At 37.7% G+C, this 288,358-nt stretch overlaps 5 protein-coding genes and 1 pseudogene across 18 annotated transcripts; 3 read left to right on the forward strand and 3 right to left on the reverse strand.

The window, feature by feature from the left end:
• Window positions 1-36,447: 36,447 nt before the first annotated feature.
• LOC126946687 (syncytin-1-like) lies at window positions 36,448-42,252 on the reverse strand. Its single transcript, XM_050777313.1, is given in 5 exon segments — window positions 36,448-37,526; window positions 37,529-37,687; window positions 37,690-37,759; window positions 38,079-38,741; window positions 38,743-42,252. Coding segments are annotated over 5 exon segments (1,644 nt in total). The 5' UTR covers window positions 38,989-42,252; the 3' UTR covers window positions 36,448-37,020.
• A 99-nt stretch (window positions 42,253-42,351) lies between these two features.
• Window positions 42,352-100,788, reverse strand: RBM41 (RNA binding motif protein 41). 12 transcript variants are annotated; one of them, XM_050777288.1, is made up of 10 exons: window positions 97,392-100,786; window positions 94,599-94,715; window positions 93,820-94,012; window positions 93,294-93,498; window positions 91,345-91,416; window positions 76,165-76,257; window positions 68,826-69,229; window positions 49,763-49,910; window positions 48,057-48,194; window positions 42,352-46,247 (listed from the first exon to the last, which is right to left on the reverse strand). In XM_050777288.1, exons 1-10 carry the CDS (start codon window positions 97,682-97,684, stop codon window positions 46,234-46,236), a joined length of 1,677 nt encoding a protein of 558 aa, XP_050633245.1. In that variant the 5' UTR covers window positions 97,685-100,786; the 3' UTR covers window positions 42,352-46,233. The 12 variants fall into 12 exon arrangements, with proteins under 12 accessions (XP_050633245.1, XP_050633253.1, XP_050633244.1 ...); XM_050777296.1 differs by adding an exon at window positions 95,569-95,648 and having other exon boundaries at window positions 42,352-48,194; window positions 97,392-97,426; XM_050777287.1 differs by having other exon boundaries at window positions 42,352-48,194; window positions 93,294-93,495; window positions 97,392-100,788.
• Window positions 100,789-102,297: 1,509 nt separating this feature from the next.
• LOC126945860 (general transcription factor 3C polypeptide 6-like) lies at window positions 102,298-112,625 on the forward strand (annotated as a pseudogene). Its single transcript, XR_007722552.1, has 4 exons — window positions 102,298-102,336; window positions 103,950-104,122; window positions 108,961-109,093; window positions 111,914-112,625. The product of XR_007722552.1 is annotated as a general transcription factor 3C polypeptide 6-like (transcript).
• NUP62CL (nucleoporin 62 C-terminal like) lies at window positions 103,151-208,534 on the reverse strand. The gene is made up of 9 exons (XM_050777308.1): window positions 208,408-208,534; window positions 204,364-204,422; window positions 149,292-149,396; window positions 141,351-141,486; window positions 134,103-134,253; window positions 133,461-133,510; window positions 133,181-133,315; window positions 127,966-128,032; window positions 103,151-103,247 (listed from the first exon to the last, which is right to left on the reverse strand). Exons 2-8 carry the CDS (start codon window positions 204,365-204,367, stop codon window positions 128,008-128,010), a joined length of 606 nt encoding a protein of 201 aa, XP_050633265.1. The 5' UTR covers window positions 204,368-204,422; window positions 208,408-208,534; the 3' UTR covers window positions 103,151-103,247; window positions 127,966-128,007.
• DNAAF6 (dynein axonemal assembly factor 6) lies at window positions 170,245-206,801 on the forward strand. 2 transcript variants are annotated; one of them, XM_050777307.1, is made up of 8 exons: window positions 170,259-170,337; window positions 170,795-171,073; window positions 178,301-178,441; window positions 182,093-182,165; window positions 184,350-184,455; window positions 188,368-188,464; window positions 202,350-202,435; window positions 206,613-206,801. In XM_050777307.1, exons 3-8 carry the CDS (start codon window positions 178,304-178,306, stop codon window positions 206,740-206,742), a joined length of 630 nt encoding a protein of 209 aa, XP_050633264.1. In that variant the 5' UTR covers window positions 170,259-170,337; window positions 170,795-171,073; window positions 178,301-178,303; the 3' UTR covers window positions 206,743-206,801. The 2 variants fall into 2 exon arrangements, with proteins under 2 accessions (XP_050633263.1, XP_050633264.1); XM_050777306.1 differs by lacking the exon at window positions 170,795-171,073 and having other exon boundaries at window positions 170,245-170,337.
• A 27,081-nt stretch (window positions 208,535-235,615) lies between the features above and the next one.
• LOC126946685 (putative myc-like protein MYCLP1) lies at window positions 235,616-237,897 on the forward strand. Its single transcript, XM_050777309.1, has one exon. The coding sequence runs from the start codon at window positions 235,631-235,633 to the stop codon at window positions 236,705-236,707; it is 1,077 nt and encodes a 358-aa protein (XP_050633266.1). The 5' UTR covers window positions 235,616-235,630; the 3' UTR covers window positions 236,708-237,897.
• The last annotated feature ends 50,461 nt before the right edge of the window (window positions 237,898-288,358 follow it).

The following is a 288,358-nucleotide window of genomic DNA, read 5'->3' on the forward strand; positions in this document are numbered from 1 at the left end:
TCCCTGTCTTTTTCTTCCTGGAGTCTCCTCAGGGGTTCGAATGGACCTGCCACAGGACATGGGCCTTGGCTTGGCACAGAGCGTGCGGGCTCAGTGGTTTCTGTTTTCCCATCTTGACACATCTGGGCGGCCTGCCTCCTGGTTCTTACCTGACAAAGATCTCAGAGCATCTCAGGGGGAAGAAAAGGGAAGCCTCAGCTACCATGAGGGATGACGGGACAGGCAGGAGAAACCTATGATAGAGAGAAGGGAGGTGCAGACCAGGCAGGTATTCTGTTAGCTCACTACAAGCTGCTGTCCCTGGGAGTCCTTCTTCTTGGTGCCAGCCGGCCACAGGTGTCAGCCTTCTGCAGTGAATCAAGGAGATATGTTCTCTGGGTGCACAATGTTCAGAGGGAAGAAGGCACTTGTCTCACCTATGCACAAAGGACTAGATGAGTAGCTTGTTAGCTCATCCAGGTAGGGCTTATCCCAAGTGCAAGTGTGCGTGTGTTTCAGTGGGGGTAGGGGACATTTAAATGGTATGATACATAGATTGTATGCATTTGCCAAAGTCATCAAATGGTACACTTAAAATTTATGCATTTCATTGTGTGAAAATTTTTACCTAAGAAAAGAAATGCAAACGAACATTGATCTCCAATGATACGCAGACTAAAGTGTTTCCAGGAAAGTGTCCTCATGTCTGCAACTTATTTTGAAATGCATCAGAAAAGTAGGTGAGCAAATCAAAACCACAATGAGATACCATCTCACACCAGTTAGAATGGCAATGATTAAAAAGTCAGGAAAGAACAGGTGCTGGAGAGGATGTGGAGAAATAGGAACACTTTTACACTGTTGGTGGGACTGTAAACTAGTTCAACCATTGTGGAAGACAGTGTGGCGATTCCTCAAGGATCTAGAACTAGAAATACCATTTGACCCAGCCATCCCATTACTGGGTATATACCCAAAGGATTATAAATCATGCTGCTATAAAGACACATGCACATGTATGTTTATTGCAGCACTATTCACAATAGCAAAGACTTGGAACCAACCCAAATGTCCATCAATGACAGACTGAATTAAGAAAACATGGCACATATACACCATGGAATACTATGCAGCCATAAAAAAGGATGAGTTCATGTCCTTTGTAGGGACATGGATGAAGCTGGAAACTATCATTCTCAGCAAACCATTGCAGGGACAGAAAACCAAACACCGCATGTTCTCACTCATAGGTGGGAATTGAACAATGAGAACACTTGGATACAGGGTGGGGAACATCACACACTGGAGCCTGTTGTGGAGTGGAGGGAGCAGGGAAGGATAGCATTAGGAAATATACCTAATGTAAATGATGAGTTAATGGGTGCAGCACATCAACATGGCACATGTACAGATATGTAACAAACCTGCACATTGTGCACATGTACCCTAGAACTTAAAGTATAATAATAATAATAATAATAAAAGAAAATTAGATGAGCTGTTGGATGGATAGAAGAATGGATAAATTTGTAATAAAGCAAATACAAACTATAAACTTTAGCATCTAGTTGGTGTCTATATAGATGTTGGGTATATAGTTATTTCAACTTTTCGTAAGTTTGAAAATTTTCCATAATGAAATATTGGCAAAAATAATATTGTATTTGTCAGGTGGGTGTGGAAATTAGTATCATTCTTTAAGAGCTAAGTATGCAGGGGTGTTAGATCTTATTATAGCTGCTCTTAATTTACTAATCTGACCCCCAGAAAAAAAACATCTTGGAAAATGACAGAGTACTGTAAATTTAACAAATAGTGGTCCTAATTTCTACCACTGTGCTTAATGTGGAATATTTTCTAGAGCAGATTGACATAGCCTCTGGTATAAAGTATGCAGCCATTAATTCGGTGACTGTGTCGTTTTTCATACTATTTGAAAAAGAGGGTCAGAAAAAGTTCACATTCATATGGGACAGACAAGAATATATATTAGTCATTTTGCTACATGGCTGTGTTAACTCTGGCCCTCTACCATAATACAGAAGAGATCTGAATATCTCAATATCTCACAGAACATCACCTGGATTCACTATATCACAGAAATCATGCTAATCAGAGCAGATGAGCAAGAAGTAGCTTGCACATTGGTGGCCTTGGCAATGTGCACTCACTCACAACATGGGAGATAAACCCTATGAAGATTGAGGGGCCTGTCATGTAAACACATTTTTTTAGGTTGCCGTTGTTTAGGGGCACACAAAGCAATCCCACCCATGATAGAAAATAAATTATTGCACCTTGCACCTCTCACAACAAAGAAAAAAAGTGCAACATCTGGAAGGCCTCGTGGAGTTCTGGGAGCAGTATATTCCTTACTTGCTAATACTGCTCTGACCCATACACTGGATGATGTCAGACAGCATATCCTGGCTGACAGTTTTGAGTGGGAATCAAAGAAGTGCTCTGCAGCAGATTTATACTACAGTGTAAGCAGCCATGCTTCTTGGGCCATATGACCAGAATACCCTATGGTATTAAAGGTAGTAGTGGTGGGAGAAGATGCTATGTGGAGTTTATTGCAAACTGCATGGGATAATCACAATGAAGTCTGCAAGGCCATGCCATCTTCAGAGAATTAGATGCCTTTGAAAAAAATCCTCTGGTATGTTTTTGGGTCATAGTATAAATGTGGCAAAGTGATAATGGGACATTATGTAAACATGTAGCCACAACTACCCATCATGAACTGGGTTTCATCAAACACACCAAATCTGAAAGTGAAATGGGCCTAGCAATAAGCTACTCTAAGGAAGTGATATATTCAGCACAAGCAGGACCAAAGGACGCAAGCAGCCAGATGAGCAGGTGGCTCAGTCCCCCATGTCATCCATCACGATTTCACCAGTATCTCTTCCTAAACTCATACTTATGATATATGGGGGCATCCCTCATGACCAGCTGACAAAGGAGGAAAAGCCTGCATTTAGTTCATGGATGGATTTCCATGGTCCATGGCTGTAAGCCAAAAATGAATGACAGCCACATTACAACCCCACTCTTGATGACCTTGAAAGAAGATGATGAGAGATAACTCTAAAGGCCACTCAAGCTGAGACTGTCCTTTGAGCTTGCATCACAGATTGAATTCTCCTTCCATCCACTCCTGCTTCCTTCATCTCTCTTCAGTAGGTGTTGAACCAAAGGTTTCTTCTTAATGAATCATTATGTTCATTAACACCATCTCAGAGTGCTTCCTACTGCAACAGTGCTAGTTTTTCTTTACTTCTCAATTTGTAAAATTTCTTTGTATAGTAGGAATGTTATTAGATGTGGTAGAGATATTTTCTATTAGTCTTTTGACTCATTGCTTACAGTTTCATTTGCAAAACAATTCATTTTTTTGTAATTGAATCTGTTAACCTTTCCCTGTATCTACCAAAAGATAATGACTTTGGCCGAACATGGTGGCACATGCCTGTAATCTCAGCACTTTGGGAGGCCAAGGCTGGTGGAACACTTGAGCTCAGAAGTTCAAGATCAGCCCAGGTAACATGGTGAGACTCCCGTGTCTACAAAAGGTACAAAAAAAAAAAAAAAAAAAAGAAATAAAAGATAATGACTTTGATGTATAGGCACTAACCTGAAAAGAACCATAGTATATTGTTAAAAGAAAGTTGCAGAATAATATATTTAGCAGCACTTATGAAACTCTTCTGGTTATAGGACTTACTAAATTTCTTCATTGAAAACTCAGATTCAATAAGCATAGGGTGGGGCCCAGGATTCTATATTTTGGTTTCTTTGTTTTATTTTGTTTTTGAGATGGAATTTCTCTCCTGTCGCCCAGGCTGGAGTGCAATGGCACGATCTTGGCTCACTGCAACCTCTGCCTCCGGGTTCAAGTGATTCTCCTGCCTCAACCTCCCAAGTAGCTGGGATTACAGGTTCCTGCCACCATGCCTGGCTAGTTTTTGTATTTTTAGTAGAGATGGCATTTCACCATGTTGGCCAGACTGGTCACGAACTGCTGACCTCAGGTGATCCACCTGCCTCAGCCTCCCAAAGTGCTGGGATTAGAGGCATGAGCCACCTCTCCCAACCAGGAATTTATATTTTAACAACTACTCAAGGCAATCATATGATCAGATAAGTTTGACCAAAAAATATCACTCAATTTTTGTAATTGAGGGGAGAAGGAACTCTGTGTGTGTGTGTGTGTGTGTGTATTTGTACATACTACAGAGGAAAGTATGTAAGAATACACATCAGATTAATATTGCTTTCCTTAAGTGGATGGAACCAGAAGAAATTAAAAGATTATGTCTTTACTTTTATCATTTTGTTATTTTTATTACAATGGGCATGAATTACTATAACTTTTTTTAATCTAGTACATTTTAAAAGCCATTTGAAATTGTCTTTTTTTCTTTTACAAGAATAAAATAAAGGCCGGGTGCAGTGGCTTATGCCTGTAATCCCAGAACTTTGGGAAGCCGAGGTAGTTGAATCACCTGAGGTCAAGAGTTCGAGACCAGCCTGACCAACATGGAGAAACCCCGTCTCTACTAAAAATACAAAATTACCTGGGTGTGGTGGCGGGCACCTGTAATCCCAGCTACTTGGGAGGCTGAGGCAGGAGAATTGCTTGAACCTGGGAGGTGGAGGTTACAGTGAGCCAAGATCACACCATTGCACTCCAGCCTGGGTGACAGAGCAAGACTCCATCTCAAAATAAATAATAATAATAATAAAACAAAAAAGAAAAAGAAGCTTTCAGGAGAACTGTCTTGATTCTTGGCTAAGCCTTCTCTGCCAGTTCCACCACAGCATCAGGAATTCTCCTGTATCAAGGGAGCTACACCTGGCCAGTGGTTGATGAGTTTTACACCCATGTGATCATGAAATAGTTAACAGAGTTTCTACGTTGTTAAAATTTTGGTTCACACCAAAAATAGTTTATACAGGTTGTGTAACAGCTGCTGTTGCAATTATGTCTAATGGAAGGTTTTGATTCACACCAAAAACACTTACATGTGTTTTGAGTGGCTAAAACTTCTGGTTTCCTAGGAACTAACTACACAAGTCTCCCCTGGGGACTCTGAAATCATCCTTCTTACTCTTGCCTGGTTCACTGCCTTGGAAACACTCAAAACAGATTGCTGATCTTCTAGGCACTGGGATTATAAGACTTGCTTGTACCTTTTATTTAGAAAAAAAAAGTTTTTTTCTGATTATACAAGTAATTACAAGCTTACTGTAGAAAATTGTAAAAAGATAGAAAAGTATAAAAAGAAACAGAAAAAGAATCACTCATAACCCTACCACTCAGAAGCAACCACTGTTATGCTTTCGACATATTACCTTCCAGTTTTGTTTCCATGCACTTTTTACATAGTTGAGCTCATCCTAGACATATAATTTAATATATTGCTTTTATCATGCAATGTAATAATATAAGCAAGTTTTTATAAACCATGCTTTTATAACATTCCACTTTATATAGATGCACTCTGATTTACTTTATTATTCCCCTTTTTTATTCACAGTTAAGCTATTTCTATGGTAAAAGAAACATTAAAGCTTATATATTTGGGAATAAAACTATCTGAATTGGAAACCGTCTCCCATTTCTAATGCTGGTGATAATGTTGCCTAACAGCTGTACTCCAAAAAGGTACTCACGAATTTTCATCTTGTAATCATCATAGTGAATTCTAGGATATCTTAAGCCCACCAACTAAGAGGTAGCTCTCCTGAAAATATAGAACAAGGGAACAAGTGAAATTGTAGCTCCAATGACAGGGAGGACAGTCATGTTATCCTAAAACTCCAATATACCAAACTTCCAGAACTGTGACAAAAATGGTGTCCATTATATTTAGCCAAAACTCCTATGTATCTATTTCTATGTTGTGCTTTGTTCTTACCTGAAGTTAAAAAACCTTTTCCACTTTGTTTGTTTTGGCAGAACTCTTTTAAAGGGAGAAGGTCCAGAAGACACCTTGTCTAGCTGAGCTGTGTGTTGCCATAAGAAAAATTACACTAAAACAGAAATAGTGTTTTTGAAAATCACACTGGCAATTTATTTAGGGCTAAAGACTCGTGAAGTTTAGAAGGACATATACTTTCTCATTCTAACTTTACACCACTTCAAACCTTTCTCAAAAATAAGACCATAGGTGCTTTAAAATACTCAAGAAAAAAAGGTGTGGCTGTATGAAGAAGTAGATGAGACAAGATTAGTAAAATGGTGTAATTTTTGAAACTAGGTGATGGATATAGATTCCACTATTCTCTCTACCCTTGGGTATGGTGAAAATGTCCGAGAGAGAGAGAGAGAGAGAGAGAGAGAGAGAGAGAGAGAGAGAGAAAGAAATGTATAAGGCATTTAAAATTAAAAGTTAAAAAAAAAAAAAACAGCATAAGACCCCGTATGAATTGTAACATTTCACCTTGTTTGGACTAGAATTTTCTTACCTGAAACTTACTTTCTAAAATAACCAGGAAACCACATAACAAGTTTTAAGGGACACATTTGGTTATGTCATTTCTTGCTTATAATAATTTAGCTGTCTGTAACAAAATCCTGTTGTTCCCTAAATAATTGATGAACTGATATTGCATTGGCTTAGAAATTGTACTTCAGTTAATGACTACTACCTTTCACATCTTGCCTAAGGAAAAGGTAGATGAACATGACTGACTTCACAGTTTTTGAGAAACCATCTCACCACCATCTATTGCACACAGAAAGGCAGATATTCCTGCAGCGTGGACAAAGCATGGCCTTTCTGTGGTCTGTGGTGCATGGTCTCCATTTGATGCTGGCTCCTTCAGCAGAACAAGTCATTCTACCCAGTTTTCCCAAGTCTCTCTCCCAGCATCCAGCACATATATTATGATATTTCTCTCTACTGGTCTTTCTTCCCCTCTACAATGCCAATTATTTCAAAGTCAAGGCTATGTCTTATTCTATTTTTGTTTTCATAGTAGTTGGTACAGTCTCTGGAAAGTGCTAAGGAACATAAATGTATAATAAATGAACAAAGGAATAAATATACAAAAGTACTGGAACTGGAGTATGCAAAAGTAAGGTTAAGATCTGGCTCATATTTCTTAGTTGTTACAGTCTTAAGAAAGTTTCTTAACCTATGTGACTCTCAGCTATGAAATGGAATTACAACGGCAAACTTTTCTACTTCACAGTGTTATTTCAAGACTCAAAATCAACTTGAAATAGTGCATATGAAAATATTTTGGAGGCCGGATGCGGTGGCTCATGCCTGTAATCCCAGCACTTTGGGAGGCAGAGGCGGGGCAGATCACAACGTCAGGAGTTCGAGACCAGCCTGGCCAATATGATGAAACCCTGTCTCTACTAAAAATACAAAAATTAGCCGGGCATGGTGGCATGCGCCTGTAATCCCAGCTACTCAGGAGGCTGAGGCAGGAGAATCGCTTGAACCTGGGAGGCGGAGGTTGCAGTGAGCTGATATTGCACCACTGCACTTCAGCCTGGGGGACAGAACGAGACTCCATCTCAAAAAAAAAAAAAAAGTATTTTGGAAACCAAAAGGAGGGGAAGGTCACCTGTGTTGTGTTAAGGAGAAAGGCAGCATCTTGTGGTGTTTATGGCCCCTCTCATTGAGTTGCTATGAGAATAAAATGAGGTGATATATGTAAAATACTTAGAAAAATACCTGGGACAAAGTAACCTTTCCGAAACGGTAGTAGGCCTGATTATTCTCTTGTATGTGAAAGAGTTCAATTAGCTGGGGGTGATGGGATTATATGGGAGCCAGCAATATGGACCAGATGTCCTTTAAAAATTTAAAATGACCACTTGACCTCCATGATGTCATGGTGGGCAATTTGGAATCCTTGTCTAAATAACATCAAACTCACATAGTCTGTGTGAGTCTGTATGACTGGCTCATGCCCTCACTGGGCCTGAGAGTGGCCCCTCCATGTATGTGTATGCATACATGTATATGTGTGTGTGTGTGTGTGTATATATATATGTATATGTGTATATGTGTGTATATATATGTGGGTCTGTGTGTGTGTACATGTATCTGTGTATATTTGTGTGTGTTTCTATGAAGGCATTGTGCTGGGCCTGAGTATGTCACCAGATGAAGTGCACATATCTCTGTGTTTGTCTCTGTATACATGTGTATCTTAGTCTGTTCAGGCTGCATTAACAAAATACTTTAGACTGGGTAATATATAAACAACAGAAATTTATCTCTCACAGTTCTGTAGGCTGGGAAGTCTAAGATCAAGGCACTAGTAGATTGAGTGTCTGCTGACGACCTGTTTCTCATAGATGGCACCTTTTATGAGTCCTCACATGGTGGAAGGGCAAAGGGACTAATAACCTCCCACAGGCCTCTTTTATAAGAGTACCAATCTCATTCATGAGAGCTCCACCCTCATGACCTAATCACCTCCCAGAGGCCCCACCACCTAATTCCATCACCTTGGTGATTAGGTTTTCTCTTAGTCTGTAGTCCTGTTCAGTGTTACTATAACAGAATACCTGAGACCAAGTAGTTTGTAAAGCAAAGAGGTTTATTTGCATTTGGCGAGGGCCTCAGGCCACTTGAACTCAAGAAGGAAAGAAGGGGAAGCTGGTTTATGCAAAGACATCACATGGCAAGAGAGGAAGCAAGATGGAGAGGGGGAGGTGCCGGTCTTTTTTTTTTTTTTTTTTTTTTTTGGAGACAGAGTCTTGCTCTGTCACCCAGGCTGAAGTGCAATGGCATGATCTCGCTGCAACCTCTGCCTTCTGCAATCACTAGGTTCAAGTGATTCTCTCACCTCAGCCTCCCCAGTAGCTGGGATTACAGGCACCCGCCATCATGCCCAGGTGCCAGGCTCTTTTTAACAAACAGCTCTTGAGGGAAGGAATAGACCCAGAACTTGGTCACTACCCCCATCCCAAGGCATTAATCTATTCATGAGGGATCACTCCCATGGTCTGAACACCTCCTACCAGGTCCCATGATACAGTTTGGATCTGTGTCCCCCTCAAATCTCACTTTCAGTTGTAATCCTCAATATTGGAGGTGGGGCCTGGGGAAAGTGATTGGATCACCTTCTAAGGGTTTAACACCATCCCCGAGTGCTGTTCTCATAATAATGAGTTACTTCTCACCAGATCTGGTCGTTTAAAAGCATGTAGCACTTCCCCATCTCTCTCTTCTGCCTGCTATGGCTGTGTAAGACACGTCTGCTTCCCCTTCATTTTCCACCATGATTGAAAGTTTCCTGAGGCCTCCTCAGAAGCCATCATGCTTCCTGTACAGCCTGTAGAACCATAAGCCAACTAAACCGATTTTCTTTATGAATTACCCAGTGTTGTGTATTTCTTATAGCAGTGTGAGAATGGACTAATACACTCCACCACTCAACATTGCCACATTGGGGATCAAATTTCAGCATGAGGTTTAGAGAGGACAAACATGCAAAACATAGCATTCTTCCCCTGGCCCCACAAAACTCAAGTTCTTCTCACATGCAACATACACTCACTTTATCCAAGAATCCCAAAAATCTTAACTAGTTTTAGCATCGACTCAAAAGTTCAAAGTCTTATCTGAGGCTCGAGTTAAGTTCCTTCCAGCTATGAGCCTGCAAAATAAAACACAAGTTATTTACTTCCAAGATTCAATGGTTTTAAGGGCATTGGGTAAACATGCTTACTTCCCACAGTGAGAAATTGGTCAAAAGAAAGGGGTAACAGGCCCCACACTATTCCAAAACCCAGCAAGGCAGACATTAAACCTTAAAGCTCCAAATAATCTCCTTTAACCCTATGTCCCACATCCTGGGCATGCTGGTGGGAGGGGCAGAATTCCAAGGCCTCAGGCTGTTCCCTTCCCACGACTTTGCTGGACACAGCCCATGAGGTCACTCTCTTAGGGTTGGAATCTAATGCCAGCAACTTTTCCAGGCTGAGGTGGTATGCTGCCAGTATTTTACCATTCTAGAGTCCCGACAGAAGCCCCATCCCTGCAGCTCCACTGGGCCTTTACCCAATGGAGACTCTTGGTGGTAGCTCCACTCCTGGGACAGGTTTCTGCCTGGGCACCCAGGTTTTCCAATACACCCTCTAAAATCTTGGTGGAGGGAGTCACATCTCCATAGCTCTTTCATTCTGTGGACCTGCAGAATTAACTCCATGTTGACATTATGAAGTCTTATGGCTTGTGCCCTTCATAATGGTAGCACAAGTATCTGGGGCCATCGGGGCCATCTGAGCCATGGCTGCTCCTGCCAGAGTGGCCCAGATTTTGGGGTCATTTTTTACGTGCTCTTGACTATTAGCACCTGGATCCCGTTTAGTTTTGCTAATCTCTTTACTAAAGGGTAGCTCAGCTGCACCCTCAGCTGTACCAAATGGCCACTGACTATCTTAAATTCAATCTTGCATATCCTCCTTTGAGTCTGCCTTATCATCATGCTAATTCCCTCAGTAATAATTTGAATAAATCTTTGTATATGCCCACTCCTTTTTTTTTTCTTTTTTCTTTTTTTTTAAAGCACTGAGCCAGGCATGGTGGCTCATACCTGTAATCCCAGCACTTTGGGAGGCCGAGGTGGGTGGATCACCTGAGATCAGGAATTCGAGAATGACCTGACCAACATAGTGAAACCCCATCTCTACTAAAATACAAAAAAATTAGCTGGGTGTGGTGGCGGGCACCTGTAATCCCAGCTACTCAGGAGGCTGAGGCAGGAGAATCGCTTGAACCCAGGAGGCGGAGATTGCAGTGAGCCGAGATTGCGCCACTGCACTCCAGCCTGGGTGACAGAGTGAGACTACGTCAAAAAAATAATAAATAAAAAATAATAAAATAAAGCATTGCTTAGATAATACTGGGTATGTAGATTAACTTGACGTGTCTGGAACATGAATATATGAACATCTGTTCTACAAGTAGATGACTTTAGTAAATTATTATGAGATGTTAAATGACAGAAAATAACTATAGATTTAGTAACTTGTCTCCATTGAAAAATTTGTAAGGTACTCAGTTTTATAAATTTTTTTAAGAGACAGGATCTTGCTCTGTTGCCCATACTGGGTGGTGCAATCATAGCTCACTGTAGCCTTGAACTCCTGGGCTCAAGCAATCCTTCTGCCTCAGCCTCCCCAGTAGCTGAGACTATAGGCACACACCACCATACCTTGCTGATTTTTAAAATTTTTATGTTTTGTAGAGACAAAGGTTTCACTATTTTGCCCAGGCTGGTCTTGAACTCCTGGCTTCAAGAAATCCTCTCACCTGGGCTTCCTAATTTATAGAGACAGACAGTACATTATTGGTCGATTAGGAGTGGATGGTCACATGGGAAGAAAAGTGAAGTGACTGCTAATGGATATAGGGTTACTTTTAGGGAGGATGAAAATTTTCTAAAATTACACTGTGGTGATAGTTTCTCAACCCAGTGAATATATTAAAAACATTGGCATGTACGTTTTAAATGGGTTAATTTTTTAATGTGAAATACATCTCCAAAAACTTAAAAAACAAATTTGCATGATGCTGACATGATCCTGAGGCTAATGGAACAAGTCATATCCAATATGATGTGACTACAGATATACCTATTAAAATAAAATAATCTCTTCTAGTTTATAAGAGAAGGAAACTTACTGTATTAATTCAGTGTTTGCCCTCCCATCTATGTGTAATGAGTATTTAAAAATGCAAAGCACAGCTAAACAGATAGGTAAGTGAAACAGACCCTATTTGGGTCTTGAAAAGTTGCTTGCTCTAATGAGCCTGGTGCTACTTGGGAATAAATAGGCACTCAAATCTCCCCTATGCCATACTTTAAAGGGTGTGTAAATTCAAGTACAAATAGTCATCAGCAATTTTTCAGAGCTATTTTTGCTTTGTCTTACAGAGGGGGAAATGGAACCCAATAATATATGCTATTTATAAGCACTCTTTTTTTCCTCTAATGGACATTGCTAGGTTTTCTGCTTTTGCACTCTATGTTTCCCCCACTTCGCTGTCTTACTCTGTCACCTTTCTCTAATCTTTTCACAGTCCTGTTATGTTATAATAGCACCTTACAACAACCTTGGGCCCAGATTTGTGCCCCTTGGTTCCTCTTAGTTACTTTTCAAGCACACAGTGAACTGCTGCAATCAAGTGGTTTTGATTTATTTTTTTCTACCTCCTTTGCCATCTGTTTAATGCTAGTTGGTTTGTATTATTAATCTTGTAATTAAAATCTTCCTTGGCTGGGCACAGTGACTCACGTCTGTAATCCCAGCACTTTGGGAGGCCGAGGTGGGGAGATTGCTTGAGCCTAAGAGTTTGAGACCAGCCTGGGCAACAAAATGAGACCTCCATTTCTCAGCTTTTTTTTTTTAATTAGCCAGGCGTGGGGTGTGAAATGATACTGTCATGATAAGCCTTTTATATAGCCTATAGTCTCAGCTACTTGGTAGGCTGAGATGGGAGGATCAATTGAGCCCACGAGATCGAGGCTACAGTGAGTCGTGTTTGCACCACTGCACTTGAGCCTGGGCAACGAAGGCTGTCAAAATAAATAAATAAATAAATAAATAAATAAACAAATGAATAAATGAATGAATGAAACAAAATCCCCCCAAACCCTCCTTAGTCGAATTCACAGCCTCTGCACCTCCCTGAGCAGTATGTTCTTTCTGATAACTTGAAAGAGATTTTCCTTGATCTGTAAGTCTCATATCATTCCTAAACCTTGATCCTCAAAAATTGCTTTTAGGTCCACCAGCTGGGAGTTGGAAGGGCGGATACTGTGGTATCTTCCTAGGACAATTTCAAGGCTAGAGCCTCCAAGAAGAAGAGCCACTTTCAAGCTGTATGTTTGTTTCTTTCGATAATAACAGTGTTATAATGCCGGTTAAAATATGTTCGGCATAATAACAATAGCCACCAATATGTGACAGGATCCCCACAGGCAGCCCTTGCTCTTGCTCCAGGTCCATGCGTGCATCCCCTAAATAAATGTAATACAGGGAAAGGGTTTATATTATGCATCTTTATGAAACTTGATAGTTGTCAAACACCCTTGTTTTTTTTAATATTCTTCTCATCCCTTAGCAATCCTTTCTTCTCCGTCTTCACGCAAACTGTTTCTCAAGATTATCCCAATTATCCAGAAATACTCAACTTTTACCTTTATCTTGGCACCCCATTTAGCAAAAGAAAAGCCTAGTGATCAGCAAGGAAGCAACAATCTTAGAAGCCATGCCTCATGAGAATGGCTTTCCCTCACCCTACTGGCTTTTCAAAGTACTTTATCCCAAAAAGATTATTCTCATATATCTTACACATCATTTTGTTGAAATGTTACTGCAGTGATAGGCCTTTTATATACGTTTAGAATATTTATATGTTCAGTTTTAGTAGAGACTGCCAAAAGCTTTTCCAAAGTGATTGTATCAATTTAAAATTTTTTACCAACAATATATGAGAGTTCCTTTTGTTCCATATCCTCATAATTTGCTATTGTTAGTTTAATGTCCACACAGATGTGTAGTGGTTTATCATTGTGGCTTTAATTTGAACATACTGATGATTAATGACATGGCCCAGTTTTTAATATGTTTATTGGCCATTTGTATATCTTCTTTTATTAAGTGCCTCTCCAAGTCTTTTGCCCATTTTTCTATGGAGTTTTGCCTTTTATTTATCTATTTTTTGAGATGGAGTCTCGCTCTGTCATCCAGGCTGGAGTGCAATGGCAAGATCTCAGCTCATGGCAACCTCCACTGCCCAGGTTCAAGCAATTCTCCTGTCTCAGCCTCCTGAGTAGCTGAGACTGTAGGCTCCCGCCACCATGCTTGGCTAATTTTTGTATTTTTAGTAGAGACAGGGTTTCACCATATTGGTCAGGCTGGCCTTGAACTCCTGATGTCAGGTGATCTGCCCGCCTCGGCCTCCCAAAATGCTAGGATTACAGGCATGAGCCACCGCGCCCGGCTTCTGTCTTTTTCTTACTGATTTGTAGTTCTTTATTTTGTATAGTATATGAGTACTTTGTCAGCAATATATTTTTCAAACATTTCCTACTCTGTGGCTTGCTTTTTCACTCTTGTTGTTGTTGTTGTTTTGTTTTTGTTGAGACAGAGTCTCGCTCTGTCGCCCAGGCTGGAGTGCAGTGGTACAGTCTTGGCCTACTGCAACCTTCACCGCCTGGGTTCAAGTGATACTCCTGCCTCAGCCTCCTGAGTAGCTGGGATTATAGGCATGTGTCACCACGTCCAGCTAATTTTTGTATTTTTAGTAGAGACAAGGTTTCACCATGTTAGCCAGGCTGGTCTCAAACTCCCGGCCTCAAGTGATCCACCTGCCTTGGCCTCCCAAAGTGCTGGGATTACAGATGTGAGCCACTGCACCTGGCCAGCCTTTTCACTCTCTTACCAGTAGGTATAATTTGATGGTCAGAAGTTCTTACTTTTAATATATTCCAATGTATTAATATTTCCCTTTAATGGTTAGTGTTACTTTTGCCTCCCATTTAAAAATATTTGTTATTCCAAAAATCATGAATATATTTTATTATGTTATGTTCTAGAAGCTTTACTGTTTTGTCTTTCACATTTAGGTCTTCAATTCACCTTGAAATCATTTTTGTGTAGGTGTGAGGTTGTGGCCAAGATTCATTTCTTTCTTCATTCCTTCTATAGACCTAGCACAATTAATTTAAAAGAATTCCTTTTCCCACTGCTCTGCAGTGTTATCTTTGTCATAAATCAAATGTCATATGTGTGTGGACCTATTTCTGGACTGCATTCTGTTCTATTAGTCTATTTGTCTGTCCTTTTGAAAAGGCCACAGTCTTTATTAATGTAGTTTTATAAGTATTGCTATTTGTGTTAATCTTCCCTTTGTTCTTCTACTTTAGGATTGTCTTGGCTATTCTTGGCCCTTTGCATCACTTTCTAAATTTTAGAGTGAGCATGTCAATTTCCACTCCCTGGAAAAAGAATGTGCTGAGATTTTAATTGGACTATATTATTGGATTATATTATGTTTATAAATCAGTTTGGGCAGAACTCACATCTTTGCAATATTGAGTTCTTCACTCCATGAACTTAGTAAATTCCTCCATTTACTTACATCTGCTTTAATTTCTCTCACTAATATTTTGTAGTTTCTTGTGTAGAGGTCTTGTTAGATTAATTCGTAGGTATTTTATGTTATTCTAAATAGTATTTAAAAAATTTTTCATTTACAATTACTTGTTGCTAGTCTATTGAAATAAAATTTATCTTTTACATAATGACTTTCTATTTAGTAAAATGGCCAAATTCACTGACTAATTATAGCTTTTATTTGTAGATTATTTTGTCTTTCTATATACATACTCACGCCGTCAATACACTTTTCCATGAATATGTGTGCCTCTGTATATGTATGTGAAACAAATGTCCACTGGGAGCCTGCAGCAAAGAGATGTCTCTCATGTGACTATAAACTAATTTATCCACTGTAGTTATCACTGAGCATTCACCCTGTTCTTTTCTCCTTTTCTGAATCCCATTTGTCTACAACTGCTGCCTGACGAGCTAGTCAGAAAAGCATTACCACTGATACCACCTATAGTGTCAAGTAAAACTGTCTCCGCATGCTTCAAAAATGCTCACTCTTTAGGGTATCAAACCAGTACTGGGTCCCAAGAAGAGGCAAAAAGGGCTTTTCCTATTCTGTATTACACTGTGTTGACTTAGATCTAAAGCTAATCCACTTATGCCCAGAATGTCAGGGCCTTTCTTGAATGTTCCCTGCCATTTCTGGTTCGTTCATCCTTCTCTAACCACAAGGGGTCACTCAGTATACAGGGCTGGGGACACAGCCATATTATCATCTCTGTTCTCTTTCTTCATCTCTTCTGTTTCCTCTCCCCAGAATAAACAGAAAAACACACACTTCTCATAGTTTATGAATGGTAACAAATGGATATTAGTGTGTGGAGAGTGGAGGGTAGACAGAGAGCTCATTACACTAGCTGCAGCCAACACAAGAGTTCCCACTATACTTTAGCAATAGTAAAATATTTGCAGTCTTTTGATTTAATTGATCCTTCCTTAAAATGGTGTATGTGTGTTGGGTGGGGTTGCAGTCACAAATACAGGCATACCTTGCAGATATTGTGGGTTCAGTTCCAGAGCACCACAATAAAGTGAATGTCACAATAAAGTAAGTGACACAAATTTTTTGGTTTCCTAGTGCATATAAAAGTTATGCTTGCACTATGCTGTAGTGTATTCAGTGTGCAATAGCATTATGTCTAAAAAAAAAAAAATGTACATACCTGAATTTAAAACACTTCATCGGGCCGGGCGTGGTGGCTCACGCCTGTATTCCCAGCACTTTGAAAGGACAAGGCCGGCGGATCACCTGAGGTCAGGAGTTCAAGACCAGCCTGGCCAACATGGTGAAACCCCATCTGTACTAAAAATACAAAAATTAAGGCATGGTGGTGGGTGCCTGTAATCTCAGCTACTTGGGAGACTGAAGCAGGAGAATCTCTTGAACCCGTGAGGTGGAGGTCGCAGTGAGCCAAGACCGTGCCATTGCACTCCAGCCTGGGCAATGAGTGAAACTCCATCTCAAAAAAAAAAAAAAAAAAAAAAAAAAAAAAAAAAAAAAAACTTTATTGCTAAAAAATGCTCACAATCATCTGAGCCTTCAGCTAGTCATTATCTTTTTGCTGGTAGAGGGTCTTACCTCAATGTCGATGGCTTATGACTGATCAAAGAGGTAGTTGCTGAAGGCTGGGGTGGCTGTGGCAATTTCTTAAGATAAGAAATGAGTTTGCCCCATTGATTGACTCTTCCTATCATGAAAGATGTCTCTGTAGCACACAATGCCATTTGATATCATTTTACCTACAGTAAAACTTTCAAAATTGGAGTCAGTTCTTTTAAACCCTGCCACTGCTTTATCAAATAAGTTTACGTAATATTCTAAATCTATCGTTTTCTTTTCAACGATGTTCACAGCATCTTCACCAGAAGTAAATTCCATTTCAACGAACTATTTTCTTTGCTCATCCATAAGAAACAACACCTTGTTTATACAAATTTTACCATGAGATTGAAGCTATTCATTCACATCTTCAGGCTCCACTTCCAATTCTACTTCTCTTGCTATTTCCACCATATCAGCAGTTATTTCCTCCAATGAAGTCATGAACTTCTCAAAGTTGTCCATGAGGGTTGGAATAAACTTCTTCCAAACTCCTGTTAATATTGATATTTTGACCTTGTTCCATAAATGACAAATGTTCTTAATGGCATCTAGAATGGTGAATCCTTTCCAGGTTTTCAATTTCCAGAAGGTTTTCAATTTCCAACTTTGCCCAGATCTATCAGAGGAATCACTGTCTGTGGCAGCTATAGCCTTATAAAATGTATTTCTTTAAAAAATAGAAATTGAAAGTCAAAATTACTCCTGTAGAATGGGTGCTGTTAGCAGGCATGAAAACAACATTGATTTCCTTGTATATCTCCATCAGAGCTCTTAGGTGACCAGGTGCACTGTCAATAAGCAGTCATATTTTTAAAGGAACCTTTTTTTTTGAGCAATAGGTCTCAACAGTAGTTTTAAAATATTCAGTAAACCTATAAACAGTATAGGTTTATAAACCTATAAACAGTAAAGCTATAAACAGATGTGCTGTCATCTAGGCTTTGTTGTTCCATTTATAGAGCACAAGCAGAGATTTAACATAATTCTTAGGGCCCTAGGATTATTAGAATGGCAAATGAGCACTGGTATCAATTTAAAGTCACCAACTGCACTGGCCCCTAGCAAAACAGTCAGCCTATCTTTTGAAGCTTTGAAGCCAGGCATTGAATTCTCCTCTCTAGCTATGAAAATGCTAGATGGCATTTTCTTCCAATAGAAGGCTTTTTTCCTGCTACATTGAAAATATGTTGTTTAGTCACTTTCGTCAATGATTTTAGCGAGCTCTTCTGGAAAACTTGCTACAGTCCTGGATTACATAGGGCATATTATGCCACAACTGGAGATGATCACAGATTTTCAGAAGATTTTTGTTCTTATCAACTGGCTCTGTTCACCAATTATATTAATTAAGGATGTTCTTGGGGTTCAATAGGCATTATAGATTTCTGAAACTCCTTTATGAATTGACTTGGAGTTACTAGATTTAAAATGGTGTAGTTCAATGACCAGATAGCCAGTTCATTCTACCCCTTTAGGGATTAGCCAGAAAAGGCCTATATGGTCAGGGATGGTGGCTCCTGCCTGTAATCCAAACACTCGAGGTCAGGAGTTCGAGACCAGCCTGGCCAACATGGTGAAACCTTGTCTCTACTAAAAATACAAAAAAATTAGCCAGACATGGTGGTGGGTGCCTGTAATCCAGCTATTTGGGAGACTGAGGCAGGAGAATCACTTGAACCCAAGAGGTGGAGGTTGCAGTGAGCCAAGATAGTGCCATTGCACTCCAGCCTGGGCAAGAGTGAGACTCCGTCTCAAAAAATAAATAAATAAATAAATAAGAAAAAAAAAGCCTATAGATAGGTATTTCAATCCAGGACTGGTAGAATTGGCATTTGCCAATGAATACTTTCAGGCTTGCATTTTGCAAAGGGTTCCATATTAAGAGCAGTTATCATTAATTCTACTCCAAATTCCTGGCAAATATAATTATACCAAATATAAATATAATAGAAGGGGGTTATTTGAATGTAACTGTAAACACAGACTGGGACTCATCTTACCCTAACAAAGTTTAAAAGCAAGCCTCAATAATATTCCGTGATTTTCCAAGTAATTTAACAACACTCCTAGACAAAACTCAATAAATAAAATAAAATGAAGACATTTTAAAAATCCATTACTCATCAATGAAATATTCAGAATGGCTGACACTTAATTTAAAAAAAGTTACTTGGCATGCAAATAAGCATGAAAATGCAACTCATAATGAGAATAAAAGTGAATCAATAGAAAGACACACTAAGGAAGCATATGATAGAACTACTGGGCACCGACATTGAAACAGCTATTATAACTATACTCCATACATTCAAAAAAGTAGAGGAAAGTGTGAACATGTTAAGAGACATGGAAGACCCAAAGCGCACTTTATCAGAAAAATACAATTTCTGAGATGAAAAATACCTTATATGGGAGTAATAGCAGATTAGATATTGCAGAAGAAAGATTCGTGAATTTGAAGACATAGCAAAAGAAAAAATCGTAATACAGAGAAAAAAGAGACTAAAAAATTGATAGAGCATCATTAAGTTCTGTGGGACAATTTAAAGCAATCTAATATATGTGTAATTAGAGTTCAAGAAAGGAAGAGAAAACTATTTGAAGAAACAATGGCAGAAACTATATGATAAAAATCTGTAAGTTCACAAATCCTAAAAGCTCAATGAATCTCAAACACAAGAAATATGAAGAACAATACACCAAGGCATATCTTAAACTGCTTAAAGCCAGTGATACAGGGAAAATCTTAAAAGCAGTCAGAGAATACATTACATTCAGAGACACATTATTTACACAAGAATAAAGATAAGAATGACAGTAGATTTCTCATTGAAAACAATGCATGCTAGAAGAGGGAGGATAAATATATTTAAAGCAGTGAGAAAAATACACTCTCAACTTATACTTAGGCAAAATGTCTTTCAAAACCAGAACGAAATAAAAATGTTTGCAGACACACAGGAGCTCAAAGAGTATGTCATCAGTCAACCAAAAGTTCAAGAAAGATTTTGCTTCCATCAGATGGGAGCAAAATGGCAGAGGAGGCACCTCCAAATACCTGCCTATTCACAGAAACACTTTTTTAAAATGCAGAGTTGTCAGAATCAACTTTCTCAGAGCTCTGGAAATCAGTCAAATGTTTATAGCAACCAACCAAACACTGAATCAAGAAAAAGATAACTTTAAAATGCAAGGAAACACTTTTGGTGTTTTTAATTGCCCTTGTCCTGCCCCCTTCCCTGCTCCACAGTGGTCTTGAAGACAGCAGCTTATGGTTCCATGCACATGCCAAAGACAGGACCATGCTCAGAAAATACCTGACAAGACCTTGTTTTCAACACTGGCTGATCTATAGGCTCAGTGTAAGTGAAGTGAAGGCTGAGGCAGAATTATAAATCGCCTAGCTAAGTTTTAAAGAAGGGTCCAGCACAAAACCAATCTATTATGACTGGGGAAGGTTTATTTTTGTTTTTTTATTTTTTAAACTCCTGGCATTCAAGAAAACTTCAATCAAAACATATGGAATACAACTAAAGCCTTCAATAATCAAGATTAACAAACCCTGGGGAAGAGGGAGCAAATCTGATTTCCAGAGCTACCACATTGTGATGTTTGAATGTCCAGTTTTCAAAAACAACAAAAAAACACACACAAAGCATACAAATAAACAGGAAAGTATGGCCCATTCAAAGAAGAAAATAAATAAACAGGAATTGTCCTTGAGGAAGCCCAGACATTGGACTTTGTCTTAGTTCTTTGGTGCTGCAAATAAATAAATAAATAAATAACTACTACAGACTGGGTAATTTATAAACAGAAATTTATCTTTCACAGGTCTAGAGGCTGGGATGCCAAGATCAAGATACCAGGATATCAGGTGAGGGCCTGATATCTTCTTGTTGTTCTATACTCTAGAAGGGAGGAAAGCTATGTCCTGACATGGCAGAAGGGCAGAAGAGAATGAATGCACTCTCTCAAAGCCTTTTATATTGGCCTTAATCCCACCCATGAGGGCTTTGCCATCATGAGTTAATGACCTCTTAAAGGCCCCACTTAATACTATCACATTGGCAATTAAGTGTCAACATATTAATTTGGGGGAGATACCATTATTCAAACTATAGGAGGCTTACTAGACAAAGATTTTATTTTTTTAATTGACAAAATTGTCTTTATGATGTATAACATGATGCTTTAAAATATGTAAACATTACAGATTGGCTAAATTGAGCTAAGTAACATATGTCTTACCTTACATACCTATTATTTCTTTTGGTGTGAGAACACTTAAAATCTACTCTCTTAGCAAGAGACAAAGGAGAAGAACAGATACTTTTGAAAAGAAGACATTCATGCATCCAGCAAGCATATTAAAAATGTTCAACATCTCTAATCAATAGAGAAATGCAAATCAAAACCATAAAGAGCTATCATCTCACACCAGTCAGAATGGCTATTATTAAAAAGTCAAAAAATAACAGATGCTGGCAAGGTTGTAGAGAAAAGGGAATGCTTATGCACTGCTGGTGGGAATGTAAATTAGTGCAGCCATTGTGAAAAGCAGTTTGGCGATTTCTCAAAGAACTTAAAACAGAATTATTATTTGACCTAGCAATCCCATTATTGGGTATATATTCCAAGGAATATAAATTGATCTACCATAAAGGTACACGCACATGTATGTTTGTTGCAGCACTATTCACAATAGCAAAGACATGGAATCAACCTAAATTCCCATCAGTGGTAGACTGGATAAAGAAAATGTGGTACAGGCTGGGCATGGTGGCTCATGCATGTAATTCCAGCACTTTGGGAGGCCGAGGCAGGTGGATCACCTGAAGTCAGGAGTTTGAGACCAGCCTGGCCAACATGGTAAAACTCCATCTCTACTAAAAATACAAAAATTAGCCAGATGTGGTGGCATGCGCCTGTAGTCCCAGCTACTCAGGAGGCTGAAGCAGGAGAATCACTTGAACCTGGGAGGCAGAGGTTGCAGTGAGCCAACATCACGCCATTGTACTCCAGTCTGGGCGACAAGAGTGCAATTCTGTAAAAAAAAAAAAAAAAAAAAAAAAGAAAAGAAAACAAAGAAAAAAAGAAAAGAAAAGAAAAGAGGTACATATACACCATGGGACATTATGCAGCCATAAAAAGAATGAGATCGTATCCTTTGAAGCAACACAGATGGGGCTGGAGGCCATTATCATCCTAATAGAACTAATGCAGGAACAGAAAACCAAATATTGCATGTTCTCAAGTATAAGTGGGAGCTAAACATTGAGAACATATGGATACAAAGAGGGAAACAGCAGACTCCGGGGCCTACTTGAAGGTGGAGGGTGGGAGCAGGGTGAGGATCGAAAAACTACCTATTGGGTACTAAGCTTACTACCTGAGTGATGAAATGATTTGTACACCAACCCCCATGACATAAAATTTATCTATATAGCAAACTGGCACATGTATGCCAGAACCTAAAGTAAAAGTTTTAAAATATATATAAATAAATAAATATATATTCGATATAACAGTTATATATATACTGTGAAAAAATCTGCAAAAATCTGTTTTTAATGAGGCAACGGATAACAATATAACATGGATTGTAAGTAATAGTTAGAAATGTATTTTGAGTTTAAAATTTAAAAAATAGAAATTAAATAGCACACTTCTAAAACAATAGGTCAAAGAAGAAATCACAAGAGAAATGAGAAAATACCTTGAGGTGAACACAAAGGAAAACACAACATAACAAAACTTATCGGATGCAGTAAAAGCAGTGCTCAGAGGAAATTTAAATGGCTATAAACATCTACATTAAAAATGTAAAAAAACAGCTGGTCATGGTGGCTCTCACCTGTAATCTCAGCACTTTGAGAGGGTAAGGTGGGAGGATCACTTAAGGCCAGGAGTTTGAGTCTAGCCTGGGAAGCACAGTGAAATCCCATCTCTTAAAAAAAGAAACAGAAAAATTATCCAGATGTGGTGGCGCATGCCTGTAGTCCCAGCAACTCAGGAGGCTGAGGTGGGAGGATTGTTTGAGTCCAGGAGTTTGAGGCTGCAGTGAGCTAGGATCGTGCCACTGCACTGTAGCCTGGGCAACAGAGCAAGACCCTGTCTCTTAAAAAAAAAGGAGAAGGAGAAAAAGAAAGATAAATATTAAATCCATAACCCAACTTTAACAGCTTAAGGAACTAGGAAAAGAAGAGCAAATTAAATCCAAAACCAGCAGAAGGAAGGAAATAATAAAGATTAGACATGGATAAATGAAATAAAAAGAACAGAAAAACAATAGAGAAAATCAAAAAAACCAAAAGTTAGTTCTTTAAAAAGATGAACAAAATTGACAAATCTTTAGCTAGATTGACTAAGAAAAAAAGAGAAAAGACAAATTACTAATATCAGAAATTAAAGTGGAGATATTACTACCAAATTTATAGAAATAAAAGTACTATAGCAGAATACTATGAACAACTGTATAGCAACAAATATGATCACCTACATAAATGGACAAATTTATGGAAACATAAACTGCCAAACTGACTTAAGAAGAAATAGAAAATCTGAATAGAGACGTAATAGGTAAAGAGATTGTATCAGTAATCAAAAATCTCCCAAAAAAGAAAAATCTAGAGCTAGATGACCTTACTGGTGAATTATGTTAATACAAAACATGTAAAGAATTAATACCAATCCTTCTCAAACACTTCCAAAATATTGGAAAAGAAGAAACATTCCCAACTCATTCTATGGGGCCAGCAGTATCCTATTACCAAAGTCAGAAAAAGACACCACAGTAAATGAAAACTACAGATCAATATCCCTTATAAATTTGCATGTGAATATCTCAAGAAAATACTGGCAAACTGACTGAGCAGTATATTAAAAGGATTATACATCATGACCAGATGGGAATTATCCCAGGAATGCAAAGGTCATTCAACATAAGAAAATCAATCAATATAATAAATAACATTAATAGAAAGACGGGAAAAACCCACATGATCATCTCACTTGATGCAGAAAAGTCATTCATGATAAAAACACTCAGCAAACTAGGAATAAAAGGAAACTTCCTCAATATGATAAAGGGCATTGTGAAAAGCCTGCAGCTAACATCATACTCAATGGTGAAAGACTGAAAGATTTTTCCCTACGATCAGGTACAAGACTAGGCTGCTTGTTTTCATCGTATTTATTTATTTATTTATTTTTAGATGCAGTCTAGCTCTGTCGCTCAGGTTGGAGTGCAGCTGCATGATCTCGGGCTTACTGCAACCTCCACCTCCTGGGTTCAAACAATTCTCCCACCTCAGCCTCACCAGTGACTGGGATTACAGGCATGTATCAACAAGCACCACGTACTACGCCTGGCTAATTTTTGTATTTTTAGTAGATACGGGGTTTTGCCATGTTGGCCAGGCTGGTCTCAAACTCCTGGCCTCATATGATTCACCCACCTTGGCCTCCTAAAGTACTGGAATTACAAGCATGAGCCACCACGCCCGACCATTTTCTCTTTTTTTCTTTCTTTTTTTTTTTATTTTTATTTATTTATTTATTTTTATTTTTTTGAGGCCACTTCTATTTAACATTGTACTGGAAGTTCTAATCAAAGCAATTAGGCAGGAAATAAAAAGGCATTCAAAGTAGAACCGAGGTTAAACTGTTTCTATTCATAAACAGCATTATATTTTTATTTTTATTTGTTTATTTATTTATTTATTTATTTATTTTTGAGACAAGTTCTCTGTTGTCAAGGCTGGAGTGCAATGGCAGAATCTTGGCTCTTCACAGCCTCGACTTCCTGGACTCAAGCAATCCTCTTGCCTCAGTCTCCTGAGTAGCTAGGACTACAGGTGCATACCAACTATGCCTGGTTAACTTTTCTTTGGTAAGGACAGGGATTTGGGGATGGAGGTAGGGGTTGACTAGAAAAAGCAGCATGAGAGGACGTTTTGGGGTTGCTGGAATTTTTATGTGTCTTGATTGTGGTGGTGGTCACAGAACTTGTGCATATTTATTTAAACTCATAGAACTGTACACCAAAAAGAATGAATTTTACTGGGTGTAAAATTTAGAACATGGAAAAAATATACTTTTATGAAATGAAAATGCAAGTCACAATTTGAGAGAAAATATTTGCAAAATATTATCCATCAAGGAGCTTCTTTCTAGAATGTATAAAGAATTCTTACAATTTAATAATAGGGAAAACAATACAATTTAAAAACGGGCAAATAATTTGAGTAGACACGCAACTAAAAAGATACAGTTGAGTGATGAAAATGCTACAGCGATAGCTGTACAACTTTGTAAATACACCAGAAACACTGAATATATTTTAAAGGGTAAGTTTTATAGTTTGTGAATTATATCTCAAGCAAAAAGAAAATATTCAAATGGGAAATAAGCACATGAAAAGATACTCAATGCCATTAGTCATTAAGACACATGCAAATTAAGACCACAGTGAGATACCACTTCAAACCCATTAGGATGGCTAAAATTAAAAGGACTGACAATACCAAGTGTTGGTGAGAATGCAGAGGCAGTGAAAATCTCCTACATGGCTGGTAAAAATGTAAAACTACTTGGAAAAGATGTTTGGCTTGTTTTTTTTTTGAGACGGAGTTTCACTCTTGTTGCCCAGGCTGGAGGGCAATGACGTGATCTCGGCTCACCACAACCTCCACCTTCCAGGTTCAAGCAATTCTCCTGCCTCAGCCTCCTGAGAAGCTGGGATTACAGGCATGTACCACCATGCTGGGCTAATTTTGTATTTTTAGTAGAGACAGGGTTTCTTCATGTTGGTCAGGCTGGTCTCGAACTCCTGACCTCAGGTGATCTGCCCCTTTCGGCCTCCCAAATTGCTGGGATTACAGGCATGAGCCACCGCGTGCGGCCAGCATATTCTTAAAAAGTTAAATATATACCTATCATATGATCCAGCCATTCTACCCCTTAGGTACCTAGACAGTAGTACTTAAGTACTGTTTAAGTTACAGTAATAATAATTGTGTGATAGTAACAAAAGGATAGACATCTGTTTAACTACCTAAGGAGTGGAATGCTATCTACAGCACTGGTCAAGCCATGCTTTGCATATCACCTGGGCCAGGCACATGACTGCTAATGTTTCCATAAGTCTTTCAGGAAATTTTCAGCTTTAAAATAATATGACTCAGATTTCTGTAATCTGTACACAATATATATAGTACCCAGTTAGTCAATTGGATATTGGAAGGCAACTGGCAAACTCATTTTTCCAACCTTTTGAACCTTTCCAGGATGTTCTCCAACTATAATGTATCAAAACTTTGAGCTGTATGTAACAGAGAAGTAGAAATAAATTACCTTAAATAATAAAGATAACTTATTGTTCCTTGTAACCAAAAAGTCCAGAGTTAGGTGAGGTTTCAAGTGAGGCCTAATTCAACAGCTCAGTGATGTCACCAAAGACCCAGCATCTTTTCATCTTTATTTGCTGCCTTCATTGATATCCACTTCACTTTAAGGCTGCTATCTATTCCCTCCAAACTGACTTCTGGAGGCTTTGTTTCCTCATTCACATCCAAATGAAAGTCAACACTTCCTCCTTTTCACCAAGGGAGTTTTTTATACTGAAGCCTCCAGCAACTGTCTCCTTAGACCAAATTAGCTTAAGTCAATATAGAACTGAATCTGGGCATGGAATCATTTCCCCTAAAACACACGGTCTGTGTTGGGTAACAAGGGATAGCTACCTGAGTGAAAATCAGGATATTATTACCAAAAGGATAGAGAGATGGATGCTAGGTAGATAAAAACAGCAAATGTTCACTACAATTGGGAAAAATACAGATGGGATTTTATGATCAGTATTTGTACATAAGCTCATCCCCCGCCTTTAGTAGGCCAGCTTACTTTGTGGGATCCTTGTACCTCTTTATCCAGTGGTTTTCCTTTTGAGGGATTATAAGAGGACATAGATTTTCTTTTTCCTTGAAGTTTTCATCATTTGTACCAGTCTCTATAGTCACTTCAGTTGTTTGAGGGCTTCTCTTTTTATTGGCTTAGAAGCTTAGTATTTTCGTTATTTCTTTTCCACATCATATGCAACATGAGAAGGAGTAAGAAGTGTCTGTCCTTGGTTGGAAAGCTAGAGCTTTAGCGGTGTGACTCTAGGATAGCCTCTGCCTTCACTAGCTTGAGGTGGGTCTGATCTTCATTATCAATCGCTCCTCTTCTTGGTTGTCTTCAACAGATATTTCCAGCCTTAAACTTAGTAGATATCTTTTTTCCCATACTCTGCTAAGTAGGAAGGAGTGTACTCTGTGCATCCCTGTGGCTCTTAATGCTTTCAAATGCCAGCTCATGAGTCTTCAAACTTTTGGTCTTTCTAACTGATGCTTTGCTTCCCTGGAGAAAACTAATTACTTTATTATTTCTTTTCATCATTGTTCTTCTTGTTTCTACATCTGTTATATGCCAGTCTTGCTGCAGCTCAGTAGCATGTCCCAGTCCAAGTGTATTAGTCTGTTTTCACATTGCTGATAAAGGCATATCTGAGACTGAGCAGTTTACAAAAGAAAGAGGTTTAATGGACTCACAGTTCCACGTGGCTGGGGACACCTCACAATCATAGCAGAAGGTGAAAGGTACGTTTCACATGGTGGCAGACAAGAGAAGAGAACTTGTGCAGGGAAACTCCCTTTATAAAACGGTCAGATCTTGTGGGAGTTATTCACTATCATGAGAACAGCAGGGGAAAGACTCGCCCCCATGATTCAATTACCTCCCACCGGGTCCCTTCCATGACACGTAGGAATTGTGAGAGCTGCAATTCAAGATGAGATTTGTATGGGGACACAGTCAAACCACATCACCAAGTTTCTATGCTTTTTCCCATATGCTGGTATAGGGCTCCCTTGAGAACACCCTCAGTTCACTACTAATGGTCCACAAGAGGTTAAATTGTTTTCCCCACCAACTGTTCAGCAATTGGGCCATTTTTTTTTTTCAGATGGAGTTTCCCTCTTGTCACCCAGACTCAAGTGCAATGGCATGATCTTGGCTCACTGCAACCTCTGACTCCCAGGTAAAAGTGATTCTCCTGCCTCAGCCTCCTGAGAGGCTGGGATTACAGGTGCACACCACCATGCCTGCTAATTTCTGTATTTTTTAGTAGAGATGGGGTTTCGCCATGTTGGCCAGGCTGGTCTTGAACTCCTGACCTCAGGTGATCCACCTACCTTAGCCTCCCAAAGTGCTGGGATTAGAGGCAAGAGCCACCATGCCCAGTCCAACTGGGCGATTTTTTCATGGGAAATGACTAGGGTTTAAACTGTAGAGGTGTTTTTATACCCAAGAAATCTGGGCACATGCAAGAACATCTGTCCTTTTCTTTCTAGGCAAAGACTCAGTCTTTTAAAAATCTTAGAGCCCTGAAGAGGAGCCCTAAAAATTACTTGCCATGTACTCCACTTTCTCCCTTTCCTTTTCTGGTATTTCCCAAGGTTTTCAGAATAATACCCTCAGGAAATGCTAGTAAGACCGCATACACATAATCTTCCTTCCTGAATAATTATCAGGCACTATATATTTGCTGACAAAATAAATGCGTGAATTATTGAAAATATACTAGTTATATACCAAATGAAAAATCAAATTATGAGACATATATAATATTATTCCTTCTCTGTAAAATGTAGCATATATTTGAATAAGCCTACCTACATAGAAAAGTCTGGAATTATACATAAAAATCTATAAAATAGTTTACTTTTGAGACTGGGATGAAAATTTTTAAAACTTAGTTATTTTTGACAATGATTTTTAATTGTTTCCTTCCTTCTTTTCTCAATTTATTTCCCTTCTTTATTCTTTCATTTACTTATTTTTTTCTTTGCACCACGATCATATATTATATTCTTTAATACACTTTTTACTTTGGAATAATTTTAGATTTACAGGAAAGCTGCAAAGATAGTACATGGTTTCAGCTTCCCTTTATGTTATCATCTTACATAACTATGGTACACTTGTTTAAAGTAAGAAACCAACATTGGTACATTATTAACCAAACTCCAAACTTCAATCACATTTGATCAATTTTTCTTTAATTTCCTTTTTTCCTTTCTAGGATCCAATCCAATTGCATTTAGTTGTCATGTCTCCGTAGTCTGCTCTGTCCTGTGACAGTTTCTTTCCTTGTTTTTTTTTTTTTTTTTTTTTTTTTTTTTTTTTTTATGAACTTGATAGTTTTGGGGTGTACTGGGCAGGTATTTTGAAGAATGCCCCTTAATTTGTGTTTATCAGCTATTTTTTAAAATTAAACCAGGGTTTGAGTTTTTGGAAGAAATATGATAGAATTGATGTGTCCTCTTTGCATCATGCTGGGGTACATGATAACAACATGACTTATCACTACTGATGTTCACTTTGATCACTGGGTTAAGGTGGTATTTGCTGTTCCTCCACATTCAAGTTACTGTTTCTCCCTTTCCAGCATGTGTTAGTTTAATGATAAAATAATAACATATTTTTATTTATTTTTTATTTTTATTTATTTTTTGAGATGGAGTTTCATTCTGTCGCCCAGGCTGGAGTGCAGGGGTGTGATCTCGGCTCACTGCAACCTCCGCCTCCCGGGTTCAAGTGATTCTCGTGCCTCAGCCTCCTGAGTAGCTGGGATTACAGGCGTGTGCCACCTTGCCCGGCTAATTTTTGTATTTTTAGCAGAGACAGGGTTTCACCATGTTGGCCAGGCTGGTCTCAAACTCCCAACCTCAAGTGATCCTTCCGCCTCAGCCTCTCAAATGCCGGGATTACAGACGTGAGGCACTGCACCCAGCCATTCATAACATATTTTTAAAAGTAGAAAAATTATACCAAGGACCAGATGACTCCCTGCATATCAGTGGCTTCTTTGAAAAGATCAAAAATATTCTTTTTTCCCCCCCAGAGAATAGAGGAAGATGACCTACTGGAAATTTCTTTTTTATTTACTTTCCTGACAAATTCCACTCATATCCTTTCCATCTTTTTTCTCAGGAATATAGGACTTAAGTTTTTTAAAGCAGTTTTAGTGGTAATGGAAACAGAAAGTTTCCACTTTGTTTTCCAGCAATCCAGAAAGGAATGACTTGAACTTGATTCTTTGAAGTAGCTCGAAGTATTCTAGGAGAAGCCTAGAGTACAGCTGCACTGAATGCACCTCCACATTCAGGGTTTGGTATGATAGAACATTTTTCTGTTACCTTCACAACTGAAATGACATATCAAGACCTCATTCTGGTCGAAGTTTAAACATTTAAATAATTAATGCCTTTGTGAAGAAATTCCCCTGCTTTCCTAAAGGAATGTAGAAAAGTGGCATTGTTGCTCAGGTACTGCGAATCTTTCACTTCAATCTTGAAAAAAATGATCTGTGTGTGTGTGTGTGTGTTTTTTTTTTGGGCACAGAATACTCTATAGTAGTTAAAAGTTTAAGCTTGTTCTGGATACATTATTTACTATCTTTGTAGGTCCCTTAATCTTTCTGAGACCTCGATTCCTCATCTGTAAAAATTAGAATAATTAAAACTATGACCTACCTCATACTATGAGGACTATTGTCTTTCTGTTAAATTAACTCTTTTAAACATTTTTGTAGAGATGGGGTCTTCCCATGCTGCTTCAAACTCCTGGGCTCAAGTGATCCTCCCACCTCAGCCTCCCAAAGTGCTGGGATTATAGGCGTGAGCCACTGTACCCGGCAGACCCTTTCATCGTTATGAAATGTGCTGGTATTCCTTATCTCCGGTAATACTTCTTGACGGAAAGATTACTTTGTCTGACGTTAGTGTAACCATGACAGTTTTACTGTTGTTGTTGTTAGGGTTTTATGGTATATTTTTCCATTTTTGTACTTTCAATCTGTATCTTTATACATAAAATGTGTCTCTTGTAAATGGCATATAGTTGGGTCTTGATTTTTTCCAGTCAGACAATGTTTGTATTTCGTTGGAGTATTTTGTTTATTTGTATTAATGTGACACATGATATACAGCCATGCATTGCTTAACGACAGGGACATTCTGAGAACGGCATTGTGTGAACATTATAGAGTGTACTTACACAAACCTAGATACTATAGCCTACTATACACCTAGGTTATATAATATAGCCTGTCGCTTCTAGGCCACAAATCTCTACAGCATGCTACTGTTTACACCAGCATCACCTTAAACACATGAGTAATGCATTGCACTATGACATTATGATGGCTATGACATCACTAGATTATGGGAATTTTTCAGCTCCATTATGATATTATAGGATCACCATATTTGCAGTCCCTTTTTGACTGAAATATTGTTATGCAATTCATGACTGTAGCTGCATTTAAGCTCACTAACTTGCTATTGTTTTCTAGCTGTTTAATCTGTCAGGTGTTTCTTCCTCTTATGCTACCTTATTTTGGATTAATTCAGTTTTTCATTATTACAACTCCATTTTGAGTCCTCCATTAACGTTTTGTTTATACTACTTTCCAATGTTTTCAGTGGTTATTCTAGAGCAATAGTTCTCAAACAGGAGTGATTTTGTTAACCAGAGAACATTTGACAATGTCTAGAGATATTCTTGACTGTCACATTTTGGGGGAGGTGCTACTGGCATCTAGTGGGTAGGGGCCAGGGATACCACTAAACAGCTTAAAATATAAAGGTTAGCCATACACAACAAAGAATTATCCAGCCCCAAAAGTCAAAAGTGACAAGGTTAAGAAACCTTGCTCTAGAAACCCTTCATCCTTAATTTATTACAGTCTTCCTTACTTAGTACCTTACCACTTCATAATGCAAAAAATTATACAAGAGTAAAGGTCCATTTATCTGCTCCCATCATTTCTACTATTATCATATATTTTACTTCTACATACAACTCCACAAGGCATTGTTATTATTGTTACTTTAAATAATACATAATCTTTTATATTTATGCACATGTATACCCTTTCTGATGCTCTTCATTTCTTCCTGGAGTGCTATTCTTTAATGTAGTATCATTTTCCTTCAGTCAGAAGGAAAAAGTATTTCTTACAGTGCAATTTTGATGGCAATGAATTCTTTCAGCTTTCATTTGTCCAAAAAAATCTTTATTGAATCTTCATTTTTAAAGGATTTTCACTGGACACATAATTATAGATTAGCAATTTTATCTTAGAGTATTTTAAACATGTGATTATACTATATTCTGGCATCCATGTATTGTGCTGTGTTGGAGTTTGTCATTAGTCTTATTTTCATTTCTTTAGAGTCATTTGCCTTTCCCCACACTCCTCTGGCTGCTTTTTTTTTTTTTTTTTTTTTTTTTTTGAGACAGGGCCTCACTGTTACACAGGCTGGAGTGCAGTGGCATGATTATGGCTCACTGCAGCCTTGACCTCTCAGGCTCAAGCAATTCTCCCACCTTAGCCTCCCACAGGTGTGCACCACCACACCTGGCTCATTTTAAAATTTTTTATAGAAATGGAGTCTCCCTGTGTTGCCCAGGCTGGTCTTAAACTCCTGGGCTCAAGTGATCCTCCTACCTCAGCTTCCTGAAGTGTTGGGATTACAGGCATGAACCACTTCATCCAGCCCTGGCTGCTTTTAAGTTTTCCTCTTTATCCTTGGTTCAGAAGTTGGACTATAATGTGCCTAAGTATGGTTTTCTTGTTTTTATCCTACTTTGGGTTTACTGAGATTACTGGATCTATGGGTTGAGGTCTGTCATTACTCTGGGGAAATTCTTTGAATAGTTTTTTTTCTGCCTCATTCTCTTGCTCTTTTCCTTCTGAGATTTTAGTTACACTTATATTATACTGGCTGACAATCTCCTACATAACTCTCGTGTTGTTTTCTCTTCTTTACATTATTTTTTCTCTATGTACTTCAATTGAATTGTTTCTATTCCACTGTCTTTGAGTTCACTGCTCTTCTGCTGTGTTCAGTCTACCGATAAACCCATTCAAGGAATTATTTTAAAGTGAAATACACAAACATAAAATTAATAAAGTATGAAATTCAGTGGCATTTAGTACCTTCACAGTGTTGTCCAACCACCACCTCTAGTTCCAAAAAATTTTCAGCACCCCTAAAGTAAACCCTATATCTGTTAAGTACTCACTCCCTATTCCCTTCTACCCATAGACCCTGGCAACCACCAATCTGCTTCCTGTCTCTATGGATTTATCTATACCGGCTATTTCATATAAGTGGAATAAAAAATATGTGACCTTTTGTGTCTGGCTTCTTTTATTTAGCATGTTTTTGGGGTACAGCCATGCTGCATCATGTATCAGTATATTCAACATCTGGATCACTAGTGGGTCTACTCATACTGACTGTTCTCATTTTGATTATAGGTCACATTTTCCTGTTTCTTCATATGTCTCATGATCTTTTGATATGCTTGTTTTGCAGCAGACAAGTCTATGCAAACCTTTCCCAAAGTCCAAGAAAGCTGAGAGGCTGAAGAAAGAGGCTGACAAATCCAGTTTCTTAGAAAGAAACATTTAACAGTGACTTATGAACAGAAGCCATGTCTGTCTCAGGTGGCGATGAGACAAGATGGTGGATTCCTGTGCCACTACCCCTTAGACCCAGAGTTTATATACCACTGGGGAGGGAGTGGTTCAGAAGGGCTATGTAGGACAGTTGAAGTATAATAATATCAAAGTTGTTTGACCTAAGGACAGGATTTATGGTTAAGAACCTGCTCTTAAACAAGGAACAATAGATAAACTGGAAATCTTGGAGGCCTTCCTGGAACAGGGGTTAATTGGAAGCCAGCATGGTGGATTAGCTTCCATGATGGAGTTGGTTTAGCCTCCAGAATAATGAAAATTGTGCAAAAGTGACTATAGATTCTGATATCAGTGATTTTTTTTTCCTCCTAGAGAGAGAAGACTCTTTTGTCAGGAAAATGGGTGAGGAGTAATCACTTCAAACCAATTAGAAACAGAGCTAGGTTGTCACAGGGTTGTGGGTTTAGTTCCACTCTGTCCTAACTGAAATTCTTGAGGGCAAAATCTGAAAATAGATTCTTCCCTTTTGGGAGATAATCTTTTCCATACCCAGACTTTGTCTCCTATAAATCATGAGACTGCAAGAGATTTATCTCTGACTTTCCAGCCCATCCTCTGAGGCTCCAGTGCTACTCCAGTGTGCAAGAAGAGTCAGTGGGGAGAAACCAAGGTGAAACCTGACTTCAAATTTGAGGCTTCTCCAAATTCTGATCTTTCATGTCAGCTCATGAGGCTGTCAAAAGTTCTACTGCTTTTATCTCCTGAGCAGAGTCTCTCTGCCTATGGCAAAAAACAATTACCAGCCCATACCCAGACTCGGCAGATGCCCATGGAAGGAAAGTGGTCATTAATCTCCACTCACATAGAAAGGACTTCCCCCCACCCGCTCTCTCTCTCTCTCTCTCTCTCTCTCTCTCTGTATATATATACACACACACATACATATATACATATATTGTTATCACAGTAGGAGGGAGGTATGTTCCTATCTTCTATATCCTGCAGGGTTGCATTCCATTACATCAAGTAGAAATGGGCTTATGAGAATTGTATTAATTTTATTAATTCATTCAATTAATATTTATTGTTCACCTTCTATGTGTCAAGTACTGTTCTAAGCACTACAGTTGTTTCAATATTCTTACCTTTAGCAGTCATGTGAATAGTTGGATCATTTAGGGAGGTGTAACATTGGGAACGGAACCAGTTTTTGAATAGGAAGCGTATCAAGATTTCTGTTTTGGATGAGCTCAGTTTGACATGTGTATTAGGCATCTAAGTGGAAGTATCATGTAGGCAGCTAGATATACACGTAGATATACAAGACTAAAGTGTAACAGTAGCCAGGTGAAGAAAACATTTCAAGGAGGGAGTGATCAACTGTGTTGAATACTTCTGATAGGTTAAGCGGGGACAAAAAGATGGCCATTACATCTTTTGGCAACTGGTGGCCTTGAAGAGTTGTTTCAGTAAACTGGTAGGGCCAAAAGCCTCACTAAACTGAGTTACGGAGGAAAATTGGAGATAAAGAGGTTATACTAGGACAGGTGCCTGGATGACCTCAGCCAACCTAGTTCTTCCCACTCTTCCTCTTAGTTGAAGTGTGAAAAAATCTGAGCTATGTCTTTGTTTTGCAACATTTGTGCTCAGTGGGACAAGTGGCATCCAGAATATATAAATCCAGAGCAGAGCACTTTCGGGGTCACTCAGCTGTTGTGCAATGTAGGGTACGTGCAGACAAGACTCCAACCACCTTGGGCACTTTCCTGAGCCTTTGAGAGACCGGCTCACCCTGGATCCTAGGCTTCTGTTTATCCTTGCTGCCTATCTTTGGGTAGTAAGGCAGCTTTTCTTGACTTGTGCAAGTGTCCTGTCTTACTAGACTCATGCAGGTGGTAGAAATACTGGGGGTCCTTTTGCTCCTCGCAGCTGTTTTCATGTTATTGGAACTGCTATTGCAATTGGGTCTACTCAAAGCCCCTGCCAGACTTGTGAGCCTTTACAAAGGTATAAACAACTCTGGATAAATTTTACTATTAAAGGGAGTATAGAAATGGGATGCCAGCTGGGAGGACATCAAGGGAGGGTTTTTGTAAAAACGATGAGATTGTATGATATACTTATATAAAACATGTTAGCATAGCAATGGTAAGTAAATTGTTATGCTTACTATTATTATCTCACTACAAGAATCATTTGAACTTTTCAAATAGTAGTCCATATAATGCTAGGACTCTTAGGATTCATATTCTGATTCTTTAAGTTTGGGCCAAAAAGGAAAGTTAAATTCTCAGAGAGAAAGTCAAAATCTTGTGAGTGTACTTGTGACTGATGACCCTACTCACTATGGACAAGCTTATTCCACCAGAGAACAGAAGACATCCATGGTTGCTCAGGTATTACAGGAGAAATATTTTTTGGCATGTAAGTTTTTCACTATAATTGTTTGAAGAGGGAAAGACTGTAAGAATTAGCTAATGTGTCAAGTGTATCTTCTCATTCACGAATTCAACAATTGTTTATTAAGCAACTATATGACACCATTCTAGATGCTTGAAACATGGCAACTAAAAAATATTTTTACTTTCTTGGAGGTCATATCCTTTGTTTGTTTGTTTGTTTGTTTTTGAGACAGAGTCTCACTCTTCACCCAGGCTGGAGTGCAGTGGTGCCATCTCGGCTCACTGCAGCCTCCACCTCCCGAGTTCAAGCGATTTACAGTTAATTTTTGTATTTTTAGTACATACAGAGTTTCACCATGTTGGCCAGGCTGGTCTGAAACTCCTGACCTCAAGTGATCCATACGCCTCAGCCTCCCAAAGTGCTGGGATTACAGGTGTGAGCCACTGCATCCGGCCTCTTGGAGGTCATATTTTAATAGGGGAATAGATAATCACGTATGAAAATAATTGGTAAGATAATTTCACATAATGTTGAGTGGTATGAAGGATATACACAGGGTCATGAGACAGAAGGTGACTGAGAGGGGAGTTGGTGAAATTCTATATAAATAAGGTAGCCAAAGAAAGCTTTTCTAAGGGAAGTGACATTTGGCCTGATGAAGGAGGCAGCCATGTGTACATATGGGGTTGTGGGTTGGTGGGGGGCAACTTTCTAGGCAAAGGGAACAAAGATGCTAAGGTAAGGAGAAGCTTGACTTCTTAGAAAAGAAAGAATGCCAATATGTCTGCTGTATGTGTAAGGGCAGAGTAGTATGAGAAGAGGTCAGAGAGGTGGTCAATAGCCAGATCTGATATAGGGCTTTGTAGACTATGATAAGAAGTTTGCTCTTTTAAAAAATGTGGACAACACACATAACATAAAACTTACCATCTAGACAATTTTATTTTATTTTATTATTATTTTTTGCAGTTGCAATATTTAACAGAGTGAAAACAGAGCTCCCATACAAAGGGAGGGGACCCAAAGAGGATAGCCATTGCTGGCTCAAATGCCTGGGTTTATATCCTGATCATTGTCCCTCCCGCTGTGCTCTCAGGTGATAGATGATTGGCTATTTCTTTACCTCCTGTTTTTGCCTAATTAGCATTTTAGTGAGCTCTCTGATTGGTCAGGTGTGAGCTAAGTTGCAAGCCCCGTGTTTAAAGGTGGACGCAATCACCTTCCCAGCTAGGCTTAGGGATTCTTAGTCGGCCTGGGAAATCCAGCTAGTCCTGTCTCTTAGTCCCCCCCTCAACAGGAAAACCCAAGTGCTGTTGGGGAGGTTGGTTGATGACCGCTCTAACTGCTTCCTGCTGAACTGGGGCATAGTAGGGGTTGTGCAGTTGAGATTTCCTTGGGAGGGGTGCCTTCAAGGTCATTAACATCAGAGCATGGGCTAGCAGGCCAGTCCAGGGGTCCGCAGTAGATTTTAGTCACGGACGGCATCTGGGGCTCCATCTGAAGAACGATTTGTAGCTTTACAGCTTCGATTCTGGAAGAGACAAACTTAACAAGGAGGTTAAAGATACAGGGTCCAAAAAGGAGTAACAATATTATACCTGCTAGAGGTTCTAAGAAGGGGAGAATCCAGGGCATCCATTGGCTGAGGAGGTCCCAGGGTCCGGTGTTTTGAAGCTCCTCTGCTCCACATTGTATTTGATCTCCAATTTCTCTAACTTTCTCAGTGACGATTCCAGATTGATTAACATAACAGCATTCTTCCCCTAAAAATAAACAGGTTCCCCCTCTTTCAGCAGTTAGCAAGTCTAAGGCTCTTCGATTTTGAAGGACTACTGCTGCTAGGGGTTAAGTTGACCTTGCAAGGTGACCAGGGAGTTGGCAACCCGTTCCATGTCACTATTTAGTTCTTGAGATAATTTGTAGTAGAACTGAGTAGGGGTTGTGATACCACCAATGCCAGTACCTAGCCCACCTAGCACTCCTGCTCCGATAACAAAAGGAAGAATGGTACTCTTTTGTTGTGGGGCTTAGGAACAACATGATTGTATAAAACTTGTTCAGTGGCCGGGCGCGGTGGCTCAAGCCTGTAATCCCAGCACTTTGGGAGGCCGAGACGGGCGGATCACGAGGCCAGGAGATCGAGAGACGATCCCGGCTAACACGGTGAAACCCCGTCTCTACTAAAAAATACAAAAAAACTAACCGGGCGAGGTGGCGGGCGCCTGTAGTCCCAGCTACTCGGGAGGCTGAGGCAGGAGAACGGCGTAAACCCGGGAGGCGGAGCTTGCAGTGAGCTGAGATCCGGCCACTGCACTCCAGCCTGGGTGACAGAGCAAGACTCCGTCTCAAAAAAAAAAAAAAAAAAAAAAAAAAAAAAAAAAAAAAAAAAAAAAAACTTGTTCAGTGTAGATGGTCACAGGGGGCGCTAAGAATGAGAGGAAGCACATAGATTCTGAAGAGCCATTCAAACAATAGGCTGAGGTACCACAGACAAAAAATATTCCTGAGGGTAGGCAGACTATTCGTGTGGGAGGAGTTACCCACCTGATGCACTGGGAGTTGGTTGTGTCTATAGTATTGTTAAATTTTACACAGGTGAGGTTTGAGGTATGGGTTATTTCCAGATTGGAAACAAGAGGTCCTACTAAAACGGAAGTGGCATTTATTTCTGTGCTGAAGTTGTTCCATTGTTCAGGTACAGGGATTGAAACGTACGGCCTGAAGTGCAGGGGGAGGCACATCCAACAGTTAGTAGGGTTTTGGGCCGAGACCTCATGGAGCCCAGTAAGGGTGGTATTAAACAGGTTCACCAGACGAATATGGGTACAGAGGGTTTCATGTAGTTTTGAGAGATCTAGTCCTTTGTTGGGGCTAGGCGTGCTATGTACCCAGGTCAGTTGGGAGAGTACTTCTTTTACATGTTTTTCTCTTGACTGATCTTGAACTCCACCCCCATCAGACATACCAGTATGGGTGAAGTAAGTCCAACAGACAGTGGCTCCAAGTCCTCCAGGACAATTAGGATTAATCGTTTTCCCTGTCCAATAATGAGTATTTGCTTGCATGCATGCAAAGAGTGGCAGAGTTATAGTAGTTGCGGGGCATATGGGTGTGGGCAGTGAAGGTGGGGTTTCCCTTAGATAAACTCCTATATGATGGGGCATCAATATTTCCAGGAAGCCGCATTCTCCATAGAAACTCTTGGTAAGGGGAGCTACTGGTCACACAGCGGCATGGAGGGGGTGCAGTGAGAGTCAAAGGGGGTAAGATAACAGTAAAGAGAAAAATATGATAAGGGAGGGCCATGGGGATTTATGATTTTAATTACTTTCCTCACAGTTGTCTGACAGCCACAAGTCTCCTTTAGCAGTGAGTATGCTGTTCACATCATGAGATTCCACACAGCAAGATCTCTTCCCCGTATTATTTTAACTGCTTCAGATACTAAGACTGCTACTGCTGCCACTACCCGTAAATAATGAGGCCAACTCTTTGCCACCACATCAATTTCCTTACTCAGGTATGCCATGGATTGCAAGCTCATCCTTCGGGCCTGTGTAAGGACTCCTAGAGCTATTCCTATTTTTTTCTGTGACATATAAAGAAAAGTCTTGCCCCGTTGGCAAGCTTAACATTGGGGCTTGGGTTAGGGTCTTCTTTAGGGTCTGGAAAGCCGCTTCTGCTTCAGGTGTCCATCTTACTAAGTGAGTATTGGCTTTCTGAGTTTCCTTAATTAGTGTTTATAACGGTCTATTTCGCCGTACCTGGGAATCTATATTCGGCAGAAACCTGTTATGCCAAAGAACCCTCTTAGTTACTTTAGGGTTTTGGGATTAGGATAAGCCAGTATAGGCTGGATACATTCTTCACTCAGGGCCCTGGTGCCTTTGGATAATTTTAACCCTAAGTATTTAAACTGCTGTGAGCAGAGCTGAGTCTTTGGTTTGGAAACCTTGTAGCCACAGGTAGCGAGGAAATTTAAGAGCGCTTGGGTGGCTCGGTGGCACAAGGTTTCTGAACGGGCGGCTAAAAGTAACCATCTAGACAATTTTAAAGTGCACAACACATGGACACAGGTAGGAGAGCAACACACACTGGGGCCTGTGGGGTGGGAGTTGAGGGGAAAGGGGAGGAAGAGCATCAGGATAAATAGTTAATGCATGTGGGGGTTAATACCTAGGTGATGGGCTGATTAAGTGCAGCAAACCACCATGGCACATGTTTACCTATGTAACAAACCTGCACGTCCTGCATATGTATCCTGGAACTTAAAATTAAATTAAATTAAACAAACAATGAGGAAGTTCTCGTTTGACTGCCAACATGATATTTTATTGCACAGTTGTACCTAATTTTAAACCAATCAGTTCCCTATTGATGAAATTTTGTTTCCAGGTTTATGCTATTATAATGATGCAATGAATATTCTTGTGCCTATCTTTTTGAACACATGTAAGTATTTCTATGTAATGGAGATCAAAAAGTAGATTTTCTAGATCTACATACTTAAAATTTTAATAGATACTGCCAAATGCCCTCCCCAAAGGTTACACTTATTTATACTCCCATCCAAAGTGTACAAGAGTGTCTATTTTCCATACCCTTGGCAACATTTAGTGTTATCAATCTTTATATCTGACACTCTGACAGGTTAAAAAATGGCAAATCAACATCTAGTGCCCAGATCTTGGTTTCTAAAAATCATTTCCCAATAAAAGGAAGTAGGAATCAATGCAGAAATGATTAATTCCAGTGCTAGGGTAGGGAAAAAAAAAAATGAGCCTGGAACACCTTGTGGTGCCACAAAACAAGGAAGTGGGCAGAAAATGGGAAATGTTTAAGAATAGAGGGGCCAACCTGAAGGAGCTCCTAATGGCCAAAGGTAGAAGAATTTGAGCAACAAAACAATGACAATATTAGGTTATAAGCCATAGAGTAAAATAAACATCCATGCTGATATAAATACATGAGAAAATAAGCAGGAGATGGGACATCTTCCTTAAAGAATTTCAATATAGAGAGTGAAAAAAAAAAGAAAATCACTGCTGTTGTCTGAATGTGCCTCCCCAAATTCATATGCTGAAACTTAATCATCAGTGTGATCAATGTGATAGTATTAAGAGGCAGGTCTCTAGGAGATGATTAAGTCATGAGAGTAGAGCCCTCATGATTGGGATCAATGACATCATAAAAAGGGATTTGCCCTTTTTACCCTTCTGTACCTTCTGCCATAAAAGGGAGCAGTGTTCTTCCCCTCTGGAGGATGCAGCAACAAAGTGGAAGGAGAGAATAGCCTTCAGCAGACACATTTTGGAAGGAGAGAATAGCCTTCAACAGACACTGAACCTGCCAGCACCTTGATCTTGGACTTCCTAGCTTCCAGAACTGTGAGAAATAAATATCTGTTCTTTAAAAATTACCCTGCCTCCATTTTTTGTTGTTGTTATAGTAGCACAAACAGACTAAGACAATCCCCACTAGGTAAACACTACCTTAATAATTGCTGCTATCAAGAACCATTGATGAATGCTAAAATTAGTGGGCAAAAGTATGATGGGAAATAGAATATCTGAACAGTCTCAATGCATCATCCAGAATATATTTAGTAATTGTGAAGAGGAAAACTGTAACTTTACAGTAAAGAAATCCAGCAAACACCCCTTTAACCAAATGATCAAGGTTAACATCACCAGTATTAAAAATTATCATCAAATACGTCCTGATATAATGCACTAAAAAGGGCTAAAAATCACTTTGGTGGCATTCTCACCAAAAACACAAAACATGAAAAAACATCAGACAGACCCTCATTAGGGACATTATACAATATAACTGACCAGTACTCTTTAAAATTGTCATGGTCATCAAAGACAGACTGAGAACTGTCACAAATAGGAACAGAATAAGGAGATAACAAAATGCAATGTGGGATCCTAGATTTGATCCTTGATCAGGAAAGGACATTAATGGGACAACTGGCAAAATTCAAATAAGGTCTAATATAGTTAATAGTGTTGTATCAATATTAGTTTCCTGATTTTGATAATTGCACTATAGTTAAGTAAGATGTTAGCATTAGTTGAGTGAGGATATATGAGAACTCTCTCACTATTTTTACAACTTTTCTATAAATCCAAAAGGCTTTTTGAAAATGAGAGCCCACTGTCTTAATTTGCATTACTACTCTGAGCATTTGTCTTAGTTTATTGGTCATTTATATTTTCTTTTCAACAAATTTCCTTTTCCCACTTTTTTATTGGATTTGTTTTGTATACTAAAAAGTTATATACATTGTACACTAAGAAATTAGCTCCTTGTATGGGATAAATATATTTTCCAGCTTGTCTTTTTATTTTTTAAAATGGTGGCCTTATATGTATATGTGTATACAAATTTTTTCCTTTCTTTTTTTTAGAGACAGTCTTGCTATGTTGCCCAGTCTGCTCTTGAACTCCCAGCATCAAGTGATCCTCCCACCTTGGCCTCCCAAAGTGTTGGGATTACTCGCATGAGCCACTGTGCCTGGCCTATGGATGTTTCTAACTGATGATTTCTGCTGACCTGTGGACAGAAAATAAGAAAAGTAGCAAAGTGGCTTTAAGTTTTCAACTGTAAACAAAAGACCACAGAATAAAAACACTACTTAATAGAAATGACTGTCTCTCCAAGTTTTTCTTTCCTCCATAAAAATAACATTTATTTAAAAAAAGTACACACAGTAAAATTCATCCTTTTTAGTGTATAAGCCTATGGGTTTTGACAAATGCATACACTTACATAACTACAATTAAGACACAGAAAATTTCAATTATTAAGACAAATTCCTTGTGCTACCACTTTGTAGTCAAGGAGCATTCCAACCTTAACCCCTGACATCCATTGAAGTTTTTTCTCCATTCCTATTGTTTTGCTTTTTGAGAAAATAATATGAATGAAATCAAACAGTAAGTAGCCTTTTGAGTTTGGCTTCTTTTACTTAGTAAAATGCATTTAAGATTCATCCAAGTGGTTGCATGTATATTTCATTAGTTTTTATTGCTGAGTAGGATTCCATTGCATGGATATACTACAGTTTATCTATGCACCAGCTGAAGGATATCCTTCATTTTTATGTTCCTCAGTTGCAGTGGTCTGTAGGTCTAGTAAAAAGCAGAGGTGAGATTTTCTACCTAACAGGAAACAGTTCCTTCTAAAAAGTCCAGCTTAGAAGTATGCCCCTGGTAACATGCATCAGAGGCTATATCAGGATAATTTATTCCTTGTCACTTAACTATGTCTGAAATTGGACTGTTAATCCTAAGTGAGCAGTATATCAAAGGAATAGGAGTTTGTCCTGAGTATAGTCAGATGATATCCCCAGAGTAGGCCTGAAAAATATTCTGGAAGCCATGCCATTGGCAGAATATTTTTTTTTAAATTTCTTTTTAGTTAAAAAAAAAAAAAACACTGAAAAAAGTAAAAATCACCCCAAAATGACACCACTTTAAAAATTTTACAAAGTAAAAGTCCTCCTTCAGCCTATTCAATCCCACTTCCAAAGGTTTACAACTTTCTATGTCTATTTCCCAGCTTTTTCGTAAATTTATTCAGAAATATTTATATACATACATACGATACATAAATGAATGCTTTTGCATAAAAATGTTTGTACTATACATATTTCTGCATCTTGTTTTTTAACTTAATACACAACCTTGGACATGAGTATAGGTCATAATATATTCATAGATACACTTCACTATTTTAATGGCTGCATAGTATTGTACTAAATAAACGTACCATAAGTTATTTACCCATTTTCCTACTGATGGACATCCCTACTTTCGTGAGTTTTATTGAGATATAATTCATAAACCACACAATTCACCCATTTAAAGTGTACAATTCCTGGTTTTTAGTATATTCAGAGTTGTGAAATCACCACCATGACCAATTTTAGAACACTTTCATCAACCTCTAAAGAAACTTCATACACTTCAGCTGTTACCTCCAGCCCTTCCCATTCCCCCCAACTCTGTGCTAGCCCTAAGCAACCACTAATCCACTTTCTATCTCTATGTATTTGCCAATTCTAGACACTTCATATAAATAGTATCATATAACATGTAGTCTTTTGTGACTGGCTTCTTGCACTGAGCATATTCTGAGTTCTTCCATGTTGTAGTATGTGTCAGAAGTGTTCACCACTCTTCTACTTTTTGAAAGAGTTTGTGAAGAATTTGTATTAATTTTTCATTAAAAGTTTTGTAGAATTCATTTAAGAAGCTATTTCAGCCAGGGCTCTTCTTTGTGGGTATCTTTTAAAAAACTCATTTAACCTATTTACCTGATATAGGTTTATTCAAGTTTTCTACTTCTGAGTTGGTTTTGGCAGTTTGTGTCTTCCTAGGAATTTGTACACTTCATCTATGATAATTTATTGACATAAAATTAATCATAATATGCTTTCATAATCTTTTTTATTTCTACAAGTTCAGTTGAAATGTTCTCTCCTTCATTTCTGATTTTAGTAATTTGATTCTTCTTTTTTCCTGGTCAATCTAGCAGAAGGTGTGTCAGTTTTATTGATCTTTTTATAGAATCAACTTTTGGTTTCATTGATTTTTCTCTAGTTTTTTTTTACTCTATTTCATTTATACTCATCTAATCTTTTGTATTTCCTTCTTTCTCCTGGCTCTAGGTTTAGTTTGCTCTTCTTTTTCCAGGGTCTTAAAGTGTAAAATGAGGTTAGTGCTATGGTCTTTCTTCTTTTTTTATTTTTTTTGAGACAGAGTCCTGCTCTGTTGCCCAGGCTGGAGTGCAGTGGCGCAATCTTGGCTCACTGCAAGCTCCACCTCCCAGGTTCATGCCATTCTCCTGCCTCAGCCTCCCGAGTAGCTGGGACTACAGGTGCCCACCACCACACCCGGCTAATTTTTTGTATTTTTAGTAGAGGCGGGGTTTCACCGTGTTATCCAGGATGGTCTAGATCTCCTGACCTCGTGATCCGCCTGCCTTGGCCTCCCAAAGTGCTGGGATTACAGGCGTGAGCCACCGTGCCCGGCCTTTCTTCTTAAGTATAGGCATTTACACCTATACACTTCCCTGTAAACACTGCTTTAGCTGCATCTTGTAAGTTTTGGTGTGTTGTGTCTTCATTATCATTCATCTCAAAGAATTTTGTAATTTCCCTTATGATTTTTTTTGACACAGTTTTTTTTTCTTCTTTTTTTTTGGTAATGACAGGGTCTTGATGGGTTGCCCAGGCTGGCTTTGAATTCCTGGTCTCAAGGGATCCAAGGCATCCTCCCACTTCGGCCTGCCAAAGTGCTGAGATTCCAGGTGTGAACTACTGCACCCAGCCAGTCACTTACAAGTATGTCTGATTTCCACATATTTGTGAGTTTCCCAACTTTCCGTTGTTTTCTAACTTTGTCCCATGTGGTCAGAGGACACGCTTTGCATGATTTCAGTCCCCTTATATTTATTAAGGCTTGTTTTATGTTTTAACTTATGGCCTACTTTGGAGATGTTTCATATGCACTTGAGAAGAATATGTATTCTGATGTTGGGTGGAAAGTTATATAGATGTCTTTAAGGTCAATTTGCTTTACAATGTTGTTCAAGTCTTCTATTTCCTAGTTTATCTTCTGTCTAGGTGCTCTATTATTGAAAAAGGGGTAATGAATATTCCAACTCTTTTTATGGACTTACCTATTTCTTCTTTCCTTTCAGTTTTCGCTTCATGTATTTTGGGCTGTACCGTTAGGTGCATATATATTTATAGTTGTTACATCTTCCTGATGGATTGACCCTTTTATCATTGTAACATTTTACTCTATCTCCAGTAATTTTTTTTAAAAGTCTATTTTGTCTGGTATTAGAATAGCCACTCCAGCTTTCTTATGGCTGTTGTCTGTGTGATATATTTGTTTTCCATCCTTTTACTTTTAATCTATCTTCTAATCTAAAGTGTGTCTCCAATAGATGGCACGAAGTTGAATCAGACTTGTTTCTGACATCTCTGCCTTTTATAGTATTGTTTAATCCATGCACATTTATTGTTATTTTGATACAGGAAGATTCATGACTGCCATTTTATTGTTTTTGATATGCCTCAAGCTTTTTGCTTCTCCATTCCTTCTCTTGCACTGAGTATTTCATAATGTGATATTTATATTTCTTTAATAATATTTTTGATTTTTAAAAGTTATTTCCTTAGTGGTTGCTCTAGGGCTTACCATACACATCTTAACTAAACTGAATAGGCTTCAGATAAATACTAACTTAATTCCAATGTAACAACCCTATTCCTATATAAACCCATCCCCCGCTTTGTGGTATTATTGTTATACAGGTTATTTCTATACATTATAAACCCAACCCACATTATTTTAATTACTTAATATAATTTTACATCTTTAAAAGAAGCTGAGAGAAGAATAAGTATATGTTTATAGTTTTTTTATATTAAACTTCTTATTTCCTATTTCACATTCTCTCCATTTGTTACTGTGGATTTGTGTTACTATCTGGAGTCAGTTCTTTAGTACAAGACAGTTTTGCTTCCATTCAGCTTCTTCGTCCTGTTATTGGCAAATATATTATATTTTATATGTTATAGGCCAAACAATGCAACTATATACATATTGTTTTATACAATTGTTTTTTACATTAGTTAAGAGAAAAAAGAAAAATGCATAGATTGTTTCTGATAATTACATAATTATTTTTGCCTGTGCTCTTTTTCTGCATGTGTGTAGATTCAGATTACTGTCTGAGTTCACTTGCTTTCAGCCTGAAGAACTTCCTTTTGTATTTCCAGTAAGTCAGGTCTGCCAGCAACAAATTCTCTTGGTTTTTGATTATGAGAGATGTTTTATTTCACTTTCATTTTTGAAAAACAGTTTTATTGTATATAGGATTATTGGTTGACAGTTATTTTCTCTGAACACTTTGAATGTGCTATTCCACTGCCACTGCTACTGTTTCTGAGGGAAAGTCAACTGTTAATTTTATTTGGGTTCCTTGGTAAGTGATGGCTCATTTTTCTCGTATTGCTGCCAAGATTTTCTTTTTGTTTTTGGGTTTTAGCATTTTTCTTATGATGTATCTGTTTGTAATTTCTTTTTCTTCTGGGATGTATAGGTTAATGTCTCTCATCAAATTGGGGGTATTTAGAGCCATTATTTCTTAGAATATTTTTCTGCTCCTTCTTTTCTCTTCCTTTTTTCCTATACTCCTATTAGAAATATGTAGGAATGCTTAATGGTGTCACACGGGTTCTATACTCTTGTTTAATTTTATTCATTTTTTTTCTTTCTGTTCTTCAGCCTGGATAATATCTCAGTTCATCTTCACAACCCATTGAGGTAAGTAGCATTATTATCCTTACTTTATAGATGAAAAATGGGAGGCTCAGATTAAGTGACTTGCCAAGGTCACACAATGTTAAGTGTGGCTGTACAGGTCTGACTCCAATTTGTACTACTTCCTCTCTGCATAGTCTTTTTATTTTCCAGCAACCATAAACAAACAACTGGGGGATTTGTGACTGGCATCCTCTTTTCTAGAGAACTCTTTCTTTCCATTTCCCTTTGGTATTCTTTGCTAGTATGTTCCTCTTCTAAAATTCATATGCCTAATATTTAACATATATTAGACACTTAATCAATGTTTATTGCTTTGAATTCAATGGCTACTCAATGGTTGGTAGCTTAAATGGCTATCAGAACAACAACATTTTGATCTAAAATATTTCACTAGAAAAATATATAGCTTTTTGAAGACTGATAACTTGTGGAGGAAGCATTCATTAAATATGTCCACTGACTTATGAAACTACCTACTATTACTGCTGATAGTTCTGACTTAATAGCATTTGTTGATGCTTAGGCCTGGGGTCCTGCTCTTTTATTTACTAGGTGGATGAAATATGGACAAATGGCCTCTAGTAAATAAATATTTCAACATTTAATTAGTTTTTTGTTTCTGTATATAGGAAGCAGTCTAAGAAAGAATGTTATCTCTAGAGACAAATATTGAGGACCCCAGAAAAATTATAAAGATTTTAAAAAATCCTTAGGAATAATCCCTTTTAATTTATCCTGAGAAAATAATACTCTTTGCACTCTACCCTTCATATTCAGCATATCATCTGTCCTATATAGTCTTCAATTATATAAAAGAAAATGTTTTCTACCAGTTCTCTCCAAAAGCTGAAAGGGGTTGTCCTAATTACTTTTTTCCCCTTCCTCAGTTAGTTTTTCCTCTTCAACTCCAAACAAACTGGTGTCTATACATAAATCCTAGATCCAAGATTCCAATTCAAGAAAGACCATCCAGGACCCACAATCTATATATATTCTAGCTACCACTGATTTCTGTAGTGCTACCTGTAGCACATGATATGAGAGAAGTCGCTTGGAGATTTGACCGTTGCTTTTTGTTCTTTCCAAACTCTATCACCAATATTTTCCCACGTAGTTTATATCCATTTACTAGATGCAATGCTTGCCATGCTACCTCCTTATCTAAAAGAGAAAGAAAAAATTTCAATTTACATAGGACTGAACAATTCAATTCTATTCCAGGTCTAGTTTAGGTTATTTTGCCTTGGAGTTAAATGTAAGCTATAAGGCCATATAGTCATTTGATTTTTATCATTTTTTCTATAATCTCCCATTTGCATTATTCAGCAAAATTAAATTAATGACTAAAAATAATAATAATAATAACTCAAAATGGGTGTTTGAGGGTGTCTCCTAATTCAAAGAAATAAGTAGAGAAACAAAAATATAGGTAGTGTGCTAAAGAAGTCTAAGCTATTAGTAATTATATATAAGCCTCTACCTTAGGTAACAGATTATAGGTATTATTAGAATCAATCATTTTCAAAATGAGTAATGCAAAAAAAGTTATGTTATTGAGAGCACTTTGCTACTTCTATTTTTTTTTTTTCAGTGGGAGAGTGGTTCTGGGCCACCTTATTGGGATAAATAAGTATAAGAACCCTTGTAGGCATATGGAAGGTTGAAATGTGAGAATATATACATATGCCAGGAGTATTCAACTTATGGGTCTAAGAGTCTGGATGTAAGAAATAAGGAAGGGATGATTTACGGCCAGGAGTTTGTGGAATCATAAGTAGACAAGTAGACTGACCAATTTTGTTTCATATATATATGTACTACAAATTTTTTTAAGTGTATAGCTTTCAAGATTAGTAAAACAGCTATACATTTTAAAGTACTTGCTTTAAAAGCCTTTTTATTATGTATTTTTTCAATTAATACATCGTATTATGTGGGGCGCCCATAAACTTGTTTTTAAATTTAAAAGGGGTTCTTACACTTGAAAAGACTGAAAACCACAGTTACAGAGCATTTAGAAACTTTCAGTATGATAGGAAAGATGACACAAGACTGTATGAAAACAATGGAGGGGAGTTTGGCAGTACTCATGTGTAAAACCACTTGCCTACATATAGATTAATAGGCTATTTAGAAATGACGATACTTTAGGGACAATGAGAGGTACAATGAAGCTACAAAGCCTTCCCCCAAAACAACATATTATCTGGTCTGTCACAGAAACTGAAATTCTTATATTATTCTTCCCGTTGGATTAGAAGCTATGCATTAATTAATATGCAAATAATAATTAGAAGACTGTATCATCATCTACTAATTATGAATAAGTAATAAATTAGTATATTAGCTTGTGCTCACTTAGTCCTAAAGGAACAGTGCATAAGGCAAGTACATGTGTTCTGATCAGAATACTAATACACTAATTAATGAGTAATCTAATTATAACTTGGACCAGAAATACTGTTGTCAGTAAACGGAGTACAGATTTTGGTAGGGTAAGAAGGAAGTACCAAGACTGGGAAAACCTGAGGACACTGGGGTAGTGTGGCCATGCACTGTCAATGGAGGAGAGGAAAGAGAAAGAAATACTGAAAACATATTTTTCGTTCCTTCTCTTGTTCTCACATGCTGTGGAGAAATCAAAGGACTATATCTAAATTAGAGAGGTTATAGGTAGTCTCTAGCGAACTGAGGGGCAACTGAGTAATCATCTGGATGAAACTACTTACTGGGAAAGGTGACAAAAGCCTGGCCCCTCATTCGTCCAGTCATCATTCGGAATTGAATTGGAGGTCCTTTTTTCTCCTGGAACCGAGCGAACAATGACACAAGATCTCTTTCAGTCACCCGAGGGCTAAGGTTCTTCAGGTATAACACCTAAAACAAATTGAGAATCAACCAAAATATCATAAAAAGGAGGTAAGGCAATTCTTTTTTTTTTTTTCTTTTTGAGACAAAGTCTCACTCTGTCACCTAGGTTGGAGTGCAGTGGCGCAATCTCGGCTCACTGCAATCTTGGTCTCTTGGGTTCAAGCAATTCTCATGCCTCAACCTCCCCAGTAGCTGTGATTACAGTCATACCTGGCTAATTTTTGTATTTTTAGTTGAGATGGGGTTTTACCATGTTGTCCAGGCTAATCTCGAACTCCCAACCTCAGGTGATCCACACGCCTTGGCCTCCCAAAGTGCTGGGATTACAGGCGTGAGACACCATGCCCAGCCGTAAGGCAATTCTTTCATTATGATTACAATTAGTTTCACATAAAAATGGTGGATTGAACACATTCATTTAATTTCATTCCATCCAGAAAACTCTTTAAAACTATGGGCACTTAAAAAAAAAACAAAAAACACAAACTAACAAGGTCAGGAGGAACAAGAAAAGGAGACAACAGCAATAATAATCTGGAAGATGAAAAATAATTGGATGAGCAGGAACCAACTCAGCACACTGAAGAAAGTTGAATTTTAAACTGGTAGTGGAGAAAGCCAAGAACACACCTGTCACCACTTAAGAATCCTTAAATAGTTCAGGAACTGATAATTTCACTTACTTTCAGAAATAAATGTGAAGGGATGGGGTTAAAATAAGGCAGGTCAGTTGAAAGCTGTCTAAAAGCCAATATGATTTTTAAATACCCTCCCTCACAACATGCTATGGGGTAAAAGATAACTTGCCAATTCTGGTAGAATACTTGAGGCTCATTGTCAGAAGATGGGGAATGCCATACATGGCTGAAGATGTGAACCCTGTTTCTGAAAGCAAGGAGACTAAGAGAACGAATGCATACTAAATGTTGAGGTCCTCCCAGACCTTTTCTGCCATTTGGCTCCTAGAATGCTGGTAGTACCCTCATAAGAAAGATTTTGGAACAATCTTCTCTGGGAAAACTGGTAAGTCCTAGGAGGAAAGATATAAAAACACGGACTTGGGATAAGGAATTTATCTAACAAATGGTCCAGCCAGACCACTTTAAAGTGAAGCTCAAAGTCAACAAGTACCACTTGTGTGCTCAGAGATTCCAATCTGCTTTTTAGTTCCTACTTATAAAGTTGGGCATCGATTATCAGGCATCTTAGGAAATCCTCTAATGTGAAAGAGAGAACACAACAAACAAAGAAAAGAAAGCAAATAGGAAAAAACTTCAACAAACCATAACTAATATCCTCAGAAAAATAAGAGAAATTATTCTACCTATTAGGCATGGGAGGGTGGGTGCGGTGGCTTACCCCTGTAATCCCAGTGCTTTGGGAGGCTGAGGTGAGAGAATCGCTTGAGTCCAGGAGTTTGAAATCAGTCTGGGCAACACAGTGAGACACTGTCTTTACAAAAGAGACAGAGTGGCATGTGCTACTTGTGAGCAAACAGCATGCACCACCACACCTGGCCAATTTTACAAGTCCCAGCTATTTGGGAGGCTGAGGCAGGAGGATTACTGGAGCTCAGGAGTTTGAGGCTGTAGTGAACTACGATCACACCACACCACCACACTCCAGCCTGGGCAACAGAGTGAGACCCTGTCTCAAAAAACAACAACAACAACAACAAAAAAAACCAAAAAAACAATTCAAGAGAACAAAAATGAGCTCTTATATGTGATTGAACTTAAGATGTTATCAGCTTAAAACAAATTGTTTTACCATGACCTATACCTATAAAAGACATACAGAGGAAAATGGGAAAGATATAAAAGTATATCACTACAAAAAAAACCCCAATGAACCATAAAGGAAGACAGCTGAGAGGGAGAGACAAAAGAGGTACAAGAGAGACAGAAAACAATTAACAAATGGCAATAGTAAGTCCTTTGCTAGCAATAATTACATTAAATATTAATAAACTCCCCAAAAGACAGAGTACCTGAATGGATAAACAAAATCCAACTATAAACTATATGCCTATTCTATAAGGCCAGGATTACCCTGAGACCAACCTAGACAAAAACATTATAAGAAAAATACAGACCAATATCCTTAATAAACAGATGTAAAAATCCTCAACAAAATATTACCAAACCAAATTCAACAGCACATTAAAAAGATCATACACAATGACCAAGGGGGATTTATCCCTGGGATGCAAGGATGATTCAACACACAAAAATTGATCAATGTAATTCAACACATTAACAGAACAAAATATAAAAATTACACGATCTCAATAGATGCAGACAAAGCATTTGACAAAATTCAACACTGTTTCATGATGAAGACACTCAACTACTAATAGAAGGAATTTACCTCAACATAATAAAGGCCATATATGTAAAGTCCACAGCTAACATAATATTCAGTATTTAAAAACTGAAAGCTTTTCCTCTAAGATCAGGAACAAGGCATGGATACCTACTCTCACCACTTCTATTCAACATAGTACTGGAAGTTCTAGACAGAGCAAATAGGCAAGAAACAGAAACAAAATGCATCCAAATCAGAAAGAAAGAAGTAAAATTATCTCTGTTCACAGTGAAATGATCATCCATGTAGAAAACACTAAAGATTCAACAACAAAAAAAAATTAGACATCAGTAGAATAGGGAAAAGCTGAAAGTTTTTCCTCTAAGAACTGGCAAAAGACAACAATGCTCACTCTCACCACTCTTATTCAACACAGTAGTGAAAGTCTTAGCTAGAGCAATTAGACAAAGGAAAGACATAAAAGGCATCCAAAGTGAAAAGAAGGAAGTGAAATTGTCCCTGTTTGCAGACAACATGATCTTATATACAGAAAAACCTAAAAATAACCTAAAAGAGTCTACCAAAAAGCCCTTAGAACAGATATACAAATTCCATACAGTTGCAGGATACAAAATCAACAAACAAAACTCAGTAGCGTTTCTATATATGAACAGCAAACTAGCTGAAAAAGAAATCAAGAAGGCAATCTCATTTACAATAGCTACGAAAAGCAAAATAAAATGCCTAGAAATGAATTCAACCAAGGAGGTAAAAGTCCTCTACAAGAAAAACTACAAAATACTGATGAAAGAAAAGTGAAGAGGACACAAACAGAAAGACATTCCATGTTCATGGATTGAAAGAACATTGTTAAAATGACCATACTATCCAAAGCAACCTACAGATTTAATGCAATCCCTATCAAAATACCAATTACACACTTTATAGAAAAAGAAAAAAAATCTTAAAATTTGTATGAAACCACAAAAGACTCTGAAGCCACAGCAATCCTGAACAAAAATAACAAAGCGGGAGGAACTGCACTACCAGACTTCAAAATGTACTACAAAACTGTAGTAACCAAAACAGCATGGTACTGGCATAAAAAGAGACACATATAACCATGGAACAGAATAGGTAACTCAGAAATTGACCCACGTATCTACAGCCAACTAATATTTTAATAAAGGCACCAAGAACATCAGTCGGAGAAAGACAGTCTCATCGATAAATGGTGCTGAGAAAACTGGATACCTATATGCATGAAGAATGAAACCAGACCCCTAACTCTTACCCTATACAAAAATCAACTCAAAATAGATCAAAGACCTAAACGTAAGACCTGAAACTATAAAACTACTAGGAAAAAACATAGGGGAAACATTTCAGGACACTGGTCTGGGAAAAGATTTTATGAATAAGACCTCAAAAGCAAAAATAAACAAATGGGATTATATTAAACTAAAATCTTCTGCAAAACAAAGGAAACAACAGAGTGAAAAGGCAACCTACGGAATGCAAGAAAATATTAGCAAACTACTCACCCAACAGGGGATTAATATCCAGACTATACAAGGGACTCAACATCTTAACAGCATCAAAACAAACAACCTGATTTAAAAATGGGCAAATGATCTAAACAGCTATTTCTCCAAAGAAGACATACAAATTGCCAACAAATATATGAAAAAATACTCAACATCACTAATCATCAGGAAAATGCAAATCAAAACCACAATGAGGCATCATCTCATTCCAGTTAGGATGGCTACTACTGGAAAGACAAAAGTTAACAAATGCTGGTGAGGATGTGGAGAAAAGTAAATTCTTATAGACTGTTGGTGGGACTGTAAACTTTTACAACTACTATGGGAAACAGTATGGAGGTTCCCCAACAAACTACAAATAGAACTACTATACGATCTAGCAATCCCACTACTGAGAATTTATCCAAAGGAAAGGAAATCAGTATATTGAAAAGACAACAGCATTCTCATATTCATTGCAGCACTTTTCACAACAGCCAAGATATGAAATTAACCTGGGTGCCCAACAATGCGGTATATATACACCGTGGAAAACTATTTAGCCATAAAAATAATGAAATTCTGTTATTCAGAGCAACATGGACGGAACTAGAGAACATTATGTTTAGTGAAATAAGCCAGGCACAGAAAGTTAAACACTGCAGGTTTTCACTTATACGTGGGAGCTAAAAAGAATTGATTTCATAGAAGTAAAAACTAGAACAGAGTATACTAGAGGCTGTGAAGGGTAGGAGGAAGGAAAGGATAGGGAGAGACTTGTAAAAGATGTAAAATTACAGTTTGATAACAGGAACAAGTGCTAGTGTTCTATACCACTGTAGAATGGTTATAGTTAACAATAATATATTATATAGTATCGAATAGCTAGAAGAAGGATATTGAATGTTCCCAATGTGAAGAAATGATAAATGCTTAAGGTGGTAGATAAGCTAATTAACCTGATCTGTTCACTATATATTATATGTATCGAAACATCACTATGTACCCCATAAATATGTACAATTATTATATGTCAATTTAAAAACTTTAAAAAGAAAATAAATAAAATAATAAATCAAGGTTCACAAGTGTAGCAATCAAGACATTAATTTTTCTCCCTTGGGTACTTTGCAGCTGAGACAAGCTGCCACCTGGTGAATGGTGGTACCATGTTTATTTGGCCCATAGTTCAAATAGCTTCAATGGAAGACCTCTTGAGAACATCACTTTTCTGTTTTAATTATACCATTTTATTATTGGCATGGAATTATGACTATATTAATGGAAATAATAAAGAAAAAAATTAACCAAAAAAGTTAGAACGAATTAACAAATTCAGTAAAGGTGCAGAATAAAAAATCAACATAGAAAAATTCAGTTGTGGTTTCTATACACTATCAATGAACCATATGAAGAGGAAATTAAGAAAGATATCCCATTTACAATGGTATTGAAAAGAATACAATACTGAAGAAAGAACTTAACCAAGGTGGTGAAAGACTTGTACACTGAAAACTACAAATGTTGCTGAAAGAAATTAAAGAAGACACAAATAAATGAAAAGGTATCCTGTGTTCATGGATTAGAGAACTTAATATTAATATATCCAAACTATCCAAAGCAGTTGACAGATTTAATGCAATCTCTATCGAAGTCCCAATGGCATTTTTTACAGAAATAGAAACAACAATCCCCAAATTCATACAGAACCACAGATGATACCAAATAGCCACAACAATCTTAGGAAAGAACAAAGCTAGAGGCCACTTTCTTATTTCACAACATATTACAAAGCTACAGTAATCAAAACAGTATGGTACTGGCATAAAACTGGACACATAGGTCAATGGAACCAATCTGAGAGCCTAGAAATAAACCCATGAAGCTACAGTTAATTGATCTTCTACAAGTGTGCCAAGAAAACAATATGAGATTGAGATAGTCTGTTTAACAAAATGAGAAGACAAGACAGCAACATGCTAACTAATGAAATTGGACCCTTATCTTATGCCATACACAATAGTCAATTCAAAATGGATTAAAGTTGTAAATATACGACCTGAGACTGTAAAACTCCTAGAAGAAAACATAGAGGAAAAGCTTCTTCACATTAGTCTTGGCAATGATTTCTTTGATATGACACCAAAACCACATGCAACAAAGCAGACATAGATAAGTGGGACTACATCAAACTAAAAAGCCCTGCACAGCAAAGGAAACAATAGAGTGAAAAGGCAACCTATGGAGTAACAGAAAATACTTGCAAACCATATTTAATATCTAAAATATATATGGAACTCTACAACTTGATGGCAAGAAAACAACCTGATTAAAACATGGGCAAAGGACTTAAATAGACATTTCTCCAAAGAAGAGATACAAATAGTCAACAGGTATATGAAAAGATGCTCAATATTACTAATCAACAGACAAATGCAAATGAAAAACACAGTGAGATACCACATACCTGTTAGGATGGCCATTATGAAAAAAAAAAAAAAAAACAGAAAATTACAAATGTTGGCAAGGATATGAAGTTGGAACCCTTGTGCACTATTGGTGGGAATGTAAAGTGGTACAGCTGCTATGAAGAACAGCATGGGAATTCCTCCAAAAATTACAATTAGAACTATCATACAATCCAACAATTCCATTTCTGGGTATTCATCCAAAAGAGCTGAAATTTGTATCTCAAAGAGATATATGCATTCCTATGTTCACCCAAGCAATATTCACAATAGTCAACAGTTGGAAAAACCTAAATGTCCATTGACTGATGAATAAAGAAAATGTGGCATATAAATACAATGGGGGCTCGGTGTGGTGGCTCACGCTTATAATCCCAGCATTTTGGGAGGCTGAGGCGGCCAGATCATGAGCCTTTGAGAGCAGCCAGGAGTTTGAGACCAGCCTGGCCAACACAGTGAAACCCCATCTCTATTAAAAATGCAAAAAATTAGTTGGGTGCAGTGGCGAGCGCCTGTAATCCCAGCTACATGGGAGGCTGTGACAGAATTACTTGAACCTGGGAGGTAGAGGTTGCAGTGAACTGAGATCGGGCCACTATACTCCAGTTCAGGCCACAGTGCCAGACTCTGTCTCAAATAAATAAACAAAATAAATACAATGGAATATTATTTAGCCTTAAAAAAGTAGGAAGTCCTATATGTCATTATGCTATACCACGAATGAAACTCGAGGACTATAGGCTAAGTGAAATAAGCCACTCACAGGACAAATATTGTATGATTGTACTTACTGAAGTATCTAAAGTAGTAAAATAGAAAGCAGAATGGTAGTCACCAGGGCTGGGGGAAGGAGGAAATGGGGAGTTGCTGTTCAATAGGTATAAAGTTTCAGTCATGCAAGATAAAAAAGTTCTACAGGTTTGCTGTACAACATTGTGCTGATTGTTGACAACATTGTATTGCACACTTAAAAATTTGTTAAGAGGATAGATCTTGTGTTTTTAAAACACAATTTTAAAAAAATGGAGGAGGAAAAAAAACCTCATACATTACGTAGCATTAGTTATATCCTTTATAGCTTATAGGAATTATGGAAGAATTCAGACAGAAGCAGCAAAAGCAGAGCAAGCAAATATACCTCTCTTAAATGACTTAAGTACTGAAAGGTATAAATAAATATATTAAATATTGTTAACAAGCAGTAGAATCTTTAAGTCTCAAAATCTTTAAAACCTGGATATTAACATATTTAGCATTTATGTATGTTCGTATCTTAAAGGCAAGGGCATAGAATAACTGACTTGCCTATGCTCTCAAATACTAACCATGAAAATACCAAATTAAATAACCGTAGAAAGGGGTATGTGAAAACAAACTTCAAGTTTCTCATCCATTAGGAAAGACCCATACTAAGACTGTTCCCTTTGATATGAATTTTTTTTTTTTAGACGGAGTTTCACTCTTGTTGCCCAAGCTGGAGTGCAATGGTGTGATCTCGGCTCACTGCAACCTCCGCCTCCCAGGTTCAAGCGATTCTCCTGCCTCCTGTTATCCCCAGTAGCTGGGATAACAGGTGTGCGCCACCACACTCAGCCAATTTTTTGTATTTTTAGTAGAAATGGGGTTTCACCATGTTAGCCAGGCTGGTCTCGAATTCCTGACCTCAGGTGATCCGCCTGCCTCGGGCTCCCAAAGTGCTGGGATTACAGGCGTGAGCCACCACACCTGGCCAATATGAACATGTTTTAAAAAATAAAGAGGACTTCTGGTTGAGGTGGCTCTGTCAGTTCTTGCTGGGATGCATCCCCTCTGCATACATACACACATAAGTGCAGACTTGTATGTATGTATGAATGTATCCACAACATACATAACACACACACACCCACACACCCACACACACATACGCACACAGATACAGCTAGGTTCAAAAACAAGATAAAGCTGTGAAAAAGAAAAACAGAGCCTCCAAGTGATAATAGAACATAAAGCTCTTCCTGGTATCCCTATGCAATACATGGTATTATTTTACATGTTTTCACCTTTATATAATATAGTCCTTTATATAAACAATATGCATTCTTCTACAGCTACATTTTTAAAAACTTTAAAAATGGATTTTAAGTTTAGAACAGTTTTGGATTTATAGAAAAACTGAGAATACAGAGAACTCCCATCTACCCCATGATTTTCCCTGTTATTAATATCTTACATTAATATGTTCATTAATTGTTACAATTAATGACCCAGTATTGACATCTTATTATTAACTAAAGTCCATAGTTTAGATTTCCTTAGTTTCAACCTAATGTTCTTTTTCTGTTCCAGGATCTAGGTTACATTACATTTAGACCGGGGTTATGGATTATTGGGAAGAAAACCACACAGGAGAAGTACAGTTTTGATCACATAATGTTAAACATACATACAATCAATATGATTCATCAATATGATTAACAACTATTGATATTGGCCTTAATCACCTGGCTTAGGTAGTGTTTGTCAGGTTTCTTCTTGCAAAGTTACTCTTTTTTCCTGCTTTCCCTTCCTGTACTCTTTTGGAAAGAAGTCATTATGAGCAGCTCAAAACTAAGCAATGGGGAGTTATGCTCTCCCTCCTTGAGGTAGAGTATCTACACAAATTGCATGAAATTCTTTTTCATGGGAGGTATATATTTCTTTTCCTCTATATATTTGTTTACTCAATCAATCATTTACATCACCTGGACTCATGGATGTTTATTCTATACACTGTATTATCCAACATTATTTTAGTTTATTGCACAAATTGTTCCAGCTTTAGTCATTGGAAGCTCTTTCATTTGGCTCCTGTATTCCTTTGCAATACCAATGTCAAAAAACAACATAAAATCACGTCAAAGAACAATAAAATAATGATTTTAAGATAATGATTTATTTTATTTTAGTTTGTTGCACAAATTGTTCTGGCTTTAGTCATTGGAAGCTCTTTCATTTGGCTCCTGTATTCCTTTCAAATACCCCTAATGTCAAAAAACAACATAAAATCATCATGTCAAAGAACAATAAAATAACGATTTTATACTGTTGTTCTTTTTAGCACTTCCTTACTTTCTGGCACTACAAGATGCACAAGGCTCATCTTGTATATTTCCTGCCCCAGTATTAGAAGCAGTCATTTCTCTAAGGAGCCTTGGTTCATTTTATTAGAGAATGGTATTAGAAACCAAGATAAGGATGCCGTGCAAGCTCATTGATACTGGTGTGTCCTTTCATTTGTGTCCTTTCAGCTCACAGAACAAAAAATATGTATTTATACTAATCCATGTATATATAAACACATATAAATATTTCTATATGTAACCACTTATATCTATATTAAGTTAAACATGAGTTCATCCTGATGTCTCCAACTGTAAACCATTATCACATGGATCATTTCGGCATCCTCCCTTTACTTATCTGTAGATTGCAACAGTGAGAAACCTGGCTCCCATCATCTGCCATCCATTTACTTAATTGCTCCATTCCATTATGCATGTATAACAGTATCAGAATTATTACTCCCTAAGTAACCAGTACCCAGGGACATAACCTTATCAACAAGGATACCGTGCTTATGTGAAGTTCCATTTGCTTTTAGTCTTTCAGACTCCACGTATTTCCAAAGATGCTTAGTTCAGCGTCTTTTCCCCTATCCCTTCAACGAGGTTGTTTTACATGTTTGTAATACAGTTTGACTCTCTTCTTGCTGTCTGCATCCTTTCCTAGGGTCCCTCAACCTCCTAAACGAGTTTTTAACATTTGTATACATTAGGTGTAACTCTCTGTGCTATGTAGTTTAATGGGTTTTGACAAATGCATGTCTTGCCTCTACAACTACAGTATTATACAGAATAGTTTTACTGCCCTAAAGATTCCCTGTGTTTCATCTATTCCTCCCTTCTCCATTCCCCTCAAACCCTTGGCAGCCATTTATTACCTTACTGTCTAGCTTTCCCTCTTCCAGAATGTCATATAATGTAATCATACAATATGCAGTCTTTCCATACTAGCTTCTTTCAGCTATTAAGATTAATATTCATATTAATCTAAAGTTCCTCTATGTCTTTTTGTGGCTGGACCGTGAATTTCTTTTTATTGCTGAATTATATTCCATTGTATAGATCTGCCACAGGTGAATGTATCCATTAACCTATTGGAGGACATCTTGACTGCTTCCGGTTTTTGGCAATTATGAATAAAGCTACCATGAACATTCACATGGCAGTTTTTGTCGAACACAGGCTTTTCAAATCAACTGGGTAAATAAGTAGGAATGCAGTAGTTGGACTGTGTGGTAAAATAATGTTCAGCTTTGTAAGAGGTGGCCAACCTGTCTTCCAAAGAGGTTGTATTCCCACCAGCAATGAATAAAAGTCCCAGACTTCATGACTATGAAATATACCCATAAAAAACAAACAAACAAACAAACAAAACACTGCAGCTGGGCACAGTAGCTCATGCCTGTAATCCCAGCACTATGGGAGGCCGAGGCGGGCAAATCACTTGAGGTCAGGAGTTCGAGACCAGCCTGGCCAATACAGTGAAACCTCATCTCTACTAAAAATACAAAATTTGCTGGGCGTGGTGGCTCGCACCTGTAGTCCCAGCTACTTGGGAAGCTGAAGCAGGAGAATTGCTTGAACCCAGGAGGTGGAGGTTGCAGTGAGCTGAGATTGCACCACTGCACTCCAGTCTGGGAAAGAGAGAGAGAGAGAGAGAGAGAGAGAGAGAGAGAGAGAGAGAGAGAGAGAGACTCTGCCTCAAAACACAAAACAAAACAAAACTGCACTTGTATCTTCTACATCTATAATTTTTTTAAAAAGTTCCTGTTGCTCTGCATCCTGAACAGAATTTGGTATTGTCAGTTTTATTGTGGACTTTAGCCATTCTAGTAGGTGTTTAGCGGCATTTCTTATTTTTCAGTTCTCTGATGATAAATAATGATGAGCTTCTTTTTGCATACTTATTTGCTATGTATATATCTTCTGTGGTGAGGAGTTTGTTCTTATTTTTACCCATTTTTTAAATTGAGTTGTTTTAATACTGTTGAATTTTGGGAATTCTTTGTGTATTTTGGATACAAGTTTTTTATTAGATGTGAGTTTTGCAAATATTTTTCTAGTCTGTGGCTTGTCTTTTGAGTCTCTTAAAAGTGTTTTTCATATAGCAGAAGTTTATAATTTTAATAAAGTCTGACTTATCAATTGTTCCATAAATTGTACTTTTGGTGATATGTCTGATAAATACATTATCAAACACAAGGTCACTTAGCTTTTAATCTTTTTCTTCTAGAAGTTTTATAGTATTGTGTTTTATATTTAGGTCTATGACTATTTCAAGTTAATTTTTATGAAAGATGTAAGGTTTGTATCTAGATTCATTTTTTTTTTTTACATGTGGATATTCAGTTGTTCTAGCACCATTTGTTGAAAAGACTATTCTTTCTCCACTAAACTGTCCTTGATCCCTTGTCAAATATTAATTTACTATATTTATGTGGGTCTAATCCTTGGGTCTCCATTCTGCTCCATTGATCTGTGTGTCTTTTTTTCCCCCATCAACACCACGCCACGCTACTTGATTACAGTAACTCTTGAAGTTGGGTAGTGTCAGTCTTCCAAATTTCTTCTTCTTTTTCAGGGGTGTGTTACATGTTCTGGGTCTTTTGTCTTCTCATATAAACTTAGAATCAGTTCCTAAATATACACAAAATAACATGCTGGGATTTCGTTGGGATTGTGTGGAATCTACAAATCAATTTGAGAAAGAACTAATATCTTAACAATATAAAGTCTTTCAATCCAAGAACACAAAATGTCTCTGTGTTTATATCTTAATTTTTCATCAGTTTTACACTTTTGTGCATATAGAACCTGTACATACTTTGTTAAATTTATACCTAAGTATTTCATTCTTTTTTGGTGCTATTGTAAACAGTGTTGTTTTTAATTTCAAATTCCAGTTGTTCATTTCTGGTATAGAGGAAAGCAACTGACTTCTGTGAACAAACCTTGTAACCTCCAAGCTATACTAATCTACTAGTTCCAAGAGTTGTTTGTTTTTTGGCTGATTCTTTGGGATTCTCTACACAGACATATATGTTACTTGTGAACAAAGAGAGTTTTAGTTTTTCCTTCCCAATCTGTATTCTTTTAATTTCCTTCACTTGTTTTACTGCTGTAGCTGGTACTTCTAGTACGGTGTCAAAAAGAAGTGGAGAAAGGGGACATTTTTGCCTTTTTTCTGATCAAAGGGGAAAGCATCCAGTTTCTATTAAGTATGATGTTAGCTGTAGGGTGTTGTAGTTATTTTTTATCAAGTTGAGGATGTTATACTCTATTCCTAATTTGCTGAGAGTTTTTATCATGAATCGATGTTCAGATATTTCAAATGTTTTTCTACATCAATTGAAGTGACCACATGATTTTTCTTCTTTAGTCTACTGATGTGGCGGATTAATTGAATTTCAAATGTTGAACCTATGGTGGATATCTGGAATAAATCATATTTGATTATAGTATGCAATTATTTTTATACATTATTGAATTTGATTACCTAACATTTTGATTTCTCAATCAATATTTCAATCAAATGTTTTGATTTTCCTAACATAAAGGATTTTTGCTTTTATACACATGAGGGATACTGTCTGTAGTTTTTTTTTTCATCGTAATGTCTTTATCTGGTTTTGGTACTAAGCTAAGGCTGGTCTCATGAGTTAAGAAGTGTTCCCTCTGCTTTTGTTTTCTGAAAAAAGATTGTAAAAAATGAGTATTATTTTATATGCTTCCATTTTCACCCTTCTCTTAGCCATATCAATTGTACTTCTTTATATAATTGTTTTTTGGTAATTGCCTTAGAGTTTGCAATATACATTTACAACTGATCTAAGTCCACTCTCAAATAAAACTATACCACTTCATGGATAGTGCAAATACCTTATAACAAAGACAAATTTGTATTTATATATACACTAATTCTTGCAACCTATCCCTGATATCACTGTTACTCATTTCACTTATCTGTATACTATAATTATCCAACACATTCCTATTATTACTTTGAAAAGTTTTATTCTGGATTGTTTTAAAATAAGAAAATAAAAGATTTTATTTTACCTTAATATATTCTCCTATGCTCTTTCTTTATGCAGATCTGAGTTTCTGACCTATATAATTTTGCTTATCTCTGGAGAACCTTTTTCAAAAGCATTTTTTTTTCCTACAAGGTGGGATTTACTGATGAAAAATTCCCTCAGTTTTGTTTGTCTGAGAGTCTTTATTATTTTTCCTTCACTTTTGAAGGATATATATATTTTTTTTTTTGCTGGATAAATAATTCGAGGTGGGTGTTTTCTTTTTACTTTTGACACAAATATTTCACTGTACTCTCTTGCTTGCACAGTTGCTGATGAGAAATGTAATTCTTATCTTTGTTTTTATATAGGTAAAGTGTTTATCTTCTCTGACTGGTTTTAAAATCTTTTCTGTAGTTTAAAATGTCTTTCTGTAGTTTGAACATGATATGCTTAGGTGTAGTTTTGGTATTTATCCTGCTTGGTGTTCTTGGAGCTTCCCAGATCTGTAGTTTTTTATCTGCTATTAATTTTGGAAAATTCTCAGCCATTACTACTTCAAATATTTCTTCTCCTTTTTCTCTTCTCCTTTTGGTATTCCAGTAACATGTATGTTATACTCTGAAATTGTCCCATAGTTCTTGGATATTCTGTTCCTTTTTTTTCAGTCTTTTTTTTCTTTGTATTTCAGCATGAGAAGTTTTTATTGCCATGTCTTCAACCTTACTGATTCCTTCCTTGGCTGTTTCCAACTTACTGATGAGCCTATCAAAGGCATTCTTCATTTGTTACAGTGTTTTTTATTTCTAGCATCTCCTTTTGATTCTTTCTTAAAATTTCTCTCTGTTTACATTAGCCGTCTGGTCTTGCATGTTATCTACTTTTATTCATGGCCTACTTAGTATATTAATCATGGTTATTTTAAATTCCACATCTGATAATTCCAAAACCTGTGTCATATCTGAATTTGGTTCTCAAGCTTGTTTTGTCTTTTCAGACTGTGTTTTTTTTTTTTCTTAGCATACGTTATAATTTCTTTTGTTGAAAACTGGACATGATCTATCAAGTAATAGGAACTGATCCAAAGAGGCCATTAGTATGAGGTTTTATGTTAATCTGGCCAGGAGTTGGGCTGTGCTTAATGTTTGCTGTAGCTGTAGGTGTCAGAAGTTTCTGTTTCTTCTAGTGTCTTTTTGTCTCCCTTGTTTCCTTTAGATTTACAAACAAAACAAAACAAAACAAAACAAAAACACCTCTTTAAATAGAGTCTGATCCTTGCAGGTCTTTCAGCTATAATCCACGGTTATTATACTGAAGCCCTGTTGATGTAGTAGCAAGGTGCGGAAGGGGAGACATTCTCTAATCCTATGATGAAGTCTCAATCTTTTAGTGTGCCTGTGTCTCCAGCCTGTAACCTTCACAAGCATTTAACAGCTTTTTTTCTCTCTTAGATGAGACAGGAAAGCTAGAAGAGCCTGGAGTTGGATAAGGCTTTGGTAAAGTTGTTTTCCTTGCTGGGTGGCCCTTTGCTAAGCAGAAAGTTCTGGATAATGATAATGTTTCCTCTCTCCATGCCAGAAACAGTTATTTTTTCTTAGCTCTTTACCTTGAACCTTGTGGGGTTCCTGGAAGCAAACGAAACCTCTAAGACTGTGGGCCCCCAAGAGTTTTGTCATTCCCACACTAGTCTACACTCTGACTCCAGCAATTTGTCAAAATTACCACCTAAGTGTTTCTACCAGTTTATGGCTCCAGTGCCTTTTGCTCCTGATAAGCAAATCTGGGATGTGATTTTCTGTAACTGCCTGTTTCTTCAGATTTCAGGATTACAGTTTACCCTGTGACTTAAATTTTCTGCTGGGTCTAAGAAAAGTTATTAGTTATTGATTTTTAGTTTGTTCATCTGTTTTTCTTATCGTAAGACAGGAGTGACGACTTCCAAGGACTTCACATGTTGAAGCTGAAACTAGAAATTTGCAACTAGCTATTTTTATTCAAAATTATGTTTGTGAGTTTCATCCAAATTGATACCTATAATTCTATTTCATTCATTTTCTCTACTGTGTAGTATTCCATTTTATAAACATACTATGTTTTATCTATACTCCCGCTGATGAACAATGCTACAACAAGCATCATTATAACATCTCCTAATGTGCATGTCTAAGAGTTTCTCCAGGATAGATAATGAAGAATGAGACTGCTGACTTACAGTGTATGAACATCTTCAATTTTACTAGATATTGCCATGATGTTCTTGGAAGTGGCTGTATTCATTTATATTCCCCTGGAGGTATATTAGAGTTCTTATTGTTTCTTTCTTTTTCTTTTTTTTTTTTTTTTTTGAGACAGAGTCTCGCTCTGTCACCCAGGCTAGAGTGCTGGAGTGCAGTGGCATGATCTTGGGTCACCGCAACTTCCGCCTCCTGGGTTCAAGAGATTCTCATGCCTCAGCCTCCTGAGCAGCTGCGATTACAAGTGTGTGCCATCAAACTCAGCTAATTTTTAGCATTTTTAGTAAAGATGGGTTTCGCCACATTGGCCAGGCTGGTCTCAAACTCCTGACCTCAGGTGATCCATTGGCCTCGGCCTCCCAAAGTGCTGAGATTACAGATTTCTTATTGTTTCCTCTGCTCACCAATACTTGGCATTGTCAGGCCTTTAAATATATGCCAGCATTCTAAGTACTAAATGTATATATCATAGTATAGATTTATTTTGCATTTTCTTGATTACTAATAAGATTTCTTAAGTTTATTGGCCACTGGTGTTTTTGCCTCTGTGAATTGCCTGTTATATCTGCTTTTATAAACACTTTCATTTTTATTGCGTTGTTTGTATTTTTCTTATTGATCTGTAGGGAAGGATCTCCTTAAAATGATTCAAAAAGCACAAACCATTGAATAAAATACTGATAATCTGATAACATTACAATGAAAAACTTTTGCTCAACAAAAGACATCAGGAACAAATTTAAAAGGTAAGTCATCCAGTGGGCGAAGATATTTGCTAAACAACAGAAAGGATTCATATGCAGAATTTTGAAATAATCCCTATAAATATGAAAAAACAAATGATTAAATATTCAGCAAAGGAATGTAACAGGTAACTCACAGAAAGTTCCTGAAAGGCTAATAAATGTTAAGAATACATGCTTAACCTCACTGGAAATCAGAAACATGCAAATTAAAACAGTGAGATATCTTTTCAAGCTGATAAGGCTGGCAAAATAGTCTAATGCTCCAAAGTTTTGGCAAGAATGTGAAGAGGATCTCTGAAACCTTGTTCCATTAGAAATTGAGATATACACACCCTATATATCACAGCAATTCCACTCCCAGGTATATAACCTAGAACGATGATTCTTAAATTGTTACTCTCAGACCAGCAGGATCAGAATCTCTTGGGAACTTGTTGGAAATGCAAATTCTCAGGCCCCACTCCAGATCTACTGAGTCAAAAATTCTGGGGGTGGAGTCTAGCAATCTATGCTTTAATAAGCCCTCCAAGCAATTCTGATGCACACTAACATTCGAGACACTGTAATAGAATGACACCTTCCCAACACTTTTGATTGAGATCTACAGGAAGAACTGCATTCTTCATTGTGGTCCCACACACATTATCTCACATATACACAAACACATATAAAATAAAAGCTTTAAGAAACAGTAATTACCCTAACATACTGTATGGAACACTTTTTGATATTTTCTATTCTATTCCATTTCATTAACAAAACCCCATTGGTTGTAACCTACTAATTGTAACCTAAGTTTGAAAAACACTGTCCTAGAAAAAGTCTGGCATATGCACAACAAGAGATGTACAATAATACTTGTTGCAGAATTAACTGTAACAGCAAAATAACAGAAAGAACAAATCTTCAGGAAAATGGATAAATATAATAAATGATGGTCTATTTCTACAATGGAATACTACATAGTTCCTTGTATCTTTAGAAATAAATTTCAAAAGCATTATGCATATCGAGTCAAAAAGGTTGTAGAATGATAGAGTATGTCATTTATATACTTTTAAAACATATAAAACCGTATGTTATTTGTGAATATATGGCTATGTAGTAAAAATATAAAAATGGGCATAGGAATTATAAATAGCAAATTCAGGATAGTGGTTACATCTGGAAAGGATAAAGGAGAATGGGATTGGTGAGGAATATGTGGAAGTCTTCAGGAATATCTATAATGCTTTATTTTTTTTAATTAAGCAAATACAGAAAATATTAGGACTTGACAATGATTAACAAAAGTTGGCTGGCTACACAGGTATTTGCTATATTATTCTATATCACTTTTGGTATATTAATATTTCATAACAAAAAGTAAATAAAAACCAAGCTATTCTTGAACTAATAGCATAAATACCCCTGAACTATTAGAAATTCAGTCAGTCAAATAAACTGTTTTAATATCCCTCATCTAGAATGATTTTTTTTTTTAATTCAGAGACAGTCAAAAACTAACATTATATTTTTGGTTTTGTTTTTTAAATTAGACACAACAAACTATATGCTCCAGGGGCTTGTGTTGTCTCTTTGGGTAACACAGTAACGAAGAGTTTTCCATTCCAGATGTAACATATAACATGAATGTGAAATAATGATTTGATCAATAAAATAAGAATTATTTACAACGTTATTTAGTTATGCATTGGACAATTTCTTTTTTCTTTTTTTTTTTTTTGAGATGGGGTCTCGGTTTGTTGTCCAGGCTGGAGTGCAGTGGCATGATCTTGGCTCACTGCAATCTCCGCCTCCCAGGTTCAGGCAATTCTCTTGCCTCAGCCTCCTGAGTAGGTGGGATTACAGGCACGCACCACCACGCCCGGCTAATTTTTGTATTTTTAGTAGAGATGGGGTTTCACCATGTTGGTCAGGCTGGTCTCGAACTCCTGACCTTGTGATCCGCCTGCCTCAGCCTCCCAAAGTGCTTGGATTACAGGCATGAGCCACCACGCCCAGACTTGTTGGACAATTTCTTAAAGCTTATAGGACCTTTTTCACTTTGCTGCTTTGCCAACAGCAATTTAAGTCATATGTCATATGAAAGCCAGGTAGAGCATTCTGAAGAGAAGACTCATGTGGTAGCATATACCCTACTCACAACCAGGCAGTCAATTATTGGCTAATTCCAGAGGCACCATGGCTACCAGCTATGGTGGTCCTATGAACACTATTTTATTATTACATTGTAGGAAATTGGAGGTTACTTTTCCTTCAGTTCGGGGCTTCTAATGGGTATGGACTAGAGTCTTATCAACATTTCTTTAAAACGCTAAGGGTAATTCAGGACCTTAGCAAAGTACCAAGAACCTTATAGGAAATATGCTACTTATATAGTATGCAGAGAATGAACAGTCAAGGTCAAGGACAAACACAATCACTGTGCCTATATCATGATTCTTTGGTATAATCAAAGCTAATTTAAAAGTATTACTTTAGGTAGAGGTAAATAAAAGTGAAATCAACCCAGGTTGTTTTACTTGGTTTGGCCTATACCTTGTTTGGTTCCCCTGGATTATATGAAGAAAACATAGGAATTTTTCGGATCTCTTCCTCTGACAAACGATTTCTCTGGATTTCATCTTCTGGGACAAATTCTATTGGCTGCGTCAGCTTCTTAGGCCCAGTCCAACACTGCTCAGGTGAAAAATCAATAACATTTGCCACATGGAGACTGGGGCCTTTACCCTGTGCTGCCTGTTTTCCCTTGTCCTGGAGTAATGATGGGCTCTCAGCTGTGACTCTATCACCCACTGATGTAGCTGAGACCAGTGAGTGGGAAGCAAAGGGTTCACCTCTCATAAGTTGGAACTCTTCAAGACGTTTTTTCATTATCATCTCTTGGTAAAAACTTTCCAGGTTGTTCATGGGATCACCTTTGTTCTTCTTTTGGGGTTCATCTGGATCAAGACAAAGAGATAGGGAAGTTCTACAAAGCCTACCAATACAACTTTTGACAAATTAATAAAAATTAAATCCTGGACCTCAGATAAAGAAACACTGCTGGGGCAGGTCTTTACAACCTGTGACAAATGACAATGGTAAATAGTTATCTTATTACAGTATATTTCAAGCAAAACTATAGGCCAGAACTATGGTGAGGCAAGTGAGGCACCTAGGGTCATGCAAATATATGTACCTCTAATTGATAAGGACATTTAAAAAAAATAAGCAACATAGCACTACACTTCACAAAATTAATAATTCCTTAGTGTCATCTAATACCAATGTTATGTTCAAATTGTCCTGATTCCGTCAAAGAATTTTTTTATACTTGTTTATTCAATTCAAAATCTAAAATAGCCTTTGGCTGTTATATCTCTTAAGATTCTTTTATTCTAAAACAGTGTCTCATCTCTCCCACCTCTCTATTTCATTTTCTCACTCATCCATTGATTAAATAAACTACATTTGTTCTATGAACAAATGAATTTGACTAATCATTTTCTGATGGTGCTGTTTAACTTGTTCCTTAATCCCTTCTATTTCTTGGCAGATAATCTATAACTATGCTACCTAATACAGTAGCCACTAGTCACATGTGTCTATTTACATTAATTTTTAAATATCAGTTCCTCAACTGAACTTAACAAATTTAAAGTGTTTGATAGTCACATGTGGCTAGTGGATACCATATTGGACAGAACAGATAAAAACTATTACATCATTTCAGAAAGTTGCATTGGACAGTGCTGATCTAAAGGTTTGATTAGGTTCAGGTTCAATATTTTTAGGAAAGAATCCTTTATAGATAGATATGTACTTCCTATTGTATCATGTCATAAGGCACATAATGTTTGGTGGTCCCATTTTTAGTGATACTGAAATTGATCAGTGGATTGTGGTGGTAGATGATATTAGTCTCATCCCTCCATTATTAAATTTTCCCATTCACCTTCCACCTAATGGGTTTTTTACATCCACTGATGACCATTACCTAGTTTATTAATTTATTAAGAGTTGCAAATCGTGGCTTTCCTAATTCTATTATTTCTTTTATGCTTATTATCTGTAATTCTATAATGAACTTACCGTCATCAACTATGTGGTTTCCCTAAATGTAGATCATATGGGAATGGCAGGATAAATGCTTGATTCTTTGCCATTATTTACCAATTATGAGAGTAAGAGTTGACACCTTAGAAATGTCTAATGGACGCCAGGCGTGGTGGCTCATGCCTGTAATCCCAGCACTTTGGGAGGCCAAGGCAGGCGGATCACAAGGTCAGGAGTTTGAGACCAGCCTGGCCAACATGGTGAAACCCCATCTCTACTAAAAATACAAAAATTAGCTGGGCATGGTGGCGGGCGCCTGTAGTCCCAGTTACTTGGGAGGCTGAGGCAGAATTGCTTGAACCAGGGAAGCAGGGGTTGCAGTGAGCCAAGATCGCTCCATTGCACTCCAGCCTGCGTGACAGAGTGAGACTCTGTCTCAAAAAAGAAAAAAAAAAGAAATATCCAGTGGTGAAGAATGGTTATTTTTAGTATAATAATGAAATCGTGTATTTTCATATACTTTATTTGTGTCAATGAAACATAGTCATTATTCTTTTTAGTGGCCAAATTATCCCACTTAGGACCAGTGGGAGCCCCTTCAAATCGGCTCCTGTATTGCTTCCCGGCTTTCTAGCACAGCCAAATATCCTAAGCTCATCTTGCATACCTCCTAACTCAAACCTGGAATATATTTGTAAAGATCCTTGGTTCCTTTTAGTAGGAAGTGGTATTTAGAAACCAAAGTGTGTTGCTGGTGTGTGCAGAAGCAACTTCCAAGTTGTTGTTTCCAGGCCTTTTCAGTGGACAAAAGCTAGGACTTTTTTTTTTTTAATGATCCACTAGAACGGTTTTATTTTATTATTTTTTTAAATTTTACTTTAAGTTCTGGGATACATGTGCTGAACATGCAGGTGTGTTACATAGGTATACATGTGCCATGGTGGTTTGTTGCACCTATCAACCCATTATCTAGGCTTTAAGCCCTGCATGCATTAGGTATTTTTTGTCCTAATGCTCTCCCTCCCCTTTCCCCCATCCCCCCGACAGACCCCAGTGTGTGATGTTCCCCTGCCTATGTCCATGTGTTCTCACTGTTCAACTCCCACTTATGAGTGAGAACATGCGGTATTTGGTTTTCTGTTCCTGTGTTAGTCTGTTGAGCAAAAGGAACATTTTTTAAGAGAAAAGTAAACCATGAGTTTATATTAGTATTTCCAACTCAAATTTAAGATAACAAAATTTTTACTTAAACTCCTTTATTTTAGAGTTTTATCTCCTCTCATCTGCTTAAAATAATATTAGCAAAATTATTCATTAGCTTCTTCCTACAATATACTTACAGAATTTTAAAATGTCAATAACAATACTATCACCAATAAAACTGCTGAATATAGTTTTATGTTTCTTTGCAGTTACTTGTGCCCTTAGAATATGGGTACCATTGGAAATATACAAATGTTTTAAAGTCACTATAAGTAATTGTTTTCTTTTGTTTTCCAATTGTGTGGTTATGCTACTAACTTTATTTATCATCAGGCTCATTTGCTTCAGGTTGTTTTTGAATTTTAGGGATTTTTACCTTTTTGATTAAACTTTTAAATGATGCAAAATATTTATATGGATCTAAAGTGAAACTGTTATAAAGCACTTTCACAGAAGTCTCACTTCCATCTCTGTTCCCTTTATCCCATTCTCTTCCTTCCCCATAAATAACAATTTTTTATTAGGTTTTGGCTTATGGTCCCATTGCTGCTTCTTTGAAAATATAAGCAAATAGGCATGTACACACATACATATAATTCATTAGTTATACCTCTCTCCTACATAAAAAGTAACTTACTATAAGCACTGGTTCTACAATTTACATTTGTGCACTTAACAATATATCCTGGAGATAGTTCCATATTAATGTGTAGAGCTCTTCTCATTCCTTCTTATAGCTGCACAATACTCCATTGTGTGGATGTACCATAGTTTATTTAACTATTCCCCTCCTGACACACGTTGGTCTTATATCCAGTCTCATACTGTTAGGAATAATGTCCTGACAAACAGCTTTGTGCATACAGGATTTGGTATTTTTCAAGTATATGTTTGAAATAGATTCCCTGAAGTGAAACTGTTGAGACAAAGAGTAAATGTGTATGTAATTTTTCTATGTATTGTTAAATTTCACTCTGTAGGAGTTATACTATTCTATATTTCCACCAGCAAGGCATAGGAGTAGTTATGTAAGTATTTCCTAAGGCACAAAAAGCACTATCCATTAAGGAAAAGATTGATAAATTCAACTACATTAAAATCAAGAACTTCTGTTCATCAAAATGTCATAAAGAGATGGACCAAAAAAAAAAAAAAAAAAAAAAAAAAAAAAAAAAAAAAACCCCACAGGATAGGAAAAGATATTTGCTACACACAGAATTATCAGAGAACTTAAATCTAAAATACATGAATAACTTCTACAAATCAGTAAGAAAAAGATGAACAACCATTAGGAAAATGGGCAAAATACTGAAGAGATGCCTTACAAAAGAGGAAACACACATAGCTAATAAATATATGTGGGCCAGGCGTGGTGGCCGATGCCTGTAATCCCAGCACTTGGGAGGCTGAGGCAGCAGGAAAGTTCCTTGAGCCCAGGAGTTTGAGACCAGCCTGGGCAACATGGTGATACCCTGTCTCTAAATTAAAAAACAATAATAAAATAAATATATACAAACGTGCTCATTCACATTAGAATTCAGGGAAATGCAAATTAGGAAAGGAACAAGATACTAATAGAAAACAAACATATTGGCAAAAATTAAAAAGAATGCCAACACTACATGTCAGTGAAGTCGTAGTGCAACTGGAACCCTCACATATGGTGGGAATGTGTACACACAGTGCAAATCAACATGACATCATTTACTAATGTCGAAGATATGCTCAACATACAACCCATCAATTCTACTCCCACGTATATACCTTAGAAAAATGTAGGCATATATGCACCAGGACACGATAATAAGAATTTTCAGATCATTGCTATTTATAACTGCCCAGAGTTAGCAAAAATACAAATGTTCATCTAAGAAGAATTAATTATAAAATTCTGATATGTTTATATGATGAAGTACTATTATCCAAAGAAAGTCAACAAATTTCAGCTACATATGTCCAAGTGGACGAACTGATTAATACACTAAAAAATAATTAGGGATGCATCAATAAATAAGGATTCCTCCCTTTGTAGAGCTAAGTGAATTACATGGCATGTTAGAAGGTAGGAGTGCTATAAAAAAGAAAAAAATACAAGATAAGATTAGAAGAGCTATGGGGTGGTTGTAATTTTTAATGTTGGTCTGGATAGGTCACATTGAGAAGGTGCTATTTGAGTGAAGACCTGAAGAAAGCAAGGGCATCTATCATACTGATATTAGAGTGAGGTCTGAAGGTAGGAGTATGTCTCAAAAAACTAAAAAAGACTGAAATCATATAAAGTATGTTCTGTAACCACAACGGACATACATTAGTGATCCACTACTGTAAGAAATAGGGGAAAACACAAATATCTGGAAATTGAACAACAAACTTCTAAATAACCCATGGGTCAAAGAACTCATAAAGGAAATTTAAAAATATTTTGACCTCAATGAAAATGAAAACACGACATATCAAAATTTATGGATGCAGCTAAAACAATGCTGCATCCATATGACAGACACTTATAGCTTTAAATGCCTGTATTGAAAAAGAAGAATGGTTTCAAATTTAAAACCTGAGCTTCCAAGTTAGGAAACTAGAAAAAGAGTCAACTAAACACAAAGCAAGCAGAAGGAATAAAACAATAAAGATTAAGAAATAAATCAATGCAATAGAAAGTGGAAAAATAAAGAAAAATCAACAAAACCAAAAGCTGGTTCTTTGAAAAGTTTAACAAATGACAAACCTTTACCTAGGCTGAACAAGGAAGTAAGAGAGAAGACAAAAATGACTAAAATCAATAATTAAAGAGGAAGCATCACTACTAACTTTAGGGAATGAAAAACAATTATTTAGGAATATTATAAATAACTTTAGGCCAACAAATTAGGAAACCTAGATAAATGGACAAATTCATAGAAAGATACAAATTACTAAAGCAGTCTCAAAGAAAAAATGAATAACCAGAGGGTGAATTAGTACTCAACAAACAACCCACAAAGAAAAAACCCAGGTCCAAATGGCTTCATTGGTAAATTCTATCAAATACTTAAAGAAATAATACCAATCCCGCAGAAGCACTTCAGAAAAGGGAAGAGGAGGAAATACTTTCCAATTCATTCTGTGATGTCAGTATTACACTGATAACAAAACAAAGATAAGAAAACCACAGACCAATATTCCTCATGAATATAGATGCAAAAATACCTAATAAAATACTAGCAAGCCTTATCCAGCAACATATAAAAGAATCACACACATGTAAGTGGGATTTATCTCAGAAAGATTGGTGTAACATCTAAAAATCAACAGATTAAATCTTAAATCACATGATCATCACAGTAGGTGCAGAAAAAGCATTAAACAAAATCCAATACCCATTTACAATTTTTTAAAAGCTCAATTAACTGACACTAGAAGGGAGCATCTTCAACCTGCTTGTAGTAGGCAGAATAATGGCCCCACAAAGATGTCCACATCCTAATCCCTGGAATCTGTGAAAATGTTAAATTATACTGCAGAGGAGAATTTGCAGATGTGATCATGTTAAGTTTGAGACAGGAAGATGATTCTGGATTATGCAGGTGGGGCCAATGTAATCATAAGGGTCCTTATCAGAAGGAAGCAAGAAGGTCAGAGACAGAATGGGAGATGTGATGATGGACGTAGAGGGTAATGTGAGGAAGGGGTCAAGAGCCAAGGAATGCAGGTAAGCTCTAAAATCTGGACAAGGCTCAACCAGAGCCTCTAGAAGAAATGCAGTCCTGTTGACATCTTAAGATTTCTGACCTGTAGAACTATAACGGCAGAAATTTATAGTGTTTAAGCCACTAAATATATGGTAATTAGTTACACACTAATTCCCTTTCTTTTCATAGGAAAGTAATACACTGCCAAAGAACATGTGCAGAAAACCCAGAGCTAAGATCATACTTAACGGTTAAAAACTGAATACTTTTCCCCTAAGACTGGGAACAAGGCAAGGATGTTAGCTCTGATCACTTCCATTCAACATTGTACTGAAGGTTCCAGACAGTATAAGGAGGCAAAAAATAAAAAATAAATAAAAATAAATAAATCTCCAAATTGGAAAGAAAGAAGTATCTTTATTCACAAGAAATAGGATTGTCTGTGTAGAAAACTCTAAGATACTATAATAGAACTATTAGAATAAAAGAGTTTAGTCACAGGATACAAATTAATATAGAAAAATCAACTTTAGGCCAGGCATAGTGGCTCACGCCTGTAATCCCACCACTTTGGGAGGCTGAAGACAGAGGATCACCTGAGGTCAGGAGTTTGAGACCAGCCTGGCCAATATGGTGAAATCCCATCTCTACTAAAAATACAAAAATTAGCCAGGCGTGGTGGCGCATGCCTGTAATCCCAGCTACTCAGGAGGCTGAGGCAGGAGAATCGCTTGAACCTAGGTGGCAGAGGTTGCAGTGAGCCGAGAACGTGCCACTGCACTCCAGCCTGGATGAAAAGCGAGACTCCATCTAAAAAAAAAAAAGAAAAAGAAAAATCAACTTGACTTCTATATAATTGCATGCAACAATTGAATGAAATGTGAAAACAATTCTATTCATAAGAACATGAAAATCATTAAAATGCTTAGAAATAAATTCAAAAGGCTGGGTGTGGTGGCTCATACCTGTAATCCCAGTGCTTTGAGAGGATGATGTGGGAGGGTCATTTGAGGCCAGGAGTTTGAGACCAGCCTGGGCAACACAGTGAGACCCCATCTCTAAAAAAAATTTTAAAAACAATTAGCCAAGCATGGTGGCATGCGCCTGTAGTCCTAGATATTCAGGAGGCTGAGGCAAAAGGATCCTTTGAGCTCAGGAGTTGGAGGCCGCAGTGAGTTATGATTGTGTCACTGTACTACAGACTGGATTACAGAACAAGACCCTGTCTCTAAAAAATAATAAATAAATTCAATAAAGAAAGCATAAGATTAAGTTTGATAAAATAAATGTAACTAAAAACTACAAAACAATGCTGAAATTGTAGAAGAACTAAACAAAGGAAGAGACATTCTATGTTCTTGTATTAAAAGATTAATGATTAAAGATCAGTTTTCTCCAAATTGAATTATAGATTCAACTCAATCCTTATTAAATTCCAGCAGGCTTATTTTTCTTAAAATATTGGTAAGCTGCTTCTAAAATTTACATGGAAATACAAAGCACCTAGAATAGAAAGAGTGATTTTAAAAAAGAGAAACAAAGTTGGAGGAGTCATACTACCCAATTTCAAAACTTACTATAAAGGTACGGTAAAAAGATTTAGAGTATAAGGATAGGCAGATAGATCAATGGAACCAAGCTGAGTGTCCAGAAATAAACCCTTACATTTATGGTCAATTGATTTTTCCACAAAGGTGCCAAGACAATGGGAAAAATAACAGCCTTTAAATAGTGCTGGAACAACTGGACATCCATATACAAAAATATGAACTTGGACCCTTTACACATAAAAATCAACTCAAATGTATAACATATCTAGATGTAAAATCTAAGACTATAAGTATTCCAGAAAAAAAATAGGAGAATATCTTTCTGTCCTTCAGTTCAGCAATGATTTCTTAGATATGATACCAAAAGCACAAGCCATAAAATAATGAATTGAACTTCATTAAAATTAAAAACTTCTGTGCTTCAAAAGACACCGTTAAGAAAATAAAGACAAGCTACAGACTAGAAGAAAACATTTGCAAATCATACACCTTATAAAGGACTTGTATTCAGAATAAAGAATTCTTATTCTCAGAAAACAACCCAATCAAAAAATGGGCAAAAGACTTAAATAGACATTTCACCAAAAAAGACATATTGATGGCTAATGAGCAGATGAAAAGGTATTCAAGATCATTTGTTATTACAGAAATTCAAAATAAAACTACAACGAGCTATCAGTATACACACTGAAATGGCTGTAATAAAAGACAGGTAATAACAAGTATTGGCAAGGATGCAGAGAAATAAGAACTCATACATTGCTGATGAGACAGTAAAATGATACAACCACATAAGGAAATAGTCAATTCCTCAAATTAGTTATACACAGAATTACCATAGGACACAGAAATTCTACGCATTCAAGAGAAATGAAAACATGTTCACACAAATGTTCACAGCAACATTATTGATAACAGCTAAAAGTGGAAACAACCTAAATGTCATCAAGTGGTGAAAAGATTAAACAATGTAGTATATCTATTGACATAGTTTGGCTCTGTGACCCCACTCAAATCTCATCTGGAATTATAATCCCCATAATCCCCACATGTCAAGGGAGGGACTTAGTGGGATGTCACTGGATCATAGGGGCGGTTTCCCCCACGCTGTTCTTGTGACTGTGAGTTCATTCTCACAAGATCTGGCGGTTTTATACACATTTGACAGTTCCTCCTTCACACACACACTCTCTCCTGCCACCTTGTGAAGAAGGTGTCTGCTTCCCCTTCTGCTATGATTGTAAGTTTCCTGAGGCCTCCTCAGCCATGCAGAACTATGAGTCAATTAAACCTCTTTCCTTTAAAAATTACCCAATCTCTGGTATTTCTTTAGAGCAGTGTGAGAATGGACTAATAAAGCTGTAAAATAAAAAACTAGCAATATAAAGGAACCAATTGCTGGTACATGCCACAACATGGAGAACCTCAAAAACTTTATGGTTCCTGAAAGAAGTCAGATTCAAAAGACCACGTATTGTAAGATTCCATTCATTATGAAATATCTAGAAAAGGCAAATTTGTAGAGACAGAGGCTTGGGGTATATGTGGGAGTCATTTACTGCAAATGAGCCCTAGGGAATTTTGCCAGGTGATGGAAATGTCCTAAAATTGGACTCTGGATTTGATAGCACAATTCTATAAATTTACTAAAAATCACTGAATTAAACACTTACAATAGGTGGATTTTATCATGTGTAAATTATAGACGTCAATAAAGCTGTTTAAAAAGAAACAAATTATTCAGAATCACAAAAGGTGAGAAGAAATAGAAAACAGAAAATGTACTGAAAGTCATTAAAGGATAATTAAATTAATGGAAAGGTACCATGTTCACATTTGAAGATTTGAAGACTCATAGATATGTCAATTGACCTCAACTGACTTAAATGCTCGATGGAATCCCAATCAAAATCATATAAAGGTATGTGTACATGTGTAACTTGATAGATTTTCAAATTTACATGGAAAGGCAAAGTGTCAAAAGTAGACAAAACACTTTTGAAGAAAAACAAGTTGGAAAGAATTATTCTCCAGATTTTAAAACATCGTAAAGCTAGACTGTATGATATTGATTCTAAAATGGCCAAAAAGACCAAAGGAACAAAAGAGAGAATAAAAAAAAATTCATTCATATATGAACACCTGATACTGCAACACAACAACAGTCTAGACATTTTCAATATTTGGTGTTAGGATAGAAGACTATCTACATGAGGGAAAAAAGGAACGAGAACCCTACTTTACACTACGTACATAAATCAATTCCAGGTGGATTAAAGACTTAAATGTGAAAGGCAAAAAACATAAAGCTTTTAGAATAAAGAACAGTATCAGGGCCGGGTGCGGTGGTTCATACCTGTAATCCCAGCACTTTGGGAGGCCAAGGAGGGCAGATCACCTGAGGTCAGGAGTTTGAGACCAGCCTGGCCAACATGGTAAAACCCCACCTCTACTAAAATCACAAAAATTAGCTAGGTGTGGTGGCGCATGTCTGTAATCCCAACTACCTGGGAGGCTGAGGTATGAGAACTGCTTGAACCCAGGAGGCGGAGGTTGCAGTGAACCAGGCCACTGCACTGTGGCCTGGGTGACAGGGGAAGACTCTGTCTCAAAAAAAAAAAAAAAAAAAAAAAGAATTTATTAATCAAAGCACAAAACCACTAAGTATAAAGAAAAAATTAATAAATTTTATTACATAGAGATCAACAACTTTTATTTACCAAAAGATACTATAAAAGCAGTGAAGTGACAAACTATAGAATTGGAACATACATTTTCAACATATATTACCAACAAAGAACAAATATCCATAATAATAAAAAGACTGGTACAAATTTATAAGAAAATGCACCTAAGATTAGAGAAAAAATGGAGACAAGAGTATTCAAGATGTATAACCTCAACACTTTCCTACCTCCTTCCTTCCTGTAGAGAGGTGGCAATAACTGAGATGTGCTATATCTTAGTGCTTTGGTGTTTACCCATTGGTTATTTTGTTTTTAAAATTATTTATCTGCTGAATTCAAGATTCACAAGCTATTGTTTTGATAGATGCCTAAAGTGACCTCTGAACCAACACTGCATCTGGACAAAGATCTGGACAAAGATACAAACAGATGGAAAGACATTCAGATAGTAAATAGGCATTTTCATATTTGCTAAATGGGCAAAAGAACTGAATAGCCATTTCACAAAGCAGACTGTCCAAATGGCCAGGCAATGTGTAAGAAGGTATCTAACATCACTAGTTATCAAGAATGAAATTAAAACCACAATGAAACAAACAAACAATATAGGCTGACTCTTAAAATGACATCCTGAAAGGTACACACACACACACACACACACACACGAACACGAAGGCAGGGGAACTGTTTGGGGAACTGTCCTAAAGCAAACTAAGTGTAATGTGTGATCCCTGATTGTATTCTGGATTTATAATTGAGAAACCTGATTGCAACATTAGAGAAGCAATGTTAAATTTCTTGAGTGATCATTATACTGTGATTGCACAGGAGAATGTCTTTGTTCTTAGGAGATACTTAATTAAGTATTTAGGAATAAATCCTTCTTATGTCTGAAACTTATTCCAAATAGTAAACAAACTATATACACACACACTCATATGGAGGAAGAGAGAGGTAAAGTAAATGTGGCAAGTTGTCAATAGTTGGTGAATGCAGGTGAAGGGTGTGGGTGTATTCTTTCAATTTTTCTCCATATTTGAAATTTTCCAAAATAAAAGGTTGAGGAAAATAACACTTGACTAAATGCTTTTTAAAAGGTGACATAAATTGGCCAGATGTGGTGGCTCACGCCTATAATCCCAACACTTTGGGAGGCCAACGTGAGTGGATCACTTGAGGTCAGGAGTTCCAGACCAGCTTGGCCAACATGGCGTGTGCCACCATCCCTGGTGAACATTTTGTATTTTTAGTCTCTACTAAAAATACAAAAATTAGCCAGGGGTGGTGACAAACATCTGTAATCCCAGCTACTCAGAAGGCTGAGGTACGAGAATTGCTCAAACCTGGGAAGTGGAGGTTGCAGTGAGCTGAAATCATGCCACTGCACTTTGGCCTAGGCGACAGAGCGGACTCTGTCTCAAAAAAAAAAAAAAGGACCATAAATAAATGTTAACTAATAATAAAGGGAAAAAAGCACAACAAAATACAAGTAAATACTCATCAGATTAGAGTCTGACGATACCCGTTGTGGACAAGGATGTAGAGCAACCTAAACATTTCCACATGGCTGGTGGAATTTTAACTTGGGTGTTTCCCTTCAGAAATTAGTTAACAGCTATTAAAGTTGAAGACATGTGAACACTTCACCACTCAATTCCACTCCTAGATATATACCCTGAGAAACTCCTGCACATGTGTTCCAGAAAACATGTACAAGAAATATCAGTGACAGAAGTGATATATATAGCCCCCCAAATGGGAACACCCAAATGTGCAACTACAGTAGAATGGATAAACTATGGTATGTTCATATAAAGGAATATTATACTATACTTCAATGAAAATGAACTATGGCTACACATAGCAATATGTACGAATATCTCAAATATAATTGCCAGAAAACACCACAATATTGAGTAGAAAAGGAAGACCCAGTAGAATACATACAACATAATTCACTGACACAATGCTTAAGCACAGGCAAAACTAAACACTGTCTAGTGCTGCATGTACCGGTGGTAAAGATATAAAGAAAAATAAGGAAATTATCACAAGTTAGGGCAGTGGTTATATCTAGTGGGAAGAGGGTTGTGATTTGTGAGGGGCATATGGGGATTTTTTGGAGTATTGGCATGCTCTATTTCTTGATCTGATTAAAATGTTTTAAGCACTGTTTGGCATGATCTATTTCATTATAAAAAGATGGTTTGCAAAAGAGCGAATGAGAGGTGAACAAGTGGCAATAAGTAAACGTACTGGGTTAAATAGAATCCTCCCAAAATTCATGTCTACTCAGAACCTCAGAATATGACCTTATTTGGAAATAGGCTCTTTGCAGATATAATTAGTTAAGGTGAAGTCACAGGGTAGGCTCTGAGTCCAGTGACTGATGTCCTTATAAGAAGGACACGTGAAGATACTGAGACAGACACAGTCAGCAACCAGAATGCCATGTGATGGCAGAGGCAGAGATTGAAGAGATGCATCTATAATCCAAGAACTGCCAGCAAACACCAGAAGCTAAGAGAGAGACATGGAACAAATTCTCCCTCAGAGCCACTAGAAGGACCCAACCTTGCCAATATCTTGATTTTGTAGCCTCCACAACTGTGAGAGAATAACTTTCTGTTGTTTTAAGCTATTCACTATAACCAGCATCCTACTTCCCAGTACCAAAGTCTGTATTAGATTCCTAGGGCTGCCATAACAAAGTTCCACTGGTACTGGGAAGTAAGATGCTGCTTTAACAAATACCTAAAAATATGGAATTGGATTTGGAATTGGGTAATGAGTAGAGGCTGGAAGAATTTTAAGCTGCTTGATCGTAAAAGCCTGTATTACATTGAGGAGATTGTTGGTAGAAATATGGATGTTAAAGGCAATTCTGGTGAGGGCTCAGAAAGAAATAAAGAGACAGTAGACAAAGCTTCTATTATCTTAGAGAATATATGTGTTCATGATTATATACATGTAATCATGAACAAATTGTTGCTAGACATATAAATGTTAAAGGTACTTCTGGTAAGGCCTTAGAAGGAAATGATGAACATGTTATTAGACACTGGAAGAAAAACAATATTTGTTATAAAGTGGCAGAAACTTGGCTGAATTGAGTTCTGTTGGGTGAAAAGTCTAACTCAAAAGTGACAAACTGATATTTCGCTAAGGAGATGAATGGGCAAAGTGTGGAAGATGCAGGCTAGTTTCTCCCTGATGCTTATAATAAAATGAAAGAGGAAGGAGGAAAATTGAAGAAGGAACTGTTAAGAAAAAAGGGGACAACACTTGATGATTGGGAAAATTCTCAGCCCATACAGATAGTGTGCTCTGGAAACAGGGCCAAGGGTATAGATGGACAAACTTTCATTGAAGAAATTAAGTGTTAGGGTGTCAGGATCTAATCAACCATCTCGGCAGAAGCCAGGAATACAGATGGGGTTATCTAGGAAGAATCTGTAAAGAAACCTCAAGTCTAATGGTGTAAATCTTTTGACATATATGAGACTGACAATGTTTTTGAGAATCTTATACCAGCAAAAACCACCAGTGCCAGCCTGGTGTGAAAGAGACGGAGACAGGACAAAGGAAGGATAATTACAAGAGCAAAGCCACAGACATAGAGGCCAGAGAGGATGGGGCTATAGCTGCCCTGATAGACTGAGAATATGGGCCCAGTGGACAAAGCATTGAGACCAGACTATGACTCATAGGCCTTGAAAACTAACAGAATTTGCCATGCTAGGCTACAAACTTGCTTCAGACCAGCAACCCCTTTATTCCCTCATTTTTGCCCTTTCAGAATGGGAATGTCAATCTTACGCCTGTCCCACTATTTTAAATTGGAAGCAGATAACTCGTTTTCTAGCTCCACCAGTCTCTGGATGGAGAGAACTTTTGCCCCAGGATGGACCATATCCAGAACCTCACCCATACCTGATATAGATGATTGAGATAATAAGACTTAGGACTTTTTGAGTTGGTATTTAGATATTTAGGACTTAGACTTGGTGTTGGAATGGGTTAAGACTTTTGGGGATGTTGTTTGTTTTACACATGGATGGATGTGAATTTTTGGCACCAGAGGGCAGACTGTACTAGGTTGAATAGTATACCTCCAAAATTCATGTCCACCTGGAGCCACAGACTGTGAACATATTTGGAAACAGGGTCTTTGCAGATGTAGTTAAATTAAGATGAAATAATACTGGATTAGAGTGGGGACTAAATCCAATGACTGATATCCTTTCAAGAGAGCAATGTGAAGACACAGAGACACAGATACATGAGAATGCTATGTGATGACAGAGGCAGAGACAGGAATTATGCATCTATAAACCATGGAACACCAAGGATTGCTAGCAACTACCAGAGCTAGAAGAAGTAATGAAGGATATTCTCCTAGAGAGAGAAGAGAGAGCATGGCCCTGTTGACACCTTTGATTTTAGACTTCTAGCCTCCAGAACTGTGGAGAGGATAAATTTCTGTTGTTCTAAGCCACCAGATTTATAATAATTTGTTACAGCAGCCCCAGGAAACTAATACAGTAATTATAGAAAACTCTTCTAAGAATTGTGCTGTAGAAAGGGCAAACTATTGATACATACAACTATATGAATGAATCCCAAAAACATTATGCTGAATTAAAGAAACCTTACACAAAGAACATATACTGTATCATTCCAGTTATATGAAGTTATAGAACAAGCAAAACTAATCTATGGTGAAAAAAAATCAGAACACTAGTTGCCTCTGAGAGGATAGGATGGGAATTACTGGAAAGAAGCTGAAACTTTCTGGGGTGATAATAATCTTCTGTGTTGATAGGGGTTAAGTTACACAGTGTGTCCTGGAGATGGTCCGATGATTGTCTTTATTCCTAATTTCATGTTCAGTGATAACATATTGGTAGCTTGAAACTGGCTATGGCGGTAATATGTACACCTTAGAAACTGGCAAATGATACAAATCAGGGCCGGTTTTCCCCGCCCCCCCCCCCCCCACCCCCCCCCCCCCCCCCCCGGCCAGAGAGTTAGTTGTTAAACATTTACCAGTATATCACTACACAGATTTATACACTGGTCAAAAGTCAACAAACGAACACTTAAAATATCTTTACATTTAACTGCTTGCAAATTTTGCAACAAAAGAAAAATCATTCATAAATATTTAACTCTAATTAACAGTATACATGCTGAAGTATTTGGGGGAAGGAATTTACATCAGCGGTTTTCTAAAACACATTAATAAAGATGGATTGATAGATGGGTATGGGTATAGATAGATATGTGATAAGGCAAAATATTAATGGTAGATTCTAGATGGTAATATAATGATTCTTTGTGATAAAATTCTTTCAACTTTTCTGTGTGTTTGAAAATTTTCACTGAAAACAAAGAATAGAAAAAATCTTTTCCCATTAGGATATCAAAAATATTAACATATTATATTACCTATTTAATATTATCTTTTTAGGATTTAAATTTTTACATTTCACTTTTTAAATGAACTGCTACTTATTACGGTATACAATAGAAGAAGAAGATCTAAATGTATTATTTGTTCAAGTAGCTAATGAATTGAAAGACATTTCTCATTTTTATCATTTTCTTTAGATAGTTCATGGTAGGCATACGTAGACCATGGAGTCTGACAAGTGATACAAGTCATGTTAAAACCCTAAAAGGAGATAAGCAATACTGGGGATGACTGAAGTTCTTTAAAGATAAAAGGGATAGGATCCAGCACAAAATTATACAAATTAGCCATAAGCTGGAAGGACTTCCCTAGCACTGAGTCAAGAGGGAAGAAAACAAGGATGAGGATACAGAAATTAACAGAGCATGAAGCAGGAAATGGATGAAAGTTCTTGCCGATGGCAGTTTCCTTTGAAATAGGATGGAAGACTGTTAAAAATGACAAAATAATAGGAAAGGAAAGAGTAATGAGGATCTAAAATCGTATTTATAAGGAATGAAATAGTGAGCTGACTAGGGAGTAGGAGATAGATTGTTGAACAAGGGAGAGGCTCTAACCAATAACAGAGACAAGAAAGTTGTAGAGGCAATAATCAACAAAGTTATGATTTCTTTCTAGCAATGCCCAGAAGCCATGATGTAGAAATAGAGAAGGCAATTAGTTTGGTTGATTTGAGTTTGAGGTTTTGCTGAGTACATGTGATACATAGACAAGGAAGCAAAGAGAATGATTCATTGTCAAGATGGGCGGTTAAATAATGGATGATAGAGTCTAAGCGAGATTTGAAAGGAAGAAGAAACAGAAAGGGATTGACAGACTGGGAGAAAATAAAAAGGTCAAGGAACCGGACACGTAAACAGGATTGAAGAGATAGTGTGTGAATTAAAGAGAGTTATGCGAGCCAGAAGGATAAGAAAAAGGTTGTAGTCACAGAGTACCATACTATAGTTGAAGATTTCAGAGGAAATATATTTCAAGAGCTAATATATGTTTCTTTCTCACTGATTCAAGGTTAGAAAATGGAATATGTATAACTCTAGAAAAGTTTGTCTCGAGATACAGTAAAATCACACTTAATAAACCAATAAATCTTTTCCAATCACATATACAAGTGCTGTGGACAAAAGTATAGACTTTTGTGTAAGGACAGACATGGATTTAAGTCCCAGCATGGCTACTTTGATCTTAAGAAAATCACTTATGCCCACTGAAGCTCAATCTCATTTTCTGTAAATTGGATATAATACTGTACTATCTCATAGAGTGCTGTAAGGTTTAAATATGATAATTTACAAAAATACTTAGCACAAGGACTGGCACAAATAAGTCCTCAAAATTAGTAGCTATTAGGACTTGTTTCTGGGTAAGATGAAGTAAGCACACTTCACTCTGTCACTCCCATTGAATAAAGTTATAAAACCTGGAGAGAATGTATGGTACATTTAAATGTTACGAAGAGTAAATGGTAGCAGGTGGAAGGGGTAAGAAACCAAGAATTTGAAATAACAAAGAACTCATGCCCAGAAGAGACATGGCATAATCAAATTGCTGAAAATAAAGAGAAAAAAAATTTTTTAAAGCCTCTTACATTTATGGTCAATTGATTTTTCACAAAGATATTAAGACAATTCAATGGAAAAGAATAGTCTTTTCAACTACAGGCACCAGGACAATTGGCTATCCATATGCTAAGAGATGAATGTAACTCAAACAGCGAGGTTTGTAGCATTTCAACTTTCCATCATCCCATTTCCCCTTCTCTAGCTTTGCAGTAGCCTTGAAAACCAACAACCTCGCAACAACAGAAGCTGCAAAAACCAGCGGCCTATCTGAAACTGGAGTGGCAGACCAGTTCTGGAGCACCACAAAAGCACCATCCTTGGAGAATTTTCACTATTTTACCTGGATGGAACTATTTGACCTGCCTGGCACGTCAATGAAAAGCCACATTCTGAGATGTAATTGGTATGACAATTACAGTAGAAAGTATGGGAGGTAGAGAACAGCTAAACAAAGTTTTTTAATATAATTGAAATTAAGTTGGTTTTAATACAAATTAATTTATTTAAGCCAAGAGGTTAATTGTAATCCCCAGAGCAACCACTAACACACACACACATACACACACTAATAGTAAAAGAGGCAAGAAGTTAATTAAAATGGCACATTGGAAAAATCTATTTAACATGAAAGAAGGAATAAATGGAGGAACACAGGAACAAAAAAGATACAAGAGAAACAAAACAAAAAGTAAAACAGCGGATGTAAATCCTTATTAACAGACTAATTAAATACATTAAAATAAATGAACTAAACTCTCCACTCAAAAGGCAGAGATTGAAATAATTGATTAAAAGGAGAAAATATAATCCAAACTATTTGCTGTCATGAGACATACTTTAGATTCAAAAACACAAATAGATTGAAAGCAAAAAGATGGAAAAAGATGTTCCATACAAATAAGAACCAAAATAGAGCTGAGTTTTAGAAATTTGAGTCTTCTTTCTGTTTAACTTCATCAGTCTAGCTAAGGGATTATAAATTAGTTGATCTTTTCAAGAACTAACTTTTGGTTTTGTTGATGTCCTCTATTTTTTCCTCTATTTCATTTATTTTTGCTCCATTTTTCATTATTTCTTTTCATCAGCTTGATTTGGATTTAGTTTGCTCTTCTTTTTGTAAGTTCTTCAGGTGGAGATTTCAGTTATTAATTTGAAATCTTTCTTCTTTATTAATATAGGCACATATAGCTATGGGCATTACAGCTAAATACCCCCTAAACACTGATTTTATTGTACTCCATAAGTCTTGGCATGTTGTGTTTTAATTTATCTCAAAATACATTCTAATGTTCCTTTTGATTTCCTTTTAATTCATTGATTGTTTGGTAGAATGTTAATTTCCACATATTTGTAATTTTCCTAAATGTGCTTCTGTTATTTATTTTGAATTTCATTCCACTGTGAACAGAAGTGGAAAGAGTGGACATCCTCGTGTTATTTTTGATCTTTGGGGAAGAATTTCAACTTTTCACCATTAATTATGAGGTTAAGTATTAACACACAAATGCGGCCAATTGATTTCTGACAAAAATGCAAAGGCAAGTAAATGGAGAAAGGATACTCTTTTAACAGTTGGTTCTAAAACAACAGGACATTTGAAGCCAAAAAAAAAAAAAAATTAGTGAACTTTAAACTAAACTTCATACTTTAGATAATTATCAAGTCAAAATGGATCATAGATCTAAATGTAAAAAGTACAACTATATAACTATCAGAAGAAAACACAGGAAAATATCTTTTTCATGAACAGGTAGAGTTCTTAGATACATATAAATGCACATACATAAAAAGCAACCCATGAAAGGATCAACTGATGAACAAGATTTTAGAAGACTTGAAAACATTTTCTCTGAGGTAAAAGACTTATACACTGAAAACTACAAAATGTTGCTGAAAGAAATTAAAGAAGACACAAATAGACATCCCATGTTCATGAATTAGAAGACAATATTGTTAAGACGTCAATACTAACCAAAGTGATGTACAGACTCAATGTAAGTCCTACCAAAATGTCAATAACATTTTTTACAGGAATAGAAAAATCCATTCTAAAATTCATATGGAATCACAACCGATCCCTAAATATCCAAAACAATTTTGAAAAAGAACAAAGTTGGAGTTCTCATACTTCCTGATTTCAAAACTTACTACAAGGTTACAGTAATTAAAACAGTGTGGTACTGGCATAAAGACAGCTATATATAGTCAAATGATTTTTGAATAGGGTGCCAGGATCATTCAGTGTGGAAAGAACAGTCTTTTTTCAACAAGTGGCACTGGGAAAACTGAATATCAACATGAAAAAAATGAAGTTGAATTCTTACCTTAATACCATACACAAAAATTAAATCAAAATGGTTCAAAGACCTAAATATAACAGCTAAAGCTATAACACTCTCAGAAGATAACATAAGGAAAAGCCTTCATTTCATAACAATGGATTTGGCAATGATTTCTTGGTATGACACCAAAAGCATAGACAAAAGAAAAAAATCGACAAATTGGACTTCATTGAAATTAAAAACTTTGTGCATCAAAGGACAGAGTGAAAAGGCAACTCTCAGAATAGGAGAAAATATTTGCAAATCAGGTATCTTATAATTATCAGTGTATATATTGACATACTGAATATATATAGAACTTCCACAACTCAACAACAAACAAGTAACTTATTTTAAAAATGGACAAGAGATTTGAACAGATACATCTCCAAAGAAGATATACAAATGGCCAAAAAGCATACGAAAAGATGCTCAACATCACTAATCATCAGGGAAATTGAAACTGAAATCAAAACCACAATAAGATACCATTTCACACCCACTAAGACGGCTATTATTTTTTAAGAAAAGAAAATAATAAGTGTTGTGAAGGGTATGGAGAAACTGGAAGTCTTATCTTGTGCATTGCTGGTGGGAATGTAAAATGGTACAGTCTCTATGGAAAATGATATGGCAGTTTCTCAAAAAATTACATGTAGAATTACCATGTGATCCAGCAATTCCACTTCTGAGTATATACCCACAATAATTGAAAGCAGGTATTCAAACAGATATTTGTACACCCATGTTCATAGCAGCATTATTCACAAAAGCTAAAACATGGAAACAACTTAAGCATCCATCAACAGATAAACAAAATGTGCTATATACATACAATGGGATATTATTCCACCTTAAAAAGAACATTCTGACACATGCTACAACTTAGATGAATCTTGAAGATATTATGCTAACTAAAGCCAGTCACAAAAGGACAAATATTGTATGATTCCACTTATATGAAGTACCTAGAGTAGTCAAATTCATAGAGACAGAAAGTAGGATGGTGGTTGCCAGAGGGTGGTTGCTTGGAGAAAATGGGGAGTTAGTATCTAGTAAGTACAGAGTTTCAGTTTGGGAAGATGAAAAATTTCTGGAGATGGATGGTTGTGATAGTTGCAGAACAATGTGAAAGTACTTAATGCCATAGAACTACACACTTAAAAATGGTTTAAATGGTAAATTTTATGATATGGATATTTTACCACAATAAAAAAATTTGCTCTGCAAAAGACACTGTTAAGAGAATGAAAAGACAAGCTACAGACTGGGAGAAAATGTGTGAAAATCACATATCCAACAGAAGATTGTGTTTAGAATATACAAAGAACTCTCAAAAGTCATCAGGAAGAAAATAAACAACCCAATTATAAAACAGCAAAAGATTTGAACAGACACTTTAGCAAACAGGATATAAGGATGGCAAATAAGCACATGAAAGATGTTCAACACCATTAGCCATTAAAGAAATGCAAATTAAAACTACAATGAGGTACCACTTCACAGCTGTTGGAATAACCAAAATAAATACTGACAATACCAAGTGCTGACAAAGATGTAGAGCAACCAGAACTCTCATACATTGCTGGTGAAAATGCAAAATGGTACAGCCAGTCTGGAAAATGGTTTGGCAGTTTCATATAAAGTTAAATGTACACTTACCATATGACCCAGTAATCCCACTTCTAGATATTTACCTTAGAGAAATAAAAACTTATGTTCACAAAAAAACCTGTACAAGAACGTTCATATCAATATTATGCATAGCCATCATAACCTGGAAACAACCCAAATGCACTTCAATGGGTGAATGGATAAACAAACTTTGGAATGTCCATATGATGAAACGCTACTCAGCAAAATGAATGAACTATTGATACACGCAACAACTCAAATGAGTCTCAAAGGCATTATGCTGAGTGAAAGAAGCCAATCTCACAAGGTTACATGTTGTATGATTCTATTTACATGACATTTTCTAAAAGATAAAACTACAGTGATGGAAAACCATCAGTGATTGTCAGGAATTATGGTGGGTTGAGAATGACTATAAAGGGACAGCATGAGGGAGTTTTTTAAGGTGATGAAGCTGTTCTCTTTCTTGATTGTGGTGGTGGTTACATGAATCTACATGATTTACAATTCACAGAATTGTACACCAAAAAAGAAGAAGCCCCATGCAATTTTATTGGAAGTTCATTTCAAAAGTAAGAAAATATTAGCTATCATATCATCATCAATCATTATACTTTACTGATTAATAAAAATATTCAGAATTATTTGTGAAATGGGATCTAAAAATCATTAAGGTCAATTTATGTCTGGTACAACAACTTAAATGTACAGAGAAAAAACAACAGCACTAAATGTAAAAGCTTTAAAACTTCTACTAACTCCTCTCTTTAATATTCTGTATCAGGATAATATGCTCCTTCTGGATCATTGCCTATAAACATTGTCATATACTGAATATGGAATTAAATAAGTGCTCAACTGGGACCCTAGGTTACATTCCTAAATCTAACACTATAAGAAAACTCTCGACTTGCCTTTTGTGCCTAATTTTATCTTCCTCTTCATTGAGGTCATGTACTTGTCTGCACTTGTCTTTTTGTGGTATGCTGTGAAGGTTTAAAGCAAGGAGTTTCAAAGATAGGAAACAGAACAGATTCATACACCACCCGCCCTCCACCCCAAATACCAGGTACTGCTCTAAGTGATTTACATGTATTATCTCACTTAATCCTCTTAATAACCCTATAACATAGCTACTATTAACATTCTCATTTTACAGATGAAGATACTGAAGCATAGAGAGGTAACTTGCCTAGCATCTCATAGCTAGTAAGTGGGGGAGCCAGGATTTTCCCAGGCAGTCTGCCTCCAGAGTCCATGTTCTTAATCTTTATGCTAAATGTCTCTCCACAAAAGGCTATTCATTTGTTCATTCATTCCTTCCTTCACCACTGCTCTGCCATGTCTATAGTCTTTCTATTTCTAACAAATCATTCATCTATTCTCACAGCCTTAACATGTCATCTAAGGAGAGTTGATTCCCAGTTCTACATATCTAGTTCTGACCTCTCTCCTGAGCTTCACTGCTGCATTTCCAACTGTCTCCTCAACATCTGCATTTGATGATCCTCCTATTCTCACAAAGTCAACATGTTTAAAATCTAACTCATCATCCTTCCTCAAAATTTCTCCAAAGGTTTTCTTAAATTTGCCCATTGGTAAGTCACACAGCCTTGAAACCTCTGGATTATCTTTGACACATACCTCTCCATTGACCTCCCTCCTTCATTTTCAGTCAACAAGTTTTATTAGTCCTTCCCTTATAAACCTACCTCTCTCCAATTTCACTGCTATCACTCTAGACCAAGTCTTCATGCCTAAATGACTATAATATCTCCTATCCATTCTCCCTGCTTCCAGTTCTTCCTCTCTCTAATCCTATGTATTGACCACCAGATTAATAATTTTCAAATATGGCTTTTATCATGTTACTTCTGGTTCAAAAACCTTCAATCATATTGAAACTAACTGATAACTAACTCTGTATAGGTCTATACTAGTCACCAAATACAGTTCAAAATTTTTAGCTACCTTTCTAACCTTGTCTCACATCTCCTCCATAGTAAGCACACTACGCAGTGCTCACACCATCTGTTGCAATTGAAATGTCAGTACCTCTCTTTTCTAAAGCATAGGTAGTACTAAAAGAACATTTAAATCTTACCTCCTCTGAGAGGCCTTCTTCAATCACACCAATACACAGTGGCCTTTGCCTCCTCTGAACTCCAACAACACTTAGCAAATGTATCTAGTATTGTCACTAAATGTTACATGTTTCTCTCTCCAACCAGACTATACTTGGCACAAGGTGAGGAACCATTTCTTAAACTTCGATGCACCTTCCACAGCGTCTAGCAAAACTTATCTGTCAAACTAAATCCTTCTTGTTAAGACACATACTATTTATCTATATATTTTGTGCTAATTTGTAGTTCAGCCTAAAGACCCTTCACAATCTAGCTTCGCCTCCTCTTCCTTCCAGTGTCAACTCCTGTCATTCCCTGCCACTCCTTCTACTCCTGCCACATTAAACTTCTCATTATTCCTTAGACACACCAGGTTCTTTCATAATCCTGTTGCTATTTACTATCTTTTATGTCCATTCCCCTTTATTTACCTGACAAATGCCCATTGATCCATCAGGAGTTAGTATAAATGTCAACTTCTGACTCCCCCAACTAGACTTAGATGCTCTGTATTCTGCGCTACCTCAGCATTTTATTCAAATCTCTGTAATAGTTTCCATGTTGTCATGCAACTAACTGTGCACATATTTGTCTCTCTTATGGTATTATACATTCCTCAAAAGTAGTGACAGTTTGTCTTTCCCCTATTCCCTTCACTAACTCTTCATATTTAATGCCCTGCTGTTTAATCTTTCTCTCAGTGAAAGAATATATCAAAGTCAGTGGGGATCACATACCTTGGTAATAAAGAGCCTTAAGGAAGGAGTGACGATCAGCTCCCTGAAATAAAGACTTTTCTATTTCCATTTCTCGCCGGGTCAGCTGTTTGCTCTTTGCAAATCTCTGTGGCAGGCAAAGAATGCGCTGACGCTCTGAGATCCTTTCTTCAATATCTTGAAGACGGTTCTGTATTGCTTCAGGAGTTGCCCTCAGTCTTGTCTTCTGAAACCAGAGGAATGAGACGGCATACATCATAGAGGACACAACCTGAACCTGACGATCTGATGTCTCAAGTAAAAAGATGACCTGGGCCCAGAAATGAGTGTTTACAGAAAGTGTTAGCTAAGAAGTCAAGGAACAGCTTCTCTTTTACCAATGTCTGCATTCTAAAAATCAAAGAAGATGCAGACACCAAGCTCAGTTTTGTGAGAACTGAAAATGAAAAGGCTCTCAATGCTAAAATGAAGAGATTTTGCTGTTTCCTCGAGGAGAAAAACAAACAAACAAACAAACAAACAACAACAACAAAATTACCCCACTCACCTTTTCACCTGAAACATGGCTCTTCCAGATCAAGATTTCTGTTTCATTAAGCCCTAATTCCCTGAGAGAGGCAGTTTCCTGGTCCTTCTCATGCAGTGTCTGGAATTGGGACAAAGTCATAGTCCCAGCTGCTTCCTTCCCAAAGGGCTTGTACATAGTACCAGGAGCAAAGCTCTCTTTCTTAGACATACATCTGCAAAACATGCAGGAGGAGAGTAAGAACATCTTGAGGTTACTACCATTCACAAAAATGGAGGTTCTATACTGTAAGAGGTACAATGAAACTCACTAGCAAATTTTCTTTTACATCTTATTTCTAAGCGACTGCAACAAAATGTAACTCCATCAGTAGTCCCCTCATCCAGGAATAATAAACTAAATCAAAAAATATTTATTGAGTACTTACTATGCATCAGACACTCTGCTAGATACTAAGGATTTAATAGCTTTAAAAAAAGATAAAAATGGCTCCTGCTTTTGTGGAAAAACAGTGGAACAGAGGCAAGTAAACAGGCAATGATAATATTGGGTTACAAGTGCTATGTTAAGGGAAATATGGGATGCTGTAGGAGGACATAAAATAGGTACTTGGCCCAGACTTAGTGAGATATGGGAGGCTTCCCAGAGGAAAAGACACAGAATCAAAACTCTGCCTAATACATTGAAGTCTGACAAAGAAAGGGAGGTGGGAGAGGAACATTCCATCTAGGCTTTAAGAGAGATCTGTCACCTGGAGGTGAGACTCTATGATACTCTCCGTTTGTAAAATCAATACCTACTCCTCAATGGAGACAGAAGTATCAAGTTGATGCTGAAGGAGGCTTTTCAGCTGCCTCTCCCCTTCTGTTTCCAGCTCCTCCAGGACATGCTCATCACTCTTCACACAGCTGTTTACCCTGGAGTAGATATAAGAATATATACAGAAAACAGTAGAGACTGTGAGTCTCAAAATATATTCCTTATCTATATTATCTACCATTAGAGACCCCATTTATTCAAAGACACTTCTCCAACAATTCACTGCCCTTTACCATTTAGTCCATGAACACTTACTAAATACCTGTCTACACAGAATGCGCTATGCTAGGTACTGAGGGAAGTCGAAGGTGTTTAAGACATAGTCTCTATCCTTAAGAAGGTCACAATCTATTTAGGGAGAAAAAACATGTATGTACATGTTGTGTCGGCGGTGGGAGGAGAGAATAACAACACATAGAAGCATAGGCCAAATTAGTAGAAATTCACAGAAGAGAAAATTGGTAGAAAAAGGTGGTAAAGGAAGACTTCAGAAAGGTACTCTTACGCTGACATTGAAAAGTGTGTGATGAAGAAAAGGAAAACAGGAAAAGAGAGTACAAAGGGACAGTAATATATACTGAAGGATAATGAGAAGTAGTAATTTATCAAGCAGTTAAGTGACACAGTGCAAGTGATAGTTTAGACAGATGAATGTGGTTATAATATGCCATAGAGATTCAAAGGGAAGAAACAAGAACTAGTTATGAAACTAGTGAAGTATACAGTGATGAAGGTCTAGACTGAAATGGTAATAGTGAAAATGGAAAGAAAGGGTTAGATGAGAGGGGACTTTTGGAAGCAGAGGCAAGGAAGTCAAAGATAATCCCAAAATTTCAGTCTGTGTAACTGAGAGAACAATGGTACCAATGAAGGAAAGCCAAAGCTCTAGATGGAATAAATGATTTGGGAAAGGGAAAGTCAGTATTGTTTTAGTCATGTTGAGTCTAGTACCTTTTACAATAGAAACGCCAGCATGAAGTATCAGGAGTACTTCAAATACATGATTCTGAAGGGACAGCATGAGTGACTGGCTAAAGGGAAAATGAGAGATGAGAGTCCGAGGCTGAATGTATAAATCTTGAGTCATCTGTGATAACAAGATCTGGAGCTCTGAGGAGGAGATCTCCAAGGAGAGAATACAGAAAGAAATATGAAGATGGTCATAACATTTTTATAGCCTGGGCACCACTGTGTAGAAATCTAGGCCATGGCTAGCATGATCTACTAAGTAATTAAAAACTCTTATTAGAGTGTAAAGAAATAACAGGGCCATTTAAGCATGAAACAACAGATTATTTTAAAAAAATACAAAAAATGAATTAACTCCAGGAAAAAAACCAAATATCAAATACTTTCCTTATAAAATAGCTCTTTCCTAGTGAGGTTATGATAAAGTCTAGAAAAACTAACACCCATAATTAAAAACAATATTCCCAGGCTCTAGAAAGACTTGGCCCTATTTTGCAAAATTCTAAATTATCTTTAGGCCCAAGGTGTTAAAAAATTCATTTTAAGTATCTCAATTTTTTATTACTTAGAATCCCAAAACTTCTTACTAAGTTTAAAGTTTCTAGACATCAACACACATGAATCTCAAAAAGAAATGTTGAGTAAAAAAATAAAGCAAGTCACGGAAAAATGAATATATGTGTCCATTTGTATAAAGTTGAAAAACAGATAAAACTAGGAACATTTTGTTTAGGGATAAATTCATATGTACTAGAAACTATTTGCTTTTTTAAAAGCAAGGGAATCAGTAACGCAAAATTCCGGATAGTGGTCACCTCAGAGGGGAACGAAGGGAGGGAAAAGACACAGTAGACTTCTAAGGGACTGGCAATGTCCTATTTCTGAAGCTTGCAGTGGATGCGAACCTTTATTATTCTTTAAGCTGTATATATACATTATAGATTATTTTGCATGGATGAGATACTGTAAAAAAAAAAAAAAAAAAAACGTTAAAGGTTAGTTTCAGGCAGGGAAAGTCAAAAACGGTTTTTTAAAAGATGCAAGGAACTGACAGTGCAGGAAAACATATCAGTAAGAATTTTAAACGCACTGCACTACTCCAGAGTGATGATTCTACTTGCAGCGTGAATCTAAAAATTAATTTAAGCCTGTCAATAGTTGGGAGGCTCGGGCCGTTTAGGCTCAAGCGGCCATTTACCTCAGGACCAGTAAGGGGAACTGAGCCCAGCAATGCCTTCCACCTCCCCTCCCCCCATCCCAAAAATCCAACCGCTTTGGTGCTCTCCTTCTACATTTAGAAACAAAGTACCGCTCCTTTACTTTAAGATTGGAAAGCGCTATATGGTTTCGGGGCCCGAGCAAGTAGTCTCCAACACACAGACGTTGCAAATAAATACGCTGGCCCCGAGCCTTTCTCAGGTGGAGGTGGCGGTAGGGGAGGACGAGGAGGGGTTGGCCCGAGGTACCTTCATCTCCGGCGCCGGGAATTGGTCAGCCTCAAACCCTTTTGCCTAGCTGGGTCCGTGTGAAACGACGAGGCCGCAGCACCTGGCCAGCTCCCGGGGCCCATGCCGGGAGGGCATACCCACAGCAGCCGGGCCCGGTGGCAGCCCTTCCTGACCTTCGCTCTGCAGGCCTGTTCAGCCCGTCTCCCCTCCTCCCGTCTCCTTTGTCGTCTTCCCGCTCCCACGAAATCGCATCCCGAGAACGTGCAATACCCAAACCAGAAAGCAATTGAAGCCATTTTCAAAAGAAAAAGTAGAAGAGAGCTCCCCTTGCCGCCTGCTCTTCAGACAAGTCCTTACCTCTTCATGTTTCCACAGGCCCCTACCTCCAACTTGCGTAAATAGGCCGCGGACCTCAAGTCCCAGAACTCCGCGCGGCGGACTCTAAGGGGATTGTGATGGAGCATGGGGCTCTGGGAATTGTAGTAGCACAGAGCTATGGCGACAGAAAGAGAAAGTAGGTCTCGAGTGACAGGTATGCTGAACATTGTCCAAATATTGATTTTGAATTGCTCATCTAGGTTCAAAAGAAGACCCAAAATATCCAGCTCAAAAAACCGAGTCACCTTTGACTTTTTGATTCTCTCATTCATTACCACTAATTCCTGGCTCTTCTGTAATTTCCTTTGAACTTCTTATCAACACTGCTTTTCTTTCAAGGATTTATCCAGCCTACCTACCGTTTCCAGTAGAGCCTCTGCTTCATCCTTCATGATGTAGCCAGAGTCATCAGACACGAGTCTGACTATATCACCTGTATTAATGGTTCTCCTCTATCTGTAACAGAGACTTGAGAGTTTTGTCCACTTAGAATCAGAAGTCTGTGTGTATTCAGGTTCACAAATGTTTTACTGATAATTATGGTGAATCAAGAAAGAGGTATAGTATAGTGGTTAAAAGCATGGGCTCTTAGTTCCGAGAAATGGAAATGCAAAGGTCTTTAAGTGTATGAAAAGATGTCCAATCTCAGAAATTTTAAAGTGCACTGACTACCAGTACTCCTTAAAAATAGCAAGGTCATCAAAAACATGAGAATCTGTCACAGACAAAAGGAACCAAAGGAGTCATGATGACTAAAGTAATGTAGTATCTTGAATGGGATCCTGGAACAGAAAAAAAGACATGAGGTAAAAACTAAGGAAATGTGAATGAACTATGCTCTTTAGTTAATAACAAGGTTCGTTAGCTGTGACAAATGTACCAGAGTTATGCAAGGGAAACTGAGTTGCAGGTATGTGGAACTTTGTACTATGCAACCTTTCTGTAACTAAAACTGTTCTAAAACTTAAAGTTTGTTTTTAAAAGTACACTAAAGTACCATTTTTCACCTAACAGACTGGGAAAGATCCAAAAGTTTGATAACACACTTGTTTTATTGAGATTGTGGGGAAACAGGTGCTCTCAATACACTAGTGGTAGGAATATAAATTGGTACAACATCTATTGGGGGCAAATGAGGATACTACTAAAATCATAAATGTACATTCCCTTTAAAGCAGCAATTCAGTTATGAATAGAGTCCTCAATACTATATATCCTCTAACCTACTATCATTCCTTGCAACATTGTTTATAAAAACAGAAATGAAAATATCCAAGAACAAACTATGAAAATATATCATTCAGTGAAAAACTATGCAGCAGTTATAAAGATGACAAAGTTCTCTACGAACTGCTACTGAACAATCTCCAAAATATAGTTAGTGCAATAGCAAGATGCAGAACCATGTGTATACTATGCTTCTATTTGCATAAAAAGGGGAGCTCTAGTCACTTAAAAACTTACATATATGTGTTTTCTTGTATATGCACAAGATATCTTTGGGAGAACTTACAGACAAATGATGAGTGAATGCCTCCAGGTAGGGGAACTGGATGGCTGAGGGACAAGGGCAGAAATAATTCTTCATTGTATATTTTTGTGCCCTTTGAATTTTGAACCCATGACTACATTACCTAGTCAATACCTTTTTAATTAAAGAGAAACCCTCTTACATCTCAAGGAGCCAAAGAAAAAAAGATTGTAGATAATGGTGGGGGGCGGGGCATACTACTTGGATTTGAATCTCACTTCTCAGTTGACAGTATAGCACAATAGGGTTTTAGAGGCAATCTGGACTTGAATTTTTACTCTGGTAAGTTACTAGACTGTGGGTTTCAGTAAGTTTCTTTAACTGGTCTAGGCCAGTTTTCTCATCTGTAAAATGGGGATACCTCCTAAGAATAGGGTGACTGTCAAGCACATACAAAGGTATGGCTTTAAAGTTATTCCATGATTGAGTGGTAATCTATGAGTAAACAGTCAAATGTTAATCAGTAGATTTAGACTTATTCAAACTGCTTTGTATTGCCATGCTCAAGTTAGAGCAAAGGACCAAAAAGCAGCTACTGAAAAACATTGTAGAATTTCCTGTCCTGAGAACTTCTATCAGATTGAAAATGTCATGGTGAGCTACCTAAGACCTATCATATGCAAATAACTGTGCTCTTGAAGCATAAAGGTGAATGACTGCAGGCATAACATGTACCACTTTGTAGCTTTGGCACAGAACATAAACTGAATATAAGTATAAACAAAATGGGGGTCACATCATCGCCTGCACCAGGTAAATCCTATACGGTGGTAGAGCTGAATTTTGTGGCTCAACCAATCTGTCTAAATTGACACATTGACAAGGAATTGACAAGGAAATGGAAAAATACACCAAGGTTGCTAGTGTGCTTATCCTCTGGGACGGTGGCAAAGGGTGGAACAAATATTACACCAACCATCACACCAAACTTGTGTACAACTTCTAATAAACATATAGCCTATTGATATTGAAACGATACACACTACATTGCAAATCCACTAGGTGGGATGAGTGGAAAATGAATAGCTAAGATACATATTCACATAGCTGTGGAATTGCAACTGGAAAGCAAGGTCATAAGAAGTACTCTACATACCTGTGTATAACTGTAACCAGTGCAAGTGATAGGTACAAAAAGATATTCAGAAAATTATACTAAAAAGAAAACCAGGCCATTTCTAATTCTGCCAAACGTGTTAACTGTGTAATAATAGCTATTCTGTTTCCCCCAACATCCTTCTCCCCAGCTTAGAAGGACATCAGACAGTGTATACAAAGCCTTGGAGATCTCTAGATGTTATACATGGGCACAGAGATCTTACCTAATTTCACAATTTTACCCCTAGAAGAATTTATGACAAACCGAAAAATATGCCTCATTTGTCTTTCTGACAATTTAACAAGGTTAGTTTAATTAATCCAGAAGCTCATTCTTAACAGAGACACATTTTTTGGGTTTGTCCTTTTTAGGTGCTTTGTTTGTGGCATGCTTCTGAAGACTACATTATGAAGCAGTTATGATTCCAAGATATGGAAGATGTTAAAACCAAAAATCTTCTCTTGAATCTACTCACCATCTAATATCAAGAGTAAACTGGGCCGGGCGCGGTAGCTCAGGCCTGTAATCCCAGCACTTTGGGAGGCCGAGGCAGGCGGATCACGAGGTCAGGAGCTAGAGACCATCCTAGCTAACATGGTGAAACCCCGTCTCTACTAAAAATACAAAAAATTAGCCGGGCGTGGTGGGCGGGCATCTGTAGTCCCAGTTACTCGGGAGGCTGAGGAAGGAGAGTGGCGTGAACCCGGAAGGCGGAGCTTGCAGTGAGCGGAGATCATGCCACTGCACTCCAGCCTGGGCAACATAGCAAGACTCCGTCTCAAAAAAAAAAAAAAAAAAGAGTAAACAACTGTGCAAGTCTTTCAAATTTCCCAAACGAAACAGCATAAATGCTGTTATAGAAACAAATATAGCATCTTTTCAAAGGATTAAAAAATGGGTATGCACTGGGATAGTGTCAACACTTTAAGAATTCTTCAGCTAATATGTCAGCTGGTTAACAATGGTTACAAGGGGCTGAAGACTCCAGTGCCTAACATAAATGGTGCTTTAACATCACTGGTAAAAATAGCTTATTTCTGTATTTCTGACCTTTTAATTAAGATTTGTTCAATGTGGCTGGGCACAGTGGCTCGCGCCTGTGATCCTGGCACTTTGGGAGGCCAAGGCGGGTGGGTCCTTTGAGCCCAGGAGTTCAAGACCAGCCTGGGTAACATGGCAAAACCCCGTATCTACAAAAAACTCAAAAATTAGCCAGGTGTGGTGGTGTGCACCTGTAGTCCCAACTACTTGGTAGGCTGAGGTAGGAGAATCGCTTCAGCCCAGCAGGCAGGGGTTGCAGTGAGCTGAGATCATGCCACTGCATTCTAGCTTAGGTGACAGAGCAAGACCCTGTCTCAAAAAACAAACAAAAAAAAATTTGTTCAACAGTGTCATTTCTTTACATGTTAGAAACGGTCAGAAAGAATCTTAGAGATGATTTAGTCCCATGTACAATTCCAGACAGTACATTGAGATCACCCTGTAAGTCTTAATAGCATTACTAGATCAATCTAGAAGCCAGTTGCCATCCTCTGGCATCTTCTATGTACTGGGAAAAATACTAGAACTCCCACTGAAGATAATGTAACAATAAGATAGTATAAGCAGTATTGTAGTTTCCTTTTTCTTTATTTTACTTAGGAAATATAGAATAAGCACTCTACTCACAGTGAAAAGACATAAAGGGATCTAAAAACTTCAGAGAAATGAAAACCAGTTTCTTCTCACAAAACAGTTTGGGAAACCCTAATATGATGCAACTTTTTCATTTATGGACAAAGATAATGCCCAAGATGAAATTATTTGTCCAGTTAATTAGGCAGGAACAAGACTAGAGTCACTGTTTCCTGTGATATACTATATTCTCATTACTGAATGTAGAACTTGTACACAGGCTACTTTACAAGAGTTGAATCTCCAAAAGCAATGGGAAAAAATGTCTTTAGTATTACTATTATCTAGGGTATACGAGTAATAATACTGAACTGAAAAATTAGAGAGTACTAAAGATTATACTTAAAAGTTGTGTTTATCTACAGAAATCATCCACAAGATTATACGAGTTCTGTATTACTTTCACGTTCTATAATTCTGCGTGGTTACAAAAACTTACTGGATAAGAAGCTGCTGCTTGGAAAAGTTTGAGTAGAAAAAAAAGAGTCCATGTCAATTTTGGCATTTAGTCTGCTCATAAGACTGATCATGGCTAATATTCATTTCAAAAATATTTCTTCGTGTAATGTGTACCTGCCAGGATGGTCGCGTGCAATCAGTACAACAGCAAATTTAGCTCAGTAAATTCTAGGTGACTGAGCTCTATCCACTTAAAAATTTTAATAGTTAACTTCAGTATTACATGTTTTTTTTTTTTCAGGACATTACCTTTATTTATGACTTAGGTGAAACATGAAACACAGGAGAACAGACTGTTCCAAACCTAAGAAGAAGGCTTATTAAAAAAAAAAAAAAAAGCAAACAAATACACAGAAATCACCAACTATAAATCATATGCTAAAACCAAATAAAATGCCGTATAGCCATACATTAAAAATAACCGAATTCCTTGAAACTTACCTTTCCTTAACCTTTTAATAATAATCTACCCTAACTTGTCCTCCCTGCTCTGAATCTCTATAACACACTTTCTATAACTCATACTGTACTTCTTTATATTATCTATATTGTTTTTATACAGACAAGCATTAATTATATCTCAAACTAGAGAGGAGGTTCCTTTAAGAAGAAGAGACTTTACAGTATCTAGCACTATATATGTTGGCATGTACTTTTGGCAAACATCACCCTATGATTCAACTGGAGTGAGAAGGATGATGTGTACTGATGCCAGGGAGAGTAAGACATAAATTACACATACAGGGTCAACATCTAAGAGGTTGCTGTCTGGACAAAGGGGTTAGTATAATTTTGATTTTCTAATACTAAAAACAAAACTAAGGTATAATTCTCAACAGTACAATATTTAAATGAAAAAAAAAAGGATGCACAATTCATTTACGATCAAGATGAAATATTAAGTATAAATACTACTCTATTTAACATCAGAATTTGTAGGTAATAATCCAGAAACGACATGCTGAAGATACGGTCATTCAATGAAAAGCAGTGTTGACATCGCGTGCATGCTCCTTGTGAAGACGATCCTCAAAAACCTGTGTTACCTCTTCTACCTTCCTTCGCAGCATGTCTATAGGAGAAAAAGTCACACAATCATTAATCTAAGGCCAAAATATCCCATGAACATAATTTACGTATTTCTTTCAACATATGAATAACAAAACTTTACATAGCAATTTCAATAGCTTTAAGTTTTAGAAAACACATAAGAAAAAAACACTCATCTATCTGTTTGGAAACTCTGAAAACAATGGACAAGACTTTTGTTTGTTTGTTTTGTTTTGTTTTTTTCTGCTCTCCCTAGCTTTCAGGCAAACAACTGTGTAGTTGACATTTATGTTTTGTTAGAATGAGGTGTTAACTGCTTTTTGACTTACTACACCCTAAAAGTGACATACAGGGTAGTCATTAAATTGGGAGTATAGGTTTTGGTGGGTCTTAGCTACCTATAAGCAAATGAGTGCACTGAGTATATTTACATTTCTGTTCTTTTCTAATAATGATTTATTTAACTTGGTGGTTCTTAAATTTTCTCAGGGGCCGAGTACCACAAAATACCATTAATTTTACCATATGAAACAGTAAATTTCTGCTAGTAAAACTAAGCTGTTGAAATAAGCATGATACTCTGAGTTTTTCTATTAACATGCACAAATAAACTTGGTCATTTGTTTAGTGTCCATTAATGGTTACTAGTGAATAAGCCATAACTGGTGCCCAAGAAGAAAAAGAATTTACAAGAGATACACTAAAAACTTTAAACAATATACAGTTGACTCTTGGACAACATAGGTTTAAACTGTGCAAATCCACTATACATGAATTTTCTTCCACTTCTGCCACACTTGAGACAAGACCACCCTCTCCTCTTCCTCCTCACCCTGTTCAACATGAAGATGACGAGGATGAAGAACTTTATGATGATCCGATTCCACTTAAAAACTGGTAAATTTTTTTTTCTTCCTTTCTTCCTTATGATTTTCTTGACAACATTTTCTTTTTATCTAGCTTACTTTATCATGAGAATACAGTATATAATAATACATATAACATGCAAAATACGTGTTAATCGACTATGTTAGTGGTAAGGCTTCCATCAACAGTAGGCTATTTGTAGTTAAGTTCTGGGGATTCAAAAGTTATATTTGTTTTTTTACTGTGTGGGGATTAGTACCCCTAAACCCTCCATTGTTCAAGGGCCAGCTGTAATATACTTAAATTTTCTTCACCTAATTAGAAAAACCCTAATGTTACCCAGTTTTTAAAGTATAATACCTCATTTTATCTTATAAAGACATTCTGCAAGATCATGCTTTAAGGACAGTGATTTCAATGCTGGCTGTCTATAAAAGGCCAGAAAAACAGTATGTTGAGCCTGGCAAAATATATCTCCTTTTTGTTGTAATAACTAACTGCGGGGTGCAATTTTTTCCCCTAAATAACGTTTTTAATATGATGGAAGCACAGATGAGCACTACAACAAACCATTAACTTGAGATCAGAAGTGTCAACATAAGCACATTCTAGTAATTTGCTGATTGATACATATTAAATGCAAAGGGGTACATTTATAACGATTTTAAAAAATCAATAAACTATCAAGAAATACAAGTCAGCAATATTAAGAGAGCCTTAATATTAGCATTTTGTCATGTCTTCTCATTGAATTCCTAGGACTATTTCTGTATTAACATACTTTAATTTTTTAAGACTTTCATTCTTTAAGGGCAAAATCTGCACCTAGATACTTAATGCCCAGAATTTTGTTCCCATGGCAAGCATCAGTGATTGACTGGTTCCTGCTAGCATATTAAATATGGCATACACATATGGACATTATTAAAAAATAATTGTACTAAACAATATGAAAATAAGAAAGCAATTTCATTCACAATAGCATCGAAAAGAATTATAATACTTAGGAATAAACTTAACAAATGAAGTATAAGACCTGTACATTGACAAAAAAAATTGCTAAGAAAAACTAAAGAATATCTAAATAAGTGGAGATACATTCCATGTTCATGGATTGAAAGACTTGCTATTGTTAAGATGGCAATTCTCCACAAACTGATCTACAGATTCAATGTAATCCCTATGAAAATTCTAGCAGGTTCTTTTTATAGAAATAGACAAGCTTATTTTAAATGTACATGGAGAGGCAAAGGATCCAGAAAAAAACAATCTTGAAAAATAAGAACAAACTGTAGGACTTAACACTATCTGATTTTATTTTATTTTATTTATTTTTTTTGATAAAAGGGAGCTTTTGTTTTTATTTTAAAAATGAAAACAAAATAACACTATCTGATTTTAAAACTTAATCAAGTAACCAAGACAGCATGATATGGGCATATAATAGCCATAGAGATCAATGAAACAGAAACAAAGTCCAAAAATAAAACCTTAAAAGGTACCAAGGCAATTCAATGATAGAAATCATAATCTTTTTCAACAAATGGCTCTGGGACAACTGGATATCTACATCTAAATGAAATCAAACCCCCACCTTTAACTATATACAAAAATCAACTCAAGATGGATTATCAATCTAAATGTAAGCACTAAAACTATATTTTAATAACAAGAGGCTGGGTGCCGTGCTTCACACCTGTAATCCCAGCACTTTGGTGGGCCGAGGCAAGAAGATCACCTGAGGTCAGGAGTTCGAGACCAGCCTGGCCAACATTGTGAAACCCTGTATCTACTAAAAATACAAAAATTAGCCAGGTGTTGTGGTAGGTGCCTGTAATCCCAGATACTCAAGAGGCTGAGGCAGGAGAATCATTTGAACCCAGGAGGTGGAGGTTGCAGTGAGCCGAGATTGTGCCATTGCACTCCAGTCTGGGTGACAAGAGAGAAACTCCATCTCAAAAAAAAAAAGAAATGGTCCTGGGAAAATTGGCTAGCCATAAGTAGAAAGCTGAAACTGGATCCTTTCCTTACTCCTTACACGAAAATTAATTCAAGATGGATTAGAGACTTAAATATTAGACCTAATACCATAAAAACCCTAGAAGAAAACCTAGGTAATACCATTCAGGACATGGGCATGGGCAAGGACTTCATTTCTAAAACACCAAAAGCAACGGCAACAAAAGCCAAAATTGACAAATGGGATCTAATTAAACTAAAGAGCTTCTGCACAGCAAAAGAAACTACCATCAGAGTGAACAGGCAACCTACAGAATGGGAGAACATTTTTGCAATCTACTCATCTCACAAAGGGCTAATATCCAGAACCTATAAAGAACTCAATCAAATTTACAAGAAAAAAACAACCCCATCAAAACGTGGGCAAAGGATATGAACAGACACTTCTCAAAAGAAGACATTCATACAGCCAACAGACACATGAAAAAACACTCATCATCACTCGCCATCAGAGAAATGCAAATCAAAACCACAATGAGATACCATCTCACACCAGTTAGAATGGCAATCATTAAAAAATCAGGAAACAACAGGTGCTGGAGAGGATGTGGAGAAATAGGAACACTTTTACACTGTTGGTGGGACTGTAAACTAGTTCAACCATTGTGGAAAACAGTGTGGCGATTCCTCAAGGATCTAGAACTAGAAATGCCATTTGACCCAGCCATCCCATTACTGGGTATATACCCAAAGGATTATAAGTCATGCTGCTATAAACACACATGCACACGTATGTTTATTGCGGCACTATTCACAATAGCAAAGACTTGGAATCAACTCAAATGTCCATCAGTGACAGACTGGATTAAGAAAATGTGGCACATATACACCATGGAATACTATGCAGCCATTAAAAAGGATGAGTTCATGTCCTTTGTAGGGACATGGATGCAGCTGGAAACCATCATTCTCAGCAAACTATTGCAAGAACAGAAAACCAAATACCGCATGTTCTCACTCATAGGTGGGAACTGAACAATGAGATCACTTGGACACAGGAAGGGGAACATCACACACCGGGTCCTATTGTGGGGGGGGCAGGGGGGAGGGATAGCATTAGGAGATATACCTAATGTAAATGAAGAGTTAATGGGTGCAGCACACCAACATGGCACATGTATACATATGTAACAAACCTGCACGTTGTGCACATGTACCCTAGAACTTAAAGTATAATTAAAAAAAAAAAAGAAATGTTCATCAACTGATGAATGGATAAACAGAATATGGTATGACTGTACAATGAAATGATACACAGCAATAAAAAGGAATTAAATACTGATATATGTTACAACATAGATGAACCTTGAAAATATGTTAAATGAAAGAAACCAGACACAAAAGGCCACATATAATATGATTCAATCTACGTAAACTCTCCAGAAAAGGTAAATCTATAAAGACAGAAAGTAGATTAGTGGTTGCATGGGGTTTGGGATAGAAATGGGGAATAACTGCAAATGGCCAAGAGAAAATTTTGGCGGTAACAAATGTGTTCTAATACTGGATTGTTTGATGTCTGTACAACTCTATAGGCCTAACTAAATGGCTATTGGTTAAGGGGGTATATTTGTGTATTTAAAAATATTTTAAAACAATTATTTGTTATTCTCAAAAGATTTTGGTGAAGCTGCTTCCAGCCAGTGTCATTCTGTTTTGGAGACAGATGTTTTCTTCAACTTAGCCTTTTGCAAATACTTTAGGTGAAGATTCAAAAAAGATTATGAAAAGAGATTTAGTCATTAAACCCAGACACAGATTTCTAGAAACTGTAATTAATGCTTTAAAAAAATTTTAAGTTATACATATAAAAATTATTAGATGAGATTAAATTCATTGTCAAAGAATACAATGTACTTTCATAAGCAATGCTATATAGTATATCTCTCATTTCTCCTAGAAAAAAATTGAGGCAGTGAGAGAAAAAAATATCCTGACAGGAAAATAGTTAAAGACACAAATAGGCACCTTATAAAATGACACACAAATTATTTATAAACATTTTAGAAATACTCAACCTCAATAGTAACCAGAGGAATGCAAATTCAACCAGGAATATATTATTTTAACCTATAAATCTTGGCAAAGAATGATCATCATCATGGTGGTGGTGGTGGTGGTGGTGGTAGTGATTACAGGAGTGGTACTGGAAAGAGTGCAGAAAAATGGGTCCCCCCTAATGAATTTCTGGTGAAAATATAAATTAGTACAACCTACCTGGAAGGATATATACCAAAAGCTTTTAAAACAGACATTACTACTGATTTACCATTTTAACTTCTAAGAATTTTATTTATGTCCAGTAATCATGGATGTACACCTTAAAATTTACCTCCAGCTAGGTTTTTACTGCAGCATGATTTAAAACAGCAAAAAGTTTGAAACATTAACTAATACCTAACAATGGGCTATTAACTAAACAAACTACAGTATATCCATATAATGCAATATTTAGCAGCCATTAACATGTAGAATGTTTAATAACATGGAAAGATGGTCATGTACACATGTCTGTAGCTTTGTATCTCTTTCTCCACCAAAAGCTAAATACAGTATGCTGTGTAAATATCAGGCGACAAATAAATTGAAACCATATATTGGACCCCAAGCTCATGCCGGGCATTGCTAAATTCTGAAGATACAAAAATAATTAAGATATTATCTCTATCAAGAAGCTCAAATTCCAGTAAACAGACATGTAAATAAATAACTAAAATGTTATATGATAAATGCTAATACTACATTAGGTAGAACACAGCATGGATACAAAGAAGGGGATAAACAACTATTAGAATGATGAGCCAAGGAAGTCAAGGAAGGCTTCATAAACCATCTTGACATGGAAGCAGCTACCAGGCAGACGATGATGGGGTAGAGTACTCCAGGCAAAAGAAACTGAACATCCGAAAATACAGAAGAGGAAATAACATCAGGCGTTTAGAAAACCATAAATACTTCTTCGAGATGAGGCTAGAGAACCAGGTAGGGGTTAGATTATGCAGGGTACTTTGTATATTATGCAAAGAATCGAATTTATCATTGGGCAATCGGAACTAGTGAAGGGTTTTAATAAAGAGATGACTAGAATAGAGTGTGACGTTATCAAGATCATCTTGACAGTATTGTGAAAGTGAATTAGAATGGGGGGGGAGGAGACCACTAAGGTCACCAGTTAGAGATCAAGCAAATGCATTTACCACTGCTCCATTTCAAAACATTTGTAAAATAGCAGTAAAGATATTTTTAAAAGAAGAAGAAAAAGACAAAAGCATAATGTCATGAGGACAAAAACAAGAAAAGGAGACAACAAAAAAACTATGAAATTTGCAACTGGATTTGTACAAGAGAACCCTAGAAAGAATATGGAATTAGTAGAGCTAGGTAATTCAAAGTGGTGTTGAAAGTGGAGCTAAAAACAGAACTGTGAAAAATATAAGAAACAGACCCCTCCTCTCTTCCACATCCTACATCTGGCAATTCTCCCTACCCAACTCCTGGAGATAATTTTCCTTTGGAGAGGGTAAACCAAATAAGCTGTGGATCAGGGACACCAGGCAGAGCAGAGGGCAAGTATTCTGTACCAAAACAGGAATTAAGTCAAAGTTATACAAGGGATAAAGTGAAAGCCTACAAACTGAACAGAGCCTGCAGTCTCTTCTCCAACAGTTCTCAGAACACTGGCTTAACACCAGGCTTATCTCTAGCCAGGAGCTGGAAGTTTCTTCCCCAGAGAATTTGACCAGCTAAAGAGATAAATCCTGAAGATAACAGTTAGAGGTCCCCCAATGAAAAGGTCTAGACAAATTATCCTATAATAGTGAGTTAACAAGCCCCACCTACAAAACTTTTCAGTGTATCATTCTTGAATATAAATGGACAACCAAGAATCACCAGATATTTGAGGAAAGCCTCTAACACGAGAAAGACTGAAACAAAACAGAAATATAAAGAAAGCTAAAAGGTATACTCCAGAAAGAATAAAATATACATTTTAAAAATCATTAATATCCTCAAAGAGATAATACTGAACTCATGAAATAAGAACAGGATGCTATTTACAAAGTACATATACATAATCATAAAACAACACAACAAGCTCTTGCAAAATTAAACTTATAGCAGAAATCAAAGATCTGTAGAAAGACAAAAACTTGAGTACATACCCCAGAAAATTTAACAAAAATATAACGAGAAAATAGGAGAGAAATTAAATTTAGATCAGTCCACGGCATCAAACATTAGAAAAAGAGTATTTCCAGAAAGAATGAGCTAAAACTTAATTCAAGAAAATAGACCCAAACTGAAAGAAATGAATTCCTTGAATCAGCAATAATGGGCTCAGTGGATGAAACAGATCCACACCAAAACACAACATCTGATACTTCAGTATTTTGAGGAAGACCCTAAAACCTTCCACTGAAAAACACAATGGAAAGTTCACATGAGGTTCAGGAATCAAAACGGCCTTCAAAGTTAGAAAACAACAGAACAACTTCTTCAAAAGTTCCAGGGAAAATTATTTCCAAGCTAAAATTCAATACCCAATATTATCTATTAGATGTGAGGGTAGAATAAATACCTTTTCAGACAGGCAAGGTCTCAAAAAGTTTACTTCCTATGCACTCTTTCTGGAAACTGCTAGAATATGTGCTATATCAGAAACAAGGGAATAAACCAAGAAACAGAAGTGTAAGTAAGAGCTATGAAACTGGAGAACCAACAAAGAATAGAGGCAATACAAGAATGCTATAGAAGGGAGACCATAGCCGAGCAGCAGACCAAGAAAGCAACAATTACGGATTGTAATATAGAGATTACAGGACTCTAGCAGAGATGAATCAAAGATGCAACTGATAGATTTAAAGTAAAAGCAGGGACTTAAAGAACAAATTATTGAAAGTATATAGAACACTAAGCAAATAAAGAAATAAGATTCAAAGGAAAATAAAACTTGTAAAAGGAAGAAGACATAATATAGTATGCTACATGGCCAGGCTGCAAATAACATTTATGCAATCATAATTCAACTATTAAATATTGCTCTACGTGAAATTTATAATATATACATATTAGGATGAGGAAAATGTGTGTGTGTATATATATATGTATATATGATATAAAAGAGTTAAATCCTCCCCTCCACCCATTTTGGAAAGTCAGTAAGAAGGCCTAATATGGAAAAACTAAAAAGTAACACTACATGATGTTTTAAAATATACAAATAAATAGTTGCAAAATTTAGCTAAAATAATTGAAAGTGATTGCCCTAGGGAGTAAGAAAATAAGGTATGGACAAGGAGCTGATGTTTTTCATAAACCTGAAAAAAATTATATTTTCAAGGTGGGGGACAAAGAAAGCCTGAAATAGGGATGTGGTAGTGGGAAACTAGTGAAGACAAAGGATTCAAGAGCCATTTAAGCATTATAATCATCATCACTTACTGAATAAATAGAAATAGCCTGCTTTAGATTCCTGAGTAAATAGCAGTAGTCTTTTGCTGAGAAAAAGAAAAGGAGTTACAGATCTGGGAGAGCCCAGAGAATATGAAAATAATGAGTTTAGTTTTAGACAAGTTTAATTTGAGCCTTTGGGATATCTATGTGCAGATGTTTGTTAACATGGAGCTTTATAATGGATAGTAAAAGAACCATTAGTGAAATTGACAGTTGGAGATAACAACTAGGATTTTTAAATTGCTGATTATCAGAAATGCCTTAAAAGAGAATGCAGGGCCCGTACTCAAGATGGTGGCTCCGGGAGGGCGTGGCCAGTGACTAGGAGGCGAGGCAACGCGGACCAAGGCGGCGGCCAACTAGCGGGGTCTGGAGGACGGAGAAAAGGAGGAAGACGAGGAGCAGTTAGTTCTAGTGGAATTATCAGGAATTATTGATTCAGACTTTCTCTCAAATGTGAAAATAAATGCAAGGTTTTGGGCACTGACACTGAGAGGCCCATTCTGCAAGTGGACAGCTGTGTCTTTGCTGGGGAGTATGAAGACACTCTTGAGACCTGTGTTATATTTGAAGAAAATGTTGAACATGCTGATACAGAAGGCAATAATAAAACAGTGCTAAAATATAAATGTCATACAATGAAGAAGCTCAGCATGACAAGAACTCTTCTGACAGAGAAGGAAGGAGAAGAAAACAGGTGAGGTGGAATGGCTGCAAATAAAGGATAGTGATTTCTCCTATCGACCCAACATGATTTGTAGCTTTCTACATGAAAATGAAGACAAAGAAGTGGTAGCTTCAGCCCCAGATAAATCTTTGGAATTGGAAGGGGAAGAGATTCAAATGAATGACAGTTCAAACCTGAGTTGTGAACAGGAGAAACCAATGCTCTTGGAAATAGAAGATTCTGGTCCTCTTATTGATATACCTTCTGAGACAGAAAGTTCTGTTTTTATGGAAACTCAAATGCTGCCTTAGAAATCATTCCTAGATGAAATGTTTCTCATAATAACTTGTCAATAACTTTTTAGAGTTCTTACATAAAAATAATTGCTGTGTAGCTTTCAGTCTTTTAATATTTTATTGCATTTTATTGGCTATACACACATATCCAGTCATAATACAACTTATTTCACCAGAATCATTTGGGACCAGGCATGAATTGGACTTTTAAAATATAGTTTGGGCCGGGTGCAGTGGCTCACACCAGTAATATCAGCACTTTGGGAGGCCGAGGTGGGAGGATCACTTGGGCCTAGGAGTTTGAGACCAGTTGGTAATGTGGAGAGGCCCCGTCTCTACAAAATTTTTTTTAGAATTAGCTGGACATAGTGTCATATGCCTGTGGTACCAGCTACTGGGCAGCTGACCTGGGAGGATGGCCTGGGACTGGGAAGTCGAGGCTGCAGTGAGCTGCGTTTGCGCCTCTGTACTCTCACCTGGGTGACACAGTGAGACCCTGTCTCAAAAAATAAGTAAAATGAAATATTTGTAAATGACTTTAGGGACCCTTCTGAGTCCTTTAAATTTAAGGTTTTCTTAAGGTAAGTATATACATTTTCCTTTGAGGCTGTTACAAATTACTACGAACTCAGTGACTTAACACAAATGTATTGTCTTATAGTTTTGTAGGTGAAAAGTGTGACACGGGTCTTACCTGTCCTAAATTCAAGGTGCTGGCAGGAATGCATTCCTTTACGGAGGTTTTGGGGTGGGGGGCAAATCCATTTCCTTGTTTATTTAGTTGTTGGTAGAATTCAGTTCTTTGCAGTTGAAGGATCAAATTCTCCTTTCCTTGCTGTCTGTTAGCTGAGGGTCAGATCCCCTTTTCTTCAGAACCTGCAATAGTGGGTGAAGTCCCTCTCCCATTTTGAATCATTCCTGTTACTTCTTCCATCACCCCTCTCTCTGACCTACCCTGCTGTCTTCCATTTCCACTTTTAAATGTCTATTTCATTACTCTGGGCCCACTTGGATAATCTCCCTATTTTAAGGTCGATAACTTTTTTTTTTCCCTTTGGGACAGGGTCTCGCTCTGTCGCCCAGGCTGGAGTGCAGTGGCATGACCGCGGCTTACTGCAGCCTTGAAATTCCAGCCTCGGGCAGTCCTCCCGCCTCAGCCTCCTGAGTGGGTGGGACTGCAGGCACGCATCACCATGCCTGGCTGTTTTTTTACATTTTTTTTTTTAAGAGATGGGGTCTTATTATGTTGCCCAGGCTGGTCTTGAACTCCTGGGTTCTGGTGATCCTCCTGTCTTGGACTCTCAACGTGCTGGGATTGCAGGCGTGAACCACTGCACCCTGCTGAAGGTGTATAACATTAATTCTGGCTGGGCACAGTAGCTCACGCCTGTGATCCCGGCACTTTCAGAGGCGAGGCGGGTGGATCACGAGGTCAGAGGTTTGAAACCAGCCTGGCCAACATGGTGAAACCCCGTTTCTACTAAAAACACAAAAATTAGCCAGGTGTAGTGGCACACACCTGTGGTGCCGGCTGCTCAGGGGGCTGGAGTGGGAGAATTGCTTGAGCCCAGGAGGCGGAGGTTGCAGTAAGCCGAGATTGCGCCACTGCACTCCAGCCTTGGCTAGACTCCATCTCAAAGACAAAACAGAACAAAACAAAACAACATTAATTCCACCTGCAAAGTCTCTTTTGCTAGGTCATTTAACATACACAGGCATAATACTAGGGATTAGGGCATGGAAATCTTTGGGGCCTATTTTTAGTCTACTATAATAAGTATTTTATCTAGGAACAGAAAAAGAATTTTGAAGTGCTTAAGGATAAAGGAACAATTCCAAATATTCCAGATGTAATTTTGCTCCTTTCCCACTTGAGAAAGATTATTGAAATTCAGCTGTATTAGTCATTTTATTATGGCAGTAAACTAAATCTGTGCTAGTTTATATTTTTTAAGTAAATTATTCACACCCTTTGATACTTTTTTACAGGTTGAGCTGTGTAAAATTGCCAATATTTGATTGTTTCCAACTACAAAAAACAGCAATTTCCTATAGTTTAACCTAGTACCAGTAAGTTAAAACATACCTCATGTTAATTACATCTCACAATTGATGGAGATAAAACTATTTTAACAGATTAGAGAGCTAATGTTCTAGGGCGAATAATTTTTTAAAAAATCAAGCTCTGGCTCTGTCGCCCAGGCTGTACTGCAGTGGTGCAGTCTGGGCTCACTGCAACATCCGCCTCCTGGGCTTAAGCCATCCTCCCACCTCAGCCTCCCTAGTGGCTGGGACTACAGGCGTGTGCGACCATGCCCAGCTTATTTTTGTATTTTTTGTAGAGACGGGGTTTTGTCTTGTTGCCCAGGCTGGTGTCGGACTCGTGAGCTCAAGTGGTCCTCCTGCCTCAACAAGGTGCTGTAATTACAGGTGTGAGCCATCATGCCTGACCCAAATAATTTTTTTCTTCCAAAAATTTAATTGGAAAATGACTTACCTTGATAAAAAGCATTTTCAAATCATAAGCAGATGATTACAAGCAATAATCTACATCCCAATGTCTATATGACTTTTTACTTTTTTTATTTTTTGATAGTCTGTCACTCTTGGTGCCCAGTCTGGAGTGCGGTGACACAATCTTGGCTCACCACAGCCTCCGCCTCCCAGGTTCAAGCGATTATCATGCCTCAGCCTCCCAAGTAGCTGGGATTACAGGCACGTGCCACCATGCCCAGCTAATATATATGAGGTTTTTTAGTCTCAGCTTTTAATAAAAAGCTTATTGTTCCCCCCATATGTATGTATAGGAGAGAATGCTAATTGCCTGACCCAATTATCTATTCTCCCTTTTTTGCTTTGTATCAGAATCCCAGAATTTATTCAGGTTAGCAATGTGCCTAGCTTTCCTTGCAGATACATGTGGTCATATGACAAAGTTCTGACATTGACATGGAATAAGAAGTGCTAAGTGATGGGAAAAAAAAAGAAAAAAGAAAAAAACAAGTGCTTAGTGGTGCTTCTGGGAAGTTTCCTTAAACTTAAAGGCTTAAGAGGAAGCAGGTGGGCTCATCTTCTGTTCCTGCTGGAACATGGATGTGGTAGCTAGAGCTCTAGCAGGATTCTTGGACTTCAAAGTAACCTTGGAAATAGAAGCCATGAATAGCAGAGCAGCAATACAGGAGACTGGGTCCTGATACTGTGAGATTACCCTGGACTGCTATGAGTAAAGGGTTAATAAAACCTTTTCTTTCTTCCTGGTGAAATGACCTCAAGTTTGGCTTTCAGCACTGTTTCTCTGGAAACCTACTAGGCAAGGTAATAATGGAATGTCAGTTGTAATATTAGGCAATATTGTTTATGATTAAAAATGAGCCCTTAGCAGGGCACAGTGGCAAAAAATAAATAAATAAATAAGGAGAATGCAGTAGTCCTCCCTTAGGCATGGTTTCACTTTACGTGGTTTCAGTTACCAGTGGTCAACTGTGGTCAGAAAATGTTAAATGAAAAATTCTAGAAATAAACTATGTATAAGTTTTAAGTTGTGCACCATTCTGAGTAGTCTGATGAAATCTTACACAGTTCAGCTCTGCTCCACCCGGGATGTGAATCATCCCTTTGTCTAACACACCCATGCTGTATATGCTACCCTCCAACCCATAAGTCACTTATTAAAAACCAAGGAGAGTTTGCAAATCAATAATCTAAGTTCTTATCTTAAGAAAATAGAAAAAGAACAAAATTAACCCAAAGCAAGCAGAATGAAGAAAATAATAAAGAGTTGTTATCAATGAAATTGCAAACAGAAACATCACAGAAAAACATTGAGACAAAAAGCTGACTCTGAAAAAAAATCAATAAAATTAATAAACCTCTACAAGGCAGAAAAAAATAGAGAAAACACAAATCACCAAAACCAGGAAACAGGGTATATCACTACAGATCCTACTGCCATAAAAAGGGTAAAAAGGAAATCCTGTCAACAGATTTATACTTGTAAAGTCAACCACTTAGCAGGAATGCACCAATTCCTAAAAAACTACAAACTATGAGAACTCAACCAAGATGAAACAGATAATCTGAATAGTCCTAGAAACATTAAAGAAATTCCATTTGTAATTCAAAAGCTCTCAAAAACAAAATATCCAGGCCCAGATAATTTTACTGGAAAATTCTACCAAGCACTTAAAGAAGAATTAATACCAATTCTTCACAAATCCTTCTAAAATATAAGGCCAGTATTATACTATTACCAAAACCTGGCAGAAACAGTAAAAGAAAACAAAACAAAAAATGCCCCAAACTACCAATCAATACATATCATGAACACTTGAAAATCTCTCATACATTTAAAAATCCTCAACAAAATACTAGCAAACCAAATCCTACAATGTGTAAAAGGAATTATAAACCCTGACCAAGTAGAGTTTATTCCACATATGTAAAGCTGACTCAAGATTGAAAATATATCAATGTAGGGTGGGCATGGTGGCTCACGCCTATAATCCCAGCACTTTGGGAGGCTGAAGCGGGTGGATCACCCGATGTCAGGAGTTCGAGACCAGCCTGACCAACATGGTGAAACTCTGTCTCTACTAGAAATACAAAATTAGCTGGGTGTGGTGGCACATGTCTGTAATCCTAGCTATTTGGGAGGCTGAGGCAGGAGAATCACTTGAACCTGGGAGGCGGAGGTTGCAGTGAGCCGAGATCGCGCCATTGCACTCCAGCCTGGGCAACAAGAGTGAAACTCTGTCTCAAAACAAAAAACTATATATATATATATCTCAACGTAATCCACTGTATCAAGAGTTAAAGAAGAAAAATCATGATTATGTCAGTTGCTGCAGAAAAGGAATTTGATGAAATCCAGTACTTGTTCATGGTAAAACAAACAAACAAACAAACAAAAACTCCCAGAGGGGAATTACAACTTGATAAAGGGCATCTACAAAAAAAATCTACAAATAACATCATACTTAAGGTGAAAGACTGAAGACTTTCCACAAAGATCAGGAACAAGACAAGGATGTCTGCTCTTATCACTGCTACTCAACATAGTATACTGGAAGTTCTAGCCAGTGCAAAAAGACAAGAAAAAGAAATAAATGACATACAGATTGGAAACGAAAAAATAATACTCTATTTGCAGATGACATACCTGCCTATAAGGAAAATTCCAAGGAATCCGCACAAAAAAAACCCTCCTAGAACTAACAAGTGAGTTCAGCAATGTCAAAAGATATAAAATCAACACACAAAAGTTGTGTGTTGATTTTACACTAACAAAAACATGTGTAACATAATACCATTCATAATCAACTACAAAATAATAAAATACTAAGGTATAAATCTAACAAAACCAAAACATGTATGTGATGTGGGTGATGAAAATTACAAAATGCTCATGAAAGAAATCAAAGAACACCTAGATAAATTTTAGGACATATGTTCAACACAGTAAAGATGTTAATTCTTCCCAAATCGATCTATAGGTTAAATGCAATTCCTATCAAATCCTGGGAAATTTTTATGGAAACGAAAACAATCTTGACAGAGAAGAATAAAGTGGGAAGAATCATTCTACCAGATACCAAGGTTTCTTACTGTATTGGCTATAGTAATGAAAGCAGTGGGGGAAAGACACATAGACCCATGGTATAGAGACCTCAGAAAAAGACCCACACAAATATGTCAAACAGGTTTGTTTTTTTTTTTTAAGGCGCAAAAGCAATTCAATTGAGGAAGGACACTTTTTTCGAAAATGGTACTGGAACAAGTGGATATTTGTAGGAAAATGAAGAAGAAGAAGACAAATCTTAACCTAAACCTCCTATCTTATACAAAAATTAAATCAAAATGGATCACAGCTTTAAATGTAAAATGATAAAACTTGTAGAAAAAAGATACAGGAAAAAATCTTGGGGATATGGGGCTAGGCAAAAAGTTCTTAGACTGGACACCAGAAACATAATCCATAAAATAAAACTGATCAAATTAATTGCATCAAAATTTAAAAACTTTGTTCTGTGAACAACTCTCCTAAGAACATGGATAGGCTACAGACTACGAGAAAATATTTGCAAACCACGTATGTGACAAAAGACTTGCATCCAGAACACATGAAGAATTCTCAAAACGCAACAGTAAAAAACAAACAATTTGATTAGAAAATGGACAGAGGACACAAACAGGCATTTCATTGAAAAGTTTATACTGATGGGAAATAAGTACAGGAAAAGGTTCAACATCATCATTCATCAGGAAAATGCAACTTAAAACTGCCATGATATCACTACACCTCCATTAAAAGAGCTAAAATGAAAAATAGCGAAAATAATAAATTCTGATGAGGACACAGACAAACTGGATCACTCATACACTGCTGGGGGACATGTAAAATGGTATAGCCACTCTGGAAAAGAATGTGGCAGTTTCTAAATCCGCAACTACCATATGATCCAGCTATTGTATTCCTGGACATCTATCCCAGAGAAATGAAAACTCATGTTCACAAAAGAACCTGTACATAAACGTTCAACAGCAGTTTTATTCATAATGTCCTAAAACTGGAAACAGCCCAGATGTCCTGCAACAGGTGAATGGTTAAACCAACTGCAGTATACCCATACCATGGAATATTACTCAGCAATAGAAAGAAGCAAACTATTGATACACACAGAAATTCAGTGAATCTTTGGAGAATTATGGTGAGGGGAAAAAAGTCAATCCCAAAAGGTTACATACTGTATGACTCTATTTATATATTTTGAAATGATAAAATTTTAGAAATAGAAAATAGATTTGTGGTTGCCAAGGAGTTAATTAGGAAATGCGGGTAGAGGGGTGGGTAAGGGAATTTGGCAGAAGGGAGGGAAGGTGAATGTTGTGATAAAAGGGGGAACATGAGGAAATGTGGTATGAAATTGTTCTGTATCTTGACTATGGTCGTAGATATACAAATCTACATGTGATAAAACTTTACAGAACTAAATACACACATACACAAGTAAAACTGGGAAAATCTGAAGTAGATTAGATTTTATCAATGTGAATATCCTAGTTGTAATACTGTACTACAGTTTTGCAAGATGTTGCCTCTGAGGAAAACTAGGTAAGGAATTAACATGACTTCTATATTATTCTGCAACTACCTCAATAGAAATTTCAATTTAAAAAAAGACCAACACACATAAATAAGTTTTGATTCCCAGCCTCTTTTCCTACAACTGCCAGCTCAGTAGCCATATAATATGACCCCCAATTTATGTTAGGCAACAGTTTTACCAAATCTGTTCTAACTGCTTAATATGGCTGGCCGTCTTTTCAGCCTTCACCGTATGTTTCCTCATTGTTGCCTGCCTTCTAAGCCAGTGCCACATTCTAAGGTTTCAGTTATTGTCGAATCTACCTTCTATGTTAGTTAGGTTGTTAGTTAGGCTGTTTAAAAGCAACCTTGAAATCTTAGGGGCTTGCCATAATTAAGGTTTATTTCTCATTCAGAAACGGAGGAAGGGAAGGACACAGGGAGAGGGAAGAGAGAAGAGGATGAAAGAGAGAGAATACTGTCCTCTCACTATTCATAGCTACTTTTAAGATACCCAGTTTATTAAAATCAAAGTTACACTCAGAATAAATGTACCTGAATTCTTAGTGCTAAGTATATCTGATGGGAAAAAGAGTATTTACAGAGATGTACAAAGCTCCATTTCTGCCATGAGAATACACATACTAGTCTTGCCACTGATTAAGGTGGTGACAAGACATTCTGCTTGTGTATAGCACTGCCCTTCACACAAAATTAATAAAGAAATAGATTTCAAGAAAGAGTGTAGAAAGAAAAGATGGTGAAAGCATCCCGAATTCATGGAGGCAGAGGAGAAAAAGGTAGTAGAATTATTATATCTTAAGTGATCTTTATTCAGTCATCCTGTTGAAATTATTACTTATTCAAGTCTCATTTCAAATTCTACCTTTTCTAGGAAATCAACTGAATATTATGTTCTTCTTCCTTTACCATACCCCTACCCCCTCACTTTGTATCTGTTCAAGGCAGAGGTGCCATTAATATTTATACCTCCTACACTGAGATACACAATGACTTGGCATATAGTAGATGCTTTGTATTTAGAGTCACAACTGCTATGTCATTTCAACTAGCATCTAAAAGAACATCTTCCAATTATATAGCCTTCAGTTTTCAAAATGTCAATATATATTACCCCATTTGATTCCCACAATACCCTGGGATGGAACAAAGAATTAAAAACTCAAGAAGGTTAAGTTACCTCTCAAAGGCCAAAGCTAATGAATTTCTACTATGACCTGTATCTTTAGATTCCCATATAATAGTGCTTTTTCTGTTACAGTGCACCTGTTTGCCAAATGCTGTGAAATTTTTTAATAAAAAGTATTATGCTGAGCTAATAACTGGCACCGCAGCAAATACTATTTGTTGTCCCTTCAAACACTGAAGTGCTCAGAACGCGGCTGGCCTATCTCAATCCCATCTGGCAAAGTTTAATTGGTGAAATAACATCAGTTTATCTTATCCATGAGGTGGCCATTGAGCATGGGCCCCAAAAAAGCATTAGAGTAAGACTCCAGTGTACTGTGTTTGTTTTTTGGCCAGTAACAGAAAGAAAATTGCTTTGGAGAAAAATCCGTCCTTCTCACAAACAATATAAATTCTGCTATTTGGAAGTGATTTAAATTATGTTACATATTTCATCTGGGGAGTCTCTCCAGCTTGAGGAAATTCACTTGGGCACAAAATGTACATAAGTAGATTAGTGAGAAATCTAATTTTGCAGATGTATTGAGTGTATTTCAAATCTGGATTTACATATAGAAAAGGAAGTTTGGGAAGTGGAGGTCTGAGAATGTTAACCATCACATACATGCGCTTTCCTAACAGGAGCTGAATACTTGCTCAATTCTCATTTTAGTACCTTAATCAAACCTACAAGAAGTTCTTTAGAATCAAGAGACAAAGGTGTGACAACAAATCTGTTTTGTCTGTAAAGGGGAACAAAGATGAGCAAGTGGCTAATAAACAGTGGAAAGACATAAAATACCTTTCAATTAACTCCGCTGGGAACAACCAGGTGTCTCTGTTGAGGTTAAGAGATGCTAAAAGTGAACCTCACAAACAGAGATGTCTTTGTGTTGCTACCACATCTCTGGCAGAACAAGGGCATTCGCTTTTCAAGTATGTGAAGTGGAACACTATACTCAAGAACGCAAGAGATGACCTCACCAATCAACCAATGCCACCAAGATTTCCCAAAGAATTAAAGAAAAAGACGAAGTAAATGAAACAACCTTGCTCAGTAAATCAGATTCTATTCTAGAAGACAAAACAGGAAGAAGGCACTTTAATTGGAAATCAGAGGCATCTTTTGGCATCTCAGCATCTGACACTCTTCAGATATGAGAGGGATGAAAGTAATTAATAAAAATATTTTTAGGCCGGGTGTGGAGGCTCATGCCTGTAAGCCTCACTTTGGGAGGCTGAGGTGGTGAATCACTTGAAGCCAAGAGTTCAAGACCAGCCTGGCCAACACCATGAAACTCTGTCTCTACCAAAAAATACAAAAATTAGCTGGGCATGGTGGTGCATGCCTCTAGTCCCAGATACTTGGGAGGCTGTGAGGCAGGAGAATTACTTGAACCAGAAGGCAGAGGTTGCAGTGAGCCAAGATCATGCCACTGCACTCCAGCCTGGGTGACAGAGTGAGGCCCTGTCTCAAAAAATACATACATATGTATTTTTTAAAAATCTTCCTTGTCTGGACCAAAGCTTCTTAAAAAAATCCAACTCCAAAAAATCTAATTTAAAACAATACCCTCAGACAATAAATATTAACAGTGGATAAATATAAAGTATGATTATGATATACCACACAAAACTGCTTCTCTAAAATGATCCTATGACATTTTTTGCAAGAGTTAGTCAAATCATGAGAGACAACTAAGAATGTTTTACATAAAAAAAAAATAAGGTGTTCATAGCCATTCGGCTTCATACTAATGGGACTGTATTTTGGAAATATTACAAAATCCCTTATGGTGCTTATAGTAAGGAGTAACTCTGCCCTGAACAGCAGCCTAAATGTTGTGAGCAGCTATTAAATAATTATGCAGTTCTATTCCTTAAGAGACTGCAATAATTATGGATGAAATATATTTTCATCTTGAAGCTTTGGGATACTTTATGAAAGAAGTAAAATGCCATGAAAATACTCAGTGAACTTTCAAATAATTACAAGTATAAGATTTTTCCATTGCCCACTCCTTTATTGGGGTGTTTGATAAATATTACCAGACATGATTATGGTTTGGTATATGAAGAAACAGAAAATGCCTATCCCTCACCCCATGTCGCCTCTCTAAGAGAAGTAGCACCATATACTTAAAACTAGTAACAAATTGGCTCAGATGGATTGCCAATTCTGTCATAAGTGGTCCCAGAAGAACTGGAGTTGCTGCAGTTTCAGTGACTACCAACTCAGAAGACAGATGTGTGACTGCAGCATTGCCATCAAGTCAACCTCAAAATAATGTTGAAAATTTTTACAAAGAGAATAACAAGAGGGGAAACTGGTATTCGACTATAGTACTACTAACTCCCAATTATCTAGACTGATCGGGAGAAAAAAAGGCATAGTTAATGTTAAACAAAGGAGGGAAATATCAAATGTAAAAATTGATCATTGCCTACACATGTTCAGACACTCCTTAATTCAATTATCTAGTACTTTGACACCTTTCTAGTTGAGTCCCATCACTTATCTAACCCATCATATAAGTTAGAGAAAGAAAGGGGCCTGGTTCTCTGTAACTTATTCATGGATATTGAAAAGTTGACTGGATTTTTATGTAATATTTTAACATATTTAAAGTGCAATGTTTCATTTCCAAACCACGTTTTCTTTTAAACACAGTCTCACTGTCACTGAGGCTGGGGTGTAGTGATGCAATCATGGCTCACTGAAGCATCAAACTCCCAAGCTCAAACCTCCTACCTCAGTCTCCCAAGTAGCTGGAACTGCAGGTGTGTGCTACCACACCCAGCTATTTTTTTCTTTTAAGAGATGAGGTCTCACTTTGTTGCCCAGGCTGGTTTCGAATCCCTGGGCTTAAGCGATCCATCCTGGGATCGCTGAAGTGCTGGGATTGCAGACATGAGAGACAGTGCCCAGCCTCCAAACCACTTTTAAAGAGCCAACTTTTTAGTTAAATATGTGATCCTCTTAGTGCAACAGTTGTCATGTTTTATGATGGAAAAAATGTGTATTAAAATTAAAGATATTAAATTATCAAAACATTTCCCAGAATTCTTTTAAAATAAAGATTTGACTATATACAAGTTGAAGATTTCTCTTTAGTAAAAAACTATAATATTTGTATTGTTAAAATAACACATCTATTATTTTTTCTATAACTATTATTTGAGTAGGAATAAATGGATTCATTGAGCTTACTCTTAAAACTTTTCAGTCCACAGATCATTTTAGCATAAATGATCCAATTAACTACTAAAAAACAAAATAAAATAACAAAAAACAACCTCTGTTAAGACAGCATAATTAAACCCTGCCACTCTCAATTTCTTCATCTTGTCATTTCCTGATATGAAAAAGAAAGGCTTCTTGGGTGAGAATGGCAAAAAGGAGCCCACAGAGTCAAGAAATACCAGGCTTCTTTTCTCATTCTTTATCATGGCCTCCTTTGTCTCAGTTGAGAACCAATATGAAATCTCATCGCCTCTCCAGCTCAAATGAATTTTTAGCAAAAAAGTAACTCCAAGTAATCATTACTCTTCATTGTTTTTCTCTTTTTATCCTGTGTTGACTTAGAACTTTCCCCAGATACCTAGAACTTATATCCTATCCAAAGTACTATCATACTTTGATAATCTTTGTCCTCTACTATTAGGTACATGACTAAGATTTGTTTTTATATTCAGTGGTCCTACCTTACAGTTGTTTTAAGAGCATACCAGAAGAAAGAACACCATTCTGATAATAAGGAAGTCTGGATCCTGGTCCTAGCTCTACCATTAATTAGCTGTGTGTTCTTAAAGAAGTCATTCAACCTCTCTGAGCCACAGTTTCTCCATTTAAGTAAAGTAAGTCCCTTTCAATGCTAACAATCTTAATTTTATTAAGGAAACACCGGCTGAAAGCCTTGAGATTTCATTTATGATAAAGAGAATCCCTGCCAAGAGAAAAAAATCACTATAATTTTTCTCTACAGCCCAAATTACTTTTGAACACCTTCCTCAACTCTACCCAAGAAGCACTGATCACTGTAGAAAAACATGCGACAGGAAGACAACTAAGCCAAGCATTGTTTAATCTCATTCCTCAGTGTTTTCTAGTTACTGACACTCTCACATCTCAGCAGTTCTTATAACTTGCCTAGGTAAGTCTAGGTAACTGGTTTTTGGTGATAATCTACCTGGAACTGCCTTCTCTAGATTCAATTTAATAGCTACCTTTTGAATCACATGACCCTTCTTTTCTCTTACCTGACCTCATAAACATAGTAAATTCTGAATCAGTAACCAGTTCTGCCACTACCATTTACTGACATTGCTTCTTTTAATCCTTACAGAACCCCTAACAGGTACATATTATCCCTCATTTTAAAAATGAAGATACAGACTCAGAGAGATTAAGTAACAATTAAGGTCACACAATAATTAAGTGGTAATGCCTTGACTTGAACCCATATCTATCTGACTTAGAAACCTCTCCCCATCAGGTAGTTTTTAAAAATATTAAAGTGATATAGAATTTAACCTCCCTCTGATAATTCAAAACAGTTTCAAAATGGATAGAATATTTTTTCCTTAACACAGGAGAGAAGGAAGTAAAGATGAATGATGATATAGGTATGTCTGAAAGGTAAAGAAGCTGAAGAAGTTCATGGTTGATGACCTCTATTAATGCAGAAAATGAAAAATCTAGAATGCCAAATAATAAAATTTGTATTATTTTAAGGCCACGTCTTTAAAAGTAGTAACTCTGGTTAATCAGCTCCTATTTGTCTTAATTCCTTAGGCTTCATTATATTCCATATTTAAGCAAAGTCTATAAAAATGATTTCTCCCCCCAATTTTTAAGTCCATAGGGAAGTTGAGAGAATAGTAAAAAACACACACATGAATGCCTTTTACCTAGATTAACCCACTGTTAACATTTTGCCACAAATTGCTAAATCTTTCTCTTGGCAAATTTTTGCTGAAAGTAAACTACAGACATGAGAATTCTCTAAATAACATAGCCTGAATCTTCTAAGAATAAGGATATTTTCCTACATAATCATAATAACTATCACATCTAGTAAAATAAACAATTCCTTAATATCATTTAATATACAGTCCATATTCAATCCCCCAATATTCTAAACAATATCTTTTTAGTTTTGATCAGTACCTAATCAAGGTTAACAAGGCAGACTTGAATGTTATGCTTCTTTTAATCTAAGACTATCCACTTATTTTTGTTTGTTTCAAATTTTTTTTCTCATAACAAACTTTTTGAAGAATCTAAGCCAATTATCTTTCAGAATGTCTCACACATAGAATTTGTCTGATTATTTTCTAGAGATTAGATTCAAGTTAAACATTTTGGGTAAGAATATTACATCATCTTTCAGAATGTCTCACACGTGGAATATCTGATTATTTTCTTATGATTAGATTCAACTTAAACATTTTTGATAAGACTACTACATAAATGATATTGTATACTTCTTATCATGTCAGATCAAGGGGCACATAAAGTCAAGTTATCCTACTATTGGAGAGGCTAAGTTTGATCACTTCATTAAAGTGGTACATGTTAGGTAGCTGTTGTAAAGGCACATTTTGTCCTTCGTAATTTTTCAGTAATCTACGGAGTGATATTTTTGAGACCACATAAATATCCTGTTCTCCAACAATCTTAAACTCAATGGTTTTAGCATTCATGGATGATCCTTGCCTGAATCAACTATCGTGCTGGGGTTGCAAAATGGCTCTTTTCCTCATTGAATTGTACAATTAAAATGGGTGAACTTTATGGTATGTAAATTATGCCTCAATAAAGCTGTTTTGAAAAAATTAACTCAGCAACTTACAGACTGTATTTGGTCCATTTTCTGCTATCATATTTTTCTGCCAAGAAATGACAGTTTGAACATTTTACGAATGAGGCTGGGTGTCAAGATGAGGGTGAGCTTAATGAAAGTGTTCTGTTTAAAGTTTTATTAATGGTAGTTTTCTAATTTTATCATTCCTTTTAATAATTTGCTGGCATGCTTCTGTAGACTTTCTCCTGTACTTCCTTTGTTTTTTGGAGTATCATTATAGATTCATGAGATTTTATTTTCCCTCAATCTATTATAATCTGTTACTATTACTATTCTTTTTGATGTTCAAACCATCTTAATGTGGCCAGTGGGAGTCCCTTCAAGCACAATCTTGTGGCCTGATATAACCTTATTAGTCACTTAACAATGATTGCTTTCTTGCACAAGAAGTCCCAAGCTCACTCTGTACTTTCCCAGCCTGAGGCATGAGATTAGACAGTTCCCCAAGAAGACTTGGTTCCTTTCAGTGAGAATGGCATTTAGAAACCAAGATCTAGCTTCTAGGTGTGCTCATTGCCACTGGGGTATGTCTGTCATTGCTTCTAGGCCATTTCTGTGTATAGAACAAAGGAACAGGAATTAATTACTGATATCTTACATTCAAATTTATAATGCAAATACAAAAGAAGAGGAAAAATAACTTTTATCTCTGTGACTTTCAATGAAAATCTTGACTTCTATTATCACTAATATGCTTTGCTTGATTTCTCAATATATGTGAAATGGTAGTAATACTGGTATTATCATTCTGAAACTAATAATAAACCTATTAAGAGAAAGTTTAAAATTTCCTTGAGGTTCCTTATATCCTTAAGATGACATCCTAGAAGGATGCATCATCAAGAACACTATGTTCAAAAGTTATCTGAACTGGGTGATCGTTATAAATTAGTTATGTAGGTTTGTTTAGTTTCAGTATGTATTCAATTTTAGTATTTGTCTTCCTTCCCATTATTTTTTACTTAATTCTAATTTTTTGGTATGTAAAACATTTATATGGTCCCCAAGTCAAAACTGTATAAAAAGGCATATTAATAGAAGTCTTGCTTCTATCCCAACTCTATGTGCCCCATTGCTATCCATCCTCTATTTTCATTAATTTCTAGTTTATCCTATGTGTATTTCATTTAAAAAAATAAGGAATTACAGTTTTTCAGAACTAAAATACACATACTGTGAGTTAAGCAACACCCATACAACAGCTTTTATATGAGTTTGATCATGGAGCATACAACTGACATGTATCACATTTTCTACTTGCAATAAATACACAGAGTGGCATACAAGCAAACTCCCACCTGAATTCCGATCAATCCACTGCAGAGACTCCATATGGGCATTCAGAATTCTGCAGATCTGGTGGAGCTGAAAACACATATAAGACTTTTAGATTATGATTATTCTGAGGTGGTAAATAAAAAATAAACATAAGAAATTGACATTAGGAAGTGACTTTTAATTTCTTCTGGTAAGAAATGGACTGAGAATTACTAATTCAGTGTTTTTTTTGCTAATTCATATTTGCAATGTTCATTATCTTTATATATTGGTTCAAATTAATTATTTGTAAATATCAGGAATTGGATACCTATAATTTAATAAGAAACTGACTACCACAGTATAATGAACATTAAGACACATTTCACAAGACAATGAATTCACATAAAAAATTAAAAATAGCACCAGCTGTCAACCAAATCAGCAATTTTTAAAAAATGGTCATACTCAGTTATCGAGTGCGTGGGAAAAATAGGTACATTCATATATAGCCAATAGTAATATAAATTGACCCAACCTTTCAAAATGTAAATTTTTATGATACATATCAAAAGCTTTAAAATATTCATACCTTTTGACTCAGTCAGTATATTCTATTTCCAGGAGCCTATCCAGAGTAGATAATCAAATCTAAATGTAAGTGGTGATTACTGGACTATTTTATATTGGCTAAAGATTGGAAATAATATCTCTACCAAGCAAAAAATGATTAAGTATATTATGGCAAAGTCAACCCTGATGAAACACTGTAGTACCATTAAAACTTATGTTTTCAAAGAATGGTTAAAATCTTGGGCAAAGACCATGAAAGAATGTTAAGTGAAGACAGAATACAAAAAGTTATTTAGTTTTCAGTACTCTTTAAAACAAAAGAAGTATTTTTAGCAGCATAGCAAAAAAGACTAGAAAGAAATACACCAGTATATTATCAGGGTACTGGTAATATAGATGACTTAATTTTCCTTATGGATTTTGTAAGAAAATGTGACTGAATAACACAGTGCATAATATGAACTTAATAAAACTTTTAGACATTAGGTGGTCTTTCCCATTGCCGCTCACAAAAAAGGGGGGAATAAAAAAGATAAATCTCATCACCGTGAATACTGGAACACATAGCTCCTATTTTTCTTCCCTAGTATGTGACCCAGAGTAATAAAGCTTTGTTAATCTGGTTACAATAAATTATCTACAGGAATATTATTGTTCAGAAAATGTTTTTCCCGTTTCTTGTCCAAGGATTTATGCTATCTGCAAAAAGGCTCTCAGTGATCTCTTTCTTCTTTTATTCTGCAATCAAACAGCAATTACCCTTTAATTGACTCATCTTAAACATCCCAATCACCCCTGCCAGGAAAACAAAAAGACTCAAACCATTTACTACCCACTACTAAACTAAAACAAAACAATCCAGGGCGAAGTAGAGAAAATGGACAAAGACAGAATTATAATCTCCTTTTACTTACTTGTTTGAGAACACTCCACTTATATTAATTCAACATGGAGAAACTAGAAATCAGCTCTGCTGAGTGTCTAAATCTGCATATATTTACCTATGCATCAAAATTCTATTACAACAAAACAATTTTCAATTTTGGAATTACAATGGTAATCTAATATTTCATTAAGAGAAAATCTGTATTTTGTAAACTCTTAATCATCTGTGTGAACACAGGGACATGGTGTCATGAATAATTTCAGACTAATTTATATTTGTCTTTGTTCAACTTTAGATTCACCCAAAGTAGAGAATGGCATAATTTTTATAGCCGGAAGGGACTTAGGATCATTTAGTCTATCCTTGACATTTTGCAAAAGAAGGAGCCAAGACCCAGAGAGATTAAACGACTTAAAATTCTAATACTTTCTCAGCTATAACACACTGTATCTTTATAATTAAAAAATGGTAATGTGTATGTAGATAAAGAACTGTCTGTATATAATTGAACAAAGAGCTTACTAAAGAATAATCACCACTTATATATATGTCATTCATCTTCACCTACCCGATCCTGGCCTCACTCCTAATTATATTTAACTGATAGAAAGCACAATGGGAGATCCCTCTTACTATTACTGCCACAGAGTGGAATGGGAAAACGAGGACTCCATTTAGCTGCTGAGACAACAGGGAAAGGTACAGGAAATAAACTCTGATCAGAGTATAGAGAAAGAAAAAAAAAAAAAAAACCAATTCTTTCTTACTGCCAAATTAATTCACAGCACCTTAACTCTAACTGGAGCCTCAGCTGTAATTCCACTGATACAATACATTTATTATGAGCTAAGTAGTATTCTATGGGGGCAGGTATAAACCTAATAACCATATTTCACCAAGTTTCTATAGAAAAATGTAAAGTCTCAAACAGTCAGCCTAACAAATGTTAAAATACAATCTAATCATAAATTAAAGATTGCCTGGTTGTGTTTAACAGACACAAGCATACCTACTAACACTTACATGAGTATGTAAACAAATATGTAAAAAGAAGAATGAACTGGCTAATAAGTGAACAGAAAAATAAATACAGGTACATACTTAGTTATGTGAAGAATAAGGGAGAAAACCATGACAGCTTAGGGAAGAGTAATATTTTCACCTTCCTGTGAATAACCACAAAAAGCTCACAACCTTTTCTGCCTCTAAATGTTTCCTGCTCCACTAACCACACCCAAGGGGCTTCATATCTCTAGAGGCAAGAAGAAACACTATAGAAGATGGATGAAAGGGACTAGCTTAAAGGAACCACAGAATGCTAATTTCTTTTTAGAGACAGGATCTCACTCTGTCACCCAGGCTAGAGCACAGTGGTGCAAGCATAGCACCTCAGCCTCCAGAGTAAGTAGGACTGTAGGTGTGTACCACCAATGCCCAGATAGATTTTTTCATTTTTTATAGAGACAGAGTCTCACTATGTTGCCCAGGCTGGTCTCAAACTCTTGGCCTAAAGCAATTCTCTTGCCTCGGCCTCCCAAAGTGCTCGGGTTTTAGGCATGAGCCACCATACCTGGCTGAATGCTAATTTCATACTAAATCTTGGTTGTCTAAGTACACAAAGCAGTAAACACACCGGATCAGTAGTGTCAGCAGAACTTTCAAATGTATTCAGGTGATTAACACCATCCTTGAGATCTTGGGCCATTTGTTTCAGCTGAGCATCTATACGCTCTGCTAATCTGTAACTGAAAAGGCAAGTAAAATAAAGGGATTAACAAAAAGTGTTTTCTCCACTACCTATTCTTGTTGACATATAAACATGACACTGCTAATTGGATTTGCCCTAATTCCCCTATCTTTTCAGTGGAGTTCAATTATGACCACTGATATATTTTCATGGATGCAGCATTTGTGAACTTATTATTACCATATTCTAAAAAGACTCCAAATGAGAAGGCTTTTATCTACTTTGCCATTTTTATCATCACCTATTTATCCTCCAGGTGAATACCCTGGGGATCTGTAGAGCAAATGAATCCTTTAAGGTGTCAAAATACACCTACAGGACATTTACATACAAAAGAGAAGTTATTTAGGGTTTGGCAATATTCAATAAATGCTGAGATGTCTTCAATGATCTTGAATACACAAATTTGCAAAATAAAACCTCATATAAATATACTCCATCAGGCAAAAAAGATGTTTTGAGAAATGAGCTTCATGATAATCAAAGATAGACAAATCTGCTAAGTTCACTAGTTGCCAAAATTCTCAAGATTTCCACACAAACTACACACAGGTGCGCGCGCGCGCGCGCGCGCGCGCACACACACGACCCAGTCAATAAATATGTTTATAAGAATTAAAGTGGCCAGAGGATTTTTCAACCTTAATGTGTATAAAGATTTAAAGAGTCAATTAGATTTGTAGGTAACAACTATCTACTGCCTTTCTATGGCATAGTACTTATGCCATAGAATTGGTTGCCTAGATTGTTGAAGATTCTGGTAAGTATTTCATCACAATATAAATCTGGGCCGGGTGTGGTGGCTCATGCCTGTAATCCCAGCACTTTGGGAGGCCGAGGAGAGTGGATTATGAAGTCAGGAGTTCGAGACCAGCCTGGCCAACATGGTGAAACCCCGTCTCTACTAAAAATACCAAAAATTAGCTGGGTGTGGTGGCACGTGCCTGTAATCCCAGCTACTCAGGAGGCTGAGGCAGAAGAATCGCTTGAACCCAGGAGGCAGAGGTTGCAGTGAGCCGAGATCGTGCCACTGCACTCCAGCCTGGGCGACAGAGCAAGACTTCATCTTGAATATATATCTGACTACAAAAGAGCAACTGGAAAGGAACTAATGTCATGAAGATTTCTTCAAACTATAGTTAGGATCTTATGGCCAAAAATGTAACTCTATATGTTTCAAAAAAAATGATAGAATGCATAGAAAGCAATACAAAGAAAAGAAAAATTCACAAAGGTTGAAATACAAAAGCAGAAACTGGTTTAGGTTAATACAGATTAGTTGTACTTACCACATTTAATGCTCCTACAAAAAAGTTAACTTGCAAGCATGTTAAAAATAGGCCCAGTCTTAACTCATAATAAGTTATTGATAAAATGTGTCCAATTTAGTCTCAGTCTAGATTATGTTGTTCATTCATACAAATTCTAATACTTAATAAATTGACAGACTACCAAACCTCAGTTCCAGAGAAATAAAGTTACTTCGGAAACATTGGCACTGTACTGACAGAAGGTAAAGACTGAAGAGTTCACAAATAAAATATAGCCCTCCTAATACACTGACAAAATCACTCCATTTTTGAAAGCTATACAGTTTGCCTCCAGATTAACAAATTGCCTTTAAAATAGCAAATGATTTATCACTAAAGCAATTGCATGAACATTAGTTTTAGCAGAATCAACATAAAGAGGATACCACAAATATCCCACAATACCATGACACCACACACATAAAATTTGTACTTCTAATTTAAGAACAAATTTGACAAATACAAAACCTTTACAGTGAACATGCATAAGGTTGACAGTAATAACAATAAACAAAATGCTATAAAACAAAACTGCCAGAATGATTTCCTCATTTACAAGCATCCAGAAAAGATAAGCAGAAAACAGTCAAACAAATTGATAAATGTCAACTACAAAAGCTTGTCCCTTTCTACCGATTTGTATTCTTTGCCTTCCAATTCGACTTTTCCCCTCTGTTCCTGGAATGCTCTCATAATATGTAAGTCCTGCCCCATTCTTCAATCTTTATCCAGTTACTTACGTCTTCACACGCTCCTCATCTGCATCCTGCAGATAATGAAGTCCACTCTGGTTGCTCGTAGCCTCCTCTAAATAAGTCAACAGAAATTCTAGTTCCTGCTGCTCTGACAGGATAAAATCCAATTCTTGTTCCAACCTGAATAAAGTAAGTTAATAAAAGGGCTGATGAAAGGAATTTGGAGTGACAAAAAGAAAAGAGTTAACAAACTACAGAGGGAAAAAAAACACTGAATAAAAAGATAGGTCTTTAATCTTTCAACCAAGGAAATCTAAGGTTCTACCTTTTCTGATCCAGTTTCACTTTGTTCACTTCTCCATGTAAAATACTAATCTATAAAGAGAAATATGAATACAACAATATAAGTATTTGAATTTATATAACAATTTTAGAGCAATATTAATTTTCTCAAATACACTTCAAATATGAAAGATTTCCTTTTATTCAGGGTACTTATTACCTAAGGAATATATTTTGAACTGCTCACCAATATTGGAATAGAGAATTAACCACAGGGCTGGGTATGGTGGCTCATGCCTATAATCCCAGCACTTTGCGAGGCTAAGGCAAGAAGATCACTTGAGCCTAGGAGTTTGAGATCAGACTGGGCAATGCAGTGAGACCCTATCTCTACTGAAAAAACACACACATCATTAGCTGGGGGTGCTGGTGTGCCCCTGTGGTCCCAGCTACTTAGGAGGCTGAGGTAGGAGGATTGCTTGAGCCAGGGAGATTGAGGCTGCAGTGAGCTGTGATTGCACCACTGTGTTCCAGCCTAGGTGATACAGCAAGACCCTGTCTCAAAAAACAAAAACATAAACAAAACAACAACAACAAAGAAAACCACAAAACACAGGTCTATGTTCTTATGTTCATCTGTAAATACTTGCACAATATAGGTAGATTAATGAAAACATCTTCTTACCATCTCACCATTCTCAATCAATGTACGGTCCCAAGCATTGACCTGAGTGGCCTGGAGAAGAAAGTACTTCTCTTGATCTTCCAGCTCAAGGTTCCACTCATTTATAAGACCCTCCAGGTGACCATATGTCATCACAGGAGTTGCTACTACACTAAAACATAAAAGGATGCAGGATGATCCAATAATCATACTTTAAAAAGTGTGATCAGATTTTAAAAATGAATTCAGGAGGACTCTGAGAAGAAAACAGCATGTAAGGAGTTTCCCGTACCTGCACCCCAAGAAAACAAACATAACTGGTAAAGATGATTTAAAAAAACAACCCCTCAAAGTCACTTGAAATTATCCTAGAGGAATATAGTAAATAAAGATTTATTAAGAAACCTACTAAATCACAGCAAGAATAGCTAAAGTCTGTGCCATAATCTGCTCTTTCTCTTCCCCTCATCCCAGCTCAGCATGACAGAAGCTCCTTTCTGGGTAGGCGTAGCTAAGGAGATAGGATTCTCTCTCCCCCAGCTCTTAGTCAAAGTGACCCATTCCCTGTCTGAGTAGTATCCACAAGAGAGTGGGCATTCCCCACTGGGCAGAACCATGTAGAACTCTGATTCCCCTGCCAAGTGGTATCAAAAAAGGCTCAGTAACTAGCTAATCTTTGATCCCTTGGCCAGCAGAGCCAGTCAATGCTGATTCCTCTGCTGTGGCAGTGTCAGCAGGGCTCAGTGGGAAGGTAATCATCAGTTCCCTAAGTGGAAGACACAGGCACAATTCCAGTTCCTCCACCAGGGTTCTTTCTGTGGGATCCAATGACAAGTTGAACCTAAATTCCTACCCAGTAGCAACAAGGCTCAATGAGGCAGAAGAGGCAGGGTTTAGTCACCATTAGGCTTCACCTCTTGCCTCTGGTGTCAGAGAGACCCAGTGGGGAGCTGAATCTCTATACCCACCCAGCATCATTACAACTGAACAAGGTAATTCCAGTTAGGACCTGTAGGGATCCCACTTCCTACCATCCATGGGGTCAGCAATGCCCAATGAGAAGCTTGACCTCCACATCCACTGGCAAAGCCAGACTAAATGAGGTAGGGCAAAGAATGCCTAGTCAGTACTTTGTCCCCCTTCTCCCATGAGCCTGTGTCAGCTGGGCCCAGTAGAGAGCTAAGCCTTCATACCAACCAAGGAGGCTGAATGAAGTGATATGAAACAGAGTAGTTGACATCATGCTTCTTCCCTCCCCTTGTGTCAGTGGGGCCAACAGGAAGCTTAAATTCTGCCTCCACCTGCAGCAACTAAGCAGTGTGAGTCAGTCCTCCACTTCCCCTTGATCTGGGGGCTCCAGGGCCCAGCTGGGAACTGAGCTTACATCTCCACTTACTGGCAATAAAGTGGTAGCATGCAATGTTCGCCTTTCATGAGCAATGAGTCAATGAGGCTAAGCGGGAAGCAGAGTTTCCAAACCACCCATCTGCCTTGAGACAGTGTGTGAATAAGTGCTCCACTTTTGCTGGAGTGGTGTAGGTAAGGTCCAGTGGGAAGTTGAACATACAAACACACCCATCCCTTGTACTACATGTCAATAAAGAGATGCTTGATGAAAAAAAAAAAAGATGAAAATAGGACCTAGACTTTCCTAACATAATAGACAGAATGTCCAAGATAAAATTTTAAAAATTACCCATCATATCAAAACCCAGAAAACCCACTACTTGAAAGAGAAAAGACAACAGATGCCAACACTGAGAGGTATCAGATATTGGAATTATCTGAAAAGAATTTTAAAGTAACCATCAAAAAAAGGCTCAAACAAGCCATTTCAAATTTTCTTAAAACAAATGAAAAAATAGAAAATCTCAGCAAATAAATAGAAATTATGAAAAACAACCAAATGAAAGATATAGAACTGAAATGTAAAATAACTGAAATAACAAGCTCACCTAAGGAGTTTGATAAGAGAATGCAGTCAACAGAGGATAGAAGAAGAAAACTTGATGACAGACAAATAGAATTTACAGAAAAACAAAGAAAAACTTTGCAGAAACAAATGAAAAAAGTCTCAAGGACTTGGAGGACAATAATAAAAGAAGTAACATTTGTATGATAAGAGTTCCAGAAAGAGAGGAAAGAGAGAATGGGACTGAAAAACATATTAAAAAAAAAAAAAAGATTGAAAACTCTCAAAGTTTGTCAAAAGATATAAACCCACAGATTCAAGAAGCTGGACAAACTCCAAACAGAATAACTCAAATCCACACTAAGACACAAAATAATTAAACTTCTGAAAACTAAAGACAAAGAAAAAAAATCTTGAAAGCAACCAGAAAGAAAAAAATGCATTACTTAAAAAGGAATATCAGTTTAGATGACAGTAGATTTCTCATCTAAAACCAAGCACTGAATGAAAAAAAAGTGTCAACAATGACTTCTGTATCTGGTGAAAATGTCCTTCAGAAATGAAGGGGGAGATAAAGATATTCTCACACAAAGTCAAATCAAGATAATTTGTTGCTAGCAAACCTACCCTTGAAGATTAAACAGAAAGGAAATGAAAACAGAAGACTTGGAACATCATATAAAGCAGCGATCCCCAACCTTTTAGGCACCAGGAACTGGTTTTGTGGAAGACACTTTTTCCACAGACGGTGGGAGGGGCCTGCAGGAGGATCATCAGGCGTTAGATTCTCATCAGGAGTGTACAACCTAGATCCCTTGCATGTGCAGTTTACTATAGGGTTCACGCTCCTATGAGAATCTAATGTCTGATCTGACAGGAGGTGGAGCTCAGGCAGTAATTAATGCATGCTCACCTGCTGCTCGCCTCTTGTTGTGTGGTCCGGTTCCTAACATGCTACAGATCAGTACTGGTCTTTGACCCAGGGGTTGAGGACCCCTGATATAAAGGAAGGAATATCAAAATTGGTATAGACAAGGGTAAATATACTATTCTACTTCTCGTTTCTTAAATCATTTGATGGCTGAACTAAAAATTATAACCCCATGTGATGTGATATTCAATGTACACAGAAGAAATGGCTGAGACAACCATACTTAAAAGCTAAGAAGGGTAAAAGGAATTAAATGAAATTAAGGTTTCTATATTTCACCCACACAGTGTAGTGGTATGACTACACTGTTGTAAGTAATGCATGTATCTGGAATACCTAGAGCAACCAGTAATAAAACTATACAAAATAATGTACTTAAAAACACTATTAACAGAACAAGATGAAACCCCCCAAAAATATTCAAACAACCGACGGCAGAGTAAAAAAAGGAAAGAGAAGAACAAAAATCAGAAGCAACAAATAAAATGGCAGATTTAAGCTCTAACATATGAATAGTTACCTTAAATATAAATGTGCTAAGCATACCAATAAAATACAGAGACTGGAAGAGTGAATAAAAAATGATCCAACAATATACTGTTTATAAGAAATTCACTTCAAATACAAGGATATATTAATACACAGTTTGAAAGTAAAAGAATGGAAAGAATGCAAGCTTCATTTTTTAAAAAGAAATGGCTATATTAATATCAAATAAAGTGGACTACAGAGCAAAGAAAATTACTAGAACCAAAGAGAGACATTACATAGTGATAAAGGAATCAAGGCATCAGGAAGGCTAACAATCCTACATGTGTAGGCGACCAAACAAGAAAGCCTCAAAATACATGAAATAAAAACTGATAGAGCTAAATGGAGAAATAGAGAAGTCCACAATTAAAGGCGGAGATTTCAAAAAGCCACTCTCCACAACTGAAAGAACTACTAGACAGAAAGACTCCAATAATACAGAATCTGAAATTACAGTGAAGCAACAGAATCTAATTTACATATATAGAACATTCCACCCTACAGCAGAAAACACAATTTTCAAATGTCCATGGAACATTCATCAAGACAGACTGTATACTCACCCACAAAACAAACCTAAATAAATATAAAAGAACTAAAATCATACAAAGCATATTCTAATACCACAATGGGATCAAAGTAGCGATAAATACAGAAAAAACAACAAGAAAATCTCCAAACACTTGGAAATTAAACAACACACTTCTAAATGATAAATTAGTAAAAGAGGGATTCACAAAGGAAATTTAATAAGTATATAGAGCTGAATGAAATCACAATATAACATAATATGTAGGTCACAGTTAAGGAAGTGTTGAGTGGGGTATTTATAGCACTAAATGTGTATGTTAAAAAATAGGAAAAGTCTCAAATCAATAGTCTGAGTTCACACCTCAACAAACTAGAAAAAGAGCAAAATGAACGCAGTACAATCAGAAGGAAGGAAATAATAGAGTAGATATCAGTGAAATTGAAAACATGAAAAGAATAGAGAATAATTAATTAAACAAAAGCTGGCATAATATTAAATATTATGATATATAATAATTATGGATTTAGAATTTTGATTATTGTGGTAGATCTTTGGGAAGAGATCGATAAAATTGATAAAAGAAAGACACAAACCACTAATATCAGAAATGAAACAGGAATATCCCTACAACCATTAAAAGGACAATAATGAAATACTATGAACAACTTTATACTCACAAATTTAACAACATAAAAAATGGGCCAACTCTTTAAAAACCACACATTCATCAAAGATTAACTAGATAACCTGAATAGTTCTAGAACCACTAAAGAAATTGATTTGTAATTTAAAAGCCCCTTTAGCCTAAAAGCCCCTTTAGTCGAGCATGGTGGTTCACGCCTGTAATCCCAGCACTTTGGGAGGCCAAGGCGGGCAGATCACTTGAGGTCAGGAGTTCGAGACCAACCTGGCCAACATGGTGAAACCCGTCTCTACTAAAAATACAAAGATTAGCTGGATGTGATGGCAGGAGCTTGTAATCCCAGCTACTCAGGAGGCCTCGGTTGAGGCAGGAGAATCACTTGAACCTGGGAGGTGGAGGATGCAGTGAGCTAAGATCTTGACACTGCACTCTAGCCTGGGCATCACAATGAGACTTTGTCTCAGAAAATAATAAGAAGAAGTAAATAAATACCCCTATTTACATTATTTCTTTTAGAAAACAGAAAACAGAATACTTTTAAGATCATTTTATAGAGCCAATATTACCCTGATATCAAAACTAGAGACATAAAAGAAGAAGAAAACTACAGACTAATATCTCTCATGAACTTAGATACAACAGTCCTCAAACAAAATACCAGGAAACCAAATTTTTAAAAATGTATCAAAAAATTATACACCATGATCAAGTGGGATTTATTTAACATATGCAGGGCTGGTTGAACATCTGAAAATCAATCAGTGTAATCTACCACTTCACCAAGATAAAGAAACAGAATCTTAAAAGACTATCAACTGAGGCTGAAAAAGCATTTGACACAAATTGATTTTTGACAAAGGTGCAAAAGCAATTTGGGGGGAAGATAGTCTTTCAATAAATGATGTTAGAAAAACTCGACATCCACAGACAAAAAAAAATTAATCTTGACCTAAACCTCACACCTTATATAAAAATTGACTCAAAATGGATCACAAGCTTAAATGTAAAATGTGAAACTATAAAACTTTTAGAAAAACACAGAAGAAAATCTTTGGGATCTAGGGCTAAGAAAAGATTTCTTATAATTGACACTAAAAGCACAATTCATTAAAAGAAAATGTGATAAATTGTAACTCATTAATTAAAGGTTTTGATACAACAAAAGGACCCTGTTAAGAGGATGAAAAGCCAAGTTACACAGTTAAAGAATATACTTATAAGCCACATATCTGACAAAAGACTGGCATATAGAGTACATAACAAACTCTCAAAACCAAACAGTAAAAAAATCAAATAATCCAAATAGAAAATGGACAAAAGATATGAACACACATTTCACCAAAGAGGCTCTACTGATGGCAATAAACATGTGAGAAGACTTTCAACATCATTAGTCATCAGGGAAATGCAAATTAAAACCATAATGAGATATCACTTCACATCTGTCAGAAGGGCTAAAATAAAAAATAGTGACAACACCAAATTCTGGCAAGAATGCAGACAATCTGGATCACCCATACATTGCTAGTAGGCATGTAAAATGGCACAGTACCCTGGAAAAGAATTTGACAGTTTCTTAAAAAACAAAACAAACAAACAAAAAACATGTAACCACCATACCACCCAACAACAGCACTCCTAGGCATTTATCCCAGAGAAATACTTATATTCATAATAAACATGTACACCAATGTTCACACCAGCTTTTTTCATAATATCAAAAAAACTGGAAACAGCCTGTATGTCCATCAACAGGTGAATGGTTAAACAAACCATGGTGCATCCAAAATACCATGGAATACTACTCAGAAATAAAAAAGAACAAACTATTGATGCTCATGACAACTTGGGTGGATCACAAGGAATTATGCTGAATAAAAAATCCAATTCCCAAAGGTCACATATATATGACTTTATCTACACAACACTCTTGAAATGTCAAGATTATAGAAATAGAGAACATTAATTGTTGCTCAGGGTCAAGGAAAGGAGGGGAGTGGGTGTGGCTATATAAGGGCAACAGGAGGAATCCTTGTAGTGATAAAACTGTTCTGAATTTTGACTATAGCAATATCAATATCTTGGTTGTGATATTATACTATATTACTGTTAAGATGTTATCACTGGAGGAAATGATATAAAGACCATACAGAATGTTGTGTATTATTTCTTACATATACATGTGACTCTACAATTATCTCAAAATAAAAAGCTTAACTTAAAAAATGAACAAATACTAGAGAGAAACATCATATACAGGCTCCAGAGCCTGTATATCCAGAGTTTGACTGCCTGAATTTTAATCCTGGATCAACCATTAACAAGTATGCAACTATGAGCAGATTATAAAATCTCTGTATGCTCTCGTTTTCTCACCTACAAAATGGGAATGAAAATACTGCCTACCTCATAGGGTTACTGTGAGGATAAATGACATGATGCTTGTAATGCATTGTCATCTTGCCAAACATACAGTAATTACACAATAAGTGGTAGCTATTATTCGTAATAGTAATGATTCTATTATAATGATATTCAGAAGGCAAAGGTGTGCTGTTAGTTATTCAACTTCCTAAGCTACAGAAATCTTTCTCTTAACTGTTCCCTCAACTCAATCATTTAGCTAACTTTCAAATATTATTCTAAAGTTATCCAAGCAAATGTCTTGTATATGATAAATAAAATGAAACACATGCAAGTTTTTAAATAAATAGGCTTACCTAACAGTTGAAGTATAAGGTACAAGGTTTTCAAACCCTCTTGATGACAGTTGGTTTTGGTTCACAGTAAAGCCACTGGTGATTGTGGTAGTAGTGTTGGTGGTGAAAGTGGTGGTGGTAGTCGTTGAAGTTGTAACTGGAAAATAAAGTGTATAATGTTAGTAAGAAATGAGAAATTGTTTCATTTAAGCCTTTATCGTTCAGATTTAAAATTATGGAGGCATTTTTAAAAATACAAATTTGAACTCAAAGATGCAGATTTGAATTCAACACTGTTGTAATATGAAATAATAAATGGCAGGCCAGGTACCTGGATTAACTTTCCAGCTGAAAACTAAAAATCCTGGATAAATTCATAGAAAAATAAAACTTCTAACCAGCCCAATAACCATGAAAGAAATCAAATCAGTCTTCAAAATTCTTCTCATAAAGAAAACTCCAGTCCCAGATGTCACTGCTGGTAAGTTTTATGAAACTTTCAAGAAAAGAATAATTGCAATTTACAAAAGATCTCTGTACATCTATATCTTTGCATACTTACATGACTGTATCTGTGTAATTAATTCCTAGAAATAAAATTTCTAGATCAAAGTGTCAGCATGCTCTAAATTTTAACATAACTTGCCAAATTGCCCTATCTAAACGTTTGATTTTGCCAGTTTATGTCCCTATCAATAGGAAAGAGTGCCTATTTCTTTATACCACAGTCAATACTAGGCATGCATTTTTGCAAACCCTAGTCAAAAGCCTCTCAAAGCTTTATCTACAGCCCAGACTCTCTCTTATGTGTCTTTTTCTGTTACACCCCTATTAGAATGTCCTGCTCTCTATAGATAAAATCCTAAGTATCCTTCATGGCTTGACTCAAATTCTTTGTTCCCCATATTTATCACCTACTTCTCTCCTACTCATAGTTTCCTTTGGTTTTCTAAATTTCTGCAGCACTTTTGGGTCTTATTACACACTGAGCACTTAATGAACAATGCACAGAAAATTGTGGCTGCTAGGGAACTGGGAAGGTTTTATTTTCTTCTTTTTGGTCTCGGTATTTTCAAATGTTCTTACAACTAGTAAATGTTGCTTCTGTAACAAGGAATCTGTTATGAAAATATAATGTACATGATTGTTTGTTTTATGTTAGCTTTGCTTTCCAAATTAGCAATAGTTTCAGATTAATGGCCACACCAGATAAATTCATAAACCATGGTGCCTGCTACAACCACTGACTACTCTGGCGGAGGCTGGCCTGAGGGAACATTCCTGCTGAGGGAACAAGCTCAAATACCCATTCTTTGTTCCAGATAACTGTCCTTTTTGTTCCTGGTTCACAGTTGACTGGGCAGGATGGCCAACTGAAGGATGGGAAGCCATCCAATGTACTACTAGCAGCCTACCTGAGGGTCTGGCACAAAAAGCTCTAGCGAAACAGGATTAATATGAGTCAGAATTTCATTTCCAAAAATTTAGCAATATGGAAAAAATCTGACTCTAGGCAGATACTGGGAAATATTTCCAAAAGTATAGAAGGAATCCAACTATAGGCAGAGAGACTTGATAGGACTGACAGAAGAAAGAGATGAAGTAGAAGTAAGGGACCATGAGCAAGTCACAATTAAAGATAAGGTAAAGCAGGAAGGCAGAGAAAGAGGTAAGGAGACCAATGAGAAATTTAAAAAAAGAAAAAAGTAGACAAAGGGAGAATAACTGAATTATGCCTATGCAATATTTGATTTGGCAGGTCCCTAAAGGTGCCCTAAGAATAATCTTAAGTTCCAATTTCCTTAAAGTAACAGTGTCATGGCAATGACTTTACTTGAATTCCACGAGACTCCATTTCCTTTTTGGCCACAAAGGTTCTCATGATAATTCCCCATTCTTTTTTTTTTTTTTTTTTTTTTTGAGACGGAGTCTCGCTCTGTCACCCAGGCTGGAGTGCAGTGGCCGGATCTCAGCTCACTGCAAGCTCCGCCTCCCGGGTTCACGACATTCTCCTGCCTCAGCCTCCCGAGTAGCTGGGACTACAGGCGCCCGCCACCTCGCCCGGCTAGTTTTTTGTATTTTTTAGTAGAGACGGGGTTTCACCGTGTTAGCCAGGATGGTCTCGATTTCCTGACCTCGTGATCCGCCCGTCTCGGCCTCCCAAAGTGCTGGGATTACAGGCGTGAGCCACCGCGCCCGGCCCATTCCCCATTCTTTATGTTAGCCCTTGTGAGGGTGAAATGTGCATCACAGAGGTAGACCATGCCCAATCACAAAGAAGCCCAGGAGTCACTATGGTTAGAACAGTGGAGAGATTACAGATTGGATCTTGCGTGATATTCTTTACAACCATAAGTCATCATTTTATTCATCTGAGAACAAAAATCTTATCTGAAAGGAAAACCTTCCTCAGAAATGCTAAAAATTAATGATAATGCCAATAGACTCCCTTTATTGATTAATTCACCCAAACACTGAGTAACTACTGCATTCAAGACAGAAATAAATTTTTTTTTAAATGAGCCCTTCTTGTAAAGGAGAATATCTTCACCCAAAGATGGTTTTCTAATAAAGTAATCTGTATTTCCTAACATCGATAGGTATTCAAAGATGTATAATTGGCTAGGCAGGGTGGCTCACACCTGTAATCCCAGCACTTTGGGAGGCTGAAGCAGGTATATCACTGGAGGTCAGGAGTTTGAGACGAGCCTGGCCAACATGGTGAAACCCCATCTCTACTAAAAATACAAAAATCAGCCAGATGTGGTGCACACCTGTAATCCCAGCTACTCAGGAGGCTAAGTGAGCAACAGAGCGAGATTCTGCCTCCAAAAAAAAAAAAAAGAAAAAAAGAAAAAAAAAAGATGTATACTTAAGAGGAAACAGCAAATTATAAGAATGTGTATACACACACACACACACACAGAGTATGGTACCATTTTTATAAAACAAATTTAATGTATGTCTGTATATGCTTAGAAAAAAAGTCTAGAAAGATAAACTGTTCTCTCTAGAGGGAGTGATATGTATATATGCATGTATGTATTGTTTTTACCTATAAGCAGCACAAACATGAAGGAATCCTGAGTCATTTTAAAATGGTATGATTATTTTAACTTCTTTTTTTTGTTTGTTTTTGAGATGGAGTCTCGCTCTGTCACCCAGGCTGGAGTGCAGTGGCACGATCTTGGCTCACTGCAACCTCCACCACCCAGGTTCAAGCAATTCTCCTGCCTCAGCCTCCCGAGTAGCTGGGACTACAGGCACGTGCTACCATACCCGGCTAATTTTTTCTTATTTTTAGTAGAGATGGGGTTTCACTGTGTTAGCCAGGATGGTCTTGATCTCCTGACCTCGTGATCTGCCCACCTCAGCCTCTCAAAGTGCTGGGATTACAGGCGTGAGCCACCACACCCGGCCTATTTTAACTTTTTATACAGTTTTATTTTTGTTATCTTTCATGCTATTTTTAAAGGCATAAATTAACTCTGGCATAGTCAAATAATATTTCAATTAATACCTAGTAAAGGAATGGGTTTGGAAGTTGTATCACAGTCTGATTTTGCAAATTACAACTTTAGTCTTAACCAGTTAATACAGTCAATACTACATTATCTGTGTAGTAAAGCGGAAGTATGGCTCTAAAAATAATACAAAAAACTACATACCAAATTTGAACTCACATTTAAATAAATCTCATTCTGATAGTCTTAAAAATCATTGCATAAAATAGTGAAAATAGTCTTTAAAATATTCTACTATCCAGTTTTCCTATCCTGTCCCTGATCAACAACTATACATCTTATTCCATGCTGGAAATGGACATCATCACCTTCCCAAACTATAAAAAGCAAACTTCTCTTAAAATTTGGTGATTATACCTAGGGCAGAGAGTAATCCCAAGTGGCTGTAAATCTGCAGATACAAACGCTTGAAAGCTGTTCTGCAAGACTGGTTAGTGAGATGAAGAATCTGAATAAGTAAATACACTTGAAGAGAAAGAAAGGTAAGTAGGGAAAAAGAACACCCCAAATTGGGGCTGTCAGGTTGAGACATACCTAATGGGGAGAAGGGTAAGTGCGTTAGGTCCTGGTGGGTGAAATGATGTGTATTAGTCTGTTCTCACGCTGCTAATAAAGACATACCCGAGACTGGATAGTTTATAAAGGAAAGAGGTTTAATTGACTCACAGTTCCACATGGCTGAGGAGGCCTCACAATCATGACAGAAGGTGAATGAGGAGCAAAGTCACGTCTTACATGGTGGCAGGCAAGAGAGCTTGTGTAAGGGAACTCCCTTTTATAAAACCATCATATCTTGTGAGATTTATTCACTATCACAAGAACAGCATGAGAAAGACCCGTCCTCCTGATTCAGTTACCTCTCACCAAGTCCCTCCCACAACACGTGGGAATTATGGGAGCTACAATTCAAGATGAGATTTGTGTGAGGACACAGCCAAATCATATCATGGTGCTAAGGGATGGGCTAGTGGCAGAAGTAGTATTTGTATGAAGGAATTTGAGACTTATATAGATAAGGGCTGGATATGACAGCATCATCAAAGAGGCTGCCCATTCATATTTCAGTGATTCAACCCATAACTAAAAGAACCAGGTTTTATTTTGTCATTGTTTTATGGGGAAATAATGTGTTACATTTTTTGCGAATATAGTAACTTGCAACGTTCTTATGACACACCCTTCACAAGTCTCATACATTGGCCAGTTAGCCTGCTAAACAGTAGAAACTCATAAGGTCATGTAAAAGAATAAATAAAGAGATGAGGCCAGGTGTGGTGCCTCATGCCTACAAGTTGAGCACTTTGGGAGGCCAAGGTGGGAGGACAGCTTGAGCCCAGAAGTTTGAGACCAGCCTGGACAATGTAGTGAGACCCCATCTCTACTAAAAAAAAAAAAAAAAATCAGCCAGGCATGGTGGTGCACACCTGTAGTTCCAGATATTCAGGAGGCTGAGGTGGGAGGATCACTTGAACCCAGGAGTTTGAGACCAGCCTGGACAATATAGTGAGACCTCATCTCTACTAAAAAAAAAAAAATTAGTTGGTCATGGTGGTGCATGCCTGCAGTCCCAGGTACTCAGAAGGCTGAGGTGGGAGGATCACATAAATCCAGGAGATTAGGCTGCAGTCAGCTATAATCACGCCACTGCACTCTAACCTGGGTGACAAAGTGAGACTATATCTTAAAAAAAAAGAGAGGGATGATATACATGTCTGTTTAGGAATAATTATTTTAAGCTTAAAAGGGATTGACTTTTAGTTTAAGCCAGATTAAAAAAGAGTCATTTCATCCCTAAGTAAACTTTTTAAAGTAAAAACAAATAAGACTGCTCCAAAATGGAGTATAACTTAAAAGACAGGTTTAGGTAGAAGACCCCTTATCACCCAGCTCACAATAGCTATGGGGCAATGGATAACCAAGTCTTCTTCCACCTACAACCTAACTAGCTCCTAACTGGCAGAAACAAATTTAGAATAGGTCTAGAGAAACTCCTGTAATCAACTTTAGAAGAGGGTCAACTTTAATAGAGGTCAAAACTTAAATTAACTTTTAGAGAAAAAAAGAAAACTTTATCAATCTCAACCAGCTAAATACTGTGATCAAGAACAAAAATTGTTAAGTTTGATGGTTGGCAAGAATTTGGCAGCTGTTTTTCCTGTAGTCATCTCAAAGAAGTAACATCATTGATATCAATTGTCTCATTCTACTCTTTGGCAATCATCTACATAAACATATTAGTGTACCTTTTGGATCCTCTGATGAGATGGTCAAAAGCACTTAGCCCTAAAAGCCATAGAACTTACTTACTGCTTGTTATAAAGCACATTTCCAGTGAGAGCCCCAAGACATCCTGATACTTCTAAAATTTTATTAACTACAGTAGGAGCTGCTCCACCTGCTCCAGGGAATTTTAATGCAAATCCCAAGGTTATAATATTAAATGTTCTAGCCGAAGTTGTTGGAGCACCAACAGCAGAGAACAACATAATATTAACTATTACCCTTTAAATCAAAAACAGTGAGAAATTTATATAGTCTTTTTCATCTGAAGAGTCCTTTAGAAACTTTTGGTTAAACTTCAAAATACCATGGTCAATCCATTTATATGAAATGTCCAGAAAAGGCAAATCTATGGAGATGGAAAACAGATTAGTGGTTGTCTGTGGCTGAGGGATCTTATTAGAATGATGTAAATGCTCTAAAACTAAATACAGTGATGGTTACACAATTTGATAAACTTACTAAAATTTCTGGATTGCATACTTAAAGTAAGTTAATTTTATGATGTATAAGTTATAATTCATTAAAGTTAATTAAAAGATATTGTGGTCCCAATATATTTTCATTTTGTAGACAAGGACATCAGAGGTAGATAAGTGGGGGAACCTGTCAAAGGTCAGAGAGCAAGTTTTGACTGAACAATAATTTTAACTCCAAACCCTGGACATGGTCATATTCATGAAATCTATCATAGTTGAGAAGGATACTGCTTACATATATCAAAATGGTTCCAGAATCATAGTCATGTCTCAAAATTGAAGTCTAAGTGGTAGAAAATATAAGTCACGTGGTAACCAATCTTAACTAATGCCTAACTATGCCAATAGCACAAGAGGATGGTGATGGTTAATTGAGCATTATTCATGCTCAATTAAGCATCAAACATTTTCTGGCTAGTTTTATTCCCAGGAATGGAGACAATCTTACTGTCATAGAGCTGGGGAGGGGGGCTATTACAGCTAGGATACAACAAAATTTAATGATGAACATTATGATATTGTGAAGAAGAAACTTTGAAAGAAGTCAGTTTATAGAGACCTGTAAGAAAAAATTGCCTAAGACCTACAACTTACTTTCTTTCTTTCTTTCTTTCTTTCTTTCTTTCTTTCTTTCTTTCTTTCTTTCTTTCTTTCTTTCTTTCTTTCTTTTTTCTTTTTTCTTTCTCTTTCTTTCTCTCTCTCTCTCCCTCCCTCCCTCTCTCTCTTTCTTTCTTCCTTTCTTTCCTTTTTTTTTGTTTGACAGGGTCTTACTATGTCACCCAGGCTGGAGTGCAGTGGTGCAATCTTGGCTCACTGCAGCCTTGACCTCCTGGGCTCAAGCAGTCCTCCCACCTCAGCCTCCCCAGTAGCCGGGACTACAGGCACGCACCACTATGTCCGGCAAATTTTTGTATTTTTTGTAGAGATAGGGTTTCGCCATGTTGCCCAGGCTGGTCTCAAACGCCTGGGCTCGAGCAATCCACCTGCCATGGCCTCCCAAAATGCTGGGATTACAGGCATGAGCCACTGAGCCTGGCCTGAATTCAATATTTCCAACATTTGCTATTACTATACTAATGGAAAATGTGTAACAAAGAAGTTGAGGTTACAAGATAATGTCTCACATCTCAGCTCAAAGCATCCAGATAGATGGTCCTCTTCAAGAGGAGAGGTCACAAGGCATCACACAATGTCAATTAGAACCCCAAAACTACAGCTGGCCCTTTGTCATGTTCCACTTCTGATAGGTAAAATGTAAGGACCACAAACCAGGTCGGTATGGAAAAACACACTATAGGAAGGCTCCAACATTTATTTCCCATTTTATCTTAGTCACATGGATAAGGACTTCTTCCCTTCAGAAACACTTGGCAAAACTCCCACTCTCCCTACTGTTAATAGCTTCAAGAAGTTGTTTCAAAGCATCACAATATTAATGAATTATATGCTTAAAGTTAGCATTTTAAGCTATAATAACCATGTTAACACAAAAAAAATTCACAGCTAAAGCCATGAGAATTAGGTTCTTAAGCAAAGCTACTATTGATATCAGCAATTATAAATGGGTTCAAGAATAATGATAATTTCTGAGACACAGGAGATCTGTAGCATATACTGGCAAATTGAGTAAGGTGGCCTCATGAGAAATTACAGTATTTTCTTTGGAATTAGTAACTTACATGAGAGCCCAATAGCAGCAGTGGAGGTCAAAGCATTTGATATTGAGGTAAACTGCATGGTGCTTGAACTAGTGGTGGTGGCAACAGCAGCTGCTGGAGCCAAACCTAAAAATCAAAGTAACAAATGGAAAAATATGTCACTAAAAATAATTTTTAAAAGTAAAACACCATTATAACAAGGTTCATCAATATGGAGAAATAAAAACAAAGCAAGGAAAAGCAGGTATCCTGAAACCTAATCAATAAGACAGAGTAAAAGCTTGATTAAAAAAACAGTTCATTGGTACTACTTTAGTATAGTCAGTCTTCTAGCACCATCATAACAAAGAAATTCTACTTTACTGAAAAAGAAGTCCTAAGAGGGGGGATCCACTTCCAGAACTGCAGCATAAAAAGTCCCATGAACCTGTTCCAAGTAAATCCATAACCAGCAAAAAGTTCCAGCAAAAAGTTGTTTTTTTTTTCTTTAAATTGGAAATGGCTAGAAATTGTTCTAAGAGCCCATAGCAAATGAAGAAACATTTATTCAAGAAAATCTGCTAAAACTCAGTAATCTAACAGTGACAGTCTATGGCATATGAGCCACAAAGCACTCCTTTCCTTTCACCATCCCCTTGTCTACCTTAACAGAAGCTACTCCCCAGGGAGGGGTAGCCAAAACTGGACTCCCTCTGCCCCCAGCTCCCAATCAAGGAATAGAGTATCCCAATGGGAGAGACAAAGCATTTCTTATCACTTCCAACACAGAGTTGAAGGGGCGAAATTCCTGTTGAGTATAGCCAAGAGTTCAAGGGCTCCCTTCCTTTACTCACAGGGTGGAGACTCAACCCCAAGCAGAGAAGGCTGAGAATACTGAGGCCCCAATCACCCTCACCCTGATTATCCCAGCCCAGTTCACTTGCAGGGTTAAGGTCCACACCTGAAGAGGTAAGCAGGAAGACCAGTGGCTACTGTCACTGCCCAGTACCCAAAGCACTGGCTGAACGATTCTGCCCAGGGATAAAGACCATTCATAAGAACAGAGAGCTCCCAAGCCATCCCCAAAAGAACCGACTTTATTGAAACAGAGTGTGAGGACATTCAAGTCCAAAACCTTACTCTAAAAAATGGAGATTTGGGAGGTAAACAATTAAGAGGAGGCAGGGAGCTTTATGAGAAAAATAATTTAGGGTGTAAGTCAGCTAGTTTATCAGCGATAACCAGGGGAAAAGAAAGCTGAAAAGGGCTGTCCTGAAATCAGAAGAGTTAAGTACTGATGTACACTACAACATGAATGAATCTTGAAAACATTATGCTAAATGTAAGAAGCCAGACCAAACAAACAAACAAACAAAAAGCTTCATATTGTGAAATTCTATTTATATGAAATGTCCAGAATAGGCAAATTCATAGACAGAAAGTATATTAATGATTCCCAGGGGCTGAGAGGAGTAGGTAATGGGGAGTGACTGCTAATGGGTATAGGGTTTTTTGTGGGAGGGCGATGAGAATGTTCTCAAATTACATAGTGGTGATAGTTGTACACTATGTGACTATATTAAAAACCACTGAATTGTATACTTAAAAATGGTGAATTTTAAGATATGTGAATTATACCTCAATTATGCTATTATTAAAAAAAACACATTATCATCTCAATAGAAGCAGTAAAAGCATTTGATAAAATCCAATACCCTTTCATGGCACAAACACTCAACAAATTAGGAAGAGAAGGGAGCTTCCTAAACAGGATAAAGGGCACTAATGAATAAGCTATAGTAACATCACACTTAATGGAGAAAGACTAAATACTTTCCCACTACCATCAGAAACAAAACAAGGATGTCTGCTCTAACCACTTCGATTCAACAATACATTGAAAATTCTAGCCAGGAAAATAGGCAGGAAAAAGAAATAAAACGCATGTGGATTGAAAAGAAAGAAGTAAAACTATCTCTACTCATAGATGACATGATCATGAACACAGAAAATTCTAAGAAATAAAAAATCTACTAGAACAATAAACAAGTTCTGTAAGGTTGCAGGATACAAGATTAATATACAAAAATAAATTACATTTCTATATTATAACAATGAACAATACAAAATGAAGGAAAGTAAGAATATAATTCCATTTATGATTGCTCACAAAGAAATACTCAAGGACAATTTTTAAATTACATAATGTACACAAAAATATGAAACATCATTTGAAGAAATTAAAGATGTTCTAAATAAATAAAAAGATATCATGTTTACGGATCAAAAGACTTACTATTGTTAATATGGTGTGAGAGACAGAAAACTGGTCCCCAAAGATGGCCTAATACCCAGAACCTGTGAACATATTGCCTTACTTGATAAAAGGGACTTTACAGATGAGATTAAGGTTAAATACCTTGAGATATCCTGAATTATCCAAGTGAGAAAATTTAATGACCCCAATCCTTTAAAGTAGAGAACCTTTCCAGGATGTGGTCAGAGGTAGATGTGACTACAAGAGAATGGTCAGAAAGACACAAAATTGCTGATACAAATGGCCAAGAAAGCACATGAAAACATGCTCACTATCCTTAGTCATTAGGGAATTGCAAATCAAAGCCACAATGAGATACTGCATTATACCCATTAGGATGGCTATAATCAAAAAGATAGATCAAGTGTTGATGAGGACGTGGAGAAATTGGAATTTTTTTACACTGCTGTTGGAAATGTAAAATGCTGTACCTTTTTGGAAAACTGGCATTTCCTCAAAGGGCTAACATAGTGTTACCGTATGACCCAGCAATTCTACTCTTAGGGATATATATATATATGCTAAAAAGAGATGAAACATATATTCACACAAAAACATATATGTGAATATTCATGGCAGTATTATTCAAAACAGACAAGAGGTAGAAACCCAAATGCCTATTAGCTGATGAATAGATGAATAAAATACAGCGTATCCATGCAATAGAATTGTACTTGCCGTAAAAGAAAAAGTAGTAATACATGCTACCACATGAATGAGTTTTGAAAGCATGCTAAGTGAAAGAAGCTAGTCACAAAAGACCGAATAATATATTATTCCGTTTATTAAAAATATATGATTCCATTACAGAGACAAAATGTAGATTAGTGGTTGCCAAGGACTGGGGAAAAGGAGGAATGGGCAATGACTGCTAATGGGTAGAGAGTTTATTTTGGGGATGATGAAAATATTCTAATATGGCCTGTTGTAATGGTGGCTGCATAGCTCTGTGAATCACTGAACTGTACATTTTAAACGGGTGAACTGTACAGTACGTAAAGAATAAATGAAGGTCTGGAATAAATTTTCAGAAAACAGATTACCTGCCTCTTTAAAAAGAAAACTATAAGAATAAATTAATGCATAACAACACAAATAAGATTAATGAGTTACTTGAAAGCAAATTTCATATCTTTTCATCCCCACTACAGATCAATGCACATGGCACATAATAGTAATCGTTCAATAAGTGTTTCTGCTGAATTGAACCAACTTTTTCTAGACTCTAACACACAATTACAGATATTCTATTTCACCTTTAAAAGGAAAAGGTGCTTAATAAGTAACTGTACTTGCATCTATTATTGCCTGCATTCAACTGTCATGGTGACAAATGATGTAAGATTCTGCTATCCAAAACATCTAGGTCCTCTGGGGGTGAAAGAGACAGAAAGGAGATATGGGGAAGGAATTGGAAACTTTACCACATACAAAAACTACTTAAAATTTATACAGCGCAATACTCCTATGTTTCATTTAGGAGAAGAATCATATGTATACTTTAGAGAAATAACCAATTGTACTTTGGGAGGCCAAGTCGGGAGGATAGAGGTCAAGAGATAGAGACCATCCTGGCCAACATGGTGAAACCCCGTCTCTACTAAAAATAAAAAATAAATTAGCGGGGTGTAGTGGTGCACGCCTGTAGTCCCAGCTACTCAGGAGGCCGAGGCAGGAGAATCACTTGAACCCAGGAGGCGGAGGTTGCACTGAGCCAAGATTGCGCCACTGCACTCCAGCCTGGCGACAAAGCAAGACTCCATCTAAAAAAAAAAAAAAAAAAAAAAAAGGAAGAAAGAAATAACCAATTGTATAGCGAAGGCATTTATATTTACAATTCATTACCTATCTGAGAGGTTGAATTTTTTTTTATTATTATTATACTTTAAGTTCTAGGGTACATATGCATAACGTGCAGGTTTGTTACATATGTGTACTTGTGCCATGTTGGCATGCTGCACCCATCAACTCATCAGCACCCATCAACTCATCAGCACCCATCAACTCGTCATTTACATCAGGTATAACTCCCAATGCAATCCCTCCCGCCTCCCCCCTCCCCATGATAGGCTCCAGTGTATGATGTTCCCCTTCCCGATACCCAAAGGATTATAAATCATGCTGCTATAAAGACACATGCACACGTATGTTCATTGCGGCACTATTCACAATAGCAAAGACTTGGAATCAACCCAAATGTCCATCAGTGACAGACTGGATTAAGAAAATGTGGCACATATACACCATGGAATACTATGCAGCCATAAAAAAGGATGAGTTTGTGTCCTTTGTAGGGACATGGATGCAGCTGGAAACCATCATTCTCAGCAAACTATCGCAAGAACAGAAAACCAAACACCGAATGTTCTCACTCACAGGTGGGAACTGAACAATGAGGTTGAATTTTGAATATGGGTTTCATCGGTACTTCAATTTTTTTCATTTGAAATTGCCTATTCATGTCACCTGCCCATTTTCACATCAAAGAATACTGTCTTATTACTGATATTTTCAAATTTTATTTTAAAATTACATAGATATATTGCATAATAGTGCATAATAGTGGGGGTTGGGCTTCTAGTATACCCATCAGCCAAATAGTGAACACAGTACCCAATAGATAATTTTTCAACCTTTACCCCCACCCCCAACTCTCTCTCTTTGGAGTCCCTAGTGTTTATTATTTTCATCTTAACGTCCATGTGTACCTACTGTTTAGCTCCCACTTATACATGAGAACATGTGATATTTGATTGTCTTTTTCTGAGTTACTTCACTTAGTTAGGCCTCTGGCTCCATCCAGGATATCGCAAAGGATATGATTTCATTCTTTTTACGGCCGCATAGTCCAATCAACCACTTATGGACACTTAGGTTGATTTCATGACTTTGCCATTGTGAACAGTGCTGCAATAAACATATAAGTGCAGATGTCTTTTTTATATACTGGTTTCTTTTCCTTTGTGTAGATATCCAGCAGTGGAATTGCTAAATCAAAAGGTGGTTCTATTTTTAATTATCTGAGAAATCTCCATATTGTTTTCCATAGAAATTGAGACAATTTACATTCCTACCAACGCTATTACTGATTTTTAATAAAAGTGTATATCAAGGCTATTTATTTTGTCATATGTTGCAATAATTCCTCTACCCCAGTTTGTCATTCAGTTTTTATTTTATTTTTATGTAGTCAAATCTTTCCAACAGTTTTTTCTCTGGTCTATGTCTCCATATAATAGTCTGTGTCTTCATATCATGTTTAAAAAGACTTTTCTCTTAAACATATGAAAAGGTGCTCAACCTAATTTTTAAGAGAAAATTGCAAATTATAACTACATTGAGAATAATTTCATTTAACAAATGACTATAAGTCAAAAACTAAACACACTCTGTTAAGGACACTATAAAGAAGCAGGCAGCCTCACAGGTTCCAAATGGGGGAATAAATTGGTACAACTATGGGAAACAAGTGGTCAATGTTTTAAAAATTACAAACGCATCTATCTTTTGAAACAGCCATACTTTTTCTGGAAATTTAGCCCCAAAAATATACTTGCATACCTGTAAAATGACACGTAAAATGATACCAATTGCATCACTGTTTGCATTAGTAAAGGATTATGTAAACAACCCAAATGGCCATCAGCAAGGGACTGGATATATAAATTATAGCACATCCAGAGCATGGAATACTATGATCCTATAAAAAATACTGAGGAAAAACATACTGAGGAAGCTCGCTATGTACTGACTAATGTGAAGACATTCCAAATGTATAAAATAAGCGTATAAAGTTTTTAAGTTTAAAAAGCAAGGTACAGAATAGTGTATAGAGTATACTATTTATATCAAAAAAGGCAGAGGACTAAGAATACGTATTTTTATTTCTCAACAAACTCATGAAGAAGCTCTGGAAAGACATATACAATTACAGTGGTTAACTGAGTATGGGAAGGGGGCAGGGGTAATAAAGATGCAGATGGGGAATAATATACCTATTTGTGCTATTTTTAGTTTTATTTTTGAACCATTTGACTATATTATTTTAAACTCCTATAGAAATGCTTATCTCAACTCCAGAAATATTATTTACATATTTTCATATTCACCTGTGCTTTAAAAAAAATTTATGGTTTCGCTTTTTTTTTTTTTTTTTTTTTTTTTGAGGCGGAGTCTCGCTTTGTCACCCAGCTGGAGTGGTGCAGTGGCACGATCTCGGCTCACTGCAACCTCCGCCTCCTGGGTTCAAGTGATTCTCCTGCCTCAGCCTCCCTAGTAGCTGGGACTACAGGCATGCACCACAATGCCCAGCTTTTTTTTTTTTTTTTTTTGTAGTGACGGGGTTTCACCATGTTGGCCAGGCTGGTCTTGAACTCCTGACCTCAAGTCATCCACCCACCATGCCCTCCCAAAATGCTGGGATTACAGGCATGAGCCATGAGCCTGGCTATGGTTTTACTTTCTACCTTACCCCCAATAACTGGTTAGCCAGCTACTGCAATTCATTTATTCACTACTGTATTCTCTATCTCACAAATTTGAAATGTCACCTTCACAAGCACAGGTTTGTTTCTGTATGGTACTATAAAATATTTCACTGATTTTTCTTTCTATCCCTGTTCCATAGCACTAGAATTATTTTTTTATGTTACATAATATTTTAAATTTACAGGAAAAGAATAAATTTATAATAATTTTCACATGTTTTCTTGCAAGTTCTCATTACTTTCCTTAAAAAAAAAAAAAAGAGGTGGCTAGTCTCATGCATTTATTCCCCCATATAAACTCTGAAATCTTGTCAAGTCCTTCCTTCCTTTCCTTCCCCCAATGATTCCCATTATGGTTTTACAAGAATTGCATTAAATGTATAGATTAATTCAAAGATAAATGACATCCTTATCTTATAGGGTCTGAGCATTCAGTGGGTCTTTTCATTTATTCACATCCTCTTTTACATTCATCAGTAAAATTTTGTGGTTTGCTTCATCTAAGTCATGCACATTTTTAAAAGTTTACTCCTATGCATCTCATTCTTTTGGCTGAAATTGTTAATTAGACCTTTCTCCATTATATTTCCCAACTGCTATTGCTTAAACATGGGAAAGCTATTGATTTTTGTATTATTTATTTTGTAACTGGTCATATTACTGAAACCTCTTCACTATCTCTAATTAAATTTACACTTGATTTATGCCCATGTTTTAAAATCTTGATCATTTGTCCCAGATACTGGCATAATTTCAGGGGCCTGACCTTAAATCACATACCTAAAGATAACTAGGGGAGCAAATACCACTTAATATGATTTGCTTTCAAGTTAAATGAATCTTAGAAAAGGATTTAAAAGCCAAAAATCTTAGCTTCCTAATCATAGGACAAGATCAGAGTTGTTCGACATTACCAAATAAGTCTTTGCTGTGGGGGACTGAACTGTGCGCTGTAGGATGTTCAGCAGCATCCCTGGGCTCTCATGCCGGTAGCATCTCCCTAGTCTTGACAACCAAAAATGTCTCCAGATTTGGTCAAAATTCACCCATGGTGGGGCCAACTGTCTCCAGTTGAGAACTACTGAACTAGAAGAAGGGTTCAATATCACAATTTCCTCCATCTAGTGCTATAAGGATCCCCAAATCAGCCTTAATTCCTTTATGTTTAAGAACTTAAGAAAATGCCAACTATCTTAATAAATAGTAGGACATAGAAAATAGCAATTTTTTAAAAAGAGAATAGAGGTAGTGGCCTTACACTACAAGATAGGGGGGCATGCTACAGTAACAAAAATGGTGATACTAGAATAAGAAAAAGAGATCAACAGAACAGAATAGAAAGTCTAGAAGCAGACTCAAGCCAAGTCAAACAATAATTTGGTGTATCAGGAAGGCAGCAATTTCAACTAATAGAGAAAGGATGTCTATTTAACAAAATACAATAGTTCAATTCACTAATCACTTACGGGGAAAAAAATTAAGATTCTTAAAAATATAAAACACAAAATAACCAAAAAAATAAGAATATTGAGATGGAAAGGCCTACATAAATAAGCTTTGAGAGAACCCCTAAAAAATGAAAGTTTTGACAACATAATAACTAAAATCTTAGGCTAGGTGTGGTGGCTCATGCCTGTAATCCCAGTGCATTGGGAGGCCAAGGAGGGAGGATCATTTGAGGCCAGGAGTTCAAGACCAGCCTGGGCAACATAGCAAGACCCTGTCTCTAAAAAGAAAAATATTAGCCAGGCATGGCAGCATGTGCCTGCAGTCCTAGCTACTCGAGAGGCTGAGACAAGACAATCACCTGAGCCCAGGAGTTTGAGGCTGCAGTAAGCTGTGATTGTGTCACTGCACTCCAGCCTGGGCAGCAGAGTGAGACCGTGTCTTTAATTAATTAAAATCTCAAGGACTTCCATTTCAGGGCAGACGGAGTAGCTGTACTTCTCCCTCTTCTTCCCCCTAAATATAACTAAAACCCCAGGACATTATGTATAAAATAGACGTAAGAAGCCCAGGAGTGGTGGCTCACACCTGTAATCCTAGCACTTTGGGAGGCTGAGGTGGGAGGATCACTTGATCTCAAGAGTTCAAAACCAGCCTGAGCAACATAATGAGACTCTGGCTCTATTTCTTAAAAAAAAAAAAGAGAGAGAGAGAGAGAGAGAAAAGTAAAATAAGATAAAAAATAAATAAACCTAAGAAGATCCTGAAAGGTAGAGAGAAGAAGGCAAACTGGCTAGGGATTCCAAGACCAAAGGAACAATATGGTGGTGAGTTCCCTAGGTTTTCTTTTTGCCTCATATTTCCCAGGCTTGGAGTTGAACAGGCTGGCAACCCAGAAATGACAATGGGTATAAATTTTTCAAAAAGTCCTAACAAAAAGGTCTGCTTTTTTAGACAAAGGGCAAGGAAGGGCAGCCTAGCAACTCAGAAAACTTTTAGACGATAATCACTCTAACTATAACCAACCACCAGAGAAAAATCTGTGGTCCTATCTGCACTCAGGCCAGCAAACACCAAGTGGACAGCCTAGACACCCACCCTTGTGAGGCTATAAAATGGCATCCCAACACCCTCACCAGGGTGGTGTCAAAGAAGGCCAAATTCGAAGCCAGGTTTTTCATCCCTGCCAGCAGTTAATGAACTCCATTCTCACCTTGTCAGTAGAAACCATATTGGGGGCAGGAATCCCCACTCCACCTAGCAGTAACTTGGAGATCCTCATTTCTGGTGTCCACTGAGACCATATATGGAAACTGAAGTCCTACTCCCATTCTGCAGTAAAAAGGCAGCATTTTTACTGCCAGAACAATGTCAAATAAAGTCAGCCAAAGCAAAAGGTTTAAATCAGATCCAGAGTCTCATAACATAGTATGAACATATCTAGGTTTCAATTTAAAAATCACAAAGATTTTAAAGAATTCATGTAAAACAAATTCATCAACAAACAATTATAAACACACTTCAAACAAATGAAAAAAACTGCCTCAGCACAAAAAAAGAGAAGAAAGAAAGAGAGAGAGAGACAGAGAGAGAGAGAAAGAAGGAAGGAAGGAAGGAAGGAAGAGAAAGAAAGAAAGAAAGAAAGAAAGAAAGAAAGAAAGAAAGAAAGAAAGAAAGAAAGAAAGAAAGAAGGAAGGAAGGAGAAAGAAAGAGAGAGAGAGAAAGAGAAAGAAAAAGAAAGAAAGAAAGAGAAAGAAAGAAAGAAAGAAAGAAAGAAAGAAAGAAAGAAAGAAAAGAAAGAAAGAAAAAGAAAGAAAGAAAGAAAGAAAGAAAGAAAGAAAGAAAGGAAAGAAAGAAAGAAAGAAGGAAACTCTTGGTAAAGAAAGAGAAGTTATAAAGAACCAAGCAAAAATTTTAGAATGAAAAATTTGTAATAGAAGAAATGCAAAGGTTGGTAGAAGGAACCAGTAGTAGAATAGAAGGAGAGTATAGAAATAAGAATCAGTGAACAGGATGATAGAATAATAGAAATTATCCAATCCAAACAACAGGGAAAAATAGACTGAAAAAAAATTAACAGAGCATCAGGTCCTGTTGGACTATAAGCAAGAACTTAACTTTCATGTCATCAAAGACAAGAAGAGAAAGAGGGTAGCGCTAAAAAGTAAATAACAGCTGATAGAAAAAATAGGTGAAAATGTCCCAAATTTGGAAAGAGGCATAAATGAACAGACTCAAGAAGCAGAGCGAACCCAAAAAGGATAAACACAAAGAAATTTACACAAAGACACATAACAATTAAACTTCTGAAAACTAAAGACAAAGAAAAAAACTTGAAAGCAGTAAGAGAAAAATGGCATCTAACCAAGAGAGAAAAGACTATTTGAATGACAGAGGATTTCTCATCAGAAAGCAGGAAAGCAAGAAAGAAGTAGCCCAATACTTTTCAAGTGCTGAAAGAACTGTTAACTCAGAGCAAACGAAAATATCCTCCAGAAAAAAGAGAGGAAATCAAGGCATTGAGAGATGAAGGAAAGCTCAGAAAATCTGTTGCCAATAGACTACCGTAAAAGTAGTCCCAGCTACTCGGGAGGCTGAGGCAGGAGAATGGCGTGAACCTCGGAGGTACAGCTTGCAGTGAGCCGAGATCGCACCACTGCACTCCAGCCTGGGCGACACAGTGAGACTCTGTCTCAAAAAAAAAAAAAAAAAAAAAAAAAAAAAAAAAAAAAAATGGCTAAAGGAAGTTATAAAAGAAGGAATCTTGGAACCTCGGGAAGTAAAAAACAACAAATAAAAGCAAAAATATGGGTAAATATAATAGGCTTTCCTTCTTACTTTCAGTTTTCTTAATTATGTTTGAAAGCTGAAGCAAAAATTATAAACCTATCTGATATGGCTCTAAATATATGTAGAGGAAATATTTAAGACAATTACATTACAAATGGAGAAGGGTTAAGGGACATACAGGGAGGAACAATTTTTAGACTTCACTCAAACTGGTAAAACAGCAATGCCAGTAGACTGTGATAAGATATATATACTGTATATAATATCTAGGGTGACCGTAAAAGCTATACAAAAAGATACTCTCAAAAACACTATAGACAAATCAAAATGGAATTCTAAAAAATGTTCAAATAACCAATAGGAAGGCAGAAATGGAAAACAGAGAAATGAAAATTGTAATTTAAAAAATGACAGACTTAAGCCCTAATACAGCAATACAATAATTATAGTACATGTAAATGGCCTATACATACCAATTAAAAATTGGTACAGGGAATTAAAAACACAACTCAACTATATGTTGTCTGTAAGAAAGTCACTTCAAAAGTAATGATATAGGCAAGTTGAGTAAAAAGATAGGAAAAAAATATACCATGCAACATTAAACAAAAGAGAGTAGGGAGTAGATATATTATTAGCAGACAAAATAGACTTCAGAACAAAGAAAATTACCATAGACAGAGGAGGATATTTACACAATGATAAGAGGGCCAATCCTCTAAAAAGTCTTAGTAATCATATGTGTATGAACCAAACAACAGAGCTTCCAAATATGTAAAGCAAAAACTGATGAAACTTACAGAGAAATTCACTATTACACAGTTAGAGATTTCAATACCCCTATCTTACCAACTGATAGAACTTATCAGAAAATTAGCAAGGATACAGAAGAATTCAAAAGCATCATGAACCTTCAGGATCTAATTGATATTTATAGAACACTTCACCCAACAAAGCAGAATACACATACTTTTTGCTTTTAAAAATCAATTTATTGGGTATATTTAATATATTCAACCTAATGTTATGGGATACATATAAATAATAAAATAGTTACTATAGTTAAGCAAATTAACATACCCATCATCTTACATAATTATCCATTTTTTGTGTAACAGCAAAAATCTACTCAGTTTTGCAGATACTCTTAATACAGCACAATTTTGTTAACTATAATCCTCATGATGTTATATATTAGATCTCTAGACTTGTTCATCCTACATATCTACTACTTTAAAAAAATGTCAATAGCGTTTGGGGTACAAGTGGTTTTTGGTTACATGGATGAATTATATAGTAGTAAAAAAAAAACACATACTTTTCGAGCTCGGCATGGTGGCTCACTCCTGTAATCCCAGCACTTTGGGAGCCGACGTGGGCAGATCACTTGAGGTCAGGAGTTCAAGACCAGCCTGGCCAATATGGTGAAACCCTTTCTCTATTAAAAATACAAAATTAGCTGGGCATGGTGGCATGCGCCTGTAATCCCAGCTACTCAGGAGGCTGAGGCAGGAGAATCACTTGAACCCAGGAGGTAGAGGTTGCAGTGAGCCAAGATCGTGCCACTGCACTCCAACCTGGCGACAGAGCGAGACTCTGTCTCCAAAAAAAGAGAAAAAACCGAGAAACACATTTGATGTGACCCTTGAACGGGCTTTTACACAGAAAGGTGAATTATTTCTTTTAACACAGACTTAAATTTATATTTTTTAAAACAAAGTCTGAAATTAATCAGTATTCCCTATCCTTTTTTAACAAACAGGAACTTAGCACACTTTAGCTTCCCTATGCATATCATTACTTTATTAAAAAATAGGAAACAGCTCTGTACTCCCTATCTGTGGCAATCAATAGGAATACTCTATCTCTGCCTTGTTGGGTTTCTCCAGACAACCTCTCTTCCTCTTCTAAGTAACCTATCCTTATCCACACTGCCTAACTACAGGAGCTTAAAGCTGACAAAACTGCAGCTTTGTATGTTGAGCCCAGCTTAGTCTTGCTTGGGTGACTCAATGCAAGCACACATATTCAAAGAAAGAAATACTAGATGATAAAGGCCCTCAGCAGAAAGCCCACTAGGCCCCCAAAAATCATCAGAGCTCACTGGAAGGGCTACTAGAAATGAGTAGAATGTTCCCCACCTGGCAGTCCAATCTAAATGGGGCTTACTGCATTAACTAAATGGCTGGAGAGAAAGAAAATAACTGAATGAGTGTTGATGCCCACTAGACTGTTCTAGTCATTTAAATGCATTTGAAGCCTCGGTTTCCTCACTTCTAAAATTCTCACGGTTCCATTAAGTGAATAACCAAAATATTATTTTAAAAATAAGTTTGCAAAGGACTCTTCACATATATTACCTTGTCTAATTTAATTTTATGTAAAGTGCTATGTGAAAGCTTTCCAAAATATAATGCTGGGGTTATCCTCACTGCTGGTGAAGAACCAGCAAATCAAAGATAATTATAGAGCACTATTGAGAGGTGAAGCCAGCTGGGATTCTGGGTCGGGTAGGGACTTGGAGAACTTTTCTGTCTAGCTAAAGGTTTGTAAATGCACCAATCAGCACTCTGTAAAAATGCACCAATCAGCGCTCTGTGTCTAGCTAATTGGGTGGGGACCTGGAGAACTTTTCTGTCTAGTTAAAGGATTGTAAATGCACCAATCAGCACTCTGTGTCTAGCTAAAGGTTTGTAAACATATCAATCAGCACTCTGTAAAAACACACCAGTCAGCGCTGTGTCTAGCTAAAGGTTTGTAAATGCACCAATCAGCACTTTATAAAATGGAACAATCAGCAGGATGTGGGCGGGGCCAAATAAGGGACTAAAAGCTGGCCACCAGAGCCAGCAGCAGCAACCCACTCGGGTCCCCTTCCATGCTGTGGAAGCTTTGTTGTTTCACTCTTCGCAATAAATCTTGCTGCTGCTTGCTCTTTGGGTCCGCACTACCTTTATGAGCTGTAACACTCACCACGAAGGTCCACGGCTTCACTCCTGAAGCCAGCAAGACCACGAACCCACCAGGAGTAATGAACAACTCCGGACGTGCCACCTTTATGAGCTGTAACACTCAACGCAGAGGTCTGCAGCTTCAGTCCCGAAGCCAGTGAGACCACAAACCCACCAGGAGGAATGAATAACTCCCGACACGCTGACTTTAAGAGCTGTAACACTCACTGTGAGGGTCTGCGACTTCACTCCTGAAGTCAGCAAGACCACGAACCCACCATGAGGAGGAAACTCTGGACACATCTGAACATCTGAAGGAACAATCTCCGGACACACCATCTTTAAGAACTATAACACTGGGCCGGGCGCGGTGGCTCAAGCCTGTAATCCCAGCACTTTGGGAGGCCGAGATGGGCGGATCACGAGGTCAGGAGATCGAGACCAGCCTGGCTAACATGGTGAAACCCCGTCTCTACTAAAAAAATACAAAAAACTAGCCGGGCGAGGTGGCGGGCGCCTGTAGTCCCAGCTACTTGGGAGGCTGAGGCAGGAGAATGGCGTAGACCCGGGAGGCGGAGCTTGCAGTGAGCTGAGATCCGGCCACTGCACTCCAGCCTGGGTGACAGAGCTAGACTCCGTCTCAAAAAAAAAAAAAAAAAAAGAACTATAACACTGACTGTGAGGGTCCGCAGTTTCATGCTTGAAGTCAGTGAGACCAGGAATCCACCGGAAGGAACCAATTCTGGACACACTATCAGCTGGCCCAGACAGTGAACATAAACTGGATTTCAAATTATAATTTTAAAAAATTACTATTCATCTAGTTCATGTATCAGCATGCAAATTATCTGCTCTGTGTACTACCTACTATTATTTCTTGATTCTGGGAGTGTTCTCGGTAGTAGGAAACCTGATCTAGAATCAATAAATGATGGTAGGTCATTTCAGGACACACCACTTTACCACTCAAGTTCTAGACTCTCTTATGTAATAAAAAGGGAAAAAGATAAAAGGAAGCACTTACTGAAACTGAAATCCCTTACCTTCATTACCTAACAACAAACCAAAAAGGTATTTTGATCTCCATTCTATAGCCGAGGAAGCAGAGGCTCTGAGACACTAACTTTCCTAGGGTCAAGCAACTAGTAAGTGAAGGAACCGGACACAATTCTTCTATTTTAATACTAGCTTAAGCAACACATCATTAGGAAGATAAATCTACTGTGTGTCAAAAGGCAGAAACAAAATCAGTTCAAGCCTGGGTACCTATTATAAGCCATTTCAGCATAATGTTTAAGGATTTCTGTCTCAAAAGTATAAATGATTTTGAGAGTAATGATTAATTCCCCCACATTTACTTTGAGAAATGACTGTCAAGAGGTGACTAGCACAGAAGCTTAGCCATATAATTTATTAAAAATTGTTCCTAGTTTCTTAGAAGCAAATAGACTATTCTTCTTTAGAGGCAACATTTTCCCTAAACTGCCTAGTTACTTGACAATCATCAAGTTCCACGAAGGCACTCAACCTTCTCAAGAACATTATGACTGAGAGATCTGGCCTGAAAATTCACATATGATCAGTCATGTTATAAAACCATTTCTATAAATAGCAACCTCTGGCAATACATATGATTGTTTAACACATCATTAATTAGACAGGCAGAGACGCAAAGGAAGTACAAATTCACAGAAGAAACCCCTTGCACCACCAAGATATAAAGTCTTCCAGAAAAAGTACTCAAGAAGAAAGTAGAAAAATCTAAGCCTCAAAGCACAGTAATGACCCTATTTGTCAGTAATAGTTATGCATGCCAACTCTGGAAGTAAAAACTGAATTACTAATGTCTTACTCTAAATGTTTCTGTTCCCAGAGAGAAATTGATAGGGAGAGGTGAAGTTAGCCCAGGCATTTTGAAGGAAACAGAGAGGGATCAAACTTCAAATGGTAATCATCTTATGCCAAAACAAAATATAGGGCTTCTGAAAATGGTGCGTTGGTTTCAAGTTCATATCAAAGATCTTAAGCAGTATAATTTGCTGATTATCTTTCATATTAAGTTCTTTTTCCCCCCTTCATACTATAGCTTCTCAAAGCCTTAAGGTCAGAATCTAATTTTAAGACCTAGAAAAAGTTTCTATTTTAATCCCAAAACGAGGATCAATTCTTCAAATGTTAAAAGTGTGATATTGCTGAAGACTGTAAATTGCTCATTTTCAGTGAGAGACTTTAGCAGTTACAAAATTGGAAAAGGAGTGAGTGGGACCAAAGCCAGAAAGAATCAAGAGAGGGAGAATCAGGCCGGGCATGGTGACTGACGGCTATAATCCCAGCACTTTGGGAGGCCGAGGTGGACAGATCATAAGGTCAGGAGTTCGAGACCAGCCTGAGCAACATGGTAAAACTCCGTCTCTACTAAAAATACAAAAATTAGTCAGGTGTGGTGGTGAGTGCCTGTAATCCCAGCTACTCAGGAGGCTGAGGCAGGAGAATCGCTTGAACCTGGGAGGCGGAGGTTGCAGTGAGCCGAGATCGCACCACCGCACTCCATCCTGGACAACAGAGCGAGATTCCGTCTCAAAAAAAAGAAAGAGAGAGAGAGAGAGAATCTTGGAGGAGCTGAGAAGGACCCAAGGGAGGGCAGAGCGTATGTGTGGGCATGAAGACCTAGGAAGAGGTATGGCTGCTTGGAAAGGGGGTGGAGGAATGCAAGAGAGGGCAGGGAATAGCGGAGGGTAGGTGAGGGGAGGAGAGTGAGTAAAATACTTGAAAGAACTAGCTAAGGAAACTAACTGGTGAATAGCAGTCAAATGCAAAAGACAGCCTCAAAGGTATGCCCATATTTATAAGAATCTTCCCCAAACCTCCGGAAAAGTAGAGCAAAAAAACCCTCAAAAAACAAAAAACTGGAGAATTCTGAAGAATGATAATCATAAAAACCTTTTACAAACATACAAGTAAGAAAAGCTGTCATATAAAGACCTCAAAAACTATTATTTACAAGGAAAAACAGATCTGGCTAATATAACTTAAAGTTTATTTTTTAATAGGATGTTCGCTTTTTTCATGGCCTCACTCCACAGAAAATAAAGCAATTAAACATATGCTTCTGAAAAAAAAAGCATAATTCTTATGTTTCTAATTTTTAGTTTTTTAATTGTGGTAAAATACATATAATACTTGCCATTTTACCCATTTTAAAGTGTACAATTTTGGTAGTATGAGGTACACTCATGATGTTATTCAACTGTCACAACTATCTATTGACAAAAATTTTTCATCATCCTGAACAGAAACTCTGTACCTACTGAACACTAACTCCCTTTTCCTCCGTCTTCCAGCCCCTGGTAACCTCTATTTTACTTTCTGTCTATGAATTACTCTATTCTAGGTACCTCATGCAAGTGGAATCATAACAATATTTGCGTGATTTATATGAATCTTATCTGTATATTTAAAACAACCTAAATGTCCAACAGCAATAAGGGAATGGAGATTTTTTAAAAAGTGATTTAGTCATATATTGGAATACTATATAGCAATAAAAAATAACTTTATTTGCATTTAAAAATCTCAAAAACACTGCTGACCAAAAAAAAAAAAAAAAATGCTGCTGGGCCAAGCACAGTGGCTACACCTGTAATCCCAGCACTTTGGGAGGCTGAGGCAGGTGGATTGCTTGGGCCCAGGAGTTCGAAACCAGCATGGGGAACGTGGTAAAACCCAGTCCCTACCAAAAAAGAAAAAAAAAATTAGCCAGGTATGGTAACATGTGCCCCAGAAGTCGAGGCTGCAGTGAGCTGTGATCATACCACTGCACTCCAGCTGGGGCGACAGAGCAGACCCTGTCTCAAAAAAAAAAAAAAAAAAAAAAAAAAAGTAAAAAAGTATATTCAACCTAACTCATATGTATAAAGGACACCAGGGCTGATCACTGCCTGCTCTAGCACATAGAAATCTTGATTGTCAAATTCATACATCCAAGAGGGGCAAAAACTCCCAGCTCAGGTCCAGATCTAGATCTGGCCTTCCTGTTAGGCTTCCTATTGAGCTCACTGTTACGTAAGATACAGTTATAGAAATGATTTTAAATAACCCAAGACATCATGGAATAACTATATTAGCACATCTCACATCTCCCTTTACTTTTTTTTTTTTTTTTTTTGAGACAGGGTCTTGTTCTGTCACCCAGGCTGGAGTGCAGTGGCGTAATCACAGCTCACTGCAGCCTCAACCTCCCATGCTCAAGCAATCCTCCCACCTCAGCCTCCTGAGTAGCTGGGACCACAGGCACATGGCACCAAGCCTGACTAATTTTTTAATATTTTTTATAGAGATGGGGGCTCCCTATGTTACCCAGGCTGGTCTTGAACTCCTGAGTTCAAGTGATTCTTCTGCCTCAGCCTCCCAAAGTGCTGGGATTACAGGTGTGAGCCATCGCACCTGGCTACATCTCCCTTTTCAAAGCACACATAGTGTCTTATTTTCTGTTGTTGGTTAGTTAGGCTAAGTAAATTATAGCTAACTCACTCTATGAAATATTAGGTTGCTGTTAATAATGCAAAATATAAAGACTATCACAACATGGAAAAAAATTTCCAAAACAATATTAAATAAAAATAACAAAAAAGTACACGAAAAAGGATCACAATCATGTAAAAACATAGGTACATATGGATAATGATAGGAGGGGAACAGAATTATCAGTTATATTATGGTAGCAGAATTGAGTGATTTTTCATCTTTAATTTCTTTCAATGTTGCATTAATAAATTATTTAACCAGTGTTTTAAAACACTCTATATATTATAAAAGAATTAGCTAAACTATATCCATTTTTCATAGCTATAAATCCACAGAAACCTTTGGGTGTATTCTAAAAAATATTTTAGATCTCTCAAGTTTCATTACTTTAAAACGGAATTAGGAGTCAAATTCAGTTGTCTCTGCTTACCGACAGCACGGTCCTGGGAAAGTTACAGAATCTCTCTAATCCTTGTGTTCCTCAGCCACTGAGCTTCTGTATTTCCAACATTGTTCAGGGAAGCCAACTGCTTAAAGATTAATCTCAGATCCTGGACCCATCCCCCACCCCGCCACTTCCTCTACCTGGGGAAAACAGTTCTTAGTATTGGACGCCACCTTGCCAGAGACAGATGAAACCTTGAAGAGTTTATTATATCCCTAAAGATAAATAACATTTGTTCCCCAAGAAGAAAACTAATATTCACTGAACACCTGTGCACCCGACACTGTACCAAGTATTTCACATATGCTATATTGTATACCTTCCTGGGTCCCACTAGACCACAGAACCAATTTCTGGAGGGAGCCAGGGCAATCTGCATCTTAAATAAATTCTTTATTTCAATAAATTTTAAATAAAGTGCACACACAAGTTTGGAAACTAAAGATCTAGGGACAAATCATTAGGGGGTTGTGGTGTACATTTTTTAAAACGTAATGGAAATTATCAGAGTATATTGCAGGTAGTAAATGTTAAGTGTTGTTTCTGTAAAAATGGTTGTCCGTTATATATTGTCTACATGTGTACTAGGTCACAATATAAAATTTATTTCTTACTGTTGGTCACAGTCAAAAGGTCTGAAAAACACCGGCTGAGCATTACAGACTTAGAATAATGCACAATGAGGCAGAATAAAAACAAAAAAGCCAGAAAAAGGAGATGGCATAATATCTATAATTTAAGCTCCACAAGTATCTAAAGAATTAGCAAAATGTAAGACACCTAAATTCTGATCATTCACAGTAATAAGGGGAATTAAGGTATTGGTAAGTTGGCTAAAAGGCCAATAACGTTGCTTTAGCCAATAACCTTATTCTATCCCCACTTTTTGTTTACCGTAGATAATAACAAGTAGAATGGACAAATTAATCAAACTTCACTATCCCCTATGCCAGATGGGATGGTCGTTAAGAAATGCATGGTATAAAGAAAGAAAGGAAGCAGTTTAGTTCATTTATAATCAAATTCCAATACCTGAATAACCAAAAGTAACCATTCATTAAAACAATCTGTGGGGTCCTACTGTTGATCATGGCTAATCAGTCCTAAGTACTGTAAATATTTATTACGCCATCCCCCCGCCGCCCCTTTGTTTAAAACCAAGCCACGGAATTTATGGGAAACTAGAGTAACAACTCTATCTCTAAGTGAACCTAAGACAACCAGATTCCCTAGCAGTGGCAAGCGAGCGGCGCGCCTGCTTTTCTCCACTCCAAGGCGGGAAAAGCAGAGCTCCCGGAGCCGCGATTTTCCCTAGAGTGGGAGCGACGCGTAGCTCAAGCCAGTGCCCCACAGGAACCAGGTGGCAGTTGACCAGGTGTTCCCCCGGGAACTTGGGGCCCGGAAGGCTTGCCCACAGAGAAGAATAAAATGCGATCCCACCTGCACACATACAAACACGATCGCACGTGCCAAGCCAGGACGGAAGCACAATACGTGTTTCTGTCGCGTGGGGGAAACGCGAAAGGCGGGGGGCGTGGAGGACGGTAGCAAACCCTTCTCAACCCCCGGCCCACTGCCCCTACCCTTCTGCCCCCGCCTCTCCAGATTGGCTGGAGATCGAGTCCTCAGATCGGGAATTCACGCGCGGGAAAAGCGTAAAAGAGAGCGAAGCGTGCTGGCGAACGGGACAAATGAAAACCCCACAAACTTACCTTGGTGGCAGCCGCCGCCGCTCGCTGTCCGGCCCTGAACTATACGAGCAAGCCTCCGAGACTGCGTAGCCGCCAGAGGGGAGGGTCCGGACCTGCTCGAGCCGGAAAGAACCGGCCTCCGCTGTGAGCAGGTTCCCGCTGAAGCGAAGCTAACCCAGACTGAGGCTTAAAAGGGGTCGACCTGGTTAACTAGAAAGGGCGACTAGTGACCCTGACCTGGATGCGCTCGGATTGGTCGATTCCAGTGTTGTCTCAGATGAGACTCTTCTATGATTGGCCAGAAAAGTCAAGCGGGAACCCGGAGGTTGGCAGGTGGGGGGCGGGAACAAAACAAAGTTGTTACCCTAGCAACAGAGAGACGCCGCGCTCTCCACAGTCTTTTCGGAGCCTAGCCTGAGACCGGAAAACTGACCAAGGTGAGGAAACTCGAACCTTAGGAGGGGAAAAGACAGGGTCCTCAGATGCCGTGGCTATCAGAAAAACTAGGGAAAACTCTAGATATTCATAACTCTGAGAGATACCCCAAAAAGCCACAACTTGAACAAGGTAGAGGAGACCCGTTCCCTAAATCCCGCTATCCTAGACTCTAGAAGCAGGACGCTGCTTTAACAAAACTCGGTTTTACAGGATGTGAGTGAGAGATGGGTGCTGATCGACTGTCAGAAGGCAAAAATGAACATCTGAAGGTTTCTCAACTGGTCTTCTCTCAACTCTCACATGCACTTATTGATTCTCCCTTCCCATTAATAATGACTAATTTGGGAATGTAAACCATATTCTCTTATAGGAGGATCTGGGTGCTCCAAACTGGAGCAGCCACTGTACCCTTCTGTTTTATATGTGCCACTGTACCCTTCTGTTTTATATGTGCAGGCACGATTTATCCTGGCCTAGCATGCCTTGGTTAGGAAATGTTTTGGGGGATATAACACTTCAGACTGGGGGAAAAAAAAATGACCCCAGTACTCACTATGTGAATAATGTCCTTTGTGCGACAACTTGAACTCTGTGGCCTGAGAGTTCCAGTGTTGCTTGGTTAGATAAGCTGAGGAGTGAGAAGTGGTCAGACCTTCACTTGGTGGGCCCGAGTGTACTGTGCAGAGACTACTTGTACCTACAAAACCTACTACTCGCCAAGGGCTGATTGGGAAAGTATTACATGTCGTTTGACTGTAACTGTCAAAAGATGAGGAAGTATGACCAAAAAAATTAAATCTGAGTGAAGGGAGAGAACCCAGTTTGACCAAAGAGGGAGGAGTCTCCTTAAGAGCTTCTTGTGATAAGGATTCAGAACAGAGACTGTATTTCCTAAAGAAATAAAAAAAAATAGGACTCGGGGAGAAAATTTAAAGCACAGCAAGAAAATTTGCCGGGCCAAGCGCGGTGGCTCCTGCCTGTAATCCCAGCACTTTGGGAGGCCGAGGTGGGCAGATCACTTGAGGTCAGGAGTTCAAGACCAGCCTGGGCAATATGGCGAAACCTGGTCTCCACTAAAAATATAAAAATTAACCGGATGTGTTGGCGCCTGCCTGCCTGGATGCTGAGGTGGGAGAATCACCTGAGCCCTGGAGGTCGAGGCTGCAGTGAGCCGTGATGGCGGCACTGCACTCTAACCTGGGCGACAGTGAGACATGGTCTCAAAAACAAAAGAGGTCTCATACTCCACCTCTATCTAAAAAGAAGTTCCTTTTAGATAGAGATGGAGTATGAGACTTCAGATAGATAAAGAGGAAAAAATATTAAATGTATTAAGTTTGTCTGAAATGTACTATATAGCATTCGATAATTCAGGATGGGTCCTACGGAAACCAAGGATTTGCCTCTCCATATAAAAACTAATTTTTTTGTAATCTCAGCACTTTGAGACTCCTAAGCGAGGGATCGCTTGAGCTCAGGAGTTCGAGACCCATCTGGGCAACACGGTGAAGCCCCATCTCTAAAAGTAATAACAAAAATCAGCCAGCGAAACCCCGTCTCTACAAATAATACAAAAATTAGCCGGGCACACTGGCGCAGCCTGTAGTCCCAGTTACTTGGGAGGTTTGAGGTGGGAAGATTACTTGAGCCAGGGAGGTCGAGGCTGCAGTGAGCGGAGATCGTGCCACTGCACTTCAGCCTGGTCTACAGCAAGATCCTGTCTCCAAAAAAAAGAAAAACAAAACAAAAACAAAAACAAAACTCACTTTTCAAAAAGAATTGGGATGGTACAGACTCCTCATGAATAAATGACTAAAATAGAGGAAATCTGAAATCAAAAGGTGCTTTTTTTTTTTTTTTTTGAGACTGAGTGTCGCTCTGTCGCCCAGGCTGGACTGCAACCTCCACCTCCCGGATTCAAGCGATTTTTGGCCTCAGCCACCTGAGGAGCTGGGATTACAGGCGCGCGCCACTATGCCTGGCTAATTTTTGTGTTTTTAGTAGAGACGGGGTTTCACCATGTTGGCCAACTGGTCTCAAACTCTTGACCTCAAGTGATCCGCCCGCCTCGGCCTCCCAAAGTGCTGGGGTTACAGGCGTGAGCCACCGCGCCTAGCCAAAAGACACTTTTTTTAAATTTAATAATCAATAACTATTTAATTTCTTGACCTCTTTTTCTATGAAAGATTCCAGGTACTTTCAAAAAGCATCTTCCTTAAATATGTTTTAAATTTGAAACAAAAACTGTTAAGTTCCCATAGTTACTTATGAGTTAGTACATTTTATGGTAGTGAAAGTTACAGACAGGAAAAAGAAACCATTCTTAGTATTGTAACGATACATTCAAAATGAATTATTTTTAATAGGTGGGAAATCATTGATGAGTATAGTTATCAAATAATGCAAAGCAGAAAGCAATTAGTCAGTATATTATAATTTAATTCAGACATAGGCAGAGATGATGTCACTTTTGTGTTCTCAGAAGAATTTTAAAGGAGGAATTGCTAAATTAAGGCACTATATATATAAAGTTGCTTCAATTTAGGAAAGCTGATTGAAAAAAATAAATAAAAAATATGAAGTTGCAGAAGAAATGCCAAATTTATTTAGAGAATAAATAGATTTTCAGTACTTTCAAATCATTGTGTTAAAGTCAGTATTTTACATAGGGATATATCTATTTACTTAAACAAGTTCCAAAAGGATATTGCTTGGTGAATTTTTTTTTTTTTTTTTTTTTTTTAGATAGAGTTTCTCTCTGTCACCCAAGCTGGAGTGCAGTGGCATGATCTTGGCTCACTGCAACGGCCACCTCCAAGGTTTCAGTGATTCTCCAGCCTCAGCCTCCCAAGTAGCTGGGATTACAGGCGCCCGCCACTATGCCCGGCTAATTTTTGTGTTTTTTAGTAGAGACAGAGTATTGCCATGTTGGCCAGGCTGGTCTTAAACTCCTGACCTCAAGTGATCCGCCCACCTTAGCCTCCCAAAGTGCTAGGATTACAGGATGAGCCACCGCACCCAGCCCTGCTTGGTGGTTCTTTATCACCCTGATTTTATTTACTATATATACTTTAATTAATAAAATTTACTATCTATTTGAATAGTCTGTAATTCAGAGTTTTCACTAATTTACCTAGACTTTTCTACAATTAACTGATGTCAAAAGCCATTTTTATTGATACTGTGGATGGAGGCAAATAAAATAGAAAGCATGATCCCAGCCTTACAACCAGTCTGACTTTAACTCAAGGTTACTGATATTGCTTAAGTGCTGTGGGTCTGGAGCCAACCTGGTTGAACTTTTTCAGCCCCTGACTGGCTCCAGTGTTAGGTTAATGAGCTGGTTCTGGAGTGTCAGTTGCTTTAGCTCATTGTGGCTAGTAGATGGTCCAATCATGCTTCTATTTATGAAAACCCCAAGTACTCAGGTTAATGTGGGAAAATCAAAGGCTCTATCTGGAAAATGTTGCCATTAGCATTGGCCTAGCAAAAGAAAATGAAAGAAAGAAAAACAAAGAGCTTAGAAAATTTATTTTCTAAATGACCAACTCTCAAATAAAAGACAGTAATATATTTTGTTTTTACTGAAACGCTTAAATTTTCCTTAGTTTAAATTTATTCTTGGCCTATGTAAGTGACAGTGCCAGATTCAAACATTTTAGGCAGTGTGGCTCCAGAATCTTCTTTTTTTATTTTTTATTTTCATTATTTTATTTATTTATCTATTTTTGAGGCAGGGTCTCACTCTGTCTCCCAGGCTGGAGTACAGTGGCCCGGTCTCGGCTCTTCCATCTCTGGGACTCAAGCTATTATCCTGCCTCGGACCCCTGAGTAGATGGGACCACGAGGGCACGGCACCGCGCCCGTCTAATTTTTGTGTTTTTTGTAGAGTCGGGGTTTCGCTATGGTGCTCAGGCTAATCTCGAAGTCCTGAGCTCATGTGACCCATGAACTCACCTTGGCCTCTCAAAGTGTTGGTATTACAGACATCAGCCACCACACCCGGCCAGAATCTTCTTTTTAAAAATCACTACACTGTACTATCCAAGTAGTCAGGGCAAAAGGAAGAATACACTCCAAGGTACAAAGGCAGGAAATGATAGAGTATGTTTAATAAGCAGTTTAGTTTTTAACACAGTATGTAGGAGAATAATAGGAGTGAAGGACAAAAAATTACGTTGGCACTATATCCTGAAGGACCTTGATTGCCAGACTCAGGATGAACTTAAATGTATATCACATTTAGAAATAAAAGATAGACCAATAAACTAACACTGCATAGTTCATTGTAGTAAAGATAGTTCACTACAAATAGTTCATTTGTAGTTCCTAAAAAGTCCTCCTGTTTTAGTTTTTCAACTGTGATCTACTTGTGTCAAATGAACTTCAATAAATGTTTTTAATCAAGTTTAGTAAGTTATTCTTAGTATGTTAGACTTCTTAAAAAGCTAGTAGAATCTTCCTTTCCATTGAATTTAGAATGCTTTTTTCTAAAAATTCACAAATTGCTTTTCTCTTTTGATACTTTGAACCATTTAACTAGTTAGTCACAAAATATTTGGGATTCTTTTGTTTCTCAAAATACAATATCAACAAACTTATCATGATTTATTTATTTATTTTTGTTTTCATGATTTATTAATTTGTGTTTACAGATTATTATTACATTTGAAGGTAAAAATACTTTGGCTAAAGTGGTAATTTTATTTTTATATTTCTATTTCAATTGAGCTATAGTGCAAATCTATGGCATTTTATTCTAGCATGATTTGGAAGTCCAACTGGACGTCAAGAAGTCTAATTCCCAATATGCATCAAATATATAAAGTGTTACTAAGAATCATTGTGAATAATTTAACAAAAACAAATGTACACATTCCAAGGAGGACCATCCCCTTCGAAGTAGTCACTTTTGGAGGCTAATCTATTTATTCTAATGTGGTTGTTATTGCTAACATTGCTTTTGAAACTTCTGTTTTAGAATCACCTTGAGGCATGTAGCACATTCTTTTGAATATCCTCAAAAAAGAAAATCTTCATATTTTGAAAGTAGGCATTATATCTAAATATATCTAGAAATCACTTGGGGACAGATCTGATGTGTAATCAAACCAAATGATACCGTAATGATACCTATTTTCTTGGTGATACATATGAAGGTAATTCCAAATAAAAAGAAAAATCCCAAAATATTTTGAGCATTGATAGCATAATTTACATCAGTGTATAACCTTCCAAATGACTATTTTGAAATATAACATTCAGATGAATTTAATCATGCTTCATTTAGTATTAATCCACTGCTGACTATGTGCCGGCTCCAGTTATTAAAGACACTAAATCTACAGGTATAGCTTCCCACTGCTCACACTGGCCTACTTCCCACCTAATGAGAACCAGGCCAGAGTTCTTTTCCAACTAACTGGTAGTGATTTAGAATTAATCTGGTTTTTCTAAATCCAGTATCCAATGTACCAAAGGAACCATAACATTCCTTCATAACCTCCACTGTGGGTACCTAGGTGACATGAGAAAGCCACCGACGCAGTACCTGGTGTGTTTTCTCTTTTCCAGCTGGAAGTTTGAGCCCTATTCTGCCCTATTCTGAACCTTCATCTCTAGCAGTCAAGTTGTGCACAGTCCTCGAGAACTGTACCCCACCTTCTATAGGCCAGCGTCCTTCTTCACCCTAAATAGTTCTACCTGTAACCATTACTTCAACCTTTCTGCCCCGAAGCACTGCTCATGTCCAGGAACTCCTGCTGCCATGTCTCTGCCAAGCAGATAAGACCACATAAATTGTAGTTCTGACTACTACCTCAGACACAATATTTGGAACTTTAGAATACCTACTTATGGGTTAGCTTTGCTGGTCCCAGTTTATTCTTCTTTCATTGGCCTACCATTGAACTTTCACATATCTCATGATCAAATATCTGTGGGTACTGATACTATGTGTCAGATAATGATATTTTTATATAGCATTTCATATTTTAGTAAACTCACCTGCATTGCATAATTTGATCATCAAAACAATTTTGTAAAAGTATGTAATACTGGTATAATAAACAATTTCTACTATATTTGTTTTTTAAATATCTCATTTGCACCATCTCAACTCAAATACCAATTATATAATTGCATCAGATACCTGGATGCATTTTTTTCTTTCATTGTCAAAGGTTGAAAATGTTACAATAAATTTTTGCTTTTAATATTAGGTAAATATTTAATGAACACATAATCAACTAGGAATTTAAAAATATAAACAGGATCCTCTTTGTTTTATTTGTGTCAATTATTCATTTCCATTGCAGACTACCAGATTGTACTGTGAGAGAAAATTATTTTATTACCTTTTATTTCACTTTTCCAGTTTAATGACTTTCCAATGTAATGAGTTTTATCATTAACTTATTCCACATCATTATTAGACATGATAGTCATACCCAGCAAAATAAAACTTTTAAATAATTAATAATAACCAACATATGTTGAGTGCTTACTTTGTGACCAGCACTGTTCCAAACTCTTTTACTTGTATTAAGCTACTTAATTCTTGTAACAACCCTAAAAGATAGACACTGTTATTATCTCCATTTTATCAATAAAGAAAATTAGATAATCGGAGTTTAAATAATATGCTGAAAGTCAGAGAGCTAAGAAAGTAAATGATGGATACAAATCCAAGCAGTTGACTCCAGAGCCCCTGCTTCTAACCGCTATGATATATTGCCTCTATGCTACAGGTACAGGGCAATTTAATATTTACTTCATACCCTCAATGTCTTTGATAGATACTAGGATCAGTTTTCTATTTTAAAAAGAAAGTCAAAATAATGGCAAAACATAATTTAAAAAACCAGAAGATTTGTAAAACACTATCTGCATGCAGACTGATTTTGACAGTACCAGCACACATTCGAGAATCCTTTTGTATTACTGTTCTAGGCACAAAGCAAAAATTTTGGAGATCATTTAATAAAAGTACTAAAGAAATACTTCCCATGAGTTAATTTTATTACCATGTTTTCAAAATGTCAGCAGAAGTGTAAAAAAAGATTCCTATTATATTTATGCCCAAATCACTACCAACAGATCTAATTCTACAGTCTTTATTAAGGTTATTCATAAAAGTCTGACACCTCTAACATTTTTAAAGATCCTGAACTTCCTACTCCAAATATAACTGCAGAGATTATTAAAAAGACTGCTGCCTGAATGGTAGCATTATAGGTAGTTATACTTTTCTTATTTATACATTTAATGTATTATTTCCTAAAAAGCCCACAATAGACATTTATAGTATCACTGTTATAATCAGAAAAACAATTTTTCATTGAAAGTCAATGAACTAACCCATTGGAGCTCTCAAATGGCAATATAATGCTAGGCATCATCAAAGGTTAATTAAGAATTGAAATAAAGCAGAAGATACAGACCTGCCTGAGGCAAAAAAATGTGAAATGAATACAGATCATCAGGGCATGTACCTCAAACGACATATTTTTCAGTTCACTTAGTAGAATACACAGCCTAAACAGCGTACATGAGACAAATAAAAAGACAATCTAAAAAATATGTTCCCAAATGATGATACATAATGTATCATACACTTTTTCTAGAGGTAGGGCTTAAGAATCTACATTTTAAACCAACTCCCCCAAGTGATTATTAAGCACATTAAAACCCGAGAACCACTATAGTAGGTGCTCGATAAGTGCTTGTTAGCTTGAGTATGACATTTTAGTAAAGCAGGCTGAATGTTTGAGTTTACTTGGTGCTCCAGGTCTGTGAGTTAGCAAAATACATATATTTGAAGGAGTTTAAAAGGATTTCCAAGGAAGTATAAGAACCAATGGAGTGACCGAGGGAAGAAGGGAGATATGACAATAAAACATCTTCGTGTCTTAAATAAAACAGAAAAGTAAAATACCTCTTTCTGATTATCTTTTTCTTCAGATAATGGAATCTGAAAATATGGATTCTGAAAATATGGAGACAGAAAATATGGACTTTGAGAGTGTTTCTTCAGTTACAGCTCTGGAAGCCCTCTCTAAGCTACTTAATCCTGAAGAAGAGGATGATTCTGACTATGGACAGGTGGTCATATACTTACAGTTGAATTAGTTTTGTTTATGGGAAGTTGTGGAACCATATTTGAACAACCTGTTCCCACCTAGCTGTGGGAGCAGAGCTGTGTCATTTGATACATTCATAGGAAGCTACAAGGCTGATTATGCATGACAATGTAACCTCTAGTACATTTCTAGCAAACATAATTATATTTTTCTAAACCACCTGAACACTGAATAAGAAAATAGTTCTGTAACTATGGTAGCAATAGCCACATTTCAAAATGTTGTCATTTATATTTATGGCTAAAGAATGCCTGACAACCATTGCAGAGTGGTAGCTAGGATTGTTTAAGCCTAGACGATATTTCTATAAGACAAATATTTTCAGTTATACAGTATTAATTGGACCCCCAAGTACCAGTCCCTTAATTTTCTAATTTGTCTACACATTAACGCAGAACAGAAAGTTTTTGAGCCAAATAATAGGGCAAACTAGCTTCAGTCTACCAAGATTGTCTTCCCAGTAATGCACAAATAAAGTTGTGGAGTCTAATTAGTTGAGTAGCATTTGGGGTCAGTATAAGTAATGCCAGCAAGGCTTGCAGTAGCAAGATGGGCTTCATTTTAGGTAGAAGAGTTCCTTGAACTGACCTTTTACCACTCCAAGGTTACTGCCAGTATTCCCAGAACAATTAAAACACGTTTATATAACTCCCCTCTCTCCATTCTCCTATTTCTTAACTATCAGTGAGCCTTGGCTATCAGATTGCCTATGATAGGGCAAACAAAATTGGGGGCAAAAAATCCCATACTATAACAGACTATGTCAATTTGCATAAAATTATTTTAATGAAGTGTTTTGTTATATGACAAATTTACCATGAATAAATCATCTTTCACAAACGTATATATCAATTTACTCCTCCCAAAATTTATTTTTGCCACAATGTGGAGAAAAAAGCAAGCTATGAACAGGCAGCAAATTCAGTGGCTCAGACTGACACTGAACTGAGGTACCACCCTAAGGAAGAGCTTAGGTGGAATAGGGCAGAATAAATAAGAGGTGAAATGGAAATAAAATTTGTAGAAGAACTGAGTCAGCTTGGAGCCAGGATCAGGAACCAGGAAGTTTTAGTGAGGGAAAAGTCTTAGTAGAGGCTGAACAAAGAAACATCAGGACGCTAAGGACAGCATTGGCTATACACAACAAACAGGACATAGGAGAAAAAGTTAGGAACAATGTATCAGTGAAGTTGGGAAGGCAAGCTTATTTTTGCTACCTTAGTTGAAGTAGCAGAATAATAATTTTCTGGAGCCTACATCCTAGGAAAGGTAAGGTTATGCCATATAGAAAAAGTATATCAAGTATTTGAGAAACAGTGACCTTGAATATAGTGAAGTGGAACTTGTAACTGTGACAGATTCAAATATAAGGATTTACCCTGGTTACATAGCCTATTCCATTTGGTGTTTATGGTTGGAGGTGTTTATTTGCATCTAGAGGTGTTTCTAGGAGGAAAGATGAGTGCTTATGAGAATAGAGACTAACATAATATTACTGAGTTGTACAGTTTATAAAGGAAAATTACTATAATAATGTATGATTCTGTATGTCTGGGTTATAAGCAATTTTGAGATAATTGGTCATTCAGACACTACAGTACAGATATCATTAGAGGACACAGAATTAGAGTATCAGAACAGTGGGAGAATAATTAATGTTTCTAATGAACTATTACATTTTCCAGGAGAGAAACTGCTTTTCATTTTTTAACATGTATTAATCTTGGGAACTGTGGGATGATTACAAGAGTGATGTATTTTTGAAAATATGCTCTCTGAAAACAGCAAGAGAACAGTTGCATACACATTGCTTCATTTACACTATCCCTTTTCTATATGACTTGTTAAGAATCTGGGAGATTGGGGAGAGAGTGTCTGTCATTTTTCAAACTCATGAGGGGATCTTAAGGCCTGTGGGAAATAAGGTTCACTGCTCTTCACAGACATTATAATGAGGATGTTCTGTCTTACATATTACAAAGTGGCATGAATTGCAATGATAAATTGCTCAGATAATTGGCTGTAGATTAATGGTAAAGGCTCAAATGATGTTCTAATAGAAAATAATTGCCAGATGGTTTTTAATGTTTTTATGATCCCATTCCGTCTTTTAACTTGAAATTTTTATTTTTAATCATTTATTTTCATTAAATTAATAAATTGAAATTCCTATGTGTTCTGAGCCAATCACTGTCCATGGAGAGTATACCAATTTTTGTCATGAATGTCCAAGATTTTTTTCTACTGCTTTTAATTTTATGTTGAAGGCAGCACTCAACAAGAGGCCCTCATGTTCTGAGAAATGCTTTACTCTGATTGACTATTAGTGTTCTGATGATTAATAATTTAAGAAAAGTACTACACATTTATATGACATTAGTGATTAAAAAGAGGGAAAAAAGTCCCAAATATTATCTTGGGATTTTCACATAAAAATGCCTGTAATGCCTTAACTGCAGACACAGCACTTTTGGAACACCTTTTGAAAAGGAATAGTTACTGTCTCAGACACTTTTGAGATATTATAGATTAATTTCTGATTTGTAACTTTTGGAATAGTTTCACATAATAAAGACCCATGTGAGCTGTTCCATCAGCTTTCAAGGACAGACACTACTCTCCTTGCCCAAACAAGACATTCTAACTTTTGTACATGTCTAAAGTCTTAGGAGATGAGGACAGGGGCCTGAAAAAAGAGAGATAGAGGTGCTAGTTGGCCAGTTGGCAAGAAGATAATAATTTTTTGACTGCCAGCAGTGGAGTGAGTTGGTGCTGCAGGGCATGACATCAGCAAAAACAATAGTGAGAAATTGGGATTTTCTTGAAATATCAAAGAATCCCTGAGACAGGCCAATGAGGTGGTGTCGCTATAGCAATAGTGTAATATGTGTTACAGTTAGTTGAAAAAACGAAGATTGCTTGTATTGGTGAATCAGGGCAAGTCCTTTGGGGATGTGCATGCTTGTGCAGAAGATGGAAAAATAAACTTTTATGAAGACTGAAGTACATCAGCATATATTAGAGACTATTAATTTGTGGTTGCTGTTTAAATCCACTAGTTCAGTGTCATAAGGCGGTGGGACAGGGAAGTGTTTCATACCTATAGTGGAAAAAAGTAAAAGCAGTTATCAGGGCTTTTGAATGATTAATTTGAAGTCTGAATACTTAGCTTCTGCTTAGTGTTAGTTTTTATTTCTATAAAACTTTCACATACTCTGTCCTCCATCTGACTACAACCAGACACTGCTAAACCCCAAAAGTGTCAATGCCTTTATACTAATACTTGGTTCTAACCTTCATAGAGATGAATGTGGCTCATTCCTCTATCCCCAGGGATACATGAGTCACTGAGCTGGAACTAGGGATTTAGCCTGACCAAAAATCAATTCTGCCCTAGAGTCTATTAAACCAAAGACTTTTTGAAAGAACAAGGAAAGCATATTCACAATAGTACTTGGCATCTGTCTTTCTGTTGTATAACAATGATGGGTAATTAAACTGGAAAGCTCCATGAGTTTTTTTGATGGAAATCCTATCAAATTTGAAGTATCACTAGTCATATAGGTTATACAAGTATTAATTATAGAATAGTGAACCTTTTCTCCTCCCTCAGACAAATGGTTTATCTACTATTGGAGCCATGGGTCCTGGGAATATTGGACCACCCCAAATAGAAGAACTCAAAGGTAAGTTATTTAACAAAGCAGTATAGATCAATATAATATTTTCCTTGGTAGAAAAATTATAGGGAGAGTAATACATACTAATACTAGTGTTTATTAAGATGAACTAAATAACAATGTATTGTATACTTGGAAATTGCTAAGATAGTAGATTTTAAGTATTCTCATCACAAGTAAATGATAAGTAGGTGAGGTAATCCATATGTTGATTAGCTTGAGTTAGTCATCCACTGTGTATACGTATTTCAGAACATCATATGGTGTATCATAAATATATACAATTTATATTTGTTCATTAAACATGGAGGAATGAATAAATAATTTTTAAAAAGAGAAAAGGTGAACTAAAATAATCATGGAAATGATGAATAGCCATTTACATATAAAGATGCTGTTTTTACTCTACTACTGCAGGTAAATAGTTTTTCTAATAATGGAAATATATTTGCCTTGAATTATCCACATTCCTTGCATATTTTCTGAGATAGAAGACCAAGAAAGTCATGTGTGGTTAGATCATTTTTTATTTTTTAGGGTCTATTTACCAAGATGCTTAGCTTCTTTACCTTCTACCTTCCTATATTCTAGCAATTTCATGGAATTCATTCGTTGAGTTATTTAATAAATATTTATTGAGAACCTATTATGTATCAGGCAGTATGACCATCTCTGAGACTACAATGCAGATCAAAACAGAAAAAATCCCTGTTCTGATTGAGCTAATAGATTTTTGGAGAAGACAATAAAACAAGCAACTACACAATTTTATCTTACATTAAGATGCTTATACATTAACGTCTTTGAGTTTACTTATTTAAAAAAAACAGGTCCAATAAATGAGGCTAAATAATATTTTTACATTTCCCCAGCATTTTGAGTTATACATTTTTAGAGTTGAACATTTTACAAATCTTTAAAAATATAAAAAGCTTTAATTCTGTTGGTCATGATCACCATTAACCAGAGGATAAGAAGGGAGAGGAAGTGAATTTCATTCATCATTTTAGTTAATTGCAAAAGATTTGCCTGGACAAATGTTTAAAATAATGGCTAAAATGAGGTCTAAGGAGGGTTTTAAAATTTCAGTTATTATTGCTATACATACCCAAGAGGCTATTTGCCGTACTTAAGAGATATTCGCTCCATGGCAGACTAGTTCACATTTCATGTATTTCTGTGCTGCCTGTATTTCTGATAATGTAGGTCTAATAATCTTTAAATTCTGAAGGCAAAGATTCATATGTAAAATGTTACATATAAATCTGTAGTTAGGCTTTACAAAGCCCATGCTAGATAGAAGCTGATAATTTCAAAAGAATTGCCAGAATTGAAAACCTGACAATTGGGTACATTTCTGAGAATGCTTAAAATGACTCAAAGCAGTGTTCTGCACCTAATGCAGGTCTCCACTGGATACTACAATAGTTAAAACAAATGTAAGCTGGGTTTTTGCATGCCTATGGAGCCTATCCACTTTTAAACATTTAAAGATGACATGCAGAAACCCAACCTCATGCTCAGCTCTGCATAAAGGACAAGTGGTAGAGATTTTCTTTAAAGCTTGTGTCTACATGAGGAAAATCCTGGACTAAAAAATGATCATTGTATCCATGCTTTCAGTTTCTTTAATTGATATTATTATTTTGAGAATTATGTCATGCTTGCATGGAAAAGATATCAAGGGGTTTTTGTATAGTAAAAACAATGCAAGATAAGACATTTCTCTCCACATCCGATTGATTGTAGTTGTGATTTTTTCTTTTACATAAAAATATTTTTAAATATAATCCTATTTATGTTTCTAGAAAAATGTATAATATTTCTTTTCATGTGTATATGGAGAGAGAGAGAGAGAGAGACTGGAATGATACACAACAGAATACTAACCAGAATACCAACATTGATCATCTCCAGGCAGTTGGATTGTAGATTATTTTCTCCTTTTTGTTTATGTGTTTTTGCCAAATTCTCTACAGTTATTATTACAATTCTACAATGTATTGGTTCTGTATTGATAGAAACATTTAGTCAGTAGTTACTAATTTAGCTTGTTTTGACCAGAAAACAAGCTAGTGATTACAAATAATGTTTTATTTCAATGATCCCAAACTGAGTGTGAAGAAGAACAGGAGCAATTTAGAGAAGGAAAAAGCATGAGCTTCAGCTTTATCTTCCCTTTCTTCACAGTTATCCCTGAAACCAGCGAGGAAAATAACGATGACATCTGGAATTCAGAAGAGGTTCCAGAAGGAGCAGAACATGATGATATGTGGGATGTTAGAGAAATCCCAGAGTAAGTCAAATGAAGCCGGAATGTCTTTAGGAGTTTAAGTTAGCTGTGTCATCTGATAGCATTTTATTTTTTACAAGATTCATAAAGTAACATACCACATAAAAGATAAAACTACAGTGACACACAGAAAGCATCTGTAATTGATGATTTTTTTCCTTCTAGAGCAGAAACAAGTAATAAAGCATAACACCTTCCTTTCAGTTATTATTTAGCAAAAAATGAAAAATATAGTCATTTCCATTATACATTTATATTTAATGTCAGTTTGTTGTATAATGTGGAACTAGCAGTTGGAGAAAGCCAGCCCATTAAATTGCAAGCATTCATACAAACTAAATTACAATGCCATGTTTATTGTCAAGGACTTGCTTTTAATTACTCAATGTTCCACAATTTTGGTAAAAGGCTATGTTCTCTCTCCAATTATCAATTATTATCCAGACTTGTTTACTAGATATTCTAAGATTATGTTTAGTATTCAGTGTGTTTTGCAAGCAGGGTTCAAGACTTGCTTTGTAGCCTTTCCAATACAATCAAGTTATAAATATGAAATTTATAATTACTATAAAAAGCCTTTTATTATTATTTTAAAAGTACTCATACTTTTAATGAATCTTAAAATATATTTATATACATAGATGAAATTATTGGTCAAATAGACTAAGCTTTACATATATGTATTTTGAAATAAAATTTGGATTGACTATTTAGAATAGCAGGGTAAAACAAAGCCAACACTTACTAAATTATAATGTACTATATAAATTCTTAAAGACTTCTATGGCAAGTGATCTGACAAGTTTTCTAATACTGAATACAAAACTATCCAGTGTATATATATATATATATATATACATTTTTATATATTTATATATATTTATATATTTTTTATATTTATATATATTTTATATATATTTATATTATATTTATATATTATATATATTTATATATCTATTTTAAATATTTATATATTTATATTTTATATATGTATATATTTTTTTGAGACAGAGTCTCCCTCTGTTGCCTAGGCTGGAGTGCAGTGGCACGATCTCTACTCACTACAACCTGCGCCCCTCCTGGGTTCAAACGATTCTCCTGCCTTAGCCTCCCATGTAGCTGGAACTACAGGCACATGCCACCACACCCAGCTAATTTTTGTATTTTTAGTAGACATGGGGTTTCACCATGTTGGCCAAGCTGGTCTGGAACTCCTGACCTAAGGCGATCCGCCCGCCTCAGCCTCCCAAAGTGCTAAGATTACAGGTATGAGCCACTGCTCCCAGTCAAAATTGTCCAGGATAAAACAAACAAACAAAAAACTCCGTGCTTCCATCTTCTACATAAATTCTGAAAATAGAAGCTGTGGGAGACTGCAGATAATTAACTAGAAAGAAGTATCCAGCTTTCAAATAAACAATGTCAAGACCATAAACCTCATAAAAAATCAAAGGAGATTTTAAAACATTTCTTAGAGAATGAAGAGAGTAAATTTGAGGTTATGCTTATATAGTGTCCACATATCCATATGAAAAGTAATAATTAAGTCACTTATTTGTCATATTGTCTAACAAATGTCAAATATCCATATGCAGCAAACTTCAAATTTGAGTAATTTTTCCCTTTTCATCCTGATGTTTGATGTTAGGTAGATAGAACATCCATGAAAGCTTTAAATGAATAATAACTTTGGGTTATTATGAGGAAAATTGCTTTATAAGATTTTTTAAATCTTTATCTTCTACCTTATGAAAACACATTTTAAAATTTCTCAATGGATACAGAGGAAAATAGTAAAGAATATGAACAAGCATTTCAAAAAAGAAGAATCACAAGTTGCCAAGTAAAAAAATAACAAGGAGCTGAGCTAAGGCACTGGCCTTGGGGAGAAGTATGAGGGTCTTTATTTGAGTGAGTTTTGAATGAAAAGTTGGTATTTGGTTCGATAAAATGGATGAGAGGAGTGCATCAAAGATGATGCTGAAGTTATTAGCTTGGGTGACCAAGGAAATGATAATGCCATTAACTTTGATAGGAATTATAGGTTAAGAAGAATCTGTGAGTTTATCCTTCCTTCCTTCCTTCCTTCCTTCCTTCCTTCCTTCCTTCCTTCCTTCCTTCCTTCCTTCCTTCTTTCTTTCTCTCTTTCTTTCTCTCTTTCTTTCTTTCCTGAGACAGAGCCTTACTCTGTTGCTCAGGCTGGAGTGCAGTGGTGTGATCTTGGCTCACTGCAACCTCCGACTTCTGGGTTCAAGCGATTCTCCTGCCTCAGCCTCGCAAGTAGCTGAGACTACAGGTGCATGCCACCAGGCCTGGTTAATGTTTTTTGTATGTTTTTGTAGACACGAGGTTTCACCAAGTTGGCCAGGCTGGTCCTGAACTCCTGGCCTCAAGCAATCCACCTGCCTCAGCCTCCCAAAGTGCTGGGATTACAGGCGTGAGCCACAGCGCTCAACTAAATTTGTTTTTTTTTTGTTCGCCAACACCCCACCCCCCGGCTCCGCCCATTGTTCACTGCAGCCTCAACCTCCCGGGCTCAAGCAATTCTCCCACCTCACTCTCCCAAGTACCTGGGACTACAGGTGCACACTTTATTTTTGTGAAGACTGTGTCTAACTGTGTAGCCCAGGCTGGTCTCAAACTCCTGGACTCAAGCAATCCTCCTGCCTCAGCCTCCCAAAGCACTGGATTACAGTTGAGAGCCACCATGACTAGCTGGTTTTTGATATGTACACTTTGAGTTCTCTTTGGGACATCCAGACAAACCCATGTAGTAGGCAGTTGGAAAATTGTGTCTGGAGCTCAGGATAAGAGCAGGAGCTTGATCAAATCCATTTAGGAGTAATGAACATATAGATCAATCCCTTCTGTTTGTTTTAACCTGGCTTCACCTTCATAAACACTTGGTAGATGTTATAGCCTATTAAGAGCAAAGTGCCCCATAGCAAATAGTTGCTTATTGTTAGCCATCTTCAAACTCAGAGAAATCCCTTTTTTATTTTTGGGCGTTCCTATTGGCAAATGGTCAGAAGTTCAATCTAGTCCTTTAGTCTTACTATCCAGAGATTTACAATTTCTTTGTTAAGGTAGCATTAAGCAAAATAATAACAATAATAATTTGTAAGTATTTGTTTCATTCTATCCGAAGAGATGGGGTACCTTGTGGTGGATGCTTCTACAAACCATTCTATTCCTGGCCCAAATTTGGAAGGGAGGAATGATTTGTGAATTGTCATGCGAGCGGTGAAATATCAGGAAAATCTTTCATTAAATTCAGAATTCTGTAAGACTAGATTCTAAGCACTGTAGTGTAGCTGTGCTGACTACATTACCAGTGTTTCTATTGTAGAATTTTAGCCATAGAGATTGTTTAGTTGAAATTCACCCCTCCCTCCCATAAATCATACAAATGTAGAAACTGAGACCCCATGAGTTTGTGACTTGACCAAGGTCCACAGTTAATGACAGAAACAGTACTAAACCTGAATTTTCTCCTCTGCTCTGTGGTTTAAACTTAGCAGAGGAAGGTTTCTATCAATCCCCAGGATATGGACTCAGTATTTTTCTGAGCCATTGTTTTTCAGGAACAGACTTTCCCTTTTTTCTTCTACTTTGAATCTTATTAGAATCTTATTAGAAGTTCCCTCAATCTATTTTATTTGTCTAGCTCTAAAACAGTTAAAGGTTTATTTTAGAAAATAATAGCAATCCTGCTTTTCAGTGTTTATTTTTGACCACATTTCTAGACTTCTTTTCCTTTATGCTCTATTATATGCCTGAAGACCTGCAACCATTTTATTTATTTAGTCTTTGTATTTTTTCTAATAGCATGTCCTCATAAGTTTCTAGTTTTCTGTTCTTTGACAGGAAATTGCTCTTTCATCTGAGTCCCTATAATCATTGATTTTTTTTCAGGTATGAGATTATATTCAGACAGCAGGTGGGAACTGAAGATATATTTTTAGGGTTGTCAAGAAAGGACTCCTCAACAAGTTGTTGCAGTGAACTAGTGGTAAGCCTTTCCTCCCCTTCTTCATTTTCTATATGACCGTTGTAGCTAAATTGACTGACTATTGTATACATAATATTGTAGGCAAGGTTGTAAACTCTTTAAAAATCGTGGTTGCCATGTTTCAGGTACTAGGGGAATAATGGGATAGACAGTTTAAAATTGTTAACTTGTACAAAATAAACTAAGTTTACACATTTGGATGAGATTTACAGATAAACGTAATAGAATCATATGACACAATGCACAATTTCTAATTTTATTGCTATTAAAACTTCCCAATTGGATTGGACTGGATTTTCTTTCATCCTAGTTCCGTCCCATGCATGCCAACGGATTGGTTATTAACTTCTGATGAATTGACAGGCAATCAGAATGAAATATCTCCTTCCCCGCATCTGTCTTATCTCTTATTTCTGTATTTCTTGTAATGACTAAGCTTACAACGTGGTTAAATCCCACAGAAAGGGATTTTCTTAATTTTGGGATCTGACTTCTGATTAAAAACATTAAGAAAGACATCTAAAATGTTACTTTGCTTTCTTATCTGAATGACGCTACAGAATGTTGGAGAGCATCCTTTACCAGGTCACTGTTTCTGTATAACAGTTGTAGCAATACCAACAATATCAATGATACCACCTTACTTTTGCTTATTTCATCCTCATAATGACCTTGTTGAAAAATCTAGGCCTAACCTAGAATGCGGAATTTGATTCATTTTAGCAACATTAACAAGTAATTCTTGTGTTAAAAATTTATTTTTTGAGATCAGGAACTAACTTTGCTTCTATTTTTTTTCCTCCTTTCTTACAATACATTATAGAATACTGTGGTGCCCATGGGAGATGCGTAATATTTTTTCCTTAAGCAAATGATAAATAGAATTTCTCTTTTGCATGAATTTCAGATTTTCTCTTATTAGCAAAATCTAAGACATTCAATTGAATCAAGTAACATAATGGGAATAGTGGCTTTAAGTACCTCAGGAGATTTTTCAAACTCTAATGAGTTAAGGTTTCAAGTAATCTTGAAGTAATTAGCTCCCAGGGTTTTACCAGTAATATTGAAATTCCTCTCTCTTAAATTATTGTTAAATTGTGTTTTCGATGTGTAGTGTTGGGGATTGCTCTAAATTCTGGAGGAATTCTAGGCCCTAAATAAATAAAACTGTTGCAAGCCTTACCGTTTCTCTCATGCAAAAATTGCCTCTAGTTTTAATAATAAAGGTATCCTGAATGAAGAATCTCAGAAACTAAATCATACCTCATAATAGAAATATATGGTTTATCTAAAACTCAGTAAGTGTATACAGAAGACTTGGTATTTCTCTCAAATGAATTTATAATCAACTGGGGAGACAAAACTAACAAAAATGAACTAATTTTATTATTAAGAATTAAACTCAGTGTAAACAATTATAAGTCTACTAGAAGTTCAGAAGATTGGGATAAGTCATGGACACCACTGAAAGGCAGCAGCAAATAACACATTTGTTGATGCTATGGTACTTTGTCACGTGTATACTGTTCCTTTTCTCTTTCTTTCCTTTATTTCCCTTTGTTTCTTCACTTATTAAATCTTTAAACACTTAGTGAAAGTTACTACATACCACAGACTATCCTAAGTACTAGAGATACAAAAATAAATGATAAACAATCAATTGTCCTCAAGGAATTTACAGTAAAGGAGATTGACACCTAATAAATCACTGTAGTTCAGTATGGTAAGTACATATTTAGAGGCATATACCATGAATAGAATGATGGTTACCAGAGACTGGGAAGGGTAGTGGGCAGTGGGGAGGTGGAAATGTAGGGATGGTTAATGGGTACAAAAATATAGTTAGATACAATAAATAAGATCTAGTATTTGATAGTACAACAAAAGGTAACAGTCAGCAATAATTTGTTGTACATTTTAGAATAACTGAGGGAGTACAATTGGAATGTTCATAACACAAAGAAATGGTGAATGGTTTAGGTGATAGAAACCCACCCCATTTACCCTGATGTAATTATTATACACTATATGCATGTATCAAAATATCTCATGCACCCCATAAATATATATTTCTATTATGTACCCATAAAAATTAAAGATAGAAAAATAAAGGCATATATCAGGTACATAGTGACATAAAGCAGGAAGGGATCAACTTCAAATGGATAATATTTCTACAGTGGACAACATTCTAAGAAGGGCATTCCAAGCAGAGGTAAGAAAGAGCACATGGAAAGATATCCAGGCATGAAATAGCATGGCATATTTGAGTAAGCAGAGAATATAACAAGAATAAAGAGTAAGTGTGGGTAATAATGGACTAATAACCTGACTCTCAAAAAAGATAAAAGCTTGTAGCTTTTATTTGTAGCTTGAATGTTATCCTATAGGCATACTAATGACACCATCCACTATCATTGCTTACTCCACTGACAAGACTCAGAGTAAATAGGTTGTTGAGCCCACCTGAAGTATTTCTTGCTCAAATGTATATGCTTATCATTCTTGTTGATAATATGGTGTTTCCTTGAATCTAAGACATCATAAAATTGTAAATGCGCCATTTATTTAACAATAACAATGTTTCAGAGGAAAATAGGTATAATACCATATTACACCACCATTGATTGTGCGGTGCATCTCAATATCAGAAGCATTAAAATGTGGGGAAAATTGCACCTGAGAATTGCCTGAATATGTTATTTGAGTCCTGGACCTGGTCTATATGTAACAATCCAATCCAAAAACTTTAAGAAGAGAACCCTTACTTAAACCGAGTAAGGCAATAGGAGTACAATCTGTTTACGTACAAGAAGTGATTTAGGGTTTAAAAATTCACAAGGGCCATCCTTTCCTTTACCCTCCCCAGACTCCAAATAAGAAAGCAAGATTTATGAATGCTAAGTCAAAGCAACGGTCCTAAACAAAATTCTGCATTAGGAATGTCTTCAGCAAACCCTTCGAACCTCAAACCCAAAGAGCCCCATTATCCAAATACTCCCTGCCCTATTGTTATCCTCTGCAACTGCTTTACTCCTGAGTTTGTAGCCACCAAGTTTCCCTTGCGTTAATCTATATTTAGGTATTTTAGAGCTAGAGCTAGCCAGTGGTTTACAGGTTTGTTTTGTTTCTAGCTGTCAAGCTTTTTTTTTTTTTTTTTCCAAATAAAATTCTATGAGTAAGCCCAGTGTAGTAAACATAAAAAGTACCACTGCCTTGTTTAAAAAGGTACTATCACCCATGAGGCAGCTCTTAGGAGAATGGCTGAGGCTCCTTGGAACACAGTTTGCAAGATGCTAATCTAATTTCTCATCCTGATTACAGTTGATAAACTAAGGTCAGGCTTACGAGGTTCCAAATACTCATATACATTAATGGAAAAATAATAAGAGATCTAGAGGGCTTCTTTTTCCTAGATGACATATATGCTTTTATTTAACCCCCACGAGTGGAAGGCCCTAGCTTATTTCATTTTGTTTTGGTTTTTAATTTTCTTTTTATCCTCGCTATATTCTCCATCCCTCTCCCTGAAGCTCTCACTGTGATGGGTGTGATATTATGTTGGTGCAAAAGTAATTGCAGTTTTGCTATTACTGACTACTGGTTATTGCTAGACTGACTGAAGTACTGGACCTCTTGGGTGCTAGTTGAGAGTATGGAAAAAGGAACTATAGGTATCAAAATATGTAGCAAGATACCCTAATTTTCCATAGGATTATTTGTGGCAGGAAATGGGATGGGTGTATTGGAAAAATAGGTCAGGAGATTCTCATTTTCACCCATGGTGCCAAAATCGGAAAATGAGTGGGGCTAAGGTTATTGGTATTCTGCCAAATTACGCATTGTTTGTTCTAGGAGAGGGGAAAGGCAGCTTGCAGACAGCTTGATGCTCTTTGACCTAGAATTAACACATATTTTGATGTTTTACTTTGATAGATCTATACTGATAAGGGGACATTCTGATATGACCCAAGAAACAAGCCACTAAGCCTATTTTTTCCCCAACATCACCTCCTCCCTAGGATATGATCCTTCCCCCATCTTTAAATCTCACTGAGAATAGGATGAGAGTCAAGGATGGGATAGAAGTCAGTCACCATCTGGCAGACAGACACAACCAGCAGTCACATGTTTATCACACATATTTATCTCAGAAAGTGCTATCAATCATTTTGAGCAAAGTATTTGCTCATCCTCTAAGAAGTCACTTGCTTCCTGAATGGTCTGCTCTTCAAATCCTGATTGCTTTCTTAAGGTTAAAACAGTTACATTTGTTTAGTTTTTGTTTGTTTGTTTGGTTGGTTGGTTGGTTTTTTTTGGACAGAGGCTCACTCCGTTGCCCAGGCTGGAGTGCAGCCTTAGCTCACTGTAGCCTCTGCCTCCCAAATTCAAACCATTCTCCTGCCTCAGCCTCCTGAGTAGCTGGGATTCCAGGCATGCACCACCAAGCCCGGCTAATTTTTGTATTTTTTAGTAGAGATGGGGTTTCACCATGTTGGCCAGGCTGGTCTGACCTCAGGTGATCGGCCTGTCTCAGCCTCCCAAAGTGCTGGGATTATAGGCGTGAGGCACCGTGCCTGGCCTATATTTGTTTACTTTTAATGAAGAAAAAATGGATTTGGCTGCTTGATAATGAAATAGATTTTGTTTTCCATTCTATTCCATTCTAGAGGATGGACCTAGTTTTGTTTTTTTGTTTGTTTTTTGTTTTTTTTTTTGGTAGGCTTCCTGATTGTGTTAACCTTGTTTGATTGGTTGTATACCAGATCATGTGGCAGAGGGAAGGATATTTGATCTGTAATATGATTCCTTATTATCAGTTCGAGGCAGCACAGTAAACCTTCAATTAAATTTCTAATAGTTGTCTCAGTAATATATTCATAATATATACATTTATAGTTAATGTCATAACGCTCCTTCATAATGATGGTGGTTGTGGGACATGGTAACAAATACTTCCTTAAAAGCTAATCTAATCATATAGACAGTATATTTCTGATTATGAAAGTAATATATATGTAAAATTTTAAGCAATACCAAAATTAGTAGAGTTGATGATAAAAGTTCCTCATAGTGAGATGGAGAAAAATTGAGAGAGAGTGTGTATATATTTGAGATAGGCTATGGTCAAGGATGGAATAAAGGTAAAGGATGTCATATATATATTACCTGATATATGTATCAGTAATTTTACATTTTGATGATGTCATTTTGAGATTTCATCAAAATATCTGAATCACATGGTCTGGATTCCTTAAGCTGGACCTGGCAGAAACTCCTGATTCCATGCAAGCAGATTCACAGATTGACCTTGGAAATTACCAATACTTGAGGGATGAACAAAGCTAGAGGAACTGAGACGGATATTCAGAGATGGGAGGGAAACCATAATAGTATTGGTTGCTGTCAACTATGATTAGGATGTAGAAGGAACTTTGAGATTTGTCAATTAAGAAGTCTTTGGTGATCTTTGGAAGAGAGCAGCTTCAGTGGCATGGTCAACACTAGATTGAAGAAAGCTGAGAAGAGAAGAGGAAGTGAGGAAATATAGATTGTTCTTTGAGGAAGTTTAGTGGTGAAGAGGAGGAGAACAAGGAAATGATTATTAAGAAGGAGGCAAGATTTAGGGGAGTTTTTTTAAGATAGGAGAGATTTATGTATGCATTTCAGCTGATGACAAGAATCCATGCATTCATCCATGTAATATTTATTTAGTTCCTACTGTGTGTCACTAGAGCTAATGAACAAACAGTGAAAAAAAAAAATAGTCATGGTATGGGCCCCTCGGTGGAGGCATTTTTGGTTGTCACAATGATTACAGAATTTTTTGTTTTTTTGAGATAAGGTCTTGCTCTGTCACCCAGGCTGGAATGTAGTGGCTTGATCTCAGTTCACTGCAGCCTCGACCTCCTGGGTTCAAGCCATCCTCCCACTTCAGCCTCTCTGGTAGCTAGGACTACAGGCATGCACCACAATGCCCTGCCAATTTTTGTTTTTTATTTTTTGTAGAGACAGGGTCTCATTATGTTGCCCAAACTGATCTCAAACTCCTGGGCTCAAGCAATTCTCTCACCTCAGCCTCCCAAAGTGCTGGTATTACAGGCATGGGCCACCATGCCCAGCTGATTGCAGAATATTATTGTCATTTAGTATTCAGGGCCAGGGTTGCCTTAAATCTTGCAATAAGAGATATAGTCCTCAAGAATGAAGAATTGTCCTACACAAAATGCCCATATTGCTTTCCTCTAGTTTAAAAACACTGCTTAGATAAAGAGGGATTGAAGATATGAGGGTGCTGCTACTCAGCAGCATTCCACCCTGCTGACTACTCTCTTTTTGTTTTTTTGTTTTGTTTTGTTTTGGTTTTGTTTTTTTGTTTGTTTGTTTGTTTGTTTATTTGTTTTTTGGAGACAGAGTTCCACTCTGTCGCTCAGGCTGGAGTATAGTGATGTTATCTTGGCTCACTGCAAACTCCGCCTTCTGGGTTCAAGCTGTTCTCCTGCCTCAACCTGAGTAGCTAGGACAACAGGCACACGCCACTACACCTGGCTAATTTTCGTATTTTTAGTAGAGACAGGGTTCCCAGGCTGATCTCGAACTCCTGGTCTCAAGTGATCTGCCTGCCTTGGCCTTTCAAAGTGTTGAGATTACAGGCGTGAGCCACTGCACCTGGCCTGCTCTCTCCTTGAAACACAGTTTTCTCTTTACTTTAATGACCCCATTCTCACTAAGGAGTGAGGAAAGACTTCACTCTTTTCTTCCAAAATCACTAGGCATTCCTCCTCACTTTCGCTCCCAAATCACTGGCTCTTCCTATTCTGCCTTAAGTTCTCTGGAGATTTGACCTATGTCTTTTTTTTCCTCTACCTATTCTCTTTTCACCTAGTCTCATAGCTTTAAATATCATTTATCTCTATAGTTCTGAACACTTCCATGAGCTTTGGATTCATATAACTATTTGCTTGGCATCTCTTACTTTTTTGTTTAATAGACAACTCAAACCTAACATGTCTAAAACAGAACTCTTAATTGTCTTCTATAAACCTTTTTCTCATTCATCTTCTTTGTGGCAATAATATTCACCCAGTTGTTCAAGCTAAAAACCTAAATCATCCATCATTCCTCTTTCCTTTATACCTCATGTCTAATCCATCAGCAAGTATTACTGGGCTGTACCTTCAAAATATATTATAAATCCATCTAATTTTCATTACCACTGCAATTGCTATCATGTTACTAACCATCATCATCTCTATCTGGACCATTATGAGTCTCTAATGACATTATCTCCCTGCTTTGACTCTTCATTCCCTATAGCCTTTCCACACAGAGTGTAAGAGATTCTTTTTAAAAGTAAATAAGGGCCGGGCGCAGTGGCTCACGCCTGTAATCCCAGCACTTTGGGAGGCCAAGGTGGGTGGATCACCTGAGATCAGGAGTTCGAGACCAGCCTGGCCAACATGGCAAAACCCTGTCTCTACTAAAAATACAAAAATTAGCCGAGCGTGGTGGTGCACTTCTGTAGTCCCAGCTACTTGGGAAGTTGAGGCAGGAGAATTGTTTGAAACTGGGAGGCCGACGGTTGCAGTGAGCCGATATCATGCCATTGCACTCCACCTTGGGTGACAGAGTGAGACTCCATCTCAAAAAAAGTAAATCAGACCACATCACCTCTTTGCTTACAGCCCTCAATGGTTTCCTGTTGCGCTCATAGAAGAAAATCCAAACTCCTTATCTTAAAAGTAGGGAAGGGCCCTGTGTGATCTGACCCTTACCTACTTTTACTGTTTTATCCAATGTGACACTTTCTTCTTTGTTTGCTATGTTTTGCTTATCTTGGCCTTCTTTTTGATCCGTCAATATGCCGAGTTATTTCCCAATTCCTTGTTATTAATTCCACCTGGGTATTCCACCTAGTCCCTCAGATAATGAAATTTTACTTCTTCCTTTCCAACCATTTTAACCTATTTCTTGTTTAATTGCATGTTAGTACCTCCAGAACTATATCATGTAATAATAGTGAATACTGAACTTTATTTCTTATTTCTCACTTTAAATTTTTAAAAATTAAAAAAATATGGGTAAGTAATAGAGATACACTATTCAGCCATAAAAAAAGAGATCCTGTCATTTGAAACAACATGGATGGAACTGGAGATCATTATGTTACGTGAAATAAGCCAGGCACAGAAAGACAAACATCACACTTTCTCACTTATTTGTGGGATCTAAAAATCAAAACAATTGAACTCATGGACATAGAGAGTAGAAGGATGGTTACCAGAGGCTGGGAGGGGTCATTGAGGAAGGGGAGGTGTGGGGTTGGTTAATGGGAACAAAAATATAAATTTCTCACTTTAATTGGAATGGTTCTAGTGTTTCTTCATTTAGTTAGATACTGACTTTTGGGTTATGTGTTAAGGATCTGTTCATCTATTCTGATTTTAAGAGTTCTAAGCAAGAATAGATGATGAATTTAATCAAATGCCTTTTTACCATTTGTGAAGATCATATGATTTTTTAGTTTTTATCTATTGGTAAAATATATTAGCACATTTCTTAATATGGAACCATCCTTGCATTCATTCATTCATTTACTCAACAAATATTTGTTGAGTGCCTATGATTTGCTACCAAGTATTTTATAAAAACTCTCATGAACAACGATAAGCTATAGGAAAATGAAGAAAAAAATTAAAGGTGATGGGTCTCTGTTTTGAAATTATAAAAATATTTACCTCTGACGTATAAAAATGTAGAGGTATGTATTGTCCAAAACTAGGGCAAAAAAAACAGTAGGTCATCTTTTTAAATTGATGGGTAAATTTTTCTTTTCTTTTCTTTTCTTTCTTTTTTTTTTTTTTTTTTTTTGAGACAAGGTCTAACTCTGTTGCCCAGGCTAGGGTACAGTGGTGCAATCTTGGCTCACTGCAACTTCCACCTCCTGGGTTCCAGCAATTCTCCCACCTCAGCTTCCTGAGTAGCTGGGATTACAGGTGCACGCCACCATACTTGGCTAATTTTTGTATTTTTTCTAGAGATGTGGTTTCACCATGTTGGTCAGACTGGTCTCAAACTCCTGACGTGAAGTGATCCACCCACCTTGGCCTCCCAAAGTGCCAGGATTACAAACGTAAGCCACTGTGTCTGGCCAGATGGATAAATTTTGATAATGCTACCATTTTGAAACAGTCCAGTACTATATTACCATATCTGTCATTTAAAAAATAGTTCACAGATGCATGACTCTTCTCCCATCACAGGAGTCGAGTCGTCAGAGGCCTCTTATGGCTTTCCACAACTTATTGTCCCATATTTTTATGGCCAGTTTATGTAGGCACCCCATAAGCCTTTTTCCCAACATATTACCATACCTGTCTTTTTAAAAATAGTTCATAGATGCATTACTCCTCTCCCATCACAGGAGTCAAGAGGTACTGTTCTAAGTATAGAGGATAGCAAACAAAACATAAACATCACTGCCTTCACAGAGCTTACCTTATTGTGGAAGAGATAAATAAAATAAACACATAAATTGTATTGTATATTAGAAGGTTAAAATGCTCTGAAAACAAAAGGAGGAGGAAGTGACAGGGCATACTAGAGTTGGTGGTGGCTGAAATTTTTAATAGTGTGGTCACGAAAGCCTTCACTAAGAAGGCAATATTTGAGTGAATACCTGAAAGAGATGAGGAAGTGAGGTTCCAATGTTAGAAAGGTTTTTTTTCCCTTTGAGACAGAGTCTTGCTCTGTCACCCAGGCTGGAGTGCAGTGGTGTGATCTTGGCTCACTGCAACCTTGACCTCCTGGACTCAAGTGATCCTCCCACCCCAGCCTCCCAAGCAACTGGGAGTACAGGTGCGCACCACCATGCCCAGCTACTTTTTATATTTTTTGTAGAGATGGGTTTTTGCCATGTTGCCCAGGCTGGTCTTGAACTCCTGAGCTCAAGTGATCTGCCCATCTCAGCCTCCCAAAGTGCTGGGATTATAGGTGTGCACACCACACCCAGACTAGAAAGGTTAATCTAAGTGTATATTTAAAATGTCAAGATTTAAGACAGGAGGTAATCTTAGAAATATCAGTAAAGAACAAGTAACTATTCTTAGAGAAATCAGGGGAATTGTCCCAGGAATTAGTAAACGATTCCAAGTAATAGGTGGTATAGCATAAGAACATGAGTTTTTACGTTGTGTATATTTTAGGTGTAAAACATGATGTTTTGATATACATATTCTCAGTAAAGTGATTACTACAGTCAAGCTAATTAATATATTTATCATCTCAGGTAGCATCTTTTGTGTATGTGGGGGTAAGAGCACCTAAAATCTACTCTTTTAGAAGATTTCCACTACTTGGTATAATATTAACTATAGTCCTCATGCTATCCCTTAGAGCTCTAGATTTATTCATCCTAAATAACCCAAGTTTCCATCCTTTGACCTGCATCTCTTCATCTCCCACCCCACCTCTAGCAACCACCATTCTTCTATTTCTATGTATTAGATATTTTTTAGGTTCCACATTTAAGAGAGATCATGCAGTATTTTTCTTTCGGTGTCTGGCATTTTTCACTTAGCATAATGGAGGACATGAGATTTTTTTTTAACTGGAAGTAAGGGACAGGCCCAGTGTTATAAAGGAAATGGGAGGAAAAAATAAAAACAGGCACCAACTGAGAAGACTATAGGGGAAGCAGTGTAGTCGGGGAGATCCAGATTTCAGTTAGATTAAGAAGTTGAGAATATTCAAAGAGGCTTAAGAGATAAGTGATGATGTACTATGTATTCCAGAGGAATAAGTGGCTGGGCATGGTGACTTACACTTGTAATCCCAGCACTTTGGGAGGCCGAGATGGGAGGATCACTTGAGCCCAGGAATTTGAGACCAGCCCGAGCAACATAACAAGACCCCATCTCTACAAAAAATAAAATAAAATAAAATAGCCAGGTGTGGTGGTGCACACCTGTGGTCCCAGACACTCAGGACGCTGAGTCGGAAGAACTGCTTGAGCCCAGGAGGTCGAGGCTGCAGTGATCCATGATCACACCACTGCACTCCAGCTTGGGTGACAGAGTGAGAACCTGTCTCAAAAATAAATAAATAATTTTTAAAAAGTAACAGAAGCAGAATTTAAACGTAAGTTTGATTTCAAAGGTTGAGTTCCCAAAAGGTTAAAAGTTTCCCAATGAATTTTTAAAGTTTTCCTTAGTTTACCTATTAAAATAACTTATTCTTTAAAACAAATTCAATTTGCACCCTGTGTAAAGAAAGGAACATCAATCCCTTTAAATTGTTTGGTCAGTGACATCATCCTACGTTTACTAATGTTTAACAAGTTAGGTCTTGAGCGCAATCAGTTAGAGGTCAATTAATATCCATGTCTATATTCCAGGTATTTGTTTAAAGTATTGCTGAAGAAATCTCATGCATGTGTCAGGAGTTGTTTTTCTGTTAAGATTCCTCATTGAGTCTTCTGTCTTGCAAGATATTAATGTGTGCGATTCCACCTAATTTGTCCCTTCTCTTGTCTCTTCTCTGAACCACTGTAGTATATAATTTTAATTTCCTTAAGAAGAAAAATTAGTGAGTTGTTTCTGAATTGCCCTTCACTAGAACAGCAAATGATTTTAAGAACCACTTTAAAGTTCTACCCAGAAATTGTATTTAAATTTTGCATGTCATAATTTTTTCCTTTCTCAATTGGCATTTTAACCCTGGAAAAATAATATTTTGCCATGAAAATTCTAAACATTTCAGACTAAAGAAACAAATATTTGTATCTCTTCTTTGAGGTGACATGAGTTAACATGTGACGTTAAAGAAGATCTCAATTTGACCATCAGACCTGAGTATTACAGTAAAAGTGGGTGGAACTTTCTTTGTTGAATGGAATGCTTATTTACTTTGAGGCAGAGCATCTATAACTACCCCCTGAGAACCATACGTCTCTCACTTGTAGCATCTCTGATTATGAAGATCTGAATTTTCAAAATATAAATTAGGAGGCAGTTTTTTTTTTGAGTGAAAATGTTAACCATAGTATTTAGATAGTAGCACCTGTAGAGCTCTATTTACAAATCTTTGTTTATATACAGATTTAATAAAGTAAAATATAACTCACAAACATGTATTGCTCCAAACACATTATATTGCAAAAACACAATTGCCTACTTTAAGCTTCTTACAAGAAACCTCAATTTGTCGCATTATTTATTTATTATGTATTTTCATCATAACTTACTGCTTTCCCTCTGGCCATTCGAGCCATGAATTCACCAGATGTCCAATATTTCAAGTCTTCTATCTCATTTTAGAGAAAACGTCATAATTTACCTGAACCTTAGGCTGCATTTTCATTTCTTTGTTTATGGAAACCATATGCCACGCTATCCTATATATAGACATCAACTTCCATCAAAAAGAGAAAGCATGTAGAGTAAGAGATAGACTTTGTGTTGTGGTAAAAATACACATAGTATAAAATTTACCATTAGTGACATTTAGTATATTCACGATGTTGTGCAACCATCACCAGTATCTAATTCCAGAACATTTTCATCAACCCTAAAGGAAACGCCATACCCATTAAGCAGTTACTCCCCTCTTCTCCATTTCCCCAGCCCCTAGCAACCACCAATCTCCTTTCTGCCTGTATAGATTTGCCTATTGTGGGCCGGGTGCGGTGGCTCATGCCTGTAATTCCAGCACTTTGGGAGGCTGAGGCGGGCAGATCACAAGGTCAGGAGACCGATACCATCCTGGCTAACACGGGGAAACCCCATCTCTACTAAAAATACAAAAAATTAGCTGGGTGTGGTGGCACGCATCTGTAGTCCCAGCTACTCGGGAGGCTGAGGCAGGAGAATCGCTTGAACCCGGGAAGGCAGAGGTTGCAGTGAGCCGAGATCGCCCTATGCACTCCAGCCTGGCAACATAGTGAGACTGCGTCTCCCACAAACAAAACAAAACAAAGATTTGCCTATTGTGGACATTTCATATAAATAGAATCCTATAATATGTGACATTTTGTCCCTGGTTTCTTTCACTTAGCATAATGTTTTCAGGATTCATCCATATAACAGTACTTTATTCCTTTATATGGCTGAATAATATTCCATTGTATGGATACAACACATTTTGTTTTGCTATTCATCAGTCGATGCACATTTGGGTTGCTTACACCTTTTGACTATTATGAATAGGGCTCCTATAAGCAAAACCATTATGTACATGTTTTTGTTTGAAAACCTGTTTTCAGTGTTCTTGGGTATATACCCAGAAGTGGAATTGCTGGGCCAAGTGGTAATTGAGATGAGACATTTAAAATGAAATCTTACTAAACCATGAAGTTGTCCTTTTGGGGAGGTGGGAGTCATATTGTTATTTCTCTTTTGTTTTGATAACACCTGAACTCCCACACCTCCCTAGAAAATGTGGTATGGAAATTTATAACAGAAGACTATAAGACGGCATCACCAACTCATACCCAACATGAGAACTAAACATTTTTTTATACAAATTGCCAACTGATATAAAGGCAGTTGAAGGTCCCCAACTCTAACAGGTGTACTGCTATGTACCTTCAGAAAATGAAGGTTATAGTCAAGTAACCAAAGTGTTTCTGTATAGCTTTGGAGCCAGAAACCTTAGTCAGATTACGGGAGGTTGCCCTTGGACCACTCACTAAATTTCTCTGTTGTAGTTTCTCCATCTGTAAAATGGAGATAATAATCTCTGCTGCTCAAGATTGACATAAAGATAGGGCATAGCCTGGCACATAGTTGACAGTAAATATTAGTCTCTTTTCCCCATATATTCTTATATTCTTCAAATTAATTGTTCTCCAAGATAACAGCATTTTTCTTCTCATTTTCTCTTTCAGGCTAAAATTAAACTGCCAAATACAAACCCTTCTGATATTCAAATTGATATCCAGGAAACAATCCTTGACCTTCGTACTCCTCAGAAGTGAGTAAAACTTAGAACTGGAATAGTGTATTATAATATTAATGAGTCTTCAGTCAATATTATCTTTTAAAATGTACATTTTGTATCACCCCTAAAGTCTGAAGAAAAGTGGAAAATTTTGTTAATCATTCAGATGTTTGATCTACATTAATATAAATATGTTTGGAAATACTTGGGCTTTTTTCTACTTTGCATCCATACATTTGGAGTGGGTTAATGCTATCAAAACACAATTCTTGACACCCAGATACAGTTTATCTATCAGAAAAAATAACTAGAAATGAAAACGCCATTAAGTTGTAAGTCTTATATGTGGTTTTTGTACATTGATTACATAAGGGAAGCAATACCTTTAAACATTTTTCATTTTGTGGGGCTCTAAGGTTAAATTTGATTGTTTTCATATAAACCAACAAAAACATCTTGCCATCAATTACTATCTAAATACCTCACTGCTTTGTGCACATCTTATCTGGATATAGAGCAGTGAGCACATATTGGTTCACTGCAGTGGTCCTAACTCTGTAACTCATGAACATTTCAAACTGGATTTGGGAGGCAGGCGGTTGCTGGCACGTTTTCTTCCTTCCATTATCAGTACCTATAATTCTCCTTTGTTGAGCTTAGAACTTCAAGAAAATAACAAGGAGATCCCTCCTACAAAAGATTCCTATGTGTAAACAACCCAATATGCATATGTAGCTTAATCTTGGCTCCTGTAGTAAATGCATTTAACCCAAAATGGTCTACATATAAATATATATCAAATATTTTCTCATTATTTACATCATTTCGAAAATGTATCCTCACGGAACAATCATCTCATGTTATAAAAATTATATTCACTATTTCTGCTGTTTACTTCAAGGAGTATTGTACCCTTTTTGTTGCATTTTATACACGAATTTACTCTTCCACATAACCTTTACAAGGAAAATTGGTTAAACGAACATTCAATCTTCCATGATATTTGCAAGCTTGTTAAGAGCACACACATGTCTACACACCATGGAGTTAATTTCTGTTTCCCTAGCAGTTCTCACTGTCCGTGAGACTTTCATTTAGTGGGTTTTGATAGATATCTGTAATGACAGCAATGCCATAGCAGCTACCTAAAGATTGATGGAGACAGCAGAAATAGTGAATACAATTTTTATAACATGAGATGATTGTTCTGTGAGGATACATTTTGGGTTAGATGTACTTTTCCACATAGAACATGGGCTACACTAGGTCCTTTGGATCATAGTGTACTTATATATTAAATGTGCAGTGCAGAGAGGTACCATCTCTTAAGAAAACCTGCTTAACTAAGATAGAAGACAGAAGATAGAATTAAGGTTTTTAATCATGTTTCCTGAATACTTGAGAATCCTTTAGAGCCATACTTTTCTCTGAAATTGCATTATCAGGAATGTGTCTTGTTTTCGAGTTTATTGATATTCACACCTACTTTCTTTAGTTTCTAACTTTGACATCATATAACGCTATGTTTATCCAATCTGAGAAAGATTTGAGAGGACATTCTGTTCTTGTTATCTATAAGGCAGAAACAAGCGAATTTATTTTAACTGAATTGACCAGTGATTTCTGTCAAACAATAGTCAATTGCATTCAAATTATCAATAAAACCCAGGTATTTAGCATTATATAACCAAAATAAATAAAGCAGTTTACCAAATTCTTCACTTTTTTCAACTGGTTGTTTTGGCATGTAGATTCCCAACATGGAGTAAATGGAGGGGAGGAAAGATGGGGAAAATTGGATAATTTACCATGATCTCTTAAGTCTTCATATGAGATTTCATTATTTTTCTAAGTGAATTCTAAGAATTTCATAAATGAATACCTTGAATGTGATAATAAAAACACATTCTAAAGACAAATGTAAGCTAATTTTTGGTTGAGTGTTACTTTAGATTACTCACACATTTGCTGTGCTCCTTTAGTTCAGATTGGGAGTTGACTGATTTTCAAAGACTGATACCTAAAAAAGAAGTTTTCTAAATGAAATAATTGACTTGCAGCTCAGTAGCTATTTCTGCACTTTCTTTGAAAATAGTTATGTCTCTTTCAGTAAACCTTAAAAAGGTTTTTAACCCAGATATGTAAGTCAAATAATTTTGTTAATTATATAAGATAAAAATTTCATTATGCAAATATGCTGGAAACCAGGATGTCCTTTGCTTAAATCTCTTGTGGGCAACATCAACTTAAACTCTCTAATATAAATATAAGCATGTAAGTCTCTAAACTTGAGTTCACTGTAGAGATATTTTTTGTATTTATATTCATGTATTATTGTTGCATTTAATTTCTAATGAAAATTAACACTGGATGAACCTTTGATCACTGCCTAGACTATAACTTCTGAAAATGCAAATACACTGTCAATGTAAAAGTAGAGGTATTGGGTTTAAATGTTTGTTCATATCTTATAGTACTAATCTATGGTAATTATTCAAATGTTATTTTGTGGTGACCTGAATACTTGCTTCATTTATTTACTCACTCCTTCATTTATTTATTCACTCAACATTTATAAAGTCTTCCACTAGACACTAAGGGAGCACCGAGATAAGATACATTTCTGTCCTTCAATGAATTGTACATGGATAAGTATTTGGAGAATTTTTATTTTGTTTAAATATAAATCTCAGTACAGACAATAAGACAATAAAACAGGCGACGAAAATATTTCCCTTCTCCTAAGAGCCTAAATCAGTTGTACAGTTCTATTGTTCAACATTTTATTATGTGAAGCCATACTACTTAGAACTAGACAGAAATGCAGGCGTAGATGGATCATTCCAATGGCCACTAACTGTCTCTTTTGAATTTATTTCTCTCTGGACAGAGAAGTGCACATTATCATTGGAACTCCTTCTTCAGCTGATTTATAGTTGTATTTTCGTGCAATGAAGCTACAATACTAAGCTTTGCTTTCTTTTAAAAGTGAATATATTATCATTTATAGAATAAAGTATAAAGGAAATCTAAGTCTAGCACAACCTATATTGTAAACAGCTTTAAAGGATGGACTCTAAACGGTTTTTGCACTCACTTTTTTTTTCTGAGATGCCAAATATTACAGTCTACATTAAAATGCATTGCCACTTAATGGCAACGTGTTCAGATGAAGTGTTTCTCCTACCCCACATGGAATGGAACAAGAGTCACAGAAAATTTATCCTTCAGGTTCCATAAATGTGTAATAAATACTTTTAATGAACCCAGTCTTCTGAACTTAGGTTTTTGCAAAGGAATAAAGAAGGAATTGATTTTCAAGCATTTTGTTTTCAAATACAAACTAGTTCTCAATTCAAGAACCCAGTAGGTGCCCCTAAAAATACCATATTCCTTTACTTATTTGGATATTATACCTTCTAAAAGAGCATCCTGTCCACCTTTTATAGAGATACTCAGACCTTCTCTACTGAAAATGCGAGGTAGCAAGTGTTTCATGCATTTAATTTTCTTCCAAAACCAGCATGTGCTGACCCTATGCATAATTTAGATTCAGGCCAATACGGCAGAATTATGGATGTCTCATCCCAGCAATGTATCTAAAGCATAAAACTATCCAGCAGCTGAACCATAAACCACAAAATAAACCTAGCAATCTATCACAGGGAAGTTTTGTCAATGTGTAGTAGAAAGAATCAGAAGTAAGGAGAGAGAAGCACTTTCATTGACTTGGTATTGAAATCATTCCCAGCCTCAGTTTCAAAAACTACATCCATGGTAGAGACTCTGCTTAAATCTATGTTAGCAGAAATGTTATAGAGCCATTCCAGTTTTCAAATTTGTATCCGTTGGCCACATTCCATCTATACATAAGTATGAGTGGCAACAGATCTGTCCAGCAAACTTAAAAGTAGCATAGTTCTATTTCTATGCCTGTAAACATAGCCTGAGACTATGTAAAATGAGGTCAATTCGGAAAAAAATAGGGGAGCCAAAACAACTGCTCGGATTTTTAAGTCCAAAAAAACCGGTGTACTATTTGCATTATTTAGGCATATTTTTGATCCAATATTTACACTACTATCTAAATACTGGGGGGGGGGGGTTGGTTTCTAACATTCTAGTGGCATATGTTGTTTGTGATTGTCTTATTGAAAGTGATACATCATTTTAGGAAGCTAAGGTTTTATTTTGTTGTTGGCTTTTCTAGGAAGCTTTTGATAACTCTTCCTGAGCTGGTGGAATGTGCCAGTGCCAAGGCATTCTATATCCCAGAGACTGAAACTCTTGAAATCACCATGACTATGAAAAGAGAGTTAGATATTGCTAATTTCTTCTGAAACTGCATGAAAAAGATAAAAAGTGGTAAAACGGCATTGGTAACAATTAAAAAACTTTGGAAAAAAATGATTGTTTTCTATATTCTCTTTATTATTCTGACATATTTTGGAAAGGGACAAAATTCAATTCTAGTGATATTGTGACCATTTACAGTAATTTCAACTACTCTGTTAGGAAATATATTTCCTTGGCCAGGTGCAGTGACTCATGCCTGTAATCCCAGCACTTTGGGAGGCCGAGGCAGGCAGATCACTTGAGGTCAGGAGTTCGAGACCAGCCTGGTCAACATGGTGAAACGCCTTCTCTAATAAAAATACGAAAATTAGCTGGGCATGGTGACAGGTGCCTCTAATCCCAGCTACTCCATCTCAAAAAGCAAGCAAAAAAAAAAGAAATATGTTTTCTCATATAAATAAACTATTCCATTTTTGTAGTGATAGCTGAGTAGAATATTTACAGGTTTAAAAAGTTAGAATATTTCATGGTCAATTACATAATTGAAATATGATCATGAAATGGTTGGTCCACTTATTTCAGTAGTCTGAAAAACGTATGCTAATTATTTACACTTACACTGTGATACAATCAGTTGCATAGCAATTGGTCATTATTATTACCAGAGAAGTTTATTTGGTTGCTTTTCCATTGATTTGATCAAATGATTTACAGTGTTCTCTGTTTAGGCTCTCACTATTGTTCTGGAATATGCAGGTAATAAATAGTTTGATGTACTGTACTATCAACATATTTACTTGAGTAAGGAACACTTTTGAGCATACAGTATTATAGTTGGCTTCTTCAGTTGTGCTTTTAATGCTTGGATATAGTTAGGTTAAAAACATTTTTTATATGCACTAATAATTGTTAGCATTGACTTTTTGGGTACTGTGTTTATATGTAGTCAATTGAAATCCTTCACTTTAAAATAAATATAAAGAAAAGTGTGGCACATTTACAAATTCTGTTTGCTCCCATTTCCTATCTTTCTTCTTAAATAGACATATCTATTTTAGGAATTGTCTCAATGTCCTCTTCTTCTTCTATACTGTACAGTTTATTTCAGAATTATTTATGAATAAATTATAAAGCTTGTGTGACTTTGCTTCATACATTATTGTAGAACTGTGGACTTACCAAGGAGTAAATTTTGAAAAGATGAACAATGAAAAGATGTTCATCACTTCTATATGAACTATTAAGGGAATAAATACTCTAGCAGATATTTTCTAGAGTTAATTATATATGTACAACTACCAAGCATCTAGTTTGTGACTAGATGAAATGATGAAATATAATGAAAAGACTGAGATTTTGGAAAAAAAAATGGTTGTCTTAGAACACTAAGCTCTTACAGAGAATTTGACATTTAAGCTACCAACACGACTTTCTTCTGTGGGGGCAAAAGTTGAGGGTGGGATTAACTGAAATAAGCTAGTATCTGTGAATTTAGGTCCATGATGTTGCAGGACCTAAAAAGCGTCCTACTTTGCTTTTTTAGCATCTTTTTAAAAGGCTATATTTTAAGAATTTAAGTTGATGCCCTAAATTTAAGCTATGGGGCAAGTCTAAGCAGTAACTGTATTAGTCAGGGGTCTCCAGAAAGACAGAATCAATAGGATAGAGAGAGATACATGGAAGGGAATTTATTAGAGGGATTGGCTTACCCAGTTATGGAGGCTGAGAAGTCCCACAACAAGCTGTCTGCAAGCTGGAGACCCTGGGATGCTGGTAGTGGCTCAATTCAAATTCACAAGCTCCAGAACCAGGGAAGCCAGTGGTGTAACTCTCAGTCCAAGGTCGAAAGCCTGAGGGGAGGGGATGGGGGTGAGGAGGGGAGGTGCTTGTGTCCAAAGGCTGGGAGCCTGGTGTTGTTGTCCAAGGACAGGAGAGGAAGAGTGTATCTCAGGTACAGCAAGGTGGATGAACACATTTCCCTTTTCTCTGTTTTTGTTCTCTCTGCACCCCCAGCAAATTGGATGGCACCCACCTACATTGAGGGCAGATCTTCCCAACCTAGTCCACTCAAACTCACATGCTAATAATCTTCTCTGGAAACATCCTCACAGACATACCCAAAAATAATACTTTGCCAAGTGTTTTTTTTTTTTTTTTTTTTTTTTTGAGAAGGAGTTTCACTCTGTCTCCAGGCTGGAGTGCAGTGGTGCGATCTCAGCTCACTGCAACCTCCTCCTCCCAGGTTCAAGTGATTCTCCTGCCTCAGCCTCCCAAGTAGCTGGGATTACAGGCGTGTGCCACCACACCCAGCTAATTTTTGTATTTTTAGTAGAGACGGGTTTCACCGTGTGGGCCAGGATGGTCTCAATCTTTTGACCTCGTGATCTGCCTGCCTCGACCTCCCAAACTGCTGGGATTACAGGCATTAGCCACCGTGCCCAGCCTCTAGGCATTTCTTAATCCAGTCAAGTGGACACCTAAAATTATCCATCACAGTAATCAGTACTTTTTTCTTCTCTGGAGAGAAAAGAAAGTTGGTGGAAAATGTATCTTTTTCCTATGTCCTGGCCCTAATTACAAAGACTATTCGTACCCAAGTTGATTAAATGTGTACAGATTGTTCCCGGAAGAAGAGATAGAACATATCCAAGCCAACCTGAACTGGGCTTTGGTTATGTGGTATTGTATCAATTATATAATGAAACAGCTTTGAGAACAATGAAATGTGATTCAGTGACTTATACCCATCTAGAAATCATCCTGGGTCACTGTCCTTGGCTTCAGAAGTAACAACTATAGTAGTTATTTTGTTGTTTTGTTTTCAAGCTAATTCACAGTGCTTTCTTCTCTTAAAGAGGAATAGTCCACTAAAGCAAATGGAGAAAAGAGAATACAAAGGGAAATTTATTTTGCCAGCATTTATTACTGAATCTTAGCCATTACCAGGAGAACTGGAAGTTAAGCCACAATTGTGGCATAGTGTAGGCTACATATACATCTTCTTCATGAACTCCTTTATCTCATTTTTTGTTCCATCATCTCCAGTAGCATTTGTGGGGATTCAATAATTCATTTATTCATTCATTCACTCATTTATGCATTCTTTCAACAAATATCCACTGAGCACTCACCACATGCTTAGCACTGTATTAGGTGCTGGGCATATAGATGTGGTCCCTGCTCTCATGAAGCAGACAGTGTAGCAAGGGAGACAAACAATAACCAAACAAACACACAAATATCTATGTTCAAATTACAATTGCTGCTGTGAAGAAACAGAACATGTACCTAGAGAATATCAGAGAACCAAACCTAGTCTGGGGAGGGGTAACAGAGAAGGGTTTCTTAAGGATGTAAGATTTCAGCTGAAAAATAAAGAATACCTGGACTTAGGTAAAGAGGGTGTTGGGGAAAGGAGAACAGTAAGGTTTCTGGGTGCAAGGGGTAGCAAATATGAAGACCCAGGGTGAGTACAGCTTGGGGAGTTCCAGGAAATGAAAGTCAGTGTGCCTAGGGTAAACCTGGGGGAGGTCAACTAGAGGTAAGGTTGGAAATGTAGGCTGGAGCAAAGTCATGTAGAATCTCACAGGCTAAGGTTGGGAATTTGGAATTTATTCTAAGTGCTTGGGGGAAGAGAATATATTAGGAGACAAGAATGGAAAAGGAGAGATAAGTTAGAAGGCTATTGCAATAGGGTAGGCAAGTTATTATTCTGTATGTTAGCCTAAATAAAATTTATTATTGATTTTATTCTAATTAGAAAAAATACATAGTGACTGCTATGGTTTGAATATAGTATGTTCCCACCAAAACACATGCTAAGGCTTGGTTCTCAATGCAGCAATGTTGGGAGGTGGGGTCTAGTGGGAGGTGTTTGGGTCATGGGGGAAGATCCCTCATGAATAGATCAATGTTGTCTCGCAAGAGTGAGTGCTCACTCTCATGGGATTGGATTACAATGCAAGAGTGGATTGTTATAGAATGAAGTTGCTCTTCATGTTTTCTCTCTTTGCACATGCCTGCTGGCCCTCCCACCTTTACACTGTGAGATGAAACAGCACCGGGCCCTCTCCAGAATCCAAGTAGATGCTGGGCCCATGCTTCTTGGACTTCTGACCATCAGAATCTTGAGCCAATTAAACCTCTTTATTATAAATTACCCAGTCTCAGATATTCTCTCATAGCAACTGAAAACGGACTAAGACACTGACATACTCCAAGCAGGAAACTTTAACAATAGAAAAGCTCTTTAAAAATGAAGCAAAATTTAAAATCACCTGTAAGCCAACAAACCATAAATAACCACTGTTACCATTTTGATGCCTCTTCCCAACCTTTTATTTTCAATGTGTAACATTGATGTTATTTTTTCCCAAATGGGATGATATTGCACACACTGGTTTTATAATCCACTTTAATTTCCAAGTGTATTCCTTTTTAAAACATATTTTTTTTCCTGAATTCTAATTGTATCGCATTGTGGTAAAAGAATGTGATAAATAATCTGTGTATTTTAAAAGACAATCTTGTGTAATTGTTGGGTACTGAATTCTACATATGTCAATTCAAGTTTTTTGTGTTGTTCACATCTTCTACATTCTTGATCATTTTTGGTCTGCTTTATCTGCCAACACTAACAGGTATATTAAAATTTACCACTGATTACAGATTTGTCGGTTTCTCCTTGTAATCCTGTCCATTTTTGTTTTATATATTTTGAGGTTATATTTTTGGGTACAGACAGATTTAGAATTGTTATATCTTCCTAGTGGATTACTCCTTTTATCAATAGGCTGTGAAACTCTTTAACCCTAATAAGTGTTGTTTTAATGTATGTTTTGTTTACCATTAACATGGCTGTATCATTTTGGTTAGTATTTGTCAGGCATACTTTATTTTCTATCACTTTCCATGTTTTCCATGTTTTTAGATAAGATTTTTATTAACAGCATGTAGCTAAATCTGGGATTTTAAAATTTAACCAAGATTCTGTCTAAACTCACAAGTTTTAGTCCAGTTGCTTTTATTGTGATTAATGATACATGTGGCTGTATTTATATCATTTTATCATGAGATTAATCTTTTATTCTTCTTTTTCCTCCTTTCTTGCCATTGGTCAATTTTTAAATATTTTTTCCTCTTACTGGTTTGAAAATTATATATTCTGTTTTTTTTTTAACATAAATGTCTAAAGTTTCTCAGTAGTTCTACCCTCCCATAAAATAATTCAAGGACTTAGTTTTAACCCAACCATGCCTCTCTCACTTTGTATGTTACCGAATTATTCATCATCATTATTGTTTTTAACAGTCAGTGCTTGTCTAGATTTACCCATGTGTTTACCAGTATCTTTTTTCACCATCCTTTTTCCACATCAATGCTTCCTTTCTGAATGTACACACTTTAGTGTTTCCATTAGCAAAGGGAGTTCTTTATTTTCTCACTTAATTTCTGAAAATATTTTTATTTCCCTCATTCTTGAATACTAATTTAACTGGGTTTAGAAATCTAGGTTGACAGTTATTTTCCCTCAGACAGGGAATTTCTCTCAGACAGTTATTTTCCCTCAGAACTTTGAAGATATTATTTACCTGTATTCTAGCCTATACTGTTGTAATGTAAAAGTCTTTTGTCTGTCTTGTTGTTGCTTTGTGGATAATCTGTCTTTTCTCTCTGGTAGTTTTAAAGATTTTTCTCTTTTTTTTTTTGTGTTCTACAATTTGACTATAATATGTTTAGATATAGATTTATTTATATATTTTTTTAAGTTGGCACTTGTACTTCTTAAGTCTTCCCCAATCCATGAAAATTCTCAGCCGTTATCTCCTTGAATATTGCCTTTCTCCCATTTTCTGTATTTTTCTTCTGGAAGTCCTCTTAGGTAAAGGTTGAATCTTTCATTCTATCCTCCATGTCTTTTACCCTCTGTCATATTTTTCATCTCTCTTTGTTCTTAATACTGGGTAATTTTCTCAAATCTATTCTCCAGTTTAATAATTCTCAGGATTCTGATCTTGCCAGTGATTATGTCCACTGACTCCCCCTCATAGTGAAATGAGATAGTTCCCTTTACCCCTTCGCAGGACTCGTGAAGGTGTTGGCTCATTTACTCAACCTGCAGCTCTCAACCCCTTGTGGGAGGGGGGAGCACACAGGTCAGCAAGTGCAGAGGCCAAGATGAGCACTTCTGGGTAACTGGCCTGAGCAGAGCTCTGTGCAGGCCTGCAGCAGCGTCTAGGGGTTGCCCATGACCCCTGTAGCCCCAGAGGGCATGTATTACAGTGTGCTCTTTTAGCTTTGCCATCCATAGACAGCTTAAGTGTTAAACAGTTCAGTGGAGGGTCAGTGTGTCAGCCTCTTACACCTGCACCTGGGCACTTGTCCAGTGTCCAGGAAGAATCAGGCTGCATGAATTAATTGACGAGTGGTGAATGTGGAAGATTTTATTGAGCAGTGGAAGTGACTCTCAGTGGGATGGGGAGCTGAAAAGGGGATGGAGTGGGAAGGTGGTCTTCCCCTGGAGCTCAGCCATTCCTGGACAAACTCCTCTCTGAGGTCCTGCCATCAAGCCATTCCTCTGAAGTCAGATTGCTTCTCTCTGATATCCAGCTACTTCTCTTCTCTTCTTCTCTGCTACTCTGCCACTTTGCCGGTGGGGCCTAGGGTTTTTACAGGTACAGGATTGGGGGGGGGCAAGGTGAGCCAGGGTGGTTTTGGAAAAGGCAACATTCAGACAAGAAAACAGGAATGCATGTTCTCACTTTGGGCCATGGGTCCAGGCTTGAGGGTGTGGCCCTCACTGGGGACTGCCCTCTTCTACCCAGTGTTTCCCTGCCCTCTGTTGATATCAATAGTAGGTAATTTACTCTTGTATTTTTTATTGTGATATCCCTTTTCATGGGGCTTTAAAAAAATCTGTGAAAATCTCTTGTGGTCTCTGTTATGGGAGCATCCTTCCAAAGCAGTTTTACCTTTGCTTCTTCCAAAAAACCTCAGAGTTAATGTTCCCAGGCCATTCAGGTAGAATAAATTAAAACCGAAACCCTATTTGAGTTCCAGGCCTGTGCTTTAATTCTCAGAGGAATTTTTTTCTTCCACCTGAAGCTTAGACAGAGACAGATAAGATTCCTTGTTGTTCCCCTGTGCCGAGATGCACAGAATCTGAGCTTTATGATAGGCCATGGCCTAAGACATCTTCTGTCTCTGTGCATGTTAAAAATTGAGACTCCCTTACCAGGGCAACCAAAACTTTCACAAGATTACCACTCTGGTTTTCAGTTTTCTCCTCATTTTTGGCTTTTGGGAGTTTTCCCTTATTTATTGGGGGCTCAGTTATTCAATTAAAAGAAATTTTGTATATCTTACCTTGTGCTAATAGAAGTTTATATCAAAAAGTAATTAGTTGACTACATTGCTGCACATGGCTGGTGTGCTTTCTTAACTTAGCAATACATTTCAAATATCTTCTCATGTTGATATTCTTCAACATGATTGTTATAGATTGAATTTCCTAGAGAGCAGACTCCAAGTCAGACAAAAAGTTTACTGGGGAGTACTCTTGTAATCAACACTTGTGGGGAGAAGGAAAGGAAGCAAAATTGGACAAAGAGGTTGAGCTATGATGCAGTCATACCAAGGCCTTAGCAGACCACATGGGGAGCTCTGAATCTGGAATAAACTTCCAGAATTGTTTCCATTTGGAGCATGGAGGCTGAGACTATACTCCTGCACCGACTGGCCATTGAATGCAAACTGCACCCGGGAAGGAGCATAACCTTAGGTTAGGTCACTCTCTTTAGCCAAAGGCAGTTGCCAGAGAAGAATGACAGCAGAGAGCTGTCTGCCAGCAGCCCTCTCAGTATCTGGGAGAATAAGCCCTTTGTCTTGAAGCAGAATATGGATGACACAGAATAGTGTCCACAACAATGATTTTAAATGGTTTGAAGTCTCATATACATATATATATGAACTCTGAATATCCAATAATGATTATTTCTGTTTTTTCTATATGAATAATATATGAATAAGACTGATATGAGCATTATTGTACATTCTCTTTGTCCGCATCTTGTATTTTATTCCTCAGGTTAAAGTCCTAGAAGTGAAATTGCTCTATATGCACATTTCTAAATATGTTGATAAATTTAACCAAATTGCCTGTCAAACGGCTCATATTAGTAAGCATTTCTCTACACCCTAAGAAACCCTGAATAACATCATCCTTTTTAATGATTTACAGTTTAATAAGGAAAAATAACATTATATCATTTTACAAATTATATTCTTTGACATACTTAGTGAGGTTGAACAATTTATCATACATTTATTGGCTATTTATGCTCTTGTTTTGAGGTCTATTTATTCTTGTCTTTTGCTAATTTTTCTATTAGAGTATTTAATTTTTTCTTACTGATTTGTCAAACCTTCTTATATATTAAGAATAGTAAAGTTAACTATCTGTAACATATTTTACAAACATTTCTCACAGGATTTTTTGTCTTTCAATTGTGTTTAGTATTTTTAATAGGAAGTTTTTATGTTTCATAGCATATTCTTAGGTTATTCACTTATTTTTATTCTGGTGGTATTAAGATTTCATCTTTTACTTTTAACTGTATCCAACTGGAATTTATTTTGGAACAATTAATTTTTGCCTTTTTAACTCTAGAACTGAACATTATAAAATATGTTTAAAACATTCACTGTCACACTCTGCTTTCTCCCATTTAATTTTACTATGAAATCATCCACAAATTTTGCTGCTAGAAGAGCAGTTGATGATTTGTAATATATTATAAAGCAATGGAATTTGAGTGCAATGCATTTTTAGTCAATTCCCCTGACAAGATAATTTTTAAATGTTTCTATTTGACTTTAAAATACATTTCACATATGTACGTTTCACACATACATGAATAGGTCTTACACTAAATTTATACCAGTCCAAATTTCCGAAGCCTCATTATGAACATCCAACTTGAGAGGTGATGGGAAGCAACCAGTTTTCCTTATCCTGCTAATCCGTTTAAATGCCTTTTTGTTTCTTACTTACATGCAGAAAACGACTGTATCACCTGTGAAAGGTAAATAAATATCGGTACCCCCAAATCACTAAGCCAAAGGGAAAAGTCAAGCTGGGAACTGTGTCAGGCAAATATGCCTCCCATTCTATTCCTAAATAAGATAGCTACAAAGATAAAAAAGCTACATACCTCCCTCACAATTTGCCCATGAGGAAATTCCTTGTGAACAAAGGATAGACAGAACTCAAAGTTATCCCTCTGCTCATGTGAGACAAATGCATACCTGACTGTTTCCTTTGCCCTATTGTTTCACTAAGCCAGACTAAGGCATAAGCGACTATTCCTTAAATTGTGCATTCAGTGAAAAGCTAATCAGAAACTCAAAAAAAAAAAAAAATGCCACCATTTGTCTCTTATCTACCTGTGACCTGGAAGCCCCCTCCCTGCTTTGAGTTGTCCTGCCTTTCCGGACAAAACCAATGTACATCTTACATGTATTGATTGATGTTTCATGTCTCCCTACAATGTATAAAACCAAGCTGTGCCCCGACCACCTTGCGCACATGTTGTCAGGACCTCCTGAGGCTGTGTCAGGGGCACGTCCTTAACCTTGGCAAAATAAACTTTCTAAATTCGTTGAGACTTATCTCAGATACTTTTTGGTTTACACATATTTCAACCTAAGCAGTGCTTTTACCTAAATACATTGAATATTCTCACACTCAGGAAGGGGAATTGAATGGATGAGTAGTGTGTGAAAGGTAATTTTTTTTCTTTGAGATGGAGTTTCACCCTTGTCACCCAGGCTGGAGTGCAATGGCATGATCTTGGCTCACTGCAACCTCCACCTCCTGGGTTCAAGCAATTCTTCTGCCTCAGCCTCCTGAGTAGCTGGGATTACAGGTGCCCACCACCATGCCTGGCTTATGTTTGTATTTTTAGTAGAGATGGGGTTTCGCCATGTTGGCCTGGCTGGTCTTGAACTCCTGGCCTCAGGTGATCCACCTGCCTCGGCCTCCCAAAATGCTGGAATTGGCGCCACCACACCCGGTAGAAAGATAATTATTTCTGTTTAAAGCATTTTCCATGTGCATAACGCACAGTACAGGGAAAGGCAAGGCCAAAGGTGACATGGAATCTTTATGCCAATAAGAAAAGCCCCACCCTATTGAAGAAAAGGTTAAAAAAACAAAAAAAGGCATCCGTCGTAAACAAATTACAACCTCCACCACTACCCCAGGTAGATAAATTAGGAAAAGGCCCTCAACATTGCTATGTTGACTTTTGGCTTCAACTTCCTGCCTCTTTCTCAAATGCCTTTGGGCCTATACAACCTTAGGCAGTACCTTCTCTCATCCTCCTTTTTGTTGTCCTCTTCAATTCTTGCTGTACTACAGGCTTTAACGGTCAGTTAAGGAATCCAAATAAAGTCTGTAATTTAGTTAATAATATTATACCAATGTTAACTTCTCAGTTCTGATCATTGTACTATAGTTATGCAAGACATTAACATGAGGGGAAGCTGAGTGAAAGAAATACGAAAACTCTGTATGATTTTTGCCACTTCTCGTGGGTCAAAAATTATTTTTTATAAAAAGGTTGTTTAAAAAAGTCAGTAGAGAGGGCAGAGTGAGATGGCAGTGTAGGACTCTCCATTAATCATCCCCCCACAAAAACATCAATTTGAACACATGAAAAAATCTTTACAAGAGCTAAGGAAACAAGGTGCAAGATCACAACACCTAATTTTAGCATAATAAGACACACTGAAGAGGATGGAAAGGGCAATTTTACATTACTCACTTCACCCCTCCCCCAACCCCAGGCTGCATGGCTATGAGTAAGTTTAACCAGGGAGGTGAAAGAGCTATACAATGAATAATATAAAACACCAATGAAAGAAATTAAAGAGACAAATAAATGGAGAGATACCCTGTGTTCATGGATTGGAAGGATTAATATTGTTAAAGTGGCCATACTACTGAAAACAATCTACAGATTCAATGCAATCCTTATCGAAATACCAATGACAGTCTCCACAGAAATAAGAGAAACTGTACTAAAATATGTATGGAACCAAAAAATACCTGGAATAGCCAAAACAATCTTAAGCAAAAAGAACAAAGCTGTAGGCATCACAATACCTGATTTCAAAGTATGTTACAAAGCTCTAGCAACCAAAACAGCATGCTACTGACATAAAAACAGACAAATACACCTACAAACTAAAAATAAAATCCTAAGCCCCCCCACTCTCTGAACAGACCAACTATTGGCCAAAGGGATCCCAGAAAAACCTTAAAAACTGAATTATTGCTTATAACGGGAAGGAAGGTTAGATGTGCCTTGTTATACTCCCTCCTTTTTGGAGATTATGCACAACTGACCAACATTAATGTTAAAATAGAGATCATAAGACTAACAAAACAGACTTTGTGACAATAAGATAACAAATTATAAACAGGACCTAACTCCTGATCCAGTGTATTGGTTAACAGATATATCTATCTTACCTTTGTGAAAGGAAAATAAATCTTGGGGCCCCAAAATCACTAAGATAAAGGAAAAAGTCAAGCTGGGAACTACTTAGGGCAAACCTGCCTCCCATTCTATTCAAAGTCATTCCTCTGCTCAAGGAGATGAATGCATATCTGATTGTCTAAATTGACTGACACCTATCTCAGGTTTTGGGGGTCCACAGGTGCCAAGAACACACAAATGGATAGATTCAAGTGTCTTGAATCAATGGTGCTGGAAAAAACTGGGTATCCATATGCAGAATAATGAAACTAGACCCTTATCTCTCATCATATATGAAATTAAACTCAAAATGGATTAAAGACTTAAATGTAAGACCCCAAACTATGAAATTACTGGTAGAAAACACAGAAAAACACTTCATGATGTTGGTCTAGGCAAGGATTTTTTTTGGCTAAAACCTCAAAAGCACATACAATAAAAGCAAAACTAGACAAATGGATTACATCTCACAAATAAGTTTCTGCATAGCAAAAGAAACAATTAACAGAGTGAAAAGACAGCCTACGGAATGGAAGAAAATATTTGCAAACTATATATCTGACAAGGGGTTAATATCCAAGATATATTAGAAACTCAAACAACTCGATAACAACAACAAAAAACCAATTGAAAAATGGGTGCATTACCTGAATAGACATTTCTCAAAAGAAGAAATACAAATGGACAACAGGCATGTGAAAAAATGCTCAATATCGCTAATAATCGGGGAAATGCAAATCAAATCCACAATGAGATATCACCTCACTCCAGTTAAAATGGCCACTATCAAAAAGAGAAAAAGATAATAAGTACTGGCAAGTATGTGGAGTACTTATACACTGTGATGGGAATGTAAATTGGTATAACCATTATGAAAAACAGTATAGATGTTCCTCAAAAAAGTAAAAATAGAACTACCATATGATCCAGCAATCCCACTATTGGGCATATATCCAGAAGAATTGAAACCAATGTGTTAAAGCGATATCTGCACTTCCATGTTTATTGCAGCGCGATTCACAATAGCCAAGATATGAAATCAGACTAGGTATCCATCAGTAGATGAATGGATAAAGTATAGTATACATACAATGGAATATTATTCAGCCTTAAAACAGAATGGACTCCTATCATTTGTGGCAACATATGATATGTGACCTGGAGGTCATTATGTTAAGTGAAACAAGCCAAGCACAGAAAGAAAGATATTGTTTGTTCTCACTCATATGTGGGAGCTAAAAAACAAACAAACAGAAAAAGTGGGACTCATGAAGATAGAGAGTAGATTGGTGGTTACTGGAGTAGATTGGTGGTTACTGGAGGCTGTGAAGGGTAGAGGTGAGGGGAGGATGAAGAGAGGTCGATTCATTGGTACAGATATACACTTAGAAGAAATAAGACCTGGTGTTCGATAGATCAGTATGGTGACTATAATTAACATGAATTGATTGTACATTTCAAAATATCTGGGAGAGAAAAATTTAAATATTCATAGCACAAAGAAAAGATAAATATTTAAGGTACTAGATATCCCAATTACCCTAACTTGATTATATGAATATATTAAATTATCACATGTACTCTGAAAATATGTACAGCTATTATGTATAAAACAATTTTTTAAAGAAAAAAATTAATGTAAAAATAAATTTAGAAAAGAAAATGTGGTATATATACACAATGGGATGTTACTTAGCCATAAAAAGAATGAAATCCTGCCATTTGTGACAACATGTATGAGCCTGGAGGACATTATGTTAAATGAAATAAGCCAGACACAGAAAGACAAATACCACGTGATCTCACTCATATGTGAAATCTAAAAAAGTTGATCACATAGCAGTAGAGAGTAGAATGGTGGTTACCATAAGCTGGGGTCATTAGCAGTGAGGATGGGGGATGGAGAGATGTTGATTAAAGGATACACAATCATAGTTAGAAGAGGAATAAATTTTAAGAGAAACACAGCAAGGTGACTGTAGTTAATGGTGACATATTCTTAAAAAATGTAAAGAGAGTGAATGTTATGTACTCTCACCACAAAAATAGCTAAGTGAGGTAATGCATTTATTAATTAGCTAGATTTAACCATCCCATGATGTATATGTACTTAAAAACATCATGTTGTACACAATAAAAACATAAAATGTTATCTGTCAATTTTTTCTTTTATTTTTATTCCTTTTATTCTTTTTCTTTTTTTCTTTGCTTCTTATCTGTCAAATTAAAATAATTTTTTTTAAAGTCAGTCCAGGGGAAAATCAGCTACGGGGATTTTGATCCTAGCCCCACAGCTCTGTCTTCCTTTGCAGCTCTGATCTTTCTTTATTTTTTGTCGTCCACACCTGTGGTGTGCTTCCAATTTTGCTGGATATATTGCACAAAGCAGGGAATCTGTTTGTAGATTACAGCTGGTTTTCTTTCCCAAATACAACCTGTTCAACATAAAGACATAAACAATAAGCTCAATCTCAATTTCAATAAAGTTGATTAATCAACTTCTTTGCTAGACACTGTGGGGGTGGTATACATAACTATACAGTAAAAAATTTTACAATTAAGTTTAGAAGACATGAGTAGCACACATAATACAAAAGAAAACATGTAAGTGACAATATGTAAGTCAGTTAAATTGTGTACTTCAGGACGTTAGTGAAAATGGGGGGATCAGAACTTGCAAAAATCCTCCCCTCCATAAAGCAACAAGAACATTAAGTGAAAACTCTAAGAATTAACTTTTCCAGAACCTGGAAATGTAACCAAAAGCTTACAACAATCAAGGATACATTTATTCGACAGAAATAACTGAATCTGAGTAAAAACAGCAAAATCTGTGGCATTTCAACCTACCCTATTCCCATCCTAATCCCCTTCCCAGTTCCACAATAGCTTTGAAAATCAATAGACTTCAATCAGAGTAAAAACAAGAAGCTGGGGAAACAGTAGAGGGAGCAAAATGCAGTTAGAGCTTCTTCAGAGTTTCATGCCCAGAATTACTCTGCTACCTAAACAAGAAAAACACTCAACAAGAAAAGAAAACTATCAACCAATATCTCTTGCAAATATAGATTCAAAAATCCTCAACAAAATGCTAGTGAATGAAATCCAGCAACATAAAAAAGGATCATACACCATTACCAAGTAGGATTTATCCAAGGAATGGAAGGTTGGTTCAACATATAAATATCAATCAATATAATATACTATATTAATAGAATAAAGGACAATTACTTCATGATCATCTCAATAGATACAGAAAAAGCATTTGACAAAATTAAACATCCTTTGTGACAAATATGCTCAAAAAATTAAAAATAGAAGGGTATTTTCTTACTCTCTATATTAGGCCATTCTTGCATTGCTATAAAGAATTAACTGAGGCTGGGCGCAGTGGCCCACGCCTGTAATCCCAGCACTTTGGCAGGCCGAGGTGGGTGGATCACCCGAGGTCAGGAGTTCGAGACTAGCCTGGCCAACATGGTGAAACCCCGTTTCTACTAAAAATACAAAAATTAGCTGGGCATGGGGATACACACCTGTAGTCCCAGCTACTTGGGAGGCTGAGGTAGGAGAATCGCTTGAACCCGGGAGACGGAGGTTGCAGTGAGTTGAGATAGCACCACGGCACTCCAGACTGGGTGACAGAGCAAGACTCCGTCTCAAAAAACAAAACAACAACAAACAAAAAAAACGGAGACTGGGTAATTTAATAAAGAAAAATGTTTAATTGGCTCACAGTTCTGCAGACTGTACAGGAAGCATAGCAACATCTGCTTCTGGGGAAGCCTCTGGAAGCTTACAATCATGGAGGAAGGCCAAGAGGGAGCTTGCATGTTACATGGTGAAGGCAGGAGCAAGAGAGCCAGTGGGGAGGTACTACACATTTTTAAATGACCTGATCTCATGAAAACTCACTCTCTACCATGAGGACAGTACCAGGGAGAGTAGTGCTAAGCCATTCATGAGAAATCTGCCACCATGAGCCAATCACTCCCCACCAGGCCCCACCTCCAACATCATGGAATATATTTCAATGAGATTTAGGCAGGGATACACATCCACACTATATCAGCTCCCTACCCTTTGCTCATTACCACTGTTCTTTTTATTGTCTCTATGTTTTGCCTTTTTCCAAATGTCATATAATTGAAATTATACAGTATATAGCCCTTATGAGAGTAATATAGTGTGTCCCTGCCCAAATCTCATATTGAAATATAATCCCCAGTGTTGGAGGTGGGGCCTGGTGTGAAGTGATTGAACCGTGGGCACGGATTTCTCATGAATGGTTTAGCGCGATCCCCCTTGGTACTGACTGGCTTCTTTGTCCATTTTTAATTAAGTTGTTACTTTATTATTCAGTTGTAATGCTTCTTTATATATTCTGGATATTAGTCCCATATTAGATATATAGTTTGAAAATATTAATATTTTCTCCTATTCCATGCATTGTCGTTTTACTTTCTTGATAATGTCCTTTAAAGTGCAAATATTTTTAATTTTAACAAAGTCCAATTTATCTACTTTTTATTTGGTTGCTTGCGCTTTTTGTGTCATGGCTAAGAAACAGTTGCCTAGCCCAGGTCGTGAAAATTCATACCAAATCATTGCCTAATCTAAGATCAAAAAGTTTTATACCTATGTTTTCTTCTAAGAGTTGTAGTTTTAGCTCTTACATTTAGGTATTTGATCTATCTTTAAATAATTTTTATATATGAGATGAGGTCAGGATCATGTGTATGTATAGTTGTCCTAGCACCATTTGTTAAAAAAAAGATTGATGCCCAACATTGAAGAGTCTTAGCACCCTTATTGAAAATCAATTGGCCATAAATGTATGGCTTTATTTTTGGACTACTAATTCTATCCCATTAATCTATATTACTATCCTTATGCCAATACCACATGCTTTTTTATTACTGTACCTTTGTAGAAAGTTTTAAAACTGGGATATGTGATTTCTCCAACTTCGTTCCTCTTCGTTCATCTTTTTCATGATTGTTTGGACATTTCCAGGTCACTTGCATTTCCATATGAATTTTAGAATCAGCTTGCCGATTTTAAAAAATGAAACCAGTTTGGATTTTAATAGAGCTTGTGTTGAATTTGTAGATTAATTTGTAGTATTTCTACCTTACCAATATTAAATCTTCCAATTCATGACCATGAAATGTCTTCTCATTTATTTATGTTTTCTTTAATTCCTTTAAACAGTATTTTGTGGTTTTCCATGTACAAGTCATACTGTTCTTTAAAAAAAATTATTTCTAACTTTTTTATTTTTTAATGCTATTATAAGTAGAATTGTTTTCTTAATTCATTTTCAGATTGTTCATTGCTACTGTATAGAAATACAAATTATTTTTGTATGTTGATCCTGTTTACTACAATTTTGCTGAACTTGTTTATTGACTCTAAGAGCTTTTTTTGTTTTGTTTTGTTTTGTTTTGAGATGGAGTCTTGCACTGTTGCCCAGGCTGGAGTGCGATGGCATGGTCTCAGCTCACTGCAACCTCTACCTCCCAGGTTCAAGCAATTCTCCTGTCTCAGCCTCCCAAGTAGCTGGGATTACAGGTGTGCACCACCATATCTGGCTAATTATTATTATTTCGTATTTTTAGTAGAGATGGGGGTTTCACCATGTTGGCCAGCCTAGTCTCGAACTCCTGACCTCAAGTGATCTGCCCCCCTCAGCCTCTCAAAGTGCTGGGATTACAGGTGTGAGCCACTGTGCCCAGTCTCTAGCTCTAAGAGTTTTTGAAGCATTCTTTGTGGTTTTCTTTTTCTTTTATTTTTGAGACAGGGTCTCACTCTGTTGCCCAGGCACAATCTTGGCTCACTGCAACATCTACCTCCTGGGTTCAAGCAATTCTCATGTCTCAACTTCCTGAGTAGCTGGGATTACAGGCTCGGTCACCATGCCAGGCTAATTTTCATATTTTTAGTAGAGACAGGGTTTCTCCATGTTGCCCAGGCTGGTCTAGAACTCCTGGCCTCAAGTGATCTGCCTGCCTTGGCCTCCCAAAGTGCTAGGATTACAGGCATGAACCACCATGCCTGGCCTCTGTGTGTTTTTCTTTTTCTTTTTTTTAAATTTATTTGTTAATATTTTTCTATACACAAAATTATATTATGTGAAAATAGAGTTAGTCTTCCTTTCCAATCTAGATGGTTTTTATTTCTTTTCCTTGCCTAATTGCTCTGACTAGTGTCTCTAGTAAAATTTTGAATAGAACTTGTAAAAATGGATAAATAAATATTGGAGTATAACTCATTAAAGTATAAAATTGTGTTCATACTCATATAAATAAATAATTAAATAAATAAACAAGAAGAGACAAGTCTCCTGTGCAGAAGAATTCCAAATAATTTATGTAGATAATCTACTCTCAAAAAGGTGAAGCTTAGCTCCTCACTCCTTAAGTACGGGCTGTGCATAGAGGCTTCCTTCAGAGTACGTTACAGAAAAGGAGAGACAAAGAGTGACTTCGCAGTGGAGAAGCTTGACGAACACTACTTCAGCCAGATGATACAAATCAACATCGACAGTGATGAGCCATGCTCACAGTAAGTACCCTCACCCCTGTCTAACAATGAGAAATATGATAAATCCCAATAGCAGGACATCCTGGAAAACACGTGCCCAGTACTCATCCAAATTGTCAAGGACAATATGAGAAACTGTCATGCCAAAAGGAGATTAGGGAGACATGATGGCTAAATGCAATGTGTTATCCTCAGTGGCATCTTGGAACAGAATAAAGACATTAGGTAAAAGCTGAAGTATGTTTTTTGAGTTGGGGTCTCATTCTGTCACCCAGGTTGGAGTGCAGTGGCGTGATCACAGCCCACTACAGCCTTGAACTTCTGGGCTCAAGGGATCCTCCCATCTCAGCCTTCTGAGTATCTAGGACTACAGGTGTGAGTCACCATGTCCAGCTAATTTTTTAAAAAATCTTTTTGTTGTAAAGATGGGCTCTTGCTATGATGCCCAGGCTTGTCTTGAATTCTTGTCCTCTCTCCAAATGAGATACCACTTCACACCTAATAGGCTGGCTATAATAAAAAAGATGGAAAATAATCAATGATGGCAAGGATGTGGAGAAATTGGAGGCTTCATATTTTGCTAGTGTAGTAAAGTAAAACGTAAAATGGTGCTTTGGAAAATAGTGTAGAGGTTCCTCAAAAGTTTAAACATATATTTTCTATAGATCCAGCAATTAGTCTTAGGTATGTACAAAAAAGAGTTGAAAACATATGTCCACACAAAAAAGTGTACATGAATATTCATAGAATTATTATTCATAACAACCAACATGGGGAAAAACACAATTGTCCATCAGTTGATGAATGGACAAACAAAACATGGCAGATTCTTACAGTGGACTATTACAGAGTCACACAAAGGACGGAAGTACTGACACATGCTGCAACATAAATGAATCTCAAAAACATTATGCTAAGTAAAAGAAGCCGGAGGCCAGTTGTGGTGGCTAACAACTGTAATCCCAAAACTTTGGGAGTCTGACTGGGGGAACATCACTTGAGGCCAGAAACTTGAGACCAGCCTGGGCAATATAGCAAGACTCCATCTCTACAAAAAAATAAAAATTAAAAAGTAGCTGGGTGTGGTGGCACACATCTGTAGTAATAGCTACATGGAAGGCTGAGGCAGGAGAATGCCTTAAACCCAGGAATTTGAGGTTAGTGCAAGTTACAATCATACCACTGCATTCTATCCTGGGTGACAGATTGAGACTTTGCCTCTAAAAAAGTAAAAATAAAAATAAAAAATTTTAAGGGCTGGGTTCAGTGGCTCATGCTTGTAATACCAGCACTTTGGGAGGCCAAAGTGGAAGGATTGCTTGAGTCCAGGAGTTCAAGACCATTCTGGGGAACATAGTGAGATCCCATCTCTATAAAGAAAAAATAAATTATCAAAAAATTTTAAAAAGAAGCCAGACACAAAAATAAATAAGTAAAAATAAATAAACAAAAAAAGAAAAAAATGAGAAAAAAGCAAGAAAATAGAAAAAAAGAAGTCAGACACAAAGGCCATATATTGTATGATTCTCATTGTATGAAATGCTCAGAATAAGCAAATCCACAGTGACAGAAAGCGGATTAATGGTTGCCTAGGTCTGGGAAGAGGAGAGAAGTGAAGTGTTACAGACTAAATATTTGTGTCCCCTACAGAATTCAGAAGTTTAAACCCTAATTCCAATGTGATGGCAATAAGAAGTGGGTCCTTTGGGAAGTAATTTGATTATGAGGGTAGAGCCCTCACAAATGGGATTAATGTTCCTGTAAGGAGAGGCCACAGAACTAGTTAGCTTCCTTTCCTACCTTGTGAGGATACATGTGAGGAAGTCAGCAGTCTGCAGCCTGGAAGAGAGCCTTTGCCAGAATGTGACCATGCTGGCACTCTGATCTCAGACTTCCAGCCTCCAGAACTGTGAGAAATAAATTCCTGTTTTTTATAAGCCACCACTCTGTGGTACTTTGTTATAGTAGCTCAAACTGACTAAGACGTGGAGTGACTGCTCATGAGCATGGGGGTTGTTTTTGGGGTGATTAAAAGGTTCTATACATAGAAAAGGTGACACGGCAGGGCGCAGTGACTCGGGAGGCGGAGGCAGGAGAATCACTGAATCTGGGAAGCAAAGGTCAAAGTGAGCCAAGATTGCGCCACCGCACTGCAGTCTGGGCCACAGAGCAAGACTCCATCAAAAAAAAAAAAAAAAAAAAAAAAAAAAAAAAAGAAGACGAAGAAGAAGAAGAAAAAAAGAAAAGAAAAGAAGAAGAATAGTTGATGGTCTGTGGTGTAAGACCTAAAATTAAGGTTCAATATTCTGTGCTGCTTTGACATCTGAAATGGGAGGGAGGCTGTGGCTCTAACGGTTCAACTGCAAGCATCCTTAGGCAAAACTGCTGCAGCAGATTTCAGGTCCCTACCAGTATGTGGAATTATTCAAACAAGCCAATCACATCCTTTCATGGAAACCAAGGGTCACTTTGCCCTCTGGATACTACAAAACCTACCTTCCACCTCACCCACTTGATCTCTCACTCTGTTCCTGAGTATAACATCTGTGTGGGCCTGTATAGCACGCTGTGTCATTCTATGGGCTTTGAGTATCTGTGATTAATAAACTGCTATCAATCTCATCTGCCCGTGACAGGTGTCATGTGTTTGGCCATCCCCATAACCCTAGGATGGGACTCTCTCCCTCACCAGTGGGTGAAGAGCAGGCAATCAAAACATGGTTGCACATCTTTGTGAATATACTAACAACTACTAAATTGTATACTCTAAAAAGGTGAATTGTATGTTATGTGTATAACTCAATAAAAAATCTTTCTTTTCTTTTCTTTTTTTGAGACAGTCATGCTCTGTCGACCAGGCTGGAGTGCAGTGGCAGGATCTTGGCTCACTGCAACCTCTTGTCTCCCAAGTTCAAGCAATTCTTGTGCCTCAGCCTCCCTAGTAGCTGGGATTACAGGCATGCACCACCACGCACTGCTAATTTTAGTATTTTATGTAGAGACAGAGTTTCGTCATGTTGGCCAGGCTGGTCTCGAATTCTTGGCCTCAAGTAATCTGCCCACTTCGGCCTCCCAAAATGCTGGGATTACAGGTGTGAGCCACCGTACCCAGCCTGCCATGTTCATTTCTAATTCTGGGCCTTCATTTACCTGGAATTCTCAAATCTTAGCCATCCTTCAAAGCCAAATCAAGACCTAGCTATACGAAGCTTTCCTTGATCTCTTATTGCTCTGAACACCAACAGAATTTGTCATCTGTAAGACACAAGTTTTTCATCTTGTTTTTTAAAACTGATTTTTTATTGGGCCAGGAACGGTGGCTCACGCCTGTAATCCCAGCACTTTGAGAGGCCGAGGCGGGCAGATCACTTGAGGCCAGGAGTTCCAGACCAGCCTGGCCAACATGGTGAAACCCCATCTCTACTAAAAACACAAAAATTAGCAAGGTGTGGTAGCGCATGTCTGTAATCACAGCTACTCAGGAGGCTGAGGCACGAGAATTGCTCGAACTTGGGAGGTGGAAGTTGCAGTGAGCCAAGATCGCACCACTGCACTCCAGCCTGGGTGGCAGAGTCAGACTCTGTCTCAAAAAAAAAAAAAGAAAAAATTAGCTAGATGTTGTGGCTGGTGCCTGTAATCCCAGCTACCAGGAAGGCTGAGGCAGGAGAATTGCTTGAACCCAGGAGGTGGAAGTTGCAGTGAGCCGAGGTCGGGCCACTTCACTCCAGCCTAGGCAACAGAGTGAGACCTTGCCTAAAAAAAAAAAGAAAAGAAAAGAAATGGACACGGCAGATTTGATGCACAGTATGGAAACTGATCTGACTAAATTGCATGATTGCTTTAGGGGTTATCAGAGAATAAGACTGGCTAGGTAGGTGGAGGAAAAATTAAGGCGGAGCTTGAAAGACAGCAGAGAAGTTTGGTCTTCATCCTGTAAATCCAGATTTTTATCAGAGAATTGACATGATACAGATACAAGAGAGGCAGTATATAACCTAGTAATTAAAAAGCATAAGCTCTAGAGTAAGACAGACCTAGAACTCAATTGTGGCTCAGACTATTTTCATCATGACTACTGTACCTTTACTATTTCACAGGTTTGAAGCTATTATCTTTGAATCCTGGTATGGCAAGGCATCACTGTCACTTTCTCTCATTGACTGTGCTAGCATTCTCCCACTTCCTACTTGTTCTAACTATTCTTTTACTTATTTATTTTTTAAATCCAGGACTGATTGAGCAACCAGGCCCCAGAAAAGCTTGCTAGCATAATCTTCAGTTACATTTAAAATACTTGGAAATTTTCATTGTTTTCAAATAGTTCGACTTGAACTAAGCTAAAATTTACCTTCCATTGGTTTTCTAGGAAATAATGTAAACAAAACTATATGGTGCCTCAACATATTAAGAAATTGACTTTGTGAAGACTTTAGCATGTATATTGTTTTAATGTAAAAGGTAGGGCTACATATAAAGAGCTCTTTATTTTTTATTTTTTTGAGACAGAGTCTAGCTCTGTCACCCAGGCTGGAGTGCAGTGGCGTAATCTGGGCTCACAGAAACCTCCGGCTTCCTGGGTTCAAGCAATTTTCTTGTCTCAGCCTCCTGGGTAGCTGGGACAACAGGTGCAGGTCACCACGCCTGGCTAATTTTTATATTTTTTAAGTAGAGACGGGGTTTCACCACGTTGGCAGGCTGGTCTCAAACTCCTGAGCACAAGTGATCCGCCCACCTTGGCCTCCCAAAGTGCTGGGATTACAGGCTGAGCCAGTGTGCCCAGCCCAAATAGCTCTTCATTAAAGGAAGCCTAGCAATAAACCTTTTCAGAAAGCCTATGTTGATTAAATATAAAATGTTAGCAACTATATTACTAAAACTGCATGAAGTTATAAAAATGCATTTTAATTGTATTTTATATAATTATGATGTATAAGGCAGCTTTTGCTGCTGCTTCTTCCTCTTCTACTTCTCCTTCCTCTTCTTGTTCTTCCTCTTCTTCTTCCCCTCCCCCTACTACTTTTCCTGCCCCTCCTGTCTATGACCTTGTTAGCTATTTGTATGTTTCAGGAATATCTGTCAATCATCTGCAGGATGCATGGAAGTGGGCAGATACAGAGATTCTGTTATAGGAATCCAAGAGTAACGTTAAAAGACGCTATGGATTCTATACATTCTAGCGCACCAAAGCTGGCTTGCTTGGCATAGCTTTTACAGGTTTTACTTAGGACTGAGGCACTAAATTTGCCTCCCACTAACAGGACTGGAACAGAGGTATAACGAAACTAGTGAAAACTATGAGACATAAGATGTTCCACACTCCCTCGAGTGCAGACAAGCAGCTGAAGACTGACCCCTGTCCCAATAAAGGAGCCAGAATGAAAACATAGGAAGAAATGGGCAAAGACCCAGAAGAAGTTAGTGTTAAGAGAAACCAGGTAAAGCCTATTAGATATTATAGTGAGATCAGGAGAATGAGAACTGAAAAGGTTATTTGAATTGAAGAATTAGGCCATTGCCTTACAGCAATGTTGTGGGCGGATAGAATCTAGATTGGAAGAGATCAATGAGTAACAAAAGGGAACTTTGGAGAAATTTGGCAGGAAAGGAAAAGATAGACTAGCAGTTTGTGGGAGAGAGTGGTATTAGGTTTTCTGTTTGGTTTTTGTATTTTATTTTTACTTTTCCTTTTGTTTTTGAATTTTTAAAGATCTTCATACTTGAATGAGTTTCAGGCCAAGGGAGAAGAGTCAGTACTAAATATTTAAGGCAGGAAATCATTTCAGTACAAATAATAGAAGAGATGGGGTCAAGAGAGCACAGGTTAACACTGGTATTGAGGACAGACACATGCTTTAAAGATAGGAGTAACAGGGTAATTATGATGATGGTGATAATGATGATGATGATGCTGATAATGATGAGGCTGATAGTGAAGATGTATTGAAGAAACTGTTCTAAGAGCTGTACATGGATTATTTTATTTAATCCTTACACTGATACTTTGAGAATGAGAAAACTGAGATAAAGTGAGGGGTAAATTGTTCAATATTACACAGCTAGTAAACATAAATGCAGGAATTAAATCAAGGCAGGAATTAAATTAAGGAGGTTTGACCTCAGACCTCCACTACTAAGAGAAATACAAACAAGATACAAATAGATTTTGAATTGTGGAATTCATGAGGACAAAGTTAGACAGACAGGAATTGTATGCAAAACTTGAGGAGAGTGGAAGAAATTTGGAACAGCTACTTGTAGTCAATAGGGGAGGAATGGAAAGACTGCAATGTAGAGAACATAACTGAGGTGGAGAGCATAAATAAATAATAGAACCTGACCTTTACCTGTTTGCAACTTTCCCTAGCAGGGTCCCAGGAGCAGAGGTAGAATTTGATGTTGGGGGTTAGGGAAGTCAAGGGCAAGGGATTCTAAACCCGTTACTAAGTGCATTATTAAAACATTCGCTGGAGTGATGTTAGTGAAAATAGCAAAGAAAGGAACTCCAAATTTCCACTTCTCCATTAAAACAATGAAAAATTGACAAAAACAGTCAGACTCAACGGTTTCAGAACTCTGGAAATTAACCAAAGTCTTGCAACAACCTGGGAAGCACATATTCAAAAAAAGTGGCTGAATCTTACAAGAGTGAGCTTTGTGATATTTTAATGTGTCCCATTCCACTCCCTCCTCCCTAGCTCAGCAGTAGCTTTGAAAATAAAAAGTTACATTCCCAGTACTGAGGGGATCAGAGAAGAACTCATTCTCCCCAAATTGTCATTATTTGATTTGTTCACAGGCTCCCTGGACGACTGGTTTGAAAGGCGTGCCTTTATCAGGAACACAGTGCTAACAGCTTTTCCCCAGGGGGGATTTCTCAAAAACATTCAGAGGCAATTGTTTCATTTTTCTTTTTTTTCTTTTTTTTTTTTTTTTTTGAGATGGAGTCTCACTCTTGTTGCCCAGGCTGGGGTGCAATGGTGCAATCTCAGCTCACTGCAACCTCTGCCTCCTGGTTTCAAGCGATTCTCCTGCCTCAACCTCCCAAGTAGCTGGGATTACAGGTACCTGCCCCCATGCCCGGCTAATGTTTTTTTTTTTGTTTGTTTTTTTTTTTTTTTTTTGTATTTTTAGTAGGGACAGGGTTTCACCATGTTGGCCAGGCTGGTCTCAAACTCCTGACCTCAGGTGATCCGCCCCCCTCGGCTTCCCAACGTGCTGGGGTTACAGGCGTGAGCCACTGTGCCCGGCCCAGAGGCAAGTGTTTCAATGGCATGGATGTCTTAGGTATCTGATGAAGCGTTTATATGCAAAATTTATAAGGAACTCAACTCAATAGCAAAAGAACAAATAACCTGATTAACAAACGTGCAAAGGATCCAAATAGACATTTTTCCGAAGAAAACATACAAATGGCCAACAGGTATATGAAAAGGTGCTCAACATCACCAGTCATCAGGTTACTGCATGTTGAAACCACAATGAGCTATCACCTTACACCTGTTAGAATGACTATTATCAAAAAGACAAGCAATAATTAGTGTTAGTGAGGGTTTGCAGAAAAGGGAACTCTTGCACACTGTTGATGGGAATGTAACTTGGTGTAGCCACTATAGAAAACAATATGGAGATTCCCCCCAAAAATAAAAATAGAATTACCATATGATCTATCAATCCCACCTCTAAGCATATATACAAAGGAAAGAAAATCAGTATCTCAAAAAATATCTGCACCCACATGTTCATTGCAGCATTATTTACAATAGGCAAGATATAGAAACAACCTAAGGGTCCCTTGATGGATGAATGGATAAAGAAAACGTGGTATATAGTGAAATATATTTAGCTATAAAAAAGACACATTCATTGAAGCAGAGAGTAGAACGGTAGTTGCCAGGGACTGGGGAGTGGGAAAAATGGGGAGATGTTCACTGAAGAGTACAAACTTTCAGTAAAAAGATGAATAAATTCTGAAATGTAATAGACAGCATCATGATTATAGTTAATACTGCATTGTTTCCTTGAAATTTACAAAGAGAGTATATTTCTCTTTGTGTCTTCACCACATACACACATATACACAATGGTAACTATACTGATTGATGTGTTAAATAATTTGTGATAATCATTTCACAACACATACATGTATCAAATCATACTGTACACCTTGAATACATACAATTTTTATTTGTCAATTATACCTCAATAAAGCTGGAAAAAAGAAAAAAAAAAAGCAGAGAAAATGAATGAAACCAAATTTTGGTATTTGAAAAGATCACCAAAACTGAGAAACCTTTAGCTAGACTGACCAATAAAAAAACAAACAAACCAGAAAAAAAACCAGATGACTAAAATCAGAATAAAAGAAGACACATTACCATCAACCTATATAGAAATAAAAAGTATTATATGGGAATAGTATGAACAATTGGATACTCTAAACAACATAGACAAATTCCTAGAAACACAAGACAGACCCAAGAAGAAATAGAAAATCTTTATAGACTTGGAACAAGTAAAGATATTGAGCTAATAATAAAAATTTTCCCACGAAAAAAAAAACCTTCAAGACCAGACAGCTTCAAGAGCGAATTCTACCAAGTGTTTAAACAAAAATTAACACCTATCCTTCTCAAACTCTTCTAAACAACAGAAAAGAAGGAGCACTTCCTAACACATTTTTATGAGGTAAGTATTATCCTGAAACTAAACCCGTATGCATCACAAAAATAAAACCAAAGACCAATATCCTTTATGATTATTAAAGCAAAACACTAAACAAAATATAATACTAGCAAATGAATCAGGTAACATATAAACAGAATTATATAATAATATGATGACCAAGTGGGATTTATCCCAGGAATATAAAGTTGACTTAAACACTCAGCAATCTACGAATAGAAGTGAAATTCCCCAACCTGATAAAGAGCATGTATGAAAAACTCATAGCTCACCTCATACTCAATGGCAAAAGACTGGAAGCTTTACCACAGGGATCAGTAACAACACAAGGATGTCTGCTCTCAATACGTCTATTCAACATTGTTCTGAAAGTTCTAACGAGAGCATTTAGTCAAGATAAATAAATAAAAGTCATTCAAATTACAAAAAGTAAAATTATCTTTGCAGACAACATGATTTTTTTTTTTTTTTTTTGAGACAGGGTCTCACATTGTCACCCAGGCTGGAGTGCAGTGGTGCAATCTCAGCCCACTGCAGCCTAGGCCTCCCTGGTTCAAGCCATCCTCCTACCTCGGCCTCCCCAGTAGCTGGGAACACAGGCGCTGGCCACTATGTCTGATTAATTTTTGTATTTTTAGTAGAGTTGGCCAGGCTGAAACTCCTGACTTCAGGTGACCCGCCTGCCTTGGCCAAGTGCTGGGATTACAGGCATGAGCCACTGAGCCCTGCTGACACAATCTTATATATAGAAAATCTTTTTTAAAAATTTAGGGCTAATAGGCCGGGCGTGGTGGCTCATGCTGGTAATCCCAGCACTTTGGGAGGCCGAGGCAGGTGGATTACTTGAGGTCAGGAGTTTGAGACCCTCCTGGCCAACATGGCTAAGCCTCGTCTCTACAAAAAATACAAAAATTAGCCGGGCATGGTGGCGGTCGCCTGTAGAGCCAGCTACTTGAGAGGCTGAGGCAGGAGAATCTCTTGAACCCGGGAGGTGGAGGTTGCAGTGAGCTGAGATCAAGTCACTGCATTCCACCCTGGGTGACAGAGTGAGACTCCATTTCAAAAAAAAGAAAAAAGAAAATTGGGGCTAATAAATGGATTAAGCAAAGATGCAGGATACAAGGGCAACATACAAAAATCATCATTTATATTTATATACACTAACAATGAACAATCTGAAAAGTAAATATTAAAAAATTATCACTAAGATAGCCATGCTGCAGGCAGAGCTCATTGGCTCACACCTGTAATCCCAGCATTTTAGGAGGCTGAGGCTTGCCGACCACTGGAGGTCAGGAGTCAAAACCAGCCGGGTCAACATGGCGAAACCTCGTCTCCATTAAAAAAATTAAAAAAATAAAAAAACAAATTAGCCAGACATGGTGGCCCGGGGCGCCTGTAGTCCCGGCTACTTGGGAGGCTGAGGTCGGATAATCTCTTGAACTCAGGAGGTGGAGGTCACAGTGAGCAGAAATCGAGCCACTGCACTCCAACCTGGGTGACGAAAGAAAGAAAGAAAGAAAGAAAGAAAGAAAGAAAGAAAGAAAGAAAGAAAGAAAGAAAGAAAGAAAGAAAGAGAGAAAAGGAAGGAAAGAAGAAGGAAGGAAGGAAGGAAGGAAGGAAGGAAGGAAGGAAGGAAGGAAGGAAGGAAGGAAGGAAGGAAGGAACGGAAAGGAAAGGAAGGAAGGAAAAAATAGCCGGGCATGGTGGAGGACTAGCATTTCTCAATTTCAAAACGTACTACAAACCACACTTAATCAAAACCATGTGGTACTGGCATAAGGATAGACATATAGATCAATGGAATAGAATTGAGAGTCGGAAACCCATACATCTAAGGTCAATTGATTTTCAAAGAGGTGTCAAGGGTATGCAATTGGAAAAGAATAGTCTCTTCCAAAAATGGTCCTGGAATACTTGGATATTCACATGCAAAAGAATGAAGCTGGGCCTTACCTCACGCCATATACAAAAATTAACTCAAAATGAACCAAAGACCTAAATATAAGAGCTAAAATTGTAAGGCTCTTAGAAATAAATATAGAGGGCGGGTCGTGCGCTCGGTGGCGCGTTGTGCGCGTGTGCGGAATGCCCTGCTGCCCCCAGCTGGAGGGGAACCAGTCTGCTCCAGGTGGCAAGCTGCGTGAGCAAGCAAGCCAACATGGACCGCGACTCGTACCAGCACTATTTCTACGACTATGACGGCGGGGAGGATTTCTACCGCTCCACGACGCCCAGCGAGGACATCTGGAAGAAATTCGAGTTGGTGCCGCCGCCCTGGGACTTGGGTCCCGCCGCCGGGAACCCAGCCCTTGGCTTTGGTCCCCTGGAACCGTGGCCGGTAGGGTGCGCTGAGAACGAGACGGAATCCCAGGACTACTGGAAAGCTTGGGACCCGAACTACGCCTCCCTCATCCGCCGTGACTGCATGTGGAGCGGCTTCTCCGCCCAGGAGCCACTGGAGAGAGCGGCGAGTGACCTGCTTGCAGTTGGCGCGCCCTCGGGGTACTCGCCCAAGGAGTTCGCCACCCCCGACTACACTCCTGAGCTCGAAGCCAGCAACCTAGCGCCTATCTTCCCCTGTTTGCTGGGCGAGCCCAAGATCCAGGCCTGCTCCAGGTCTGAGAGCCCAAGCGACTCCGAGGGCGAAGAAACCGACGTGACAGTAAAGAAGAGGCAGTCTTTGAGTATGCGGAAGCCGGTCACCATCGCGGTGCGTGCAGACCTTCTGGATCCCCGCATGAATCTCTTCCACATCTCCATCCACCAGCAACAGCACAACTATGCTGCCCCTTTTCCTCCAGAAAGCTGCTTCCAAGAAGGGGCTCCAAAGAGGATTCCCCCAAAAGAAGCTCTAGAGAGAGAAGCTCCAGGGGGAAAGGATGATAAGGAAGATAAAGAGATTGTGAGCCTCCCACCTGTAGCAAGTGAGGCTGCCCAGTCCTGCCAGCCCAAACCCATCCGTTATGATACTGAGAATGGGACCAAGAGGAAGTATCACAGCTCCCTGGAGCGCAAGAGGCGGAATGATCAACGTTCGCGGTTCTTGGCCCTGAGGGACGAGGTACCCGCGCTGGCCAGGTGCTCTAGGGTTTCCAAAGTAATGATCCTAGTCAAGGCCACGGAATACTTACAAGAACTAGTGGAGGCCGAGGAGAAGATGGCTACGGAGAAAAGGCAGCTCGAATGCCAGCGTCGGCAATTGCAGAAAAGAATTGAGTACCTCAGTAGCTACTGACCAAAAAGCCTGACCGTTCGGTCTTAAAAAGACACAAGTTTGCTTTTTGATCTCCCTCTCCCCTTCAGTAACTTGTACATTTTTGTTACAGCAGGACACTCTGGACAGCAGATTGAAGAATGCATTGCAGCCAGTGCACAAACAATATAAAGGCTTGCATTCTTGGAAACCTTGAAACCCAGCTCTCTCTCTTCCCTGACTCATGGGAGTGCCTTGTGTTTTCTGGCACCTTTAGCTTCTCAGCAGGCAGCTTACTGAGGAGCCTTGGGGCCTTCCTGGCTCACTATCTCAAAAGAAAAGGCTGACAGATGCTATGCAACACGTGGTGGATGTTGTTGGGGGCTCCAGCCTGGAAGAAATCTCACACTCTACATGAACTTTAGGCTAGGAAAGGATGTCTCTGGGGTAATGCAAGGACAGCTGGGTGTGGACGCTCTCCCTGTGGCTCCATTTTTTCCCAGGAGACACACAAGCTGTCTTGGGTGAAAACAAGCTCAGAGACTTGATGAACGTGGACCATTACCTCACTGTCAGACACTACAGTAGCTGAGGAGTTGGAAACCTTACATATATGTATAAATGTATATATGTATATACGTATATATTATGATGTTGGCTGACCCCCTTCCTCCCACTCTCAATGCTGTGACTGAGAACATTTAAGAGAGCTTTGCCTGTAAGTAATTTGTCTTAAAGCCCTCTGGGCTCTCTTCTCTGAGGGAGGGAACTTCGAGTCCTCACAAGGGACCTTGTCTCATTCTGCCTCTGTTATGCAATGGGTTCTACAGCACCCTTTCCCGCAGGTTAGAAATATTTCCCTAAGTCACAGAGAAATGGGTCTTAGCCTGGGGCCTGGGGAAAGTTCGGAGTCCTGGTTCATGAACTTGATCCCTGCTCAGGTGTTTTCTGAGGGGCCCTTGAGGCCCAATCTTTTCTCAAGGCAAGTGTGAGGCACCTTAGAAGGGAGAACTGTAACACTTCCTCTTTCGCACCTGCCTCTCATCTCAATCCTTGACTGATGAATTTGAAGTTCTACTAGAACCATGAAAACTTGTTCCTTTCATGCATCTCCAAGGAGCTTGCTGGCTCTGCAGCCACCCTCGGGCCCTCACACCAGCCTGCAATGAGTCAGATGTCCTTCGCAGAGTCAGGGCCTTTCTGAAGTTTTCTGGAGAGTTGTTGGGACTCTCCTTGTGTGTTTAAAATGAGCCTCTGGGAGCTCTGCTTAGTCAACCATGATGGATTTTTTCTTTTTTCTTTTTTTTTTTGAGATGCAGCCTCGCTCTTGTTGCCCAGGCTGGAGTGCAGTGGCATGATCTCGGCTCACTGCAACCTCTGCCTCCCAGGTTCAAGCGATTCTCCTGCCTGAGCCTTCCGAGTAGCTGGGATTACAAGTGCCTGCCACCATGCCTGGCTAATTTCTGTATTTTTAGTAGAGATGGGGTTTCACCATGTTGGCCAGGCTGGTCTTGCCCTCCTGACCTCAGGTGATCTGCCTGCTTCCATGATAGATTTTGCCCCAGCTGGACTCTGCAACTCCACGTGGAATCCAGGTGCAGCCTCCAGTCTGGGAAAGTCACCCAACCCCGCAGTTGTCATGTGGGTAACCTCTGGAACCCCTAAGTCTGTCCTGTGAGAAGGACCAGCCCCTCCAGAACTCTGCCTAGGACAGCAGGTCCCTACTTGGAAGTTGGGAGGATGGGGAGTGATAAGTATTATATGTGGCTCTGGAACACCAGCTGCTACTTCCAAATCTATTGTCCATAATGGTTTCTTTCTGAGGTTGCTTCTTGCCCTCAGAGAACTCCAGGGGATGTTTGGAAATAGCCTCTTCACCCTTCTGGAGCATGGTTTACAAGAGCCAGCTGACTTTTGAGACTGTCTATGGAGAACAGGTTGATTGTAGGTTACTGATGTTTCACCTGAATAGCTTGTATTTTATAAGCTGCTGTTTGGTATTATACTGGGGGAGAGTATCCTTTTATATTGTTTTTTGGGTTTTTGTTTGTTTGTTTGTTTGTTTGTTTTGAGATGGAGTCTGGGTCTGTCGCCAGGCCAGAGTGCAGTGGTGCGATCTTGGCTCACTGCAACCTCCGCCTCCCTGGTTCAAGCGATTCTCCTGCCTCAGCCTCCTGAGTACCTGGGATTACAGCCATGCACCACCACACCCAGCTAATTTTTTTTTTTTTTTTTTTTTTTCAGTAGAGGCGGGATTTCACCATGTTGGCCAGGATGGTCTCAATCTCCTGACCTCGCGATCCGCCTGCCTTGGCCTCCCAAAGTGTAAATTGTATTTTTGTATGCCTTTTGCAAAGTGGTGTTAACTCTTTTTGCACAAGAAAATTAAAAAAAAAAAACCTCTTGGGTAATTCTGTTAAAAGGGTCTGAATAGCTTGTGTTTTATAAGCTGCTGTTTGGTATTACACTGAGGGGGAGTATTTTTTACATTGTATTTTTGTATGCCTTTGGCAAAGTGGAGTTAACTCTTTTTGTACAAGAAAAAAATACTCTTCGGTAATTCTGTTAAAAGGGTCTAAATAACTTGTGTTTTATCAGCTGCTGTTTGGTATACTGGGGGGGAGTATTTTTTATATTGTATTTTTGTGTGTCATTTGCAAAGCAGTGTTAACTCTTTTTGTTCAAGAAAAAAAAATTCTTGGGTAATTCTGTTAAAAGGGTCTGATTTATTTTGAAAAGCAAGTTTACCTGAAATTTTGTATTTAGTTGTGATTACTGATTACCTGATTGTAAAATGTTGCCTTCTGGGACATCTTCTAATAAAAGTTTTCTCAAACATGTTTTTTTTAAAAAAAGAAGTAAACGTCTTTATTACCTTGAATGTGGTAATGGATTTTTTTTTTTTTTCCCGATACGGTCGTATTCTGTTTCCCAGGCTGGAGTGCTATGGCACAATCTCGGCTCACTGCAACCTCTACCTCCCAGGCTCAAGTGATCCCCCAACCTCAGCCTCCCAAGTAGCTGGGACCACAGGCTCGAGCCACCACGCATGGCTAATTTTTGTACTTTTGGTAGAGACAGGGCTTCACCATGTTGCCCAGGCTAGTCTCAAACTCCTAAGCTCAAGTGATCTGCCCACCTTGGCCTTTCAAAGTGCTGGGATTACAGGCATGACCCACCACCCCTGGCCTAGTAATGGATTCTTAATAGACATGACAAAACCACAAACAACGAAAGAAAAAAATACATAAATTCAACTTCGACAAAATTAAAACTTTTTTTTTTTTTGAGACAGAGTCACTCTTGTTGCCCAGACTGGAGTGCAGTGGTGTAATTTTCGCTCACTGCAACTTTCTGCTTCCCAGGTTCAAGTGATTCTCATGCCTCAGCCTCCCAAGTAGTTTGGATTACAGGCGCCTGCCACCACACCCAGCTAATTTTTGTATTTTTAGTAGAGATGGGGTTTTGCCATGTTGGCCAGGCTGGTCTCGAATTACTGACCTCAGGTGATCTGCCACCTCGGCCTCCCAAAGTGCTGAGATTACAGGTGTAAGCCACCATGCCCGGCCCAAAATTAAAACCATTAAGCACAAAGATACGTCAAGGAAGTTAAAAGACAACTTACAGAATGAGAGAAAATATTTGCAAATCATATATCTGATAAAGGTCTAGTATACATATTATTTAAAGAACTTGTACAACTTAACAACAAGAAAGACAAACTGATTTTAAAATGGGCAAAAGACTTTAATAAACATTTACCCAAAGGAGATATACAAATGACCAACAAGCACATGAAAAGAAGTTCAACATCATTAGTCATTAGGGAAATATAATTCAAAACCATAATGACGTAAAACCTAACACACTAAGATGGCTATAATTAAGAAAAAAAACCCAGAATATAGCAAGTGTTGGCAAAGATGTGGAAACTGGAACTGTCATAAATTGCTAGTGAGAAGGTAAAATGATGCAATTGTGGAAAACAATTTTGCAGTTTCTCAAAAAGTTAGACATACAATTACCATATGACCAAGCAACTGCACTCCTAGGGAAATAAAAACATAAGTCCACACAAAAATTGCACATAAACGTTTATAGCAACATTATTCATGATAACAGGAAAAGTGAAAACATCCAATTATCCATCAATGGATGAATGCATAAATGAAATGGAACATAACAGGATTTGGGTCTGTGTGTCTACCCAAATCTCATGTCAAACTGTAATCCCCAATATTGGAAGTGGGGCCTGGTGGGAGGTGATTGGATCATGGGAAAGGATTTCTCCTGTGGTATAGTTCTTGTAAGTGAATTATCACAAGATTTGGTGGTTTAAAAGTGTGCAGCACCTCCCCCCACTTTCTCCTGCTCTGGCCATGTGAAGATATACCTGCTTCCCCTTCACCTTCTGCCACAATTTTGAGTTTCCTGAGGTCTCCCCAGCCATGCTTCCTGTACAGCCTGCAGAAATCCTGAACCAATTGAACCTCTTTTCTTTATAAATTACCCAGTCTCAGGTATTTCTTTATAGCAGTGCAAGAATGGACTAATACAGAAAATTGGTACTGGGAAGTGGGCATTGCTATAAAGATACCAGAAAATGTGGAAGCAACTTTGGAACTGCGTAATGGGCAGAGGTTGGAAGAGTGTGGAGGGCTCAGAAGAAGACAGGAAGATGAGGGAAAGTTTGGAACTTCCTACAGACTTGTTGAATGGTTTTAATCAAAATGCTGATAGTGATGTGGACAGGTGTTACCAGAAAGGGGTCCTGATCCAATCTCCAAGAGAGGGTTCTTGGATCTTGTGTAAGAAAGAATTCGAGGCAAATCCATCAAGTGAAAACAAGTTTATTTAGAAAGTAAAGGAATAAAAGAATGGCTACACCATAGGCGAAAAGAGGGATGTAAGTTCTCACTTTGGGCCGGGGTTTCAGGCTTTTTGGATTGAGGGTGGGGCTTCGCCAGGGACCTGCCCCTGTCTTCCAAGAATTTCTCTGCCTCCTGCCTTTATCATTGTATCATAATGAGCAGTGAGAACGACCAGAGGCTGCTTTCGTCACCATCTTGGTTTTGGTGAGATTTGGCCGGCTTCTTTCCCGCACGCTGTTTTATCGGCAAGGTCTTTGTAACCTGTATCTTGTGCTGACCTCCTATCTCATCCTGTGACTTAGAATGTCTAACCTACTGGGAATGCAGTTCAGTAGGCCTTATCCTTATTTTACACAGCCCCTATTCAAGATGGAGTCACTGTGGTTTAAACGCCTCTGACATATTTCCTCCTTCCCTTTTACAAGGGAACCCTTAATCCTAACAGTTGTAGAGGGGAGAAGATCCATCTTCTGTAAGTACTTCAGGCTGAATGAGCCAACGATATTCCAGCCTAACTGTTAGGGTCTCTTGTATTCAGGATAGAGAGGAGCTCAGTCAGAAAGTGTAGGTATGGCGAGGGCCATTCATAACTCTGAGTTCAGACAAAAGGTGATATCTGGAAGATTAGTAAGTGTTCAGTTTAAGAAAACATTCAATAAGCTTATCCTGCATTCCTACAGAAAGAATAAAACTGCAATATATTCCACAACAGTAAAACAAAATAAGTCAAATTATCCCAAGTAAACTAAATAAGAAGGCTTTCCATGAACTGGGCAATTGTTGGAACCAAGCTGATACAGGGTTGCTTGCCAATTACAATGAGCCCAGAATTAGAATACTGATTAAGATTTTTACATTATCTATACCTCTTGTTTCTTCTGAGCCACAGCCAGCGATCACTGGTTGGTTCACAGAAATAGGCAGGGTCAGTCTAAATGGCAGAAAAAATTCAAAAATAACTGACATTAGAGTCTAATAACAGATGTACCATAGTTTTTGAAATATGATTTTTCTCTCTCCAGTTTCCTATTTTTACTAAAGACAAGTTATGGTAAGACCAATTTTCTTTATTATACTTGGCCTGATTATTTGTATAAAGTGCAGCAAGAATAATTATTTAAAAATTTTTTTCATTACTTTTTATTATTATTACATAAAAATCATGTTCAAGAGAGAAAGCCAGATTTCACCCTTTGCATTAGTATACCATCGATGTTAAACCCAATTCTTAATAAAACCTTATGGAAAAATCTATTCAAATTTAATGTATGTCCATAAGGCAAGATTCTCATAAATCATTTTAAATAACCCTTTATCATTTTCTGTTAGAGCACATCAGTGCTCTAAGGAAACTGTTGTGCTTTTATTCCAGTGTTCAATTTATAGAAAAACTGAATAATTTTTCTTTAACTTCAGCCAATGGGTTCACACACAGAATTTCTTTTACAAGATTAATTTTTCACAAACCTTCCACAACTTGTTCAAACCTTCAGCTTTATCCTATCTAACTTAAAACAATCCTTTAACCCTCTAACTAGGCCCTCCAAAATTCACATTCCCTTGCCTTCTTATAATCTTTTACCAAAAATGCATTTTACTTTCCTTGCACACCTTGCATGTAAAGCTGTTTTTTCAGTAGCCTACTAAAAGGCATTACAGTTTTTATTTTTATGACAAAAAATTTAAGTGGTTACTTTTCTTTATGCTAATTAATTAGAACTCATTCATATATAAACGTTACACATACAACACATATAAATACACAGAAAGATAGAAGAAGATCCAGTAGTTGCAAGATTTTTCACTTGCCATTTTCCTTTTTTTAAAATTTTTTTATTTTACTTTAAGTTCTGGGATACCTGTGCAGAACGTGCAGGTTTGTTACATAGGTATACATATGCCATGGTGGTTTGCTGCACCTATCAACCCATCATATAGGTTTTAAGCCCCACACGCATTAGGTATTTGTCCTAATGCTCTCCCTCCCCTTGCCCCCCACCCCTCCAACAGGCCCCAGGGTGTGGAGTGTTTTACTTCCAATTATGTGGTCAATTTTAGAATAAGTGCTATGTGGTGCTGAGAAGAATATATATTCTGTTGATTTGGGGTGAAAAGTTCTGTAGAGAAAATCACCTTCACTAAAAGGAAGACAAGAAGGAAAGAAAGAAGGAAGAGAAGACCACAACACAACCAGAAAACAAATAACAAAATGACAGGAGCAAATTCTTACTTATCAGTAATAAACATTGAATATAATTGGACTAATCTCTGCAATCAAAAGACAGAGTTGCTGACTGGATGTAAAAACAAATTCCAATGACCTATTGCCTAGAGAAAACACAGCTCACCTATAAACATGCACAAACTAAAAATAAAAGGATGGAAAAAGATATACCATGCAAATGGAAACCAAAAAAGAGCAGAAGTAGCTATATTTATATCAGACAAAATAGATTTCAAGACAAAAATTATAAAAACAGCTAGATGGTCATTATATAATAATAAGGTGTCAATTCAGCAAGAGGATATAACAATTGCAAATGAATGTGCAGCCAACACTGCAGCACCCAGATATATAAAACAAATATTATTAGAGCTAAATAGAGAGATGGACCCCAATACAATAATAGCTGCAAACTTCGACACCCCACTTTCAATACTGGACAGATCATCCAGACAGGAAATCAATGAAGAACATTGGACTTAATCTGCACTACAGACCGAATAGATATTTACAGAACATTTTATCCAATGACTGGAGAATACGCAATCTTCTCCTTAACATGTGGATCATTCTCAAGGACAGACCATATGTTAAGCCACAAAACAATTCTTAAAACATTCAACACACCGGGGCCTATCACGGGGAGGGGGGAGGGGGGAGGAATTGCATTGGGAGTTATACCTGATGTAAATGACGAGTTGATGGGTGCTGACGAGTTGATGGGTGCAGCACACCAGCATGGCACAAGTATACATATGTAACAAACCTGCACGTTATGCACATGTACCCTAGAACTTAAAGTATAATAAAAAAAAAAACCATTCAAAATATTTGAACTAATATCAAATATCTTCTCTGACCACAATGGAATAAAACTGGAAATCAGTAACAAGAGGAACTTCGGAAATTATACAAACGCATGGAAATTAAACAATAAGCTCCTGAATGATCAGTGGGCCAATGGAGAGATTAAGAAGGAAATTGAAAAAATTCTTGAAACAAATGACAATGGAAATACAACGTACCAAACCTAGGGGGTACAGTGAAAGCAGTATTCAGAGGAAAGTTTATAGCTATAAGTACCTACATCAAAAAAGCAGAAAAACTTCAAATAAACAACCTAATAATGTATGTTAAAGAACTAGAAAAGCAAGAGCAAACAAACCCAAAGTTTGTAGAAGAAAAGAAATAATAAAGATAAGAGCAGAAATAAAGGAAACTGAAATAAAGAAAACAATACAAAAGATCAATGAAACAAAAAGTTATTTTTTGGCCAGGCGCCGTGGTTCATGCCTGTAATCCCAGCACTTTGGGAGGCCAAGGCGGGCGGATCACCTGAGGTCAGGAGTTCGAGACCAGCCTGACCAACATGGAGAAACCCTGTCTCTACCAAAAATACAAAATTAGCTTGGCGTGGTGGCATGCACCTGTAATCCCAGCTGCTTGGGAGGCTGAGGCAGGAGAATTACTTGAACCCAAGAGGCAGAGGTTGCAGTGAGCTGAGATCACACCATTGCACTCCAGCCTGGGCAACAAGAGTGAAACTCTGTATCCAAAAAAAAAAAAAATATATTTTTTGCAAAGATAAACAGAATTGACGAACCTTTAGCTAGACTAACCATGAAAAAAAAAGAAGACCCAAATAAATAAAATCAGAGATGAAAAAGGAGACACTACAAATGATACTGCAGAAATTGAAAGGATCATTATAGGTTTCTAATAGCAACTATACGCCAATAAATTGGAAAATCTAGAAGAAATGAATAAATTCCTAGACACACACGACCCACCAACACTGAGCCATGAAGAAATCCAAAACTCGAACAGACCAATAACAAGTAGGGAGATCAAAGCCATAATAAAATGTCTCCCAGCAACAGTAAAGAAAAACCTGAGGCCTCATGGCTTCACTGCTGAATTTTACTAAACATTTAAAGAAGAACCAACACCAACCCTACTCAAACTACTCTGAGAAATAGAAGAGGAGAGATTACTTCCAAACTCATTTTATGAGGCCAGTATTACTCTGATATCAAAACCAGACAAAGATGTATTTTGAAAAGCAATAGGCCAATAAACCTGATGAACGTTTATGCAAAAATCCTCAACAAAATACTCGCAAACAGAATTCAACAGTACATTAAAAAGATCATTCATCATGACCAAGTGGGATTTATCCCAGGGATTCAAGGATAGTTCAACATATGCAAATCAATCAATGTAATACATTACATCAACAGAATGAAGGACAAAAACTATATGATCATTTCAATTGATGCTGAAAATGCATGTGAGGAAATCCAACATCCCTTCATGATAAAAACCCTCAATAAACTAGGTATAGAAAGATCATACCTCAACACAATAAAAGTCATATATGACAGACCCACAGCTATTATCACACTGAATGGGGAGAAACAGAAACTTTTTGCTAAGATCGGGAAACTTTTTGCTAAGTGAGAAGGATGCTCACTTTGACTACTGATATTCAACACAGTACTGAAAGTCTTAGCTAGAGCAATCAGACAAGAGAAAGATATAAAGGGCATCCAAATTGGAAAGGAAAAGTCAAATTATCCTTGTTTGCAGATGATATGATTTTATATTTGGAAAAATCTAAAGACTCTAGCAAAAAGACTATTAGAATTGATAAATAAATCCAGGAAAATTGCAGGATATAAAATCAACATACAAAAATAGCAGCATTTTTATATGCCAACAGCAAACAATCTGAAAAAGAAATCAAGAAAGTAATCCCATTTACAATAGCTATGAATAAAATTAAGTACCTAAGCATTAACTTAACTAAAGAAGTGAAAGATCTCTACAATGAAAACGATAAAACACTGATGAAAGAAATTGAAGAGGACACCAAAAAAATGGAAAGATATTCCATGTTTATGGACTAGAAGAATCAATATTGTTAAGATGTCCATACAGCCAAAACAATCTACAGATTCAATTCATTCCATGTCAAATTACCAATGACATTCTTCACAGAAATAGAAAAAAACACTCCTAAAATTTATATGGTACCACAAAAAGACCCAGAATAGCAAATGCTATCCTGAGCAAAAAGAACAAAACTGGAGGAATCACATTACCTGACTTCAAATTATGCTACACAGGTATAGTAGCCCAAACAGCATGATACTGGGATAAAAACAGACACAGACACATAGGCCAATGGAACACAATAGAGAACCGAGAAACAAATCCATACATCCACAGTGAACTCATTTTTGACACAAGTACCAAAAACATACATTGGGTAAAGGACAGTCTCTTCAATGAATGGTGCTGGGAAAACTGGATATCCATATGCGGAAGAATGAAACTAGACCTTTGTTTCTTGCTATACCCAAAAATAAAGTCAAAATAGATTAAATACTTAAATCTAAGACCTCAAACTGTGAAACTCCTAAAATAAAATATTGAGGAAACTCTCAAGGACATTGGACTGGGGAAAACACAGGCAGTCAAAGAAAACATGGACAAATGAGATCACATCAAGTTAAAAAGCGTCTGCATAGCAAAGGAAACAATCAACAAAGTGAAGAGACAACCCACAGAATGGGAGAAAATAGTTGCAAAGTATCCATCTGACAAGGGATTAATAACCAGAATATATAAGGAGCTCAAACAACTATATAGGAAAAAATCTAATAATCCAATAAAAACAATGGGCCGAAGATTTAAATAGACATTTCTCAAAAGAAGACGTACAAATGGCAAATAGGTTTATGAAAAAATGCTCAATATCATTGATCATCAGAGAAATGCAAATTAAAGCTACAATGAGATATTGTCTCACCCCACTTAAAAAGGCTTTTATCCAAAATATAGCCAATAGCAAATGCTAGTGAGGATGTGGAGAAAAGAGAACCCTCATACACCGTTGGTGGGAATGTCAATTAGTAAAACCACTGTGGAGAACAGTTTAAAGGTTCCTCAAAAAACTAAAAATGGAGCTCCCATATGATCCAGCAATCCCACTGTTGGGTATATATCCAAAAGAAACAAAATCAGTATATCGAAAAGGTATCTGCACTCCCATGTTTATTGCAGCACTATTCACAGTAGCTAAGATTTAGAAGCAACCTAAGTGTCCACAAACAGATGAATGGATAAAGAAAATTTGATATGTACAGACAATGGAGTACCATTCTACCATGAAAAAGAATGAGATCCTGTCATTTGCAACAACATGTATGGAAACAGAGGTCATTCTATTAAGTGAAATAAGCCAGGCACAGAAAGACAAACACTGCATGTTCTCATTTATGTTTTCACTTATTTGTGTTAGTTAAAAATTAAAACAATTGAACTCATGGAGATAGAGAGTAGGATGGTTCCAGAGGCTGGGAAAAGTAGTGGAGGTGGTGGGAAGAAAGTGAGGGTGGTTACTGGGTGCAAAAAATTAGTTAGAAAGAATGAATATGACCTAATATTTGCTAGCATAGCAGGGCGACTATAGTCAGTAATAATTTATTTGTACATTTAAAAATAACTAAAAACATATAATTGTATTGTTTGTAACACAAAGGTTACATGCTTGAGGTGATTGACACCTCATTTACCCTGATGTGATTATTATGCATTGTAGGCCTTTAACAAAATATCACATGTATACCATAAATATACATACCTACTATGTACCCACAAAAATTAAAAATTAAAAAATACATTTGTAGACAGAGAAAGTAGAATAGTGGTTCTCAGGGGATGGAAGGAGAATGAAATGAGCAGTGACTGCTTAATGGGTACAAAGTCTGGGTTTTTTGGGGGGTGTTTCTGCATTTGATATTGATGATTGTTGCACAACTTTATAAATATACTAAAAGGCACTACATTGTATGCTTGAAAGATTTCAATGATGAATTATATGTGATGTGAACTTTATCTCAATATAAAAAGGATATGTACTATGGGCATATGGATAGACATATAAATAACTGAAATACATAATGAGGTAAAATTGAGAGTTCAGTAATAAGCCCATACATTTGTGGTCAACTGATTTTCAACAAGGATGCCAAGGCCAATCAATGGGGAAAAAATAATATTTTCTAAAATGAGTTGTCTATGACACCACTAAGCATGAATAACAAAGGCAGGTTGAGGATTGAGGTCAGTGGCACCAAGGAAAGAGAGAAAAGTTTTTCAGAAGGTGGTCCTTGGATCACTGGATTCAGAATCAGTTGAAGAATGTATTAAAATCTCAATTCCTGGACCCTTTTACTGAGCCAAATTTTCGGGTGGGAGGCCCAGGAATCTGCATTTTAACTAACTACCTGGGTAATTCTAATGCATACTAAATTCTGGAAACAACTGATATAGAGGTTATCAGCATGGATTTCAGGAGAGAAAGAAACTGGGTTCAAATTCCAGCTCTGCCAATTAGTAGTTCTACCTTCTCTTCTTAGGTGTCACTGCCTACTCCCTGCACTCACCTGTGTTATCCTACCTCACAGAATTAGTTCTTACCATAAGAGGCCCAGGTTGGTTACTTCATTAATGATAGTAACCACAATGTAAGTGAACAAACTCAGGTACAAAATCTTAGCATGAAACCTATGTCCTTCTTACAGCACTATCCTATCTTTTTTGTCCCAGCACCTCCAACAATGCCCTACATCCCAGGTCTCGTGCTGTCTGTTCATCTTCCTGTTAGAGATGAGACGCATGAAATCAGAGAAAGCTTCATAGAAGGGGCTTCAAACAGAACTGTGCCTTGAAGAACAAGGCAGGATTTCCACATGCAGAAACGGGAAGGAAAGAATGTTCTAGAAGGAGGCAATTACATTAATGTGAAGTTAAAGAGGGCAGTTGCTACATGCTTTGAATTTATTACTGGGACCAATCAGGGGACTAGGCCTGGGTTATTTTGTCGTTGGTTTACCAGTTTCCCTCCAACTTGTAGTTTTCATTCATCTTTCTGACCAATCGGGGAATTTGGCCTTGCTTACTTTGCTGTTGATTGACCCTCAGCTTCCTGCCCTTGTAGAAATCCACTCCAGTGCAAAAATTCTGAGTGCAAATTTGTTATCCTTCCTGACATTTCCAGCCCAACTGTCCTTTCCCAGTGCTTCTAATAATCCTCTGAACCCCAGCACTTATAACTCTCCATAACCCCTCATAGTTACAGGAGAGGTCATATTTACTTGGGGTAGGGGACACGAAATCAAAGAAGGCTTTACAGAGGAGTCTGTGTTTATGTCAAGTTTCGAGGGAAGAGGCATGATGTTCCTAGAGATGGAAGAAAAAGGCATTTCAGTAAACAAGCAACAATATAAATTCATTTATTCAAAAATGTTGTTGAGCGCTCCATTTTCTCCAATCACTAATGCAACACAATTATTTTAAGCACCTACTAGGTGCTGTGCTAGGCTCCTAGATACTCATTCATTTGCTCAAATTCCTCTTTAGCAAAACTTATACCACTTACCCACCCACAGATTTTGTAGCTGATGGAAGTATGCTTCAAGGACCACCTGCATGACTCACCTGAGTGGCTTATTAAACATGCAGATGGAAGTGTACTACCTTCTGTATCTTTGTTGCATACAGTGCTCCAGGCCCTAGTTAATTTTTACCTTCAAAGCTACTAAGTTTGCCAGGGAACTACCTTCAGGGTATCAGGCTTATCTTTCTCTCCCCAGACCCACTACCACTCCCAACTTCCCAATTGTTACTCATTATCCTATCAAAAAAATTGGTAAAGCAAATGTAACATAAAATTTTCTCTCTTATTTTGAGACAAAGTCTCACTCTGTTGCTCAGGCTGGAGTGCAGTGGCTCGATCTCAGCTCACTGCAACCTCCACCTCCCAGGCTCCAGTGATCCTCCTGCCTCAGCCTCCCAAGTAGCTGGGACCACAGGCACCTGCCACCATGCCCAGCTAATTCTTTGTATTTTTGGTAGAGATGGGGCTTCCCTGTGTTGCCCAGGCTGGTCTCAAACTCCTGAGCTCAAATCCACCTGCCTTGGCCTCCCAAAGTGCTGGAATTACAGGTGTGAGCCACAACGTCTGGCCCAAAACTTTGTATTTTAACCATTTTAAGTGTACAATTCACATTGTTCTACAACCATTACCACAATCTCTTTCTAAAGTATTTTCATCACTCCAAACAGAAATTCTGTATCAATTAAAGAATAACTCCACACTTACCCCTCCCCACAGCCCCTGGTTACCTCTAATCTATTTTCTGTCTCTATAAATTTGCCTATTCCAAACATCTCATAGAAGTGGAATCATACAATATTTGTCCTCTTGTGTCTGGCTTATTTCATTCAGCATAATGTCCTCAAGGTTCATCCATGTCATAATGTTTATCATAATTTCCTTCCTTTTTATGGCTGAATGACATTTCATTGTATGTATAATACATGCCACAATTTGTCTACCCATTCCATCCACCAATGGACATTTGAGTTGTTTTCACCTTTTGGCTATTGTGAATAATACTGCTATGAACATCAGCATATCTGTTTTGAGTCCCTGTTTTCAATTCTTCGGGGCATATACATAGGAGTGGAAGGGCTGAGTCATATGGTAACTTTATGTTGAACTGTTTGAGGAACTGCCAAACTGTTTTCCACAATTGCTGCACCATTTTCCACTCCCAACAACAATGTATATGGGTTCCAATTCTCCACTTCTCCACCAACACATACCCTAAACCAAAAATAACATGTATATTGAAAATATACCTTTACTTAGGTAGTTGGCCCCTTCACTGTGGCTTACTTGAAACTAAACGTTGTATCCTCGTATCCTTAATCGTACACTCTTCAACTATGAAATCTAGGGTGAAGAAACTGGAATGGATCTCAAGCTATGGTGACAATGCAGCAGAAAATGTTTGAAATCAGTGGAGATGATTGAGGAAAGAGAGACTGGTGTCCTTTGACACCCTTTCATCAACTGAATTCCAGTTTATTCCGGTGACAGCATCTGCAGTCGTGATAGAAAGGTTAACATTTCATAGATCACTTAACTAAGCTGCCCATAGCCATTGAAGCGAAGAGGTCAGCAGACTGCGAAGAAGTGACACTATGCCACCCACATTCTGAGTGGTTCCTTTTAGCTGATTATTTTAGAACTTTTTGGGTGATACAATTTGGCCATTTCTCCCTGTTTTTAAAGTACTCAAACAATTTAGGCATTTTAAGTGTTCTTCCATCTGTAAGAGGTTTAATCACTTAGCCCTGAAATTTCAATCTTCTTGAATCAATTGAAGCCTTACAAAGTGTTCCTTTTAGCTAAGGTTGGAAAGAGAACAAAAGGAACTGAGCCAACCCTATTATTTGGGATCAGAGTTAGTGAGGTAAATTGGGCTGCCACCAAGGCTTTTTCCTGTGTCGTCTAAAAGTGTGGCCTGGGAACTACCTGCATCAGAAACAGCTGGGGATGTTATATTAAAATAATTCACCCCAAAACTAGCATGAGCAATCATTTAGGGGTTTCCCAGGACTGAGGGGTTCCCCTGGACACTAGACTTTCAGTGATAAAACTGGAAAAGTCTTGAACAAACCAGGATGGGTGGTCACCCTGCTTCAGACCTTCTGAATAAGCATCCCTGCTTTTGTATAAAAATTTAAGTGTGAGAACCAATACAGTGGCGAAAGCACTCCATCTTCCCTCCTCACTGAACATCACCACCACCCCACCATCCCCTCCCCTGACTGTCCCCAGCCTGCAGCTCATTCTGGAACTGCTTTGTCTAACTCCTTTAACTGTTACTTTCTTCCATTATTACATGTAGGCAGCTCTCTCCCTTCATTTGGAGGGCAGCGCTTTTAGGGCTATGCCCTAAAAATGGTCAAAGAAGTAACAGACTCATGGTTGCTCATGTCTATGTGCTAGGAAAAATGAGGCATGAAGAAGTTTATTTCTTCATTTATTCATTTCATGAACATTTATTGAGCACCTTTCTATATACCATAAGTTGTTCAGAGTGAAAACGATCCTAAGATTAGGTGTGAACATAGACATGCATGTAGGAACATGTCTGGCATGTTTCAGCATATAGATGGAGAAATACCCAATTTCCAAGAGCTATGACTATTTGAGAATATTCATTAATTCAGCAAATATTTACTGAGGACCTTTTATATGCCAGCACTGTGCTAGGCACTGGGATGCTACAGTGATCAAGACAGTCAAGGTCCCTGCTCTCATGGAGCTCACGTTCTAGTGCAGAAAGATAGGTAAACACAAACAAATATATAATGACAGGTGCTTTAATAAGTGCCTTAAAAAATAGACAGGGTGGTGTGTTTGAAATGGACAATCTACTTTTGATTAGCTGGTAGAAGAGCGCCTCTCTGAGGAGGTGACATTTGGGCCAAGATATAAATCATAAAAGTCCAGTCATTTGCATACCCAGGGGAAAAATGTTCTAGGCAGAAGGAATAGGTAGTGCCTGAGTCTAAAGGCAGGAAAGTGCTTGGCATGTTGAAGAAATGCTGACAAGGCTGGTGTGATGGGAGTGTCAGGAACAACGGGGAGAGTTGGGAGAAAGGAAATTGGAGAGGTAGGCAGAGTTCAGATCATGGAGGCCTTGTAAGCCTGGGTCAGGGGCTTGGCATTTATTCTTGTTCCGAACACTGGTTCAGGGAAGATGATCTTAAGTAGATTTGCATTTTTAAAGACCTCTCTGATACTTCTGGAGAATAGACTACAATAGAGTGAGAGTGGAAGCAGAGAAACCAGTTATGAGATTACTGCAAGGAGACAGTATGAGAGAGGGAGGTGGCTTGAAGTAATTTGGTGGGGAGCAGAACAAAGGACAATTCTGTATGTATTTTGGATTTAGGGCTATGATGGTTTGGATGTAGGGTATAAAAGAGAAGATTCAAAGGTACTCCCAAATTTCTTAACTTGGATGAATGATGGGATTATTTACTAAAATGGGGAAGATTCAAGGAGAAGGGACTTGTGGGGGATGGGGGGGCAATGAAGTACCACAAGTTGTTTTAGACATGTAAAAGTTGATATGCCTAATAATATTCCAAATTGAGGCATCACATAGTCAGATATACATGTCTCAAGTTCTGCGGGATGTCAGAGTCAGATATATTAATTAATTTGTGGGTCAGTAGCACATAGGTGGTATTTAAAGCCTTGGGATTGCATGACATTATCTAGAGAGAAAATGTAATGGAAACAAGGAAGAGGTTCCTGTTCTGAGCCCTGGAGCCTCCAACATTTAGAAGTCAAGCAGAGGATATGAACAGACACTTCTCAAAAGAAGGCATTTGTACAGCCAACAAACATATGAAAAAAAGCTCATCATCACTGGTCATTAGAGAAATGCAAATCAAAGCCACAGTGAGATACCTTGTCAAGCCAGTTAGAATGGCGATCATTAAAAGGGCAGGTAACAACAGATGCTGGAGAGGATGTGTAGAAAAAATAAGCTTTTACACAGTTGGTGGGAGTATAAATTAGTTCAACCATTGTGGAAGACAGTGTGATGATTCCTCAAGGTTCTAGAACCAGAAATACCATTTGACCCAGCAATCCCATTACTGGGTATATACCCAAAGGATTATAAATCGTTCCATTATAAAGACACATGCACACGTATGTTTATTGCAGCACTGTTCACGAAAACAAAGACTTGGAACCAACCCAAATGCCCACCAATGATAGATTGTATAAAGAAAATGCAGCACATATACACCACGGAATACCATGCAGCCATAAAAAGGAATGAGTTCATGTCCTTTGCAGGGACATGGATAAAGCTGGAAACCATCATTCTCAGCAAACTAACACAGAAACAGAAAAGCAAATACTACATGTTCTCACTCATAAGTGGGAGTTGAACAATGAGAACATGTGGACGCAGGGAGGGCAACATCACACACTGGGGTCTGTTGGGGGATGGGGGGCTAGGGGAGGGACAGCAATAGGAGAAATGCTTAACATAGATGATGGGTTGATGGGTGCAGCAAACCACCACGGCACATGTATACCTATGTAACAAACTTGCACGTTCTGCACATGTATCCCAGAACTTAAAGTATAATTAAAAAAAAATTTTTTTTAAAGAAGTCAAGCAAAGGACAAGGAACTAGCAAAAGAGGTGGAGGAGCCAATGAGGTAGAAGATAAACCAGGAGGACAATGTAGTATCACTGAAACCAAGAGGGGAAAAAAAGGAGGATCAAGGAGAGAATACTATTATTCCCATTTTGCAGATAGGGAAATTGAGGCATGGGAGTGTAATTGGCTTGCCCAAGATCACATAGCTAGTAATGGAAGAGCAGAAAGTGAAATCCAAGCAATTTGACTTCAGAATCTGTGCTCCTAACCACTACCCCAGTGAGTGACAATCAAACTTCAGTGTTCATCAGAGTCATCTGTAGAGTTTATTAAGACACAGATTCCTGGGCCCTACCTCCAGAGTTTCTTATTCAGAATGTCTGAGGTAGGGTCCAAGACTTTGCATCTTGAACAAACTTCTAGGTGATGCTCATGCTGCTGGTCTAGAGACCGCACTTTGAGAATTACTGTCCTACCGTATACTACCTCTTCTGTGGAAAAAAAAAGGCTTGTGGTAACATTGTTGATGCTGCTTGCTTTTTCCAATGGGATTTGAAAGATTCTCCCTTAGTTATCAGGGGAATAATTACTGTACTTCCCTATCCAGAATTATCTGAGCAAATAAACCACATTTTTGATTAGTTGAGCTCTAGGGCCTAAGGGATGTGGTTGGAACTGGAAAACAAAAAAACGAAAAACAGATAAGCCTATAAACTCCTTGTCGTTTTCCCCACATCTATGGTGGCCCACATGGGCTATTACTAATACCACTCAAGGGCTAGGAAGGCAAGAAAAGGCTGCAGTGTAGTCTAGGCTTAGGAGTCAAATAAGGGTGAGACTGAACCTTCAGATATCTCTTGTCAATAACCACAGTCCTCCACTATTCTGTCCATAGTCTTCTGTTTTAGCTTTATAAAAGCACCAGGTAGCAAAAGCATGCAAGGCACTGGGAGGCAAAAGACTGAAGCAATGGATCCTAGACTTAGATATCTAAATAGCCCATGGGCATAAAACTGGAAATGTAAGGTCTAAGGAAAGTAAGAAAAAGAGTAATAGAATAATAATAAACAAGTACTTTCTGTATGCTAGGCACTTGACATGCATTATCTCATTTAATCCTTACAACAGCCTATGAGATAGATACTATTTTTACTATTTTCATCCCCATTTTACAGATGAGAAAACACTCAACCTAAGGCCACAGCTAATACATGACAACCCCTTGATTCAAACCTAGGTCCGTCAAATTCCAAAGGTCTTATTCTTAACCAACACTCTCAAAAATGACTGGAATACAAGACTTTTCTAGACTATTTCCTGGTAGATAAGATGCATGACAGCCGCATAGTTTAAAGAAGGCTTGCCCTAGAAAATGAAGTGAGGCTACCAGATTAGATTGAAATAGGCTGGTCGTGCAATGGCCTAGGCCAGTGTTGTCAACATCGTTGTTATGTTTTAAGTCGCCAGATTTGTAAAACAGTCAACCAATAAGAATACTACAGGTGAGAATAAGTGTATGAGATGAGAGACATGAGAAGATGACCAAAAACCACTGTGTGTGATGCACATAGAACACAGTTGCAAACTGGGAGAAACTGAATACCCACAGGCATCTAAATGAAAATATTAATGGACAAAAAGTTCAGTGCTGGAGAGGGGACATCTGGGAGAAGCAAGTAAATTAAATTCTTCTATTAAAATAAGACTTCTCATTGGAGAACCCTGGAGTTGAGAAACTTCTCTTTTTTTCTTTTCTTTTCCTTTTTGGTTTTTCTCTGACTTCTTTTTAAACTGAAATTTTAATTCAAATTGTAGATTCACATGCAGTTATAAGACATAATACAGAGAGATCCCTTGTACACTTTTCCCAGTTTCTCCAAATGGTAACATCTTGCAAAGCTATAGTATGCTACCACAACCAGGATCTTGACATTGATATAATCCATCTATTTTATTCAGATTTCCCCAATTTTACTTGTACTCATTTCCTGTGTTGTGTGTCACATTCTACACAATTTTGTCACCCATGTAGGTTCATGTATCCATCACAGTCAAGATACTCAACAGTTGGAACATAACAAAGATGCCTCATGTTGCTTTTTATAGCCAAACTTATCTCTACCTCACATTACGTCTAGTCCCTGACTCCTGGCAACGACAACTTTCTTCTCCATCTCTATATTTTTGTCATTGCAATAATGTTATATGAATGGAATCACAGAGCATGCAAATTTTTGTCACTCTGGCTTTTTTTCACTCAGCATAATTTCCCTGGAGATTTATTTAAGTTGCTATGTGTATCAATAGTTTTTTTTTTTTTTTTAACTTCAGAGTGGTATTCCATAGTATAGATGTACCACAGTTTGTTTAACCATTCATCTGTTGAAGGGTATCTGGGTTTCCAGTTTTTCACTTGTCTTAGTCAGTCCAGGCTGCTGTACCATAGATTCAGTGGCTTATAAACAACAAAAATTTATTTCTCACATTTATTGAGACTGGAAATCTGAGATCAGACAGCATAATCGGGTTCTGGTGACGGCTGTCCTGCAGGTTGCAGATTGCAGACTTCTGTTGTATCCCCACATGCCAGAAATGTTGTATCCTCTCATGCCCAAAGGCAAGAGAGCTCTTTGGGGTCCCTTACATAAGGCATTAATTCCATTCGTGAAGACTGTATCCTCATGACCTAATTATCTCCAAAAGGCCCTACCTCCTAATACCATCACTTTGGGGATTAGGATTTTAACATATTAATTTTGGGGGAGATGGGGAACACAAATGTAAAAGTTGCCATGAACATTTTTGTACAGGTTTCTGTATGAATATAGTTTCATTTCTCTGGGATAAATGCCCAGGAGTGCAATTGCTGGGTGACATGGCACTTGCATTTTTAGTTTTTTTTTTTTATGAAACTGCCAAAATGTTTTCTAGAGAGGCTACACCATTTTACATATTTACCAGCAATGAATGAGTGATCCAGTTTTTCTACGTTCCTACCAGCATTTGGTGGTGTCACTATCTTTTATGTTAGTCATTTTGATAAGTACGTAGTGGTGTTAATCTTTTATTTTTAGAAGAGGTAAACTAGAGAGGAGAAACTATTTTGAATTTCTTGGAAATAAGATCTCCTATTGTTTCAGTTTAACCTCCTCCTAACTGGTTTTGCCTGGAAAGCTGTTTTGAACTTTTACACTAAAAGATCTTCTCCATTCATCTGGGAGTCAGTTTCCCTAAAGCCACAAAGCAATTACCAATCTTTTTCTATGCCTAAAGAAAAGCTGAGATAGCTATGGATTCATTTGAGGAAGCAGAAGAGCCAGACACAGAAGGGGTATAAAGAGATAATTTCGGTGACAATATTTGCAAATAATCACTTTTCCATTTTGTTCTATAGGCGCTTTTGAAGGGAAGAGCAGTCTGATTTAAATATCTGAGGAGAGAATTGAGTCATAAAGGTGATATAATGAGAGTTAATTATGCGCATCTACTCCCAACTTTGTGTTAAGTGACCTTACATTGATATCTGGAAATCTGCCACGGTGGGAATGAAGCAGGAGAATAGGGTGTGGAGGCAGGGAACCTAGGGCTGTTTCGGGTGGACCTCCTAGAACTAAATTGAAAGGAAAACCCTAACTATCCACCCCTAAGTAACAAAAGGACCAGAGGCTACTCCCTTTGCAAACTCCCACATTTTCTGCCCAGCAGATGGGAAATTCAAAGTACTTCCGATTGGTTGCTTTTTGCAACCAATCAGACGTTAGCATAGCAGTGTAACTTTGTAACTTCACTCCAGCCTCTGATTGGTTGCTGCCTGCAACAAGTCAGACTGATTGCCAGCCAAGTCTTCATTTGCATAGAAATGCAACTCCTAACTTCACTTTAGTCTCTGATTGGTTGCTTTCTGCAACCAATAAAGTACTTAATGTCTTCATTTGCATAGAAATGCAACTTCATAACTTCACTTTAGCCTCTGATTGGTTTCAACCAATCAAATGTTTGCACAGGAGTGTGACCTTTGTAACTTCACTTCAGCCTCTGATTGGTTGCTGTTCACAACCAGTCACATTGATTGTAGGCCACCACTTCATTTACATAAGGTGAGCACCAAGTGGCCAATGAGAAACATCTAGGGGATATTTGGACCTGAGAAGATTCTGTATCTGGGCCCTTGAGCTGCTACTCTGCCACTCCCACACTGTGGAATATACTTTCTTTTTCTTTTATTTATTTCTTTTTTGTTGTTGTTGTTGGAGTCTTGGTCTGTCACCCAGGCTAGAGTGCAGTAGTGCGATCTCTGTTCATTGCAACCTGTGCCTCCTGGGTTCAAGCAATTCTTCTGCCTCACCCTCCCAAGTAGCTGGGATTACAGGCAACCAACACCATGCATGGCTAATTTTTGTATTTTTGATAGAGACAGGGTTTCACCATGTTGACCAGGCTGGTCTCGAACTCCTGAACTCAAGAGATCTGCTAGCCTCGGCCTCCCAAAGTGCTGGGATCACAGGCATGAGCCACTGTGCCCAGCCTGTACTTTCATTTTTAATAAATCCCTGCTTTCATTCTTTCCTTGCTTCGTTCTTTCCTTGCTTTACTGTGCATTTTGTCCAACTCTGTTCAAAATGCCAAGATCCTGGACGACTTACAGTCAAGACACTCTACTGGTAACAGGAGTATTTACACCACAGAAAATGGCAAACACTACAAATTATAGCATTTTTTTAACCCAGGGAATTGGTTCATAATCATTTAATAGTTCACTTCGGTGCATTTCTTTCCAAAATATATTCTCTATCATTAAGAAGGAGATGAGGAACTCTCAGTTGTGTACCTACTAAATTTGTTAGCTCATATAATTTTTGTAACAACTTTGTAAGGTATATGTTATTCTATTCATATGGTAGATGAGGAAACTGAGACCAAGACATTAAGTATTTTATCAATGTTGTGTATGAAGTAAATGGCAGAGCCTAAATTCATTCTTGGGTCTAAGCCAAATACAAATCTTGTCTTTGCACTATACCACATCGGCTCTGTAAGGGGGAGGAAACATAAATGTCAGAAAGAAGCAGTGAGGCAAAACTTAAAAAAAATTTCCTTGACTTTAATTAAAAGAAAAGAAAGTTAAAGAAAAAAAAAGTCTGTCCTCAGCATTGTGTAGCACATTAGCTTATATTTACATGTGTATACTCCAACTGTAGTGGGCATAGTAACTACGGCTTTTGTCTTCCACATACTCTTTCCTACTTCCTTTCCTCTGGTTCTGCTAGAGAATCATTCCCCCTTTCGGTGTGACCCTAATTAAGCTATAAATCACAGTGCTCTGGCCTCTCCCAACCACAGGTGTGGCCTGGCCAATTAGGATCTTCTCTAGGAAATTTATACTGAAGCTAGAGGAAAAGAGATTCTTTTTTTTTTTTTTTTCTGCTTGCCTGGCTTACCTAGGATATTGTGAATCTGGGACTCAAACAGCATCATCAGAATTCTGCCTGTCTTGACTCTATTCTTTTGACATGGTGGATGAGATGGCTGCCTACAGTCCCAAAATACTCCATAGACTTCCCAGTTATGTGAGCCAATAAAATACCCTCCCCCACCTATCCCTCTCTCTGTATGTGTGTGTGTGTGAATAAACTAGTCTGAGTTGACTTTACATCATTTGTAATCAAGAGTTCCATCCCCTTGGGCGACTACTCTAGCTCATTATTCCTTTCTTCCTACAAGTTCTTACAACACTTATTTATAATAACTCTGTTCAACAGAAAGATAGTATGAACCATATATACATATAATTTTAATTTTCTAGTAACCACATTTTTAAAAGCAGAAATAGGTGAAATACATTTAATAACATATCTTAACCCAATATATTTTTAAAGTATCGGTCAATATATAATAAATATAAAAATTCTTAATGAACTATTTCTACATTCTTTCTTTGTCCTAAGTCTGAAATCTTGTGTATATTTTACATTTATAACTCATCTCAATTCTAACTAGTCACTTTTCAGATATTGTTAAAGGAAAAAATATTTAATGACACTTGTTAAAGCATGGTAAGGAAGACTTTATTCAGGACCATCATGATGGATATAGGGACCATGAAAATGGGATTTTGCAGTAGGAGAGAGAGATTGGGCTCACTCTGAATACAGCATGGGCTAGTGAATTTTATAGCCAAGGAGCGGGGTGGTGGGGGTGGTGGTCAGTGAATGGAAAATTATTAAGAGGAAACATCAGGGGTAAAGGGGATTCTGGCTAAACCAACCTAACAGGATTCTTGCTGAAGGCAGGCCAGTATGATCAGTTATCATCTCAGGGATGATGGAGAAGAATGGTAGGAGGTTCTTGCTAAACAGACTTAGCAGGGTCTTTTGCTAAAACTGGATTTTACAGGGAAGTGCACAGATTGACTTAGGAGAAGATTTAGGAACCTGACTAAAGTTGGCCAAGCAGAATGTTTGTCACTACTCAATAGCTACATGTGGCTAGTGTCTACAGTACTGGACAACACAGATTTGTTCTATACATACTGGCATCTAATAACACATCATCATATATTACTACTTGAATGTTTCATGTGTAAATGTCTAATCTTCCCACTTAACAAATAGTCTCCTTCAGAACAGAAATCTTGCCTTAAAATTCTTTTGTGGCCCTCATATTTTAGCATGGTGCCACACTAGTAGTAGGTAATATTATGAATAAGTGCTTTCAGTTACCTCATTCAATGAGCAGAGGATTGTAATTCACACATTAGTAAAGAAATGTGGCTGATCAGAAGAAACATATTGCAAGTCCACTGTAGAAATGTCATGTATCTGCATATGACTGTAGTAAAGTGTACTTCTGAGCGCAAACTATCACACTCTAGGCAGAGGAGACAAGGACCAAAGTGATAAGAATGCGTTATGATTCTCGAATGAAAAGTGCTAAATTCAAAGTGTAAAACTAGTATCCTTTCCCAGTACCACTTCGTATTGCAAATGAAAATACTAAAGTGCAGGATGAGTGATTTCTACCTCTGGTAACATGTAACCAGAAAACAATTAATATCTGAGCACAGAGAGAGGCTCTTTCTTTTGCCTTCTTATATAGCCACTTCTTTTTTTTAACGGCAGGTGGACAGTGAGAGGTGGAGGGTTGAGGAAAAGGTAAGGGAAATATACAAATCATCTTACAAGCTTTTCCCACAAGTATACATTCACCATCCTCACCCCAATGTGTACACATACTTCCCACTCTGATATCAATGTCTCATCAGAGTCCAAAGGGAGTCCCAGATATCAAGAAATGTTATTGGACTTGGCCGGGCGCGGTGGCTCAAGCCTGTAATCCCAGCACTTTGGGAGGCCGAGACGGGCGGATCACAAGGTCAGGAGATCAAGACCATCCTGGCTAACACGGTGAAACCCCGTCTCTACTAAAAAAAAAATACAAAAAACTAGCTGGGCGTGGTGGCGGGCGCCTGTAGTCCTAGCTACTCGGGAGGCTGAGGCGGGAGAATGGCGTAAACCCGGGAGGCGGAGCTTGCAGTGAGCTGAGATCGCACCACTGCACTCCAGCCTGGGCGACAGAGCGAAACGCTGTCTCAAAAAAAAAAAAAAAAAAAAGTTACTGGACTTCTCCCAAAGCCCACATACCCATTCAGCTTCTGAGGGGCTTCAGATCAGTTGGTCATTCATCCTTTCATTCATTAATGTATTGGGTGTACATTACATGCCAGGCACAATAAGGGCAAAAGACACAATGTTTTCTTTCCGAGTTCAATCTATTGTGAGTGTACTGGCGGGATGAGTTGGCAATAATGGCTGGGAGGATTCTTAACTGTAATGATACAGAATACACACTATAGAAGGAGTATGTACAAAGTGCTACCACGGAATGCTATATAGCAGTTGTAAGAATGAAATGTATTCATGGAAAAGTCTCCCTGTCTATTATTTAAGGCAGTGATTCTCAAAGTATGGTCCCCGGACCAGCAGCTTCAGATCATCTGAAAACTTTTTAAAAATGCAGATTCTCAGGTCCCACCCCCGACCTACTGTATCAGAAACTCTGGAGGTGGAAACAAGAAATTTGTGCTTTAACAAGCCTCCTAGGTGTTTCTGATGCATGCTAAAGTTCGAGAACCACCAGTTTAGAAGGGAAACAAAAGTTGCCAAATGAAATGTACAGCATGATAGTATTTATTTTTAAAATAGTACATGTTTAGGCTGGGCAAGTGGCTCACACCTGTGATCCCAGCACTTTGGGAGGTTGAGGTGGGCAGATCACTTGAGGTCAGGAGTTCAAGACAAGCCTGACCAACATGGTGAAACCCCGTCTCTACTAAAAATACCAAAATTAGCTGGGCATGGTGGAGCGAGCCTGTAATCCCAGCTACTTGGCTACTTGGAAGGCTGAGGCATGAGAATCACTTGAATTCGAGAGGCAGAGGTTGCAGTGAGCCGAGATCGCACCAATGCACTCCAGCCTGTGTGACAGAGTGGGACTCGGTCTCAAAAGAAAAAAAAAAAAAAAAAAACCCTACATGTTTCATATGTGTTTGCATTGCATATGGATAGAGGAATTCTAAAAGCAGATACATCAAGTTAATAACGGGGGTTACCTCTGTAGAGGGGATTAGGATTGCAGGGCCAGGGGATTAGGCAAGTGCACTAGAAACAAAAGAGAGAGAAACATTAAGTCTTCCCAGAGGAGGCAGCCTTTGAAACAGATTTTGGGGCTAGCCTCCTCCTTGCTCTCCATCCATCCCTATGGCTCTCTCATATCTAGTACATCGTTCAAATTCTCATATTCTTGTCCTTCCAGATGAAGAATGTATTTCTAGAGAAGCTACAATTTGGTTTCTGAAATAAGATGGACCACTCACTTTCCCCTCAAACCTCAAGCCTTAGAGAAATGACTAAGCTGAGATTGTGAGTTGAAGATTGAAAAGTCCTAGAAAAAAAAAGTGAATGACTGCCCTTCCAAGAGAAAGAAACTGCCCTCCACCTCATGTTTTAACAGTAATGTAGATCTGAGCAGCATATTAGGGTGGATGAAAAGCATGAAGCAAAGATCATTATTGATTCACCCTGAGCCAGGCTCATTCAAATTCAAGATGGAAAAACCCTAGAGAGCCATCCATGTCCATCTCTTCCAGTATCCAGTAACAAACCATTTTGGGAAAAAAGCCATGCCCTTTAGAAGGCCCAGCCTGCATTCTATTGACCTACTCCCTTTCACTGTCTGTTTTGGATCTTTTTAGCTGAAGAGACTAGTAGGAGGTGACAGAGGAAAAATAACAATAGTAAGATTCACCCAGAGCCCCTGGCATGAACACGGCCTTTTCAAGTTATAAAGATAAATAACTCTTTAAGCAGGATTCTGGGGAGTTTGTTTCCAGTAAAGTGAATTTGAAGAGAGAGAAAAAATAGTCACATTAACCTCTGACACAGTTTTCCAGGCAAAAGCTTTCATAACTAAGGGCCAATAATATGATGGCTGGATGCAGTCCTGTAGAATGGGTCAGGTTGCCCTATATAATCAAGAGGGGTAAGGAAACTAACAGGCTAAGGAAGTATCCCTATCATTAATGATCACTTTCTGACAGTCTGGATGTGGCTGATGTGTCCCAGAGATAACCGATTTGATAGGCTGTGGAGGAATGGGCAAGTGCAAAGTTTCTGCTGCTTGTGGCAAAGTCTGAGATAGAGAAGCAACACTTCATGTGCTGGGAAGTTTGATTTTGAATCCACAGTTGTTTGAGCTAAAGGAGCTTCTAGAGCTTTTGATACAGCAAGAAGTAGCTCTGGATTAACAGAGAATAGTAGGACTTGAAGATAGAATGGGTTCTCTTTGAAAGATAATTCCCTCCATTTGGGCTAAGAATTTTGCTTTGTTTGTTTTGAGTCTTATTTAGGACCCCTGTTCTCTTTTGAAACATGTGAAAGTGGCCGGGCGCGGTGGCTCAAGCCTGTAATCCCAGCACTTTGGGAGGCCGAGACGGGCGGATCACGAGGTCAGGAGATCGAGACCATCCTGGCTAACACGGTGAAACCCCGTCTCTACTAAAAAAAATACAAAAAACTAGCCGGGCGAGGTGGCGGGCGCCTGTGGTCCCAGCTACTCGGGAGGCTGAGGCAGGAGAATGGCGTGAACCCAGGAGGCGGAGCTTGCAGTGAGCTGAGATCCGGCCACTGCACTCCAGCCTGGGCGACAGAGCGAGACTCCGTCTCAAAAAAAAAAAAAAAAAACCAAAAAGAAACATGTGAAAGCTTGTAGCTGAGCCGACAGAACTAATGATCACTCAGATGATTTACATTGACATAGAGATGCTGGAAGAATTCCATCTATTATTTGAGATAGAAGTTTTTATCATTTTAAAAATATTTTTTAAAATATTTATTGGATACCTTCTACATGCATAGCACTGTGTTGAGAGCTATAAAAAAACACAATGAACAACATGCCAAACACACTCTCAAGGAGGTTATGGTACAATTAGGGAGGGGCAGTGAAGGATGAGTTGAGTTGGAATCCATGAAAAGTTAACACTACAATAGTACAAGAGTGATTTAAAATTTAATGTCAGATTAGTGACACAAGCAAAGAGTCAGGTTAATGATGGATAAATCTTTGTTCATTGGACAAATCAGGAAAGCTTTAGGGAAAAAGTAGGAAATTAAGTGTGGTCTTATAAGCAAAAAGTACCTTGGGCTTTTTGGGTGCGTGTTTGGGAGGCTTTCTGTGGAGCTGAGTTATAAGTGGTGGCCACTGGTGATTGACCTAGGACAAAATTATGAAGTAAGAAGTTGTTTTTCCTGCCTTTTCATCCTCCCCTGACCCTAGGCAGGGTGCTAATACTGTTTAGGTTGCCAAGTTGCTGTCCTCTACTTAATCCAGTTGACCTGTTCTGAGTCTCGTTTTTCTTAAGGTGTACCTTCTCCCTAGAAACCAATTAGAGCAAAAGTGGTAATGATCCATAATGGTTTAGCATGACCTACTGTGCTAGACTGCAACATTTAATTTTCACAACAACCTGATGAGATGAATTATGTTCTTCCTGCTTATCAGATGAGTACACTGAGGCTAGAAGGGCAAAGTAAATTGAATAAGTCAAATAAAGGCACTGGGATTTGAGTCCAGGGTTGTCATATGATACCATTATTTCAATGACTTATCCAACCCAAAAAACTACCTACACTTGCAGACTTATAATTCTCTTTCGAAATTAAAGATTCAGGTAATAACAATGAAAATGTCAGAGTAAGAAGCTCCAAGAGCCCATCTCTCCACAAAAAGAGTGAATAAATGGACAAAAGCTATCATTAACTTTATTGGAGCTCTGGAAACTAATCAAAGGTGTATAGCAACCAGGCCAATGTTTAATCAAGATGAAGGTGGCTGACTCTTGGAAGGAGAGCTTTGTGGCATTTTTATTCACTAACTAACCTAACCACTAAGCTAACTTAACTGAGACTTTAATCGCCATAAACAATAAAGAATATAGACTCTACAAAATTAGTTTAGAAAAGTCACTAAACAAACAAGAGCAACCACAACAAGCAGCAATAACAAGCCATGGGACTAAGAGACAACATGATTTCCAAAGTTGACACATCATAATATTTAAAATGTGCAGTTTTCAACAAAAAATTACAAAGCATGCAAAGAAACAAGATAGTAGAGCCCATACACAAGAAAAAAAATTAGTAGAAACTGTTCCTGTGGAATCCCCAACATTGTACTTACTAGAAAAAAAAACTTTTAAGTCGACTTCCTTAAATATATTCAAATAGATAAAATAATATAAAAATCAAAGAAACCATGATAATGATGTCTAGCAAATAGACAACATGAATAAAAGATAGAAATTATAAAAAGGAACCAAATAGGAATTCTCAGGTTAAAAAATACAATAACTGAAATTTTTTAAATTGCTAGAGGGATTTAACAGCATATCTAAACAGGAGGAAGAAAGAACAAGTGAATTTGAATATAGGACAATTGAAACTATCCAGACTGAGTAACAGAAAGAAAAAAAGAATGAAGAGAAACGATCAGTGCCTCAGAGACCTGTGGAGCACCAGCAAGGATATCTACAATGCATAACAGTAGTCCCAGAAGGACCTAAGAGAAAATAGGACCAGAAAAAATATTTGAAGAAACAATGGCGAAAAACTTTGCAAATACAATGAAAGTCATGAATCTGAATGTCAAGCTCAAGAATTCTGAAAAGGAGAAACTCAGGGATCAAAACTAAGACACCTTATAAACAAGCTGTCAAAAGATAAAGATAATTCTGAAAGCAGCAAAAGAGAAGCAAGCTGTCACATGCAAGGGATCCTCAAGATTAACAGTTCATTTTTCATCAGAAACCACAGATGCTAGAAGACAGTGGGATGACATATTCAAAGTGCTGAAAGTAAAAGATTATCAACCAATAGTTCTATATATGGCAAAGCTATCCTTCAAAAAGGAAGACAAAATTAAGACATTTCCAGATAAACAAAATCATAGAAGTGCCATTGGAAGGCAGACAGGAAATCTGGAGAAAGCTGGGAGCTCAAACAGTAGGTAGGAAGCAAAAGAGAGCAGGGTGGGCGGGGGAGACACTGGGGGCTATGCTTTGATTAAGGTCCATGGGTATTATGCCTTAGGCTTTCCCATGGGAGTTCTAAATTGGCTCATTTAAAGGAAACACAAGCAAAGGAGGGGAGGGTAACTTATTTGTATGACTCCGGTGTTGACCATTAGGTTTTTATCATGGTTAGCAGCTGTGGGATGTGCTGGGTTTAGGGTCAGTGAGACGAGGAACAAGCACTCTGTAACATAGACAACCACATAGGGAAGTTTTTACTAGACCAAAGATGACAAGGTATGATTGGGTTTCAAACAACTTGTGTCAGGGATAAAAAAGGATACTGAGGCAGCAACAATGTTAAATAAACTCATGACAACAACCATGAGACTTCTCCCCCAGGATAGAGAGAGAGGAGTAGAGTGTTATTTCAATGTTGCAGCCTTTCAGCACACTGTTTTAGGGAAAAGGGTTGGGCAGCTTACTGCAAGTCATCATGGCTCTGCAAGATTGGAAGAAGGTGCACAACACTGAGACTCCTTCCCCAGGAGGGAGGGAGGGAGAGGAGTGGAGTGTGCACATCCATAGAAAATGTTTGAGCGGTTCCCAGGATCTCCAGCCAGGCTGATTGGTGAAGATCTTTCTCTGTCAAAGTCAGTCCATAAAGACTGGGAGAGGTGGATGTTTCTTCAAATGTACAGACACCAATACGAAGCACAAGGAACATGAAGTACCAGGAAACCATGCCACAACCAAAGAAAAAACAAATCTCTGCTAACTGACCCTAAAGAAATGTAGATCTACAAATTGCCTGACAAGAATTGAAAATAATCATCTCAAAGCAGCTCACTGAGTTACAAGAGAAAACAGACAACTAAATAAAATTAGGAAAATGATACATGAACAAAATGAAACTATCAATAAAGATATTAAAACCATAAAAATAAGCAAACAAAAATTCTGGAGCTGAAGAATACAATAACTAAACTGAAATTTTTAATAGAGTGTCAACAGCATACTTAAGCAGAGGAAAGAATCAGCAAACTCAAAGAAAGATCATTTGAAACTAGTGAGAGGAACAAAAAGAAAAGAATGAAAAGGTGTGAAGAAAACCTAAATGACTTATTGGACACCATCAAGCAAACCCGTATATGCAATATGGGAGCTGAAGAGGGAGAAGAGAGAAAGGGGCAGAAAGCTTATTTAAAGAAATAAGGCTGAAAACTTTTCAAGTCTTGGGAGAGAGAAATAAGCACCCAGATTCATTAAGCTCAAGCATCCCCAAACAGAATCAACCCAAAGAAGATTACACTGGGACGTATTATAATCAAATTATCAAAAGTCAAGGACAAACAAAGTATTTTTGAAAGCAGCAAGAGAAAAGTGACTTGCCACTTATAAGGGAGCTTCATGAGACTATCAGTGAATTTCTGAGCAGAAACCTTGTAGGCCGGGAGAGAGTGGGATAATATATTCAAAGTGCTGAGAGAGCAAGAAAACCAATTGCTGAACAAGAATACTGTACGTGAGAAAATTGTCCTTCAAAAAATAAAGGAAAAATAAAGACTTTCCCAGACAAACAAAAACTGAGGGAGTTAATCACCACTAGACTTCACCACTAGATTTGCCTTACAGGAAATGCTAAAGAGTTTTCCAAGTTGAAATGAAAGGCTGCTAAACAATGACACAAAAAGCATATAAAAGTATAAAACTCACCAGTAAAGGTAAATATATAGGCAAATACAGAATACTGTAATGATAGCATGTAAATCACTCAATTTTAGTATAAATGTTAAAATAGTTATTGGGTTATTAAGGATAACTATAATTACAAAAAAATTAATGAATACATAATACAAAAGATATAAATAATATAAAGTGGGTGGAGTAAAAATGTAGTTTGTAAAATGTGATTGAAGTTGTTATTAGCTTAAAATAGACTATTATAACTATAAGATGCTTTATGTAAGCCTTGTAGTAACCACAAAGAAAATACCTACAGAAGATACACAAAAGAAGTAGAAAGGAATGAAAGCATATCGCTACAAAAAAAATCAATGAAATACAAAGGGAGACAGCAAGAGAGGAAAAGAATTACAAGACAGATAGAAAACAATTAGCAAAATGGCAATAGTAAGTCCTTCCCTATCAGCAATTACTTTAAGTGTAAATTGATTGAATTTCCTAATCAAAAGACCGAGAGTGGATGAATGGTTTTTTAAAAAAGATGCGATCATACACTGTCCATAAGCAACTTACTTTAGATTTAAAGGTACACATAGGTTAAAACTGAAGGGATGGAAAAAGATATTTCATGCAAATGGTAAACAAAAGAAATCAGGGTGGCTATACTTAGATGAGACAAAGTAGACCTTAAACCAAACTGTCAAATGAGACGGGAAAGTACATTATATAATGATAAAATGACCAATTTTTCAGGAAATGTAGATGCACCCAACATTAGAGTAACACATATATAAAGTAAACATTGGCAGAACTTAAGGGAGAAATACACAGCAATACAATAATATTAGGAAACTTCAATACCCAACTTTCAATAATGGATAAAACATCCAGACAGAAGATCAGTAAGGAAACAACTGACTTGACCAATACTATAGAGCAAATGGACCTAACAGGCATCTACAGAACAGTCTACCCAATAGGAGCAAAATACACATTCTTCTCAAGTGCACAAAGAACATTCTCTAGGATAGATCACATGCCAGGTCAAAAAACAAATGTTAACAAATTTAAGGTGATTGAAATCATACCAAATCTCTTTTCTGACCACAGTGGAGACTAGAAATCAATAAAAGAAGGAAAAGTGGAAAATTTACAAATATGTGGTAATTAAACGATGCACTCTTGAACAATCAACTGGTCAAATAAAAAATTGATAGGGAAATCAGACAATATCTTGAGACAAATGAAAATGAAAAAAGCAGCAAAAGCACTACTAAAACTTTATAATGATAAACTTCTACATTTAAAATGAAGAAACATCACAAATAAGCAACCTGACTTTATACCACGAAGCACTAGAAAATAAGAACAAATTAAGCCCAAATATAGCAGAAGGGAGGAAATAATGATTACAGTAGAAATAAACAAAATAAGGAATAGAAAAATAATAGAAAAATGAACAAAACTAAAAGTTGGCTTTTTAAAAACAAACAAATAGACAAAACTTGAGCTAGACTGAGAAAAAAGAAAGAAGACTTAAAATTAGAAACGAAAGAGGTGATGTTACAATACTATATTGTGAGGTTAAAAATTTTAAGAGGGTGGGTCTCATGTGTTACTACCACAAAAAATGGAAGGCATGAAGAAATTTTGGGGGATGATGAATGTGTTTATTGCCTTGATTGTGATGATAGTTTCATAGATATATGCATAGGTCCAAACTCACCGAATTGTATGCATTAAATATTTGCAGTTTTTGCACGTCAATTATACCTCAATAGTGGTGTTTTAAAAACCCTAAGCTACCATCATACTTAATAGTGGAAGACAGAGCTTTCACCCTAAAGTCAGGAATAACACAAGAATGTCTGCTCTCACCACTCCTATTCAATATTATACCAGAGGTTCTAGTCAGGGCAGTTAGGCAAGAAAAAGAAATAAAAGTAATCCAAATTAGAAAGAAGGAAGTAAAACTATCTCTATGTGCAGATTACATAATCTTACATATAGAAAATCCTAAGAAAAATTCATACACAAAAACTACCATTAGAACTAATAAATAAATTCAGCAAAGCATCAGGATGCAAGATTAATATACAAAAATCAGTTACATTTCTATACACTAGAAATGAACATACCTAAAAGCAAATTAAGAAAACAAATATAAAAACATCAAAAAGTAAAATACTCAGAAATAAATTTAACCAAAAATGTGTAAAACTTGTGAATTAAAAACTGCAAAACATTGTGGAAATTAAAGAATAACTAAATAAATGGAAAGACATCTCATGGTCATGGATCAGAAAACTTAATATTATTAAAATGACAATACTACTCAAAGGAGTCTAAAGACTCATTGCAATCTCTGTAAAAATTCCAAATGCCTTTTTATAGGCATAAATAAAGGGATTCTAACATTCATATTGAAATGTAAAAGACTCCAAATAGTCAAAACAATCTTGAAAAAGAAGAGCAAAGTTGGAGAACTCCCCCTTCTATACTTCAAAATTTACTATAAAGCTACAGTAATCAAAACACTGTGGTACTGGCATAAGGATGGCTATATAGATCATTGGAATAGAATTGAGAGTCCAGAAATAAACCCATACATCTATTGTCAATTGATTTACAACAATGGAACCAATACCCTTTAATGTGGAAAGAAGCACCTTTTCAACAAATCATGCCAGGACAATTGAGCATTCACATGCAAAAGAATGAAGCTGGACTCTTAACTCACACCACATTTATTCGTCAGACTTCTCCAGAGAAAAAGAATCAATAGATGTATATATGTATATTTAGAAAAAGGTTTATTATTAGGAGTTGGATCATGCAATTATGGAAGCCGACAAATTCCAAGATCTGCAGGGTAAGTCAGCAATCTGGAGACCCAAGAGAGCCAGTGATGTAGTTCCAGTCTGAGTCTGAAGGACTGAGAACCAGGAGAATTGATAGTGTAGGTTCGTTCTGAAGGTCAGCAGGCTCAAGACCCAGGAAGAGTCAATGTTTCAGTTCAAGTACAAAGGCAGGTAAAAGCTGATCTCCCAGTTCAAAGGCAAGTCAGGCAGGAAGAGAAAGTCAGCCTTTTTTCTATTTGGGCCTACAACTGATTGGATGAGATCTACTCATATTAGAGAGAGCAATCTGCTTTACTCAGTCTGCTGATTTAAATGTTAATCTCATCCAAAAACACCTCAAATAGACACCCAGAATAATGTTTGACCAATTATCTGGGCACTTTGTGGCTCAGTCAAGTTGACTCATAAAATTACTATCACACCATACAAAAATTAAATCAGAATGCATCAAAGGCCTAAAAATGCAGGAGCTAAAACTATAAATCTCTTGGAAGAAAACTTAAATGGAAATATTTATAACCTTGGATTTGGTAATGGATTCTTTAATATGACATCAAAAACACAAGCAACGAAAGAAAAAAAATAGATAAATTAAACCTCATCAAAATTAAAAACTCTTGAGCATCAGAAGACATTATCAAGAAAGCTAAATGACAACCCACTGGATGTAAAAAATGTTTACAGTAAAGGTCCAGTATCCAGAATACATAAAATAATGCTTACAACTCAACTACAAAAAGACAAACAACACAATTTAAAAATGGGCAAAGGATTTTAGTAGACATTTTAGTAGACATCAGAAGATATACTAATGGCTAATAAGCACATAAAATCATTAGTCATTAGGGAAATGGAAAGAAAATGACAATGAGATACCATTTCACATCCACTAGGATGGCTATAATTATTTTTAAATTTCTATTTTATTTTAGGCCATGTGAGGTGGCTCACGCCTGTAATCCCAGCACTTTGGGACACCCAGGCAGGTGAATCATCTGAGGTTAGGAGTTCATGACCAGCCTGGTCAACATGGTAAAACACTGTCTCTACTAAAACACAAAAATCAGCCGGATGTGGTGGTATGGGCCTGTAATCCCAGCTACTCGGGAGGCACGAGAATCGCTTGAACCTAGGAGGCAGAGGTTGCAGTGAGCCAGGATTGTGCCACTACACTCCAGCCTGGGTGACAGAGCAAGACCCTGTCTCAAAAAAAAATTATTTTATTTTATATTCAGGTGCACAATCCCACTACTGGGTATCTACCAGATTACATGTGCATGTTTGTTACCTGCGTATATTGTGTACTGGTGGGATTGGGCTTCTAGTGTACCCATTGCCCAAATAGTTAACTTTGTACCTGATAGGTAATTTTTCAACTCTTTTCCTCCTTCTTCCCTCCCCCCATTTGAAGTCCCGTGTCTATTATTTTTATCTTTATGTCTAAGTGTACCCACTGTTTAGCTCCCACTTATAAGTGAGAACATACAGTATTTAATTTTCTGTTCCTGAATTAGTGCAGTTAGGACAATGGCCTCCATTCCCATCTATGTTGCTGCAAAGGACATGATTTCGTTCTTTTTTTTTTATGGCTGAATAGTGTTCCATGGTGTATATGTACCATATTTTCTTTATGCAGTCAACTGTTAATGGACACTTCAGTTGATTCCTTGACTGTGCTATTGTGAATAGTGCTGTGGTGAACAAACAAGCACAAGTGTCTTTTTTATATAATGATTTATTTTCCTTTGGTAAATACCCAGTAGTGGGATTGCTGGGTCTAGTGGTAGTTCTATTTTTAGTTCTTTGAGAAATCTCTGTGCTATTTTCCATAAAGGTTGAAATAATTTACATTCCCACCAACAGTGTATAAGTGTTCCCTCTTCTCCACATCCATGTCAACATCATTTGTTTGCTTTTTTAGTTTTTAACAATAGCCATTCTCACTGCTGTAAGATAAAAAATCATTGTGGTTTTAATTTACATTTCTGTGATTATTAGTGATGTTGAGCATTTTTTCATGTATCCATTGGCTGTTTGTATTTCTTTTGAGAAATGTCTATTCATGTCCTTTGGATGGCCATAATTTTTAATGACGTTACCAAGTGTTGGTGTGGATGTGGAGAAACTGGAATTCTCATGCATTGCTAGTGAAAATATAAAATGAAACAGTCAGTACAGTCACTGCGGAAAACAGTTGGATAGTTCTTCAAAAAGTTAAACATACAATTACTATACGCTCCAGCAATTTCAGTCTTAAGTATATACCCAAGGGAAATAAAAATATATACTCACACAAAAAATTGTGCATGGATGTTATAACAGTATTATTTTAATAGTCAAAAATGGAAACAGCCCAAATGTCCATCAGTTGATGAATGAACAAAATGTCTATATAGTGGAATATTATTTAGCCATAAAAAAGGAATGAAGTACTGATATACGCTACAACATCAATGAACATTAAAATCATTATGCTAAGTGAAAAAAGCCAAGCACAAAAAGCCACATACTGCATGATTCTATTTACATAAAATATGCATAGGTAGTGATAGCAGATTGGTGGTTGCAAGGGGCTGGAGGAAGTGGGGAAAGGGGAATAACTGCTTAGTTGTATGGATTCATTTTGGGGGTGATCAAAATATTCTGGAATTAGTGCTGGTAGTTACACAACATTGGGAATGTACTTGAAACCACTGAATTATACACTTTAATATAGATAAAGTGAAGAATTTTACATTATACAAATTTTGCCTCAATAAAAAATTCAAAAATTTAGGTAATTCTTACAGTCATATAGCCAAGATAGTAGACTTTATGGGGAATCTTACCAAATATGGAGAGGATGGAGCATCAGCACCATCGTATGTCAATAATCTAGGACAGGACTTTGTAATCTGTAGCCTACAGGCGAATTCTGGCCAGTAGCCTGTTTTTATAAGGCCTGTAAGCTAAAAATGGTTTTTATATTTTTTAAAGTGGTTAAAAGCAACAGAAACAAAGAAGGTTTTGTGACGGAGACCTTTTGAGGGCAACAAAGACTAAAATATTTACTATCTGGCACTTTTCTGAAGATTATTGACCCTTATCTGTGGTGATGGTAAACGACAAGCTCTTACATTTATAGCACACATTTCAGTTTACAAGGCACATCCATTTTTCTCTCAGCTGACTTCCAAAACAACCTTGTGAAGTAGATGAGGTGTTATTCCTCTCCATAGAGGGGGAAACTTGGTAGGTTAAGCCACTCATATCCTTGCTCTATCACTTGATAGAACTCAGATTGTCTGAATGTGATTCAGTGTTTTGTCCCTATAGCCCACTGACTCTCTCAACACTTTGGAAGAACAACTAAAGGCTCTGTGAAAATGCAATACGATTTCGACTTAACAGATCAACCCAAAGTTGAGAAAAAGGCCAAGAGAGCTTTGGCTAACTGTCTCTGGAATTGCTGCTTCAGCTTTATATCTCCTCTGACAATGGTCATATATTTTTCTAAATGAAATGCCACCCATATTGAAGGGCTCCGGAACTGTCAAGCGAAAATCTTTCAAGTGCCATAGAGTTGGACAGTTTGCTATATTTCAAACACATCAGGTCAAACAATATAATAAAAATTGACTCCTTTGTGATATGTCCCTTTATAGGAGCTGTGATATTCACTATTTCCCCTAATATCTTGTATCCAACCTGCAGCTTTAGTTGTGTTATGGACAGCATATCATCCAATTGCTATCCTGTCTTCCCATCAATTTACCAGGTCTCATATTTCCCTAGCCTGAAGTAGCTCTGCAATGTATGTTGGGAAAAGCATGGGGGAGGTTGAAACTGATTCAGATATTTCTTAATAGCCCGTCATCCTGGCCTTCTGTGCATAAGAAAAGGCCCTCGGCACCAGAGTGGCCAATCAGCAGCTTCAAAAATGGGCTCCCCACCTTGAGGTCATTGTTCTCTCCATCCACCCTCCATCCCACGTGTGCCTGGCTTAATATAATTTCATGCACTGCTCCTACCTGATCTGTAATCTTCTCCAGTCAATTTTGGATGATAGTCTCATATGGAGGGGAAGGAGCATTGAATGCACTGTTGATTCAGGTGCTCAAGGGCTGTGAAGTAAATAGCTGCCCCTACTGAAGTGACTGTAATAGAATTGTGGGGGATTTATAATTATATCCTTCCACACAATTCAGTTAATTAATCAGCTCTTCCCACACACTGCCATTAGGTTCCTCTCACTCAGTAGGCCATTTTACTCACAGCATGAAACTCCTCCATTCAGTTTTCTCCCTGACCTCATCTTGGGGCTCCTTTTCACTCAGGTACCAGCATAACCTCTCCCCAGGTGCTCATTTCTAAAATTTTCAGGTCTTTCCCTTCTTTAGGGCCCCCAGATAGATGCCAGATTACTGTTTAAGGTCTTTGTGTCTTGAATGTAATCTATGTGGGTGGCCAAACACCCCTGGATTTTTAAGAAACAACTTCAATTCTCCTACCTAACATTTCAATTGCATCCATGGACTGGATGCTAGCTTAATTTTGTGTACCTATTGGGGAAAGAATTTTAAACCCTTTCCTCACTTCCACTACTGGTCCCTGATCCCCTTGCCTGTAATACCCTGGATTTTAAGTGTCCTTTGGGGACAAACAATATGAATAACCCCCTTCTTCTACCTAGGCAGCCCCAATACTTTAAACTTTTTATTTTCTTCTTTTACATGTGCAGACCTCAACTTAGCATCGCTAGTACATCTGGCAGTCCATTCCCTTAGATTCCTGGCAGTTTGCAGCTTCCAGCTGGACCTTCTCCTTGTTGCCTTCTAAATCTCCTTTCTCTCTCTGGGCTCAACTCCCCACGTTTACTGTTCCTAAGCTACGAGTTCTAGGGCTGCCTTCCTTATCCAATGCTCCTGCCTCTGTTGGGGGCTTGGGATTGAAATGGCCTCCATGGTTCTGGCCTCTCAAAAGTCTCCCTAGTTGGAGATATTGTTCTGTCTTGCTTAAGATTCCGCAGAAGCGTGAAGCCTTGGTTCACTCTAAGCAAAAAGCATAACTCCTGATAGAATATTCCAGTGGGACTGCATTCCAATATCTCTCCTAAGGTTTATTTAAGGACAATTCCACCATACAGAACCTCACAGGGTACATAGAATATGTTATGGTGGAATTGTAGTTGCACGTATATTGCTACAAATCCTGTACTTGGCAGAGAGGAGCTGAGAATGAGACCTGGCTGCTCCGTGTTTTCTTTGCAGTGATTTATCAAGAGGGGAAAGTAGATGCTCTGTGGACTACTGCCTGCTTAGCCCTTTTCTCTTCGAAACTCCTGAATCTTAGGGAGTTGAGGTAGAGTTTTCAGCACCGATTATTGACCACTAGCAGTGAGCTGAAAGCTAATTACACCTTAATAATGAAAGCTTATTCTAGGCCATTAGGTGGACTACTCTTCTTTCCTCCTCGTCTTTTAAGTATACAGCTGGGATGAATTCTGCATTCTTCAGCATAAAGATCTTTTTTTGAAAAGGAGTATGGCTTCCAAGACCTGCCCCAACCATCTGTAAATTAACTTTCTAGAGGATATACTAGAGACTGAAGTTGGTTTTTCACTCCCTTGTGAATCAGTACATCATTATACTAAGTGCTGCTGGAGTAGCAGAATTCAGTGATAGCTTTTAGTTTTGTGTTGCAGATGAGAATCTTTGTTTCTATGTATAATTATCCTGTGGCAGGCTAGTTATCTTTTAGAAATGTAAATCAAAACTCATCACTCTCTCACTGAAAACCCTCCAGTGGCTTTCCATTGTACTTTGAAGAAAATCCAAACAATTTTCCATGGCTTACGAAGCCCTACATGCCCTAGCCTCTGCCTACCTTTCTGATTTCATCTTGTACCATGCCTCCAGCACTCACATATTCTTCAGCGCCACAAAATGTTCTGTTTTATAACCACATATTTCTACCTTAGGGACTTTGCACCTGCTGCTCCTTCTGCCTGATACACTCTGTCCCTACATCTTTACATAGCTGGCTCCTTCTCATCATTCAGCTCTCAGATCAAATGTCGCTCTCTCATAAATGCTTTTCCTAACACTCAACATCCCCCAAGAAACATTTTCCTTCAAGTCACTTACATTTATGTCACACTGTTTTATTTTCTTCTCAATAGCTACCACAATCTAGAAATTATTTTAATTGCTTATGTGCTTATCATCTGTCTTCCCCCAGTACAATGTAAGTTCTATGAAAGTACAGGTCTTGTATGTCTTGCTCACTACTGTATCCCCAGCACTGGGCACATAGTAGGCGCTCAATAAATGTTTGTTAAATTAGTAAATGGATGGCACAAGATGCTAGTCCCTAGCTCACTGTCAGCTTTGCTAAATGACACATGGTGATTTGCTGTCATATACCTTTCAGGACTATAGTTTTTGAAATATAGCAGTTCCTGAATATTTGGCTGTAGGACTTTGGATAATCAATTTATTCAAGCATTTGCTAAGGGCCAGGCACTATGCTAAGCTCTGGAAATATAAAAATAAATAAGACAATAGCCTCTGCTCTCAATAATGTATACTCTAGTGGGGAAAATGGACATATAAATAACTGTAGTACAATGGGATGTTACAGGTTTGAATTAGGTGTTGTGGTAACACTAAGGAGAAAAGGTCTAACTCTTTGATGTTGGAGCAGAGATGGCAGTGGTCCAAGGAAGGAGTCTGATATAATTTGAATGTGTGTCCCTGCCAAATCTTATGTTGAATTGTAATCCCCAGTATTGGAGATGGGGCCTGGTGACAGGTGCTTAGATCATGGTGGTCGTTTTTCATGAATGGTTTAGTACCATGCCTTTGGTGTTGTCCTCATGAAAGGGAGTAAGTTCTCATGAGACCTGGTCATTTAGAAGTGTTTGGCACCTCCCACTCTCTCACTGTTGTTGCTGCTCCCTTTATGTGAAATGCCTGCTCCCCCTTTGCCTTCTGCCATGAGTGGAGGCTTTCTGAGGCCTCTCTAGAAGCAGATGCCTCTATGCTTCCTATACATCCTGCAGAACTGTGAGCCAACTAAACAAACCTCTTTTCTTTTAAATTATCCTGCCTGAGGTATTTCTTTATAGCTGTGCAAGAATGGCTTAATACAGAATCTTAGGGGAAGTGAGAGATATTTGAGCTGGATCTTGAAAAATGAATCAGTTCATTGGGAAATGAGGGCAGGAAAACAATCTAGCATTGTGGTATATGGGAGGGAGAGAGAGCATGGACTATCCTGGGAGTGGTAAGCTGAAGGGTATGTTAAACACAGAGTGATTTTGGAAGATGAAGCTGGAAAAAAGGCAGAAATCTGTTGAGTTGAAAGTAGTTCCCATCTCAACAGGAAGGGGACAGATTTATGATGCTCTCTATACACACTTTACCCCCTCCCACAAAAAACAAATGCAGTTGCCATCTGAAAGTTGAACTAGCAAAAATCCACAAGTAGGAGATATGGTTGGATATCTGTGGAAATTAACCAAGAAGTTATCTGTAAAAGTGTGACTAAAAATTTTGGGAACACTCAAAACTCTGTTCAAGGTGATCTAGTACAAACCTTAAGGAGGCAGGACTGAAATTCAATTGTAACTTTCTGAGTGGGAACCAAGTTAATTGTGTTATACACTACTTGGAATGAATAGAAAGTAGTTGGCCTGCTAAATGCAAAGAAATGACAGTTGCCAGCCAAGCTCCAGCCAGGAGAAGGATCTTGGCCAAGTGAACCAAACATGATGGGTTCCTTGGCAAGGCTGGCCCTGTAGTTGATGAGAGTGCTTCAAGTTGTCTAAGCTGAGAGACCATGCTTAAGATCAACTAACTCCCTTGTGCTGATTTTATGCTCACCAAGCAATCTTTTGATAATTTATTTGGCTCCCTACACAACTTGCCTACAGGGAAAGAATGCACTGATCTGCCTAGTCAAGCATTTTGGCCTTTTTGACAACTGTATTTCTTGTAGTAAATTAATAAATTGTCATCCTGGCAAATATATATATACACACACATATATATTTACAAATATATATATTATATATACATATATATATATTTACAAATTAAGCAGGCATGTAAGCCTGCTTAAGTTGACTTTGCTTTATTGAATGTACTCAGTCTGGGCTCTGTTCTTCAGCCTCGCAGTTCAGGAAGCCAGTTTTGTTTCTACACAGAGAGTCCAGCAATCTCCTGCAAGGGTTTTGGAAGTAGCCAACTGGTATTCTCCAGGTGACAGAGGTCTCTGCATTGCTGTGTCTTGCACTCCAAAGTTTATTCGTGGGACAGTGTTTGTTTTCAAATATGCCATTCGTATTGAGGAGTTCAATTTGAGAGAGAGTGATCACTGCCATAAAAAGGTGTGTGGACAGAAAATATGATTGTTTTTTCTTACTTTCAGTTTCCAAAAATGGACCCTGAGAAAAAGATCTGGAGAGAGGTGGCTTATTTGGGAGGTGATCTTAGGAAGTACAAAAAGGAAATGGTGAAAGTGAAACAGGGGAGGAAAGTTAATAGTCTGTTAATGAGAAGTTTACCCTGTGGGCAACTGGGACTCAGCCCTTCTGGAGACTCTCTGAGAAATTGTGTGGAACAGTCTTAAAATCATCCCACTGGAGGATGGAGAGTCTGTGGTATTTATCCACGGACTTCCATCCCCATTGATTGAAGGTTAGCTCCCGTGGCATCAACTGTCCTGCACCTCCAGGTTGCACCTAACTGTAGCAAAGTAAGCTGCCACTGTGTTTGAGAAAGCTCTGAAGCAAAAAAGAGAGACTAGCAACTTGAGGTGATGCTGGAAACTGCAGATGCAGGTAAAATCAGGGGGCCAGGGGAACATGGGGTGGGGCATCATCAACAGCATTTGGTGCATTATTGGAAATAAATATGATAGACCTTGAGACCCCAATAGACAAATGAGCAAAGGATATGAACTGGCAAATTGTGCACACAAAATTTAAATGGCCACCAATTACATTTTCAATTTAAACTTGGTAGTAACCAATGAACTCTAAATAAAAATGAGATGCTGTCTTTTTTGCCTGTCAAATTAGCAAATACTAATTTTTTTAAATGAATGAAAACTGTGTTAATTAGAGTCCACTAACCATGTTAATTGGAGTATACTCTTATTCACTACAGATAGGATTGTAAGTTGGCATAACCTTCTGAGAAACAATTTTTCAATATAGCAAGCCATCAAACCGTGTTTTCAAATATCCAATGCCGTTGAAAATGCTCATTATAGAATATTAAGTTAAAAATCATAATATAAAACTATACATACAGCAAGATCCCAACTACTTCTTCATCAGAGATGATATATATTGTAAGACTGATTTATTAATAGCTATGGTAGAAAGAAAAAAACTATATTTAATATACCAAAATTTTATTCTGCTGATGGTAACATACATATATATCCATATAATTATATACCGCTTTCTTCTTAAGTAACATCACCAAAAATAGAGTCTAAGCTTTTTTCACATTCCAGACTCTAAAGATTCTTCTGAATTCCTTTTGACCATTGGCAGGGATGCAGCATACTATGCTGACATATTGTTGCTTTTCATAACTTCCCCTTGTGATAATGTGACAAGAAGATTATTAAAGCATGTAGAAGAATCCTGGGGGTTTATCCACATTTCCTATTTGGCTAAACTCATTGTTAATATTTTTTTCCTTTTTTTCTTTTATTTGTCTTGTTTTTCAATTCAATTACATGAGCCAGAAATCAATCACTTTCTCTTGAAAGTCACCAAGAAACTGTTGATGGATAGACGTTCTGTGCCTGAGTGATAGTCCCTCACAGTGCGTTCAACAGTCACACCAACCTTTCCTAGCTTTGAAATTTATATGATCCATTCCAAGAGATTTGGCAATTTCTACTATCTTTAATTGCATTGTCTGGCATGTGACAGGGAATCTTCTGCAGACATAACAATTTTTCATTTCAATGATGCATCATAGTGTAATTTTTAGAAGACATTTTAAGTGACAATTAAGGAAAAAGCCAAATTTAAGTTAAAAATTTAACCATGTTGGTTCTACCAATGCAAATAACTCAATTGAAGTGACAACATGATGTACAGATACCATCTCAGTACAGCTAAGTCTGCATACTCATAAGCAATGACAACAATATCACAGTAGATTCCTCTGCCTGGCCATTCGCAAGTCATTTTGACATCATTATAAGATGCATCCTGATTTCAGGAAAGAAGAATATGTGTATTCAAATGTAGGAAATATGGTATAAAATATGTACACATATGGGTATATAGACACAGAAAAAAGACAAAAAGGAAATGTACCACAATGATTACAGCAGTTATCACTGAGTGGTGAAACTGCAGATTATATATATTTTTGCTTATCTTCAGCTTCTAAATGTCTGCAATAAGCTGGCATTGCTGTTAAATTGTGAAAAACAATTATTTGTGTTTTGAAAGCTCTTGCTCCCTATTGAGAGAAAAAGAGGTTGGAACAGAGAAAAACAAGGTTGAATCTGAGTCAATTTGATACTTGGAGGATCATAGTAATCTTTGGATCTTCCTGGCCCAACAGAACAAATTGCCAAGTACTCGCAACTCAGAGATTACTTAAGGTGAGAAAACAAATTAGAAACTCTAAGGCTACATTTGTCACTCAAGTCCAGTGTCTGTTTTTTACATAATTTTGACAAGTCTCTTATCTTTCATATTTGTTTTCTCACCTATAAATGGGGAGAATTCCTTCTACTCTTCCTCTTCCTGGTAATGGCAGGAATGGAATTTAAAACCATAAACAAAAATCATCACTCAAATATTTCATAATCTTGATTCTGTCCCCACAAGCAATGTGAACATCTTAGAAGGATCTCATCAGATAATTTCATCAGAATGTGTGAGTGTGTGTCTGTAGTGTGTGTGTGTGTGTGTGTGTGTGTGTGGGTGGGTGGGTGGGGAATGACAGGGAGATATTAGTGATCAGACAGCCATTGGGCTGATAACCTGTTTTAGGGGCTTGAGGGAGATGCCAGGGCTTGTGTAATTTCTGTCACTGGGCACAGGTGAATGAATTCTATACTGGTAGCCCTTGGGGACATTATCCAGCTGAGAGAACTTAATTTCAGCTAATCAACGTGGTCTTAGTTGCCTTCTACTTGTTGATGGGGAGAAGAGCCCGGGAAATTTGCTCTACCTTACACACTCCTGCTAAATCTTACTCTCAGGCCTGACTCCTAAAGCAAAGTGGGTGACAGGGAGACGAGGCTATGAATGGGGAGATTTGGCTAAAGGCAGCAGAGCTGCAGTGTAATGTGATGTGAAATAGCAGAGCTCACAGCACCTCACCCAGTGTAGCCCACAGGAAATATACATTGGAGAGTTACAGTACCTTCATTGCTTTCATCTTTCCAACAGCCAGAGGTTGTGCACAGTGAGGTTTGGAGGGGCCTGGATTGCTAGGTTTATGTCTAGCACAGTATAAACAGCTGAAAAGCAGTAGCTGCTATTATTCTCACCACCATTATCATTATTCCCACCACAGAAAGGGCCTGCTGATCAATACCTTTTCCAGTCCCCTGCCTAGGCAGTGTTTCCCATCACCCTCTTCCTTTCCTCTGCACTGTCCTACTCTAGGGAGCTTAAGTCATTCCTTTGAGGTAAAATAGTGAAGACTCTATTACAATTCAGGGGTTTTCTGGAAGAAGAGCTGCCTCAAGCCTCTCATTGAGCTGCCTCAAGCCTCTTGTTCATCAGTAACTTTCCAGAGTGAGGACACTGGGCAGCTGGGGTGGGGTCCTGAGACCTGTGTGACTCTAAAAGAAGGGGTTGAGAAATTAAGTCACTGGGGTACTGAGCCTCACAAAGTCACCTCAGATAAGACCAATCTGTAGTGTAGGTAGCAGGGTAGTGGAGGGGGACCCAAACCAAGACTGCAACTAAGGCTGGCTCACTGCCCAGGCCTATAGGGATCAGGAGTGGGAGAGAGAAAGGCAGTTTAAGTCAGGAGAAGACTCTGTAGCCTCAAAGCGGAGAAGACCCCAACTTTTGGGAGGAAGAGTTGATCCAGACTGGTAGAAAGAATATATCCTTCCCTTTCCTGGGCTCTCCAGTATCATGAGGGGAGGCCTAAGGAGGTGTGTGTGTGTATAACTAGGTGGAGAAGGAGGCTTATACTCACTAGCAGCAAGCTGGGCGCTACTTTGGACAAGCCGGCAGGATACAATAATTGATTGCCTTCTTGCTACAAAATCAAAATGGCTTTTGATGTTCAGCCATTCATTGCTGTAACTGGAATAATAACACAATTCATTTTAGCTGCAGCTCCGCAAATGGATGACTTTAATAATGGCTAATTTGGGATGATGAATGTGCCACTTGGGGGTGACATTAGTGCTGAATAAGAAGGGTGCACAGAGACAGAGGGCGGAAAGGAAGAGCTATATAAGACTAGCTATGTTTGCTAACTTCTGAGGCTGTCAGGCCTTCAATTCCCCTCCACAAGTATTGATTTAGCAAGTACCTACTTCCTAGCTAGCACTGGACTGAGGGTTGGAGAGACTCTGAAGAAATATATGATTAGGATAGCCATGTGTCCTGGCTTCCCAGGGACAGTCCTGGTTTGTGATGAGACCTGGGGCAATTATTACTAATAGCACTTCTCACTCTCAAAAGTGTCTTGGTTTGAATGGTAAGTTATATTGTCATTCTGCGTGGCTCACTCTCTGCTTTCCGTGAGAATACAGTTTTCTGAGGGAAGACAAGTCTTATTTATGCACATGGAGCCATTATAGCATATTAGGAGACAGTATGTAACCAAAAAATGAACCAAAAAAGCTCAAGCACCCAAATCAATGCTTGTAATTTAAAAATTGGTGATTGTCGTGGATTTGAATACCTTGAAGATAACATTCACATGCATGGAAATGATGAACCACAATATACTATCTCACTTGATCTTTACCATAACCTCATCTTATAAATGAGCAACTAGACACCAAGAGAAATGAGTCAATTGCTCAAGGTCACAGACCTAGTAAGTGACAGAGTCCATATTTGAATCCAGAACCATTTTAACTTAAAAGCCACCTATATTTCGCCTTTGGAACAGATATTAGTGCTGCCTGGAGTGATCAAAAAAGCTCATGAAGGAAGTGAACTATTTCCAAAGAATGAATCCACAAGTAAAAGTGAATAGAGTTTAAAAAAATGAAAGATGTAAGCTAGGAAAGAGAGAGTAAAAATTAAGTGTGGTGGAGTTGATCAAGGACAATTTGTGAAGGAGGTGAGTTTTTGCACTACATTTAAAATTACTGATGAATATGAAGAACATGGATTTACATAGATCAAAGAAGGGCTTTCACATGTGTAGGAATGACAAACTCTGAAGTCAGGGTGTTATTTACTGGGAATGGACAAGTGGATGGGAATGAAGTAAACAGAAGATGACAATCACATTCGTAAGATTTTATTTCTTAAACACAGTGGTAAATAGGTTTTCATCATACTAGTCTGTATACTTTGCTTGTATATCTTATTATTTCATAATAAAATATTTTTAAAAGACAGAGATTGATCTTTCCAGATGGGGGAAATGTATTAAGTAGGACGTAGAAGCAAGGACAATGGATGTCTATTCTGGAGTCGTATTAACCAGAACACTTATGTCTGGATCGAGCATTCATAGTTTCCCTTGTGGAGTGACCCACTGCCATTTCTTCCTCTCCAAGTACAGCACGTATTGAAAACCTTGCTTGGCCCTCACTCTTGTTCGACTCAAGACTCTGTGCCTCTAGAAATGCCCATTTGCTGCTTTCTAAAAGATGTGCTTGGATGGCCTGTCTGTCTTGCTCACTGTCAGGCATGGTGTCTCAGCGTATTTACTACTTGTGGGATTTAGTGGTTAAACAAAAGCTTTGTACCCTCCCAAGAAGTTGGCCTCCTGATTGGCAGGTGGGGTCAGAGGCACCCTCTTCGCCCTTCCCCAGTATAGTGGGAAGTGTTTGGAGCCAGACCTTAGTTGGAATCCAAGTCCGGCTCTCATAAGCTGTGTGAAATTAGGCAGGTCACTTAAGCTCTCTAAGCCTATTTCCTCCTCTTCGTATGGTCGTTTCAAGAAGCAAATGAGATAATGTAGGTGAATCACCTAGCAAAAAGCTCAGTAGGGCTCGATAAATGTGAGTTCTCTTCTCTCCTCCCTTTGTTGAAATGGCTGAACCTAAACAACATCATCCAATGATTAGTTTCAAAAATACTTTAGAAGAATAAATGCTGTATGTAATTTGGTAGTTTTTTGCCAATCTTTCACTCAAGAAAAATCAAGTCATTCTGAATTCTTAGTCTGGCACCGGATGAATTCCCAGTCTATGTTCAGACTGCTCCCTGGACTGCAACTGTCAGTGTCCAAGGCCTCTAGGTCCTAGTCATAAGAACATGAGAACATAGACGCCTTTTCATTCCCTTTGCCAAGAAGCATCAGCCAGCATCACCTGAGAACTTGCTGAAAATATACATTCTCAGTCACCGTCAGCCCAGACCTGTGATCAGAAACTCTGGGGATGGGCCCAGTAATCTACATGTTACCCTGGGTGATTGTGATGCTTGCTCAGGTTTGAGAACCATCACTGCTCTAGGGCTCGGGGCTCCTCTTGGACCATGTGCCCCAGGGTTCCCTCCACCACCCTCTCCCCACCCAAGAAGAGGGAGGCATGACAGTAGCAGCTAAAGAACTCTAGAAGAGGTTGAGCTTTTGCCAGGAGGCCTTGAGGTGGCCCGTGCTCTTTGACAACTGTAGGAACCTCAGGAGCAGGTTGTGGAGCTCCGCCCAAAGCCCTGCCTCCCAGAACTAGAACCTCCTCCAGGTCATGTGGCACAGTCCCTGCCTCTGCACAAGGCCTGGTAGGACCAGAGACCACTGACCTCACGCCTACTCCGCACAACCCCTAAAGCACTGGTTCTCCAAGTGTGGTCCCAGACCAACAACATCAGCCCCACCTGGGAAGATGTCGATGACAGTGGTGGGCTGTCCAGAGCGGCTGCTGCCATCATGCCACCGCTGTGGAGAGGGTGTGGGGAAGAGGCAGGCAACCTGCCCCCGCCCACCCTCCCTACCTCCCGGCAGCCTGCCGCCCTGGGGGCTGCCTCAATGGAGCTGGGCCAGGTCACCCGTCAGAGACGGAGCTACATGGTCTCGCAGAGAGGGGCCCCGGGGCGGAGCTGGCCCAGGGTGGTGCTGCGCTTGCACATGGAGAGGCAGGAGGGGTGCAGAGGGGCCGCGCTTCGGGACCCGGGACTGGAAGTAGGAGCAGTGCCCGCTTTGGGCACCCAACCAGTGGTGTAGCCACTGTGCCCACCTTGCCGAGGGTGCCAGGTTCCTGTGCCCTGGGAGGAGGCTTTGGGCGAGGCCACCTGGGGCTGCCTCCCCAGGGTCAGTCCAGCATTGGGGTGACTGTCGAGCCTGACAGTCCCAACAGCCAGGCCCGAGGCCCAGGGCCTGTGGCCATGATCTGCTCCCGGAGGCGCCCCCCCCAGGTAGGGCCACGAGCCAGGTGAGGGGGACCCTTGGGCATCCCTGAGCAACGAGGCTATGGGGAAAGCTTGCGGCAACGTTGCCTCTGCCCTGGATGACACCCCGGGCCCAGCGAAGACCTGAAGCCCCGCCACAGGCTGCTAGGGGGCACAGCTGGCGTTGCACACTCCAAGGAGCCGGCAGGAGCCAGGAGCAGGTAGCAGCCCCACCCAACCCCTCTGGATGCAACAGCAGGCGCCCAAGTCAGGGCTGTGGACCCAGGTCTCTCTGCCCTCTTGAGGGCCTGGGAAGGCTGTCCCTCCACCCTTGCAGGCTTGGAACTTCCTGGTCCCGCTGCCTGGCTTTTCCCCGCTGTTAGCACCCGCTCCAATCTCCGAGCAATGTGGAGCCAAGCCTGGACGTTGTCGCAGCCTGGCCAGGGGTGCATGTACTGGGGCCAGTGCTGACATGCCAGCGCCCTGCTGCCTCAGACTTCTCCAGAATGTGGGTGCTGACACGGACAGGAGAGGAAGCCAAGGTCGGGGCTGAGAGCAGCTCCGCGCTGGCCTGCAGGTGCCCCTTGGCATAAGCAGTGTAGGCACCATGGACAGCGGCAGAAGGCCGACCGGCTTCTGGGCTGAAGGGGGCGGGTCCCCAGTGAGGCCCCACCTTCAGGCCAGGGTGTGCCTGAAGGCTGGGGGCCGGGCTGCCCGTACGGCAGACCAGAGTAGGGACTTGTGATGCTTTCTCCGGGCCCGCCTATGGTCACCTATGGGCCAATCGGTGTGCACTTCCTCCCCTCTGAGGCCCATGAAAGCCCTGGGATCAGCCAGAGCAGAGCAGAGGAAGAAGAGACGATGGGACAACCAGCTGCCGAGAGGAGCTACCCTCTCTGCTGGGAGCTGAACACTTGTGGGGACGACCT

The sequence above is a fragment of the Macaca thibetana genome, chromosome X, assembly GCF_024542745.1.
Source record: "Macaca thibetana thibetana isolate TM-01 chromosome X, ASM2454274v1, whole genome shotgun sequence".
Taxonomy (NCBI): Eukaryota; Metazoa; Chordata; class Mammalia; order Primates; family Cercopithecidae; genus Macaca; species Macaca thibetana.

Bases quoted from the DNA above. Each gene is read 5' to 3' on its own strand.
- RBM41 (XM_050777286.1), bottom strand. From the start codon at position 97,684: ATGAATGAGAGAATCAAAAAGTCAAAGGTGACTCGGTTTTTTGAGCTG. The intron at 94,013-94,598 runs GTAGGTATTGAT...CATGTTTTGCAG, and splicing joins ACTTCTGTCTCCATTGAGGA to ATGTATGTCTAAGAAAGAGA. The intron at 69,230-76,164 runs GTATGAGCCACC...GTCTTGATCCAG, and splicing joins TCAAAGCACTGGGATTACAG to ATGAACCCCAAAAGAAGAAC.
- DNAAF6 (XM_050777306.1), top strand. From the start codon at position 178,304: ATGGAATCTGAAAATATGGATTCTGAAAATATGGAGACAGAAAATATG. The intron at 184,456-188,367 runs GTAAGTCAAATG...ATTTTTTTTCAG, and splicing joins GATGTTAGAGAAATCCCAGA to GTATGAGATTATATTCAGAC. The intron at 202,436-206,612 runs GTGAGTAAAACT...TGGCTTTTCTAG, and splicing joins GACCTTCGTACTCCTCAGAA to GAAGCTTTTGATAACTCTTC.
- NUP62CL (XM_050777308.1), bottom strand. The intron at 134,254-141,350 runs GTAAGCCTATTT...TTTATGTTTTAG, and splicing joins CCTTATACTTCAACTGTTAG to TGTAGTAGCAACTCCTGTGA. The intron at 133,511-134,102 runs GTAAGAAGATGT...TTCTCTTTATAG, and splicing joins TGATTGAGAATGGTGAGATG to ATTAGTATTTTACATGGAGA.
- LOC126946685 (XM_050777309.1), top strand. From the start codon at position 235,631: ATGGACCGCGACTCGTACCAGCACTATTTCTACGACTATGACGGCGGG.